The sequence below is a fragment of the Chlamydotis macqueenii genome, chromosome 1 (genome assembly GCF_036417535.1).
Source record: "Chlamydotis macqueenii isolate bChlMac1 chromosome 1, bChlMac1.mat, whole genome shotgun sequence".
NCBI classification, from domain to species: Eukaryota; Metazoa; Chordata; class Aves; order Otidiformes; family Otididae; genus Chlamydotis; species Chlamydotis macqueenii.
Window position 1 is genome coordinate 195,142,535 of NC_141556.1, and position 288,358 is coordinate 195,430,892.

Consider the following 288,358-nt stretch of genomic DNA (forward strand, 5'->3'; position numbering starts at 1 on the left):
ATTAATCTCACCTAACCTCAGCTATCCAGAGTTTGAGGCTAAAAAGTTGTTTTCAATTTCTTAGTAGCCTGAGGAGACAAATAAGGGCTTTCAGGGAAGGTTTCATCCTGCCTTCAACAAGGTGCCCAAGACAGGTAGGGTGACCCAGCCTCCAGTGGTACTGGTCTTTGTCCACTGCCTGCATGTGGGGTGCAGGGATGACCAGTGTAGAACACCTAAGACACCAAACTCCCAGATAGCTTTGATTAGGTGAAATTAACAAGTCCTGAGAGTCTGAAGCAGTCTAACAAGCTGTGTGCCTGCAACACCTGCAGCAGCATAGGTCTTAGTGCAGAACAGTGGGATCCTGCCTGCTGAAAATTATCTTTTTCACTTTTTAAAAAAATTTTATTTTTCCTTTTGTTTTCTGCAAATGTATGTTGTATGGTTCATATGTATTTTTTTTGTACATTTTAATGACAATGATACCTACCTCAGACTACCTTTGGAAGTACTAGTATTTGAAAAGAAGTCCAAAACCAATCCACTATAAATCAGAAACAGGAAGAAGGGAATCACACTTCTGAAGGGTATCATCAAGATACCCTTCAGAAGGGTAAATTTTCCAAATACTGCTACTCTGCTTACAGAGAACCTAGCCACAAGCACACAGTACATGTTTAACTATTTAGCCCCTTTTAATAACCTCTTATGACAAAGTCCATTGCTTCTATTCTACTTGTTCTGTTGTAAAGAGTTCAGTGAGATTATGGGCCACTATTTGTTTATTTACTTATTAATTTTCAGAGAAGTAGTTCTGATTTGGTTATCCCAATTTCTTAAGAGTTTTTAAGTTGTCATGAAAGAAATACTATTTTTTAAATTACAGCTGCTAAGTAAACTTTTTGCCCTATATTTGCCAAGCACACATATGCTGTTTTGGTTTTTTTTGTGTTTTTTTAAAATAACTTTTTTTTTTTATCATCACGCAAAACAGCTGGTTTGTACAACAGTGAATTGTTTTGTTCACTCATTTTAAATTCTTTAAAACCCTGTGAATGAAACGATCCAGTCCTAGTTTGAAGGGACTGACACTGAAGTCAGAGGTAGTCCTTTTCCTGATTTCAGTAGACTTTGAGGACCTAAGTGATTAGTTTGTCTTAACTTGTTCCTGTCTAAAGCGTTTAAAATTTATGGAAGTCGCAGAATGTTACTGCTGGGGATACTTATGTTCTTGTTTCTAAATTTAAAATTGCTTTGATGCACAAATATAATCTAAAATATTCCACAGAGTACTTTATGAACCAGTGATATTTTTCAGTTCAAAACTCCATAAGACAGTTTTGATATGTTTCCAATGTCAAAGTTTTTAGAAGTTCCACGGAGTTGTAGACAAATGTGATTTTTTTACACTCATTATTATCTTAATAGATTAAGATAAAAGGTGATTAAACACCTGTAATAGACAGAAATATGTAAAGCTCACTTCAACTTCTTTCGGGGAAAGGAAGAACATTTAAAATAAAAAGAAATCTTTAAGTACCGAAACAATACTATATTTTTCTATGTTGTTAGGTATATTTGAATATTTAGTATCAAGATGGTCTGTATGAAAGATAATGTAAAAATTATTCTCAGAGTTCTTATGTGAAACTTTGTTCTGATGTTGAGATGCCTGGGGAAGAAGTAAACAGGACAGATTGTGAATGCAGGATCATCTGAATAATTTGTGAAATTTACTATAAAGAAATGTTTGGGCACACTGAAGTGTCCATATGCTGAAAGAAGTATTCAGGCCATAGTTACAGGCAAGGGGCCTGGGAAGGAGAGACACTGGACAAGACTTGAGCATCACAGTGGGATGCCGTGAACACTCACTCCTGGGTAAGTTTGTGTGGGTGGGCTCTGTGGGCCCTCTGCATGTGGATGTAAAAATAGTGACCTGAAAACAACAGGCTGAAGAAAGAAAAATTACATGCTCAGAACTGGCATCCGAAAGCCTATCAGGAGCTGACAAGCTCTGGATACTCCTGATCCTGGTGAATCCTTAAGAACAGACAAACTCAGGCCACCAAGAGCCTGTGCAAGTCTATCAGCACATGCTGACATCTACAAAGGTTGTACAACCCGGATTGTTTTGAGGAAGGCAGTGGTTGTTCCATGCCGTCTGATGAAGCACGGACCACGAGGGACTTGCTGAGCACCCACCTGAAGCCCCCAGAGCTTCAGCACGACCCTCTGCTTCTGAGCAAACCACTGGGACTGGCCTTCCAACAACTGCACCAGCCGGGCAGCAAGGAGTGGTCACAAGCATGTATCTGAATACTTGAATGCACTATTTTCTGCTATTAGGAATAACAGCTTGATGCTACTAGTAGTAACAGTTAAATTCATAAGTGGTGTCCTGATAGACATTGGTTGTGACATGTGTCTCCCTGTGTTGGTCCCCTATGCAGGAAGTTTTCAAGAGGATTATCATCTGAAGATGGTGATTTGGTGAAAAAGACAATTTTCATCTTTGGATGTGTGAATAAGGAAATATCGACTGTGGCTCCAGATGGTTGTGAAACTCAGAGAAAAAAAAATGCCAGAGTCTACAAGTCAAGAAGGTGAAGGGCTGTTAGGAATGACCAGAGTCCTCAAAAACTTGCCTTAGGGTGAGAGAGTCCATAAACATGTAAGTACCTATATCAAAACCAGAAACTTGCTGTGAAAAGGCTTTTTGAACTCTAAAACAAACTAGTCTTTAATAACATCCAGTTGGTGCAAGATGGAGCAGATAAATGTAAACTACAAATAAAGCACACACTTTTAATAGAGATGTTAATTAAACTCTGGAACAGTTTATCCTGGGTTGTGGTAGAATAATAATTTAAATCAAGTTCATATGTGTTTCTAGAGGTCTCCGCCAGTTGAAAGTGGAGTTAATTCAAGGCAGTCCTGTGGCCATTATTATTCAGAGAGTTGGGTTAGATGATCTCAGTAGTTTCTGGCCTGGTTAAATATTAATCTAACAAAAAACACTTTGTGTATGTAGAATGAGAAGAATTAGCCATAATCAGAAACAAATAATACATCACAACCTATTTCAAACAAAAGGTAGCCTCAGAGAGGGAGCAGGGGCTGGGTGGGTGGCTTGGGATCTTGCAAGACAAACAGTTAAAGATGTAAAAGGAACCAGGGATGTAAAACGGCCAGTTAAATAACATGAAAATGGAAAGCAGTAAAAACATTTATCTGCTGTAAAAAAAGAATAATTTTTTTACATGCTATAAGGAATGATTGGAAGGAAGAGGAGAAATGTACATACGAGACACACAAAGATAGCATGGTTAGAGATTATTTGTGATATGTGGCAATGGAGAAAAAATCAGCATATTTATCTCCAAAATCACACTCCCTGTGTTTGAGTAAAGTGAAAATTAGTTGCACTACTGTTGAAACACATAGAGGACTGAACGATATATATTTGAGCGGCAATGATCTTTTGCTCAGTGCAAGTCACTGGTGTCTGTAAACTACTGCAAACAGTATTTACAGAGGACTAACAGACAACAGCAACATGTTTTAAAAAGCTGATAAAATTCCTGACTGGTTCCTCAGCTGATTAGCATACATAAGACTTTTATTTTTAATGATGCGTTTTCCTAGGAACACATTTTAATTCATTTTCTTGCATCCACCTATATTTATTAGGTGTAAATTGTAATGGCCTTATTGTAATTTGGCAGATTGCTTCCCAGTGATTGCCATTAACGTAACTGTTGTCAGTCACAAGGATATACAGAGCTGGCATAGCAATGAAATAAGGCAGCCTAACCTGTTTGGAAAGTGTCTGTAACCAAAGGGGCTGCAAAAATATCCCAAAACAATATTCCAAAGTAGCACAAAAGATCATGTTTTCTGTGCAATTGGTCAATGGCACTGTCCTGTAAAAGAGCTGCTTAGGACCCTGGGCTATATTTGACACTGACGGAAGGGTGGGATTAGCCCCTCTGGCTGGCACCAGGCTTGCGTGGTGTAGCCTGATCATGGCTCCATGTTGTCCATCTGACCCCACTTCTTCTGGGGGGCCAGATTCAGCCTGCATCCTGGGACATACCTGAGGTATCCCAAGGCACAATGAGAGTGAGGATATCCTGTATTTGGAGGTTGCAAAGGGATCCTCCTCCAACCCAAGCTTCTGAGAAAGGAGGTCACAGTAACACAGCTGTGGAGCTTGGAAATTCTCTTCCTAAGATAATTGTTGGGTGTTTAAATTAATTTATAGGAAAGTTTTAAATGTAGCACCACTTAGCAAATCTTCAAAGTTGGATTTTAATCCAGGCTCTGGATCAAAGGCACTTCTGCTTTGCAAAGGAGAGCAAACTATGTCTCTGCATGACGGGCAGACTTGTAGGTCGCACCCCGCTGCAGGAGGAAACGTAGCCCCAGGAGATGACCGGCCTGCCTGTTAACGGAGGATGGATAGCTTTTTTTAAATTATTATTATTTTTGCCATGAGACTCTCATGAAGAAGCAGGGACCCGCACTCTGAGAGCAGTCTGTTGCTCCTGCAGCTGCGTCACCTCCGCGGGGAGGTGGCAGACAGGGAGGGTGGTGGCTGGTTGCCACTGCCCCTTCCCTCTTCATGCCCCAGCTGTGCTCTGCCTCAAGGCACCTGCAGCTTCTTCCTCCTAAAGAAATCGGATGAGAGCATAAGTGATGTAAGCCCAAATCAGGATTAATTCCTTTGGTTTTTACTTGCGCCTTTGTGCATTAGCAGGCAGCACATGGTGCTCAAAAAAGAGCTACCTGGGGACATCCATAGCATGAAGAAGTGTGTGCCCCTTGGGGTGGGCGTCCCAAGGACGTGGGACAGCCTGAGTGGCACCTGTCCTTGTGGTTTTGCTCTGACTCTGTAGATAGAGTCAGACTTGCTCACATGTGATACTGAGGATTAATTTGGCCACCAAGAAGCCTGGGATAAAGGGACTGGAAAAGTGGCTGATACCCATTTTCTACACTCATGTCTCCTCTGTACCAAATGTGACCCAGTTTTATACACCTACACACACACGGATTCATCATCTCAACATTGTACTTCAGCAAATATTATGGACACAACCTGTTAAACCCTGTTCTTTTCATAGTGCCCAGATACTATCTGTGCCCACAGATAGTATCTCAATAATTTATTTTCTCCCAAAGACTGCATTTTTGGACAAAAGAGGGCCAGTGTCCCAGTGATCATAGCTTCTCTCAGTTATTCTCCTGGGATAGCAGCATAACACATGCAAAATGAGAGCACAGAGCTTTCACTTGGTGGCCAGCTGAGGGGAGGAGAATGTACTTATCCCAAAAGCATAACCTGGGAGGCAAGCAGGGCAGGTGCAGAAAAAAATGTTGATTCCTTTTAAAAATGTAGATTAATGTTGACATCCAAAGGGTTAAGTATCATACAGCTGATTAACTATTTCACTGTTGCAGCTGCTTGTATAAAAGCTTGTCAGAGAAAAAAAAATGCTCATTTAAAAACCTGTTTTCTTTATCTTTTGCCTTTGTGCTAGTTTTTAGGGCATAATGAAGATATCCTTTAAAGTCTGAGGTTTTAAAATTAAGTAATTTTAAAAATTACAAACACAAAAAGTCAGGCACTTTCAAACATGTGAAACCAGATGACATTTTTATTTGCATCTCACTCAGTTTGATGGTTTTTCATCAGATGGGGCTGGGGAAAAAAATCCTTAAAGACTTAAAGACAAGGAAAAAAGAGACTGTGGTGGTGGCTACAGGGGAAAGGAGGGCTGAAAGAAAAAAGAAAACTGCAAAGCTGAAAGAGGGAAACCTCATTTCAGTGGGAACTTTGATTCTGCAAATGTTGACACAGACGCCAAGTTTCTTCTAATTCAGGGCTTCACGATTGAGTCTTTCATAGATGCATTGCTAAGCTCTTAAGGAGGATTATTTTTTCCTACCTGGACTGCAGAGATGAAGTTAACATTCATTGTATTTTTCATTACACCATATATTTTTCCCATTACACTTCACAGATTCTTTATTAAATCCATCTTTCCTTTTGTTACAAGATTTTATACATGCTGACAGGACTCGCGTCTGCAGTAGTTCACTGAGACATGGCAAATCTACCTTCTTCAATCACTGACATTATGTAAATCTGATCACTGAATAGCATAATTTGGATCAGTTTCCCAAAAGGAACATGAAATAGTAGGAGAGCTTGATCTAAGAAGAGATAATATTAAGTTATGTACAAAAATAGAAACAAAAATTCTGAAGGAATCTGGGAAATCTGAAAGACTGGAAAGTCTTTGTCCCACCATGGTCCAGATGTGGGACTCCTCTGGTACATGGACAAGCCACCTCAGTGGTGTTGTCCATATGGCCAGAGCTGGTTTCTTCTGCTCCCTGCAGAAAGCTCCCTGTGTACCAAGAGGGAAGAGGAGAGCATGTGGAAATGGTCTGCAAAGGTTGGAGAACAGGCTTTGTCAAGAAAAGATGAAAACTGGTGCTTTCTGCACCACAGTCTGCTGCAGATGACGCACTTTCTGCAAAAAAGAAAGCTGTGAGGGTTATAAAAATCGTAATTGTATTTCCCTTCAGAAACCAGGCAATGCACGTTCCCTAGGAGAAGTCTGTGTCAAGACCACAGTAGTTTATTCTTCTCTGGCCTGTGTTTTCTCTAGGTCTCACTGACTTTTTCTGACAATATTCTCTCTATTATAATAAAAATAGCTATGAAATTATCAATAAATCTGTGGTATTTTCTTGGTGCTGTCAATTGCCAGCCTAATTTTGGTTAAAATAATTTATGCATGAATTTTACACCACCTTCTGGCAAATGAACTTTTCCCAGATGTCAAAGAAGGCTATTTTGTCCCACTATTTAATGTGTCCTTAAAGTGATCAAGATATTCATCTTTATTAAAACATGTAACTACCATTCTGGGAAAATATTCAGTTCCCTGTCACCACCTTGTTAACAAGTTATAAATGGTTTTGAGCGATAGCAGTACATGACAGGTTGGAGAGTGTCGTATAACACAGAGAAATAACCTTGTATCCGAGATGGAGATTGAATTCAGCTCTCAGGAATTTTTGCTGCAGTTTCTGTTCCAGTTCAAAAGAGTGAAATAAGAAGCTAAGGTCTAAAATTAGTCTTCATAGTGTTTGTGCTTGGTACTGTTTATTTTCTGTGTCCTAAAGCCTGCGAAATGCTTTGTAGTCAGAACTACAACATCTCATGTTAGAGTGGTACCTGAGTCCTCAAACGCATAAACTGCAGCTTTATTTTTGTATCCTTTCATCCCACTCTTGACCGGCACCTAGTGGTGCAACCATAAAATGAATAATATAGAAAAAATAAAATATGGAGAAAACAAACAAACAAAAAGATGTTTCAGCATATTTTCTAGGTTTGGCTCCCATTGCTTCTTACGAGGCACCCATTGTCTCCCTTTTTGATCAGTAATTTTAAGGCACAGTTTTAAATTTTGCAACATGGAAACCATGTGAAGAGCTAGCTTATTGTAGACATTACATTTAGTTTATAAATTGTGGTTTTTTCCTACTCTAAAAGCGGAAGAGATATCCTTTCCCCACTTCACCTCTGCTGACCCATGAGATAGAAATTACACCTACTTGTGCCAGCATGGGCCAAGTGAGCCCCAGAGGGATTCACCTCAGTGCTCTTACTGCCTTCCCACCTTCAAAATTTCTAGATGAGTGGAGCAGCAGTATTTGCTGAAAGCTCCTTACCATCCCTCCACCAAATAAAGAGTGAGGAAAGGGCTAAGCCTCTTGCAAGTCTAACCCAGTATGCCCATTCCAGTTTTTAATCCTTTTGCTCGAAACATGGGATAATCTAATCCAACATTTTCATGAAATTCAAACCACTATATTTTAATAAAAAGGCATCCATATACATTTTTGGTACTGATTGTGGGAACACCTCATTCACCAGATGTGTAGTCTGGAGGTGAGGCTTTTCCTGTGAGATGAGTGTGTTCAAATGCCCTCGGACCGGTGGTGACTTGGAAGATGGATCTCACACCTCCTAAGGAGTGCATCAGTTATTTTACTTCATAGAATCATAGGATCACAGAATGATTTGCATTGGAGGGGACCTTTAAAGGTCATCTAGTCCAACTCCCCTGCAAGGAGCAGGAACAATCAGGGACAATCTTTCCAATCAGATCAGGTTGCTCAGGCCCCATCCAGCCTGACCTACATGATACAAAACTGTATGAAATGGACATAATATCAGCATTTACATAAAGCATAAACACATAAATACATAACAGCTTTATTTTTCAAAAGATGTGTCATCGCCTATGGATTTTTTTTTTTTTTTTTTGCTGAAGTCATTACTCTGTGGGAGACTTGGGTATGGTCTTCAGCAGAGGGGTATGCTTTACTCCAGAATTGTGAGATAGGGCCATGGGGGGAGAGACATATTAAATAATATCAGATAGAAAAAAGGAATCGAAAGGCTCTTGTACTTCTTGGAGGAATGGTGCGGTGCCCTGTTATTGTGCAGAAGGCTTCGTTTGGGGGATTTTTTTGAGGTTTCACAGTGGTTTTGAGACGGCACATCAAAGAGAGATTCAAGGCTGTGCTGACTGGTCTGAGCTGGAGCAGATCCGGCAGCGGGGTGCTGCACCCTCAGGCCCCCAGGGAAGGGACTGGGACCTGCCCTTCTCTCAGCATTTCCTGCTGGTTCATGTATTTGGCTATGCAGTCTGGTGCTCTGCCATATACAGATCCCATTTGTAGATGCTTCATACTCCACCAGGTAGTGTGGACACTTCAGCATCTAATTTTGAGCTACAAATTTTTATTTGTGCCCCAGCACCTAAATGTTCATGTGGCATTGCTCCACAGCAGTGCTCCAAGCATTACACTCTTCTTCAGAGTTTGACATTGTGGGTATTAAAATGACATAGTCATGACAGAAGTGCTGAACTTCCTAATGAAGGGTTTATAAATAGTCCTGCATAGCTGAGTTAACATCCTTGCCAATGTGATTTTTCAGCTAAGTTAGTTATTCATATTGCTTTGTGTTATGTTGAACAAATATTTTTCTCACAATTCAGGGCTCCTTTTACCTCAAGCACAGGGGCTGTGTATTAATCACAGTAATAAAACCATAAACTGAGAAGCCTAATACTGTCATTAGAGTTATCGTATTTGATTTTATATTTTATTTTTCAAAGGAACTGTATTTACAATTTTTAAAGCCTGAGGGCTGAAACACAATATACAGGATCTGGTTTCATATACCAGATAAGTGCTTAGAAAAGATTGAAATCAACTATGCTATTGTAAAGTTTTCAAGTTCAAAGGGTTTGAGATCTGTAAAAAATGTTTAGATGTAATCTTGAGGCAAAGAATTAGGCACTTATGGCTTCATTTGGAAATGAGCTCCAGAATCACAGGTTATTTCATTCCACCAGTCTTAGCTTGGGACCCAGTACTGCAGTGTGTTAACAGGGGATTCGATAAACCTCCTTAGTGCTGAACTGCAGGAACCTCATAGTTGAAGTGGCATTGCAGCAAACACTCCTTTTACTTCCATTTAATCAGCATAATCCTTGAAGAGATTGAATTATTATATCATAAAAGCCCCAATGATTGCTTTTTTTGTCTTGCAAGCTTCTGCTCCTGTGAGCAGTGTTACTGAAGTCCAAGGAACAACGTACTGGGGAGCACGTCGATCACAAATATTCCTGCAGCAGTATTAGAGGTACAGCGTAGAGACTTTAGGAGAGACCAGCCTGCGGTTTAGCATTTGCAGACTTAGACCCTCATGTCTGCTGCTTCAGTCTGCTGTGTGAGCTGTGTAGCTGTGGGGATCCCTGGCTTCACAGAAACAGGCACCCCAAAAGTCGCTGCTTGAGGCTGTAGTGCCATGCAGTGAGCCGAGCAGTGGAGCTGAAAGCCCTCTACTAAGCCTGTGAGCTGTTTTGAACACAAGATCCTGTGGCCCCTCTTCCTGCAATCTTTTCATCTAGTACAGGATGATACATACAGCCATCTGTGCCAGGACTGAATTTTATCCACAAAGACTAGAGAAAGAAATAATAGTTTGCAGGTTTATATCCATATTCATCATAAGAGAATTTGTTTTAATGAAAAAGAAAAAGGCTAAGGCTTTATATTTGAGCTATCTATGTTAAATGCATTGTAAAAATAGTTCTAAGAGACTGAGAAGGAATGTATCTATGTATATATGGAGAATGGCAAAATATAGACCATTATGCTGCGTACGTATGGGTAAGTGTGGGCACTTGCATCTCTGAACTTGCAAGACAAGGGCCAGCTCGGGACTAACATCATGTAGTACGAGCTACTCAATACTGCTTCACAACAAAATTTATTACCTTAAACTGAGGGCTCTGTTAATAGAGGTTCAATGTGTAAGGCAGATGTGCAACTGTTGGTACCAAAGTACATAGATATGCCCACAAGCCTCTGTACAGCTGCAGGAAAAGTGGTGGACCCAGCTTCCTTTTAACTTTTTCATGGGTACTTTAAAAAAAAAAAAATCCCTGTTATTATTATATCTCTATTCCTAAACCAGTCTGTACCTCAGAGGATGCTCCTAGTCCTGTGGGTGCTGGGGAGCAGGGTGCTGAGAGGCAGAGTGAGCCTCACGCAGCCAGGTCACATGCAAGGTGTGAGAGAGCTCAGAGGAGAGGTGCCCATGGCTGGGCACTGCGTGTGCTGCAAAGCCCAGTAGCCTTTTATCTTTCCTTCCCCAGACCCAGCTGGAGTGAAGTCATAAGGAACAGAGTTTATGCTGGGAATGAAGGCAAAACTACAAAAAAGTACAGATGAAACAGTAAACTTTGCTTTTTCTTTTATAGCCATTCTTAAAACCCATTTGTTACAGCAGCCTTCCTCCCAATATTTTTAATCTCTACTCTTCTTTCCCACAGCAGTTGCCAGGTTTCTTGTCTTGCTGGTATTCTCTGATTTGGGGCGTAAGGAGAGCTCATGCTGTTCTCTTTCTGAGGCTCGCAGTATTAGATGGTAAACTTGTCAGGGCATACTCGTACTTTGCTCATTTCATGTGCGTACACTCTGCTTCTGTGTTTGCAAAGTAGCACTTAAGAGAGTTTATTATTAATAACAGTAAATTATTCTACATTTTCTTATCAGATAATATGAGATCAAGTAGCTGTCAAGACATGCTGGGCAGATATCTACAAAAACAATGATATCTGAAGATCCACAACAAAAAGGAAAAATCTGGAAGGTCTTCAGTCAGCTCCTAGCAGCTGCAGATTTTGCTTTGGATGAAATAATGAACCCATCTAAGGGTCTCTCTCTGAAAACAGTCTCACCGAGTTATACTTGTCAGAAGTTGTATTTGGCTTCTCACTTTGATATATTCCCAAAAAAGGTATTGGAACAGGCACCACGAACTGGGTAAGTCAGCAAGACATCTAGGTAAGATTAGTGTGTGTAAATAATAAAAAAATAGTGTCCCTATATGCAGCTGATTGACTGGTAAAAATAAGACACTTGGGATGCTGCTGAAGTTGCTTTGGTATTACTCACCTAATAATCTCTCTCTCATTATTTATATTCAAATTTTACAATATATAATATGATATGCAAGATAATCCTCCAGTCTAAAATCAGCCAATGCCCTTAAGGCCATGATACAAGTACTGCTATTTGTATAGTATTTGATTAACTATTATATTCCTCTTGTTTCATAGTTTAGATTTCCGTAATGAAAATGAGTGACGGTACTGGCAATTAACAACACAGAACCCAGTGAGGAAAAAAGGATTAGTGTGGTTGCAAACACAGTGAAACAGAGGCAACTTATTAGTACAGAATGTTTTATATTTGCCATATGGATTCCTGTTCCTTTTTGTTTATTTGAGGGTATTTTTGTGCATGAACAGAATTAATGTTTTCTGCACAAATGCAACTATTGAATGAAATACATATTTAATTGCATAAAGATGGACTTGCCTTAATTATTATTTTTATTTTTGGAGAAAATTGTGTCATCATGTATGACAATGATTTTTTACTTAAAAGTTGTAACTCTTTGTTGAAAAAATTGTGATGCAGCAATAAGCATATTCTACTCCTCCACTGTTGTTTTAAGGATTCAATTTATTGTACTTTTGGGCAAAATTGATATTAATTTTGCTAGTATTTTAATTATAGTTGTATTTACTTATTTTTGCCAGACTCACTGGTTGAAGGCACATTTTTCAGCCCTAAGTCAGGAACATCAGCATAATATAGATGCTGCATGTTAGCTGATGGAAATAACTATGGCCTGTTCATATAAAAATGAAAAATTGTCACACGCCTTTGTGCATGTACATGTGTGTGTGCGCGCACATACGTGTGTAGTAAGCTGGTACCCACTCTTTGCATCTTCTTTCATACGTGCCTTACTGCTTCGGTTGTAATAAAGTCTTTCTGAAAGCCAAATGGTCTTTATTAGGGTAGCCAAAAAGGTATTTCCCAGAGTTAAAGACTCTAATGCTATATTTTGTATATATTCCAAATCTTCATTTATCATCGTGAAAGGAGCTGATGCCCTGTGCATACATATGGTAAGTGATCAGTCAGGTCTTGCCTGGCCCTAGGTGGCACACAGTTCAGTTCTCGCTTGCTTGCTGAGAAAACAAATGACATATTGAGTATATGCTACAAGAGCCACCAAGTCAGAGAATTCACAGGTAGAAAATACTTTATAATTTAGATGGCCACAGAGTCCTCCTATTCACAGCATTAAAGCCCACAGTGTTTTGTCCTTTTTTTTTTCTGGCCCAGGAAGTACTGAGCTTTGAAAATCATATTCACATGTTAACTGGGAGGTTACAACCAGTTCAAACAGTCAAAGTTCCTGTATTCAAAAGGGTGCTGAGATGTGGTGTTGTATACATCAATAAACATCAGTTTGCATTGTGGAATGGGTGGCAGGCTGAGTTAATCAATAATTTAATTACCAGTGACCCATTTTTCTTACTTCTAGTTGAAAGGGAATTTCTGCATTCTTGCATGCGTTATTATTTATTAAACTTCTTACAGATGGATTCAGATGATCCTTTTCCTGCCTTGAGGATGGGATGAACTTAATCCAATATTAGAAATGAAAAACAGGTGTCTATATACTCATTCTTTTCCTCATAGCTCGCATTGCATTTATTTACCTAAAATAATTCCGAACTCAAAATATGCTGCCAAAAGTTTACCTTACCTTCACCTAAGGTGAGTGTGGCTGTGGATGCAATTGCTGGGGCAGTAGAAAGTGACTGTTAGCAATGTTTTTTTTGAAGTTGCAAGCCCTTGTGAGAAGGCCAGTGTTCACATGTTGTAGTTATTATTATTATTCATTTTTATTGGGAAAGCAGCTGGCTGGAGCTCCAGAAATAGAATAGGTTTAAAGTGAAGCAGAAGTTCTCATTTGTCTCTAAAAATAGATGATCTTCCAGAATGGAATTTGAAACTCACAGTTTTTATGCTTTTGAATTCCCAAAGTTATTCCTGTTGGATTTCTCTCCATACAATTTTAATATGAACCCTTTGAAACTGGGTGCTGGCTGAAGCGTTTCTTTGGCTTGAAAGTCAGCATTTCACTTGCAGTTAAAAAAAGAAAAAAAAAAAGGATGAGAACAGGTGGTACAATGTATGGGGTTTTTTTTGTAAGCATTCTGGATTTATGTGGTATGTGGCATCATAGTCATCACCACAGTCAGGTGTGTAGCAAAGAAGCATGCATTACCTGTCCTTGAGAGATTAAATTTCTATTTTATCTGTTTTTTTTTCATTTCTGATATTATGATATTCTCTGCATAGATTCCCTAACACTTCGCAACAAACTATTGTGCATGTATTACTTATAATACTGGCTAGAGATCTAAACTGAAATCAGGATGATCATGTCTTAACTCTCAACAAGGAAGCCAGGAGACTATTCTTACTCCAAACTGATAGCAAGCAACGTGGACAGCACAGTGGTAGCATTAATACCTCCACTATGCAGATGAGAAGAAACCTATGTGCAGGAAAACGTAAATTATTGTCCCAGAAGCACTAAGCCTATGTCTAGACACCGTAACCTGGGAAGCATCTGAGTTTCTGAGTCAGGATGTGCACAAATGCCATGTCTGGATCACATTTTGGGGTGAAACCCATGTGCATGCCAGCAATCCCTCTCCAGATCCCTGATTTCCATAGGAAGGACACCTGAGGATGTGAGCCAAGCTGGAGCTACAGTGAACCTCAAGAGATGCCCAGCCTGGCTGGTCAGGGAGCTGGATGCAGATGCCCAGCCTGGCTGGTCAGGGAGCTGGATGCAGATGATGGAGTGCGTTGGCAGTTAGATGTGCTTCAGACAGACCTGCAAAAAATAAAAATAAAAACCTCCAACTTTTACAACACTAACTCGAATGCTTAAGTACAAATCTGTCCTCTGTGGACCCAAATATTTAGCAGGACTAAAATACTCAAATGATTCTCAGTGCATGGGAACATTTTTTAAGTAAAGTAATGGGGAAATGGTTAGAATAGTTCCACTGTTGTCTGGGGCCACTTGCTGGATCCTGGGAACAGCGTTTCTGTGCAGCCCCCTTTTCAATATGTGGAGACATGGAGGAGATTCATTAGACACTTTGGAATGTGCAATGTTTATTTTAAAAAATAAAATGTCTACTACGTCATGGGTGGGTTACTGATGAACTGCTAGATGTTTTAAAACTTGAGTGTAAAGAAGAAAATGAAGGGACACTTCAAACTGAGAATGCCTGTGAGCAGTGTCTTCCTTTAGTGCAACGGTAGCAACAACCATTTAAGGACATAAGCGCGTTAAAGTTTATGAAAGAGGTAATATGGTCTGTATTATCCAAATATGGTCTTTATTACCTCTTCCTACAAATACTGTCTTTATGTATTTATTTCTGATCTGTACTACTTTTAGCATAATGGTCTGTAGCTTTTCCTAAAAGTTCTCATTATAAAGTTACTGCCAGATGTACAATATTTTATGAAAAGTCTTGTGAGTATTTGAAGCCAAAGCTTTACTGCTATTTGCACCTCAGACTTTAATATAGCTGTAGGATTTATGCCTACTCAACTAATCACATCTTCAGAGAGCATCTTACTTTAATTTGAAAACACACCTCAAAATGTGTAAATTCACAGATGTTAATGATTACGCACATGTTTCCCCTTATTGCTTCAAAGCCAGCAAAGGCCAAATTCTTCCGTAATTTGTACTGCAGTGATGAGATGTGGATTCATATCATTGAAATGAAAGACCAAATTCAGAGACCTGTGGATTTTGCAGATAGTGGGACATTTCTGGAGAAGGAAGTCCTATACTTTAAGTGGTAAGGCAGCAAGGGGTTCGCTCCGAACGTAAAGTCAGAGGTGTGCAAGAGTTTCAGGGTGAGGAGAGAGGACAGAAGGCATCTTCTCTACCCAGTGGCAGGACCTGGGTGTTGGAACAACTGTCGACATATTATGAAAGAGAAAGAAAAAGAGAGCAAATAAGGGCTGGTAAAAACCACATTGATATCCTAATGCAACAGAAATAGTGATGCTTGCATACTGCACACATTGTGCTACTGAGACTTCAGCTGTGCCCTCATACCATTCATATCATTTCATGTGTTTGCATGCATGAATTTTTTCTGATATATACATTTAAAACAATATAGTTTCCCCATTTCTATAGTAATTCTGGTACCAACCATCCTAAGGTAAGACACTGAAATAAGAAAAAAAAAATGAAAAAGCCCCTCTATACAAATATCTGTGATCATAAATAGTTTAATAACAACAAGAAATGTGTGCCCAATGAAGAAAATTTTCACATGCTTTTCTTTCTTTGAAGCTGATGTAAACATATGGGTTTGTTCAAGTTCTTTCTACATGATTGCAAAGATTTTTAGAAAAGGCTAGGCTTCAAAACCCCAATTTGTGGTTGTACATAAGCCCTCCATTGCACTTTCCATTCACATCAGAAAGACCCACTAGACACTAACATTTTCCAAAACTTTAAATTAAGTACAAAGCAGCCAGACTCAAGGCATCTGACTCTGAAATTTTTGCTCTAATTTCTGCAATAGCCCTTTTAAAGGGGCAGTTTCTATTTTCTATAAGTGTAATTTAAGGCATGTACAAATACACATGCACACAAATATTTTTCCTGTCTCTTTGATATCAAAACAAAAAGCCATGGTTAAAGGCACTGCTGTAAGCCATCAAGCTGACACTTCATACAGGTTATAACTTAACTGCGTGATTGAGCTCCAACACGAGCCCATGCAACCGGCGTGCTATCGTCCTTCGGGAAGGGCACTCCTCACCCACTCCTCCGTGGTGACAGTTACGCAATGAACATGACTCCTGGCTCGCCACACGGTAATTCTGCTGTGATGGCCACGGTCCAAATGCCTGATATACTTAGCATCAGAAAGTAATTCCAAATCTTTTAGTTCATGTCTTTAGTCTGGAAATTTATTCCCCTCTTCAGTCACTCTTTAATGACGGGATAACATTTTTGCCTTCTAATCAGCCACTTACAAGGTTACTTCATTTCCCCCCAGGTCATCGAGTGCTAAAGCATAAGTGTTTATGACTATCTGCATGCAAATACATGCATTCTGCTTTGTGTATTGCAGTGCATTGCTGAGGTATGTTACTGAGGCATCGTACATTCATATTCAAGCTAATTCAACAGTTTCATTTGGTAACACTGCTGTATACTTACAGAACATTTTCCATCTGGGACTTAAGCAAGATTTTTAGAAAGCTTAGGAAAACAAACATTTAACACTACTGGGCTGTATTCTTACAGTGTCCTTGTCAGAAGTCACTTACAGAATTTTGGAGACTGTAAGTAAAAAGGACATTTTGTCACGATAAAGCACTGCATAAGTTTTCTGCAAGCTAAAGCTGTTCTCCTGATGCACCAATGATCGTGAATTACCAGGCTGAAGTTGTTGTGCCATAGCTGAGACTCAATTTGGTGGGGACAGAAGCCTGGATTCATCACTGCGGTTGGTGCAAACAGACTTTAAGAGGCTTGGGCTATAGAGTCTCTCTATGGCTTTGACGTCTGCCTAAGTAGAGCTCACAGCAGGACCAGGCCCAAAATGACCTGCTTCTCATATTATGCAACATCACTGCAGGGAAAGGAAGCAGAGGAACCAGATTTTCAGATACTACAAAGGGCACTACTGTGTGAACACTGAGGGTATTACAGGGAGAGGTCCAATCCTGTATGGCATTTTTACAGGTGCTTAATTTCAAACATGAGAATAACCGTACTGATGTCAATGAATCGCTTATGAACCTGAAATTAAGCACATGCTTTGATGAATTAAGGCTAGGGCATAGTCTTGCCAAATTTAGCCCCTGGTTCTTTCTAACTGTACAACCAGGCCAACCAGTTCCTCGCCATTCCCTTGCGCAGTGGTGATTAATGTGCAACGAGTTGGTCTCTCATATGACCTTTAAATTAAAAAAACCCCAAAAAGATGTGTGACAACTGCTGAGATGCAGCATTGACCAAAACTAACAAGGTGGCTAATACGCTGCCACCTGCACCTTCCTTTCATGTTGATGAATATTGCACAGATATGTGTCGCTTTCACTACTGTGAATCATTACTCATATTAACAATTCGGCTGGAGCACACCCATGCCTGAAGTCATCTGGATGCCAACCAAACTGCAGCTCAGAGTATGCTTCAGTGAAAGCACATGGCAAGTGCTGCGTGAAAAGGAGATGTAACACATGTCCATTTGCTCAGGTCCCCCACTGGCACCCAGAAATTTGCACTTCCCTTATAATTTTAAAAGTAACTTTGGAGGGAACTGACAATAATTGAGTTTATTTGAAGTCTCATCAGAAAGAGAATAGTTTTCTGAATTATTCTGAATATTTGGTCAAAGCCAGTTTTTCTAGTTCTGGTTTTGTTAGTTTTATTAACTTACTATCTATTAACAGAACAACATATATAACATCAGTCAGGGACATATAATTGCAAGCATGAGACCACATGGCAGGAATTTGCAAGTATCATCATTTAAAATACCTTCTGAAGGACAACTGCACACTTTTGTGGACAAGCTGTGAGAAGACTCTGCTTTCCACTGGATGTTATCCTGCAGCCTGTTCTTATTCCCAATGGAATTTTTTTTTTTTTTTTTTTTGAGTATGAGGGGGAAATTCAGACTCGCAGTTAGGTACTTCTTTTCAGACACCCAGGTTTGACGAAGTGGCTTGCCCAAGCTCAGGCAGGCTGCTGTGGTGATGCCTTGCCAGGCTGCAGATGCAGCCCTGCCTCGCCGGGACGGGGCTGGGGGGACCTCTCGCGGTGGAAGCCTGGGGTGCAGCCCACGCACGGCAACGCTCTGCCCGCTGCCAAAGCCAGGTGGAAGTGAAAAAGTGAACGCAAGCGCGAATTGACAAGAAAGAAAAAAAAAAAAAAAGTTACTATTACTTGATGTCATTGCTGGTTTAAACTCGAGTACCCGGCTGTATTTAAAAAAATATTGCATGAAGATTCATACTTTTCTGAGTAATTGGTGCTTATATTCATTGTATATATATAATTTAAAATATAAATATTCAATGAATGTATGTATGTACATATAATATACATACTATACATAGTCAATGAATATATGTGTGTGTATATATACCTAATGAATATATATATGTATATATCATATACTACATATATATGTACACATTGTATATATATCAGCAGGGCCTGTTGTGAAAGGATGAAGGGTAATGGTTTTAAAATAAAGGGAGGTAGATTCAGATTAGACATAGGAAAAAAAATTAAGATGAGGATGGTGGAACACTGGAATAAGTTGCCCAGAGAGGTGGTGGATGCCCCTGGATACATTCAAGGCCAGGTCGGATGGGCTCTGAGCAACGTGATCTGGTTGGAGATGTCCCTGCTCCTTGGAGCAGACATCTAGTTGGACCAGATGACCTTTGAAGGTCCCTTCCAACCCTAATGATTCTATGATTTTCAGTCCTCTTGGTGACACACAGTTCCAACAGAAGAGATTTTCCATCCCAGTTTGAGGGATCTGCTCTCTCATCCTTCCTCAGGTAGTAATGCTGTGATTCTTTATCTCTTCCTGTGATACTAGTTTTGTGGAGTAAAAAAAATAATGTGCTTTTATGTTTATATAACTCAATATTTCTTGTTTTCTTCACTGCATTCTGGATTTCTTCTTCCCTCAAAAATACTTAAACTATGAGTTTGAAGAATACTTGAAGTACTTAGAATAGAATAGCTCAGTTGGAAGGGACCTACAATGATCATTTAGTCCAACTGCCAACTATTTGATCCTAGTATTTTAAAAAATAATGAACAATACATTTGGTCTGAGAATAAAACTCTTTAGCCATGACCAGAACTATCCTTGAGGCAATCTGAGAACCATATAATGTACAAATGTACACTCACATGCTACTCATAGAGTTCTTTTGTTATCTTCTCGAATGTCTCCTGGAAATGCACCTACATGTGGGTCTTTAAGGTAGATAGTCCAGATTCCCATTTAAGCTTCCTAGTGGAGAGATAAAGGGGGTCTCATATTTTTTTTTTACCCATTTGTTTATGTGAAAGTAAGAAAAAGCTGCAGTAGTTTGGGGTGGTGTGGTGTTTTTTTTTTTTTTTTTAAATCAAGAACTACTCCTAAGGAGGGATGAGGAAGCTTCTCCTAGTCAGCTTCCAAAGAACGCTGTTTCAGCCACCTTGCTGAAGCACAGCCACAGTGCTGAGGTTGGACTGCAGGCCAGTACAAGGTACATCAAGAGGTGGCTCTGCATGCATGGCAGGAGGGAAGTACAGCCATTGCTGTGATGTCTGCCCAGAATTTTAATGGACTGGAGTGACACATTTTCAAGAGGATGGACATGGAGGATCAAGGCAAGCTCTCCGCCTCAGGAAGGCGGACTTCGGCCTCTTCAGGGACCTGATGGGCAAAGTGCCATGGGAGGCGGCCCTGGAGGGAAGAGGGGCCCAGGAAAGTTGGTCCATATTCAAGGAGCACCTCCTCCAAGCTCAGCAGAGGTGCATCCCGATGAAAAACAAGTCGGGCAAAAAGGCCAGGAGGCTGGCGTGGATGAGCAAGGAGCTCCTGGACCAACTGAAAGTGAAAAAGGAAGCCTATAGAGGGTGGAAGTGGGGACAGGTAACCTGGGAGGACTACAAAGAGGCTGCGTGAGTGGCCAGGGATAAGGTAAGGAAGGCCAAAGCCCTGGCAGAACTGAATCTGGCCAGGGATATAAAATGCAACAAGAAGAGCTTTTATAGGTACGTAGGGGACAAAAGAAAGTCCAGGGTAAATGTAGGCCCCCTCCAGAAGGGAACTGGTGTCCTGGTTACCCAGGACATGGAGAAGGCTGAGGTTCTCAATGACTTTTTTGCCTCAGTCTTCACCGACAAGAGTTCCTGTCCCACCGCCCAAGCTGTAGAAGGTGCAAGCAGGGACTGTGAGAATGAAGAACTGCCCATTGTACTCGAAGAGCAGGTTCGGGATCATCTGAGGAACCTAACGGTGCACAAGTCCATGGGTCCTGATGAGATCCATCCGCGCGTCCTGAGGGAACTGGCGGATGAAGTTGCCAAGCCACTGGCTATCGTATTTGAGAAGTCGTGGCGGTCTGGTGAGGTCCCTGATGACTGGAAGAGAGGGAACATAACCCCAATTTTTAAAAAGGGGAATAAGGAAGACCCAGGTAACTACAGGCCAGTCAGCCTCACCTCTGTGCCTGGCAAGGTCATGGAGCAGATTCTCCTGGAAACCATGCTAAGGCACATGGAGAGCAAGGAGGTGGTTGGTGGTTGGTGACAGCCAACATGGCTTCACCAAGGGCAGATTGTGCCTGACCAATTTGGTGGCCTTCTATGACGGGGTGACGGCATCAGTGGACAAGGGACGAGCAACTGACATCATCTACCTGGACTTGTGCAAAGCTTTTGACACTGTCCCGCACGACATCCTTCTCTCTAAACTAGAGAGACATGGGTTTGATGGACGGACCACTCAGTGGATAAGGAGTTGGCTGGATGGCCGCACTCAGAGAGTGGTGGTCAACGGCTCAATGCCCATGTGGAGACCTGTCATGAGTGGCGTCCCTCAGGGGTCCCTGCTGGGCCCGGCCCTGTTCAACATCTTTGTCGGCGATATGGACAGTGGGATAGAGTGCACCCTCAGCAAGTTCGCTGATGACACCAAGCTGTGTGGTGCCGTCGACACGCTGGAAGGGAGGGATGCCATCCAGAGGGACCTTGACAGGCTGGAGAGGTGGGCCCGTGCCAACCTCATGAAGTTCAACCAGGCCAAGTGCAAGGTCCTGCACCTGGGTCATGGCAATCCCAGGCACAAATACAGGCTGGGCGGAGAATGGATTGAGAGCAGCCCTGAGGAGAAGGACTTGGGAGTGCTGGTGGATGAGAAGCTCAACATGAGCTGGCAATGCGCCCTTGCGGCCCAGAAGGCCAACCGCATCCTGGGCTGCATCAAGAGAAGCGTGGCCAGCAGGTCGAGGGAGGTGATTCTCCCCCTCTACTCTGCCCTGGTGAGACCCCACCTGGAGTACTGTGTCCAGTTCTGGAGCCCCCAACACAAGAAGGACATGGACCAGTTGGAGAAGGTCCAGAGGAGGGCCACGAAGATGATCAGAGGGCTGGAGCCCCTCTCCTATGAGGACAGGCTGAGAGAGTTGGGGCTGTTCAGCCTGGAGAAGAGGAGGCTCCGGGGAGACCTGATAGCGGTCTTCCAGTACCTGAAGGGGGCTTACAAGAAAGATGGGGAAAGGCTGTTTAGTAGGGCCTGTTGCGATAGGACAAGAGGTAATGGTTTTAAAATAGAGGGGGGTAGATTTAGATTGGAAATTAGGAAAAAATTTTTTTACCATGAGAGTTATAGAACACTGGAACAGGTTGCCCAGAAAGGTGGTGGAGGCCCCATCCCTGGAAACGTTCAAGGCCAGGCTGGATGAGGCTCTGAGCAACCTGATCTAGTCAGGGATGTCCCTGCTCCTTGCAGGGGGGTTGGACTAGATGACCTTTGAAGGTCCCTTCCAACCCTAACCATTCTATGATTCTATGATTCTATAGGATCACAGGAGTGCAGGATAATCTAAGCAGGGGGGACCGCAGGAGGCCTCTGGTCCAAACTTCTCTCACAGCAGGGTCAGCTCTGAGGTCAAACCAGGCTGATCAGGGGTTCATCCAGTCAGGGCTTCAAAACCTCCAAAGACAGAAAGCATATCACCTCTTTGGGCAACCTGTGCCTCTACTTGGGTGTCCTCATAGGGAAAAAACTTCTAGCCAGGTGTTGTGTTTTAATGCCAGCTGGCAACTAAGCATCACAAAGTCACTTGCTTACTCCCCACAGTGGGATCAGGAGAAGAATTAGAATGGAAAAGTGAGAAAGAAACTTGTGGGTTGAGATAAAAACAGTTTAATAATTAAACAGAAATTAAAAAAAAATGTAAGAAAAAAAGCCCCACCAAAGCGACACAGAGTGAGGAAAATAAAAACCAAGGAAAAAACCCCAAGCAATGCAGATTAAAACAATTTATCGCCACCAACCAACCAATGTCCAGCCAGTCCCCAAGTAGTGTCCTCCTTGTCAACCTCCATCCCCAGTTTTATTGCTGAGCATGATGTCATGTGGTGTGGAATATCCCTTTGGTTAGTTGGGGTCAGCTGTCCCAGCTGTGTCCCCTCCCAACTTCTTGTGCACCCCCAGTCCCCTCGCTGATGGGGTGATGTGAGAAGCAGAAAAGGCCTTGGCTCTGTGTAAGCACTGCCCAGCAATAACTAAAACATCCCTGTGTTATCAATACTGTTTTCAGCACAAATCCAAAACACAGCCCCATACAAGCTACTACGAAGAAATTTAACTCTATCCCAGCCAAACCCAGTACACCAGCTTTAACCTCTCTTGTTTCAACTTGTACCTGCTGTCTTTCATCCTCCCGCCCTGCACTGCTGTGAAGAGCCCGGCTCCTTCTCTCAGTGACTTCCCTGTTGCCACTGGGAGCTAATGTTAGGTCCCTTGAAGCTGTCTCTGCCCAGGCTGAAGAAGTCCACTTCTCCAGCCTCTCCTTCTAGGGCCAGTGCTCCAGCCCCCACCACCTCGCTGACCTCTGCTGAACTCAATCCAGTCAGTCAATGGCTCTCTCCATATCTGAGGCCCCAAATTTGGATGCAGTAATCTAGATGTGGTCTAATGAGTGCTCAGTAGAAGGAGATAATAACTTCCCTTGGTCTCTGGCTCTGCCCCTGTTCACACAGTCCAGGATGCTGTTGGCCTTTGTTGCTGCCAGGGTCACTGCTGGCTGATGCTCAGCTTGCTGCCATCAGCCCCCAGGGCCTTCTCCAACAGAGCTGCCCCCAGCCAGGCAATCCCAGCCTGTGCAGATGCCAGGGCTTTTCCTTTCCAGGAGCAGGATTTGCATTTGTCCTTGAATTTCATAAGGATGGACCATTCCTCCAGCCTGCCTAGGTCTCTCTGAATGGCCTGTTCTCAAGTCTATTCACTAATCCCCCTGTTTGGCATCATCTTAAAAATTTAATTAGAAATAGATCCATGCATGTAGGCAATAGATATGGGTACATGATTTTTTGCAGATGAACATGAGCTCACTCTTGCCCTGCTCCAAGTGTTTGTGTGGCATCCAGCCTAAGCTAATATCCTTTGTCTCTCAGCAGAGTTTAATAGCTTGGGATCAGGATTGTGCTAATCACAGCTAAATAGCTTTTGGTTCAGAGCACAGGAAAATTGAGCTGTGTCTGCTCCCATGTCCCGTGTGAGCGTCATATGTAAGCTCACCAAAATGCGTGTTTCGTTAGCTCTGGTGGAGCTCCTGAATGAGGAACTGGCAAGCCAGAATGCTGCAGTGTCGTGATAAAGCGGATCCGCACACAGCGATGGTGAGAAAACCAGAAGTGGGAATATTATTTCATCTGAAGTCACTTACAAAATGCTGAAAAGAAATCATTATCTATCACCAAAACGGAGGATGTGTTATCCTGGTTGTCTGATAGAACAGCATCACTGTTTGTGATTTCCAGCATGGTTTCTGGCATATTGAGTAACACGCCTCCCAGCCACCCAGCAACAACTCCCCTAGCTCTTGGCAGGCTTTGGGTTGTGTGAGCGCTAATGGGTATCGGCAGAGCTGCTCATGAAAGAGCTTCCAAGTCGTCTGGCATTGCAGCTGATGGCAGCCTTGCTTCGAAAAGGAATATGCCAAGGAAAAGCATGTCAGGGTCCTGGTACCAGCCTACGATAACTTAAACAGGCTCTGGAATGAAGAGCAATGTTGGGAGTCAGATGGTACTCAGGGCGGTGAGAAGGTGAGGCTGAGGTGGATTGATACTCCCTGAAGAGATGCCTGTTGGCTTCCACAGGACTCCAGTTAGACCCAGGGTGACTAACAAAATGCACAATCCATACATTTATAGGGATGACCAGATTAACCATATAGCTTCTGCTCACTGTTATCTTGCAATCACTGCAGTTTATTATAAAGAGTGGGCATTATCAAAAAGTCAGTAGTTGATGCTGTAAAGAGTTAAAAATCTAAACAAATAGAGCAAGCTATAGACTTAAAGTTTCATATTCTTATGGTGTAGCTAGAAATGCAATGCAGTGCTGCTAGAAGAGACCTAGAAACAACTCTGCTACACACCCATCAGGCCGTCACTGCCTGAGAGACACAGGAGTGGGAAGTACCCTTAATGGAAAGAAACTATGGGAGCAGTTATTGGAGCTAGCGCCCTGTGAAATCAGGTTTTTCTTGTATACTCATCTTAGATAACTAATAGAAAGAAAGCTTTTGGGTCTCCCATTTTTGATGGGATGGATCTGCTAAGCTCACTTGGGGTCAAATCACAGACTGCAACATCATGAAGCAGCTGTTGAGTGCACCTCAGTACAGCGCTAACATTGCGCCTGAGGGCTGTGACAGCATCAGAGGTAGGGATGCCACTACAGTCATTATTTTATTTATTGTTTTATGTATTCTTTTATTTATTATTGCATTTTTAAATTTTATTTGAGAACTCCATCTAATGTAATAACCCCTTAAGAGTGTCTACACTTCCTGGTAAATAAAAATATTCCTCGAAAATGAAAAGGAGACAGATAGCATCACTATAAAATTATCATGGAAAACCGTTCACTAATCAGAATCTTCCCATTATGTCTGTGCATATTTTGACATGTGTTGCAGCCAGTTCCTGCCTGGTTTTGGATACGTGCCCAGGTTGCAGATTGAATGTGGTGTAGATGGGGGCAGCTCTGTTTTGGGAGCAGCAAAACAGCAAAACCCAGGCTGTGCTGGGCTCTGCGCACTCCTGGCAGAGGTCAGCACAACTTCAGGGCTCTCTGTGGCCCATGGCTGTTGTGGCCACTGACTGTTCTTTTCTGGTTTGGTTCCTACATGTTTGTGTAGAAGAAGAGAAAAAGCAAAGGCCAGTTAGCAGCAAAATCCCAAGAGAAATCCTGCTTAGGGTTGAGACATTTCTCCAGATCATGGAGAAATCTGGTCTTTGCCCCTTGGGAAGGAACTCCTGAAATGATTGTGTTGGACCATCTGACTGATTCCAGGGGAAGGGAAAAAGGGAGATGGAGGAGCAAAGGTGAGAGGAGAGCTCCATTTATACTTAACTAGTACAAAATACTACGGAGGTCAGAAATAAAAGGCTACTGACTTGTCAGTAGAGCCTAAACATGAGGAAAACATGAGAGAAACTAAAAAATGACAAGGAGTAGCTCTTGAGGCAGGCAAAAAAACAGATAAGGGAAGATGGACAAGATTTTCCCCATGAGTGACTTGTCTGATAGCGAGATCTATACATTAGTGCATGACTGAGATGAAATGAGAGGTAAAAGGCAAAGCTGGTTATCAAGAAGGTTGTGAAAACTGATTTAGGAAGGTTGTTTGAGAAGGAAATACTTCTTAACTTTATGCTCAAGGATCAATTTCTGCTAAAAGTTGTGAAAATGAAATGTGGACTAGCCACAAAAAAAAAAAAAAAAAAAAAGGAAAAAATGCATGAAAAAAAAATGAGCAGAGCATTTCTGAATGGGAAATTAATACTGTCCAGTAGCTTAAAAATATCTTCTGCTTCCATGCTATCCATGGTTATTGCTGATGATCAGTCATACTTTTTCTTCACCTTCCTTTGATAAACAAACTAAGCAGGTTTAATCTCTTCTTTCAAGGTGAGTGTTGTTTTTCTAACTGTATTGCTCAAGCTTCTCTGAATCTGTTCTGTGCATCTTCTCAGCATCCTGCTTAACCAGTGTTCAATTGGAATCATGCAGAATCTCGCAAATAGCTCTCAGTCACTAATAACTTCCTATTTTTTGTCTCCTGTAGATCACATGTTCCTTCTTCATGGCTGACCACACCAGGAGATAATGGTTATCAACATCCTTTATGATAATGATTATGATTATCTAATGATTTTATAGATTTTTGAAAGAAACATATTTATAAATAAAATACATAAAATTACATCCAATATATTCATATATAGAACATATACATAATATATGCATGTTTTATAAATTATTTTATTATTATTTATTAGAGTAATGAATAGTCTTTTCTGTGACTGCAGGATGGAGGCGGGGTGCAGACTTCTTGTCACTGCAGTCTGACTCATGCTACCAGTCTGTCTTCAAAACCCAGTTTAACGCCCTCATTTCACACAGTCAGCTCTGCTGTTCTGTTGTGATCCCCAGCGAGCAGGTAGAAGAGAGAAAGATGAGAGATTCCTGAAATATTTTCCACAGCTTTAGTTACATCAGTTGAGCTGTGTGGACATCGTTGCATATGGGTCTTTTCATCTTTCCCTCCTGAGCATATTCGTTTGGCATTTAAATAATGGTAAATAATGTGTTAAACGTGACTCTGACTGTTGAATATAAGGATTAATGCTAACCCATGTCTATCTTACACTCTGAGTGATCCCTTATTTAAGAAGGCATTAGCTACCCTTGCTTAGGTGAAACATCTTATGTAGGAAAATATCCTTTCATAAATAAACCAAGACTGGAAGTGACACTACGCTGAGCTGATTACTGAGGAATGACTTGCAAAAGCACAAAACTAATTCTACAGAATTTTTCAAACTTCCCGTAAAGTCCTTCCATGGTAAACAAAGAAAATAAGCCCATAGCAGGAAAAGCCGAATCTGTTATTTGCATCTGTTCACCACAACAGAGCACAGGGAAATCTCCATGCTGGCATCCTTCCAGATGGAAAGGACCTGGCGTACCTGCCTTGAATTGAAGTATGTGTAGAAAAGCAGATAAAATGAAAAGTAACAAATTACCAGGGCCAGATGTTTCACTTAGACACTTTCAAAAAGAAGTTCATTTAAGAACTCAGGAATTAAATACCTGAATGAATGTCCATGCCTGTAATTTCTGTTTCAAATACCTTTGGTTCCCACAGGGCTCGGAAGTGACTGATGAGATTGTTTTTCAGAAAGGGTTCCAAGAGGGAGCTGAGGAACTACAGAATGGTATGTTCAATATCTGTACAGGACACTTTCACAAGATTTCTAATAAAGAATAAAATTAGAGGACACATGAATAACTATGGCATTGGGTAAAAGCCAACATGAATTTTTACGTGCAAATCATACCTCACATACCTCCTTGAAGTGAGAATCAGCATGTAGGGATATTGGAAATCCTGTCTACCTAGATTTCTAAAGGCATTTGAGTTCACTGCCAAAGGCTTTTGAGAAATTTTAAGTGGTCACAGGATAAGACAGTATGGATATCTGGATAGCTGGCTAAGAGACAGGAAATAAAATGTAGCAGTAAATGGTCAATGTGCATATATGAATATATAGAGAGTACATAGTGTGTATGTATGTATAGATATGAATTCTATGCTGTTCCTAAGAAGCCGTGTAGATGCAATTCTGAGTTTTACACTCACGCTCTGAGCACTACGGTCCACCTACCCACTGTGACATGGTTTCAGCCTCCTGTAAGTATCTGCTCCTGCATACCTGGTTCTTCATGGTGCCACCCTGGGGAGCCTGAGCTGAGGTCTCTGTCAGTGCATGTTTCATGGCCTTTGTGCCCTTAACGTAGATGTTACCAGTATCGATCACAGAAAAAGCCCATCTCCTGAATTTGAACACTCAGTGTCAAAGCCAGCTCTTCACATCGGCTGTTTCCCACCTGCCCCAAGGAAGCAGAGGGCTGCGGTGCACAGCAGCAGTAAATCATCTCCTGCCCTTGGCAAATGGGGTAAGTCAGGCTGCACAGCTCTGGCCGGGCTGCATCTCATGGACTGGCAGAGCTGGCATTTACATTTTAGTGACAGGCTGAACATATCGTCATTTTCATTTCCTTGCTTGGAATTCTTACTCGATAATCCAGTCTTTTCATGACTCCTCCTACCCAGACAATATCTTAAATTTTTATTATCATGGTGCACCAAAAGATGTTCTCTTATGATTCTATGAATATTTGAAATATGCATCTATATATTTCAATAATGAAAAGTATAGTTAATGAAAAAGCAGCATCTCCAGCTAATCTGAGCCTAAATTAAATTCTCAAAGGACTATACAATTCCACACCATTGGTGGTGCCTACACTAATAGCCTGGGCTGGCAACATACTAATTACTCTGGCTCTAGAAGAGCAGGCTGGTATTTTAATCACCCAAGCAGTAATAGCCTGGCATTGTAATTGTTATGGCACTAATAGCCTGGGCAAGATGGTATTTTAATCATCCTGGATCACAGCCTAGAAATGTTAATTTTTAACATTTCTATCTTTTTATCAAGGTTAACAATAGGTCTACCACAGATATGATAAATTACAAAATGCAGAAATCACTATTTTAACTTTAAAAATAATCAAACTTGTGAGTATTGGCTCTCATAGTACTGGACACTTTTCAGTTATATCACCTCCTTCCTATCTTTCTTTTTTTTTAAACTTCTTTTCCCTGTAGCCCCTTTACACCACATGTGAGTCACTTGGGACAGCTGGAGTGGGCTGTGCTGAAGTGTTTGCTGTTCTAAGTGATCTTACTACAAGATTCAGTTAATACCATCCCAGGTATTTAACCTCATGCAATAAAAATCCTCTATTGTTGATATTTTAAGAAATTAATTCAGATTGTCAACAATCCAGTTTATCTTTAAATGTCACTAATTAGTTACCTTTTGAACATTCATTGACTTCAAAGAGCCCACTTAATCTTTGCTGTTCCATAGTGCTAGTCACTAACAGATGGATTTTGCAGAAGGGTTTTATGGCCAAGCTTCATTTTTATCCCCTTTAATTTGAGGTTGGGAACTCCAGGGGCTGGGGAGACAGATTACACAGGAAATTGCTGGTTTTCCTCCAACAGCTGAGGAGTGTGATTTTGCAATGTCTGGAAAAAAATAATCAAATTATTGAGAAATTAGAGCTCTCTTCATGAAAATTAACTGTGGTTAAGATTTTGAATTTTGTTTCATATTTCTCATACCGGCTCAGTCACCTCTAGTCAGATTTTCCACAAAGCTAGAAGCAGTTCAAGCTCCCTCATAACTTCTGAACTGGGTCCATTACCTAAATGCAATACATCATTGCCATTTGAGGGAGATTTCAGCTCCCCTCATTATGACAACGACTGTGGGCTGCATGCGGTTGAAACCATTTGCTTGGCTTGGAGCATTGCAGTGGCATGGTGCGTGGCAGTGGTGACTGACGGTGCCTGTTTTTGGCTGCATCCAGCCCGGCGCTGCCCAGTGGGAGCCCATCTCTCCCCACTCCACCACGATCACTGCCCTGCACGGTGGCGAGTGCCCGAGGGGCAGCAGGGGAGGAAGTTTTGTGCCTCTCCCTCCATGGGCATTGTGCAGAGGCTGCCAATACCAAGAGTGTTGTGTGAGAGAGTGTGTCCCATTTGGGGAGGAGGGAGGTGAAATAAAAGAGACAAAGAGGTAAGAAGAAGGAGGAAGGGAGGAGGGGGGTGAACTTTATAAGGCATCAGCCTCGTGGGTGACCCATTTGAGTGGCTGGCTGCACTTGATCCATGTCAGTGCAAATAAAAGTCATACCAGACTCAGCAGCAGCAATGAGCCTTCTAATTTTACTTGATTTTCACAGCTGGGATGGTGAATTAATCAATCAAATACTTATTTTTGTCGTTGTTTTAAAATGTCCCTGCAAGGGAAATTTGCCCTTCACCTGTTTCCCACACGGGAAGCCCAGCTGCGCTTTCAGACTTAGTTTCCAGACACAGGGCTGCCCTCAGCTCATGTTCTTCCATACGAAGATTGCTAATAATGCTAGCAATTCCTAATCTATTTTTTTCACTCTAGGAAGGGAATATCAAAGGAGGACTCTTCATGCCTGCTGCTTAAAAAGGATTTGAGCATTTCATGAGAGAATATTTTTTAATCACTCCCCTTTCAATATCCTATTCCCCCATTGCCTCCCATCCTTGCAATGCTTCCTCATCCGTGGCTTCATTCCCACCCCCTTATATGGACTTTTTTTCTACTTTCAGGGTCTGAAATTGATAAACAGGGCTGGTGCCACCCTGCTGACCTATATGGCCAGCACAGCCTCAGGCAGTCACAGCCGATATGCGTGCCCTGCTCGGGAAGCGAGGTGTCGTTCTCAGCGTGCCACCGTGTTGGAGCCCATGCTTTTGGCAGCTAAACTTAGGAGCAACACGACAGCTGTGTGAGATCATTGTGCTGCAGGAGCTTATCCAGCGGGACAATGTTTTGGAGACTAGCATTGTATGTTTTCCAGGCTAAACAGTCTGCTCTGCCTAGTTACAAATGTCCTTTTGTTTACTTGAACTCAGAGAGCATTTCTTACTGTGACCGTAGTGAACTTGGGTAAAGCTGAGACATGATCACCAGAAAAATGTGTTTTCTCTGATCTCTGCACTATAAAAAGCAATATTGTAGGGCTAGATTTGTTGCTTAATTTTGTTCAGTACCTCCTGACCTTTCATGATCACGACACTAAATATGAGGATGCTGACCTCCCCTGGTAAATTGCTTGCAAGTAAACTCTAAGCCTTATGATAACACAAATAATTTCATTTACTATTGGACACGATTTATCATGGAACATTAAGGAATGGGCTTATTTTCATTGGAAGATTAATATGTCCTTTTATGTAATGCTGCAGATGCCTCAGTGTTTGCAGTGTTACTTTAACCTTCAACACGAGAGAAGTCAGCCTCAGCTCCTTGGCAGGAAAACAGTTTTTTATAACCAAAAGCAGCCGAGTCATAGTAAAGTCCAGGAGTTCTCTAAGGAGGAATTCTCTGACTGAATGAAGCTGCAATAGCACTGTGTTTTCTTCCTGTCAGTATTTGTTTTCTGTGCTTCTGCAGGTGTTGCCCTGTAGACAAGGTAATTCCAGTGCATCTTCTGCGCAGCCAAGGACTGCAGAGGGAAAAGAGAGCTCAAGACTCCCTAGAAATCCCTAAACTCCTGCTTTGGCTGGTCCTGAAGCTTTTGTGAAGTGCTATATTAGTACAGCATTTTAAATAAATTTAAATTAATTCCAACTGACAAGGGTTGGAAGGACGTGTTTGCGGTGGTGGGGATGAACAGCCATGGGGATGAACAGCACTCCTCTCTGACACGTGGAATACAAAGCAGCAGGACTGGCAAGATTAGAAGAGCTCTCAAATGAAAGCTTTCTCAGTCTTCCTCAAAGGACGACCTGACAGGTTAACATGAATGACTAAGGTGAGAGAAAGAAAAATCCTCGAAATACCTTAAATGATGCAATCTTTGTTTCAGTTCAAGGTTCTATCTGAGATACTTGATTCTTCTGAGGTCTGCTTTACGCACAGCTGATCACATGAATGTGAAGTACGTAAGGAGCTAAGTTTTAAAATGAGTAAGTGCTAACAGCTCCCTGTGCCAACCTGGAAAAGAGAAACCAAGCTCAGGATGCTACTGGTAGTATACGAACTTCTAAGTCTTAATGTAATCAGCACGGGAGTAATTAATCTAAGGCAGTCCTAAAGAGCACGAGCATAGCACACTCAGTAAATGAGGGAGGCAGAAGCAGAACAGTAAAAGTGTTTACTAAAGCTGCTATACAGACAGAGAGTTTTAGACTTCCTCAAATCATTAACATTGTAAATGTCAACATTCTTTGACACAGCAGGGTAGTTCAAGCATGAACTAAATAGATGGAAAATCTATTATTTCTATTGTATAAGCTGAAATAAATGCAAAAAATGAAGAAATAATGCAGCAAAGTGTCAGGAAGTAAATTTGAATGAAATAGAATAATTGCCAAAAATGGATCTGTTACAGGAGGTATTTACTTCACATACAAGTTATGCTTGGAATAGCACATAATATTTTATATTCTTCAGCATATTCTTCAAAATGTATTATTTTGGCTTTCTGTCTCGGTGCCCTTCTTGTGCCTGCAGTTTGTATTGTGCTTCTGAAACCTGAGGTGAGTCAGGACCGTATCTCTTTAAAAAAAAACCCCCCACACACAAAGAAAGAAAAACCCGAGCTGGGAAGGGGGAGCTCCAGCCTGTGCTGCATTGGGCTGTTCGGATACATCGCGGCTGCAGCACTGGTCACGCATCCCTCCGCAGCCTGCTGATCTGGCAATTTCGTGGGGGAAGAGGATCGTTTTGCTGGCCAGATGCTGTCAAACACGAGCAACCAATGGAAGACATGGCACAATGAGCAGACGAGCATGTGGAAGCAGTTTATGAAGAAATAGTTGAATACCAAGCTTTGTCCCGGCCGATGCTGTAAGTACGAGCTGAATAGCGGATCCCGTGGTGCCTGTTGTTGTTCGTGGGAGATGTTTTACGGGTATCCCGATTCTTTTAGCACTCGCAGGTGGAAAAAGCACTGGCTGCGACATGTTCGGTAGCGTCTTTAGGCAAATAACAGTGTGGTCCATGTCTCTGCAGGGATTTTGGGTGCCTGACGAGCTGCAGTGTGCTGGCAGGGTTTGGGCGATGCACAGGACTTCGCCCGTGAGCTCGCTCTCCTTTCCTGATGGCTCTGTAGATGTGCCAGCAGATTGCTGCAGTACCACCCTCCCTGTGCAAAGGCCTCTTCCTGAATTTCAGCGCTGCCTTCAAGCGCTGGGATACACAATGCATTTTTTTCACGCTGCAATGGCTGACTTAATTGAAAAAGAATCCTAGAATTACTTGTTACACAAGCTTACTTCATGCCAAATGCGCTAGTCTTAATTTTTTCCTATGTATCCAGTTGTAGAAAGCTTTTGAAATTCCAATAGCTTTTGTGTTGCCATTGGGAGACTGGTTCTTAACATAGCTCTCCCAGAAGAGTGCCAAGTATGATTTATTACTCAAAGGAACGAACATTTTCTGATCTTTGGTCTGTTTCTAGCTGAAGCAGATGTATGTATTTTTAAATGTAAACATTTGTTCTTCTGAAAATCCAATATCTTCTTCTTTGGCAAATGATTTGATGTTTTTATTCTGCATATTGCCCTAATGATCTAGTACAGCTTTAAAACCAAGTGAAAAAGCAGAGCTAGAGCAAGTTTACTGCACTGTAGTTCTCAGCAAATTTTTCTGGTAATCAAGCAACATTTTTTATTGTAGCTAAAACTATGCATGTCAGGAGAGTAAAAAAACCAAAGTAATGACTATTTTCCTTGTTATTTTATGATAATATTAATTTTGCTTTCATCTTTCTCAGTACTGCCTAACACCATGGTGATTTGCTCTAAAACAGAGTATCACCTATTTGATGGCCTCTGCAGTTGTACCTTGGTACTTACCCAGCTGCTGCAGAAACCGCTGGGAGATCTCACTCCAGTAGCAGGGGAGGTAACAGCAGGGTAGTTGTCATGAGCAGCCTGTCCTGGCCTGTTAAGGAGGATGAGTAGATGATTCAAGGAGGAGTCTTCTTTTGTGCATCTCTTTTGGGACCTGGCAGAACTGCAGCTCCTGATGCTGATGCCTGCAGGTAACGACACACTTACAGCCTTATCACGCTGATCACCTCCGTGGGGATGTAAGGCAGACTCTCCCTTACGCTGAGAAACCCACAGGGAAGTTTTCCCATCATTGCTTTTGGAGTTGCCTTCACCTCGTATTCTCAGAGGTATTACAGCTCTGTCAGTTGTTTATTTGCAAAATAACTTCTTATTGCTTGCTACCAGAAACTGAATTATAAGGGGCCAAATTTAGCCCTTAATGAGCTTATAACAAAATGCTGCTACCTAGGGAGTGCTCCAGCAGTGAATGATTGCTGAGGCTGTGGTATTGTCAGTGTTTTGTTCTTGTCCCTTCCTCTCCTGTGGCAGGATCGTCACCCTCCCAACACCAAACAGCATCTCTGGTTGGAAACAGTATTTCCAAGGATCAAGAGAGTAGTAATTTGCATTGTCATTTGAGGGTTGTAAGAATACAAAAAGAATACAAAATCCCAATCCTACACAGGGAATTTCTGTTCCCATGCTGAAAATGTGCAGGACCATGACATAATTTAATTAGATAAAATTGTTTTATAGGCTGCCTACTGTTGTGTGAAGACAGTGGGAAAAGTTCAGCTCCTGTGTACTTCCGTTGTTTTCAGCAGAATTACACCAGGGTGAATTTGGCATTTTTTTTGGGGGCCAACTGGAAAACCTTTTCTTTCTCTGTCCCTCTTTCTTAATTGTTTTCCTGTTTCTCAGACATGACTTTTTATGGCCTCCAGGGCAACAGGCCCAGTTTCATAAAAAAATAATATAGAGAATCTAAGATGCCCAAGTCAGGACTATACTTGCCTGAGGCTCCCTGTAAATTCAATGGAAAGACTGAGGCACTTCCAGGAAAACTGATATACCACATACGTAAAATTAGCCAGTGGTCATTTGCACTTGCTTGGACCCTACTCTCAAAAGCAGTTTCTAAAATAATGGATGAGGTTTTTTTATATTAAGATATACAAAAGTGTAGGTTTTTACAACCCAAACGAGCATTTTCTTGAGGAGTTTAAATAGTATCTAGTTTGTATGAACCCTTGGATTAATGCATGGAATTGAAAAAATGCATGTCAGATTTTGTAGTATTTGATCTTTTGGAAGATTTGATCTTTTTAGAAGTAAGTCTTAATTAGTACAGCAATATTTTTTTTTGTTATATACACAATTATTCATCAATTTTTTCTGCTTCAGCTAAGAAATATAACAAGTTGCACATTAATTTGATGCAATAGGTTTTCTCTGTAGACCATATTCAGATTTTTCTTATAACTATGCATTTAATGGATATATTTGCATTTCAGCAGTCTTTAAGTAAATCTTTAAATGGGATGGTCTAGTTTATTAGCATTTCTCTTCTTCTTTTTGACCAGCTCTATACAAGACGGTCGTCGCTTGGAATTTTTAGCAAGTGTGTTGTTGGCTGTGATGGAGGTACACCAGAACTGTGTGAGGAAGGAAGATTTCACACAGCTTGTGAAGACCTACCTATGTTTACACACAAAGAAATGTGCAGCCATGAAGGCCAGACTAGAAAGAAATGAGGCTTAGTTACCTTCCCTAAACTTACCTGTAGAAATTTTCTCTACCCAGGTGACACCAAAATAGGGCAGCATTTCTTGTAGGTGATGATTACACTTAGGACACGATGGGTCAGGTGTTTGGAGCTTGTCTGGTGACCTCTCAGGAGGGCAGGAATGTGCCCCAGGCTCCTCTCCGTGGTAAGGTTTAGCTTCTTTTCTCTTCCAGGAGAGCAATACAGCTGGTTGCATATCTCAGTTACCACCTATTTGAGATAAGACAGCTGGTGGAAAATAGTAAAGGTCAGAGCTTTAACCCTCTGGTCTCCCATGAAGAAGGAAATGATAATGTTAGTATTTAAATTACCAGTTTTAGGTAAAGCTTCAATGAAGCAAAAGGAGCAGCTTGTACCTTGTTTTAGGACAGGCTAATTTGCCTGGCTGTCTCTTCGTTAGTTATAGATGGTACATGGTAGAGCTTTGCAGCATTAACAGCAAAATTATTGTCAGATTTTGACTAATGTAAGCTGAGATCCTGGAGAACACGATAGTAGCTTCAGAGCGGTCTGATGTGCTTTACAAGCAGGCACCAGCTGTTGCAGAGTCCTGTTCCATAAAATCATTGGCACTATGAAATGGCTGATGTCAGGAGATGTCTGGAAACCTGCTGGGAGAGATGAGGAATTGCAGTACTGTGCTCTCTATCTTTGCTTATGCTGCCTGCGCTTTCCCCATGAACTGCCTCCTGTAAACCTCATTCCCCTTTCTCCTCAAATTTCTCCTTCCATATTGCTCTTTTTCTCTGTCCCAGGCCAATTCATACGGGAATTATCACTCCTGATCAACTCTGATGGGGTTTTTTGTAACAGCAGTGTCCTTGGCCTGCCCCAGTCCTCCATCAGCATCTCATGTTTCTCCTACTCCCCAACTTGGAGGCCCTGGCCATATCTGTGTTGCTTATTAAAAGAGCTAGGGATGAAAAGTCTGCTCGGGTCCTTAGCTCTCTCCATTATGCCAAGAGGTAAAGCCAAGCTTACGCCTGCATGGGACCAGGACAAGCATGTGATGAGCCAGGCTCTTTGTCTAGAGCTGTCCATGGACAAGAGATGGAGCAGGCTGTGTACAGGAGGGTGATTTTGCACTCTGGAGTGATGTGGAGTCTCTTTCCAGTTGCTAACAAGTTATTTTTACCTTGTTACCTTCATGTTCATATTCAACATTGGGATTGGAAACACTTCCTTGGCTCTTGGCACAAGCTCGTGTTACCCCAGCAGTCCTGTGCTATGCAGTATCCCAGCCTAACAGTGCTGACCCACCATAGCAAATTAGATTGAAGAGCAGAGAACTCAAAGTGCTTTCTGGTTTCCTTTGGTTACTTCTGTCAATGCAAAACACATCTCTTTAAATATTTTTTTTTTTTATGTTTATACAATGTATTTGTATGTACATGGTGATTTCCCCTAAACAGCAGTAGTGGTGTGGAAAGCTCATAACTTTCGGCCATATACAATTATATATACAATAAATTATTTGGCTACATATGTTAGAGAGCACTCTCTTACTGCAGAAAAATGGATCCTTAGATGTGAAAGACCTTTTTCATCTCTTCTGTGGTGTCACAAAACCTGATTTATTTCAGTTTCTCATTAGCTGTGACAAGGATGATGTCAGACAACTTGTGCATGCCCTGTCTTATAAATAATAAATGAGAAGGGGCATGTCTCCTTTTTCTCTAATGGATCAGTGTTATAGCTGGATGTAAAAGGCAGCAGCTTGCTTTATGGAACATAATGGAGTAATAAAATCGCATAGACTCAGTTGAGCACAAATACAGGCTGGGCAGAGAATGGACTGAGAGCAGCCCTGAGGAGAAGGACTCGGGTGTGCTGGTGGACGAGAAGCTCAACATGAGCCGGCAATGTGTGCTTGCAGCCCAGAAAGCCAACTGCATCCTGGGCTGCATCAAAAGAAGCGTGGCCAGGAGATTGACGGAGGTGATTCTGCCCGTTTATGATACCCTTTATGATACCCTTGTTGCCTAATACACTCCGCTCTTGTGAGACCCCACCTGCAGTACTGTGTCCAACGCTGGAGCCCCCAACATAAGAAGGATGTGGACCTGTTGGAGTGGGTCCAGAGGAGGCCACGAAGATGATCAGAGGGCTGGAGCACCTCTCCTATGAGGACAGGCTGAGAGAGTTGGGGCTGTTCAGCCTGGAGAAGAGGAGGCTCTGGGGAGATCTTATAGCGGTCTTCCAGTACTTAAAGGGGGCCAATAAGAAAGCTGGAGAGGGATTTTTGACAAAGGCATGTAGTGATAGGACAAGGGGTAGTGGCTTTAAACTGAAAGAGTGTAGATTTAAAACAGATATAAGGAAGAAATTCTTTACTGTGAGGGTGGTGAGGCACTGAAACAGGTTGTCCAGAGAAGTTGTGGATGCCCCCTCCCTGGAATTACTGAAGGTCAGGTTGGATGGGGCTTTGAGTGGAAGATGTCTCTGCCCGTGGCAAGGGGGTTGGAAGGTTTAAGGTCCCTTCCAATCCAAACTATTCCATGATTCTGTGAGATTATTGATCCCACGGGCTTCTGCTTGCCCCTTCATCTTGATTTCTGGCATCTCTCCCATTATGCTCTAAAATACTACTTTTTTTTTTTTTAAATGAATGAAAATAAGCACTTAAAGGTCTATAAAAAACCTAGAAATAATGGAACAAAGTATATGTTCTTTTTGGTCAACATAAACTCTATAATATAAAAATGTTCCAAATACCCTTTCAGTGGACCTTTATTTATTAATTCTTAATTTAACAACTCCGATCTGAAATGTGCTTCTAATTTCCTTCTTTCTATTGCAGTGCTTGCAGAGAGAGTGTTGTTGTATAAGCTTCTCATTAATCATAATTTTCACTAATAAGGTGCTGTTTAATCAAGTAGTTCAAAACACTCTGCAAACACTCATGAAGGCAGCTTTATGATACCCTTGTTGCCTAATACACCCGTTTGTGAAGAATGTTGCTTCTGTTTCATATGCTGAAATGTCCATATTTGATCCCTTGTTCATTTTCTTTCAGTGTTAGGCCACCTTTTTAATAATTTAATTAGGAAAAAAAAAAGAGCATCGAAATACGTGTTTAGAAAGTAATATCTAGAATTAGGTATGTTGTGAAGGAACAGAAAAAAGGGAAGAGATGTCAAATCATGGGCACACCAAATCTTGGCAGAGTTCTTCTAAGAATATTTTTCAAACACTTGCGGTCATGAACAAAAAGGTGACATTTAAGTGCTTTCACACTGGTTTGCAGCATCAGCAAAGGAGTCAAGTATTCTCAGCTTTAAAAATATTTTCTCCCCACTGTCTTGGCATGCTGTATCAAGCCACATCTCTGTGTTAATCTCCTTGCTTCTGCAACATTTGGCATTCCTAGATGAAAATTTTCAGCATAGTGTGTCCCAATTTAGAGACAAGCCTTCCTACTTATGAAGAAGAAATTCATATAGATAAATTCCCTGCTTAAAAGCATACTAGTCATAGACAGAAAATGCCATGCCATTTGTCATCAATTTTGGCTGACAAGTGGCATAGAGTTGAAGATACTTCTGGTCACGTCTATCAAACTCTGTCCATACTTGTGTAAGTATGTAGTGATCTTAAGAGCCTTTTTCTGTTGCTTTTATAAAAAGCTAGGCTTGGAGGAACAGAAGCGAAGAAAGATTATGTATTGATTTTTTATTAATATCAGTAACTGAAAATAAAATTTGGCCTTGCAACAAACGCTTAAGAAGCATTTATCTGTTGGTCTCAACAGCACGGGACCTATATTTTGGTTTCAGTTAACTTAGTCTTATTCTTGAGAATAAGTATTGTACTTTTTTTTTTTGGCTCCTGAGACAAATTTCCTCTACTCCATGGCTTGCGGTAGTGGTGATCTTAGCTGATGTACTTGTACAGTATTGGGCTGTGAGGAGATACTGGCTTCACTTTGAGAGACACAAGGCCGTCAGCTTTGCTTACTGTGGTGCTGGATGGTTGCTGATCCACTGCTTCTGGTTTTGGAGCTAGCAACTTCTCCATTTGCTCAGGTAACCCTGAACTGTTTTCCAGTATGTCCTATTGATGTATCCATACCAAATTTACTACTTACTGTTACAGCTAACTTTACTTTCTGCTGCTGGACATTGTCATCTCTCTGTTTTAACAATTAGTAAATTTCAGTGACTGTCAGGTGACCACCACGCTGCGAGGCAAAGAGCAAGAGAAGGAGTTCCCTCAGCTGTGAGGGAACTATAGAATCATAGAACATACAGAGAACTATGTAACCTTGCTGCAGATCACAGACCTTGACGTTGCTTTGAGGTTGCTGTGGACTCTGGTGTGTGTTTTGATGAGCAATGTGTCTGTGCTCTCACCCACACTCTTGCTCGTGCAGCTTTTTTTCCCTCTTCCAAGTCTTGTGGTTTGAGTAGGTGTTAAAACTGCCTAAATGTAAACTAGTTGCCATTAATTCCTAGAACACCTTCATAAATCAGACTTTTCTGTGCTTCTTCAGAAATGCGAGCACTGAGCAAAATTCTTTTGGTTTTGTTCTGTGGGAAAACTCTCAATCACTTAAAACTTTGCTGGAGATTTTTATCTTGGAGAGCGCGTCCTCTTTCTGCGGACAGATCTTGGCATACTCTGGACCTAGGCAGACATGAATAGAGAACTTTCTGTGCCATAATCAGACTGGCTTGCTATACCTGCCTGACTTAATGCATTAGAGATACCGTCCTTTGAAGAGGTAGGGAGCTGGGGTCTAACAACTTTCAGAAATAGTCTGAATCACTGCTTTCATGGACTTACACATACATTTGTCAAGTTTCATCAAAAAGGAACAATGCCTACTATGCCAAGTACATCAAAGTCATCACACTCTAGAAACACAATCACTTTTGTACAGCTACTATAAGTCTGTCCTCTATATAAAAATCAACAAGAGTGCAGCATTTTTATTCATGATAACATTAATAGCATTAATAATATAGTATTAATAGTATTAATACTATCAATCATATAAATAGTATTGAAGTCTTGGAATTTTTGAAAGCTTTTGGTTTACTTTTAATTTTTAAATTCCATATGATAAAGCAGGAAAGCTCATGTAGTGCGTAACAGTATGAATGCAGAGTCATATACTTTGCTGATGGCACTGATTTATGTCTGCTGGTGGCCTGGACTACTCATTCCAGTTGAATTTGCTGCACCAAAACTATCTAGACAATGAACATACTAAGGACATATCTACTTTACTTCCAGCATTTCTAGCGTGCTGGCACATTATTATATTACACTGTATCAAGTCCATCTCAAATTTCTACAGAACAGCTCTCTCCAAGAAGTGACTCGCTACATTTGTGTGGTACCTGCAGTTGTGTGATAGCCTTTAATTTAACTTAACCTTTGATAGAAATTCATTTTGAACCCAGCCAGTATACTTGTGCATTGATAGGAAGAATTTGTATTTAAGAGGTGTCTCTCTTCTCAAATTTTTGATGACTGGGTGGTCTTTTTTTCAAGGTTTATCTGCTTTCTCTGGAATGCAAGCCGTATACAGATCTGTTTCAGGCTGCCTTTAACCCTGTATGACTGAAACACCAGAGTTTAAATTTGCTGAACAATTATATACAGGTTCATTTCTGCACAAGTTTCTGTATCCTGTTCTGCATGTACACACAGAGCACTGTGTCCATAATGTGCAGTAGTGAGAATTACATTAATATAGCATTAAAAGTTGACAGTGTAGCAGCACAAAGCATCACCAGTCCGTTCTGTTCAGCCGTCCTTGTTTTGTAGTGAGTGTGGTCTAGGCTCATTCAAACCTACTGCTGCTATTGCATTGAGTGGGATTTTAACTGTGAGAATTAAACCTGTCATATGCTCCTGCCTCATAAATCCAGGAGAAGGCAGAATTTAGTGAAACAGTGGAGCCATTCTGTATTTATAATGGTATATAGGAGATTACAAATTAGCCCTGAGATGACCCCATACTACTTCAGATCAGAAATTAGACCTCAGGCATACTTGGTTTCCAGTTTGTTCTGCCTCTGTTGGCACTCATTTGTCAGCCTTCAGTTTTGGCAGGTATCTTTGCTTTTTCCCTTTGAAAGGGATGTTTCCCTTATGCTCACGGGTTCAATATAGAAGAATGCTAGTTTTTAGTGTGTGTCACAAGGCACATCTCCCTGTATGTGCTGGTCAAATCATTATTGGTCAAACCAAATGGATGTCATAGTCATTAGATATGAGTTGTACATTTTCATTCAGTTTACACTTTACTAAGGAAGCATTCTGGGGAGAGTGACATGTCCTAGACCAAAAAAGTGCTTTTCCCCCATCCCCTTTACACATGGACTGTTTTTAGCTGTGCTACTGCAAGGAGCTGTGCTTAGCATGACGTGATTGTGCCAGGATTGCATCCTTGAACCTTGAAGACAAATGCTAGTTACAGCCAAAGTTACCAATGAATGCAGCAGATGGACAGAGTCCCTTTGGCTGTGCACATCCCACTAGTGACCCAGGCACACTGCAGCTCTGGTGTGGTCAGCTTGCTCTTGTGCTATGCTGCTCGCTATAACTGTGCTGCTTGAGGATGCCTCCACTTGTTGTGGTCTTGTTTATTCCAATAGAAGTCAACATAACCAATAAAGGTTCTCTGATCAAATTGTGCTTTTAAGCTGTATAAAAAATAAATGGAGGATTTGCTACTGCTGTGTTTTGTTCACAAATTTTCTCCTCTAAACTTTGGATTGTATTGAGTAATTCTCATGGCTCTTACATACTTCCCATGCTGCTGAATGAAGTATTAACAGTTTTGATTTAGCTGTTATTCTTGAGGAAATAAACCTTTGTAGTATGTGTAGTCTAGACTGATTGCAATATTAAAAGGATGGATGAAGAGCAAATAGATAGATAGTCAGGTAACGACTAATGGTTTTCACATCAGAATTTTCTATTAATATATTAATATATATGTATCTGCCTGATTTGCAGGCAAAATTGGGTATTTGCACAGCTATGCACTAGCACCCATCCCTTTGGCTTCATACCTACAACTAATCAGAAGCATCCACAAAACTGGATTGTTTTCACAGATTGACTACTGAATGTCCTCCACCAAAATTCAATTAAAGACAGACAAAATCCTCCAGCAGAAGGTGTTTCCTTTGAAAAATTAATAAATCCCGCAGTAAAAAATTGGCATAGGCAATGATTGTAACTGTTTTTTCCTCAGGAGAGATTAATGGTTATGTCTATACTAATGAATTCAGTGACAGAATGGTCTCAGATACTGCAGCTTAATATCATATAAAGCTATAACCTAACCTGTATGATCACATCAGGTGCTGAAGAAGTATAAGGTCAGGAAGTTATTGTGCCAGGGTCAGTCTGTATCTGGTATCTGACAGCCAAGTTGGCTGTCTTTCTTAACATGGGAGACGACGTAGAGATGACTGTGTCAAAATCTTTCTAGGATTGTAATGTGATCTGGTAGCAAACTGACAACACCATTTGGTTGCATCCATACCAGCAGGACCAAGCTCCTTCGAGGACTAACAGAATGATCTGCCACTGTAGAGATGTCACTTCTTGCTGTCATATAACTTGCCCTTCTGCTAAGCAAACTATTTATTCAATTAATAATTTTTAAGCCACTTTTAGGTGCTTTGGACCTATCAATTTTCTGGACAAGATGTCATTGTCAAAAATCCTAGAAGGTATTTCTGTTTTCCTAGGGTGTATCAGTACCAAGAGCAAGTAACATGTTAATTCTTTTGAAACAAGGGGCTTTTCAGTGTCCTGGGAGAAATACAGCAATTACTGACTTACTAAGATAATGGATTTAGCTAGAGTCTTATCAGCATGCAAGTCATGTACAGCCCTATGTGCAAAATCATGCACAAAATAGCGATGAGTTAAAAAGCTTCCCCGCAGCAACATAATAAAGGGCAATCTTTGACAGGCCAAGCCTAGAAATAGAATGCAGTCTGAGAAATGTGTCACTCGCTAATTATGGAGAGGTTGTATCTTAAAGTCATAATTAGCTTTCTATTACAAATTTATTTTTTCTTTTTCCTTCCCCAAGATAATTGAAGCTGCTCAAACAACTTTAAACATTTTTCCTGTCTGATTTCACTAATGATGTTTTAGGGGCAATAGTATAAGCTGGCCTGGTTTTTCAGCCATGGCTGCACCACGGCGTGCCAGACCCCCCTGAGCCTGGCTTTCCACTGCAGGCAAAATGCTTTTCCTTGGTGCTCCCTTCCTAACTGCAACCATTACGCAGCAAGGCTGCACTGGTTCTGCTCTCTATGGAATCATTCTGACCTGGGCAAATGAGGCTGGATTGGAATGGCTATTTGCTTAAGTCTGTATTACTTAAGTATGGAACTTTGCTTTGGATTACATGCTAGATATACTTCTCTGCATCTGTAGAAAAATAAATGTATATTGAAGTCATTTAGTAACCCATTATGCTAAGTTAAATTATCCATGATGCTTTTCACAGTAAACATGCATTCGGAATTCATCTTCAGATTATATAATTTGATATTTCATTTACTGAGTAGGTAAATTCCTAAGTATTAAAAAAAGTTCAAGCCGCAAATTCTACCCTCCTTTCTTTCATACCATTTGTATTTCAATATCATGCTTACATAGCAAACTAATTCAGCTCTTGCAATTTAGCCACAGTTGTTTCCCTTTCTGGGTCAGGAAAGAATGTCTCTGCATTACTCATTGAAGAGGGACATACACAACTGCACATTATGAAAAGACTTGCCAACACTGTTGGAGGCTCAGAAAAGGATTTACATTTGCACAGATGCAGAACAATAGAGGAATATCACTGTCATCCTCCCAGCTCTCTCCAACGTATCTTCCTTGGGTAATGTGCATATTGAATGAAATGTTTTCTGCTGTTTGACAGCACATGCCTTGCCTCACTTGTGCGCTATTCTGGTGCTACAAAAATTCTGTGTGTTGGCCTGAAGGAAATGCTTTCCAAAGGCATGTGCAGCATAGGGTAGATGTTGACCTATACAGCTCATTTTTTCAGCATTTACAGCTACATGTGTTAGTTATTGTACTGATTGTATGATATTGTGCTGGAGGAGAAGCAGGAAACCTCAGTGCTCTTTCTCAGTTCCCCATACGGTTACAAGTCCTGTAACACACAAGGCAGTTTATAATTAGTATTATGACTCACTTAATACTAGTAACTGCAACTATGCCCTCAGAGGAAATGACTTTTCCATACCCTTCAGTTCAATTCTGCTTTGTATTAATGACCCACTCCTTTTCTCTTGTGTCTCTCCTTCCAGAACTCCTGAGCTGTTAAGAAGTGGCTTCTAGTAGGTGTGTGGGAGAAGACAAGTCAGACTTTGGCCTTCACAAGTACTCTTCCAACTGTACCTGCTTCCAGAAAAACCGAAGACAAAGCAGAAACAGCAGCTTCCAGAATTCCCTTCCTTCTCCTGAAGATTAATATAAGTAAATTGCACAAGCACATAGCCTGGATTCAGGCTTTCTGAGACCTGTCTTATTAAGTCTGTTCCTGATAATGAGAGAACTTTTGTGAACAATTAAGCAAGTGGCTTTGAAAGAAAACTGGAGAAGCGACAGATGGTGATGCACACAGACATCTTTGAGAATTCAGAGATGGAGTGAACACTGGGTTCAGTTTCACATGCTTGGGCTTTCTAGCGTCCACTGAGGAGATGATAAGCCGCCAAACAAAGAAGATTAAAAAATTATTTGCTAATTTATAAATTCAGTATCTGCTTCATGTTCCTATCAAGAAGATATCCAAGAAAAAGAGACAATGGAGATCGAGGATAAGAACAGGTAAAAAAAAAATATTCCTGAAATAATTTTCTGTTAGGCTGACATGTTCTTGCTCAAACCCCCATGGTCAATAAGTTAAAAACTGAGTCTGAGACTTGCATATTGCTTGTTAAAAATTGCTACTTTTAAAGGTGAAATTAATTTCTTAAGTTACAGAATCATATATAGGTGCCAGGATCTGCTTCATTTACTTATGAATTGTTTCTGTGAAATTTATGAGAACTGCTTGAAAAAATTCATCACTCCTGTGAGTGACAGATTCAAAGTCTAACATTCAATTTACATGTACAGACTACATTTGCTGTAGCATTTTTTTAAGCAAGTAAAAGAGAAAAGTTTTCTTCCTGCACTTGCCTAACTTTGAATCTGACATATTATTTTACTGGGAAGAATGTATAATCTTGCTAACAGCTAAAAAGCAAAGCAAATTCCTTGTGTGAACACTGTCTAAACAAATCTTAGGAGAGAAATGCTTATTTGGATGTTACGTTGTAATTAGAAGTGTTCTTATTTGCTATCAGTAGGCCTCCATGAAGACAATAGCCTCCACCCTCAGCCTTGCATTCTGCAGAATCTCCACTGCTGTACGCTATAATGTACAGCCTCTGTTTTTTTCCTGTGTGTTAGGAAGGTGGGCTTCACATTGTGTTAGCAACAGCTGACTATTGTGTCAGAGTCTGTTCCACTGGCTTCCTGGGTAATTTTGTGAAAATTCATGAAAGTTGTATATTTTTATTGCAGGGTGACTGCGGGGTAGAAAATTTGGGGGTTTGAGTCTCTCTGTTTTTCTTCTAGATCAGTTAACTAGGCCCTCCTAATGCAAAATTTGTACATCTGAAAATCTCTGAGGTTTAGACACTGCCCAAATTATCCATGCTGCAAGCTCTTCTATAATCCAGTAAGACATGAAGGTCTCTTTTAAAGACCTAGTCTGATGGTCAGCTTGGCTGGCATCAAGGACTAAAACTGGACCAGAGATGAAACTACAGAACTGTCAGGGACAAGAGCTGGAAAGTATGGATTGTCCTAGATTGAGCTGCAAGGCCAATATTCAAGCTGGAGATAGGGCACTGGACAGAGGTGGGACTGATTAAATCAGGCTTCACAGAGGCAAGCAGACTTGACTTGACACATACTTGACTTTTAAGTGTGAATGGCTCAATCTGTTCTGTTAAAAGCAGATTTCTTGCAGTGAGCATTAGTCATGCTGCCAATAATTTTAAATTCTATATTTCAATATTGACATTTTTGGATACTATTAAATGATAGGCTTTGTTCCACCAAGATGAAAAATGACAAATATCCTGTCGTGACAGCTATATAGTGATTTCCACTCATTTGGTTCCATACAGTTTATGTTTTTTATGGAAGTCTCAGTCAAATTGAGTTTCCATTAGACTATGTAATGATATTTCAGAATCTCCAGTGGACTTTTTTTTTTAATTCCAGTATCAGTCAATTATAAAAAATTACAGATCTCAAAGATTTTGGTAAAGTATTTTACCTGAGCTTCAACTTTAATATTGATATCATACCTAGCTATTTTTAATGGTAGTCAAGTTTCAGTTTTTAAATCTGTGTGCAAAATGAGGGCTTTAACTTGAAGCAAATATCTCTGTTTCAGCAGGCCCTTGTGCCCTTTTGATGTGTGCCCTTCCTGCAGCATGTCTTTAGTCCACTGCAAATAGATGCTTTTTGGGGTAGGGCCAAGCTTTTAAGCTTTTTATTTTTTTTTTTTTTTGGTACAGTGTCTATAATAAGACTGGTTCCAGTTGGAGCTTCATGGAGTTTATGCAATATATAAAAAAATAACAGCTGAAGTACCAACTTCCTGTCCAGGTTTTGAAGTTTTAGAATTCTTCCCGTCATTATATATATTTGGTACTATTAAGTTAATTAATGGTAATAGAACTGCAATTCCTTTAACTTTCCACCCTCATTCTTCTTTCTATCCATGTTCAGATGCAATACAAATATTTTAAAAAAAATCATTTTTAGCTAATTAAAATGAACTTCTCCAGAAGGCCTTCGTTGATTACCCTGCAGGTAGATTTTTGCTGCAATGTTCATTTGTGTTAAGCGCATGTGTTTATCTGGTTACTGTGCAGCTACAAAAATCTTTGGGTACTGAAGTGCTTTAAACTGGTCCATGACGGGACAGAGGGAGTACAGCCACACTACTCTGTGTGAGTCTTCTCTGACTGTGAAACCCTTTATTGCTGTATTTTTTTTTTTGTAGTGTGGCTGCTTCTGTTCAAGATAGGCTAACTGAAGAGAAGTTAACATAGGCTTACTTAACTTTGCACTTAAGTCACGCCCATGTTTCAATAGAGATTTTACATAAATTAAAATAATAGACATATTGTACCTAATCAGCTCTTTCCATAAATGTGTATGTGTAAATATGAATACACATGCATAACAAATAGGCATACAATCTGTTGTACATTTAAAAATCTGCTCTTCAAAATATAGCCTCTATAGGTGTCCTGTACCCCATCTCACTTTCCTTTACCTTTGAAGAAAACTCCCTTGACTTCTACACTTCTTGGTTCTCATCTGTCCAAATATACTGAGGTATGCCAAGCAGCATGCCATATCTGTTCTGTCACACTGACAGAGATGAAAACAACAATGACAGCATTTTCAAAAGCACCCTGCCCCAACTAGTGAAAGTTTTGCCATCCACTTCACTGGAAGCATTTAGGATGTCTTTATGTCTTATCCTTGCTGAAGCTAGAGGCTAGTACACCGTCCGTGCTGAAGATACCACCGCTGCCTTGTGCTTTGTGTGTCAGCTCTGTCAAAATGAGACAAATTAGCTCAAACAATTCAAATAGCAAGAATTTGTTAAATTGGGTAATACCATCTGAACCAGAGTAAGGTGCAATTATGTAAGACATTCCACCAGTAAATCAGAAAGAAGAGTGAAATGCAGTGGGAGTGGAGAAGGCTGGAGGTACTTGATGTCTTACCCCATGCTGTCTTACGTATGTAGGACACAACATAGAAACACAGCCTCTGATTCCCAGTGAACGATTCTGTAACTCTTCTGTATGAGCTAGTGTTTGCAGCAATATTTACCTCCAGCTACTACAGTTGTGTGACTGGACTTGTCATGTAACCCAGGAATCTCTTTCACTTCTTTTCTATGTTATTCCAGAAGAGGATACACTGTGTCATTTCTTCCCCTTTTCCTCTCTTCCTTTCACTAGGCCTTACATATGGCTCATTTTTCTTCCTCGGTGCCACCCGTTCTTCTGTTGTCTGCAATACAACATATTTCTATATGAAAACCTGTTATGAAGGAGCTAGAAATTATACAGAGCTGGTAAAGAGCTAGCACTATCTGAAATGATATTACTGGGTATCATCCACTATCTGATGTACAGATACTTGCAAAGGTGCTTGAAGTTTCCATACTATGCTGGGCCTTGTTGTCATCAGCAAGGAAGGGTTGGTGGGGAATGTGGAGCTCAAGGGCAGCCTCGGCTGCAGTGACCATGAGATGTGGTAGAGTTCAAGATCCTTAGGGCAGTAAGGAGGGTGCACAGCAAGCTCTCTACCCTGGACTTCAGGAGAGCAGACTTTGGCCTCTTCGAGGACCTGCTTGTCTAAGTACCATGGGATAAAGCCCTGGAGGGAAGAGGGGCCCAAGAAGGTTGGTTGATATTCAAGGATCACCTCCTCTGTGCTCAGGAGCGATGCACCCCAACAAAGAGGAAGTTGGGCAAAAATGCCAGGAGGCCTGCATGGATGAACAAGGAGCTTCTGGACCAACTGAAAAACAAAAAGGAAGCCTACAGAGGGTGGAAGCAAGGACAGGTAGCCTGGGACGAAGAGATTGCCTGAGCGGCTAGGAATCAGGTAGGAAAGGGTAAAGCCCAGACAGAATTAAAGCTGGCTAGGGACATCAAGGGCAACAAGAAAAGCTTCTCTAGGTATGCTGGAGATAAAAGGAAGACCAGGGAGAATGTGGGCCCTCTCCAGGAGGAAACGGAAGACCTGGTTACATGGGACGTGTACTCAATTAATTTTTGCCTCAGACTTCATCGGTTAGGCATCTAGCCACATCATTCAAGTTGCAGAAGGCAAAAGCAGGTACTGGGAAGAATAAAGAACTGCGCATTGTAGGAGAAGAGCAGGTTTGAGACCATCTAAGGAACCTGAAGGTGCACAAGTCCATGGGACCTGATGAGATGCATCTGCAGGTCCTGAGGGAACTGGCAGGTGAAGTTGCCAAGCCACTGTCCATCATACTGGAGAAGTCATGGCAGTCTGGTGAGGTTCCTGCTGACTGGAAAGGGGAAACATAACTCCCATTTTTAAAAAAGGAAACAAAGAAGACCCAGGGAACTACAGACCAGTCAGTCTCCCTGTGTGCTCGGCAAGGTCATGGAGCAGATTCTCCTGGAAACCATGCTAAGGCACATGGAGAGCAAGGAGGTGGCTGGTGGCAGCCAACACGGCTTCACAAAGGGCAGATCATGCCTGACCAATTTGGTGGCCTTCTATGATGGGGTGACAGCATGGGTGGCCAAGGGACGAGCAACTGATGTCATCTACCTGGACTTGTGCAAGGCATTTGACACTGTCCCGCAAAACATCCTTCTCTCTAACCTGGAGAGACATGGATTTGATGGACAGACCACTCAGTGGATAAGGAATTGGCTGGATGTCCAGACTTAAAGAGTGATGGTTAATGGCTTGATTTCCAAGTAGAGACCAGTGACGAGTGGCATTCCTCAGAGGTCAGTACTGGTGCCAGCCTTGTTTAACATCTTTGTTGGTAACATGGACAGTGGCATAGAATGCACCCTCAGCAAGTTCGCCGATGACACCAAGCTGTGTAGTGTGGTCAACACAATGGAAGGAAGAGAGGCCATCCAGAGGGACCTTGACAGGCTGGAGAGGTGGGCCCGTGCCAACCTCATGAAGTTCAACCAGGCCAAGTGCAAGGTCCTGCACATGGGTTGTGGCAATCCCAGGCACAAATACAGGCTGGGCGGAGAATGGATTGAGAGCAGCCCTGAGGAGAAGGACTTGAGAGTGTTGATGGATGAGAAGCTCAGCATGAGGTGGCAATGTGTGCTTGCAGCCCGGAAAGCAACCACATCCTGGGCTGCATCAAAAGAAGCATGGCCGGGAGATTGACAGAGGTGATTCTCCTTCTCTCCTTTACTCCGCTTTTGTGAGACTCCCACCTGGAGTACCGCATCCAGTTCTGGAGCCCCCAGCATCAGAAGGACATGGACCTGTTGGAGCGAGTCCAGAGGAGGGCCATTAAGATGATCAGAGGGCTGGATCACTTCTCCTATGAGGATAGCCTGAGAGAGTTGGGGCTGTTCAGCCTGGAGAAGAGAAGGCTCTGGGGAGACCTTATAGCCCTCTTCCAGTACCTAATGGGGGCTTGTAGGAAAGACAGGGAGAAACTATTCAGCAAGGCCTGTTACAATAGGACAAGGGGTAATGGTTTTAAAATAGAGGGAGGTAGATTCACACTGGATATAAGGAAATTTTTTTTTTACAATGAGGGTGGTGGAACACTGGAACAGGTTGTCCAGAGAGGTAGTAGATGCCTCATCTCTAGAAACATTCAAGGCCAGATTGGATGAGGCTCTTAACAACCTGATCTGGTTGGAAATGTCCCTGCTTCTTGCAGGGGAGTTGGACTAGATGACCTTTAAAGGTCCCTTCCAACTCAAGCTATTATATGATTCTATGATTCTCAGTTATGGCTTTTCATAATGTAAGAAAATTTACTATCTTGTATATCCTTCTGTTTGATATTCTCATTTTCTGCAAATACACAGGGCTCTGTTCACTGATGTCTAGAAAATGTCATGGAGCTTTCCAGCATGATTAGATGCAGTATTCAGAAGCAACAAGGATGGAGACATACTTCTTAAAAATGACTAATGCATGTCAATCTGGGGCCACTGATCTCATTTTAGTTATTGAGTGGATTTTTCTTACTTATGTAGAAAGATAATAGCTTCATTAAGTACTCTGAAATGAAAACAAGAAAAATGTCTTCAGGTAGTGTGGAAAAAAATACCTTTGATAAGCTCATTACCATGTGTCCTAAATGCAGGTGGAAAACCTAGGCCTGGATTCATTATGGTATTTAGGAAGCTACATTAGGCACTGAAATCAATTTGCAAATTTAAGCTCTGCTTTTTTGATATTTCAAGGTTAAAGTGGGTGTTCTAAATCTGGCCCTTTTATTGGCACCAAAAGCTGTAAGAAAACACCACCAGTAATTTAACATATTACTTGTTAAAAAATGTATGCCAACAGCAATTCTTGCAACACTGTAGTCCCTCCTAATGCAATTCCCTAAAGAGCAATTGAGTTTATTTTTATCACTATTTTGGTTTAATCTTTTGCATAATTTGAAATGCCAAGCATTTTGTGCTGGTATTTTGTTATTTGTACCATCTGGAATAGAAAACCCTGTGATTCTCAGCAATTCGAATTTGTGGAGTAATGGTTATTGTACCATAATTAAGAGTAAGGTTAGGTCCTCTCTTCAAGGACTTAATTTAAAGTAGTCTCTTCCTACAGGTAGATCTACGAGGAAATTTTACTTTGGCATTTGAGAAGATTTTGAAAATGTATCATTTATTTGTGCCTTATTGCTCTGCTCTTCATTTGCAAAGAAGAAACTGAAACAAGTCTAACAGATTTTAGGTCAAAACTAGATATTTTGTGTGAAGCAAAAGCTTCACAGGCCAGAGGGTTTGTTTTGTTTTTTTTTTTTGTGGTCATTTGTATGACGTAGAACTAGGGCCATTCCAGTGATTGCTTTTAAGAAAAAAATGACTTGTTTTCTGCTAATGGAGCTATTCAAATAAAATAGAAACTTTCCAATAAGGGATGGCTTTCCAATGAGTAGCACATGTGTCATGAGCCAATAGTAGATTTATTCTCAGGCTTCTTGAAAATGCATTAGTAAGCAAGGATAAAGCAAGCTTCTGGTAGTGACTACAGACCAATGCAATCTGTAATCTCCAGCTAATGTGAAATATATGCAACGTAATGTTTAGAACATCTGTTAGAAACAGTTAAGGAATTGATTTAAGAATGAAGGTAAGTGCTTAGTGTGTTGTAGAAGTTGTGATTTTGTTTGGCGTGCACTGTCTCAAATCTAGAGGTAGCTGTTGAGTCACTGCTACTTGCCTGCCAGCACTGCAGAATGTTATTTGCTGCCCTGGAAGCGACTGTACTGCAGTAGTTTCCTCTTGCATTGGTGACCTAACAATGCTTGTTTCTTATGACACCACATACTCTTTTTGCAGACTCCCTTCCATCTTTTTAAGCACAGTGATAAGGAAGGAGTGGCCTGTACCCACCTCTTTCTGCTAATGCACACTTATTTTAAATTATTGGTTGTATGAGCATATTCCACTACACAGAATTCTCTGTTTTCAAGGAAATGCCACTATGAAAATGGCTTTTGTTTTGCTTTATAAAAATATTTGAATGTTGCAGAGACTTATTCCATTTTTTTAATTGCATGCCCCTTCTTGTTGGGGTTCTATGACCTAATTCTGAAGCAAACAGAACACTTGTTTACAGCCACAGGAGGATTTTCTATATGTATTTTTAAATCTAAATGTGGTTCTGCTTGGAAAAGTGGTCATAAAAGTATGATAATAGCAATTTCTATATGTAGTATTTAAAAATTCTCAAATTAGTCCAAATCATTTTAGATTTAAAATATTTTTTTTTTCTAACTGCCTTGGCTACAAAATTCCCACCTGCTCAGGTCAAATGGATATTTTTACATTGTCATATACAATCATTAATAGTAGTTCTGTGTAACAAATATGTATGTGATACCTTTAACTTCACTAGGATTACACACCTTCCATAGTTCTGTTTTCCAAAGGGATAAGCAAGATTAAAAATAAAAAAAAGGTTCAGATTTTTTTTTGTTGTGAAAATCTGCAAACTGGAACATGTACTCTTTTTTGGTCAGACAGGGTAATTTCTAGTCCCTTTTCTAAGATATTTTTATTTAGATATCAGGAAAACAAAGGTTTACAAACATCACTGTCATAAGCTGTAAAAAAGATTTTTATAATGGAAAACAGGATATGTATAAATCACTTCGTAATAAAAAAGAGATCTATCTTCTACATTCCTTCCCAGATGAATGGCCAGGATGTTGCTGATAGAAATTAGCATTATAATTAAGGCTGTAGAAGTGGCTTTAAATTCCAGTTAAGTTTCTGCAAATAGATTTCTGCTGAAAATGTACTTGGAATACTTCTACTCTTTTTTTTTTCTTTTTTTTTTTCTCTTTTTTTTTTTTTTTTTTTAGAGTTTGAGAAGAGCTCAGTTTTCCCCATTCTTTGGATCTGGTATTGGTGTTGATTTTCCTTATCTTTGTTACTTTCATCAGTGCTTTGTTTTGTTAGGCGGCTGTGCCATCAAATTGGTAAATTGAAATTCTGGCATCACTTAAATCAGTGGCAGTCTTGCTTACTATTATCAATAGAAACACTAGTCAATAAATAAAATGAGATGGGGCCCCAGGGAAGGGGCCAGAACTCAAAGGGTAAGCGGCATAGCACTGGTCGTGTCTAAAAAACTTAACAGCCTTTGGCCCTAAAGCAAAATGTTCTTGTCTGTTCTGCCTGTGAGGAGGTGTCCCTGGTTTACGAACCATGCCTGATCATTGTCCTGAAGACTGGTAGTGGTTATGGGTCAAAACTGTGCCAAGAAACATGCCAACAATTAAACAGTGATGATCAAAGGGCTGCATTGGAACACATGCCTTAGCCATGCTTATTCCATTAATACAGAGATACTAAGAGGATGAACATCTTGCTTCTATCTGGATGGACAGAAAAAAAACCCAACCAAACCAAACAACCCAAAGGCAGAAATTATCAAAAGGGGAAAACAGAGTAGAAAATGCATGATAAAGGAGAGGCAAATGAAAAGTGTCCCATAGTAAACACAAATGGGACATTCATTCCTCCTAGTATGAAAAAACAGTCTCCCTTGTAACAAGAGGATCAGATTGATGAGGGGAACAGGTATGGCTAATTTCCAGGAGCTCAGGAGTCCAACTCCTTTGTCCAGAACCATGCATGGTTCCAGTTCTGCATCACCGGTTCTTCCCAACTCCTCCCCCTCTACTGCAAAGGTCACATACTAGACAGAATCTGTGGTACCCAAAGTTTTTTCCTCCAGTATTAATGTTAAATCATAACAGGACATAATTTGGGAGTATTGCCTTGTCATGTGATGTGACATAGGTTGGGGAACTTCAGCCAATCATTGACAGCAGGATTGTCTGTGCCCCTGAAAGCATCCCGCCATTTGAGATGTTCAGCATAGAAAGGTGGCTGTTAGGTGAGGTAGCTCTGTTTCTCTCCAGGGTCCCATTCAAACAATTGTGTGTGCTTCATGATATGCTAAATAACTTCTGTGATCTCAACTGGTGAAAAAGAATTAGATTTTGCCAGTGTGGCTTGGTGGTTCAACTGGTCTGGAGACTGTTTTAGTGGCTAATATGGATGGGATTGCAACTTGCAACTCCTTCCACCTTGTACAGTCATCCACACTTGTGCCCCTCCTGCCATGCTCTTCTGCAGGTAGTTTATTCCCTTGATATCAAGACCTAAAAAGATAAACATAAGAGACTGGAAGGCAGCCTTAGGCCATAGTATGAAAAATTCTGTGAAGAGGATGTAACAAAATGGAAAGTTAAAAAGATGAAACAATAGGAAAAATTAACAGTCTTAAATTAAAGCAAAGAGTTAGGTCCATCTTGTTTAAGTTAAAATAGGTTTTTTAATTATTTCTGGTGAAAGCAGGATCAGATCTACAAAATTTCTAACATTTTCTTATAGTCCTGTAGTATTCAATATAAAAATATTGCAGATGAATGAAGTAAGATGTTGTAGCACTGGCAAAGCTCTGTCTACCTAGATACTATGTTGCATTCTGATCCACCTGACCTTTGTGGTTTTTAAATTTCCTTCCGCTTTAGTGGGTTCATCTTTTCTTAGCTTGATACAGTTTCTGCAAACAAGTTCATTGTGTCTTTTCCCCTTCCACAGAAAGTCTGATATCTGTTGCTGCCAAGTAGCAGTTTTTATCCGTATCACTGAGTAAAGTAATAAATGTTTTACTTTAGTCAGGGACTGGAATTGAGGACCTGTTGGAATGAAATGGAATTGTTGCCTGGAGGTCTGTAGTCCATCTTCCTACTCAAAGCAGGAGGGTCTCCAACACTGGATCAGTCATGGCTAAGCCTTGAAAGTATCCCAACATGAAGAGTGCCTCTAGACAACCCATGCCAGTACTGCACTACTGTCCTAGTGACAGTTTTTCTCCTGCTGTCCAGTGTGAACCTGCCAAGCTGCAGTGTGATGCCACTGCCCCTTGTTACAGTCTTGCATATTAGGAAGAGTTCAGCTCCATCACCTTTGTAACTGCCCTTCAGGTAGTTGTGGGATGTTACCATATTGCAACTGAGTCTCCTCCTCATCTGACTCAAACAAGCCCACCTCTGCCATTTTCTCCTTGTAGGTCACATGCTTTGGGCTCCTGACCCTGTTGGCAGTCCTCTGCCTGGGTCTGTACCTGAGGAAACCCAAACCATCACATTCTGGTTACAATATCCTAGATTCAGCCCCATCAGCACTAAGCGGAGACACACTTCCCTTGATCTGTGGGTCATCCTTCTAGGAAGAACACGGCCTGGTATCCCCAACTCCTTTGAAGCAGGGCTGCTCCTCAGCCCATTGCCGACACACAGCCCACGCTCCCAGGTGTGGAACTTTGCACACAGTGACACTTAGAGGTTTCTGTTGGGCCCCTCCACAAGTTTCTCAAGGTCCCCTTAGCTCATTGGGATCATGGGTACGCTAAAGCTCTGCTTTCAGGAGAGAAGCGCTTTCTGTAAGTCTTGAATGGCATTAGGACTTACCACACACCTTATGAGATATTCATGGTCAATCGAGTGTCTGACAGAAGAGCAGAAAAATGAGGTTTCCTTCTGTGTTCTGCATCCTTGAGAAATATGTTTACTAGCACTCTGCGTGCTCCATGTCGTGGTGCCTGTATGCTGGGAATTACGTGAAATAGAAATTACGTGTGCTTCCCTGCCGGCCTGCCCTGATTAAGGAGGAATTTGGATGCGGTAACGTCCCTGGATCCCAGCGTCTGTCACGGCTCACCGCAGCATCATACCACGCCTGCACCGCCCGGCCAAGCGAAGCTGCGTCCCCTCCCCTCGCCCGAGGCGACCGGGCTCGTTCACCCGAGGGTCCCGGCAGGCAGCGACCAGCCCCGCGAACGGGGCATAGGGCCGCGGGAAGCCTCACCCAGCTCTGCGGGGCCTCCCTGCGCGGCGGCCGGGCCGGGCCGGGCCGGGCCGGCACCCGCAGCGGGAGCCTCACTGATGGGCTAGGCCAGGCCAGGCCGGGTGCCCTTCTCCCCCACCGCCGCCACTGCTGCTTTTAGAGCGGCTTCTCCACCCGCTGCCTCCTCTCCTCCCCTCCCCTCTCCTCCTTCCTCTTCCTCCGCGGCGCAGACCTCAGGGCCAGCCCCTCCCTTTCGCCGCCCTGCTCAGCCCCACCCCTTCCCCGTGTGGGGAGCGGCGGCGGCGGCCGGAGCAGCTAACGGTCCTTTGTGCGCCGCGGCGGGCATGTGAGTGGCAGCGGGACGGGACAGGACGGGAACCGCGGGCATGCGGGAGCGGGTCCGGTCGCAGGCCCGGCGGCTCCTCCCCATCCCCGGAGAGGGGGGCAGGCGCCCGCTCATCCCTGTACCCGCCGGCGCCCATCTCGGGCCTGCGGGGTTCCGGCGGGGGAGTGGGCGGCGGGGCGGGGCAGGGACGGGCAGGGTGCAGCGCGGCTCTCTTCAGCCGGTGTCTCTCTCGTGTTGCCGCAGGCTGGCCCGGGTGACCGTCCTCCATGACTGCCTGGGCTGCCGGACCTTCGAGCTGCCGCCTTCCGGGGCTGTGGGGGACGTGAAGGCGCGGATTGGCGCGGAATCCGGCTTCCCCCCCGCCGAGCAGCGGCTGTGGCACCGCGGGAGAGAGGTGAGGGGGCGCGGGGGGCGGCGGGGAGTGTGTGTGTGTGTGTGTGGGGGGCATCTCGCCTTCTCTGGCACCGCCGCGGTGCGGGGAGTCCCCGCCCGCCTGCCCTCTGCGTGGTGCCGGGTCCGCCGGTGCGCGGGCAGCACAAGTTTGTGCGCGGCCTGCGCTGTGAGCCCCTCGGGGGGGCGAGGAGGCCATTTGGACAAGCAGCTAACCTCGTGCTTCTCTTGGTGGGGCCAGCTTTTATCCTTCGAGCTTTTCTGTCTTTTTCTGCCATAATCCATGTGCTTTATCCTTATTTCTTCGGAGGGGAGCGGAAGATTCACCTGGGAGTGCTGATGTGCTTGTTCTGGCTTCCTTTCGATCTTTAATTGATTTTCTGCCTGCTCACCAGCTTCAACAGCAGAGTTGACATCACCAGGACAGGAAGCTCTTACAAGATAAACACTGATGTCTGCGTACAGGAGAGAGAGTCAAATGAATGAATGACCTTGTTCTGTTGAAGACATTGGCCTGGGGTCACCATTTCAGTACTGCTTGCCATGCTTCTAGCTACACTTTTGGGAATTGGGACCCTGGAGATATTGGTGGGATGGGATGAGTAAGGCAAGAAGGGGAGAGAGAGGAGGTTGGAAGTTAGGGTTAAATAGGGAAAGGGGACTTGCAAATGCGTAAAAGAGAAAAGAAGGCTCCAGGGAGACCTCACTGCTGCCTTCCAACAGGGGGAAAGATGGAGAAAGACTTCATAATAAGGCCTGTAGTGACAGGATAAGGGGGTAGGTTTTAATCGGGCATAAGGAAGAAATATCAGTGTGATGAGGCACTGGAATAGATTGCCTAGAGAAATTGTGGATGTCCCATCCCTGGAAGTCTTCAAGAACAGGTTGGGTGGGGCTTTGAGCGACCTGGTCTAGTGAAAGATGTCCCTGCCCATGGCAGGGAGATTGGACGAAATGATCTTTGAAGGTCCCTTCCACCCTAAACCATTCTGTGATGCTAGGAAAGAACTAAGTGTTAGTAGTTGTGTTAGAACTTAGCTAACACCTTAACTAGGTATTAGAAGCTTTTAAGAACCTATGTGGGGAACACAAGTAATCTTTGAGCACTCAGGTTTGAAACAAACTGCCTGTATAGCTTATCTTTTATTTTCTTGCCTGGTTTTGTGTGTCCTTGTTTTTTTCTCTCCAGGCCTTCCTGTTTTGGGAGGAAGGAGATCTGTATATCACTTTCTAAAGTTTGTCTGGAAGCAAAGATCTGAGCAGCACTGTCTGGCACAGAAAACTATCTTTTTGAGAGGGAACAGTCAGTAAGCAAACTGGAATAGCTATTCTGTTTTGGTTGTTTTTTTTTTTTTTAATATTGAACTAAAATACGTACAGGAATACTTGTACTGTAGCAATTTTGAAAGTCCTGTATAAACTTTTGAACTGCTGTTACTGGGATCAAATTATTTTTTAATTTACTGGGATGGTAAAATATTCATCAGTGAATCTTTTTTTTTCTATAAAGCTGCTATGTGCAATTTACAAATGTTAAGTGAAAACTGGTATCTCTTTCTCTCATAGTTCCTTTCAATGTTAAACTATTCGTTTGAATCTGTTCATTCTCCTAGTTTCTGCTGGTGTTTTGCTATAAAAAATCCTACTTGAGAAAATTTGGTTATGGTATCCCTTTAATACTTGGTGATGTGCTTCAGCATTCTGTGGATTCTTTTTTATTTTAGTGAGCCCTGCGTGGGTGGTATATCCAATTTAAGCTATTTTACATCTTGTGACAAGATCATCTCAAGTATAACACTTCTGTAGGAACTTACAACAAACACACTGTTGTTGTAAGTACTATCTAAAACTTTAAGTAAAAAGGAATATATTTTTTTTCTTATTAATGTTTTAAAATTATGACTACATACTGTGGACAAGGACTGTCTTTTGCTTATTAAACAAAGTTACATTGTAAGAATTTACATCTGTGTAAGCACCAGCTTCTTTCTAGTGGTTTGTTTTTACCTATCCAAGTGAGGAAGTAGTCCTGAACTTTGCTATAAACTGAGACTAATATAATAATATAATTTCAATATAGTTTGCTGTAAATGGAAACCAATTTGAATTGGCTAGGTTTCTAATTAGCATAGCACAGATTCTAATTCTACATTTGTTATCGTGGTATGCAGGATAGCATCACATCGTACATGACTGGGACACACTTATAATATGAAACTAGAATTGCAACAAAACCATCATGTGCTATGATTACTGAATACTTTTAGCAATGTCTGCTAAGGAATTGGTTGCTTAGTTTGCCCCAGTTTCTCTGTGATGTTCTACATGAGTCCATAGGTCTGCATGCAAAGGTAATGGGGAGATAAGACTTAAATTTTTCAAGGGTGTTTCTGTGAGATACTTTTGTCTCTTTGCATTCTGTATTACTAGCTGCTTTGAGCTGGACACTACTTACCTTAAGACTCCTATGAAATTGCTTAGACAACATACTTCCTGTATATGTTTCTTATGAGCATGCACCTTAGAACAATAACTGCTTTAGTTGTATGCTTCCAGAAGTTCCCAGAACATAGAACTTTTCAAATGTGAAAATGAGAGGCTGTGACTTGCTCATTGTGTGCTTCTATAGGCATTTTTTCCACCTGATTTATTTGTGGCTGGTTTTTTTTCGTCCTGTTACTGACAAACTGATACTTCATCTGAGGAGTATCATTAGGCAGAGGAGGCCATCCTAGACCTCAGGGTCTGAAAGTGCTGCTCAAACTGGATACTGGAGTATTTTTATACTTTTAGGTAAAACCAGACTTCATAGAATAAATATGTAGGAAGAGAAGCTACAGTAAACTATTTATGCTGCAGAGTGTTTTGACCAAGATCTGTCTTATTTTTTATTTCAGTTATCTGATGGTATCAAGATTGTGGATCTTCAGAAGTCTCAAAATCAAGTTTTTCTGAAGCTTCAGTCAAAAGGGTTGAAAGGAGGAGGTATGAAAAATACTTCTCTCTGTTTATAAACTGGAAGGTCAAAGCATTTTCTAACACAGTCTGTAGCTAATTGGAATTATTCCCCTATTTAAATGGGAAGAAATTATTTTTCTTTTAAGTCGTAGGTATCTCTTCACTTGTTCTTTTCATTATGCTCCAGGGGCATTAAACTTCTCTTTTTGAGTGCCCTGGTGTTTGATTTTTTTCTTTGTAATTTCATGGGTGAAAATTGGAATATTGCTGTCTCTTGGAGTCGGTAAAACTTGCCTTGCAGTAGTGTTAATAGCTGCCTTGTCTCATATAAAACAAGCTGAATACTTGTAAACAGTTCAGATACTGAAAGGATATATTTTCAGTAACCACTGTGTAGATATCTATACCATTAGTAAAAAGCTTTTTATTTCTTCTGATTTTTTTTTTGTTTATTTGTTTTTCTTTTGATTCTGTATATTTAGTTACGTTTTTGTTACAAAAATTGCAGATATATCTGTTTGTATGGTATCTTGAATTAGATTATGATACCTGAATATCTTCAGAAATGCTCTAAATAAAATCTGTAATGATTATGTTACTTGGTTGCTAGCATTAATATTCTTTTAACAATAATTTTATTAGAAGGGAATGAAATAAATGTTAATGGGATGATAGGAAGAAACCCTTCTCTTCATGCAGCTATTTTATTTGGTGTCACAAAACATTGTATTTCTTAGCTTATGTAAACCATAATTGTACTGGCTGATGATTTTCTAGTGACAGAGGGAAATGAAGTGTTTGTATATTAGCCAAAGTTCATATTCTCTAGAACCTGCAGTGGATAGAAAATGCCTATGGAAATGGACCCCATGGTTCTATGGCATAGAACATTTTTCTTTTTCTCATTCTTGACTGTTTGCTCTGGTAATTTTTTTGCTGTATGTGTGTCAATAAAAAGGTGTGTTTTTTTTTTTTTTTTTTTTTTCCTTCTTCTCTGAACTGTTTTTTTTTGCTATGCAAGTATATGGAGAAGTATATGTGTAGTAGCCCTAAGAACTCTTTCATGGGAAAGAAAAACTGTTGCTGTTTTTTGTGCCTAGGAATGGAATATTTGGCTGTGAGATTTTCTTTCTAAGCTGTCCATATCTAGATAAAGCACTTAACTTTTTCTGGCCTACTACTCTAGTGTAAGTCAGTTTAAAAGATCTGAAGTCTTTAGGACCTTTTTTGTTCATTCTGGAGTCTTCCAGTTCTGAGATTTTTCCTTACAGCAGATAAATCAAGGCTCTGAATTTTTAATTTCAGGAAGTGCATGATCAGTAGCGCCAAGCATACTGGTTTCTGAAGTACTCTGAAGATCACCCTTGTCACCTCTGTTCATTCATCGCTTGTGTCTAGCACCAGATTCTGGGATCACAGAGTAATTAATGTAGGAAGGGACATCAGGAGGTCTCTACTCCAACCTTTTGCTCAAAGCAGGGTCAGCTCTGAGATTGACTGGGTTGCTCAAGGGCTGATCCTGGTCCAATTTGGAAAGCCTCCGAGGAGGGAGACTGCACAGGCTCTCTGGGTTTCTGTTCTGATGCTTGACTGTCCATACTGTGGAAAAAGTTTCTCCTTCGGATTTGTGGAACCAGTCTTGTGTTAAATATGAACAGCTCTAATACTCAAGAAAAATTAGTTCAGCCTTTGACAGGATGCATGCAGTAAGTCATGATCTCAAGATAGAGTAATTTTTGTGACATACATAGGGTGGCTCTGCTCGTAGATGTAAAGAGTTACAATAAAGTCTGTCTTCAGTCCTATCACCTAAAAGTTGCATGTCTAGTTTTGTGGTTTCCATAGTGAAATGTGTCATGTAAACAATTCTGCCTGTCTGCCCACGTTAGACTTAGAAAAGATCGATTTCTTGATTTTAGAGAATTTTTCCTAAGAAATGAAACACCAAAACTTTCCTACTATTGATCAGTTCACCTTATTTTGGAAGTTTGCATATTGCCTATTGACTTTCATATACTCCTATGTACTGTAAAAATAATAACAAAAGTTACAAAATACTTTTCACACTTTCAGCTGAGAGTTGCAATTTCTTGGTGTTTTTTTAATTGATGCTGTTAAGTTACCTTAAATAAAGAACAATACAAAAACTTTGTAAAGACAAGATGTTTGATGTTTTTACTTGATGTTTTCTCAGCAAATAGATCTCTCTTACCTATTACCTTTTTTTTCCACATTGCTGAGGATTTTGCGGGGGTTTTTTGTCTAAAGTTTTATTCCATAATATATATAATGTGTGTGTGGGTTTGAATCTGTGTACTTCATAAACACATATATATGCAGAAGGCAGAGTGAGGAGAGAGAGAATAATTACTTTATTAATAAACTTTAAAGAGAAGTCATAGAAGAGGCATCAGCAGCATCTCTTTTCCTTGGGGGGATTGCATGATTAGTATTTGTTTAAAGCACATATTTTAGGTTTGGATTTAGGGAGCTGCTCTTCAGTCTAAGGCTGGAGTTTGAAATAAAGAGTGTTGATGCTTTCATTCTGTGATAGACTCTTCCTCACAGAGCAGAACTCCATAACACTTGGTAGTGTCTTTCTGAGACATTTTCCCTCCTGTGCTAAGCCCAGGTAACAACAAAGTTAGCACCAAGCCCAGCACTGTGATATGCCAGAACAGGAAGTGTACACTAGAGCAAAAGTGTACTGTGCATATGTGTAGCTGTCAGGAGGGATCATCACTGGCTATAAAAAAAGTTATGACCACTGCTGCCCTAGAATACCGTCCCACTACTTAAAAAGTAGTAGTCCTTTAGAAGTGACTGTATTTGAACATCTGGTATTTGGAGCTGGGGTATAACAGATGCATAGACTTAGCTCCCAAATTTGTTTAATCCAGATATGAAACAACACGTTCACAGTAACATCAGGACTGCTATTTTAACTTTTTTAATTAAAAGGTTTATAACATAGTACTTTTGCGGTTGATTTTGGAAATACAAGATTTTACAGTATCAAACCTTTCTAAATTCCTAGTAATTGTTCAGTGAGTATTTGTTTTAATCTGAAATTAACTGCATAGTAGCATAATAAACAGATTATTTTTTGTTTGGTTGGTTTTTAGGTCGTTTTGGACAAACAACTCCACCACTTGTTGATTTTCTTAAGGATATTTTAAGAAGATACCCAGAAGGAGGACAGATTCTTAAGGTATACAACAGATGGTATTTTTAGCAGTCATTTAATATGCATGACATAATACCATTAGTTTAACACTTTCCAGCAAATCCTGCAGTTGTCATACCTCATTAGATATTAATTCTAATACAGGAGGTACGTGTTTCCATTTCTGTGAATAAGGCAAAGTGAGTTGTGTGGTTCTTTTTTTTTTTTTGTGTGTGTGTGTGTGTAACATCTCGGAGTTTGCTTGTCACAGATGCCATTGTAATTTATAAAAAAAAAAAATAGATAAAATGTGGATGTTGTAATTAAGTCAGGGACTTAATTAAGTACTCTATGTGAGCGAGCACTCTAAAATGTTTCTTTTGCCTGTTTCTTTGTTGTTCATCTCTGCTATAAGCTATGGTAAAACCACTTAATAGTATATACAATTTTTTGGTGGGGGGATTATTTCAGTATAAGATTTAGATAAGCTGGAGACTTTAATACAAGATTTGCTGTAGAATTTCTGGGTAGCTAAATATATTTTCCTCAGTGAACTTTGACAGTGTCATAAAATTTCATCATTAGATTAAGAACAGATTTAAGATGGGAATGTTTGAGTGGCTTTTGAGAGGCTTGGTCTAGAGTAATAAGAATAACACATGCATCAGTTTTGTATGAGCTGAAAAATGTTTTTAGTCTAGATATTGGTTCTTATAACAAAATAATGTCACAGGATTTTCTGAACTGCAGTTAGTGTTCTTCATGGTGTTATATCATTCATCCAGGAACCTTCGAAGTGTGCAACATTAGGACGTGTTACATTGTGATGCTTCACATTTGAATGTTGGATGTTACGTGTGCAAGCCTAACACTGGAAACGACAACATAGATTTAAGCACTAAAAAATTTTTCAGTAAAAAGGATGGTGAACTGGTAGAGTGGAGTTCACCTGACCTTACTGTAGACATGGCTGGAACATGTCTCCTGTGAAGAAAGGCTGAGAGTTGGAGTTGTTTGGTCTGGAGCAGAGAAGGTTCTGGGGAGACCTTGTTGCAGCCTTTCAGCATAGAAGGAGGCTTATCAGAAAGATGGAAAGAGACTTTATACCAAGGCCTGTAGTGACAGGACAAGGGACGATAGTTTTAAACTGAAAGAGGGTAGGTTTAGATTGCACATAAAGAAGAAATTATACACAGTGAGGATGGTGAGGCACTGGAACGAGTTGCACAGAAAAGATGTGGATGCCCCATCGTTGGAAGTGTTCAGGGTCAGGTTGGACGGGTCTTTGAGTGATCTGCTGTAGTGAAAGATGGCCCTGCCTGTGGTGGTGGGGTGGGATGATATGATCTTTAAAGGTCCCTTCCAACCTAAACCATTCTGTGATCTGAAAAACTACAGATCATTCTAAATTTGTGAAGTCCCACAAGGGGAAAGACGAGTACCTCTAATAGAAGATTTGTTTGTTTATTTTAGCTTCCTATGCTAATGTCTGAAGGTGCCTGTCTGATTTTTTTTGACAAGCTTCTGGGGCGGTCAGTTCATAGTGGATGTTAAACTTCTCATCCAGAATCCTTCATCGCATGGATGTTAGGAGAATTCATTTCCTTAGTATGTGGGAATACTAGATTCTAACTAATGGGATTTGGTACAGATATATATCTATCTATAAAACACACCAACACAAATGTGACAGATGATGAGAGTTCCTGCTCTCTCTTAGAAGATTTTTCTTAGCAACTGTGGAACTAAAAGTTGTTTATTTTTGGTGTTGTTCTGTTTTTGTTTAGTGAGGGGGGCCTAAGGTGCTTCTGTAGGAAGCTGCTAGAAGTCGCTCCCCTTTGTTCAATGGACTTGGCCAGGCCTGGGGCAGACCCGCTGCTGGCCAAGGCCAAGCCAATTGGTAGCAGAATGTTCTGTGATAATGCCTCTGCGATAATGTATTTAAAAAGAGGAAAACGGGGGAAAAAAAAAAAAGAGAAGGTGTGAAGCAGCTGAGTGGGGGCAGAGAGGGGGAGGTGTGAGCCTTGTGGGCCTTGCAGGCCTCACCCTCTGGCCTCCTGCCGGGCGGCTGCCTCGGCCCAACTCGGCCCGGCCCGGCTGCAAGAAGTGGAGAGGAGGTGAGTTGAAAATGAGAATGAGATGTAAAAAGATCTTGAGAAGCGTCTGTTGTGAAGAATTTTTCTTCTGAGGAACGGCTGCAGATGCCAAAGTCAGTGAAGAAGAAGGGGAAGGAGTAATGCTACTCCTGGCCAAGATTCCCCTGCAGCCTATGATGATGACCATGGTGGAGGAGGTTGTCCCCCTGCAGCCCATGGAGGTCCATGGAGGAGCAGAGATCCACCTGCAGCCTGTCAGAGGACCCCACCTTGGGGCAGGTGGATGCCTGAAGGAGGCTGTGGCCCGTGGAGGGCCCGCTGGGGCAGCTGTTCTGGAGGGACTGCACCCCGTGGAAGAGATGACCCACGCCAGAGCAGTTTCACGAAGGACTGTGGTCCGTGGGAGGGACCCCACGCTGGAGCAGAGGAGGAATGTGAGGAGTTCTTCCCCCAAGATTAAGTAGTGGCGTAAAACAACGCGTGATGAACTGACCACGACACCCATTCCGTCTTCCCTGCTGTGCTGCTCGGGGTGGGGGAACGTAGTAGAGATAATGTTAAGCCCAGGAAGAGGAAGGGGTGGGGGGGAGGTTATCTTGTTCCCTGTCATTCTCTGGCTGGTTTTAGTAATAAATGAATATTGTTCCCCAAGTCCAGTCCGTTTTGCCCATAACGGTAACTTTAAGGACTTCTCCTCAAACCTTGAGCCTTTTTCTTATATCATCTCCTCCTATTCTCTTGGAGGGTGGGGGGAGTGAGAGAGAGACTGTGTAGTCTGGTGCCAATTGGGGCTGAACTATGACAGGTGTGAATGTTTAAGATAAGCATATCTTCAGTTGTTTTGGCAAACTGCTTCCTGGATATATTCTGAGCAGTATCTGTTCAAAGGTTGAGTGCTTACATTTTTACTATTTCCCAGTACAGTTGAATCTGTAAGATGCCTTTGAATCATGAAAGGTTCAGACCTTCTTAACAATTTAAACCAAATTTTTCATTCCAATGTGAAGTAATAAGATAATACTCTTAGAAATCAGATAGGTAAATCTAAAAGTAGGAATGTTGCTCTTGTTTCATGATTTACAATTTAGAGTTAACAGCCTTTTAGGGAGGGATTACTACCAGGAATTTTGCTGATCTGCTAAAATGGATTTCACTGTTTGGATTGTTCAAATACAACACTATTACAGCTGAGTGTAGCAGATGCTCTGCGTGCCACAGCATGAATGCAAGTCTCCGACTATATGGTGGTTTCCATACTTATTTAATATTTCTAGAGGCTTTGACTAGTTTTCTGTATGTTCTTGAATGATTGCTGAAATTATTCTTTTAGAAGAATTAACTGGGTTTTTTTTGTAGTTAAATACCTCATGGAGAATCTTTAAAATGTATTGTGTATGGTGAACTGTGGGTATGTTTCTTGCTATCTCATCTTGCTTCAGAAATATGTAGAAGTAATAGTATAAACAATGTATTTTGGTTACTTGTGTGATATACCTTATAGACTGAACATAATGTCACAAAGCAAAAAATCAAAAGGTTATAGTTTTGAAACTAGGTATTTGATCCATCAACAGTATATTAGAATGTAACCTAATCTGAAATGTCTACTACTAGTTGATGCATTTTTAAAGATTCATCTTGCTAGCAAGTCTTTTATGCATAATTGTATCAAATTTAGGTTTTATTCATACATGATGTGATGTACATATGTAACTTTTCAGTTCCTTGTGCCAAACTTACGTATACCCACACAAACATACACAGATGTGTTTGTTTGTATGTACATATGAGTGTGTCTGTTTGGAGCCCTGGTACACTTTGATGATTCAGTGTAAACAGAGCATTGTGTGAAGCTCTAATCCTGTAGGTATTTTATAATCGTGCTTACGTGTCTGCAGTGTGTAATACTATTGTTGTAAAAGGGACTGGATAGGCAGTAGTGTATACAGAACTAGTTTATTGACATTTTGGTTATTAGAGTTGCCCATAGCTCTCACCACTACTAATACTATTTAATAAAAACTCCATCTTAGCGGAATCCTCTTTCTAGTGTATGGGCTTCATTCAACAGATGAGGTCTGCTGGCTCATGATTTACAGAGTTAATGATCAGAACTGTTTTGCAGACCTCTGCTGAAGGGGTGTTAGAAGTGAGCAGTGTGGCTCTTGAATAATTTGTTCATACTGTGAAATGTTAAGTATAACAGAATTCAGTTGATGTAAAGAAGAGTGCTGTGTATTGCCTTTTTATGACTTGTTGTCTTACAGGTGTTGTGTGTGCTTTGCAGTAAGCTTTGATTTTTTTTTTTTGTTTTTCTTTTTTAATTTTTTTTTTTTCTTCTGCCATCTTGCATTGTTTTGAGATTTCTACAACTGATTTGGGATAATATAGTTATAGTAGTAATGGTTTAGTAGCTGATTTCTAAACTTTATGCTGCTTGTGTGTGGTATTTGAGCTCCAAATTGAAATAACTTCTATAATGTGTGTCTGAATATTCCTTTTATAATTATGTCTATTTTCATTGAGATAAACCGGATAAAATTATTTTGGTTGAAAAGTATGAAAACAATTACACTTGAGACAATTGCTTATTATTTTCTAGTGTTTAAGTTGGAAAGCCATTGCTAGAATCTGTACGACATTACTGCATTATACTTTGTTTTTGTTTGGTTTTTTTTCTGTCTCAGGAACTGATACAGAATGCAGAAGATGCTGGTGCCACAGAGGTTAGGTTTTTATATGATGAAACTCAGTATGGAACAGAAACACTATGGTCAAAGGACATGGCACAATATCAGGGTAAATATAATTTTTATTAATTTTGGCCATTATTCTTCAATGTGCATGTGTTTCTGTGGTTTTCTCCTTGCTGTATGGAGCTGGCCATACAGGAATGACTCCGTTGCTACTTTCACCTTACTAGGTGCATATTTGTTCTAGTGTTGATAATTCTTTTCCAAAGCCAGTGTTTGATATTGAAGGCCTTACACTATCTTCTCACATGTTGTCAGCAGCAGCTTTCCAATTGCTTCCAGTTAATGTTATTTGAGAAAGAATAAAGCAGAACATGAAGAATAAGTCACTTCTCCCAGGGTGACAGTGTGTCCTGTGGTTTATTTCCCTGGGTTCATTCTGTTTCCCAAAGTACAAGTAAAGATTTTTAGTAGAGCAAGTAAACAAGATTTAATAAATAAGACCTAGGATAAAAGAATGCTTGGGGTACTAGACAATAGTTATCAGTTCTTTTATACATTAACCTCTACCTTTTGAGAGCTGTCTCCATTTCTTAATGTAAAGATGACTCTCATCTTTTTACATTTCAGCACTCTCCAGACAGTTCTGTTTTCTTCCCCATCTCTTATTCTCTCACCCTTATATCAAACTTTGCTCCATGCAAAGATTTTTACATCATCTAATATGGCTTTGTGGTCAGTTATGTATTTATCAAACAAATTAATTTGCATGGTCATCCCAAAAGGGATTCAGTCATGATTTGAAGATTTCGATGATAAATGATCCACTGCTTGTTTCTAGGTTTTTTTTTCAGTTGTTCATCAGCTTCATTGTGTCTTCTAATTTGAATTTGTCTGTCTGACTTTCTAGACACAGCTTATTGTTATATCCTACCGTGTATTCCCTTCCACTAAAAGTATTAAAAGACTGTGATTAGCACATCTTTCAAACATCTTTTTGATAGACTGAACAGACTGGGATTAAGCCTTGTGCCACAGAACACTTTTCTTCTAGAAGTTTTGTTGTTTTCTGTTTTATGTTCAGTTTTTCAAAATCATGAAAACACCACCAGAACTAGATACCATGTCAGAATATAAATCTTTTAAGTACCACATACAGAGGTAAATCCAACCTTTTGCTTCTGTTTTTGCTGCTGCTCTACACCTCCCTTTCATCACCAAGCATAATTTGATGTCAGCTTGGGTCATAGCTCCCCCGTTAAACTTGCACATGAATACTTTAAAGAAATGCTTTCTCAGTTCTGTAGTTCATTCCCTAGAAATTTTGAACAGTAAATAATTTTCTTCTATCATCTTTTTAACACTTGCCTATTTACTTTAGGGCCAGCGTTTTACGCATACAACGATGCAGTTTTCACCCCTGAGGACTGGCATGGCATACAGGAAATAGCAAGAAGCAGGAAGAAAGATGATCCCCTGAAAGTTGGAAGATTTGGAATTGGCTTTAATTCAGTTTATCATATAACAGGTACTCTCAGTAGTTATTTTAAAATTAAAATGTTGATGTTTTAAGTTGTTTGATTATTTTAGATATTCATCAAACATTTAATATTTTCTTTATAGTGCATTTTTAAATTAGATCCTTGACTAAGTTTCCTTAAGAGGTGTTCATATTTTTCTAAAACTCTGTAAGGTATTCTTCAGATTGTGAAAGGTTTTGGAGGAGATTTGTTTCTTCTAGTAACATCATTATGTACTTAGTCCCTTTTATTGAAATGAACATTCCTTTACACAGTTAGTTCAGTTATGCACTCGTGTTCATATGGTAGAGGCCCATAATATAGGGTAGATATGCAAGTAGAGGTGTGAAACTTTAGACTAGACTTAAACTTTTATGCAGGTTCTTTGTTTAATAAGCATGATTTTGTTTCGTGCTAGAAAGGGTATTCCATAATAGACATAGAGGCACATTTGCATTTGAGAGGGATAGTACATCTCTTTCACAAGCTGGTAATATTTGATCTTAAAACCTTTTATTCTGGCAGAATGTTTTACTGCTATACAGAAGAAGTGTATAGCATAAATAGTGCTTACAGTCTATGTAGTAATTGTAATAGTACAGAGTAAGAGGCAAACTTTTGCTGAAATAACATTTTTGACAAGTGAAGCGAGTTTGTAAGACACAAGATGTTTTTTCACAGCATTTTACCTAGTACAGCTTGAATAAAAGCTTAGTCAATACATTCAGTGGTATGATAATTCTGTGAATTTATGCTTTTAAATGTGCTAGATTACTGTTTGCAAACCTTCAAGATCTGCAAAGTATGAATGTAGTAGTATACATCTTTAGTAAATGAAGTTTTTTTGTTTTTTTTTTTTTTTCCTGAAAACATTGGAAAGGTAAAAGTGTAGAGTTGAAAAAAAACATACTTTTTGTTGCTCACTCTTAAATTCAAATAGTTGAATGACTATGTTTATATTTAATTGCAGAACAGGAGCGTGCTTGTTTCCTCCTGACAATAAGCACCGAATTATATGTTATCAGAATTATACTAGGTTCATCACAGTTTTATAACATTTGTTTTTCTTGGCCTTTTATAATTTCTTCCTTAAGACTACATTTGAAAAGTATGTTGTTTTAGGTTTATTAATAGTTGTTTTTTATATTTACAGATGTTCCTAGTATTTTCAGTGGTGACCAGATTGGTATGCTTGATCCCCACCAAACCCTTTTTGGCCCTCATGAATCAGGCCAGTGTTGGAATCTAAAAGAAGATAGCAAGGAAATCAGTGAACTTACAGACCAGTTTGCGCCATTCATTGGTGTGTTTGGCAGCACTAAGGAAACATTTAAGAATGGAAACTTTCCTGGTACCTTTTTTCGTTTCCCACTTCGTCTGCAGCCTTCCCAACTGAGCAGCAATGTTTATGACAAACAGAAGGTTTTGGAGCTGTTTGAATCCTTCAGAGCAGATGCAGACACAGTATTGCTCTTCTTGAAGAGTGTTCAGGATGTTTCACTGCATGTTAGGGAAGCTGATGGAACAGAGAGGCTAATTTTTAGAGTAACCGCTAGTGAGAACAAGGCCTTGAAACATGAAAGACCCAATTCTATCAAAATCTTAGGAACTGCAATAAATCAGTATTGTAGGGGAGTTCCAAGCAATAGCATAACATGTGTGACATACCATGTAAACATAGTTGTAGAAGATGAGAGTGTTAAGGACGCACAGAAAACGTCTTGGTTAGTATGTAATTGTGTAGGTGGTCGAGGAATGTGTACTGAACTGGATTGTTTAGCTGATGACTTGAAATTTGTTCCTACTATTGGAATAGCCATGTCTTTATCATCTAATGGGGAGGAAAAAGGAGCTGTAGCAGATTTTTCAGGAAGAGCATTTTGTTTTTTGCCTTTGCCTCCAGGTGAAGAAAGCAAAACTGGACTCCCAGTTCACGTTAGTGGTTTCTTTGGTCTCACAGACAATAGGAGGAGTATCAAATGGCGAGAGCTGGATCAGTGGAGAGATCCAGCAGCTTTGTGGAATGATCTTCTTGTGGTGAATATAGTGCCAAAGGCATATACCACCCTTATTCTGGAAGCTATCAAACGGATGGAGACTGAGAAGAATTCAGATTTTCCATTGTCAGCTGAAAGAATTTATAGTTTATGGCCTGATGAGAACAAAATCAGAGTACCTTGGAAACCAATTGTAGTACCTCTCTTTAAAGAGCTGCTCCAGCATACAGTTATTTACTCAGTGAGTAATCAGTGGATAAAGGTGGAACAGGTGCACTTTTCTGAAATGGATGAGAGTTTGGAGTACACACAGTCTGTTCTCAACTACCTCCAGAATTCAGGGAAGCAGATTGCCAAGGTACCAGCAAATATTGCTAGTGCAGTGCATCTTACTCTTTCTACTGCTAAAGCTGTGAAAAAAGTGACTCCTGCTGTAGTACGGCAAGTACTAAGGAAATCTGGACACAGTGGACCTGCTGAAGAAAAGCTTCATCTTTTAGAATTTGTGCTTTCTGATGGAGTCTACAGTGAACTGATTGGATTGGAGCTTCTGCCTTTACAGAATGGAGTTTTTATTCCTTTTTCCTCATCTGTATCAGAACAGGATGTAGTTTACATAACCTCAGAAGAATATCCCAGGTATGCTTACTATTTTAAATCCTGAGGTTTTTTAGTTTAAATGCTAAAACAGAGCTTCAGACTGTTATTTGCTTATCAGCAAACAAGATGATATGCAGCAGTCTCTAATGTCATGAAGTAATGCATAGATAGAACTAAGTTTTCTGTGTGTAAGTACATGTTTATATGCATATGTCTCATTTGAAAAGTTTGACAGCTACTTGCCAACTTTATAAAGAATCTTGTGATCTAGGCTTTAGGGGAATACCTCAGGATATATTTCAGATTGGCTTTCTTCTGAGAATTCTAAATAGGAGGTTAGAAACATGCATACTAGGATGTACATTAATTTAGGTAATGATAAGAGCTTTTATTAAACTTAAAGCTTGAGATTACTTCAGGCTTCATGTATTTATTTATTTAACACAACACTCTTACTTTCAGTGAAGAGCTTAGTACTAAACACTTACTGATTTTAGGAAGTAAGCAGATACTACCATGGAAAGACGTGGGCTTATCTTCTACATGTTCTCTCCCTTTACTCTTTCTAGTCCCTCTCCATTTTTTTTTTTTTTTTTTTTTTCCCTTCTTGTTTCCCAGCTACTTCAGTGTTCCAATTAGGTTCACGTTTCATCTGCCAAAAAAGCTTGCACTGACACTGGGGAGGGGATAGGAAAGAGCAGGCTACTTGGAGTAAGTGACCTTGTGGTCACAGGGGAGAAATTGTGACTACTGCATTATATGTCTGTACTGGATTGTGCATGTGTGAAAGACTTGTTAAATCTGGACCCTTCTCCAAGTAATCTCTTAAGATGTGCTGCTCGAAGTCACTCGGACACACCACATGTCTTACCTGTAGCTGTTCCTCCTTTACGCAGTCTTACTTGTACATATGGTCACAACCACCCCTCCTTCTTTCCCTCAGAGTTCTGCTAATTTTCAGATCCTCAACTTGAGAGAATGTGACACGTGGCATGTGCTTTGCTACTTTTACTGCCCTATGGACTGTTTATAAGGGACATAGAGGTGGGTTGGAGTGTGCCAATATAGATATTATTAAGGTTAAAAGTGCTTCAAGTAAGGTCCTCATGTAGATTGTGGTTTGAATATCTGCATAGACAACGCGTCTTCCAGAAAAGCAGTTGGATGCAGGTGACCGGTCTTCCCATGTTTCTTGAAAAGAGTTTGCTTTTTTCAAGTCTTGTGCTGTTCTTTTTCTATTACATTCTAAACCCATAGTCTTTCTTGTTCTAGACAATTCAGATTATTTATCAGGGAATTAACACTTCTCAGAGCCTGTGATTCCAGTGTTATCTTAAGAAACAAAAAAAAAAAAAAAACAAAAAAACCCCACCAAACACAAAACAATTCTCTGGCTTCTGCTGTGAGATGATTTATCTTTTGCTATTCTTTCAGTTTTTCTCCTTCCAGAAGTTAAGCCAGTATACTAATACAAAAAGCATTCCCATGACAAGCCTAACAAGTGACAGCCCTGCTTCAGACTAGTCACAAGATAATTTTTTGGGGAATTTAATGATACCACTATATCTTATTCAGTTTCTGTTCTGTTGCTAATGGACTTAGTTTGGTTTGTCTTTTAAAACTGATACAGAAGCATGTTATGCCAGGCATAAATCTACTTGCTAGCTATGATAATATAGAAATTTGAAATAGTAATGCTTTATGTGCCTCTGTTCTTATCTGCAGTAATGATTTTTAATTCTAATGTGATAAATGACTAACTAATGCTAGATGTTTTAAAACACTTTCAACTTAAGAGTTTGGCTCTTTGCATATTCCAATTTGGAGCCTGCTTAGAAAGCTCTTACGAATTTCTTTCTATTAACATATGTGGAAGAACAAGAAAGATTCTGTCTTGGTTTATGTATAACTGATGTGCCTGCTGTCAGAATGAAACTGGATAGTTATTTTTTATTTCAGGGAGAGCAAAGCCCTAAAAAACTGTTCAGTTTTAAGTGCTAATGTAAAGGAAGAGGAGGGAAAGACAGGACGAGACCACTGTCTGCAGATCTTGTGGAATCCACAGATCTGTGAAGTCCTAGAATTACATGCTGTATTTTTTATATGCTTTCAAAAAGAATCTTTAAGAGACATAGAATAGTAGGTGCTATTTTACCTTTTTTTTTTTTTTTTTTGTTAGAATACAAATTGATGAAAATAGTTTTTTAATCCCAGTTTTTCTATCAAAACTTGCTTAGACCTACTTTGAAAAGAAGAGTAGTTGGAAAACTTAGTTTCTTACTGCTCCCTACTTCTAAATGTATGATTTTCTTATTTATACTAAAATGTCCACCGAGAGCCCAATTCTACATATATAAGCAATTGCTTTGCATGCACTGTCTTACTATGATTATTACTGTGCTGGTAGTTTCTGTGCAGCAATGTAAATAAATGAGATGCTTTGCTAAAGTGTGTTTTGGGGTTTGTTTGTTTTTTCATGGTGTGCTTAGATCACTCTTTCCTGGCCTGGAAGGAAGGTTACTTTCCGAAGACCTGAAGCCTGAGGTTCTAGCTGCTTTGAAAGAAGCTGCCAAAAGCCGAGGTAATGTGTCTTTTGTATTCTTATATAGTGAAACAGATTGCTAATGGTTGAACAGCCTAGTTCTAAACTCAAGTTTAAAGCAATGCCTTTTTTTGAAATTGAATTCACATAAATAAGTTGCTCATCTAAAAAAATTTAAGAGAGATTTATTATTTAATATTTAAGATAGATTATGTGTTTGAGTTGGAAATGACACAAAATTATAAAAGAACAAAAAGGGAAAGGCAAGGGAAGAAGGATGAAAATTTAAAATAAAATATATATATATTCACTTAGTAAAGTATATATTCAAGGTTCAGTAATTTTGTGCAAATAATATTCCTTCACTTAGGGCGGCCTGCATTCTATTTTGCATTTATAGTATCTGCATGTGCAATAGCTATGTCATGGTTTTGATACTGTGGATCATCTCTTATCTCACAATTACAAGTGATCACATCAGTGCCTTTCTTTAAAATCAGATGAAACTAGCTTAAGCATCTAGCCTCAAGCATACTGTGGACCATATAATTTCATCAAGTGTTCCCTGAGTCTTAATGCATAGTTTATGGTTGTGTCAGTGTGGACCTACTGAAATACTTCCAATGTTGATCAAAAGACTGGGTGAAGAAGTCTGCTGCATCTGTAGATAAGATGCTTCTATATTTAACTATGTTTAAATACCTTCACAATTTTTTTTGCCACTTTTCTAGTCAGTTTGTCTGTGTTTACCTTTCCACCCTTGCATTTCATTATGCATTTGGTCGGTAAATTTGAAGTCTCTGTCTCAGAAGTCTTTTAATGTAAACACAATTTGCAAACAAGTCACTCTTCAGCTTATTTTTAAATAGTATGAGTATATGATAAGCTACTTTACTTTTCAACGTCTGGTAAATGTGCTTTTCAGAAAAAGATCCTTGTCTTTGTCTTTTTTAAAAATTGCTCAATTTATCAGAATTCTTTTCCTTGGACTTAAGACATTAGAACCAGACACAGAATACTATAAATCATTGTCTTGATTTGCTTTTCTTGATACCCTTTATCATAGCCTTCAGTCATTCAGTCACAGTCTCTATTTCTTCAGTCTGTGTTCTGACCTTTTTCCCCCTTCAGTCCTTTATATGTTCTCTGTTTATTGTTCTTCCTGCTCAGTGGGAAACCTCCTTTCTCCATGGTTTGGTCATCACTTCATTATCAAAATTAATAGAAAAAATAAGATAATTCTGAGGTTAAGATGATAAATTTTTAAAGTATGGCAAAGCACCTATGAAAAGAATTAAAGAATTGAGAGTGACTTATTGCCCAGAGTAAATAGTGTAAATATTTAAAATAATGTAAATTATACAGAAGATACAAAATCAGTGCCGAGACTTTCATTGAGTATCAAAAACAGCAAGTCTGAAACTACTGTAAAGAAAAGCTTTGTTCTAAAAAGCAGAGTTGTCAAAGCCTTATGGGCATATTATGTAGAATCATAGAATGGTTAGGCTTGGAAGGGACCTTTAAAGGTCATCCAGTCCACACCCCCTTGCAAGGCGCAGGGACATGAGATCAGGTTACTCAGAGCCCTGTCCAACCTGGCCTTGAATGTTTCCGGGGCGGGGGGGGCATCCACCACCTCTCTGGGCAAAAATGATGTGTATTGTGTCTATTGTTACAATAGAATATGCTTTTATTTGTTTTTTTACTGTTAGTTTCTCCAGTACTGTTTTTAATTTATTTTGGTTTGTTTTAATACACACTATAAACTGTTGAAAGTAGTGACTATAAATTGTGTACAATGAATATTCTTAATCTGAGATAGAACCATAAAGAACTACTATTTACTCTAGTAGTAATTGCTGGGACTTTAAAAGAACAGAAATACATAAGGATCAAGACAGCCACAGTGAGATTAGATGGATGAAAAATTGTATGGAAGACAGGAATATTAGCTTTGAAAAATGCCAATTCCTTGTGATGATGACTTTTAAGATGTATTGTCCTAGACAGTTTCCTCCAAGTGAATGTCAAAAAGCAGTCCAAACCCATACTTAAATTGAAAAACAGAGCAAAACAACCAAAACAAATTACAGGTTTGACAGGCTATCTGCTTGAATACATTTTAAACAGCAAAAGCAGAGGTGACTAAAATGAAAAAAAACCCAAACCCTTATATATTCAAAGAGCAATCCCTTGCTGAGTTCTCCTAGGACATTCCTTAATTTCAAGGTTTGGTCTCTGAGTTGCAATGAAGTCTGTCTAGTCTTTTTAGTTCCTGGGAGGACTTTTTGGTCACATTTAAGGTCTTGCTTCTGTCTCTCTTCTTCCTCTGGCAGTTTCTTTGAATGACATTTTTCTAGGGACTTATTCTTGGTGGGTAATATGCCTCTCATTGATTAGAAGAACATATTTTTGTAAATGAATATGACAAGTGTACTTCTTCTAAATCTTCTAGAAATGCCTAAGGACTTTTAGATAATTCTTTGCAAGCTTGTGGTGGCCTACTTCTCATTCTACCTCTTTCTAAATTATTTCTCATCCTAAGGTTTTGCATAATTGTAAAGTACAACTGCACTACCATCAAAGTTGTACGTTACTAGAAATAATGAGTATTAGAGAGTTTGGGGCAGGTTTTGGAACCATACCTATAAGAATATAGCTGCAGCAATTGTATCAGCGAGATTCCTGATACAGTTGCAGAAATAGGAACTTTCTTGTATTATAATAATACTTTCTTGTATTATTTCTTTGAGAAGATAGGATGCAGGTTTTTTTATTGTGTTGTACAAAGAAACCAGATCTTATTCTTTCTCTCCTGAAATGTGTACTGTATTTTTCTAGTTAATAACTGTTTCTATATTTAGTGTGTTAATGTGTAACTTACGAGCTGTGTTCTAAAAATGGATGTGGTTATATTCTAGCCCAGCAGCTTCTCTGGGGATTTTCAGGTATGGTTATTAACTGAAGATGTACTGGTTTTGATTGAAGCTTGATATTTGTGTGAATTTGGTGATTACCTATTTTCATTACTCCAGCTTTCTTGTAAACAAAATTTGCCAAATAGAGCTGACAAAAGATAGCTACCAAAGATAATTCTGAAGAGAGTTCTAAGTACAGTTGAAGGGAAATGCATATTGATGAAGAAAACCTTGTAGTTATGTTGCACAGAAATGATCAATATTTTCACTGGTATATTTATATATCTTTTAAAATAAATTCCCATGCAGGAAGATTTCCAGTATTTTAAGATCACATGTAGATTTTAAGAGTGTTTCTAAAGATACCTGCTCAAATAATGGGATTTAAGCTTAGCTTTTTAGGTAGATTCTCATCTTGCTGACCCACTGTTGCAAGTATTTCTCACTTTAACAAGTTTACCTATGTTTTCTGTTGAATAGAACCAACAATGGATAGTTCTGGAGGCATGAAGTGAAAGGAAAAAAAATATTTTTCTGAAGGATGTCTCTACTGCTGATTTCCAGCAGAGCAGGGGCAGTAGATCATATCTTTAATTGGACTGTTGCTTTTAAGGAGATGACAGTGCTATCTAGATGGAAGAAAGATTTGATATTCAAATAGATGCCTTGCTTCCATTTCTGTAATTGTTTTTCATGTTGTTGGGAAGTGGTGGTGTTTTTATATTCTGTACTATTTTCTTGCCCTCAGACATTCCAAATTTTTTAAGTGTAAGTTGTCTTAATGATAAGACATGAGTGTTAACATATATTTATTTTAGTGAGGGCGTTGATATTAAGAATAGAAGCATATACATCTAAACGTAGTTTCAGTACTCCTTGCACAACCGAGTTTTGTTGCTTGTCAGTTTTAGTGTTAGATCATCTGCATCTGAGCTGCTCTTTGCTGTATCTACTAAATAATCTTTCAAATCTGAGTCCTTGCATTTATAGCCAAACAAATAATGGATTAAATTCTTATTTACTGCTAGCCAAATAAGTAGTGTAAAGAATCAGCCAAACAAAAGAATATGTTTTAAGCTTCTACTTTGATTGTAAATATGTAGTTGCTATGTATGCCTGGGAACTCTTGTGTCAAACTAACAAATGCGATAACACGTTGTTAATTTTCAATTTGGGTTTCTTTTAATACTAATATGGAATGTATTTGCTTTTAATTAACTCCTAAAAGCAAGGGGAACTGCTGTCTGTAGTTCTATTTAACAAACAAGTTTTTCCACAAAATGAAAAGGCAAGGCTCAAGTTAGCTTTTGGTTTTTTTGTTTTGTTTGTTTGTTTGTTCCCCCCAATAACAACCAAAACCACTTTGTTATGTAACTCTGCTCTGTGATTTTCATGGCTTTGCCCTTTTGCTGTAATTTCAGGAAGGCCATGCACTCAGCTGCAGCTTCTGAACCCAGAAAGATTTGCCCGGCTCATTAAAGAAGTTATGAATAGCATGTGGCCTGGCAGAGACATGGTGGTACAGTGGTATCCAGGTTTGGAAGAGAAAAATCACCCATCCATTTCCTGGCTTAAGATGGTCTGGAAGAACCTATATATACATTTTTCTGATGACTTGAGTGTGTTTGATGACATGCCGCTTATCCCCAAGACTCTGCTGGAGGAAAACCAAACATCAGTGGAACTGGTTAGATTTAGGAATCCGTCACCTATCATTCTTGAAGATGAATCTGAGACTCAGCTCCCAGAATACTTAGCTGATATTATTCAGAGAGTTGGTGGAGTTGTACTTAAGAAGCTGGATATTTCTATCCAACATCCGCTTATAAAAAAATATGTGCATCCACCATTACCAAGTGCTGTTTTACAAATAATGGAAAAAATGTCCTTACAAAAACTATGCAGTCAGGTTGCATCATTCCCGTCAACACATAAAGATGCTCTTAGGGCATTCTTAGCTAGTTTAACTGATGCAAGTGAAAAAGAGAGAAGAATTATTCAGGAATTGCTAATATTTAAAAAAATCGAAAAATCATTGGATGAAAGTGTCCCTGTTTTTACTGGGCTAAAAGGTAGTAAGGTATTACACCACACTGCCAAAATTCCTCCCGGTCTAAGATTTTCTATTCCAATAATTGACAGCAGTGATGAAGCTACTATTCGCTTAGCTAACCTGTTGAAAATAGAACAGCTAAAGAGCACAGATTGCTTGAAGTTTGTTATACAAGACATAAGAAGTGATTTTTATTCATATGAAGAAACAACACAGATAATGCAATGGGTTCTTGAAAATCTGACTTTTCTGAAAAATGAGAATACAGATGTGATAGATTGGCTAACATCACTAAAGTTTATTAAGATTTCACAGGAAAAAATAATGTCAGCAAATGAACTCTTTGATCCTGAGACAGAACTTCTGCAAAATTTGTTTTATGCTGAGGAGGAAATTTGCTTCCCCCCTGTTATTTTTACATCTTCAGATATTCTTCATTCTCTGAGACAAATAGGCTTAAAAAATGAGGCCCATCTTGAGGAAAGTGATATTATGAGAGTGGCAAATAAAATTGAAAGTTTGCATGCTGACTCTAACACCAATCATGATTTACTGTTAAGAAAAGCTAGAACTCTCTTGATGATTTTGAACAAAAACCATACACTGCTTCACTCATCTGAAACAAAAGCTGCGCTGAAAAAAATAAAATGGATTCCTGCATGTAAGGAAAGGCCTCCAAATTATCCAGGATCCTTAGTCTGGAAAGGAGATCGTTGTAACCTGTGTTCACCACTGGACATGTGTGATGTATCTCATGCAATTTTAGTTGGTTCCTCAGTTCCTCTTGTGGAAAATGTGCTGTTGGATATAGAAAAAGCACTTGACATCGCCACCAAGCCCAGCATAAAAGCAGTCTTAAAACATTTCAAGGTGGTCGTTGATTGGCACAGTTCTAAAACCTTCAGTGATGAGGACTATTATCAATTTCAGCATATCTTGCTTGAGATTTATGGATTTATGCATGATCATTTAGAAGAAGGCAAAGAAGCTTTTAAAGCCCTGAAATTTCCCTGGGTTTGGACAGGCAAAACATTTTGTTCCCTCACGCAAGCAGTAATAAAGTCAGTACCTGATCTTGATCTCCAGCCTTATCTACATTATGTGCCAAAAACTATGGCAAAGTTTCACCAGTTGTTTAAATGTTGTGGTTCAATTGAGCAGTTAACACCAGACCATGTTTCTATGGTCATTCAGAAAATATATCTAAAAAGTGAGCAGTCTCTTACAGAACAAGAAAGTAAACAAAATCTTCACATTATGTTGAGCATCATAAGATGGCTGTACAGCAATCAGATTCCTGCAAGTCTGCACACACCCATGCCACTCTACAGTGGCAAACTTCCTTATAAACTTGCAATGAGGCCAATTCATGAGTGCTGTTATTGTGACATCAAAGTCGATGACTTAAACGACTTGCTTGAAGATTCTGTTGAACCAATAATTTTGGTGCATGAAGACATACCAATGAAAACTGCCGAGTGGTTAAATGTCCCATGCCTTAGCACAAGATTGATTAATCCAGAAAATATGGGATTTGAGCAATCTGGGCAAAGAGAGCCTCTGACTGTAAGAATTAAAAACATTTTGGAAGAGTACCCTTCAATTTCAGATATCTTTAAAGAGCTTCTTCAAAATGCTGATGATGCTAATGCAACGGAATGTAATTTCCTGATTGACATGAGAAGAAATATGGATATAAGAGAGAATCTTCTGGATCCAGGAATGGCAGCATGTCATGGTCCAGCTTTGTGGTCATTCAATAATTCTGAATTTTCTGACTCTGATTTCCTAAATATAACTCGATTAGGAGAGTCTTTAAAAAGGAGTGAAGTTGACAAAGTAGGAAAATTTGGACTGGGATTCAATTCTGTCTATCATATCACTGATGTTCCTATTATTTTGAGCCGAGAGTTCATGATTATGTTTGATCCAAATGTTAACCATATCAGTAAGCATATTAGAGATAAATCTAACCCTGGGATCAAAATCAACTGGAGTAAACAACAGAAGAGACTGCGAAAATTTCCCAATCAGTTTAAGCCATTTATAGGAGTTTTTGGTTGCCAGCTGCCCCTGACTGTAGAATCTCCTTACAGCTACAAAGGAACGCTTTTCAGGTTGTCCTTTAGAACTCAGCAGGAAGCTAAAGTGAGTGAAGTCAGCAGTACGTGTTACAATACAGCAGACATTTACTCTCTTGTGGATGAATTTAGCATTTGTGGTCATAGACTGATAATATTTGCTCAGAGTGTAAATTCAATGGTTTTGAAATATTTGAAAATTGAGGCAGATGATCCCGGGGTAGCACAAGATGTTGTCACTATCAAAAAAAATCTGTGCTCTTCCAAAGCTTTGACTGCACCAAATGTAAGTGTTTTAAAGGAAGCGGCTAAACTCATGAAGGTCTGCAGCAGCAGTATTAAAAAGCTTCCCACTGAAACGCCAAAGTCCTCGTGTATCTTACAGATAGTAGTAGAAGAATTTCACCATGTATTTAGGCGGATTGCTGATTTACAGTCTCCACTTTTCAGAGGTACGGAAGATGATCCAGCTTCTTTCTTTGAAATGGCTAAATCAGGACAGGTAAAAAGATCAGCTGATGAATTGCCACAGAAAACAGTAGATTCAACAACATGGCTTATATGTTCTTGCATGGACACTGGAGATGCTTTAAAATTTTCATTACATGAAAGTGGACGAAGACTAGGTCTTGTTCCTTGTGGTGGAGTAGGAGTGTTGCTGTCTGAAACCCAAGATCAGAAGTGGATTGTGAAACCTAATTGCAACAACATAGGTGAAGTATTCTGCTATTTACCTCTACGAATAAAAACAGGCTTACCTCTTCATATAAATGGCTGCTTTGCAGTTACTTCAAATCGGAAAGAGATTTGGAAAACAGACACAAAAGGAAGGTGGAATACGGTATTCATGAGGCATGTTATTGTAAAAGCCTACATAGAAGCACTTTGCGTTCTACGTGACATGGCAATAAATGGTGAGCTAGTTGACTACAGTTACTGTGCAGTGTGGCCAGATCCTGATTCAGTTCATGATGATTTTTCTGTTATTTGTCAAGGGTTTTATGAAGACATTGCTCATATGAAAAACAAAGAAGGGATCAAAGTGTTTTCTGATGGTTTCTCTTGGGTTTCCATGAAGAATGTAAGGTTTTTAGATGACTCTATACTGAAACGACCAGATGTTGGACCGTCAGCCTTTAAGATCTTTCTGAAGTACCTTAAAAAAACTGGTTCTAAAAATCTGTGTGCTGTAGATCTCCCATCCTGGGTTAAAACAGGATTTGAAGAAGCAGGGTGCAAATACATATTATTGGAAAACACTTTCTCGGAGAAACAGTTCTTTTCTGAGGTATTTTTCCCTAATGTTCAGGAGATTGATGCAGACCTGCGTGATCCTTTGATGCGTTATGTTCTCAATGAAAAAGTTGAGGAGTTCTCAGGAATTCTTCGTGTTACTCCATGTATTCCCTGTTCATTGGATGGACATCCATTAGTTACGCCATCAAGACTGATCCATCCTGAAGGAAGAGTTGCAAAGTTATATGATGCTGAAGATGGAAGATTTCCTTATGGCACCACTCAGGATTATCTTAACCCAGTTATTTTGGTTAAACTTGTTCAGCTGGGAATGGCCAAAGATGATATTTTGTGGGAAGATCTGATAGAACGTGCAGAATCGGTAGCTGAAATTAACAAGATTGATCATGCTGCAGCTTGTCTCAGAAGCAGTATTATATTGAGTCTTATTGATGAAAAACTAAAATCTAGGGACTCTAGAGCTAAAGAATTTGCTGCAAAATGTCAAACCATCCCTTTCCTTCCTTTCCTTAGCAAACCAGCAGGCTTCTCACTGCACTGGAAAGGCAGTGACTTTCAGCCTGAAGCAATGTTTTCAGCAACTGATCTTTTCACTGCTGATCATCAAGATATAGTTTGCCTAATACAACCAATTCTTAATGAAAATTCCCACTCCTTTAAAGGATGTGGTGCTTTGTCATTAGCTGTCAAAGAATTTTTGGGTTTACTGAAGAAACCAGCTCTTAATTTGGTCATAAACCAGTTAGAAGAGGTTGCAAAGTCATTTGATGGAATCACGTTATATCAAGAAAATATCACCAATGCTTGTTACAAATATCTACATGAAGCAATGTTAGAGAATGAATCAACAAAAGCTATGATAATTGAACAACTGACAAACTGTAGTTTTATTCTGGTTGAGAATGTGTATGTTGATCCAACAAAAGTGTCTTTTCACTTGAATTTTGAAGCAGCACCCTATCTCTATCAGTTACCTAATAAATATAAAAACAGTTTCCGTGAGCTATTTGAAAGCGTGGGTGTAAGACAGGCTTTTACAGTTGAAGATTTTGCTGTAGTTCTGGAATTAATAAATCAAGAAAGAGGGACCAAACAGCTAACAGAAGACAACTTTCAGCTTTGCAGGAGAATAATTAGTGAAGGAATATGGGGTCTCATTAGAGAGAAGAAGCAGGAATTTTGTGAGAAGAAGTATGGTGAGATTTTATTACCTGATACTCGTCTTGCACTTCTGCCTGCAAAATCTTTGTGTTACAATGACTGTCCATGGATTAAAGTTAAAGACACAACTGTTAAATATTGTCATGCTGATATTCCAAGAGAAGTTGCAGTAAAGCTTGGAGCAATACCAAAACGCCATAAAGCTTTAGAAAGATATGCATCCAATATCTGTTTTACTACACTTGGAACAGAATTTGGACAGAAAGAAAAATTGACAAGTAGAATTAAAAGCATTCTTAATGCCTACCCTTCAGAAAAAGAAATGCTGAAGGAGCTCCTTCAGAATGCAGATGATGCAAAAGCTACAGAGATCTGTTTTGTGTTTGATCCTAGACAGCATCCAGCTGACAGAATATTTGATGAGAAATGGGCACCACTTCAAGGACCAGCACTATGTGTTTACAACAATCAGCCTTTTACAGAAGACGATATTCGAGGAATTCAGAACCTTGGTAAAGGTACGAAAGTAGGAAATCCCTGTAAAACTGGACAATATGGTATAGGTTTCAATTCTGTTTATCACATTACTGATTGCCCTTCTTTCATATCTGGCAACGATATACTTTGTATTTTTGATCCTCATGCTAGATATGCACCAGGTTCAACATCAACGAGTCCTGGCCGCATGTTTAGAGATTTAGACGCAGATTTCAGAACACAGTTCTCAGATGTGCTGGACCTTTACTTAGGAAATCACTTTAAACTGGATAATTGCACAATGTTTAGGTTTCCTCTTCGAAACGGAGAAATGGCGAAAGTATCAGAAATTTCCTCAGTTCCATGCTCAGATAGAATGGTCCAAAATCTTTTAGATAAGCTGCGTACAGACGGAGCAGAACTCTTAATGTTTTTGAACCATATGGAAAAAATTTCTATTTGTGAGATAGAAAAAACAACAGGAGCACTGAATGTGTTATATTCTGTACAAGGCAAAATCACCGATGGAGACAGACTGAAACGAAAGCAATTTCATGCATCTGTAATTGACAGTGTAACTAAAAAAAGGCAGTTAAGTGAAATACCGGTGCAACAGATTACTTACACAATGGATACTGAAGACTCTGAAGGAAATCTTACAACTTGGTTAATTTGTAACAGGTCAGGCTTTTCTGCCATGGAAAAAGTATCAAAAAGCGTGGTTTCAGCCCACAAGAACGAGGACATTACTCTTTTTCCACGTGGCGGGGTAGCAGCTTGCATTACTCATAATTACAAAAAACCCCACAGAGCGTTCTGTTTCTTACCTTTATCCTTAGAAACTGGATTACCTTTTCATGTAAATGGACACTTTGCTCTGGATTCTGCAAGAAGAAATCTGTGGCGTGATGATAATGGTGTTGGAGTGAGAAGTGACTGGAATAGTAGCTTAATGACAGCGCTTATAGCACCGGCCTATGTTGAACTGCTGATTCAGCTGAAGAAACGGTATTTTCCAGGCACTGATCCTACAGTATCAGTGCTGCAAAATACACCTATTCATGTTGTGAAAGACACTTTAAAAAAATTTTTATCCTTTTTTCCAGTTAATAGACTTGATATTCAGCCGGATTGGTATTGTTTAGTGAAAGCAGTTTACAGTTGCATTTATGAAGATTTGAAGCGTCTTTTACCTGTTATGAGAGCTCCAAATATTGATGGTTCTGATTTGCATTCTGCTGTTATCATCACATGGGTTAATATGTCTACTGTGAACAAAGGCAGGCCATTCTTTGACAATTTACTACAAGATGAATTGCAACATCTCAAAAACACAGAATACAACATCACAACACGGAAGACAGTGGCTGAAAATGTTTACAGACTCAAGCATTTGCTCTTAGAAATTGGATTTAATTTGGTATATAACTGTGATGAAACTGCAAATCTTTACCACTGTTTGGTAGATGCAGATATTCCTGTCACCTATGTGACACCTGCTGATGTCCGATTATTTTTGATGACGTTTTCTTTTCCAGACTCTAATTGCCACATTGGAAAGTTACCCTGTCGTCTTCAGCAGACAAATCTGAAACTTTTCCATAGTCTCAAACTTCTGGTTGACTACTGTTTTAAAGATGCAGAAGAAAATGAAATCCAAATTGAGGGTTTGCCACTTCTTATTACTCTTGACAATGTTTTGCAAATTTTTGATTCAAAGCGACCAAAGTTCTTAACAACATACCATGAACTGATTCCATCTCGCAAGGATCTCTTTATGAACACATTGTATTTGAGATACAACAATATTTTACTTAGCAGTGAAGTAGCAAAAGTCTTTGATATCAGAAGTTTTGCTGAATTGTTATCATCTGTGTTGCCTAGAGAATATAAAACTAGGAATTGTGTGAAATGGAAGGAAAACTTTGCAAGTGAATCTTGGCTTAAAAATGCCTGGCATTTTATTAGTGAGTCTATAAATATTAAGGAAGAGCAAGAAGAAACACAAGCAAAATTTGATGATGTTGTTGAAACGTTGAAGGACTGGACTTTGCTCCCAGGTGTAAGGTTTACTGTCTCAGCTAATCATCTTGTTGTGCCCGAGTGTGATGTTTTGCTGCCCCTCAGCATTATGCATATAGCTGTTTTTCCAAATGCTCAGAGCGATAAAGTCTTTCATGCATTAATGAAAACAGGCTGTATTCAGCTGGCATTGAACAAAATTTGCTCCAAAGACAGTGCTTTAGTGCCGTTGTTGTCGGGACGTACAGCAAATATAGATAATCCTTCAAGCATTCTGAAAGCTATACAATATATGGTACAGACGTCAACTTTTAGGACTGAAAAGTTAGCAGAAAGTGACTTTGAGGCTCTCTTAATGTACTTCAATTGCAATTTATGTCATTTGGCATCTCAGGATGACATTAAAATTTTAAAGTCTCTTCCATGTTATAAATCTATTAGTGGCCGATACATCAGCATTTCAAAATATGGGACATGTTACGTCCTCACAAAAAGTATCCCGTCGGTAGAAGTAGACAGATGGACACAGTCGACTTCATCAGCTTTTCTTGAAGAGAAGGTTCATTTGAAAGATTTGTATACTGTGCTTGGCTGTGTCTCTGTGGATGATCTTGAAGTGTACTTGAAACATCTTTTGCCAAAAATTGAAAATCTGTCTTACGATGCAAAATTAGAACACTTAATTTACTTAAAGAATAGGCTAACTAGCATTGAAGAAACTTCAGAAATGAGAGAACAGCTGTTTGAAAAGCTTGAAAGCATTTTGATCATTCATGATGCAAGCAATAGATTAAAAGCTGCAAAATATTTTTATGACAGGACTGTAAAAGTCTTTGAAGTTATGCTTCCTGAAAAATTCTTTATACCCCAAGATTTTTTTAAGAAACTAGAGCAACTTACAAAACCAAAAAATCAAGCTGCGTTCCTTCCATCATGGGTAGCTTTTCTACGACATATTGGATTGAAATTCATCATTTCACAGCAACAGTTATTACAATTTGCTAAGGAGATCAGCATGCGAGCAAATACAGAAAACTGGTCTAAAGAAACACTACAGAATACTGTTGATGTCCTCCTTCATCACATATTTCAAGAAAGAACCGACCTTTTGTCAGGAAATTTTCTGAAAGAATTGTCATTAATTCCTTTTCTGTGCCCTGAACGAGCTCCAGCAGAATTTGTTAGATTTCATCCTCAATATCAAGAGGTTAATGGGACGCTTCCTCTTATACGGTTCAATGGGGCACAGGTGAATCCTAAATTCAAACAGACTGATGTGTTGCAGTTGCTGTGGACCTCGTGTCCCATTCTTCCTGAAAAAGCAACACCTTTAAGCATCAAAGAACAAGAGGGAAGTAGTCTTGGTGCACAGGAACAACTTGAGCAAGTTTTAACTATGCTGAATGTTAATTTGGACCCTCCTTTGGACAAAGTTATTAATAACTGCAGGAACATATGCAATATAACAACTTTGGATGAGGACATGGTGAAAACTAGGGCCAAAGTCCTAAGAAGCATTTATGAATTTCTTAGTACAGAGAAAAGAGAATTCCGCTTTCAGCTTCGAGGAGTTTCTTTTGTAATGGTGGAAGAAGGTTGGAAGCTCCTTAAGCCCGAAGAGGTGGTAATAAACCTTGAGTATGAATCTGATTTTAAACCTTATCTTTACAAACTTCCTTTAGAACTTGGTACTTTCCATCAGTTATTTAAACATTTGGGTACTGAAGATATTATTTCCACAAAGCAGTATGTTGAAGTTCTAGGTCGCATATTCAAGAACTCAGAAGGAAAGCAATTGGATCCTAATGAAATGCGCACAGTTAAAAGAGTAGTTTCTGGCCTGTTCAAAAGCCTTCAGAATGATTCTGTCAAGGTTAGGAATGACCTTGAGAATATGAGGGATTTTGCCCTTTACCTTCCTAGTCAAGACGGTAGGTTGGTGAAGTCTAGTATCTTAGTATTTGATGATGCACCTCACTACAAAAGCAGAATCCAAGGTAACATTGGTGTGCAAATGCTTGTTGATCTTAGCCAGTGTTACTTGGGCAAAGACCATGGTTTTCACACTAAATTGATAATGTTATTCCCTCAGAAACTGAGGCCTCGCTTACTTAGTAGTATTCTTGAAGAACAGTTGGATGAAGAATCTCCCAAAATTTGTCAGTTTGGAGCATTATGTTCTTTGCAGGGAAGGTTACAGTTACTGTTGTCTTCAGAACAGTTCATCACAGGACTCATTAGGATTATGAAGCATGAAAATGACAATGCTTTTTTAGCTAATGAAGAAAAAGCAATAAGACTGTGCAAAGCTTTGCGGGAAGGTTTGAAAGTTTCCTGTTTTGAGAAGTTGCAAACAACACTAAGAGTTAAAGGTTTTGCTCCTATTCCTCACAGCAAAAGTGAAACATTTGCTTTCCTGAAAAGATACGGAAATGCAGTAATATTGCTTTACATACAGCATTCTGACAGCAAAGACATAAATTTCCTGTTAGCGTTAGCAATGACCTTAAAATCTGCAACTGACAACCTGATTTCTGATACCTCGTATTTGATTGCCATGCTGGGTTGTAATGATATTTACCGGATCAGTGAGAAGCTTGACAGTTTAGGAGTGAAGTATGACTCTTCTGAGCCATCCAAACTTGAACTACCAACACCTGGCACTCCTATACCAGCTGAAATTCACTATACACTTCTTATGGATCCAATGAATGTATTTTATCCTGGTGAATATGTTGGTTACCTTGTTGATGCTGAAGGTGGTGATATATATGGATCATATCAACCAACTTATACCTATGCAATTATTGTACAAGAAGTAGAAAGAGAAGATGATGAAAGTCCCAGTTTTCTAGGAAAAATTTACCAGATCGATATTGGATATAGTGAATATAAAATAGTGAGCTCTCTTGACTTGTACAAATTTTCAAGACCAGAGGAAAGTTCTCAAAGCAAGGATAGCACACCTTCTACCCCAACCAGTCCTACAGAATTTCCAGCACATGGACCAAGGACAATTCCACCTCTCTTCACTGGTAGAGAGAGTCACAAAACGATGTCCTCAAAACATCACTCTCCAAAAAAGATAAAGTCAAACTCGTTGCCAGAAATATTAAGAGAAGTGACATCTGTGATTGAACAGGCTTGGAAGCTTCCAGAATCTGAAAGAAAAAAGATTATTAGGAGGCTGTATCTTAAATGGCATCCAGATAAAAATGCAGAGAATCTTGATATAGCCAATGAAGTTTTCAAACATTTACAGAATGAGATTAACAGGCTAGAAAAACAGGCCTTTATGGATCAAAATATGGACAGAGCATCAAGAAGACCATTTTCATCCTCTGCTTCTCGATTTCAGTCAGATAAATTTTCATTTCAGAGATTTTATACTTCATGGAATCAAGAAGCAACAAGCCACAAATCTGAAAGGCAACAGTATAAAGAAAAGTGTCCATCTTCCACGGGGCCATCTTACTCCCAACGCTTTTTTGTCCCACCTACGTTCAGGTCTGTTGGCAATCCTGTGGAGGCGCGTCGATGGCTTAGGCAGGCCCGAGCTAACTTTTCAGCTGCAAGAAATGACCTTCATAAAAATGCCAATGAATGGGTATGCTTTAAATGCTACCTTTCTACTAAACTGGCCTTGATTGCAGCTGACTATGCCGTGAAGGGAAAATCAGACAAAGATGTAAAACCAGCAGCCCTTGCACAAAAAATAGAGGAATATAGTCAGCAGCTTGAAGGGCTTACAAATGACGTTCAGACATTGGAAGCTTACGGAGTAGATAGCTTAAAAACTAGGTATCCTGACTTACTTCCTTTTCCACAGATTCCCAATGACCGGTTTACTTCAGAGGTTGCTATGAGAGTGATGGAATGTACTGCTTGTATCATAATAAAACTTGAAAACTTTATACAACAAAAAGTATGAGAGATCTGAAGAGATTAGGGAGCTGTTTTGTCAAGAGCCTAGGTGTTTTATGTGATGGGATACGAATGTGATTGTGCAGAATACTGAACATCCAAGAGGTTACACATTGCCAAGCAGTTTAGAAGCATAGTGCACAAAGGTGGATGGTACTGAAGTACTTAGAATTGAAATTTATTTAAACAGGATTTTTTTTTTTTTAACTGAGCCTGCTGTATAAGCAAACTGTAAAACATGATTATTTTTTAAAATTTGCAAGGAAACTGAGCTGCAAAAATTAGCTGTATGTACAATATTGTGATGAATTGGCATATTATTGAACTGCACTTTATATAACCAAAGCTTAGCTCTCTGTTAGATGAAGCCTGTAATTATAACTCCTTATTAGATTTTATTTCATGTAATATGTTTCCAAAACAGTAATGTCAGTTTTCAATGTACTAAACTTAAGACTGGACATACTATGACATGGTAGGTGGGATGGAAATTAAAATAACTTTGGAGGTCTTGCTCCAAAGCATTTCTGTATTCTTTTGTGTTCTGTGGACATTTGTGTCATTCGTAGTAATACTTTTATCAGCTGGATCTGATTATAAAGTTGCTGCAGCATCACATTGTGAACATTTAAAAGGATAGTTTCGTACCTGTAAACTGGTACAATTATTTTAATGCTGAGTAATGATACTTGACTTAACATGTAACTTCATGTCATGCATTGATTGCATTTACTTTATTATAAAATAATTATTTAATTTACTATTTTTTTTTTCTAGAGCCTGTCATCTTTTGTTTAATAAAAAGTGCATGTGGATGAGATAAAATTGGTGAACATTATTATATGGCGTTTTATGATTTTTTTTTTTGAACACCGAAACTCAGTTTTCAGATGTCTGAATGCTTGAGTTGTTTATTTTTTTCCTGCGCGTGTGCCTTTGTGTGTGTACATATATATATATATATATTTTTCCACAAAACAAACATTGATAATAGTACAATTCAGTAACCCATTTTTGGTGTACACTGAGCACTGGTTTTTTTTACATGTTTAAAGGTGCTGCAATGTAATGCTCTTTTTATTTTCTTGTTCACTACAGCCCTAGAGAAGTCTGGTTTTTAGTTCACACTCTTTCTTTTATAGTTTGTAATACTTTTGGTAATGTCATGCAGTATGTTCAAAGTTAGCAATTTGTAAAAAAAAAAATTAAAAAATAAAAAATGGAAGGATAATGGCTAAATGGAAGGATTTTTCTTTACTGGATAAGCCAAACTTCATGTAAATGTTAAAACACTTTCCAGTGATATGCTATTAAAATTGTTTACTTCACAGCACAGTGAAACTGTAATTTAACTTGCAGAATACAAAGGAAAATAAACAACAGTGAGCTTGCAATAGTGATGTAATCTGAAACAAAAAAATCATGATGAAGGCTTCTTCAGTTTTGTGCAAATTATAAAGGGCTTGTTCTCTTCTGAAGAATCTTGCAAACTCTAGTGGGAATCTGGTGTTTCCAAAATGATACTGCTTCTGATTGTGAAGCCCTATTATTATTTCTGCTATTAAATATTAAGTACCATAATTTTAATAAAGAAAAATACAAAGATGTATTTCAGTCTGATGTGTTTTGGTTTTATAAAGCAAATTTACCTATTATTTGAAGCTTTATTTTATATATGTAAATTCACAATCTCTTTTCAACTACTTAAAAATAATTGTACAAATATTAGAATACTGTTAAAAAGGAAAATGTTTTTTCTTGAAATGAGAACTGTTTGCAGTTTTCTCAAAGAAATTGTACATTTTCGGTTTGTTTTGTTTTGGTTTTTTTTTTTTTTTTTGCAATAAGTAGCATGTAAATAAAACACAAATCCTGGTGTGCCATGAAATAAATCAGTTTAGTTAATTCACCATGTTTTTTAAACAGATTCCTTTGTGGCTCTTACTTTGTGCATGAAGTCAGATGAATACTATTTAGAGTAAGCAAAATACTAACAAAAGGAAACACTTCTCATTGTGTTTTTCAGTTTAAATGGAGCTAAAACATAAGGTAGCACACAGAGGAGCAACGTGAACACTTTCTTGGTTTTAGGTGAGATCTTGAGGAAAGAAATCTTTAAAGCACATAACTCTGTTTTGTAAGCAACTTATCTTACCTTCCCAGTATTATTTTGAACCATTAAAATGGCTGTGCAGAACTACTGAACTACTTTGTTATATTTTCATTTTGTTTAATTTGTATGTTTTGTTGAGTGCTGACACTGTGAGAAAGAAAATGGTCCCAGTTCTTAGGAAGCTAATGGTCTCACTGAAACAAGGTCAGCAAGAAAACCTGAATGACACAGAAAAGTTCATTTATTCTATTATTCCTGGATTGATACCATTAATCAATTGCAATAAAATTTACATAAGGAGAGAGATGGGCAAAAGTAGTCTATCAGTGGGAAGTATCTTCTTTTTTTTTATTTACCTAACTCATTGTAACAGGTAGCCTAAATAAAGAGGCTTTATGAGACCAGGTAACCATATTATGATAGAAGCTGATTTCATAAGTGCCATTTAATCCCTGTTTTAAAATAAATAAATAATAAAAAGCTTAATTGATGCTTCCTTTTGGCTCAGCTGGGAGCCTTGGGAAATGCAGAATAACATACTTGTTCCTAAGTTGGGCATGGAAGCTCTGAACAGTTAGTATGTGATGATTCCTTAGTAAGGGTCTGTAGAAGAAAATGTTAGCATGTAGGTTCCACAGAAACAAATTTTACAAGTAATTCTGCACATTACACAAGTTCATGTAAGAGAAAAGGTCTTTTCAGCTAGGTATATGTCCTCGTTACCTTTCACAGGTACAAGTAACGTGTCTAGGAAAAGCAGCTTCAGTAGATTATAGCTATGAGGTTTGGCAAAGATCAGTGGTACAGGAAGCTGATTTAACTGTACATTTAGTAGCTTAAATCTAACAAACAGTGGTAGTAACAAGCCTTGGCAGGTTTGTTGCTATTTACCTTCTTGTGGAAGCTTTAAAAGTTTGCCTGTAAAACAATGGCATTAGCACCTGTTCTAAAAAGCACTGGCCACTTGTCTCAGCAATTACTGATAAAGAAATGCAGTCTTGCAGTACTTGTATTCAATTTATCATCAAAATAAAGTTACTATGCTGATTTGAAAACTAAGAACTGTAAGTGCCTAAGTTGCATTGACTTAATACGTGGGTTTCTTTAAACGAGGCTTAAATAATAATACCTATTGTAATTGCTACAATTAAAGTAAAGGAGGGTAGTACCAACTTTAAGATTTCCTATTGCGGGATCTGAACACTTTGAGGATGGCTGGATTGGTATTGCAGAACACATGCAGAAGTAATAGTTCAAAAATAATTAACCTTGATAGCTAAAGTAGATGTTTTCATTTGAAGACATTAATTTTTGTCACATGGATGTGTTTGTCAGTGAGTTTTTCATTAAAACTGTTATCTTTTCTTTGGTTGAAGACAGAAGAATTCTAGATGTCCAATGAAACCTAATTGTAAAGCATTTTCTCAATTGTGGAAATTACATTTGTAGTGGGGGCCAAGATTTTAGTTCATATTTTCAAATAATGTACATTTCACATTAAGAGTGTTAGGAAATAATTTTGTTTTAAAAATGAAAACATTCCGTTAAGCTGTGCTTCATTTGAACACACAAGGAGACGCAGACTTTTCAGAATGTATAAAGTTTATTCAAGAACCGTTTTCAGTTAATTCTTGCAATTTCCTTTTGCATAAAGCTATATAAACAAATGTCAATATTAAAGGACTGTAAAATGGAAACAAAGGGTTGTGTTTGGGCAATCACCAATAAAGTTTTACTACCATTTTGATATTTTTACTTTTCCACTGTGTAACAATCCCAACCAGTTACAAGAACTGCTATAAATAATTCTTTATGAGGGAAAAAAATATGCAAACAGTACAGTTCACTATGCTGAGCAGTGGGGTTTTTTTTTCTCCATTTGGATAACACTTATGAAAATAAACTAGAAAAGTGTGTACTCTCCTGTGCCATAATTTTCTGTTAATCTGTAGCTATTTACTGAAGTTTGATTCAAGTAGAAACAGTAATTTTGAAGTATTAAAGAGAGATGGAAAGACAGCCATATGGAGATATCAGCAATGATAATTCAGTGGTGTATGAATTATATTGAGATTTACAACAATTCATATTGTAGCATCAGCTGATTACACTATGGCAACTTTAGCATAAACTTTTTTTCTCCACTAACCACAACTAAAAGAAAAAAAAAAAATGTTCTTCAGCAACAAGAAGTTGCCATCCATGCTTTAAAAAACCTGCACAACTTACATAATGCAGCTATATTTTCAATGTCAGTTTTGTAGCATAATGAAAAGAAGAATGAAGTTTAAACAATGAAGAGGCGCAAGTTGGTGATTTGGATCATGGCAGAGCTGAGGATACAGCAGACCTGTTTAGTTTTCTGTACTACTCAGAATCCACCTGTGAACTGAGGCAAGTCCAAAGGGATTATCTCCACCAGAAAGGCAGTCGTTATTGCAATGTTGAACTGAGGTGCCGTAACGCTCAGTAGTGTTACTAGCCAGGGAACTGCACCCTGATTTTCCTAGCTGTATAGCACAGCTTTGTAAAAATCTTAACTAAAACAGAGCGACTTCAATCCAAGTTGCAACAGAAGCGCCTTCCAAAGACCCAGTGGGTTAGGGGTTAGGTTACTCTTGTGATACATGGAAGCCTCGATTCAATCCCTTGCTCTGTATTAACTGGCACATCACATTTCAAAATGTGTCTCCAAAACAAAAGCTTAAAATGTGTAACTTAAAATGCTGTGTTTCCATTGCCATCATAATAGGCAGATTGTAACTAATGCACTTATTTACAATATCTGGCTAACATCTAGCAATTAGATTAGGGGAATGAGTAGTTTGGTACCATGTGGAGGTGGGCATGTTTCTTGATGTCAGAAACATAGGTATGATGACAATTCAAATGTCTTTGAAACGAGCTAGTATCTGAGTTCTCTAAGGACTGAAGTCCCAGTTTTGCTATTGTACTATTACTACTAGACTGTAGACATTACAGCTCTCCAGTTTACTTGTAGCAGTGGTTTTTAGGTATCTGGCACATGCAGTGGAATTTGTTGTCCTTTACTTTAATACAGACTTTCTATCCAACGAATAAGCCGTGACTGCTCATAATTTGGAGTGTAAAAACTTGCACATGCAGCTGGAACGACCTAAACTGACTTTAAAGGAATGCTGAAGACAAGTTTTTGTTTAAGCCTCTCTTGTCTGAGGGCTTAGTTGTGGAGAGAGAGAGACAGTTGAGAGATACAGTTGTAGAGCAGAAAGAGATATTCCTCTCTTTAGGGCCAAAAGACCTGGACTCACTCCTGAAAGTAGATGTCTAAGCCCAGGAAAAGGGAATTTCAGAAATGGAAGCTGTATGGGTTCCTACTTCTCCCTTAGGCAGTATTTTAGCAATTGGGCACTCTCCAAATAACATGGGAGCCCTTGATTCACTTGCGTCCTTTGCCTGAAGCTCAGCTTAAGTACCTCTTCTACTTTTCCTGTTGACGCTCTTCTAGTTTGCATTAATTGCTGAGGGCTCCACCCTGCTAATGAAGGGCAATTTCAGTACTGTACATTAGACTCCTTGGATAAATTACAAAGGCAGCCCTTGAGGCAGGGATTACCCAGGGCTTTACCACAATAAGACCAGATGCTGTTAACTGGGAGCTCTTTCTCAACTCAGTCTTTTCTGTGTATCTGGGATCATAACAGAGTGTGGGGATTCTTTGCTTGTCCAGCAGACCTGAAGTAGCCAGTTTAAAAAAAACAAAACAGCACAGTCTTAGTCATTCTTTTGTTTTGATTCTCTTGCTTTAAGGATGGTGATTCCTTTCTCTAAAGGACGGACATTCTGTGGTCTAGTAAGAATTATGAGTTAAAATCTTTCTGTAAATAGACACCAAGGCACTGTGTGATAGCAGTTCCTCCCTGGGTAATAATATAATCAAGTACATACAAAACAGCATCAAAGGAGTTAAAAAACCCATGAGGTTTAAACAACAGACTATTAAATACAAATCCTGCTACCCAGAGGTGTGCAAACAATTTATTTGTGTTCAGTGCAACACTGTACAGGGGAACAGATCTGCAGTTGTGTTTCTCTCCAAGGTCAATAAATGGTTTGTGAACTCTGGTGAGCATTTACTTTGTATCCAAAGTCCTAATGTAAAAAATAACAAAGAGTAGTTTTACTCTCTCCTTTTGTGATGGAGTCCCACTCTGACAGGATCAGAAATATCTGTCAACAGCTGCAGATGGAAATTAAGTAGTCCTCTTAATTGAACTGTGTGGGCTGCAAAAAAGGATTTTTTTTTTTCCCACCGCCCAAACACTTCCTTGTGTCAGACAATCTGGAGCCACATTAAGGATTTTTTTCTTTTTACTAGTCCAGCTGGCAGAGCAAATTGCCTTGTTGAATTAGCAAGTCCTAAAATATAAAAGGGTTTAAATGAGTACAATGGTACAGGCAGTACAACAAACTATTGCTATTATAAAATACACTAACATATTTTTCTGTTGTATAGTGAACAGATTTGAGAGCCAGGGAGGTGTAAATGACTCCAGGAGCTTTTTATATTAGTTATTTTTATAGGAATCTCAGTAATAAGCAAATCAGCATAGATGTTGCCAAATTAAAATAGAAAGCTATTAGCAAACACCTTTTACACAGAACTTCTACAAATACCACATTTTTCATATCTTGTGTTATTGCAAGAACAAAATTGCATAGACCATTTGCTGGCACTTTCTGAATTCCCCAAATAATGCTTTGTCTTAACAAACAGTTCAAGTAGTTCCCTCATTTTAATTTCCCCCACTATTGCAATAAGTGTTTACATGTAGTGAGAGAAAAACCCACAGAGCTCAAAAATATTAGCAATGACATAATCATCAGACTGCATAATAATTCAGCAAGGAAATATATTCCTTTTTTTATGCTCTCTGTAAGGATGTTTTCAAAGTGTTACTGACAGAACAAATAATTTGATTCAAGTCATTCTTCTGAAGTTGAAATGTCATTTGTGCTCTTCTCCCTTCACCCTGTAGTCCAGAATTGTAGATACATATTTGTTTCCTAAACAGAAATATTTTGTTTTTAAAATTCTGAAAATTCTGATTTTGGTAATACTCTTTAGCAATAATATAAAACTCAGACTAGCAAGGGGGTGTGCAGCCTTTTCTGGAGCCTCACTGGCAGACACGGCTGTATTCTTGGCAAGTGGAGCCCACGCCAGCCACTGACAAGTAGAGCTTTCCATCTGGACACACGCAGATTTCGTAAAGGCCCTGAGAACTACCGGATCCACCTCTTGTACCCTCAGGCAATTTAGGCAGTCGCACAGTTTCAGCATCGAGCAAAAGCTGCATGGGAGAAAGCAGGACAAATGGGCTCGTTAGAGATATTAATGCAATAGCGTGCCATAAACCAACCTGACTTTGTTTCAGCAGTGGTTTAAGAATAGCTGTCTACCCAGACTTGTTACATACAAAGCTGCTCTGAGGCCTAGGCTTTTGGCAGACACTGGAACATGAGAGAGGGATAAGCTGGTGCCCATCTTCTTCCCTAGCAGAGACCTCATGAAGTTCAACAAGGCTAAGTACAAGGTCCTGCACATGGGTTGCAGGAATCCCATGTGGAGAAGGACCTGAGAGTATTGGTGGATGAATATGAGCCAGCAATGTGAGCTTGCAGTCTAGAAAGCCCATCGCATCTTGGGCTGCATAAAGAGTAGTGTGGCCAGCAGGTTGAGGGAGGTGGTTCTCCCCCTCTTCTCTGCTCTTGTGAGACCCCACCTGCAGTATTGTGTCCAGCTCTGGAACCCCCAACATAAGAAGGACATGGACCTTTTGGAGTGAGTCCAGAGGAGTGCCACGAAGATGATCAGAGGGCTGGAGCACCTCTCCTATGAGGACAGGCTGAGAGAGCTGGGGCTGTTCAGCCTGGAGAAGAGAGGGCTCTGGGGAGATGGCAAGTAGCCTTCCAGTACCTAAAGGGGGCCTACAGGAAAGCTGGGCAGGGACTTTTTGACAAAGGCATGTAGTGATAGGACAAGGGATAATGGCTTTAAACTAAAAGAGGGTAGATTTAGATTAGATACAAGGAAGAAATTCTTTACTGTGAGGGATGGTGGGAACAGGTTACCCATAGAAGTTGTGGATGCTCTATCCCTGGAAGTGTTCAAGGCCAGGCTGGATGGAGCTTTGAGTGACCTGGTCTAGTGGAAGGCATCCCTGCCCGTGGCAGGGGAGTTGGAACTAGATGATCTTTAAGGTTCCTTCCAACCCAAACCATTCTATGATTCTACGGTTCTCTAGAGAGGAGGTCCCTGTCTGTACACTGAATAGTGGGACACGGGTGCTGCTGCTGCCACTGGACCCAGCTCTGTCCTGGCCTGGGTGCTGAAGCCTCACAACCATGCCAGCTGGTTAAGCATGGACATACAGGTTGGTCTGGAGTTCCTCTGTGGAAGAACTGGCACTGTACGGCATCACAGAAGAGAGAAACAAGCTGCTGCATGGTGTGTGCTGTTGCTGACAGGGCAGCTCTTAATGATGTCTTCAGAGCTTCACTCCTTAATTTAGAAACTCTGGGGCTGAATTTCTGCCTCTTGGCCAAGGACCCCACTGGAGTGCCTGGAGATCACTGTGCTAGTGCAGAAGTGAGTGCTGTCAGAGTTTTATTAGAAAGCATTTCTCTAAGCTAATACAACATTATGTCAATTGATAGTATTATTTAATCTGACCCATAAATAGAAGTCTTATTATTGACACCATTAAATTTAATATCCTGTATCCTAAAATCTGAGGAATTATATTAGCAGAACTTGAGAAAAGACCTGGAGGTATTAGTTATATTCAGACAACAATCAACTACAGTTATAGAAACAGAAGGGCTTGTACTCACCACACCATCACTGCTGTGTAGTTTGATATCCATCTGGGAAAGAGCTTCAATATTCCCAGCTTGCGCTTTCATATTAATTCCTCGTGGTGCATCCATGCTCAAAGATCGAGTTGGTGATTCCAGTCTGAAAGTAGGAAATCTGACAGTAGCACATTCTCATATGTTCCTTTATTTTTGAAAAATAGGTAAGTTTTGAACAAGCACTTGAAGGATCTCGCCTGAAGTCATATAAAAGATGCAGCTTCTTTTTTCTTCAGGCAGATGTGAAAAAGGAGGTAGCTATTTAAAAACACCAAAGTATCCCAAATGAAAAATATAGAGGAATTAATAATAGAAATGCAAGGTATTATTTCAGAGATAACTTCAGGATTATTTCAGGATAACAGTAATTTATTCTTTAAAACTGAAACCCGTTTTTCCATTCTTTTGTTTGAATTTATTTTCAGTTTTGACATAGTAAGATACTGAAATTAATACAATTAGTGCAGTCTGGAAGTTTTTTAATCAACAGGAGTTTTGACACTGCTATCAGTCAGACCATGATTTCACTCTGTGTGTGTGTGCTGTTTAACTAGATTGCACCTGAAACATAAAAACTAGTAACTTACAACTAAAGTTATGCTGCTAACTAAATACAAATTACGGAATATAAGATAAAGTTGCAAACCCTACAGTGCCACAAGATGGCAGGAAGGCACTGTATTAGCCGAGTAATCAGTAACCATTGGGTCAGCTGTGCAGGATTAACGATTTTTATTTTCTTTTTATTCTTCAGAATATTGGTATCATTTCCACTATAAGTAGCAGGGACAGGAGTACTGATTACAAATCATGAGAAGGAAAGAAAAAGCCAAAGCTCAGCAACAAGTTAGTGATTATATTGCTTGTTTTGACCACTACCTAGAACTTTTTCGTCTGGAGGCACTGGGAACACTGCAGGATCAGAGTTCATACCTGCTGGGTTTTGTTCCCAAGTATTAGCTCATCCTTCCTGATGACACCAGCCTGGATATTACACTATCAGTCAACATTACACAGGTGAATATTAAAGAAAATGAATCAACTGGTGGTTCCAGTTTACTTTATGTCCATGTCACCTTCTCTATTCTATACGTTCCCTGGAAACATACGAAATAATGTGGGCTTCATCCAAAATGCAGAACTCAGTCCCTGTTCCCAGGTCTGCATGTGCTCACCCACCGTGTCTTCTGGGAATGTAGGGGGAAAGGGGAGAGCGTGGGTGTTTGGATGCCTATGCGCATGCACTCCCAGTAGATGCTGTGTTGGCTCCGTGTGCGCTCAACCGCCGCCAATCTGGATGAGCAGAGGACTGTGCCCCAGGAGGTCCTTTACTAAGTATGCGTCAGATACCGAGTGTAGATGCTGACTGCCAATCACACGCTAAAAGAATGAAATGATTTCACACACGATCTTGATGTAGTTGTCTGATGGATTTAATTTACTCAGACTGCTTCAGTTCTTTTTTTTTTTTTTGTAGCTACTTCATTAAAACTATAATTTAAAAGCAATTTGTGCTTATGAGAAACTTCAGTGGTATCTTAGAGTTCTGAAGAAGCCAAATCCAGCTGGTATCTGATACACGAGCACAGTCAAGCACAGTGACTGAAACTTCATTTTTTTATCCCCAAATCTGAAAATAACTCAGGCAATATTGGCTTATCACTGCTGGTCAGAGGTAACAGGAGATCCTATCTTCTTTGACCTTCAAGGTCCCTTTCAACACAAACCATGCTATGACTCTATGTTTCTACGATCTGCCTCTCCCTGACATCTCCTGGGTCAGTCACCTTCAATTAGTTTAAACTCCAGATTGATAATTTGCATTCCTATCAATGGATAACTGCATCCTGCTTGCGTATTAGAATCATGTCCATAAAATATCCCATGACTCTAAGATGGCACGAACTTCTGTCACGATAATGCTCAGTACAAGGGCACAAATACAAGTCTGTTCTGCATCAGCCATCTAACACAGCATTAGTAAACTTTATTAAGCAGTGCTTGTGATTTAAAAACTTTTCTGGTTTAGATCCTTAGATTTACACTTTTATGAAACTGGAAATCAGTTTTTCCCTGAGTGATTTACGTGGGAGGTCTGCTTCATGGGACTATTTTCCAATGCGTATTTGTATGCATTATATAACGAAAAAATAACCAATGTTGGTATTTTTAATATTTAAAGTTTAATATATTTTCATAAGTCAATGTCAAGGTAGTTGAATATAACTGTTGCCTTTGTTTTAGCAAAAAGCTATAAACATTGAAATAGCTCATGTTTTTCTTTAAAGTATTTCATCTATGTAAGTAATCTACATGTAGGCATAAATTTTTATTTTTAACCTCTATTGAATATTACAAGAAGGCAGACTGGGACAGATTCTTGAAGAGCGTATCAGACCTGGGGTTTGAAAAGCAATCCAACACCGGAGAAATATTTCTTAGTTTCTACCAAAATTAATGCCGGCAAGACGCCTACAGACTTTCGAAGCATTTACAGATTTATGATATGACTTACATAGAATCGAAATTACATGGCAGAATTACATTTGCTATATTAATCACAATCCTAAATTGCTCTTTATACAGGTCCCATTTCTAGATTAACTAAGGGTAGATTTACCTAATTAAGTCCTTGGAGCTTTCTGGCAATGGAAACTGCAGTAGAAGCTTAAGCAGTGATTTTTAAAGCCTTCTGGAACAATTAGGTGTGAGATTTTAGCAAAGGCAACATTCAGTAATGCTAATGATATATTTCTTTATACAGCATTCAAAGGTGGAGTGCCTCAAGTCCAGATGTAATGAAAGGGAAACAGGCACCTAGCATAGAAATAATATGAGTGAGTTGAACCTTGACTTTAAATGTCCCTTCTCAGTCCCCACTTGGTCCTCAAGACACGGGACTTCCTCAGCCCCTTAGACATTGACCTTAAAGTCACCTAAAATTCTTCAGTGGTCCTGGCCCTGAGGCACTTCCAGTTTGTCACCAGTGGGCAGGTTTGAACTGCCTCTGTATGCTTAAGGGTCTGGGGACCACAGAACTGCCCCAGCAGAAGAGCTGACTGATGGAGATACTTGCATGAACTTAGGGTGTCTCAGAAAGATACGAATAGAGCATTGCATTGGCACTGGCGGTGTTTTAAATAGATAGACATTAACAAAGCAAAATGTGCTCTTTTTTTTTAAATATTAGTGAACAGATGACAGGAGGAAGTTGCTCTGCACTGTGAATGATTTGATCAGTCAGGAAGAAGATCCACGACTGTGTGCAGATAATGGGTGATAAGAAAGTTTCAAGATCTGTTCCCTAGGCAATGAAAGGAGGAAGAGTAGGCTGGGCTGAGCAAAATGTTGATGTGCATCCCTCAGAAGTCTTGGCAATACAAAAATTCAATTTGCTTGCAAATGCTAGAGGGTGCATGAACACTCAGAGGACAGAAGCTGATTGTCTTAGAGTTTTTGGTCCTTTTTAGTGTTTGTTTGAATTCAGGCAGTAGAATGATGAGGGAATATATTGCTACCAATCACTTTATCTTTTTTTAAAAAAAAAATTACAGGCATATAAATTACATTTAACAGAACGGAGTGAGGATCTTTATCATTTAGAGGAATTAATCTATGTAATGTGCTGTCCTAAATGAGACATCTGTCACAGCCTGTATCTCATTTGGGAAGATGGATTCTGTACTTATGAGTAGCTCCTAGGTACTGTGGTAGCTATGCCAGGAGTCTATCAGCAAGTGGTGTGGTGCAAGAGGAATTGATCAGGACGGCACAGCATTTGATGCCAAGGACCTGACACTCCCATTATATGTGTTCTGAGGAGTACTCTGGACTAGCTGTTGCCTGACTCCAAAGACTGCATGCTCAGAAAGGCTGAAGCATGTTAGATACTCTCCAGGAGACCATAGGTTTCAGGTTAATTTAATTCAAACGTAATCCTATTCATGTGCCCCAAACAGTCCCACAATGAGACCCAAGATTTGTGGAGCTCAGGCAGTTGGGAGATTTCCCTCAAAAGCACATTCCTAATTTTAAATTAAACCACTCATGTAGACATATCCACGGAACATGAAGCAATGGAAACCATACCTACGTCAACTTGCAGAGTAAGTATTTTGCCTTGCTCTCCTTCACCCTGATCCCTGCAGCTACCTGAAAGTTTGCTCGTAACGTGCAGGGAAACTGCACTGTCTTGGCTAATGAAGGGCAGGGAACAGCGGGGAGTAAGTGTCCCTGCTAATATTTCAGAGCTTTGTCATCTGCTGGATATTCATCCTTCAGCAGTCTGTTAGAACTAAAGCAACCAATTACACGGAATATAATATTTTTATTACTATCTTCTTGCTTGTTGGTAAGCTAGTTCCAGAAGTCAACTATACTGTCTTGGTTAGATGCCAAGGAAATTTGGTGCCGAGGTGTGCAGAATAATTTATGAAGGACTGTGTGAAAGTCTGAGGGAATCTGAACAGCATCCAGGCTCTGGATCTGAAACTGTCTCAACAACCTACAGGCTTGGAGACTCCCACCCTTTCCTATAAGCATGTTGCAAACTCGTGGAGATGCAGGATGACCAGAAATTGCTCAGTTGGCAGTGTTTAGGGAGGATGTGAGGAGACACAACCTGTTGCGATTGTGGTAAAGAAGCAGCTGAGTTGAACCCTGACTTTGAATGTTCCTTCTCAGCTGGTGCATGCTGCAGGAATATCGATCTCTTCTTTCATCCTGCTCTGGCAGGAGATGGAAGGATACCTTGCTGATCTTAAAAGCACCATAATGCATTAGAAAGCTGGTTTTAGTACTGCAGAAAGAGTACCACAGTCTTCTGGAGCCCAAGTTTCTTACCGCAATGTGGGATAGCTTGACTCTTAGAGCAGAACAGAGGAACCAGTTTGCTACTGTGAATTTGGGGAACACTTTATTCCTTCCTTGTGGTCACTTTTTGTCCTTTTCATCTTATGAGTCAGCATCTCTCCTGAATTCAATGTGGACAAAATTCCTGGGTATGACTTTAGATAAAAGTTCCCCAAATGTATGCACTTCTTCCAGCACCTACCTGAGGAAGATCAGGGTTACTGTAAGTGGACTGGACAGACAGATGGACACTGCCTCTGAAACTGTGGTGCACCCAACAACTGGTGTGCCCATACATACATACAGCTAACTTCTTTTTCTTTTTTTTTTTTTTGCTTGCTTCCAGGTTAAAATAGCCTGATCAATTTTACCATACAGAGAGATTTCATGAAATGTAAACCTGGCACAAAAGTGTTAAAGGTCTGGTAAAGAATTTAGCAGTGTATAGTGTATTAAGTATTTGAGTTAAATCTGTTCTTATATCAGTAAAGGCGAAACACCTAGGGCCCTTGTTGTCAGATATACTAGACTCAATTTATTTTACTTTTTATCAGATGATTTCACAGCAGTATGTTTGTTTGGATCATTAATAAGGTATTGTTCACCTATCTGCCAGGTTTTTTGTGTGAAGCTCTTTTAAACAATGAAAGAACATGAGGTGGGTCCAGGCAGAATCTAGATGCTGGCTGGTTCATAATGTCTTTTCATTAAAACTCTTTCACAAAGCTTGCTGTTATTGATTTTTATGAGACTTCATAAAATACTTCATACTAATGAATACTAATACTTCATACTAATCCATCACTTCCACTGCTCAGTCTTCCTCCCATAGTGCTTTAGTATAATTAAAATAAAAGGATCCAAGCAAAAGGGACCAATAAACATCTATATTAAGGTTTGACTTAAGAACAAAGTCATATGAGGGGTTAGAAGACAGTGAAAGATCCCATGCACCTTTCTTTCTGTCATTTAGTTTTTGTAGGACTGACAATACTGCTTCACACTTGTTCCTAAGCATTGATATGAGATCACGCATGGGAAATACACTATTATAGACAAAGATTGAAGAGTGTGAAGAAAAAAGAGGAGATTTAGAAAATGTAATTCAGGAGAGCTGGAGATGGAATAAGTTACATGCTCCACTGGTGTGTATTTGCTTATTGTTCTTGTTTCCCTTGAACTCCCACGAAGATGCTAAAATAAAAGCTGATGACTTCATATCTCCCACTCTTCTGAGTACATGGCTGTTGACCCACTTCCCAGTAAACAATCTCCATGACTTCTCAAAGTCAGAAAATTAAAAAAAAAAGGAAGTGCTTTGACTAAACTGTTCCATGGCCAAATAAAGCCATTACAGTGAGTTCAATAAGGTTGCCCATTATGGCTCTGAAGATCTGATCCTGCAAGCATGCATTCCTGTGCATTGTGCAAGTCTCCCTGGGCATCTGTACTTCCAAGACCAGGATCATCTTTTTCTGAGATTATTAATATATGTAACTTTTCTGTCCTACTTTATTTCCTTGAGAGAAACAGGGAGACTTATGAGACCAACGGCTACAGGTCTCATTCCAGTCTATGAAGATGCAGAAGTACAGAGGCTGCATAAGTGACAGGCTGTGAAAATGGGACACAGAGCATCAGACGCTGTTGGCACAAAACCAAACCAGCTTTTTCACATTGTTAAGTAAGAAGAAACCCTCATATGTCTTTGGCGCGCAGAAAAGAGTCCTGCCATGAATGCCTGCCCTTAAGTTCAAGTCTGACTTGAAAGGTGAAAGGGGAACAGAAACGAAATTAGGCAGTGCTTGGAAGTCATGGAGCAGAGGAAGAATAGAAAAGGTAAGAAACGAAGGGAAAAAAAAACCAAGGAAAAAGGGGGGGCAAAGGAGAATCTTTAACTTGTTAAGAAATTAGTGTCTTGAAAGTCAAAAAGTAGCCTAGAGGATTCTGTGGGCTTAATTGGCCTTGGTTCGCTGTAGGTGTCTGCTTTCAGCTCTGCTCTTTGAATGCATGTTAACCTTTAAAAGGCAATAGGAGTATATTGGCTTTTTGATTAGTCTGAAAGCAGTCTAATTCAGTGGCAATGCAGCTAGACATTTTAAGAGAGTAAACCATAGCCAGAGCATGCACTAGTTATACAGGAAAAAGAGACTGTCAGCATTTATTTCCGGTCCAGTATATGGAATTTCAAACAATATTCTCTATGAGGGAGATGGATTCCTGTTGATATGAGCTGAGCAAAACTAAACTGGAGATGTAGAGGTGGCTAGTGAGCAGCAGGCACACACTAATGCTGGCTGCCAGTTCCCACCCATATTCACTTATCTCCCAGCAACTTGCTGTTTTGAGGTCAGGCAAGTGGGGAGGGTGATCAGGAGGCAGGAAGAAGAATATGATTACCCAAAGCCGTGGATCTTGGTGTTCTGCCTTGTGGCTTTTGGTTGTTTGCCAGCAGGTCCAAAGGCAAAGAAGGACAAAACATCAAGACTGAGATCTGAGTCTCGGTGTATACCTCATTTCTGTTTTGTTTTGTAAAGTTATTTTCTTTGGAATGGCTCCTAAAATTACATTTTCTTGCAAAGGAAAGATGAGTTTCACAGCATGTTCCAACAACTGTGTATATCTTAAGGACATGGAAGTATTAGTATTCAACAGTATACTCTGATAGCTATTACTGAATGTCAAAAATTACACAATACTAATGACTCATTAAAGCTTCTTCCCTGATCAGTTTCTGCACAGTAATGGAAACATAGCAGTTACTTAGTCAAGCCTTGGCGCAAAGTTCTGATTTGACATAACTAATGTAAATCTTTCAAATGCTGACTGGTTTTTCTTTCTAAAATGTACCATTTTGCATCACACATATTGAATTTCTTCATTTAAAGGGGGAAAAATTGCTTCCTACTTGGATGATGCTGTCTTCCATATTTCTTCCTTTCACTTTGATACTCTTAAGTCTGAGCTTCACTGCTTTAAACTAAATGAAGTATAATGAAAAAAAATTGACTGAAAAACAGCATCTATTTTCCCCTGTCAAGTCCATTAGCTGGTCAATGGTTATATTACATCATCCCAATTTTTGTAGCTTAGTTCAAAGAAATCATTTTCCAAAGGTTATTGCTCCTGGGACTTCCCTGCACTAGGACACATATTCTGTTTCAGTAAGACTAATGTCAATATCTACAGCTCCCTTACACTGAATCCCAAGTTAGTCTATTATTTACACCACAACTAAATGTAGTATGCAAAACAGTACATTTTTAAAGAATGTAATTTGAATAACAATTATTTAAAACTAAAAAATAACTTTTTTTCCTGTTTCTTCTAAGTGCCTCTGGGTATGTTATTGCAGACAAATTCACAGGAAAATATATAATAGCAGAAAATACAGCTTAATATTGGAATTGCACTTTCAACTTAAGTATGGCAAGGCTAATACCTCTCCAAAATAAAGTCACTCTGCCAGTAATAAAAAGACGATGACCATCTTGTGAAAATACAGAAAAGTTGTCTGATAATATAGGAAGAAAATGAAAAGGTCCAATTGATTTCAGAGAAACATATTATGAGGGTGTCTGTCTAGAGGCAAGTGTACATACATAGGAATTGTGTTAAAAAGAAAGATTATTTGTCTGGAATGAAGAAGCTGTCCATAAAGCATCTCATTTTTCTAGTATTCCTGAAGCTTTTTAAAAAAAATCTTCAGTGGCACTGTGTTGCAATTTAGAGACTAAAAAATAATGGAGAAATTTGTTGTAATTTGATTTTAAAAGTCACTTTTTTTTCTTGACTCTCTTCTGCTTACTGCTTAAATGCATTAATGAAAATGTCATTTTAGAAGATCTATTGTTTTGTCTACAATCCCTTGGGAAGGTCTCAAAATGTGCTGGGCTTTGCTGGCAGTTTGTAACATCTCTGACCTCTACAAAATAGACACAAATGCATATTGTAATCCACTGAAGCATCCCAAATACTTCAGTAACAGCAGAGCTACTCTGAAATAATTACGCAAGTGTGTAGTAGGCTCTGCTTTTTCTGGTAGCCTTCTTTCTTGGGACAAGAATATTCTTAACATTTGTATACATATATATACTGAAAGTCCTTACATATGAAGCACTAGCAGTTGTTACAAGAGGGCTACTAATAGTACAGGACTTTTGTATGGCATGTAAAATATTGCTGTAGGATTCTTTCTTTAAAAAAAAATAATTCATTTTGGAAAATAAAAATAAGATTAAATAAATTATCTTTGTCTGATATCAACAAGATGTAAAGTGTTAAAAGCGTATGGTTACTGAGCTTAAAAAACAAACTCTCAAAGCTGTAATGGATTCTATACGACCAAGGAAAATAATATATTTTTAAAAGCTGCTGTTACTTTTATAGCTAGATTTTCTGGAGGGTACAAAGTTTATTAGTTTCCCCTCCCAGATGTCTGTGCTGGTAAGAGCTAGGAGCACTTCATTACTCAGCCACTTCAGGCTTGAGTTCTCAGCTCTGGAGGGGAAAAAAAGACCATTGAACCACTTTCATATTTCCCTTTCTGACAACTCTTAGGAAGGTGCTGTCATCATCCATGACACAGCTGGTCTTATTGTGCTGGACTGGAATGAAGGGGAGCCACAGTGAAATGACAAAAACCCATTGATACCAATGGAGTCGGTATTTCATGAAGAGCCATGTGGTGGTGGGATAAACCAAGAAGTCAGATCACAAATGGTCACTAGGCTCAACTAAGCATAGCTCACTTGTAGCAAAGGCATTTTCTAAAGCTAAAACAATCTTATAATGACCTCATAGAGTCTTGAGCCACTGCAGTAATGGATTTTTAGGCTCTTTGTGTGTTTTATATTAGGCAGTCACTGGATAGAAATAAAATCACAAACAGATTCTATGGATAAATTATTTTGTCCATAAATAAATGTATCCATGTATCTATATTTCAATGATTTTATCCATGGACTTATTAAAAACTTATAACTCAAACAGCTTGGATATGGAGTCAAGTCTGTTACTTGCTCTACTGCTGAATCCCGATGCCTAAATTTTAAGTATTGCAGCATCACAGAATCATGAAATCATAGGACAGTTTGAGTTGGAAGGGACCTTTAAAGGTCATCCAGTCCAACCCCCCTGCAAGGAGCAGGGACATCTCCAACCAGATCAGATCGCTCAGAGCCCCGTCAAACCTGAACGGGGCTGAAGGACCCAAGAAATTAAAATGAATTGTGTTCCTCCATTGACTTATTTGTTAGGAATTCCATGAAAAAAAAGCATGAACAATATAAGGTTGTTTCATCCTCTCTTGTGCTTCAGCTTGTGGGCAACCTGAGGATCTGAGATTAGAAGAAAAGAGAGATTGTGCTGTTTTCCTCACACAAATTTGCAGATTTATAAGCTTTAAAAAAGAAGTAAATTATAGGAAGACATTGGAGATGAGTGCTGCAGAGCAGTACAGAAAATCAGAAAAACCCTTGTAACAATAATTGCTGGAGTCAATGGAACAGCTATAGAAGACAATAAATACACATGTAAATACAAGCATGAGAGGCTGATACACAATTATTAATATCAGTATAAAAAAGAAATCTGAATTTGATGCAGAAGATAATCAGAAGGTTTTGAAGAAAGAAGAGATTAAAAAAATTGATAGCAATGAAAACATTAAGACTTTTAAAACATTAAGACATTTGAAACATTTTGAAATTATCAAAGTCTTTAGTGAGTATAAGACAACTATGGATTTTTACCAACCTAGAAAGAAAAGACACATTTTTTTTTGGTAAACAGGACGGTGTCATGACTTTCCTGAAAAGATAAAGTTCTAGCATGGCCAGGGCCTCCAAGCTAATTATTAGCTTAGAAGGACTCATTACCTCATGCCTGATATCAAACAAGAGCCAGTAATTGGCAGCATTTGCTAATCCTCTACAAGGTTATATAAACTATGATTAACAATTTAGATGTATTTAAGGAATATAGGGTTACAAGTAGAAAAGTTTTACTCTAGGATTTGAACATTTCCCAGCACAGTGCATGGCCTTATTTTTTATGATGAATTTTCATTTATTTAGAGCTTAACCAAACATGGCATAGTCGATAAGTGCGTGATTCCTCTGAACAAATGTAGTTGCCTACAGTAGGGAGTATAGGTGGCCTACTGTGCGCCCTTCAAAATGAATAGAGAGAAATAAGCACTGCTAGGGCATAATTAATCTGATCTATTTTAGACATCTTTGTTAGGATAAAACATAATGTGCCCTAATAGTACCTGTTACCTTCCACCAAGAGGTCATGAGATCTGATGTAGGTAGCTACACTCCAGATGTCTAAATAAGTTGAATCAGTTCCACCTGAACTATCTGCCTGAGCAGTTGTAAACCCCCGAGGCCACGCTCCAGGTATATTAGTCTCTCTGAAAAATGCATCTGTGTGGGTGGTTTGTGGGAGGATCCCTTCCCACTTCAGTGAATGAATGAATGAATTCTGAATTAGTGTCTCTGCTTGCAGAGAGAGGGTAATTCTAAATCTGGATGAGCATCTGAGATGCATCTGCTTATTCTGGGCACACTGAGGTCCTCTAGGTTTGGACTCTGTTGTATCAATGCAGCCTGAATATGTAAGAGCTGAATGGTAACCAGCAGTGTGTGCAGAATTACCAGCTGAATCACAGGCACAAACAATGAAGAAATTATTTAGGATCAGTCAAAGTGTTAGATACAGATGAGGGGTTTTTTTTGTTGGTTTTTTTTTGTTTGTTTTTGTTTTTTTAACCCTACTCTATATGCATAGGAAGTGTGTCTGATTTTTAAATAAATAAGTCTTTTTTTTTTTTTTCCTAACTTATCTTGTCTTATGCTAAAAATGAACAAGGATAAAGGGCAGATTCCTGAGTCACTCCGTTTGTTTTGGTGGCATTCTTAAATGCTGGAAGTACTTGCTGCTCTTGAAGATGTCAGCTGGTATGTTCTTCTGTATATTTTCCTCTCCTTTAATTTAAACAAAAAAAATTCTCATCACAGTTTTATTTCTTGAAATAGTCTGTGTTCCAAATTTGTTCTGTATTTATGTTTTAAATCTGAAATGAGTGGCAACAGATGATTCCAGTAAAGCTCAGTTATGAGATTCCGGATTCAAGGGAATTGTTTAGCATAAGCACAGCAGGCACTAACACTGCTGATGGCTTAGGGGTGAGCTCTGTGCACAAGCACAATTACAAAGTCAGATTTGAATAACAGATGTTTCCATTTCCCAAGGTTTTGGTTAACAGAACTTATTTTATGTAAGCAATATAAAAGAAATGTTCAGAGTTCTAGGACAAATGCACTTACATGTCCTCTTAAAAAGAGAATAAAACAGTGCCCAGTTTTAATGGTATTTTGAAAAGACTATAAAAGCAATTTAAAACATTTATAACCTATTCAAAAACATAGTAGATGTGATTATTACAGCATAGTTATTTGTTTACTAGTTCTACATCCATCTTAAATATTGAGGTGTTTTTGCCTGTTGTCCACTGTCACGCAATGTAGAGTTTTTGAAGGAATGAAGACTAAAGATCAGAACTGAGATATGATGAAAATAGAAGCTTCTCTCAAGACTGAGAGTTGTGATAAAGAGTGGTAAGCAGAGCTAATTCAAAAGAGGTCTCTGTCATGACCTCAATTTTATGATGTGCTGGCTTCCAGGTAATTAAAAATGGCCAAGGCCCCAGTGAATGTGATTGAATCTGGCACATCACAGATGTTTCCAGCATAGCTATCTTTTTTCAAATGTCCTTACTGATATTATAAAAAAACTTATTGTATTATAAAATTTTGCTCTCATATAATAACACTTTTTGCATCACTGTAGTAAAAATACGGTTAGTATTTTCATTATGAGTCTTTATTTTTATAAAATTATCTTCCAGGTTGAAATTTTCCATGCCTTTCTTTTATATACCTCAAGCAAATTTTTCTTAAATATGCAGAAGCATAGAAAGTTTTCAAGTAACTGGAATTCTTCAGTATATACTGTTCACAGTGTCCACTTGCTCCGCATGAAAAAACACCCACTCAGGCAAAGAGATCTTTGCTGACAAGCAGGTCATACCCTTCTCTTGTGATTCATTGGTACAGTGGCTGAATGTGCCACACTTCCTTCAGATTCCTCAAAACTGAAGTATCACAACTACACACACAGGCTGAGAGAAAGATGGAAGAGTGTGAGTAGTGACGGTGCACATACACAACATCTCTTGGAAGAATTACTGTTACTAGGAAATGCTTCCCTTTCTTCTTCCAGTGTTTGCCACATGCACACTCTTCTGTTTCATGCCTCCCCTCCAGCTCCCTTGATTTCTGTGCAGACAGGTGTGTAGGTGGAAGATAATGCAAAGGATGCTGTACTCGGCTCAGCATTACATCTTCGACCAGTGACAGCACAATCATAGACTTACAAATAGAGCTCCAGGTGGTCATCTGCAAGGTGTCTCTAACTGCCACAATCATTAATGAAGTTTTCACGGTAGCTTGCACTCTGGTGGAGTATGCTGTAATCACTCATGACAAGTTAACTTCAGCAATCGCACCAAGCAGTCTGACACTGTCAAGTTCAGCAGTGTAGGAGTAGAAATCATTATACCTTTGGTCTTTGCACTACTGACATAAGCAGCCATGGAAAACAGGCAAATGGCTTTGTCCCATACCATTGGCAGAAACAACTCCTATTGATTTTAATGTGTTAAGTGACAGCTCTGGGCTTTAGGAAGAACATCGGCCACCTGACGGGGTTAAAGGAAAGTCAGTGATGACAGTGGGCAGAAACCTGACGTGTTCTCATGGAGATCTTACCTAGCAAAAAGGCCACTAACATCAATGCACGGATTTTCTCTCCTGCTGTTACTGAGGGGGCTATCACTCACTGGTTTCAGAGGCCAGCAGTCGTTCAAAGCAGGAAATGTGCTGTAGGTGCTCAGGAGAGCAGCTCTGACTGCCAACACTGGCTCACTAGGAGACCTGAGGCTTTGTCCCCACCAGTCACCAAATGTCACTCCTACTACAGCAGGGAAAAAGCTTCAGTGAGAGCAGGAGAGAGTCCCTCTGCAGACTCAGAATTACAGAAGGCAGGATGATCTAATCAGCAGAAGTAAGTCTGTCTCCTAGGGTCATATGGTCCATACATACAATGCTATATAAGCCCTGCAGGTGAAGCACTGTAGTTTGTAAACTCAATTGCAATGAATAAGATTGTGCAAGAACATAGGTGCACACAAATAGCTCATAACACAAGACAGAGAAAATAGATTGTACTTGGAAAATTTTTTTCACTTTAAGATTAATATTTTCAAGAAAAATCCCTGCTTAAAAGAAGACTAGATGTGAAGCAATACCCAAGCCTTTACTAATAAAGTATTTTTAAATATCTGAGTCAGAAATGTTTCTGAAAAGTTAATAAATGTGATATCCTATACCATCTGATCATTTTAAACTATGCCTTTTCATATATCTGAGTCCATCAGATGAATGGAAAGAAATTCTTTAAGCTTCTAAAATAGATATTTGATGGTGTTCTTACTTAACCTGAATGCAGTAAAGTGTATTAACGCAAATGGATGGAGCCCCTCTCCTATAAGGACAGGCTGAGAAAGTTGGGATTTTTCAGCGTGGAGAAGAGAAGGCTCTGGGGAGACTTTATAGCAGCCTTCCAGTACCTAAAGAGGGCCTACAAGAAAGTTGGGGAGGGACTTTTGACAAGGGCATGTAGTGACAGGACAAGGGGTAATGGCTTTAAACTGAAAAATGGCAGATTTAGATTAGATATGAGGAAGAAATTTTTCATTGTGAGGGTGGTGGGGCACTGGAACAGGTTGACCAGAGAAGTTGTAGATGCCCCATCCCTGGAAGTGTTCAAGGCCACATTGGATGGGGCTTTCAGCAATCTGGTCTAGTGGAACGTGTCCCTGCCTAGGGCAGAGGGGTTGGACTAGATGATCTTTAAGGTTCCTTCCAACCCAAACCATTCCATGATTTTTTGAGTCTATGAAATTTATATGCAGCAAATTAATGCCAGAGCTCATAAAACTACATTGCAGTAGAAATATCTCACTTATGTTTCTGTTACGTGATCCATTCTCTTCTGACTGACTGGGCTTTTGATTTGCATAATGACCGCAAACAAAAATCACTGTACTTCATTTAGTCAGATGGTATTTTTAGGCAATTAGCATGTAAACATTAGTATTACAAACATGATTAAGCAATAATTTAGCAAATGTTTTTACCCTAGTTGGCTTCTATATATCTCTTTCTGGATTTTGTTCATAATACTTATTCATATGCCCATAACCCCCCAAAACTTCAGTTTCCAGCCTTTCTCTCTGTCTTATTATGTAGTTTACCCTAGTAAATCTATACTTTGAGTGCAAAGGGAATCATATTATGAATGCGGAACGGAAAGGATAAAAGTAAGCCTTCACAAAGAGTCAGAGAGAAGCCATAAGAGAAGTGGAGCTATTGGATGCCACAGAACTGAAGTCAAAATTAAAGGGGACATATTTATTCTGAATATCTAGATAGGGAGGTCTACCAGCAAGCCATCAGTACAGTAATTTACCTTAACCAAATACCTAGAAGGCGTATAATTTAGCAATGTTTCTTAAATGATATATTTTAAGTTTTGGTCAATGCCAATATTATACATTTGTTTAAAATGCGTCTACTTTCCTGAGAAATACTGAAATATTTTTAAAATATTCCCATAAGCTGTTAAATAATATGTTAAATTGTAACATTATATATATATTTATAATCACAGTCTGACAAATGTTGACTCTCTGGAATAGTGACATCATTCCTGCTATAGTGCTTTTCAAATGCAGGAAAGGTGGAATGATGTGGGTCACTTTTGAACTTGGGTGTAAACCCTCAGTTGAAGAACTGGCAAAATACTACAAATGGACTGTAACAAAAGTGATTTCCCATGAGATTTGTGCTCAGAAGACACAGTTGCTGGCTGTTGGACATACATTTATGGCAAAAATGAGAACAAAGCAAGTACTCACCTATGAGCATTATATTCATTACACATAGTATACAGTTAGTTAATAAATTGAAAGATGGCACTTTTGTAAGCACACTTTCATTGGTTTGGGAAATACAAGCACTTAGTTCAGAAACATTGTTTTGAGATTTACACAGCTTTGCTGATCCGTTGTTTTCCCTTAGAAAACGGCAAGGCATGTAGATCATAAGAAGTGAACAGTATCAAAATGCCAAAACCTTGTATGAGTCATGTGTTACTCAAGGATATGAAATATAGGAGGAATAATAAACTGAATAATATTATAAAGTGCTATAAATTATCAGAAAAACCTCTTAGAACCAGAGTGGAAAAATGTCTAAACTGAGACACTAGTTTTTCACAAATAAATTGTTATTTGGAGATAAAAGCGTATGTGTGCTGGCATGAAACTCTGGATAATATCAGAAGAGGCTACTTACAGTACCTAACATGGAACCTAGGGAGAAGCTGGCTTTTAGAGAATTGCTAAAAATGTCTCGTCTACAGCAGCTAGTTTCGTTAGTTGCTGTTAACATTTCCCACCTACATTTTGGGTCATAAGTAACATGTCTGAACATAGGCTTCTATAATTCTGTTCAGATTCTTTCTTTTGGAAAGCAAGGTACGTGGTTTTCACTAGAATGTCACTGTAATCCATTTAGAGGTGGCAGCCAAATTCCATGGAAGCTCCAGGAGACCTGATTGAGGCAAATAAACACCAAAGCACAAGGGTTGTGGCCACTTTTAGGGAAAACTATGGAAGAGGTAACACTTTCCATCTTTTTATAATAGTCTAAGTAATAATATCAAATATATAATAACATATATAATGTTATATTACATATAATACAATCAGTTGATTTTGCTATTCAGCAAGGAATTATGAACCATCAGTTCAATTCCCCCTTTATCTTGAGGGGAATGAAACCTGCACCTGTTACCTCTATTTGCCAGACTATAGAACAGCTTGGTGGGAGTAAAGGGCTGGATTATGGCCATCCTTGGGTTTAATGTCAGTCTTTGCACAACCAAGTCATCCCACAAGAAACAGAGCAAATAAAAAGGAGATTACCTAGTGATCAAGTCTTTCATCCGGTTCCTCTTCCAGGATTACTTTTTGAATCATAACTGAAAGCCCCTCCTCCTACTCTTGGCTGAATGCTCTAAACACAAGAATAACTTGTGCTTCCTCTTGCTTGTTCTCCTGCAGTCCCATGACCATACAGAAGAACAAGGTTCAGCCAAAGGAAAGGAGGTGTGTCCCAACAGATAGGCGCTTACTCTCAAAAAAGCTTACTGTCACCTGGAAGCTTTGGAGACACTTGACTATACCAGGCAACCGAATTACAGCACGTTCAGATATATTTCTATTCTCACAATTCGCTAATTTTAACCGGGTACCTCCTCAGTGGTGTTTGTCTGGGGAGGATATTTCCTGGATATATCCAAATCTTCCCATTGACTGTAACCATGCCATGGAGATGTTTGTTGGACACTTATTACATGTGAGACCCTGTTTTTATCTCTCCACTATGTCTTACAGTCTTAACAAATTTAGTAAATGGAAACTATGTACCTTATGGTACATACGGTAAATGGAAAATATGTACCTTACCTGATGGGCCAAGTGCCATGGGAGGCGGCCCTGGAGGGAAGAGGAGCCCAGGAAAGTTGGTCCACATTCAAGGAGCACCTCCTCCAAGCTCAGCAGAGGTGCATCCCAATGAAGAACAAGTCAGGCAAAAAGGCCAGGAGGCCTGTGTGGATGAGCAAGGAGCTCCTGGACCAACTGAAAGTGAAGAAGAAAGCCTATAGAGGGTGGAAACGGAGACAGGTAGCCTGGGAGGACTACAAAGAGGCTGTGCGAGTGGCCAGGGATCGGGTGAGGAACGCTAAAGCCCTGACGGAATTAAATCTGGCCAGGGATACAAAAAGCAACAAGAAAAGCTTCTATAAGTATGTAGGGGACAAAAGAAAGTCCAAGGAGAATGTAGGCCCCCTCTGGAAGGAAACCGGTGTCCTGGTTACGCGGGACATGGAGAAGGCTGAGGTTCGCAATGACTTTTTTGCCTCAGTCTTCACCGATAAGGGCTCTTGTCTCACCACCCAAGCTGTGGAAGGCACAAGTGGGGATGCCATCCAGAGGGACCTTGACAGGCTGGAGAGGTGGGCCCGTGCCAACCTCATGAAGTTCAACCAGGCCAAGTGCAAGGTCCTGCACCTGGGTCATGGCAATCCCAGGCACAAATACAGGCTGGGTGGAGAATGGATTGAGAGCAGCCCTGAGGAGAAGGACTTGGGAGTGCTGGTGGATGAGAAGCTTAACATGAGCAGGCAATGCGCCCTTGCGGCCCAGAAGGCCAACCACATCCTGGGCTGCATCAAGAGAAGCGCGGCCAGCAGGTCGAGGGAGGTGATTCTCCCCCTCTACTCTGCCCTGGTGAGACCCCACCTGGAGTACTGTGTCCAGTTCTGGAGCCCCCAGCACAAGAAGGACATGGACCAGTTGGAGAAGGTCCAGAGGAGGGCCACGAAGATGATAAAAGGGCTGGAGCACCTCTCTTATGAGGACAGGCTGAGAGAGTTGGGGCTGTTCAGCCTGCAGAAGAGGAGGCTCCAGGGAGACCTGACAGCGGTCTTCCAGTACCTCAAGGGGGCCTACAAGAAAGATGGGGAGAGGCTGTTTAGTAGGGCCTGTTGCGATAGGACGAGAGGTAATGGTTTTAAAATAGAGGGGGGTAGATTTAGATTGGAAATTAGGAAAAAATTTTTTACCATGTGGGTTATAGAACACTGGAACAGGTTGCCCAGAAAGGTGGTGGAGGCCCCATCTCTGGAAGCGTTGAAGGCCAGGCTGGATGAGGCTCTGAGCAACCTGACCTAGTCAGGGATGTCCCTGCTCCTTGCAGGGGGGTTGGACTAGATGACCTTTGAAGGTCCCTTCCAACCCTAACCATTCTATGATTCTATGATTCTATGACTGCGAAGATGAAGAACCGCCCATTGTACTCGAAGAGCAGGTTTGGGAACATCTGAGTAACTTGAAGGTGCACAAGTCCATGGCACCTGATGAGATCCATCCACGGGTCCTGAGGGAACTGGCGGATGAAGTTGCCAAGCCACTGGCCATTGTATTTGAGAAGTCGTGGTGGTCTGGTGACGTCCCCGATGACTAGAAGAGAGGGAACATAACCCCAATTTTTAAAAAGGGGAACAAGGAGGACCTGGGCAACTACAGGCCGATCAGACTCACCTCTGTGCCTGGCAAGGTCATGGAGCAGATTCTCCTGGAAACCATGCTAAGGCACATGGAGAGCAAGGAGGTGGTTGGTGACAGCCAACATGGCTTCACCAAGGGCAGATTGTGCCTGACCAATTTGGTGGCCTTCTATGATGGGGTGACAGCATCAGTGGACAAGGGACACGCGATGGATATCATCTACCTGGACTTGTGCAAAGCTTTTGACACTGTCCCGCACGACATCCTTCTCTCTAAACTAGAGAGACATGGGTTTGATGGACGGACCACTCGGTGGATAAGCAGTTGGCTGGATGGCCACACTCAGAGAGTGGTGGTCAACGGCTCGACGTCCAAGTGGAGACCGGTCATGAGTGGTGTCCCTCAGGGGTTCGTATTGGCCCTGGCCCTTTTCAACATCTTTGTCGGCGACATGGACAGTGGGATAGAGTGCACCCTCAGCAAGTTTGCTGATGACACCAAGCTGCGTGGTGCCGTCAACACGCTAGAAGGGAGGGATGCCATCCAGAGGGACCTTGACAGGCTGGAGAGGTGGGCTTGTGCCAACCTCATGAAGTTCAACCAGGCCAAGTGCAAGATCCTGCACCTGGGTCATGGCAATCCCAGGCACAAATACAGGCTGGGTGGAGAATGGATTGAGAGCAGCCCTGAGGAGAAGGACTTGGGAGTGCTGGTGGACGAGAAGCTCAACATGAGCAGGCAATGCGCCCTTGCAGTCCAGAAGGCCAACTGCATCCTGGGCTGCATCAAGAGGAGCGTGGCCAGCAGGTCGAGGGAGGTGATTCTCCCCCTTTACTCTGCCCTGGTGAGACCCCACCTGGAGTACCGTGTCCAGCTCTGGAGCCCTCAACTTAAGAAGCAGAGAAGGTCCAGAGGAGGGCCACAAAGATGATCAGAGGGCTGGAGCACCTTTCCTATGAGGACAGGCTGAGAGATTTGGGGCTGTTCAGCCTGGAGAAGAGGAAGCCCCGGGGAGACCTGATAGCGGTCTTCCAGTACCTCAAGGGGGCCTACAAGAAAGATGGGGAGAGGCTGTTCAGTAGGGCCTGTTGTGATAGGATAAGGGGTAATGGTTTTAAAATAGAGGGAGGTAGATTTAGATTGGATATTAGGAAAAAATTTTTTACAATGCAAGTTGTAGAACACTGGAACAGGTTGCCCAGAGAGGTGGTGGAAGCCCCATCCCTTGAAACATTCAAGGCCAGGCTGGATGAGGCTCTGAGCAACCTGATCTAGTCGGGGATGTCCCTGCTTCTTGCAGGGGGGTTGGACTAGATGACCTTTGAAGGTCCCTTCCAACTCTAACCATTCTATGATTCTATGATTATGTAGAGATAAGAACTCCAGGAAATGAATTCAAAAGTATGCAATGTTGTTTTAAACCTAGGAATGCTTCAGTTTCGAAATGTAGATTTTTTTATTATCATTCTTCCTACCAGCTGGAAGTAAGTGCAAGCACACCTCTTCTTTACGAGTGAGTCATGAACTCAATCTATTAGACCGAAAAGGACTCTATATGTTTTCTTCAAATTACAGGATGAAAAGACAGTTACTGACCACCATATAATTGCATTGCTCTGTCTCCATTACTTAGCTATAAAAAGCTATGTTCTAACAGACTTATCTCTTTCTTTCCAGAAAAGTGGTCTACCTTGAAATTCAGCATTTGGACAGGAAAGCCAGCAGAGTGTGTAATTCAGAAGGCCATTTGTGTCAGCTCTGTTTGCGATGCAGCCCTAAATCTGAATGACAGGGAACGAATGTGGTCTCTATGCTCATGACACGAGCTGAAAAGTTATGAGCATTAACAGCTTTCCAGTCAGCTCCTTGAAACATGCACCTAAATTTGAAATGGATGGGTTTTCTTGAAGCAGTATTCCCTATATTTAACATTGCACACCTTGGCACTTCATATCGTATTCACCCAGCATACCACATTCAGAACCACTGAAAGAAAAATAGAGGAAAAATAGCATAAGATTAATAGATGGTGAAAGTGTGAGGATAAGGCTTGAGATGAGCAAATAGTTTATATTATCTATAACTTGCTACTCAGTACCTTAATCTCAAAAGGAAGTATATTCAAATCTAAAATAGAGAAATAATACTTAAAATCGCATTTTAAATTTTCATATTGAAGGTGTTTTCAGTAGGTAGCTTTCTGTATTCAACAGTGTGGAATGGAACAGGATATTTATAAAGCATTACAAAATTGCTATTCATTGGTAAACTTGTCTAAGTCCCTTCACAACAGAATGCATGAATTTTGTTTACACTGACATTTAAGGTTACCCTTGAAAATAACCTTTTTCCAGCATGAGCCTTGTAAATTGCTCTTCTCTGTCTACATCTTAACTTAGCATCTTCACTGCAAACAACCACGTTTGCTTCTCAGTCCTCCCCAGAAGACTTCCATGGAATCATTGCAATCTCTGCTTTCAGACTTGACACTGATTATGGATAGTAAAGACAGAAAAAAAAGAAAATCAAAGGAATGAGGCATATTGAATTGCTCTGGGTAAGCACCAGGTCTTCAGGGCCAGCAACATTCTAGATCAAAGCATGTGCTTATAGTTGACATGGTAAAAATCACAGATAAGCCATGAGGTTAACTCATCCATGCAAGAGAACTTTACAAACACTTTGAATTAATCTCAGCGTTTTCCTTCAAATGATACCCTATTTCAAAAACAGATGAAAAATTTATAATAACAATAGTTGTATGTATTCCGAAACAGTGTAATTGTGTTTAAATGAAGTGCAGATAAAGAACTTAAAATGTGACATAGCATAATGGCTGTAGGATAAAACTATTAGCTTTAAGCCTATTAAAATATTACTAATTGATGATGCATTTTAAGCAAAGTAACAATCACAGAAAATAATTTATATGTATTCAATTAAAATTTGCAGAGAGCTTCTTGGCTTTGTAATTACAAAATTCAGTGTCCTACTTTATCAAAATCTAGATAATCACAGGAAATGACAAATTAACAACATAATGAATCCACTCCCTCCAAAAGCAGACAATGTTCACTACAATGCATAATCCTACATATTGGTCAAAGTCTGTCACATTCAAATTCTGCTATAGTAGAAGAAACACATTTTTGAAAGTGGAGATCAACATATAAAAACTCATGCCTTGAGCTCATTCTGTCTTCAAATGAAAGCACAAGGTATCTTACTGAAAGTAAATCTTAAATATGAAGGAGAAAATTAAAAGAAGTATCTTAATAGTCTTCCTCTCATTTGCCATTCTTAATTTGAAAATTCAGTCACCAAGATACAGATGGTGTTCTTGAAAGCTTTAATCATCTTCCTCTACTCCTTAATAGTTATCCCTATTGTAAAAGAAACACTAAGAAGAGAAATTATAACAGAGAGTAGCAGATTGCCAAGGTATGAAAGGATAGAAATATAATTGTAAAGAGACTCTCTTTAATTTCAGCTCTTTCTTTGAACTGGGTATAAAATGAAACATAACATGTCCATGAACAGAACATAAATTGAGTTTATTACCTCATCATAGCCAACGTATTATGATCTAATTTGGGATACTCAAAATTAGACAGAATAATGCACAAAGAAGTGCTATCCAAGAGTTAAGGAGCTCTGAAACATACAAGATACTTTATAATAATTTTCTCACTCCAAATTGCTTTTTAGTTAGATAGTTTTGCACATTTCCAAATTTTTTGTATTAGTCTGTTTCCTCAGATTGACACTAGTTTCTAAAAATCTTGACTAATTATAGGTCAACGACCTACTGCAGACAAGCATCTTCTACTACAGAAAAAGTGATACTTAAGTGTTTCAAAATTGAAAAATAGAAGTTTGGAGAAAAACTTCCCATAGTATTTTATGTGACTTTAAATATTCACTATCAGCAATAAATCATTCATAATATATTTCAAAACTGCAGAGTAACGTATAATTTTCCTTTAAAATAATAATTTATCACATAAAATAGACAAAAAAGTTATTAGTAGTTCTGTAAATGCTGTTCAAAATAATGTGAATATGTATAGCAAACAACAGTTACTTATTAGATTTATGGTTTTATGTATACATTCTTACCTAAGCTGTTTAAAAGCTTCTGCCTTCACAAGTGGTGTTTCTACAGAGTGTTCAAAAAGTGCTCCTTCAGGCCCTGAAAAAAACCCAAAAACTATATTGTAAAAGTTTAAATGTAAAAAAAATAGCAAAAGTTATTTATATGTCCACTTTGATATCAGAAATTAAGATACAGAACCATATATTAAAAATTAATGAGACAATTAAAATTCAGATATAGTCCTACTACTACAGTATTGATTGGAACAACACAATACACAGGTAATGTAAAAGTACAGGCTGAAATCTAAAAAGTCTCAAGACAGAGAAATTTTAAACTACCTGCGACAACAAAATAAGTAAATAATATTTTTACAACGTAATTTCCATTAGCGTTAATAGAGATAATTAAAATCCTACAAAACTCTTGCAAATATTACAGACTTGAATAATCATGTTTATTTTAAACTATTCTATACATAGCACAAGTCTGGCATGTAGCTTCATCAAAGATTTTCCCCTATTTTTAGGCAGACTTGCTGAATATAAAATGGTATTTATGCGCATAAAATGGAAATGACTATGGGATCAGACAGTTTACCTCCTGAAATAAGAGTAGTTTCATTCCAACGGGGAAGAAACAGTGATTACCTCTGTGTGGTGGTACACGTGTAGGTGGTGGTGATACACGTGCAGGTGCGGCAAAGCAAGTCACCAGTATGAAAGGATTATTTGCATTGCAGTGCTGCACGCAAATACAACTTAAAACACAGACATCCAGAACGCAGATGAAGCTCATGGCTGCAGATTCTTAACTGTTCATAAGATCCTTCCTGTAAAGGGGCTAATATGTAGCCTCTTCTCCTTAATTTCAGCACCCTCCCGAAAATCAGAGTTTGCTTTGTTGTCACAAGTCATTATTTTACTTTTTCTTTGTAGACCACCTCCTTTTAACATTACTCTTTCATCTGTGCATCTAGTGTTTTCACTCTTGCAATGTACTCTTTCTTTGTGGTTCTAAGTTAATTTGTGCAAGAAATGCTATGATAATATATATAGTAATTTCAAGACTGGAATTCATAGCACAGAGTGCAGCATGCAATGGACATTGGTCCTCCTCTGAGAATTTCTAGTGTGAAAGCAAGACTGAATGCTTAGAGGATAAGTCCAAAAAAGGATTACATGAATTTTAGGTCCTGGACATTTAACTTATTTAGGAATTCAGGTTGCTTGTAACAGTACAACAGTCAATTTTCAACCTAGATCCAAGGTGCTGAGGTTCAAGAGAGCAATTCAGAGTGTAAAAAAAAAACCAAAACAGTCGGGTAGTTAGTGAAGTACCTAATTACTGCAAGTTTATTACATTGCCAGTTTCCACACAGTAACATCCTCCTGTTCCACTCCAAACACAGCCGCTGGCAGAAGAGAAGGAGGCAGCAGTATTTAAGTCTCACAGAATAATGTGATGGTGATCAGAGGATCTGGCTGGAAGGCAGGAAACCCAGTGTGCAAGCCCTCTTCATCAGTATGAATGTTGACCTGATAAATGCATCTACCGCATTGAAACAGGCAGTAGACCAGGTAAATCGTTGGTGTAACTTTTCTCCCTCCTTCAGAGCCTCCTTGTTCAGTGTGTGCAGAGCTCACACCAGCAGGCCTCATGTAAGTGCCCCACTCTGCATCTCTCTATTTTCAGCACTAAAGATATGCCCCACCAAAAGAACTTTTCCAAAACTGCTGTTCCCACAACAGGCAGCAATCCGTTCTCACCAGGAGCTTCCCTGTTGGACCTAAAAGTTCTCCTGAGGACTAGCATCATGGCAGTATCACCAGCCCAGTGACCATCTCCTGCCTAAGCTTCACTGGGATCAGGGAACTAGCTGAAGTAGTACAAAAGTCCCTCAGCAATGGATATGGCTCAAAAAAAGCAGCTAAAACTACCAGATGGTAAGGGTAGAACGTCTCATCATCTGCTTTGTCAAAGCACCCATCCAAAAACAGGGAGGCCTTCTCCAGTTTAGGGGATATCACATATCTAAGCACTCTTCAGGTAAATATGTAGGAAGGCAGTATATTTTAATTGTTAGGATATTACTCAATGTGGCTTTTCTGGCTGCACTTTGAATTAAAACAGAATACAGTTACCCTCAGAAAGAATTCTGGGCTGTAGAAAGCCCTAAGTCAGAGCTTTGGACTCCATCTAGAAAAACAAACTCTTAAGATTCCTCTTGAGCTGCAGCCTAGTGAATATGCCCGCATGCATATATATGCTTATTTAAATATTAATGTGTGCTCATAATTTATAATAGTTAACATATTAAATGCAAATACACATGAAAACAAAAGAAAACTGGTTTTTTTTGTGTTTTCTCTCTGGAAGAGCTGATGCAATTGGGATGAAAAAGTGAAAGTACATGTAGAATCAGGCAGAGGGAAAGAAAGACAAGGGGAAATGGATGACTAGAAAGTATGGTGTAGATGGTATAAATGTAGTATTAAGGGAAAAAAATAATAAAAATTAACGAAGGCAGCCACAGAGAACATAGTAAAAGGAAAAAAAAGTGAGATCAAGAGATACATTAAAAATGAATACATTGCAGAACCAATTCATAGGATGACGGTCACTTCATGCGGACTGGGGGTAAGTTTTCAGGATGTCCTAAGAAAGCATGAAATGTGCTGCTTTTTGAGATGAGCTCTAGCTGAAATCATGATTCCTTAGAATGAAATCTCCTTAGCTTGGATGGAAGAGAAGTCCATAAAATACAAGAATTACCATACTGAATCACTTCACCACTTCAAGGAAGCATGGATTTCTAAGTTTCTATTTAAATTTTATTTAGCTGTTGATATCCTCATAATCAATTTAAATAGATGAGTCTTAATAGATGAGTCTTTCTGGAATCTGCTAACTGGCATGAATATAGCACTGGAAAACATAAAATTAATTAATTCAGACAGGTCTTAAACACTTCTTTATTAGCATTAAGATTATTTTGCAAGATAAAACCTAATGGCTGGCCAGACATAGTTAATTATCCTGTTCTTATATTTGTGCTAGTGGGCATTACAAGGTGGCAATATTACACATTGGAGATGATGGAAAAAAACCTCTAAGGAATTAACTAAGTTTGTCAGAAAATGCTGATTTGGTGCAACTAAGATATTTTGCAGGGATACGCTGATCTGTCAAAACTTCTGACTTAGTTTACTTGCCAGGTAGAAGTGGCAATGCATTCAAATTTTCCTTTGAGCAGAGACTGCCTCAAATGTGATTCTTCTGACACTATGGTCGTTTGAGAATATATCATGATCCCTCAGTGCCCTTCATTCCACTATGTCCTTCCTGACAGTTCTTAGCAAGGCAAGCATTTACCTGTTTTTCTTGCTTAGATTTTCATCTTGGATTACAGTGAATGAGTGGTAATTTCTGTGAAATATATACTGTCACAACACTACCTGTGCTAACAAAGGACTTGTCAGCAATTTTGAATGATCTCCAAACACATGATTTGTCAGTGGAGATAGCTTGATCTTAATGTCTTCCAACTGTAGTTCTGGAAAGTCCTTAAGTATGTCTACCTTGGGAGGTAATGTGACCTGAAAAAGGTGGATTTATATAGTGATACACTTGGTGCTAAAGATCTGCTGTTCACACTATACAGATTTAAGGGATTTTACTTTGGGCAAACTCTAGTCTCATCCTGTGGCTTAAAACATATTTGCAATTTTGATGCAGTAAATGCATTACTGGAGCCCATTTCTTAGTTTGGTTTCATCCAAAAGGAATCCACTGTATTCAGCCTGACTTCTCCGTGGTATGAACCAGTGGGACATGAAAACTGTCAGAACCATCAGAACTGCAGCAAAAGTGCAGTCCTGACTGAACAAAATGCTGTTGTGGAGGCATATTTTGGCTTGATGTTCCCCTTCCTTTTTCTTACCCATGTATGCATCTACTCTGCGAACATACTTTTTATTGTTTGCTCTTCCACTTGGGTATGGTTTGGAATTCTTTTCCAAAATTTAACGGCTAAAATTTGTCAGCAATTTTTCAGGACAGCATGTTATAGTGTGTCATTACTGTACATACAGTCATCAGATTGAAAACACTGGAACTGCCAGTGCATGCTGGAGCAGCTGCATGGAACCTAATGGTATGACACTGTTTTACTGCTATTAAAAATCTAGTCTTATTATTGTATTTTGATAGATTTTTCCCGCTATATCCATGTGTAAAAAAAAGGTTTTTTTTATTTAAACCACTTGCTATAAACCATATATTTTCAATTATTAGAAAGATTAGGGAAGAAAATCATCACTATCAATATTTTGCAAAAGTAACATTAATGGCTATTCATAGAATCATTAAATGGTAGATCTAGCTATCAGAGTAATAAGCAGAGTAATAAAAGGTAAGTGGAATCTAGTAGTTTAAGTACATGAACACAATCTGTAATCTGCTACCACTGACAAAATAATAAATAATGAATTCAAGAGGAAGAGATGTGTCTCTAAAACGCAGCTGGTGACTTTTGTCTCCACATTAGGCATCACCAGCATGGGTAGACTCTGAAAAGCTCTACTCTATGCTCTGCCTGATTTTACTATAATTCCTCTGTCATCTTTAGAAATCCATACAATCACTACAGCTCATCATTATTGATTTGTAGTTCCAAAACTGATTGAAAGTGGAATTACAGGTTGTAAGTATTTGTATCAGTGGCTTCAGGGAAAACCATGAGAAGTTCAGTTGCACTCTTTCTCACATACACCCAGGTGAAAGTCAAGAAACAGACGTACCAGAATATGAAAGGCAAGCACAAGATACTAAATTCCTCTAGCAGATTAATTAAACACCATCTTCTGTACTTGCACTTTTTTTTTTTTTATGTAGTATAGCACAGGGTATGACATTATTACATTTACATCTTTGAATTGAAAAATGAGATGACAAGCTTGGCTGATAAAGGTAATAGTATGGGTATAATAAAATTCCATAGGCATTTTACTTTGATATTCCACCACATTTTGACTAAGATATTAGAGCAACACAAATCAGCCTGGAATGCATTATATGGATTAAAATTGACTGATAGGTCTTAAAACATAATTGCAAACAGAGAACTATGAGCGAGGCAGATGTGTTTCTTGTGGGACCAAATGTGATGTAACATTTTATCATGGACTTGGAAGAAAAAAAAGTAATTACTGATGATTTCAGATGACACAGACAGTGGGAAAGAGGGGATAGGAAGAAAAGGACAAATCACTAATAAAGACATAGCTCAATTATTTTGTAAATATGACTTTATCAGGTCAACCAGGTTTAGGCTTACCTCTCTATGCATGAGCTCCCTTCTCAATTATTCAAGCTCAACCTAACATGTCCAGTAATATTTTCTGATCCTGATTGCTTTGCTTTGACAACATTCCAAAACATTATTCCTCAGAAATCTTCTTCTCTTCTAACTAAAATTCAGAATGCCCTACTGAGTCTTGAGTCACTTTTAAAGACATCCTCAAAACTAGATCTGCAGCCCAAGGCACAAGGAAGGAAGAACTCATGGCAGTGGAGGGAACTCTTCTGTCTCATAGGTTTTCCTAATGTCACTCTGGGACCTGCTTATATACAGCCTTTTGTATTTCTCCTACAGCACCTTTCAGACATAAGAGCATATTTGGTGATATAAAAATGAATAGTATTTGTTTGCATTTGAGATGTAGCTTGATAAGATTATAAAAGAAATTCTATGACCTACTTATCTGTCTACGAAAGGGATGTCAGCTGATAAATCAGATGCCTCTTCTGGTCCAACTTTTACATTCCTATCAAAGTTTGGACTTTCTGCACTAAAGATGATCAAATACGCACAGAAAGATGTCAGCAAGAGAAGTTGGGTAATATTGATTGTAGAAGGGAAGCAAACATCTATACAAAGAGAGATTTGTGAGGCCTGAGTGCAATCACTGCTGCTGAAGCCTTGTTTGAAAGAAATCCTTGTTTTAGGGATCTGCTCCTGCCTCTTGTTCCAGGATGGCAGGTCTCTTGGTCTAAGCACCACTGTGGCTCAGAAACAAGGCAGAGAGAGACCAGAGAGATTAAACTCCCCAGAGAAGCCCAATTATATTGCTAGTTCTCAGCCTATGCAAACCAAGAGCATTGGAGTCAGCACTAAAACCCAGCAATTGCACCATTTTAATTAAAAATAATCTTTCCAAATGCCTTTATAAAACAGCACTGTCATTGGAGCACTCCTTCCTCAGCGGAGGAGATTGAAGCCCATGCTTAGCAGCGAACAACTCTGGCAATCTCACCCTCCGCTTCTCTTGTTGAAGATGAACGATGAAAGAGGAAGAAATGAGGGAGCATGTAGCCAGAGGCAGACCTTCATTTTGCTGGCAGACATCAAGACAGCTTCCTCCCAGCTCTCCCCTCACGCCGGTCACCTAACATTTTGTATGGCATTACAGAGCACTGTCCTGGGAGGTGGGACTGCAGGGTTGAAGTCTCCTGGGACGAGGAGGGAATTCAGGCTAGGTCTGCTGCTTCCTAAGACAGACACCCTGCTCTGAAGGACAGGTAAGTGGTGACAGAGATAGTACCACTTGCATGGAAATAGGGTGTAATGGAAGAAGACCAACTGGAAGCATCACTGTTAATGACAGTGTGAGGGGAGGCAGGGGGCACGTAGTGTAAGAGGGAATGAAAAGGCTTATTTACATCTTCTAGAGCTGTCACCTCTCACCAAGTAACGTTGCCTTCCTGTGAGAAAAAAATTCTTCATCAAACAGCATTAAGTTTGAATAGTATCACAAACACAAAAAAACTCAGGGCAATTTTTTTTTTTAAAGGCCCTACATTGATTTCTTGTCTTCATTACCTACTTTATCTTTTAAACTATAAAGAAATAACATTAATTATTATATGAATATTACTATATTTACTATTTTATATGCTATTGTTTATTAATATAATGTAATTTAATCCTAAGTTACACAAGATCGAAGTATTTATTTTCTTAATGAGAGGATCAAAGTCAGCAAGTTTCAGTAACACCCCTCTACACACTATCAAGCTAGGACTATCTGCCTCCTAAAAGTCTAACAGAACGTTTATTCATACCCTCAAATTGTCTCCTACTTAACTTACTTTCTGAGCAGAAGTGTTTAAATTAAACACACATCTTCACATTGCACTTCAGCATTAGCTACTCAAACTGAAAAACCTTTCCATGAAACAGAGCACTAGAAAATCGCTGACAATATTCAGCAAATACTTTAAGAGATTACAGAAGACAAGCAAGCAGAAGGACAAGTAGTAAACTGGAGTATGCTTCTTCATAAAGATACCGATCCCGTCTGCCTTGCCAGCTTTTCTTCCAGAAGAGTGAAGGGTAAGCAACTGCCTTCTATTATCTACTCTTCACCAAAATATTACCTGATACAACTGTCATGATGTATAAATTATTATTTGTACTTGTTAAAAAGTTTTTCTGTGCAGTAGTTGAGACCTGCTGGATGCTTATGTGTAAGCATTTGAACTCAGACACTATATTCAAAGGAGCTGAGCAAGCCATTGAGCTCATCGCAAAGTAGACAAGTGCATTTGGTCGGAAGAAGAGCTCTCCACATGCCAGGACTAGGTGTCTCCTTCAAAGTGAGATGAATCATGCTCTGGGTTGCACTGACTGTATTGACTGGGGGTTCAATTAATTTGTCTGAACACGGGCATCTAGACCCATCTGTGACCTTGTGGGGTATCTGAGACACTTTGCTGATCATGGCTTTCCCTAGGTATTTGCTTTTCTTGGGAGAACAGAGAGAGGCTCTGCCACAATTTTATTCTACCACATGGGCCAGAAAACATCTGAACTGCAATGGTATGAGGTTAAACATAAGAAATTGTTGAAAAACGATAATTCCTGAGGTGTTGGGTTGGATTAGCTTATTCTTAGACTTTTTCACTTTTCCTGAAATACCATAAATCACAGATGTTTGCACTCTGCTGTATTATATTTTAGTTGAAAACTGCCAGATTTTCTTACAAATTGTTACTGAGCTTTTCATAATTCATGTGAATAAGGACAAGTGAAATCAAATAGTTCGCTATATTGTACATAAAAAAGTGTAAGAAATTCTTTGTGTATTTTAAGCCGAAGGTAGTCTGTTTCTTCTGATACGAACTTTTCAAAATTTATTTCACATTGATCTTGTTCTTTATCTAAAATGTTTAAAAAAAAATCTTAGTATGCAAAGTATTACTAATTTATCCTTCATGCTAATAGTATAATTTAAACCATAATTTTAATAAATTAATTTGAAGCAAAGTAGGCATGAATCTCCTCTCACTTACATTAATTTTACACTGAAATAACTTCACTGACTTTAATGGATTTGCTTTTGAATTGTACTACAGTGTAAAAAAGAAAGAGGCAATATGTCTTTCTACAGTATCTGGTAAACAATTATCCTTGCAGTGTAAAGAGTAATATTGAACGAGTTAGAATACATGTTTTAGCATAACAATTTGAATTCGTGTATGAATGATTTTTACTTACTTTGAGCAGAGACAGACCTTTTCCAAATCAGTTAACAACTACGCAGTTTTTCATATCTTTGTTAAACATGCTTTTCTATTAAAGTTTTGCATCCCTTGGGCAAACAATAATTATTTGATACGGTTTCTCGGTTAAACAAAGTTATAATTTCAATTAGGTTAAAAAGTAAAAAAAACTTCAGATAAGACCCTCAGGCGTAAACAAAATTTATTAACAGATTTATTATAACTTACCTTTGTCTTTGAGACACTAATTGTACAGTTACTACCACATCTGTAGTTTTGCACAGTGAAAAAATATGAATATATCCATTCAAATTAAGACCTCAATATTTCAGAGGACAAATAATTAGCAAAAGTAAAACATGATAGATGCAATCAGGTTAAAAATATTAAAAATGTAATGGAAAACAAGTTACAGGACAATTTCAGCATTTCCTTTGATGGACTGTTCTGCTTAAAGAGAAACCTTGATGTATGTGTTTAAACGCAACCTTACACCTGGAAAATGAAGGTTGACTTTATCAAGTCATATAAAAGGAAATATCTTTCAATGTGATAACCATGACATCTTACTTTGTAAATGAGTACCTTGGTGAGTTGCAGAAATAGCCTAAGACAAACTTTTCTTTTGACAGATGACATTTTAAATACAATACAAATGTACTGTGTGATTGTGACTTACGTGCTCCACACAAAGCAGAAATACAGTGTCTTTCACTTTGAAAGATAAAACCATATAAAAATACTAGAGGGAGTCTAAAAACTTTTCAGAAATAAATCTCAGTACAACGCAAATTGGAATATCTAGAATTTTTTCAGCCTCAGTTAATAGTGTGCACGGAAAACATTAAGTAATTCAGAAAAAAATGCACCAGTACAGTTCCAATCACTAATGGCTTTAAAATAAAATACACGCATACCGACATATATATATATTTATATACACATTATTATTTTGCTGTTAAAAGTTCTTACTGATTATTTATTGAAAAAGATCAGAACATCTTCAGATTTCTACTTCTTAATGAGATAAAACCAGATCTTGCCTTAACACACAATTATGTATTTTAAAACGCCATTTTTATTGTGCTCCCCTTCTGGCTATCATTTGGGCATTTCTTAAACTGTTACAAACCTGTGACTCGAAGTTTATCTGTGCCAATTACAACCTCATTTTCATCCACTGTAAAAAGTGGCTTGCCGTCCTTTGAGTTGATCTGAAATTGCTGACCGTGGAATTCTACCATTTTAGGACCTGCAAAGCACAGTAGAAGAATTGAATAATTACATCAGCTTTCTTCAACTTTCTATATAAATTGCTAACAATATGAATTGTGGTCTTAATAATTTAGTGACTCATTTAATTACACTGAGGACCATGAAACACTCAGCTGTCCTAAGGATGGGGGCCCTGTAAGTACTGAAATTGGGTTAAGTCTATTTACATGATCTTATTTGTTGTTCAAAACTGCCTGGAGTCATGCTTTCAAACTGAGTTTCGAGGGAATTCAGGAAATCCCTCATGAACTGATCAAGGCAAACATTCATGTTCTTGGTGTTAAAACTGCTAAAATTCTTTGATCAGTACGAGTCTACCATTTTTTTTTAAACATAGAAACTGATTATCAAAGTTTTTGCAGCATCATCCCTTTTGATTAGGGAGGCTCGAATGCTTTAAAATTACAAACATCCCATGTAAGGGAAGGACTCTCAGCTCCTCCTAACAAATGCCAATTAAGCTCCACATATCCACAAATATTACTGATCATGCTTTTAAGAGTTTCAAAAAGCTGCGAGAGTATTTGCAATTGGATCTAGTACCCAAAAAATTAAAGTAATTGTGTGCAATAAAGTCTTTACATATTACCAGATCCTAAATTCAGTAAAACATTCTGTTCTACAGTACTGGCTTGGTAAGTGGATATAAATCAAACCCTTAATATTCCCCTCTCTAACCACTTGATCAATTAAAAATTTGCATCACATAAGTCTGAAGATCTATTTGATAGAATCATAATCTAAATCTATGTTCAGAATTAAAATTACAGTGAATGGTCAGAGCCATTAAGACTCCTTTTCAGCACTTTCTAATAAAGGCAATTCACAGACCATCCATGGGACCAAGAAGCACTGAGCTGCTTCCTCCCTAGCGAGAGCTTGTCTTACCATGCCTGCTCCCATAAACATTAAATATCTTTAAGCTTTACTGCTCAAAGGAAATAGGATTTTTTGTTAGTTCTTACATTAAAATCACATTAGGTGATGGATAACTGGCCTTGCTAAGAAATACATTCAGATATTTCCTAAAATTTGCATGGTAGCTGATAGGAGAGATGCATACCATAAGGTCCTATACAAATTGCTTACTGCTTCACTTAGCAAGTGCAAACTATTGCTAATAATTGCTCACCAAGCATGGAAAGGGTTATAGAGGCCATAAGGTCCTAAACCAGGGCATAAAACCCAAAACTGATTCTACTTGAAAATGATCAGGATACAGGGCTGAAATCTGCAGTACATTATACACTGTTGGCCATGTGCACTCAGGCACTGCCCCACCGGTCTCAGTCTGGCTCTTCTCTAAAGCGCCTCTAAAACACATGGCAAAAAATGAGCTCAGAAAATACCTTCATTTAGTGAAAAGATGTTAAATAGTTTAAATAGGGTTTTTTTGTGGTTTTTTTTTTGTTTTTTTACATCAAAAGAAGCAGTTCTGGGTAAATGAAGCAAGGATGGATCCCTGTCAATGCTTTCCTAGAAAATCTTGGTTAAGGTGTTTTATTATTCCTGTTTCTGCCGAGCAGCAGTAATGAAACTGCTCATTTATGTAGTGTAGGAAGATCCTTGTTGACTGAAACAAATCAAAGGCCTAAGTAAACTGGCTGTTAACAACTTTCCTGGTGCTGCAGGGGCTGGATCCTCTTCATCCAACACCATGATTACAGAGCTCAACACAAGCGTGGCAAACACAAATTAAAGCCTCTGCTGTCTGACATGGTACAGATGGAGTGCTTCAGGTACACTGAGGGTACCATGTTTTTGCTGGAAGAGATTAGGAGTGATTCTCTGTCTCTTCTGTTGAAGATGTTCTGCATCGCAGAGAAAAGGAAGGCACTATTTGGAGCCTTTATTTTGTCCACAGTAAGGGAACTGAAGTGTTCAACTTCCAGGGTCAATATGCTGGCTGTAGGACCGCTGGAGGAAAGTTGCACTACCACCTTTTCTTCTCCTGATGCTGCTTATTGTCAGAACTCATTCTAACTAAAATATCTGCTGGATTAGACCCAGCAGATGAGACAGAAATGAGAATGCTTACTCTGTAGGCTCTGACAAGGTTAAGTGTTTTTCTTTTCACTGGTGTCAATATTTTAGTACGTCTGGCATGCCAGAAGCAAATATTTTTATATAGCCAGAGAATATTTATTGATTAAAAGAATTAACAACTGAGGATCCTGAAGACTTACATTTTAAGTATATGTACTTCAAAGTAAAGCAGGTGCCCCAGAACTTCCACAGACCTAGTTCTAAGCTGTGAGGTTTTATAGTGTGGGTAATCTTTAAAATACTAATTAGAAACTGCTGCAAGCATATTTATGCAAGCCTGCAAACAACATGCAGCAATATTTCTAAGAGATAACTAAGAAATATATACTGCTAATTTAGATACAATTGCCACTAAGTTACACACGATCACAGAAAAATACTTTAGTATGACGAAATATTGTATGTTTACAAGGAATGCCGTCTACTGATTTCCTTGGTACAAAGGCAGTGAGCTTTAAAACTAAATTGCTGTGCCTAAATTAGTGGCACTTCTCTTCTTTCCTTCTCTGCATCTTGGTAGACACGGGTTTTCACTGATTCTAAGGCATTGGAAAAAAACAATGGATTTGAACGAACTGGAGAAGTGTGACATGATTTGCACCATGCCTAACTTGATCTCATCTAGGAGTACATTTATCTTCTCAATTTGCTAATTTGTTGAATCTATTTTATAAGCAATCTTGTCAAAGAAAGATTTTTCATGTTTCTCAGTAAAAACAGGAAAGAACTACCTCAAACAGCATAAATAAATTAATTTAATTTATACATCTGCATATTGTCAGAAAATTGACAAGCTTTTGTTAATTGGATTGTTATGGAATATCGATTAATTCACAGAGAGATGTGACATGACAAAAGAAAATAGTTATAAAATATAGGAGCTGCTTTAACTGTTTGAATTTAGGATGAAAATATACACACTAAATAGCGTTTATATACGCTGGACCACATTATTTTTCTTTTACCTAACCAAAGTAAACAAATGTATGTTGTGCAGACTGACTTTCTCAACTGTCCTCTCTAATGCAAATGTCAGGCATGGTGTCCATACAGTCACTGATACAACTGGAGATGTAACATATCCCAGTTTAATTGAACTGCTCCAGGTATGCACTGACCCCATTCCAACAGTGACTGGAACAAGACTGAGATTCAGCCTTTCCACTCCCAGATAATTGTTTTTAACATTAGACCACATAAGCCCATTCTTGGGCTCTCCTCTTTTCTTCCACTCATTATTCCAGGTAAGGTAGAACACCTGTAACAGGAGAAATTGAAGGAGTTCTACTCTAAAATAATGAGATAGGGGAACAATAGAGAAAAATCTCCTTAGATGGAAGAAAAACAAGAAGTATAACAGGAGCAGTAAGTTTTAGCAGCTAATTAATACATTTATACCAATAAATTAGAGAAAGTCAAGGCAGAGGAGACACAAGCACTGCCAATTTCTGCTAATCTAGTAGCATGTTTCTTGGCACTGCCTCGACCTGTGCCACACAGGGACCTCCCATACCACGCCTATGACCAGGGACTGTTCCTTGTAGACAGGATGGATGAAGCTCTCCCACTCTGGAGGGAAGCGGGCTTAGCTGTGTAATGACAGTTGTGCCATGCCATCTGCCCCTGGGGCAGACTGTGGGTCCTGGCCTGGTCTGGTTGCTAATGTAGACATAGTCTATTCCTGGCTGCTAAACACTTTCCTACTTTAGATGTTTCTGATCATGCACTGAGTGACTCATTAAGGTATTTGGGGATTTCCGTTGCTTAAGAAGTTTGGTGCCCATTGCTTTTAACATTTTTTTCTGCACAAGAGTTAGGAGAATCTAAACACTGAATTTAAGCATGTAGAGGGGCAGTTAGGCAGGATCTGAGATGAGTGCATTGTAAACTATGCCCATTTTATTTTAAATCTAGACTTAGATAAGAAAAAACACTGAAAACACTGACAGCACTCACTGCATGTCATATACTTCCCAAAGGAGTCTTAACTGGTGGCTCTTCGAAACTCCATTTCATGGCCTTGCCCATGCTGGGCTTATATCCAGATTTCTCTCCCGTTGAAATCTGGCCCTTGCAGATTTTAACAAGAATCTTTAGGTCTATACATTTCTCAACATGAATCCCCCAGTAAAGTGGGATAAGGATTGTCATATAGGTCATCCTCATTCTCAAATAATAGTATGGATAATAAATTATGTATTTTAAATCTTTAGAGGGAATGCTAGAGTAAACCAAATTCAAGCGTATGTTTTATGCTAGAGATGAGATATACCAGTATATGTAGAATAACTTTCAAAAAGTAAAAACAAGCATTTGAAGAAATGTAGTTAAATTTATGTAACCAAAAGTAGCCATTTACTTCTCTTAGTTATATTTCACAATACACACGCACTAGCTATATTGCAATAACATTAATTGTATTGTGATCTCAGTAAGATTAATTTTCAGCTCATAAACAGCAGCCAAATTCAATATCTGAAACTTTAATCTCCTAATTCTTTAATGTACCTTTTTACAATCCTAGTATATTAACGACATGTAAGTGAACTAACACGATATAACCATACTTGTTTATAAAATCCTACTATTAGAAACGTAACATGACTGTGCAGGTTATAGAGAGCATTTGAACTATTTTCCCATTGCTGCCAGAGGTCAATTGGTTACCCCTGCTCGTCAGGCTGACCAATAATTGCCCATTCATTCTTTACACTTCCTCCTTTAACAGGTGCTGTTCTGATCCAGACCTCATAGGTAATCATTGCATCACATACCTCTTGACATTAAGGATGCCACCTTAGATGACGAAAAATTGATCCAAAAACAATTGACCTATTGCCTGCAAAGGAGCAGATTGTTAAACAGTATATCCTTTTTGTTTCTCCTCCTCGCTCTTGACTCCTCTAGGTGGTTTTCCAGGGAAGGAAAGTCTTTTGTTTAGTGAGACCATTTCAGTGGAAAAGCATTTAAATATATTCTCTTCTACTGCTACCCAACCTTTGAATTCCAGGCCAATACAAATGCAGAAAAAACAGATGGCACAGAGTCTTCTATCAAAAATAGGACCTGCTATAAAATACATATCCACAAAGACTTAATGTAAATGAAATTGATAACATGTAGGCAGACTCTTCAAATCTAGTTAGTTCTGTCAAGTACTAAGCACTTTTAGTGTGTCTTTAGATCTTTCAGAAGAGAAGGCTTTCTAACATTGAAGTTATTTATTTAATTTAAGCTCTTTTATTTTCTTACTCTTTTCTGCTGTCCATTATTTTTTATATGCCTGTGACTGAAGTACATGCTTCAGTCTTCTCCTACCACCTAGAATCAGTGAAGTGTTGAATGTAAGCCAAAATCCTGAGTGCTTTGGGGTATTGCTATGCAATGTAATGGAATAAAAATTAACTAAAAAATGAAAGCACCTTACTTAAAATAAGATCTCATTAAAAGTGTATTAAAAATGTAATACTCCTACAGATTAAGTTCTAGTTCTATGAGTAATACAATACCAATAAATGTAAAGTCATTACTTTCAGAAGCATAAAATTAGTCAGATTTTCATATGGAATAGTATGGAAGTACCTGCTGGTCTTTTATTAGCACAAGCGCATTATTACAGAGAATATGCAGCACATGGCATATATACACTTTATCTCCATATCATACATCTCACATCACCTTTAAAAACATCTCTAATATAGTAATAGAACACTTGCTGCTCCTGTTTCCTCTTTTTCTCTCAGTTCTCCTTTTATGTAATGGATGGAACAACTATGGCCTCTCAGATCAAAGTAAGGATTCCTTATTGCCAGCACTTCTTGTACTTTGTTGTTCTCTACAATTGAACACAAGTCTAGAGATCTTTAAAAAACCGGTTCTGAATGATGGTTGTAGACACTGGTTGTGCAGATACTGGCAACCCAACATAGTATTAGGTATTTAGGTGATAGTACTTTCCCTGCTTAGAGTCATTTAGGTAACTAAATGTCTTTATCCATCTAGGCATTTTCCTCATAAAATATTGTTTAAATATAAAAAATAAAAATATGAAATACTTAATAGTAAAATGGATTATTGCGTGTAGAAACTACTGCAGGAATAGGGGATCATGTTTCTCACACAGTGACTTGAACAAAAGGCTATGGTGTCACCTTTTCTCTCAGGCCTAATGAATCCAGAATTTGTTGCGTGATGAATAATTTCAACAGGAAACGGTGAAACACATAGTCCTCAGACAGGTACGGTGAAAAGAAAGTACTAAAGGAGATGAGGATGATAATTTGAAACCCTGTATGCACAGAGGACAGCTGATCTGAGTCTCTCGTCCCTGAGGAAATACTTTAACCACTCCATCTTCTGTATAATGGATAATTCTTCTTCCTCCATTTTTTTTTTTAAGAAAGTAATGAGTGTATTTTCATAAGGCTAACTCCAGCACTGTGTTTCCGCAGTATTCTATGTATGCCTACTGCATCTGGGCAGAGGACAATGTGACAGGACTAATTAAACAGATGGGGCATGACTCAGTTGCCTAAGCATAGCTGTCTATTACTGTTATATGTACTTTGGTGTCCCCTGCCTGGCCTTCAGCTTATTTCAGATGCCCTAGAGTATTTAAGACTTCAACATTGGGCTAGAAAGTCTGACATGGGGTCTGTAAACAACCTGAGCCTTTCCAGAGTGTCAGCTGAAGACCGAGCAAGACGGAACCACAGAATGATGCAAGTCAGAGGTCAGCTCTGGAGATTACCTAGTCCTACTTCCTACTCACAGCAGGGTCAGCTTGGTTGGAAGTTAGATGAAGGTGCTCAGGGTCTTGTCCATCTGGAATTTTAATACATCTGAGGAAGGGGAGTCAACCCATTCCCATGGCTAACTGGTCTAACAGTGACATTTTTCCTCTCCTTCTGTCCAGTTGCATTTTGCCTCACTGCAACCTATGACTGTTGCCTCTTGCTTTTTTTTCTGTGTACTCTGAGAAAAGTCTGGCTTCTCCTTCTCTCTAGTCCTCCCAGCAGCAGGCAGAAATTAGAAACCCACTTTAAGCCTTCTTTTCTGCAGGTTAAACAAACACAACTTCTTCAGCCTCTTATACTTCATATGCTCCCAAACTCTGACCATCTTGATGACTCCCTTTGGGAGTCTCCGTAGCTTCCTCATTGCCTTGTCCTACTGCAGGGGGTAAAACTTAACACAGTATTCCAGATGCAGTCTCCCAGGAGTGAAATAATGCCACCCAGTATGCTATTAGCTCTCATTGCCACAAGGGTACACTGCAGATACACGTTCAAGTAGTCCACCAGGCTGGGGAGAGTGTCTTCTTCTGCAGACCTGCTGCAAAAAGATAGGGATCTATGTCCTTTTTTTGGCCACTAACTGCCAAACTGCCACCAGGAGTCTTGGTAGCTTTAAGAAGAAAGCACTGTTACACTTGAAATGACTAGGAATTTAGATGTACTTAATTATCCAAATTCTATAATAGCTTATAGTCACCATAAATTTCAGCTATTTTAAGCTTACCTTTACAAATTCATCTAGCATTAACTGATGCCAGTAATTCAATCTTCTTATTACTTTAAAGGAAGGAAGTACAGGAACTGTCCTTTAGCAGTAAGTATTATCTTCAAATTATCATCCAATGACTTACGTTAATGCTTACTATACTATATGAACCAAAATACGTTGTTTGGCATTGCAAATTTACTGAAGAATGTGAAAGTTGAGAAGGTTATAAAGTATGTAATAATTCCCTTTCTTTTTCATTCATGTTGAATTCCTTACTCCCACTGAAATAAAGAGAGAATGGGGCTATTCAGATAAGTAATTGCTCTCTGACGAGACAGGTATCCACTATCTGGTTCTTTTTCCAAATAAAAAATTATTTTCCAAACATTAGCCTTTTTTTCAGAGCTAAGCTCTGTAGACTTATATGCATACTGCTTTTCTCTTCTACTAGACACAGTTAGAAGAGAAGTGACAGCATAGAATTCAAATCCCCTTGGCCAGGTTAAATTTCCCCTTAACTGTGATGCTGGCATATTTAGGCAAGTTGGCAATACACATAACTACCTGATTAACTTCTAGAGCATGTTTAAAGTCTGTCTTAAGTCAGCATTGCTGATCCTGAACATTATCACATATTTCTTCATAAAGATTATCATATTTGGGGACAAGGTGTGTAAATCTTGCTATGGTAAGCAAGAGTTACTATACATGGTACATAGACATCAACGGTATTTTTTTGCAGAAGAGGATGCTTTTCATTTGAGTCTAAATGTTAAACTGTAGCTGTAATGACTAAATTACTTTTTTTTTCATAAATAAGTTTTCATAGCTAGTTTTAATTTAAATGTATATTGATTACTACATACCTTTTTCTACAATTTGTTCTAATTCAACATTATATCCACTTACATACACAAAGGTCTCACAAAAGACTAATAGCATACACATTTAATATAGAACAGAAACACATCTTCCATGAATTAAAACAGGAAATCAGAAAAGAGTACTGATTAAAAAGTCTGTAGGATGTTTAGCAGCCACCTGTCTTTCTCTAAATTTTGCCTGGTCTGAGCCAACTAAATTTTACTTTTAAATAAAACTAGGATATATGTCTTGATATGATAAAATTCATTGGTAGCAAAAATTTTTATACATCTGGAAGTAAAAATCCCTACTTTAATCCTCTTGGAACAAATATTGTAAGTTCTTGATCACAGGAAGACTTAATCACCCCAAAAATACTTCAATGAAGTTTCCAATTTATCTTTCTATTAATCAGTCCTATGTTGTATCTTTCCTTCTTATAACCCAGCTGGACAGCAATTAAAGTTGTGCAAATAATCATCTTCCTGCAGTACAAAGATCTTCAAGAAATATGTTCTAGCTTTTATCTTAAAGATAAGAAATAACTTATTTGGACAAAAACGGAGGTTTTAATGAAAGCCTTCTGGGAAAAATACAGAAGGGAAAGCGAAATGATTTTACAATGTCATTAATTAAGTCAAGTTTATGAAACTGGCTTCAGGGTTTTCTCTGTACAAATACCATCAAACTCTTCTTACATACATCATGCTTCATTAACACTGTTTTCTTGCTATTATGTCTCTGATGAAAAAATGCCATCAGTTGAAAATGAAATATCAAAATGCTTATAAGAAAACCAGAAATGATTTGACATTGGAAAGCAGCAGTTTATAGATGGCAATTAATGCTAATGAAGCAATAAATTAGGTACTGACACTTATCTGTTTCCTTAGAACGTTGTTCCTGTTTGAAAAAAAGAGGGGTGGGATAGCACAAATGCTCTCATTGTAACAACTGTTCAGATTACTGTGCCGGATGTGAAAATAGTGTCAAGGCAGAATTTTAACTGTAATTCTCTTTTCAGACCACATAAAGCAGTTTGACTTTTACCATATTTCCATACTTCCTGAGTGGTGCTGATTTCATGTTTCAAAGTGCAGAACACCTTCATAATACATCTATCTAAATAAATTCACTCTAGCTTTAAACACTTTAAACTAAACCCCTGACCTGAAGCTACTGATGTTACTGTTCCTTGGTGTACATGATGGAACTAAGAGGACGAGCAGTCCACTGTACTGGAATCTGTTCTCACAGACCTTGCATGACTTTGGAAGCCCCGCCCCTTTCCATTTTTTTTTCCTCCTGAAAAAGACATATTAGAACAAGAACTTAGCGTCTTCTGTAGGTTGAAGTCTCCTTACATGATCCTTGAAAAACAGATCTCTTCAAAAACTGGTCCTCCTTTTTGGGAAAGATAGTTCAAAACATGCTACTCTTCATCCACTTTCTTAATATTTGGCACTGGAACACCACTGGAAAATCTTACTATATTATATTCATCTGCTGATAGGCTGTATATGTAAGCATTTGTTTGCTCAGGTGAAGCACCATTTACTGCTTGATGTCAATATTGCTCTTAAGTACTTGGTAAGTGACTATATAGTTTATATGTTTCTTTTACACATATTATAATTTGTTATCATTCATGGGGAGAAACTCTTTAGAAGGCCCTGTTGTGATAGGATGAGGGGTAATGGTTTCAAAATAGAGGGAAGCAGATTAAGACTTGATATAAGGAAGAAACTTTTTACAATGAGGGTGGTGGAACATTGACACAGGTTGCCTAGAGAGGTGGTTGATGCCCCATCCCTGGAAACATTCAAGGAGAGGCTGGACGGGGCTCTGAGCAACCTGATCTGGTTGTAGATGTCCCTGCTCCTTGCAGGGGGTTGGACTAGATGACCTTTAAAGGTCCCTTCCAACCCTAACTGTTCTATGATTCAAAAATGTTCAAGGAATTGGTATTGTAATTCTTCAAACAGGAATTGCACAGAAGTTACACAGTCTCATCAGCTTGGAAGAGTTGTTCATCAATGCTCATGTGAGTCCCAATCTGGTAAAATACTTAAGCATATCAGGTTATTCTTACAGTTAAATAAGTGGGAATTTATGCTTTGTTGCATGAGAATCTTAGAAGAAACAAATTAGCAGACTGTTACATTTTCAAAATGTATTTTGTCAAATAAAGGTTAAAAAATACTGACAAAACTAAGAAAAATTCTGATATATCCGACACATATTGTTGCCACTCTTGCCTTAAAAATATGATTTAAAGAGTAAGGTCTGCTTATTCTTGCTGCCAAGATCTATCACCTACCTCTGTCTAGATCTATTGATTTTACTCAGTAAACCAATGTATCTTACTGCTACCAACTACAGTAAAACATGTACATTTCTGAGTTGTGAACTGGCTTTTTTTTTTTTTTAGGACATCTGCTTAAATGTATTAGTTTCTGGAATACTAGGAAAGGAAGAGAGATGTGCAGACCTCTCTAGCCATGTTCTCCTGCTGCATTTTCTTAGAAAATTATTTCCAACTATAAACAGATATTTACACAAGAAAAAGAGCAACTTCTGCAGTGACCGTTCCCATCTAACTCTGCAATAAATAAGTGCTTCACATATTTATATAATTAATGCTTAACTGAGAAATTGAAAATATTCTGTTGGTACTTATTGAGTAGCAGCTGGACTATTCAAATATAGCCATAACAGTAAAAAATAATCACAAGTTTAGTGCTTTACATGCTCTAAGCTCCTTGCAAATTACAATGTTTCCACAACAGTGAACAAGGAAAAATCATTTAGACTCACCCACATTCAATCTGCCTGTGACTTCCCCATTTGAATTGCGAGCATTCACAGTCACATTGTGAGTAGACTGGAGAAGCAGTGATGAGTCCTGAAGTACCAATAAAACAAAGTAGGTTCAACAGAATAATTAGAATTGCTGACAATTTTCAAAATTTAGTCTAGTCTTTATATTAACTCAGTCAATGAAAGAGTTGTGCAGCTAGAAAACCATCCACAGATGCCATAAAATAATTTTGGCAGATATTTTTGATTAAGTATATCAGATTTAAGATAAGATAAAAATTATAGATAATACTTCAGGCGAACAAAATCTGTGCTATTGGCCCAATGAACATGGTTGCTAATATTTTATCTTTTGGAAAAAAAATGCTTAAGACCAGATTTACCACATTTCAATACATAATTGAGACTCCTAGAAGATAAGTAATTTGATTGAAGTGGAAGTGCCCCACTTTGTGAATTTATACTGTCATATTAACTCAGTGAGAAACAAGCATTTGCATTCTGCTTCCTCAATGGTCCATGCAGCCTGTATGCTTTGGCTTGATTTTGGCACCTGGCACTGACTTTCCTGGCAAGAAAACTCATACAGTGCATGACGGAGAAAGTGGCACGTTGACTAGCTCAAAGTTGACTTTCATAGATGACAGTACAGATAGGAGTGTCAGTCTAAACCAAATTGTCTCCCTGTCCGCCACTCAGAAGGATGACAGAAGTACACCAGCAGACTGAAGAGCATCACCTGCTGCATCATTTCTGCAGCATGATTTGAGCCTAAGACACCCTGTGCTGTTCCACATCTGGTGCCCTAGTGATAAAAAATCACATCTGAAGGTCACAAAGCAACGGTACTGATATGTGACTTCCTCATGCCTACCCATCATTCTGTGCTACCTAGGGAAGCCAGAGCATGCTTCGTATCTTCCTTCATCCCTACCGTGCTTCACCACAATTCGGACTAGCTATGGCAGGCAATTTCATGTCATTCTTAGATCGCAGCCAGTGTGGAATTACTTCACCAAAACATCCCCTTATGTTAACTCACAGCTTGGTGTTGTGCTTTTTGAACTCCTCCTAGGTGATGTAATTTCCATTTCTTATTCCCAGACATTCCACTCAAACTCTCTGTACTTCAGGCCTGTTGGAGCCTCCCCAAGCTTCTCCTTGTCTTGAAGAGCAGATGAGTAACTGTTTTGAAAGACCTAGCTGCCCACTGTGTTCCATCAGACTAGATATAAGGACAGTAATGAAACAGGTTCATGGCAAGAGACCTGGCAGGAGTCATTTGGAAGTGTCCTAAAACTTTGTGAAGAGGACATTGAGTGGGTTGTTCTTATGTTTTTCTTCAACTTACTACCTGAACTGTCTTTAAATGCAGCTGATTTTCAGGGAGGTCATACTGGCCACTGTCTTTACTTGATTTTAAGTATCAGAAAATTATCTGGGGACAAAAAGTCTGATCATGCTTATCTGGATGAGCAAATTGCAGACACATCGGTAGACTTAAAAAAAGGGGAGGAAGTTTTTGCAGTACAGGTGCTTTCATACTAAGGCATACTTTATATCTAAAGGACAGGAACCTAGTAGTAACTGTAAAAGAGTGCCTACACAGACTCAGTTGCCAAAGTATTCCACAGGGAATATGTGATAAGAAGCTGCCTGCTTGTGACTTCAGAGGGGATACTCATTCCTAGATAAATCAGTGAGTTTCTAAATATTGGAATATTGTTAAAGATCAGTCTCTTTCACATATATTGCTTCTGGTACTTTTTCTGGAAAAAGTCTCTATAAAGTCTCTAGAGAGACTAAGCAGCACCTTGAAGGGCTAACCCCTGAAAATCACTCCCAAGTCATGTTCCCATCGTAATGTAACACTTAGAGTATGAGATAACCCGAGAATTTTGAAGACATTTTATGTTAAGAATTTTACTTAAACACTTATCTAAAGAGAGTCGTAGAAGCAATACACAGTTTGGAGTCCAACTTATATTTTTTTTTTTTAAAGGATATCTTACAAGTAGGAAGATGGACTATCTCAAAAGAGGTCACTAACTGAGCAAAATAAGTTAATATCATTTTGTAAATTGTATCAGGAAAAAGCAAAAACTAACAATTAACACAAATAATGAAAAGTCTTAGGAAAAAAGTAAGCAATGCTTTAGAAAGGACACTAACGGTAACGAGTTAGTAGGAAGTGGAAAAGGAAGGTCAACAAAGATCAGATAAATATATTACCTTTCAGTACATGTGCTAAACGATGCACAAATCTAGGTATCTTTACTACACTTATTTGACTGCTCCCGGTTGATTTGAAAAATAAGTTAGTAATTTGTAGTAGTAAGTGCGAATAAACTGTATTCTAGACATGAAGCTTCCAAATGTGTGTTCTTGACTAATTAAAATCTAGTAATGTATTTATAAATGCTCATCTTTTATCTTTCCATGAATATGTATTAGCTAAGATGCAACAGTATTGCTGACAACTCTGTATTGGATTCATAATGAAGGCATAAACTTCTAATAGGCTCCAGAGATGATGCACAGCAAGTAGATTTTCTGCCACATATTTTCTTAGCACTTTGGAGACCTCGTTAGGTGAGAAAAGCTGTTAGGAGACTGCAAGGACAACACTATCAAGGCAAGGGACAAAGCTGCTATGATAGCTGTGAGTGGCCCAATTCTCTAACAGACAAACTTAGAAAAAGAAATCACAACAACTAAGAAACTTTATGAAAATAAATTTATAGATGGCACTCAGGAGATCAAGCTACAGGCAATTAAGCCTCTAGAGAGTTCAAATATTTTAAAAAGCAAGCAAGCAAACAAACACAAAAACCCCCTCTAATGAATTATCCGTTCATAGGGGGCAAAGACATGCAGTAGCCTGAAGGCTCTAATTAATGCATGCTACTAATCACGATGGGTCATTAGGCAGCTGAGTTTATAGTAGATGCTGACACACCTCTTTCTTCCTATATTGTACAAAATATACTAAGAGCTGGAAGGAATGTCAAAACAGCGCGCGTGGTAGCTTAACATTACATAACGATTCTTTGGGGCAGGGGGAGTTCTTAAGTATTAGCTATGCTGGTCTTAAAAAGTTAAATGCCTTATTGTATAAACAACCTCAAAGGAAATGCATTTAAAGACATAAATAGTTTTTCCACTGCCTATGAGGCAAAAAAAGAATACAGCATAAGAAACAAAATGGAAATACAGATTTATCAATGGAATTTCACCATCTAAGTAAGAGCTGCTAGTTTCAGAAAAGTCTCATAGCTGGCTGTTTCTTCTAACGACTTGGTGAGGATGACTACACGTTTGAAGTAATGAAAGAGCCATATTCAGCTTTTACTCTCATTGAATAGTACTTTGTTCAACGAAATGTCCCACTGGTTGATGACGCTGTTCATAAAAAATGGCTTTATTTTGTGAGAGTTTAGATTACAGACAATAGTTCTGAAAAATATTCATTTTGTTGTCCAGAAAAAGATACTGCTCTACAAAAAATTCACCTGAATAAGTTCCAGAGTTCACCTGGACAACTAAAAACCAATTCAGATTCTTTCTTCCTCTAAATCCACTGTTTCATACCATACCCATTCTCAGTGCCATTTTAAAGTTAATCTGCTTGAGAAATATTTTCTTTGACCAAGTACGTTATTCCTTTTTTGCCCCAGTAATAATTTTTTTTTCTGTCTATGCACGTGAGTTTCAACCCTAAATCTTCCCATTTAGTCTTGTAGATTTTATATACATAAATATAAAGATGCCATACATCTAATATTGTTGTCCTAGAAGTGACAAAACCTCAACTTATTAGAGAAATTGTAACTTTTCCAATAAGATCCATTAATTATAGAGATATTTAAACTACTCCATAATGGATGAATAAACAAGCCAAGCAGTTTGACAGGGAAGCCTGCATTAAAAATAATCTCAGTAAAAATAATGAACAACTACAACTTTCTACACACTCTTAAAATTTTAGCATACAATGATCTTTATAATTCCTTTTTGAACTATTTCGTATTACATGCCTAAAAGAAAAATGTTAACTCTGCCATAGTACCAGAACATTGACGTAATGATCATGCTTGTAAAGTATGCCATGATATGTGTGTATACATGTATACACACACATATACATGCACACACACACACATATCTATCTATTTCCATGACAGATGCCTGGACTTTGTCTAAATTCAAACTGTTCACAAGTACATTAATTTTATTTTAGCATTACTGAAAGATTATCTGCTTACCACTCGAGAATGGATTTCTTTGGCATAAAGAGGGAATAAGAATTCAGATTCCCCTTCCAGACGAAGGCCTTCTTTTGTAACACGCAGATGTCCCATTCCAGTCTGAGGAGAAGATACAAGAATTATGCACATTTTATTATTTAAGCATTTATTTTTCATTCTTTTCATAAAATAGAATTTGCCAGAGCTGTCTGCCTCCAATTTATTGGTAAAGACACTCACACTAATGCATCTAAAATTTTGAGAATTCCTTATTCCTTCCAGGAGTATTTTTCTTTAACAAATTGTAGCTTTCAAGAAAAAGTTACTGAAGTTGGCTTTTTTTTTTTTTGAGGAAAACCCACAATATTACAGTCATTAACTTAAAAATAAGTGCATTTATATTGGCTGTGCTGAAATACTCTTTGTACTTGCAATCTAAAAATGTCAGGAACAATAAACTTTTACACATGAGTACTCACACAAAACAAACCTTATGTTAACATCTCTAGGTTTATTCTATCAATAATGTATTTTACAAAGAATGTAATACTTCTAAGCCTACTGAAGAGACAAAGAGAGATTTTTATTTGTTTCCATTTTCAGTAATTATTTTTTTCTTTTTAATTAATTTTTAATTCCTTGGTTTATTTTTTCTCTGCTGTAATTGTAGGTCAAGGCTCTCTCTCTCACACTATCATCTTCCTTTCTCTCTGTCACCTGCCTGTCAGCATTTTGTACCTTCTTTATTATCTTAGTTGCTCCCTTCCAATTTTAGCCCAGTTGTGCTTTCCAGCCCATGTTATTTCATTCTTTTTACTTTCTTTCATCAATATCATAGAATTGATAACTTGAAAAATGAGTGAGGAATCACTTCAGTAAGTACATCTGAGGATTTGCAGCCTTCAGCTGCAAGGCATTTCACAGCTATTTAGCTAACTTGTAAAGGATTCAACCCTCCCCCTGCCATAACAAGTGAGAGAAAACTTGCAGCCTTACAGCTCTGTCACACATGAAAATACTTCAAGTCAACTGCCTCAAACTACAAGGAGTAAGTGGGAGGGTTAAATAATAAGCAATAAATCCAAAAAGTATTTCAACTTCAAATATTTTTCAGGTTGTTCTCCATGTAAGCAGAGAAGAGAGATACAGGACAGGCCACTGATGTTACATCAATAACCTGTTCATCTAATAATTATGCCTACCAATGAAAAAAGCTATACCTTTAAAAGACTGTAAGTATTTTCAAAGACAGTATGTTCTCATCAATGAGATTATAAATGTATTTATATATACACACACATATAATGCCAACTAACATGTCTAACCAGCCTTCAATGAAAAACTGTAGCTGTTTTCTTTTAACCGGCTTGAAGACAGACAAAGAGAGAAACAAGCGTTGCTTAAACTCTACAAAGTAAGAAATATTCCTGTCAGCAGTTCACTCCCCTGGAGAGTACAACTCTGATTCCTCCCCAGCAAGGACTTATTTCAGGAAAGAGGCTTTTAGAATAGCTATTTATGGAATCTGTTATTCAGTGTCAAATATTTTACTGCTTTGAAATACAGGATGTACTGACTTTTCTCAGTGGAAGTAGATACAATTTCTAAATTCTAGACCACTTCAAAGCTTCTAAAAAGTATCTAGTATATACTGATACGTCTCAGGAGGCAAAACTAAAGTAACACCTATGATGACCTCCCTATAGCTTTCATAATCACAATTCCTAGGCAGCACTCAGTGATTCAGAAATAAGTTTTTCTAGTGAAGACTATGGACAGTTTTTTCTAACCTGTAACACAAAACACAGATCACTTTGTCCTGGTTTCAGCTGGGATGGAGCTATAAAAATACTATAAAAACATACAGGTTTTAAGAAAAACACTTGAAAAATATTACATAAAATATCAGGATATTCTAAAAAAACCACTACTAACAAATGGCTCTCATTTCATTAACTAAATCTAGGATCTCAAAGCTCTGATCTCATGCCTATTCTCATCAAGTGAAATTAGATTATATTAACCATCAGGTTTAAACACAGTTTGCATATTTTGCATTGAATATAAGGAACTAAATAAATAGTATGATATAGAGTAAGAATAAAAGTGGCATTGAGATTTAAGAAGGCAAAGGAAGAAGTAGAAATTAATTATTGCTCTGAAGCAGATCAGGGAAAATTAACAAACTCCTGAGTGGCAATCTCTATCCTGCCTTTGGCTTTGCTAAGAAGAAATTTTTCGTAGAGTCAAAAACCCTGTAACTGATGTTGAAAAAGAAGATTATGCAATTTACTTGGCACACTTTTTCTAATGGATTGAAATTTTTCAGCAATGATTATTCTAAAAATGCTATATAGACAAAGGAATGTCTTTGACATCAAGAATAATATGCCATGTGACAAAACTTAGCACTTTAACTTATCTGTAAGTTCTTATTTTTCTGTAAACTCAGTCATACCACTCAGGATTACTTTGTGTAAGTATGTTCTCAAGTATGTCCTATTTTCTTATTCAGGTATTTCATTTAAAAGCTCACATTCTCCCATATTTGAATAAAAGCCTCATTATCCATTCTCACTGACCACTCAGGAAGCACAAAAACATATGGAAATTTAGACTTGGTTTACCTGCATAAATCTGTAATGACAAACAGATAAATCCTGTAACACGCATGAAAATAGCAAAGATGTGGATTTCATATTCTGATCCTCACTTCTGTTACCACTGTGACTATAAACTATTATTATTTCCTTAGTACCATGATATTTGAGCATCTCAAGGTTGTAAAAGTAGTGAGTTATGCAGCACTCTAAGACGGGGAAATTCTATTATCCCCCTTTTATAATCGGCAAATTGAAGTTACATGGAATGCAAAAGAGAGGAATTTAGGATAAACAACCACCATAATGCACTGAAATCCAATGATAAGTTCCATAAAAAGGTGGAGTATAATAGTTTCACAGAATGTTCTCTCAACAACCACTCTGCTTCTTACATTACCATTTAGGAGAAGCCAACTGTTATTTACTGAGTGTTGTGACCTCCTCAGTGATGAACAACCTTGCCTCAGTTTCAAGGATTTGATACTGTTCCTATTCAAATCATTGAATAAAAATATTTCTATTGACTTGAGGAAAGGATCCAAATATCAGTTAGACATGGACTTTGATGCAGTTATACAATAAGCTTTTGATTAGGGAAAAAAAAAAAAAGCCTTGTTAAACTTCATAGCGGATGTATGGCAAGTCTGTATTCTTGTTTTCCTGTGTTGATGCTTGGACCTGAGCAGTAATACATCGGTGTGCACATAACCCTGAGACTCATGTTTCCTAACTAGTCAAAGCCCTCAGTGAGGTTGGGACTGAGCTGTACAGAAGAGAAGGATGAGTCCTGTGTCTCTGTGGACACTAAGGAGATTTTGCTGTTGCTGCAAGGAGCTGACTGGTGTGGGAACTGCTGGCAGATGCCAAACCCTTATGCACCAAAGATGCATTAGTGTTCACAAAGGTGTAACCAGTTTTCATTTCAAAACTGCTAGGCATATTCCAATTGTAGTAACAGGATGTCTTCAACCACAGTAGAAACATTTTTCATCATTTGAAAGTGCTCTTGAGGAGCTAAGTGCTTGCAGAAACAGAGAAGGCCTTCTACAAGAAATTCAAGGTCTGAGTGGGCTCAAGTCTCATAAAAGCTCAATAAAGGGCTCTTTGATTCAGAATTCATGGTCTAAAGGATATTTGACAGTTATTCAGTGAATTGTCTACATAGGGATAGTCCAGACCACCTGAAATAAGTAGCTACCACTACTAGAATCCTAGGTAAGACTCCTTGTGCTGTGGAGCAACTGGGCAGGAGGACCATCTTGGATGGGTTATCATTCTCTTAGACTCTGGACACAACAAATGTAAAATATTTTTCCTCTGAAAAAAGAAGAAGCAGTTGCATTCTCCACAAAGTCAGTAGAGGATGTCCGTAAGTTGTCGAAAGGTCTTTAAGTTTATTTCAGAGGACTATGGAAGGACTGAGTCCTTCATCTGGACCAAAAAGTTCCAAAAGTCATACTGATGGTTCTAGTGGTATAGCCGCCTTCTTCTGGCTATGAATATCTATTTTGAGGAAAATATAGACATGACTGGACAAAGCAAGTTGGACAGGATTGGTACGGCTAGCATCAAAGCCCTGTCTTAAAACAGGATGCAAGAACTTTCCCTCTTTCATCTGTTGTCAGTTTGACCTGCTCCTTCTCCGTCTCAGGACCAAGAAAGTCACTTGGAAAGAGACAGACATTGCTGTGGGACTACTAGGAGTGGAAGAAAGCAGCTGGAGCGCTAGGGCTCTTGTACTCACAGTGACTTGCTCTCACGCTCAGCTGCTTATGGAGTCAAAAGCGCATCAGATGATACATTTGGGATTTAACTCCCAAGCCAATGTAATAATGTAGAAGTCTGCTCCTGTAGGGACGCGGCCCTTAGAAACAAGGATGAGGCATGAGGAATATTCATTGTTTATGAAGAGTATTTCTAGTCACCTAAATTCAACCAATAACTGTAACTTGCATTTTCCTACCAACATAGAAAGTGATAGACGTGGGGGCTTACTACACTGGATCAACCACTCTTCTTACCATATCATCACTCTTTCTGCACCTTCCCAGAACTAGACTAAACTCCTGTCCTCAGACTCCTCTAAACAATGGAAATTAAACATCTGGTCTATGTATCAGCTAACAGCTGCACAAGAAGATGTGTATTTTCCTTTTTCGGGGAGAGATCAAATACTGGAAAGACAGGAATATTCATATGTTAGCATGGTTACAACAACAAAATCTCTAAGTTGATTCAAACAATAGCTTTAACATACATTCAATTAACATTAAAGCAGCTCCTGTTTCAGGAGTTAATAGCATGTTTGATTTTTAATACCTGCTGCCTGAATATTCACATTTTCCAAATATTAAAAGTCTATACATACTGTAGTTGCAGACTGGAACTGATAACAATACTGTCTTCAGAGTAGACAAGATGCAGTGTTTCCATTCAGATAACATCTTTTCCTACTTACAGGATACTTATATACTACTCTTAGGCCAGCCCAGGGAAAGACCTTGGCAAGTTCAGACCAAGAAATCATTTGTTGTGCCCCAAAGCTAGTTCAATTAATGGCTTTATAGATCCAGCTTTCACTGCAGTACTTCTTGCAGCAATTACTATTTCTAGAACTTGCTTTGCAAACAAGAGCATACTGTTTCATTAAGATAATAGGGCTGTGGGTAGAGATTGTTAAAGAGCAATCAGCAAAACAGGATTGGTAATGAATCTGATGAAACTCTCTGTTTGACTTACAATATCTATTTTGGAGCTAAGTACGTGCTTGGTATAATAACATTACTGATGTCTCATCTTATTTTCTGTTGCAAGGACTCTATTTCCTGGGTTCAGACAGAGAAGGTTATCCAACTCCTCTTCTTAGACAAGAGTGGAGTCTTTTCTGTCAAAGACATTGGTCAAATCAGAGCTCTTAGCAACAGCAAGCACCCCCAGTACAGAAGTTAGTCTCACCTGGCTTAGAGCTGGATACAGACTAAAACACTCTTTGCAGTTATGCCTAGAAAGTGGGTAGGTAACATTCCATGATCTAGAAAAGTAAACAGCCACTTTGAACTCAACAGGTTTGTTAAGAAATAGCTATGAAAAATGCAAATTTATCATACCATTGACATTTGCTTATTTTTTATTAGATTTCTTTCATAAAACAGGATCCATATTTAAGATGCATACTTTCAAGATATTTTCAGGTCCTCTTTGTCCTACTATATAGAATAACAGACTTTCTTAAATAAATAAATATATCAATTACAACAGGTATTACTCAAGAGGGAAGAAACAGCTTTTGAAACCAGCTTCAGTTTCAGCTTTGTTTCCAAGTCCAGCAAGGACCAAATTCTGTCTCTGGTTCTGCACTACAAACAGACATCTCAAAGCTGGGTAATACTCTGCTAACAAAAATACCATTACATTTGGCATTACCAAGTTACTCAAGATCAGAAAAATACACTGCTGCTCCCACTGTTAAAGATATTTATTCAGGAATTGAGTTTTTATAAGTTGGCTAATTAATTTTATTATAGTAACATTTACAATCATGCAGCTTAGCTAAAGAAATTGAATTAAATCTTCTCCTTTGATTTGTAAAGGTTGTCAAAAGGATTTTCTGCTGGACAACAGTGCATAATGTTTTTTCTTGAATTCCTCTGAGGAATGAGGGATATTTTCATGGTATATATGATTACACAGACTAGGTACTGATTCAATATTGTAAATCCTATCACTTGTACTAGGGAATGTTTCATCTTATGATCTCAGTGCTCTACGTCTCGTGTAAGCACACAGTGACAAACACCTCCACCCTGACAGAACTTGCTGTCTGAATAGTCACGATGACAAAAATGTGAGATGAAAAAAGGACAAAGAGTTGTCATATCCCTCGCAAAGCATTGTTGAGGAAATATACAGCTCTGTGTGAAAGAATGACTTAAATATTTTACCTTCTGTTTTGTCTTGCAGCTATTATGCACATTTATTTTAAAATGACATTATCATACTAAATAGCAAGCACTGCAGTATATTGCAATGGAAAACAGATCATCTTTCAACCTCATTTTGAATTACTCACCCTTCCTCTTCTCTTAGTATTACTGATTAAATAAAGTCTAAGAGCAAAGTTTTGGTTACCTTTGCTAAATGCCATCATGACCATTTTTTCATTCATGGTACAAAAATTCATAGTAGCTATAAAGATTTTACACATAAAAATATAATTACCTACAATGATGCTTCTCTAATGACGTTATTGATAAGTGCATTTTTGTAACTCTTATTGAGCAAGTGGGAAAAAATCTTTTCAATTTTCCCTCTAATGCATCACAGCAAGCTACTCTAGCATTGACAGTAATATAGTCTTTAAAATAATGGCATCAATACACGCTGTGTGTCAATAAAATGATAGCTTAACATGTAATTGTATAAATTAATTATACAATATACCTAAAAAATAATACCAATGACAAAGAAATGAAATATAACGTTGGAAAGGGTGAGAGCTTTTTGCAATTTTGTTGGGTTACATTTAGAATTTTTGACAATTTCCAATCCATGCCCTTTCTTTGTATGATCCTTCTGGATTTCATGCATTAACATAGATGTAATTATTTGTAAACAGAGCACAGAAACAGGAATTAAATCCAAGTTGTTAAATTTCTCCATCTCTTGGCTATTTCAGTAGCCTGGGCTTGACTCTGGGTACTAACTTGCAGAGTACGTGCACACCACAGAGTGCTCCCTGTCACCCGTGCCAGGATCCCTTTGGGATAGTGGATTTTGAGTAGGAGAGGGCCTGCAGGTACCATTCCTGTAAGCACCCGGGCACCTGAGATCAGGAGTGGAGTTCATATGCAGGCAAGATGCAATCAGGGTGTGCACTTGGATCCAGGCACTGGTAAGTTCTTAGGTCCCACATTTTGGAATTGCTATTTGCTTTCATCAGTGTCCCAAACCTCAACAGTTCTGTGTCAACTTATGCTATTCTAAGAAATGCTACAGTAAATTTTCACTAAGTAAGTGAACCACAGTAACAGTGTTGTTGAGTATATGATGGTCTAAAGATATATAAAAAGTATTTAGGGAGATTTAGCCTCTTTTATGAAGTCAAGTGACACTATTAGAAAAAAATAGACTAAATTTCAGTGACCTTTTTTCAGGTCACATTCAGCTACACAAATTCTAAATTTCAGTAGGTCTATAACTTATCATTCCTATTTCCTACGTTACAACAGCTTTCCTTGCTCCAGACCAAAAATACATGCCAAAACCTCAGGAAAACATGCAGCTGAGTGTTAAAAAGTAACTGATTATGTCAGGGCTCAGAAAAGAAGGTGGCAGTCAGATCACAAGACTAGAACATCTATCTGGTTTTCCTTAGGCAGAAGGTTTGCCAAGAGCAGCTTCATTTAAGTTTCCCCATACAACTTAAAAACAGCAAAGCAGAATCAGTAGCTGCAGTCAGGCCCTTATGAGCTCACCTGTCCACAGTTCTTAAACTTCCATGTACACTACAACCTCACTATACTCAGATTTTTAAAAACCCTTTATCAATATAAATTATTCTAACAACAACAAACTTAAGATTTTTTTTCATGTAAACAAGTGTTCTTTCACACTCTTTTACATATCCATAATTTGATTAATAATATAATTGAGATTAATCAAATGCTTAAGAAAATAAATTATAAATATATGTAAGTACACATCACACTGCTGAGAAGTCTGACTGTTGCAGTTTAGCCCCACTCGGGACCAAGCTACGCAGCCTCTCATTCACCCTCCCCACCCTCCGAGGGAATGGGGGAGAGTGAGGTAAGGTTCTCGAGGTTTGAGATAAGGACAGGGAGAGAACATTCAATTTACAGTTACGGGCAAAACAGACCAAATTTGGGAAAAACTATTTCAATTTATTATTAATAAAACCAAAGCAGGATAATGAGAGAGAAGAAAAACAACTTCCTCACACCCCTCCCCTCTTACTGGGCTTAACTTCATTTCAAATTATCTCTACCTCCTTCTCCCACCCTGAGCGGCACAGAGGGGAACAGGGAATGGGGGCTACGGTCAGTTCATCACACATTGTTTTCCACCACTCCTTCCTCCTCGGGGGGAAGAACTCACATTCCTCCCCTGCTCCAGCGTGGGGTCCCTCCCATGGGCTACAGTCCTTCATTAACTGCTCCTGTGTGGGTCGTATTTCCACGGGGTGCAATTCCTCAGGAATAGCCCCAGCATGGGCCCTCCACAGGCCACAGCCTCCTTCAGGCCTCCACCTGCCCTGGCGTGGGGTCATCCACGGGCTGCAGGTGGATCTCTGCTCCTCCATGGACCTCCATGGGCTGCAGGGGGACAGCCTGCTCCATCATGGGCTGCACCACAGGCTGCAGGGGAATCTTGGCCAGGAGCCACATTACTGCTCCCCCTCCTTCTTCACTGACCTTGGTGTCTGCAGCCGTTCCTCTCACAAGAAAAGTTCTTCACAAGAGGCTGGCAGACGCCTCTCAGGTTCTCTTCACATCTCATCTCCTCTCCACTTCTTGCAGCCGGGCCGGACAGAGTCAGGCCCAGTCGGCCGCCTGGCGGGAGGCCAGAGGGTGAGGGCTACAAAAGGCTCGCGCCTCCCCCTCTCTATGCATGCGTCTGCTGCTAGGCTTTTTTTTTTTATTATTTTATTTTTCCCCTTCTTAAATATGTTATCACATATCACTGTAACTAATTGGCTCGGTGCTGGCCAGTAGCTGGTCCACCTTAGACCCGGCCGGGTCCAGTGGACAAAGGGGAAACTTCCAGCAGCTTCTCGCAGAAGCTGCCACTGTAGCCCCACCCCCCACAACAAAAAACCAGCACACTTTGGTAACAGATTTTCTGTGGCAAGTATCTCAATGATTTTCTTTTCAGCTATTACTTTTTGCATAATATATTTAAATATTCACTGTCTGATAGAGACAATCGGAATAACTGTGGCCTAATTGGAGGAAAGTTATATTTAACTTAATGGAAAAATAGCAAAATACAGCTGTTCAGGATTATTCAGAGTAGAAACTATAGAATATTGGTGTTCTGACATGAAAATATTTTAGTAAATTTAGGATTAGAATATGTGAATAATTAAATAAATACTTTATTTTATATGAGTATTTAAAAGTGTAACATTCTCCAAATGGCAACTAATTCTACAGAGCATACGCTGTCAATGATAAAACGCACGGAAAGGCTGTACAAGTTCATTAGTGTATGTCTGATGTGAATGAGTGTTCTTTACCATACAATTTTATTGCTGTCTAGTCTGATTTTAAATGTTCCAAATGACTGGGCATCTCCAATTTAATAAGGCATGCTATTACACAGTCTAGTAAGTAAGTAAGAAAAGTCAGAAAGTATCGCTTAATTTTCAGTTAAAATTTTGCTTTCTTAATTCATCACATTCCTAGTTTCATATTTTTCATATTTCCTTAAGTAAGCCCCTCTGTCTTAGATGCCTGATTTCTTTCAAGTGCTTACATAGTTGTTTATGTAAGTATTTGATTATATAAAACTATTTCATTATATAAAATGCATATACTGATCTAGACCACTATAATTATCAGCCAACTAATGTATACATATAGCCATTGGCTGCAAAACTATATATAGTTAGCTTTCCATCATTTTCTTACACAATTAAATATAAATAAATTGGCATGTGATATCCATGAAAACCCATGGAAACACGGGTTTTTCTATCAGAGGCTAAAAAAAGTTAGGAATAATCTTTGGCACATGACTGTTCCTGGCGTTATGGTAATGCAGCATAACTGAATTCACGTGGGGTTTCTGAACACGATTTCCTATTGCACCAGAAAGGGTAATCATCTGATCAGGTGCATTTTTCACACATGAGTACTCCATGACAATCTATGAAATTCAACAGTGACCTAAAAGTTTTGGTCCAAGTCTTCACTGATTACAGTGTAGACATAATGGATCAGTATTATGGGTGAAGTTCTGAGGATGTGAGTACTAATTCTCTGTGAGACAGCAGGATAGGATAGCTAAAGCCTGTTATACTCAGGAGAAAATGTGAAACCAGTCTCATGAACTTAGTTTCCTCTGAGGAATATAAAGATAATGGAAAAGTAAAAATGCAAAAAAACCTCCAAGATACCTCAGAAATCACTAGTCTGCAGCAATGCAAACAAAATATTATAGTTGTGAAATTATATCAGTCACATAACAAACTGAGAAGCCAAATACCTCTTTTTAATGCCTCCTACTGAGCAGCTAATCTCTGTAAAGCTTTCAGATACCAGTGTGGTATGAAACATTTTTATACAGAACAGCTGAACACTGTCCAACTTTTATGAATTGTCTGCCAGTCATGCAGCCTTCCACGGTCATGTCAATACCAATTTGTATGTTGGGCAACTAGTAGGGGAGATACTTAAATAATTTAAGAATCTAATTCCAAAATATAGATCTGCAAAATTCCTCCTCACTTGTCCAACAGATCTATGCATACTAATACTCTTGCAGTTAAATTATCTGATCACCACTGGACATGAACATAATCAAAATTTCCTAAGTGACCATCTTACGAATAAAGTCTCCAAGTATCAAGAGTGGCCATGTGAAGAGGTACTGATGTCCTTTTACTTAAGAACAAGTGACTGCAGGACTTAACTGGGCTATTGCACTCCCACATTAAAATTCCTTCTTTCCTTGGGAAAATCTGATCTCATATCTTCTCCCAGAGATCCATGCTCTAACCAACAGATTATAGTACCTCTGATGTTGGGCATCTTTCACTCTCTCTTTTTCTAGTTTGTTCTACTTCATATAAATTCATTAAATATTAATTGGAGTAGAAGTGACAACAGAAGCTTCTGTCACCAAGGTGAGTGCTGTAATCATCTGGCAGCTAAAGCATGTGTTATCCCCAGCCCAACAAAAAATCAGTTATTCCATATAAATTGAAACAGTCTCAATTAGAAAGATGTCAGCCCAAGCTTTGAAAGTATTGAATGGTACACCCAATTGGTATAATCTGCAAACTTAGTGAGCAAGCATTCTGTCACCTTTCTAAGTCATTGATAAAGTTGTTAAAAAGGACCAGTCCCAGGATAGACCACTGCAACACTTACTACTGGCCTCCACATAGAGTACAATACAGCCCATCTTGTTGTCCTTGTTGTCTCTTGTAAGTCTTAACTAAAGCTAAACTTTGGCTTTCCTGACACAGGACACCTGGTGCATTTCCTGGCCCAGACAATGTTTCTAAATTTCTTCTCTGTAGCCTGTCCTTGCTTCCAACTCTTCTACGCTGCTTTTTGCATTGCAGCTCTGTCACAGGTAACCTGTCTAGCTAAGCCAGGCTACTTATCTTCCCATGTATCAGGACAGATCATTCCTGCATTTGGAGGATACTGTCTTTAAAGACCGGCAAGCTTTCCTGAGTAACTGTACCCTTCAGATCTGCCTCACATGGGATCCCATGAGTAGCAGATCCAGCTGTGTGCCACCCTTAGTTGTCCCATCCAGTATACATCCCCAGAAGTTATCCCTCACACCCTCTAGAAACTCCACTACTTCCATCCTGCCATGTTTGTCCTCTCAGCAGATGACAGAGATGTTAAAGTTCCCCCCTTTCACACCTATTGGCTCCTTCAGAATTGGTCACAGGACTTCTGACATCCTTGCTCTCCTGCAGCCCTAAGTCTCTTAAGATTCTTAGTTTCTAAATTCTTAGAAGTAGCAGTCCCCTTTAGTTATCAGAAAGCCTCAATACATTAAAAACAAAATCAGAAATTTCCATTTCATGCAAAATTTTGATATTTTATGTCCAGGGAAAAAAACCCAAACTCCAGTTTTTCCTAACTTTCTAATGTTCATGCAAAACTAATTCTAGTTTTTAATTACTCTATTTCCCCTTACTCACCAAGCTCAAGGCATAATTATTTGACCCTGTCTTCTCTAAAACAGCTGAACATAATGAATCCACAGCTTTCTTCTCCCACTCCCCTAAAAAACTTGAGACTCTGTCCCCTCAAACTCCAGGAAAGAAAAAGAGACAAAGAATATCAGAGACATATCTGACACTTGCAAATCAATCTGCACAACTTGGGGATGCTCATACGTTATGTAACTGGGGCAGTATAAGAAAAGGAATATATTCTCTGTTCAGCTTGTTCCCTTTTGGTCTAGATTTTAGGAAATGAAATGAAACGAAATTCTGTTCAATTTAGTCATATTCATTTAATGCTGAAGGCCTCTCAAACAATGGAGTTTAAAAAAGCCTATGTCTTTCATAATCCTTCCAAATTTCTACAAGGAGACTAAAATCTATTAATCTTGCAGCATGTCTATGTCAGCTTCACATTCTCCTTTATCAGCTTAGCTTGTTTGCTGGTATTTATCACACTATCTGGTTATTTTTGTTTGAGACAGAAGACGTATGCATGGATTAATCCTTTGCCAGAGCTTGTTGAAGCTCTGCTCTTAGTTTCATTATTATTTTAATCTGGACCTATGAATAGACATAGCATGTAATTTTTGTATACTGCAAGTTATGATTTAATGAAAGATTTAAGGATGCTTTACAGAAAAAGAAAAAAATAATCCTATTAAAGAAACTTTGAGGTTTAAATAACAATTTTGTCAACTTTGAGCAGGCTCATGAAAGGGCTGCACTGTAGAACTATGCCAATCAATCACTAAAGCACCAACAGCACTATGCACTACACTGCAAAACTCTTTTCCTAATGAAACTACACACTATAATGATGTTATGTTTAAAGTTTTCTTCGAGCAGAAACTCTCTTCAGAACTGTACTATAAAAATACCTTTTAAAATGTTTAGCTTGTTTTTTCTAAATATATTTATCAACCTTAGAAAGAATACTTGTTTCTTGTATTATTTTACAAAAAAACAGTTGTTAATATTTTATTAGCTATTAATGTTCTAATATTGTTAACAAGGATAACATTTTAATGTATTTTTTAAAAAACTAGGACCAAATACTTTTAAAGATTTAGCTAAAAATGCAATGTCTATTATTAATATTAAACATAATAACTAGTATAATCTCTACACAATAGACCTAGAACACATAATTAATAAATATAAAATGCATCATCACAGCTGACAGACTAATATTTGCCAAGTAACTGATGGCTGCATAGGATAATATTTCACATTTACTTTTAAACTCTTCCCAATAATGGGTATGTTTACTTATTGGATAAGTAGGATATATATGAATCAACTGATTTACTAAAAGCAAATACTTGTCAAGCTTGGAACTCAAGAACCCTAAAAATTTGCTCCTGAGAACATATTGTTATTTCTCTTTTTCAAACACTAACCAAAACCTTGGAGGCATAAATTCCATCAGAAAAAGGGTTTGATGATAGCGTTGCTAATTTCTATGACTGTTACCCTCATTCTTTACAGACAGTATTTCCTTAGACACAGGAAAGGACTGTGATGCTTCAATTATATTTCCAGACTTTGAACATGCAGCTAACCCCTATATTTTTTCTTAGGATTTTCTTAGAAGTTAGCAGTGCTTCTCTGGATGATATTTCTGGTATGTTCAGAATTACTTCTTATCTTGACAGATATACTCTATTAAATCAATACTCAGCAAAAAAAGTTCTCCGTTCCTAATGACCTCATGCATACTTTTGCTGAGGATTGTGACATACACCTGTACTTCGCACAGAAGATCTTAAAGCTGATATTTAGCTGAAATACAGATATTCCCCTAAAATTATCCCAAATGAATGAAGGCATTACAGTTAAGTCATGATTTAACCAAGTATGTCAGGAATACAGATTATTTAACAGAGAATTAGGAAAACCCTTATAATCACAGCATTCATAGTCCACTCTGTGAACGAATGTAAGCCTGCACTACTTGAGCTGTTATTCTACTGCTCTTGCTGACAAGACAGGACACTGTGCCTCAGGACATCAAGGCATTTGATGCCTTCCTCAGAGATAACTAGTAGGAGATGGGAGTTTCTAGAAGTCGAGTTTCTGATGCTATTTTTTTAGTCCTCAGTGATACTGGAGAAGAAATACTCAGTTTCATACAGTGAAACTGAAGCAACAGAAAATTATTTTTAAAACTCCTTAAAAATATAAACCTGAGCCATATAGAAAACAATTTTAACAGTTATTCATGTTCCTGTAACTCATGATGTGCAGTCACTAAGTGCATATCTTCCATGTGAACTGCATAACAGAAAAATTATATGTGATCTAAGATGTTCAGCATTGTAGTCTGTATGACAGTAACAGTGCTGAAAATAATTTATATGGAGGAAGAAACTTGATGGGAATTCAAGCAGTAGTAATTATATTAGTAAGCAGCACTTACTTAAAATTAACCTACTTTCTTTATAGTAAGAGAAAGTAGAGCATAGAAACACTGCTATGAAGATAAAATACCCTTCATTTAGTGACAGAGGCATAATGATAATAGATAATGGGAACTTTAATATAACACTTTCTTCAGTAGCAGGGGCAGACCTGTATGAATTTACTATTATTGTTTTTCTTGCAATACGTCTATTCAAATAATCTGTGTATCATGACTGCATGTTAGGAACAAATTAGCTTAGTTTAAATATTCACTGATGCATTTTATTGCGTTCTGACTAAAGCCAAATCTTGCAGACTTCTGAAAGTTATCCTTTAATCTACTACATGGCAAATTACATTATAAATATTAAAGTATATATGACAGTGGAAAGTTATTAAATTTATTCCTGAGTAATATAGCTGCTTAGCCTCAAGGACGAAGTAGTAATAATTACTTCTGAGCTGTAATTAATTAGGCAAATAAATTGTTAAATTTTAGATGCTGATAAACACGAGAAGGAAGCTAAGAAAAAACAGAAACTGTCAGCAATATTTTAAAACTAAGGAATTCTGTATGAGATAAAATTACAGCAAACACATTTATAAAATGTAAACTAAACAGAGACTATGAGACAACAGTAAAACATATTATCTTAGAATGGTTAGGATTCACTTCAATATAAGGTATCAACAACTCCAGTATGTTAAAGATTATTACCAATACAGGAATTACAGATCAGTAAGTATGTTTGAAGGTAGGTGGTTCTTAGTCTTCTTTCAACCAAAATACAAATTACAATTGACAAGGAAGAAAAAAGAACTATCTATTACATGCAGAGAAGATGATGTACATACGAAATAAGTAAAGTGGTGAGGCAGAGAAGATAATATGTAAAGAATGGAAAACTAAAGAGGACACTTACTGGAGAAAACCACATCACTTTAAGAATCCAAATTGTCAAAGAAAAATTCACAACTAGGATGATAAGCAGGAGGAGAACAAACAGGTAGAGGCAACGCTTTCTCCAGCCATAAATTCCAATTTTGTAGACATATTCGTTCTTCGGCCTCTCTAGGCTAGTGCCTGGTGTTGTTGTAGTGTATTGTTCACGTACCATCTGCTATGTAAAAAAAAAAAGAAAAGAAGACTGCTTAGTTGTTTGAGTTAAATTAAAAATATGTCCCATTCAGATTACACTTACATCTTACTTTTTTTGGTACAAAAGGTGATGTTTTAATGTATGAACAGCACCAACTGCCATTTTCAGGAGGCTTAAATGGTAACACTTTCCTCCCAGTTTTCATAATATTCTAATTTTCCCATCACAAATATTTCATAGGATCATATAATAATCTGTGGCTCAAAGAACAATATTATTTTACTGTAAAAATAGTTACAGGTGGTAATGGTACCTTGTAAGTACAGGTTTAAAAATAATTCTACAGTCTTTCCTCAGTTCAGTAATAAATGCATTCTTTGTGTTGCAAAACTTAACTGTGTACCACTAGAATGTCAAAATATGTTAAGCTTCAGAATCTGTATATAAAAAAATGAAATGGTTCTTAATAATGTAAAGGAAATAATGATTTCTCAATTTATGAGTTGTTCATATTTAAAGATGTATTAGTAATAAAAACATTACTTACTGGGTTTAAATTACTTCCTTTACTTCTTAAAGAAGCATTCTTTGAATTTAAAGAAATCTTACCATATTGCACTTCCTTAAAACATGAGAATATTCACTAACTCTCTCACCTTTACAGCACAGAGAGCACCAACAATTCAAACCACTCATTAAAGGTTACAATTTCAGCCAAGATAACAAAATCTCAGCAGCTGAAGCTGCTTATCTAGAACAGTGGCCAACATCTGTCTCATTTCTACTGACATAAAACAACAACAAAAAAATCCAACCATGGATGTCAAAAAGAAAATAGGTATTGGAAGTTCAAATATGTCCCATGAGCCAAGTATGCCACAGGCATCTTACAACCAAAACCTACAATATAATGTTTGTTCCCAAATGAGAGTGCCTTCAGACAGGTTTCTAACAGGGTCTCCTCTCAATTCTGAATTTACTCCTGGGAATGAGATCCCTGTGCTCTGCATACACAACTTTCCAAATGTGATTAAATTACATCCTTGCCCAGCTGCTGAATTACTGCAAGTTGTTAAAGAAGTTCTTTTCAAGTCTCCTGCAGAACCATCCTGTCTCTGTAACAAGCCTGTGGCTCTCAGTTCTAACCCTCACCTTTAGAAACACGTCATTTTTTGTTCCTGTAGCTTCCTATCGAACTACAAGACAGAGAACGCAATACAAATTTTTCAGTTCCATGTATTACTCAAGCACCTAGTACTGATTACAAGATACTGTTTACGTATGAGTTGTTACTTTTTTTTTCTGTTTTCCCACCAATCATTGGAAACATTGTATAACAAACCATATCACTCACATAGAAGTTGCCCTTTATCTTAAACCTACTTTACCATGCTCTGCCAAGCAAGACAAATTGGGACATGTATACATACAATGGGCTTCACAAAATGTTTAGAGAAACCTTTACCCTTACTTCAACACAGATTGCTCCTGAACACTATAACTTATGGGATAGAGTGCAGTAACTGTTACCTGGTGACACCAACAGATAAACTTTGAGAAATAACCCGTGCAGTTCTTGCTCAGGTACAGTACAACTATCTAATACCCTAACACAGGGTATCCTCTGAGTTTCCTAACAAAAAACAAGATAGATGACTGCTACAGAAATTTGTGTAGTAACAGAAGCCCCCTTCACGAGATAGACTGCATTTTTTTTTTTAGAGAAGACAAATAACATCCACTTCTTCTAAGAACACGTAAAAGGCTATTTCAATAGGGCTGTGGGAAAATAGACCATTCTTCAGAAACTGCACAGTCTCATGAAGTTAGCTGAGACTTCAACAACAAATCTTTAGCTGTGGCATCTAAGCTTTGCCTGTTCCTTGTGTTGCTGTCTGCTACATCTTCAAGGAAAATTTTGCAGTAAAACCACCATTTGTTAAAGAGAAAATGAATTCTCAGATCTTCACGTTTTTATGTCAGCCTCATTGCAGTGGTCTTTGAGGCTGGGATTCATCCTGCAATGTTAGATACCAACAATTTAGCCTTCAATATCTGAGCCAGTCAACCTGGACTCACTTTATGGTCAATGGCAATAAACCTACCCTGATGGGAATTATTTATCTGACTTATTTTAGATGTATACTTTAGACATCCAATGAAGTGCACCTTAAATGTGTTTAAGTTATCTCCATAAAGAGAAATAAAGAGAGCCAGGGATGACTTTTTCAGATGTACATACCCACATGTTTTAGACAAAAGCATTGGGTCAAATTAATTCCAACCAGAATTTTTTCCAGAAGGATGTCATTTAACAAGAAGACAGGATTCTTTTGATTCTTGTTCTCCTCTGTTCCAGTTTCACCCTCTTGTAAAATGTTTATTATGTGAGTTGAGGGTTTTATACATAATGTATTATGTACTGCTGTTTAATGAGGTGAGGTGAAGATACATTATGCATTTCACCAAAAAGCCTATGAGTTTTGTGATTATTTTCAGCCCTTCAGAAATTCCACAGGGAACATTTCCCACTGCAGTGTTGCTCTCTCCACAAATTATTTTTCTTGACAGAAAACAGTTCTGTTGTTCCTGAGCATTATTAATACTACCGAAAATTGCTTTGGTCCTAGCAAATGGGTAACTAACTAAATGGCCTAGACATCTGACTGCTTTGAAAAGGATTATACTTTTCTACTTAATATAATATTTCATTATTTTAAAGTGAATTAGTGGCCCAGTACCAAATAATTACAAGGGAAATCCTTTAAGAAGTGATACTGTCGGACTGTTTCTTCTGGAAGAATCAACTTTCTGCATTACTGACTTACACGTTCATGAGCTGAAATCACAAAGGAGAATAGTCCCATCCAACCCCAACCACTCTATGATTCTATGATTTAGAGATAAATTCCTTTATAGGTTTGGGCTGGCTTAGGTAGCTGGGCTGAAAGGAAAGCCTGGAGAGGCAAATGTCATAGTTGGCTGGTGAAGTCTGCCAGGATTCAAGAAAGACTCTTAAAAGAAAAATAACAGATCTTGATCAAAAATGTGATTTCTAAATGGAATAACAATGAAACTCTAAGTTGGTTGTGTAGGAGTACACTAAATGGACTCCAATGGAAGTGGTTACTTAGACACCTTGGTGTACACAAGTTAGCTGGAGAAGCAAGAACTCTGCACAATGAACAGTGACTTTGGTAACTCTTATCTTTATATTCTTTTACAAGGAAGCAGCACACAGTGACAAACTACAGAGAGTAAGAAGAGTCTTGGCAAACTATATTGTAGATAAAATGGCAATTTAGTTTCAGAACAAAAATTCTGACATCATTCAAATGGCCATGAAAACATGTATTATTTGAATCATGTAACCTGTACCATAATAATAAAAAAATCTTCTACTTACTTGGAAGTGAAATTTGTTTGTGTTCCTACCCAAGGGCCCACACAATCATAAGTCAAATAGGATTAAGTTTGACTACTCACATACTCCTTACAGATTTTTGTATACGTGGCCATAATTTATGGGATCAAGCTCTATCATGGTTGTTTGCTGTTTGAAAGTATTTTCCAATTGTCATGATCTGTTTTACTTGGATCCATTTTTATCCAATTACTTCTTGCTCATTTGCTGATTTAAAACAGATACTGAATGCTAATTAGCTGCCAAAAGATTTGTCAAAGATTTTAAATGCTAGATATAACTTGTGAATTAACTTGTAGACTGCAGATATTTTGAACCATGTGAGATTTTCTCAGGCGTTCAGGCGTTACTTTCAAGTGTTGCACCTAATGCATGTAGAATACACATGTGAGCTGACAATGAAAGTGCTGTATGTTCTTTACATTGTGTTTCTAAAGCTGCCCTCTAAAAATATGTAGCCATGACAGAACATTTCCTGGGATCTGTTCCAGCTTTTACATGCAACACTTGGAGACTGGCCTCTGTGATTTCCATGATTAGAGGTCCAGGAGATTTTTATATTAATACCTCGATATTGAAAAACTGTCCATCAATAATGTTACTGTTGGATTTAGGTTAGTTTGAGCATAAAGTTCAAAAACCTATTCTGATAGCTCTTGAATATTCAATTAAGACAGCTCTGTTTTGGAGAAAGAATTTGCAAACTTAGCAGTAAGCCTGCTTGGGAAAGCAAACCTGAGCAGAAGGTTGTTAATCACATTATTTTCAGGAATTATTTACCTGTAGGAATTACTGAAGACAGAATATTATTTCAATTAAAATAAGCAATTTCAGTTTATTTCAATTGGAAAAATATGTTTTCACTGTTCTTGTTTATGAATGGCTATGTTATTTTCTTGAATGTAAATAAAATTGTTCTTTATGCACAATTCAGAACTGCATTACTCAAGTACTTTGTCATGTTGTCATAAAACAACTAATAATAATAAACTCTCAGAAGGCATGATACAAATATGAAACTACTTAGTTGGTTAATACTAATAACCAACCGTAATTCCATTATTAATAATATAATTATTAGCATTTTATATTTTTGGACTGTTTCCAAATATGTTGGGATTTTCATCAAAAAGAGAAAAAGTTTAGCACTCAAGAGAACCTTTTAAAGTCATGAGTTAAGAACTGGTGAGGTTTCCTGAAGAAACTTGCACCACTGATGCTCGTACCATACCCGTTCTTTTGAAAGGGAGCTTCAGTCAGCAGTGCTTCTACTGTTTTCTCTTTACATGAAGTATATTCATCCACATGGAAGAAAATTCAGAGTATGTGTGGGAATGAATGAGGTGATAGTGCTAAACTAAAACAATTTAGTAGAAAGACCATTTTAATCATTTAAAGTAAATTATCGTGCTATGATAAACAAACTGTAAACTGAAATAAAACAACCTGTCAGCTCAGGCAAGTGAGAACTACTTTTGTGATCTTCACGGAACATTACATTAATGAATGTTGTTTTTATATAATGCATCGAGCTAGGTGGGTATTATTATATGGTATGAACACGAGAAGTACATTAAGACTTCACACTTTGGTGGCATTCAGGCATGCACAATTTTATTTTCGTGGATGACAGAAGCAGTCCACAGATTAACCAACAGGAAATCGGTACAGCTGGAGTATTTTCCTGACAGAGAAAAAACAGTTGAGGAAAACTTGTTCAAAGAAAAATTACAAAAGAAGGGAAACTTTTGGAATCCATATGGAAAAGCTTTTAAGACAAAATCAGGAAGTCAGGGAAAATGCAAACTCTTATGACTAAATGTAAATTTTCTAATTCCTTTCAAAATCTCTCTTGTTCCAACATATTGTATTTAATCTTGCCCAACCTTGCTTTGCTGAGATTAGTGTATTATATAGGATATTACAATTTGAATTGTAAACGAATGTCATCAGCTAAAAAGAGTTGGATCCCTGCAGCGTAATTTGTGGAAACCAGTAAAGAAATTGATATGGTCTAGTCAACTGTTTGCATACCCTGCAATGCAAATTTACATAATAACGATTACAAGGTCACAATTAACAGCTTTGCACATTTTAAGTACCACTGCTATAGCTGAAAGGTAGTCACTGACAGCAAAGGATGACGTGCTATATTAAAAATGATTATTTATCTAATATCTGTGTACTTCTGAATCTCGTTTACAGTAAAAAATGTTTTTAGAACTTTGTTTTCAGTCTTTCAGTTTAATTTATCTTTCCCCGTTTCACAAACTTCCAAAATACTAATCGGATCAGAAAAAAGTAATTGTCATACTTCATTCAGAACCAAAAGGTCAAGCAAAAATACTAGATAGATTTTTTTTTAAAAAATTATTTCTAATTTTTGCATACCTTTCTAATATTTTAGGAAGTAGCTGGTTTCTGGTACGAGAAATCCCATGTCCTTCATGTAAATTGCCTTAAAAAGCTTTTATTTTTTTTTTAAAAAGTGAACCTCATCTCTCTGAAATTCAGTCACCATTACAGCTAGGTTTCCTTGAGCAACCCTGAGTACTGTCATGTGGAAAAAGAATTAAAATCTCACAATTACTTACTTTTCTGAGATTTGCAACATATATGTTCCTCTGTCTTGGTAGACAACAAAAATCTTTTCAAGAACACAAAGAGCTTAGAATAACTGGTGTAGAAGTGACCTGATGATGATGATGTGGGTGAGACACCCACATCTAGAGGAGAGCCTCATGCCCAAGGCTACTGGCTAGACCTCATGGAGCTCTCATTACTACTACAGATTTTAGAAATAAGTCTTTCAGAAGAGAGAAAAGAGCAGTCTGTATGGACATTGTTTTCACCTAACAATGAAAGTCTGAGATAATTTAAACATTTACACAAATGACTGCAAGTTCACTGGGAGAACAGAAGATACATAATGTATTGCAGTCAATATCAGAACAGAAAATACTGCAGGCTCTTCTGGCTATGAGGTTTTTCTCTCTCTCTTCCCTCTGGACTTAAAAATCTTTTCCATATGAAGCAGAAGCCAAAATAGATTAATTCTGCTAGAACCCTTTTTCTTTAATCGTGCATATAACAAAATATTTATAATTAAGCTGGGTATAAACTAAATTACTCAAATTACAAGTCATTAAAAATCTTAGTTAAAGCTTTCAACTAATACAAATAGATAAAGCAGAAGGAGACTGTTTCATCTACTTTTTTTGTCCTCCAGAGTACGACTGAAGACAGGAGTTTGTTATGGCATGATGGTATATACCTGCGTTACGGTGTTCAATTGTTCATGAGGTGATGAGAGGCAGTCTTTGATTTATCATGTAACACTTTTCCCAGAACAAAATCACAGAATCACAAAACAGGAAAGTTGGAAGGGACCTCTGGAGATCATCTAGTCCTATTCCCTGTTCAAAACAGGGTTAACTTTGACATCAGAACTGGTTATTTGTTGGGAAAAAAGGCGCAACCATACATTATAAGGAATTTATTTTCTTCAATGTTAAACTTGCATTGTCTAAAGTGTCTGTGGCAGTCTTGCATGCAATTTGAAAAAATATTCATATTTTTTTTTCAAGTTCTTAAATACTGCTTGGACTCTTCTACTGTGTTGTTACATACAGCCTTATAGGAGTTCTGATCCTTTTAATCCCATTTCACACAACTATCATGTTTTCATGAATACCTTCCCGCTTCTAACAACTTATCTTGTTCTGCTTTTTAGCCATACTGGTTTAGCCATGTCTTTTAAATATTTATTTAGCCTCAGCATCTGATATGGTATTTTGAAACAGTCACATACAAAAATTTGTTTCCTTTTCACAAGCTGCTTCCTTTTTATGTAGTGCCCTTTTTCTAAGTTAAGAACAATAACTAAGACTCTTCAGCTCTTGTTACTCCATCAAAGATATTTGCTTTAACATCAACATGGCTGATGTTACAATACACTCCTTGACAGCAACATGAAAGAGACCTTGTGTATAGCTCAGAATTAAGTCAGGAAATTACTTTGCTTCCTGAGAAGCTGGTCCCCAAAGCAGTCTTTTATGGGATCTAAAAATGTGGTCTGAATGTTGGACCTAATTATGACATTTATACTAGAAAGGTGAAAGGAAAAATTATCTCAGAGTATTTCTGATCCACTACAGCAAGTCACAGTCACTGTAATCACTCTGTTCAGATCATTGGCAATACAGTCCTTAATATAATAAATTATATTTATAATGTCAATATTATTATTCTGTTTAGAACGCACATTTCAGTCCCTGAACACACTGATATAACTGCTGAGTTGTTGACATAACTGCTTTATCAATCTGTCTTTATGGTAAAGTTCTGTTAACACATAGCACCACTTGCATGTCCTATTATGTCTTTCCCATATGTTTTTAAATTGGTGTTACCCACTGACTGTTTTCCTTCTGTTGTATTTTCAAAATGACCATTCAGGTTCATTTAGTTTCTCAGCTTCCTTAAAGCTAAGCTTTTAGTTTTTCTATCCTATTTTGACACTATGGAAACATGTATAACTTTCCTTTATTTCCTAGTCTTCTACTTCCAGCTTAAGTGAGACTTTGTCCATCACTTCCTACTGCCAGGTTCTTTTCCCTCCTGTAGCTGGGGATGTATGCTTTTTATTACTTCCCTCTTTATACTGTTCCAAATGTGATTCTCTGCAACATTCAGCTTTCCGTCAACCGTAAAAAAGCTCTAATATAGAATAATATTTTTAAAGTGTCAGGTGCCTGGTTCCATTTCTGTTAAAATGAAGATGTCATTCCTATTATTGGTTCCCTCTAGCTCAAAAATATTCCCAGCTCCTAATGAATTTGAGCTCCTTTCCTTATTTATGTCCTTTCCACATGGTCTTGCATGTGGTAGTAAAAATATTTCAAAGATTGCTATCAGGGAGGTCTTGGTCTTCAGTTACCCATATCTCAGTCTAACCTTTGCCTTCAGAACTTCTTCACTAGTTTTCTAGACTCTCAGTAGCTTTAGCGGTTCCCTCAATATCAAGGTTGCAGACTTGCACCCTCTCCTGGTCTAGCTGACTGAATCAGCAATTTTCCACAAAATGCTGCTGCCTTCCTTTACCTATCAGCCAAGCAGATAGAGTAAGGTTTCCTAAATGCTGATACTAGGTATAAACTAGCACTAATGTTACTCAACTTAAATACAAGTTACTTGCCCAACAGCGGGTACAACTACTTCTGATACAGTTTCCCCTGTATTGCATACAATGCTGGAATTACTGGTGCTATAACTCCATTCAGAGTCAAGAAATGTGCTGCTTTCTTCCGTCTTTGTTAAAATCCTAGACATACGGCTCCTGCAGATCTGAAATCCAGCTGCAGTAGCCGGATTTGGTAAAATAGGAAAGAAAAAGATAAATTAATCAGCTATGTATAGAGCAGAGTTTAAAATGTGGTTCTGTTGCATCATAGAGGGATATTTTATTCCCGTCATTTGACTGAGATTCTATACTTAACGAGAAGTTCTCCTTCTAGAATAAAAATATACCACATTGCCCGGATCTGCAGAAAGTTTCATTCTATTTAAATGTTACTAACATATACACAGATGATAAAATGGTGATTTCCAATTTAGTATACCAGCTTAAAGTTTCTTCAACATGACCTTCACTCTCCTAAAATTTTCTTTCCTCCCTCCTCCCCCTACAATTTCAGGACTATACTAATGAAGTTAGTCCCAAGATGCTGCTTAGTTTAACTACTGTGTTTGATTATATTCTTGCCAAAGTTGCCTTTTTGTGGGGATGCAACTCGTTTATTTGAACACTGACTATAGCAGCTGCCTGTCTAGGCAATTAGGAGGTTAGAAAAATGAATGAATCTGCCAAGAGAGCACATGCAGAAACTCCCAGCCATCGTCCTCTTTCTTCCTCCCCTCTTAATAAGAGACTATTTTAATTTAAAATGATTCTACTGTCTTGCAAATTGAGCTGGGATGAGATTAAATCATTACAGCTGTCAGTAATAGTTAAGCATGCAAAAACATTACAGTGGAGATTCCAGTATCAGTAATATGTGTTAAGCCTTGCAGGACTCCTTAATATAACTTTCACTTCCTCTTAAATAGAGGAGGAGGAAACCAGGGATCTACACTTGTTCACTTCCCAGCTACAGAACATGCCATACACAGACACTGTCTGCCAGTCAGGAATTCTCTACCTGTGAAGCTTCCAGAGATTTAGGCTCCTTTGCAACTTGTCTGCTACCCCATGACTCCTTTTAATAATATTTTAGGAAAATACTGCTTATAGTTCACCCATCTGAAAGAAGGTAAAGCTAGATGTCATCAATGGAGAAAATTTTAGAAAACTGAAATAAAGAATTTTGTTTTAAGTATTTGCCCAGGATGTGATAAACCGAAGAGAGTGTCATGTAGTCCACTGATACAATGGGAGTCAAATTCAGGATAGTAGCCAAGCCCAGATCCTAAAAATCTCCTTAACTGAGGACCTAGCAATAGCTCAACTGAAAGTGAATTGCAGTGAACTCGCAAGCTTGAAACTGCGTGCAGATTTTCTAGTCTAGAGTAGTTACATACGATGGGTTCAGAAGTCATGCAAATGCTGACAATGGCAAGCACATAAAGATTGTAATTCCACTGCCATAACTTGCATCCTTCACTCACTGACTCGGTGCCTCTTCTCCCCTCCGCTACTTATAAAGTTGAACAAGTTAAGAAGGAAAGAATTTCTGCTAAAAAGAAGGAGGGAGGGTGCAAGGATGGTGCAACACAGCTTGCAGGGTAAGAGGGGGAGGCAACTCCCATTGCTCACACTGGAAAGGGATGCCTGAAGCACAGTGAAGATATTCCTTTAGTCACTACCTCAGGAATACCTGCTCCACAAATTGAGACCTGAAAGTTAAACACAGCAATTCACACACATTTATTATTTCCGCTGACAAGGGTTGTACAGTTCTGCATCTTAGCAGTGCCTTCCGAATACTAGAATGAATCATAAGGAGATGATTATCCATTAATTTTTCATTCATTTTTCTCATGTATGAGGAGAAATACATATTATATACGAATGCAAAAAATTCTACTGTTTAAAAAATCTTTCTTGGTAATGGTAATAAGCCTATTTTCTTTAATTAAAACCTCAAATGTATTCCTGAAGGATAAATAATACATCACAGACTCTTAAAAAACTCACAATAATAAATACCCTTCTTAATCAATAAACAATGTATTTTGATATGGAAGTTACAAACCAAAAACAATGAAAGAAAACTAAATGGACCAGAAGAATAAGTGAGCAACAGCATAGTTAAATCCAACCCTAATGTTAAGAGGAACTGCTTAACTGCTGCGTTTATACGGATAAGTCTTTAAATTATTAGCTTGAGCCCTGCAGAAATTATCCTGAGACAGGTGGAAGAAAGGAACAATTTTAGGCAAGGAATGCTGAGAGCTGTCTTGTCCTTACGGAAAGGCTAGCAGAATCTCCCTCTTCTTCTCCTTAAAAGTTAATAAAAATACTGTCTTTATGGAATATAGGAACAGTGTGCATTTAGTCTGCTGTGTAATGGGTTTTCTCACTAAAAAGGACAAAAAATAGTAAACACAAAGGGATGACTTGAGGATCTAATAAGTTTTCCATCTATCAATTATAAAATGAGAGTCTTTACAGGATTATAAATTACACTGACAGCTGAATACCGTATGCTCTCTTACTGTGATCATTTGATCCTTCCAGGTATCAAAAGGCTTTTCTTCAGGGGAAGGTGGAAGGTTTCCCGTCGGGTTGTCATTCTTTGCAAGTAATATAGCTTTGCAATGCAATCTAAGTATTATCTGACACTCTGTGAAGAGAAACGCAGAGAAGATGGCTGGGAAATTTACAGAACTTTTACTACAATCTACTGGGGTAGTTTTCGTTCACTGGGATTTTAGTTCTTTTATTCAGTGGCAGCTAAATGCTTCCCTCATTCAGAACAGACATGCACATCACATTGGATGCTGATGAGGCCTTTCTATTCAGTCCTTATTATATTAATTTACCGAAAATATCTGGCATTGAATTCTTAAGGTAGCTTGCAAGTAACTTGATGAACAAAATTCTGAGTAAAATATAAAAATATAGAATTTTGCATAATTTCAGATATGTAAAATCCAACAATTGTTTTAGTTACCAGACAGGGGTGTCATAGTTACCATCTACAGTATATAAATTATGTTCTTATGGTATATGATCTCAGACATCCAATTTAAAATGATTATTAAAAAATTAATTAAGTCAGGCAACACAAGATTCAGTTGAAATCAGAAGTTAAACATGACAATTAAAAACATATATTTAGTCAGACTAAGATTTAGCAACAACTTGCTGCATATCTATCTACCCAAGTCAGTCAATAATGGAAATTAATAACAGTACGAGTAGCTGTCAACACAACTTGATATAAAAAGTTGATTAATTTCAGTACTTACAAACGTCTTTGAAAGTATTCAGAATTTTTAATAATTATAAAGATTAAAATTCAAGGAAAATATTTTTTAAACTGGTTAACAATCATGGCAATAAAGAAAAAAAAGGAGAAATAATGCAGCATGAACTAAGAACTAGAAGATGCTTCTAATGAAAAGATAGTTCTTAGGTTGTATCATTGTATCATATCAATGAGTTGTATCATTGCAAAGTCTTGTAAATTGTTGAAGTATATAAAAATTAGTGACCCTTTTAATTTATTTACTTATTATCTTCATATGTTAATAATATTTCTAATACTGGTATTCAGACTACTGTCTTCTGATCTCTGAGGTCTATTACTTTTGTAGTTCCACAGTACTTGATAGTGAATTGTTTACTAAATGAGTGAATACAATTTCTTACAGGGGAGCTCTTCAAACGTGTAAGTGTAGAAGAAACTATTTCAGTATTTTTTTCTGTAACACAGCACACCAAACCTCAGAAAAACTAGCACTGCAGCAAAAGGGAATGTTGTAGTCTAACAGCTACCAGTTTCTGAACTGCACACAATGAGATATTCTATGCAAAGAACACAAATTAGCTCTCAAGTAAGTCCTCCTCTCTCCTAAGAAAACTGAAAATCAGAAATAGATTATGTAATTACAGATTTATGGGGAAAAGGAGACAGGAACAGTTCTTTTCTTTGCCAGTCTGCTGATCCCTGCTTGACGCCAACGAACAGGAAGTGCATGGGCTGGAAGGCTGGGTTTTTGTAAATATTCAAATCAGACATTTAACACTGCCATTGCTTTATTATAATTAATAAGTGATAGTACGGTTGTAGCTTCTCTGTTTTAGAGAATAAGGGAGTTTAATAGTATGGATGCCAGCCACTCTGTTCCTGTCGGACTCCTCCATAGGCATGTTTAAATTACTAGGACAGGTCAAGCTCTTTGGATTTTTTTAAGTACTTGACTTTGCTACCTTTAGAATGCTCTAAAGTCTTTCTGTTTTGTTTAACTTCCTAGATAAAAGAAAAAACAAACACACACACAAAAATATGTCATACTATTGACATTGAATTGATTCATCTGCAGAGTCCTCATCTTTAGGTCTAGCACACAGATCTTGGTAAAACTGGTTGCAGCAGTAGATGTTAGTCCTGTCTATGGACCAGCACTAGGAGAGAATGGGATACTGTGCCAGTGCATTTCCTACTTATTTTTTTTTTACAGCAGACAGCGATACCACCAAGGAACTACAGATTCTCTTCTAGAGCATTGGGTGGAAGAGTCTTATTTCTGTCCATCTGTCCCAGAAACTGGATGGGCTCTTCCCTTGTAAAACTATCCTTATCTCTGTTCTTTGTTTTCCCCTTTTCCATGCAGTAAAGACATTTTGTTAAATCTATTTCCTTCCCTACTTTCTTACAGTCTTAACATCTTTCTTTCACCCTTTGTACAGTCTCAGACTTCTCATCTCTTCTTTGCCACTTTCCCTGTGCTCAAATTGTCTGACTCCTCTCTACACAGCTATCCAGCTATTTCATGTTTTCACTTATATCTTAAAATGCCTCCTCTCCTTTAACCTTCACATTTATTGGTAGCTCCACTCTCGTTGTTACAACCATCCCTAGCATTTCTTCCAAATCCAATGCTCTTGGCTGACTAGGCTCAGTTATAGGTTCTCTGGAAGACCCACTCCTTGTATTTATCTTCTTCTTTCCTTTCTTTGTTTGGCTTTTGTTCCCTCTACTTTAAAATAAATCCTTTCTCCATCTTCCTTGCAGACACCAGCAGAGGTATAGGCAAACACCTCACAGAGAGTAGAGATTCTTATGGCAGACAAGATCTCAGCTGTCATTTCCCATTTCCAGACCCAAACCTATTGCAGGGAAAATTGTGCTTTATCTCTGTATTCCTGACAGAATAATAATAACTAATCATTCTGTGGTGATGGCACATTTATCTGGTCTGGAGAAAGGCTGCAAGAAACTAAAGTATAAGCAGAAACTTAAAAGACTAGCTGAAATATTTCTCTCAGGAATGCAAAACTAAATGATTTTTAGGGTTAAAAAATCAGTTTTGTTTGGAGAGATTTTTACAGGGTCATAAAATGCATAGTTTGTCCGGTACATACCATCCTTGATCTGCTGACCTAGGCCCTTCCTACTTTACATCCAGATTAGCAAACTAAGCAGGGTAAGGCGTGTGCTGTGAACATCCATGGTGTTTCACTGACACCATGGATCCTGGAATAGCTTGGCCTGTACCGCTTGGCACTCTGCCGGACACACCACGGCCACTTTACGGTCTCGGGATAGCATAGCGGAGGGCTCCCAAAAAGGCACTTGGTTTTGCTGGGGATAAGAACTAGTTATATAGATGCAAGCTGTGTCATGCCATTTGCTGAGGATTAGCCTTTGCTAGCACGTATGTGGCTTACTCAAAAAAAAAAAAAGAAAAAGATAAAAAAAGATTCAGATCTGTTCCAGTGAACATTATCCTTGTTTTCCACTTAAGCAAACTATTTCTCCTTCATTGCTTTGTATTAATAAGAGCTTGTGATACCATTTAAGTTGTCTTAATTAAAGAGTTTTAAAATAGTAAGCAACAATAATTTTCCTATATAGGTTAAATTTAATGTACATTTCACTACCTTTCTTTGGAGGAGATTACCAAGTTTATAAAATCCCTGTGTGGTGAACGAGAATGCCATCTGCTACACCGTTTCAAACCTAGTACACAGAAAAATGTTCTTGCCTTTATAAAAGGCAATAATTCCTCATTTGAAATAGAAAGTTTTACCAACTTGTGACAGTCCAGAAGAAGTCTTTTGCATCACGTGGTAGCTCTACTGGGCTATATAATGCAACTACAACTTATATTTTTACTTAAATTTGCATGTAGGCACAGAAGGTGCCATTCTAACTGGCAAAGATTCTGGAGTATGCTCTGATATTTATAGGTTCATTTTTTCTTTCTTCCATGCTACAGCCTTTTAAATAACTACTCTAAATTGTAAATTATTTCAGAATTCTACCAAAGGTAAAAGATATTTGTGCTCTTTAAAGATATATTTCTGTTTTGTATTAGAAATTAGAAGCCTGGCAAACAATTTGACACTTCAGACATTTCATGAAATTCAAATTCTTACTCTTGATACCGTATTTTTACACCACAAGCTGTTGTACCTGCAAAAGCAATATATTCAGACCTGGAAGAAAGTACCAGACAAAAAATAAGGACACCTGGGTCTGCCACTCATTTCCAGACTGCTCTACACAACTATTCCTGTTTTCTCAAGTATACATTAAATTCTCTACTGCCCTCCAGAGAAAATCTTTCACTTGGATTTACAGTATCATTGACAAGTCCAAGAAACTACAGCACCTGTAAGACAACACAGAAGATATGTATTTTTAAGATATTGCCTTTGTTCTTCAAGTGAAATTGTTTCATATTGCATTACGATGGACTAGAAAGGTGTCCACAACATCTATGTCTAAGCTTATGGGACACTATCATCCTATTCAAGGGTTGTAACTTAAAACATTCTTTCCCAATTGCTTGCAGACATCTGATGGTCTCCATTTTCCTACTTTACATTTTACTTATTCATTAGAGAGTCTTCCTTTAAAATCCCTTTATAACAATTTATAAACAGAATGAAGGTCACACTTTGGCTTAAACTGATAGTATTGCTCTTTTATTTGTTCAAAATATCAAGACAGGGATAATCTGCCTCAGGGTATTCTACACACTCTGACAATGCTGAAATTATCTCTGCATACAAAAATTAACAGGAATTGCATAATATTTGAACATTTTTTTTTGTATTTCTCATCACTATTATACTCCATACTCCAATTCTTGGAAGAACGGACAGTGGGAATATATTGTTGAAGCAAAGCTAGAATCATGCAGCTAATAACATCTAAATATATTGCAAGCTCTGAGGGAGAAAGATGAAACCACGTTTGATGCTATCCTGCTTCTTCTACCAGAAAGGTACACAAAGAACTTTTTTCCTTCTGAACACGAGTGAATACCATCTGGTCCTGGTGACAGAATAATTACTGATTTTATTAATTTGTCCCAAAATATATTCTACTGATACTTTCATTTGGGACATTTCTTCAGAGTCATCCTCCAGAAAGAAAGGGCACATACGGAAATTTCCCAGACCTCCTCAATGAGGAACATTGATGTTAACTCCTTTAGAATTTTCTTTTTGATATCTCTATTCAGGCACATACAATATAAATCTTCAGTGTATATCAAGTACCTAAATGTGTATTATTAATATACACAAATAAATCCAAGTCAATAGGAAAAAAAAAACACAAAGCAACTGAATGCATATGGTGGACTGCATGAGCGCACCTCAAAGTATCAGGTTAGCTATTTGCAGCATCAATCACTCCAATATTTGATAACTTTTAACATCAGTGATAACTGACTGTTGGAAGGTATCTAACCCTGCACATCTTCTGCTGAAGAAGCTCTTCAGGCCTATCTTCATTGGACATTTTGCTAAAATGTGTGGGGAAAGAAAAAAAAAAATCACTGTCAGGACAGTGATTCAGGTACAGATAAAGTAATTTATGAAGTATTGTTCTCCTGATCAACCAATACTGATTTAACACCTACCACAGCTGACTCACGATACCCCGAGTGATTCAACACAAGGATTCTTAGATGTTACAAACAGCCACAGGACATGAAGGACTGGCCTCTGATCTACTTCTGATTGTGAAGCAGTTCAGACATGGTATTTGAACAGACATGAGATCTTCTATGATTGCAGAAATAATATTCTGAAACAAATTCAGAATTTGTGTTGGCAGGTAAGGGTTTCATCTAGGAGGAGCGCTGGGAAACGGCAAACTAGGAAGGCCAGTTTATGTTTACTACTTATATCAGCAGCGAAGACAAAACTGAAATTAGTGACAGTGTACCAAGGGAACAAAAAGAGAATAGGGTAGAGGGCCTGGGTATGTTCACTTTGAAAATAAAAAGTAATGAGGCTTAGCTGTATACAGATTTGTACCTTTTCTTCTTCAAGTATCCATATCAATGCAGTAACCTTGTTACTTTTCTCTCTCCAAGTCCTTTATAAGAATTTCCTGAGCAAAAGACAATCTATCCCAGTACTAGCTAGCTTGAATTGTGTGTTCTGACCTAGTAGGTACTATTCAGATGCCAACACAGAATGTACCAGGACAGAGTTTTCCTTTAATGAGGGCATTACCTCACAAGAAACTTTCACTAAACTTGAAAAAACTTCATTTCCCTGAAAACCTCTATGTCTTCATTTTATCATTTTCAAATTCAGCTGCAAAGTCAAAAAAGGTGGGAGGGTAGCAACTTTGATGTGAACAAACAGTAATTAGAATTCCATCAGTTTAATTAAAAAAAAAAAAGGAAAATTAAACCAGAATGAAATACTGATAGAAACAATTAACAGGGTAGTATTTTACATAGCTTTTACAAACAGGTTTTACTGGAAAACATGTACTTTTCCTACAAGAACAGAAGATGTGATAAATAATAAATCAAAAATTAAAAAATATTAGTAAAACTAATGACTAATTTCATTAAAATAAATTTTTAGAAATATGTTTTCAATTTTGTTTCAGTTGCTTTGTGTTATATATCCTATTCAATCAGTAGATCCTATTTGATAACAACAAATTGACCTACACAAATAATCAAAGAACATTTTTATGTTTATTATCTTATATGTGAAGTTAAAACCATAAAAGTGACTATACTGGAGCAGACTAAAGTCCATTTAGCTCAATAGCCTCTCTCTGATGGTGGCTAAAAGATGATACTGATGAAAGAACGGAAGCCTTACAGATCACCATCTTATTGTTCTCTTTGACACCAGTAACTTCTTTTCTAGGTTGTCCTCCTTGTATGAAAGTAGCACTATTCCTTTGGCTGTACTTATTACCTTCCTCTTAACTTAGTTAGAGATGGAGGAGGAACAAAAACAGCAAACAGGATCCAAAAGGCAGGCAGATTATGGACTTGTACAACGTATTCTATTTTGATCTCTACTGCTTCCCCATAAATTCCAAATGTTTCATTTTCTGACAAGTGGGCACAGAACTGGTGTTTTCAATGAATCATCGTCAGAACCCCAGGATCTCACTATGAGGTTGTAATAGTTCAGATACCATCACTTTGCATTTGAAGGTCTTTTTTCTCCCCATGGGCAAAACTTAACATCTACCTAGCTGAACTTTATCTGTCATTTTAGTTTCTGGTCATTCAGTCTTGAAAAGTCCTTCAGCGAAGAAAAAAAGAGAGAGTGGCAATGTCCATAGGCAACTGGCAGGTGGCAGTCACTGGAGACTTTCTTTAGCGGGAGACAGAAGCACCCATCTGCTGACCTGACTTTGATGTTTTGGGAGTTCTGCTGCTTGCTGAGTGATCAGAGAGAGGATATTGCAGGGACTTCTGAGGTTTATCCAGCCCTTGCTGCTCATCACATGGGCAGCAATGATGCTCCTAAGGGTGGACACATGCAGAGTGACTATGGAGCTCTCGGGGAGGGGTAAAGGGTATAAAGGCCAGGTGGATTTCTCCTCAATCCTTCGAGTGAAAGAGAAAGGTTCGTATATGTAGGAGTGGATATATCCTGCATGTTAACATCTTACCGTGTAGCTGGTGTCAGAGGCAGATCTTCGGGTTCTATGACTACAGGAGCCTCTTTAAAGAGTGAGAACTATTGAGAAGAGATGGGATCCATCCAACTAGACTGGGTAAGAGCATCTTTTCTAACTTAGTGAGGAGGGCTTTAAACTAGGTACAGCAGGAGAGGATTGCTACAGCCTTTAGAGAAGTGAAGGCATGGAGGGCAGCAAAGAAGCATCTGGGGATAGCATCATGGAGAAGGTTCTTTCGCCTTTGTTATAAAAGCAGCATGACTGGAGCCCATCTCCAGTGTCGGTACAGGAATGAACACAGCATGGTAAACAAACAAGAGCAATTATAAGTTCCTGCACAGCTGCAGAGCAATGATCTCACTGGAATTACAGAAATACATTGGATAGCCCACATGACTGGAGAGCTGTGATGGATGGATACAAGCACTCAGGAAAGGAAGGCAAGGAGGGAGGAAGAGAGTTGCACTGTGTGCAAAGGGCTGAGTCAAATGCTCATAGTTTTGTTTTGAAACAGAAAAGGAGACACTCAGGAGGTTATGGGAAAGATGAAAGGACAGATCAAAGGACAATTGATGTTCTGCTAAGGGTCTGCTACTGACTCCCTGATCAAGTACAGTAGGAGGATGGATTAGATGATCTCCAGTGGCTTCTTTCAATCTAAATTCGTCTAGAATTCTGCAGTCCTCAGAGCTGGCCTTTTATCACCATTAGTAGTTAACTTATTTTATTCTTGAGTTCTTTCAGAAGTCTTTGGTGAATATCTTACGATTTTGAAATATTACTATTTATTTTATCTACATGTCCCCTATAGATATGCTTTTTCCACAGTCCTTTTAATCTGAAATAGATCCTTTGGTAAGTACCCCATAAAGTGGGGCTCTAGCACAGAAAGTGTTCCAGTTTCTTCCACAATTAACAGAAATACAAACAATTCATTTTGCATACTTCTTCTATCCTTTACTTCTCTGGCTACTTTTTTTTACAGTTTGATTAACCATTTACCATACAAACTACCTGGCAGGTTTTGTTAGTTCTCATGTTTGAAGGGGAAGTTCATTGTTCCAGAAATATTTTTGCCCAGTTGTATTGTTTTTATATTTAACCTGCCACAGTTCATGATCTTTTCTATTTTGTTAATTTTCACACAACTTCAGATTTGGGAAATATGCCTTCGTGCTTCTAATTATTTCCCTTAATCTACTGATTTGCCATAGAATCATCGAATCATTGAATAGTTTGGGTTGAAAGGGACCTTTAAAGGTCATCTAGTCCAACACCCCTGCAAGGAGTAGGGACATCTCCAACCAGAGCCCTTCCAACCCTAACAATTCTATAATTCTAAAGGAAAGCAATTCCTCTGATGGAGACAAATTAACGAAAGAATCTCTGCTGTCATCATCTTGTGTGGATGTCTACCAGACAAAAAATAATTGTAGGTACTTCAAAAAAATACTTTCAAAAAATGCAATTACATATTTTCCTATTTACAAATACTTTTCTTAAAAAAGACATCTCTTTATTTTCTGGGTATGTGATAGCTGATCCTTTCTATCATACAACAATGATTACCAGCAAGGCCAAAATGTACCTTGCAGAAACTCTGTTCCTAATGCAAGTCCTGCTTGGACAGAGCTTTTAGCAAAAGTCCTTTAACATCATCCTCAGTGCTGTTCTCAGGAAAAGTATTTCATGTCACCAGTGCTGGGAAGAGGTACTCTCTGTGAGAGCAAAAAGAAAAGACTCTGTTTAAGTATGTAATGATGCATGCATTGACATAACCTTTTCTTTTTTTCCTGTTCTTGCTGCTGCTTTTATGAAAGAGCAACTTCCAGGTAGCATGTTGTTGTCTCTTTAGAGGCACACTTCCAGTTCATAGAGTACACTTCAGCACAATTACAAAACAGATAACTTAGCTCCTTTCTGTGGTGCTTTCCCGTGTTGGTTGTGGACCTTGAAAAGCTGTTTATTTAGTCTTATGATTTCACATAGTAAATGGAGTTACCCTGCTATTCTGTGAAGGCCTTTTTGAATAGTAAAGTGAAAATACACCAAAGAAACAAGGAATGGCACTAGATACAGAAGCTAGAGATGAAAATTAACCCCCCTGTTTTCCTTCCCTAATTCAAGTGATTGATCACAGGTATGTTTTAAAAGATATGTAAGAAGAATTATTTGAACTTGCATCTAGAAAGTCACAATTGTACCTTTTTTGAAAAGTCACACGAAACTAAACAAAAAATTCAAAAGTCACATCCCTTTTCAGCAGCAAGGGGAGCAAAATGTTTTCCTATGTATACTGTCTCATATTATATACTTTAAATTTCTGCCCTTTTCTGATTAATTTTAAATGTCAGTGAACACCAACTGACGTGCTTCTGTTGCACTGCAGTCCTGGTCATAACAGCTTTGTTACTCACTTTTACCTACACGGGGGAAAACCAGATTAATTTAAAAGCGTACTAGACACATAAGGAAAACATCAGAAGACTTGTGCTGCAGAAGCCTTTTTTGGTGATGTTGACTTCAGCTGCTTAGGCAGCAATCCACTCTTAAGTTTCTTCAGCAACTGTGACAAAGCAATAATGCAATGCAAGTAACACAGAAGATGAAAAATACAGCAAAACATGTAAATACTGATTTGGATCAGTATGACGCTTTTTGGATTGCAACCAATAGGAACGACATAGCTGATCTTTCAATTAGCTGTAAAAACAAATGAAGCATAAACAAACCCCAGAAGTACACATTAAGCATATATGCATTCCAAAATAATCTAAAAGCAGCATCTTTAATGTAACATATACACTTCTTGTATCTCAAAGTAGAATTTTTCATAGAAAGTATTTCACCTGAAATGGAAATAAGCAGTTATTATTAAAATTCTTAACTTTCTACTAAAGTTGATTTACTGATGTAAATCAAGTCCTGTAATCTGAAAAGTAAGACTTATTTTTGGCATATTTCTTCATTTTAAAGATCCTAATTTGGGAAACTGGAAAATAATTCCTATTTGGATCAAATAACAAGCAGGAAGTATGGAAGTAAGGACTCCAGGAAGTATGTCTGGTGTTTCTAAAGTTATTCTTTGGGCATACACAGGAAAAGATATTCACAGAGCACAAGTATAACTTGTCTTTTAAAATTCAAATTAGACAGTTTGTTTGATTATCAAATACAGATAGCTTTCCTAAACTCAAATTCTAGAAAAGTCTATGAAAGTATCTAACGGAAATATAAAGATAAATTATGTTAGATCTTAGTTTCTGCAGGTTCACCTAGTCCAGGTTTGCAGGTGGATGGTAGAGACTATTCTCTACCATCTGAGCAACTAAACTCTGCCTAGGAGAGGTTTTTATTCCTAAACTGGCAATTAAAGAACAACCTTACACACATTTCTGGAACGTAATCATGCATCAGAAAGGTAGGACAGCTGAAAGATTTTTGTCAGCCTCTAGTACAAAGGTAAAGAGTCTCCTCACGGCTTTAAAATCTGTTACTCCAATCTAAAACAAAAAGCTGGACAAAAACCAGCTGAAATTTAAAATCATCTACGACAATGCTGAAATCCATTTCAGGATGGGAAAATTGTCTTGTTCTCATTTATTTTTAGCTGTGAATTAACAAAATATGAAATCAGACACACAAAAAAGAAAAAGTCTCCACAGCGTAATTTAAGTATAGTAATTAAATACTGTGAGTAGACTCTTAGGAGTAAGAGAAAAAGATTAAGTAGTGGGTACACTCAGGAAACGAACATGATGTTAAGTGGAGACTGTAAAATACGGGGAGAAAGTACCCAGGGGATGCTGAAGAAAGTCACAAAGAGAAGGTAAAGGTAGCAAAAGAAGGAATCGTCTGATAAAGCAAAAGAAGAGAGAATAATTTTGCTTTCTGTTGCCTTTGTTGTCATTATTTTACGTTCTAGACATTTATATGCTTCACTTACTAAACAACCCTAAATCAAAGCTTATAATTTTTTGAGTGCTAGTTTTGAATTTTCTCCTGAGTTAAAGTCATACATTACTACATACCTGAGAATTTCTGATACAGGCAGTTATTTAATTTAAATAGCAGTTATTAATTTAAATAGCATTTTAGATGTTTTCAATATGGCTTAGGGGATAGGGCTTTGTCTTCCATACACATGACTAAAATCACCAAGTGTGAATCACAACACTATCAGTTCAATAGATGTTTAAAAGCAAAATTAATAAAATGCATTAATCCAAACGTAAAAAAGTAAGTACTTTTCACAGATTTTGAAAGTTTTTACTAACAATTTCAATGAAACACTAGAATTCAAAAAAGAATGTGAGGTATATGGCTTATAAACAGTTTCTTCTCTGTTACGACAATACATTAATAGTCTTCTACAACTTCACAAATATAAGAACTGCATTTCTGTTTGAAAGCAGTATCTTCACATATTGTTCTGGTTTTATTTAGTGAGGGGGGGCTACGGGACTACTGTGCAGTGTGGTCCTGGTCGGGGCTAAACTATGACACACATGCATTGAACATAATGGTTAAATAACTCACGAAATCACACAGAGTGAAATATACTATTTCATAATGCAGTTCTGTGTTTAAGCATGATAACAGTTTTCAGAACCCTTCATTAAATGGAAAATACCTACCATAATACAATAAAACTAAAAGTAAGATGTTACAGAGAATAAAAGTTTGGTGGGTAAAAGACATTTTATTATACTAAACAGTAAGACTGAAAAATTACACAAGTTTTTTGTATATAGGCCCTTCATCAGGTCTATCTGAGTGTCTGAGACTAGAAAAATAGTCTGAAAAGTGGCATGGGCAGCAGAGGTCTACTATCTCCTATCCTAGTTTTGCTGCCCATCCTACAGAAAGTTTGGCTCCATCTACACAAAACTCTATACTACTTCCATCCATACTACCTAAAACTTGATTCTTGGTGCCCTCTGGGTGAACTGGACCCCTCTAGCCCTCAAACGTGAAAGTCTTTTTGTAGAATCAGAACACATGCTAGAAGCCCTAGGGCGTAACATGAAGGTACAAAGCTTATCAGGATACTATTACAGGAACGCGGAAGGAACAAAACCTGACACAGCCTCGTCTGCCTCCTCCATGTTGACTTTTGGGAGTATTCACCATGCTCTCTCTCTCTTGTTTGGCACTCAGGTCAAACCCCAATCAATCTCTTCCTTCTCCACATACTAAAATCCATCTTACCACTTTCTTATCCCTACTATGAAAAGTTTCACTTAGGCAAACAATAACTACAACATTTTCTGCCAGTTTCACAAGTATCCTGCTGTGACTTTTCAGCTCATAGGAAATGCTGATACTAAAATAATCCTCACTGTTACTTTTTTGGCTTTAAACTCTGAATCTGTCCATTTTATTCCTTGTATTTCCAAGTAAAATTCAAGTTCAATATTACAGCCAATTCTTACTGATTTATAGGAACTTTATGCAGGCCCAATGGGGACTTGAGAACCCTGCTAGCTACGTCTCCCTCTTGGGAGCTCTTGGTGAACTGTGATGCCCTCCTCATACTGAAAGTAGACATGAAATCTGAAACATTGCAGATTGGATCAGCTAGTAAGACAACCAGAGGAGGAATCAAGACCACAGGTAAATAACAGTAACAACAATAACAATAACAATAATAATAATAAAGGGAATATTCAGGAAAATCCTTCTGAACAAATTCTGAGAATCACAGAAAAAATTAGGTTGCAGTAGACCTCCCCAGATCATCTGTTTCTGTCCAAAGCTGGAATGGAAGAGACCTTTGGATGCATCTTGCCATCTACAGCCTCGCTAATGCAGCCCAGTCTGTGGTTAGGGTTCATTGCCATAGCTGTCCTCTGCTGACTCAGCTTCATTCCAGAACATTTATTTTTAAGAACCACATTCATTTTATTTTGCTTTCAGCAGTCCAGAGTCGCTATTACTTATCACTGCCTTAAAACTGAAGAAACTGGGTGCCGTGGAACTTTGCAGAGATGCCTGCTTCCATTAGCAGCCATCACTGACAGAGGCTGCATACTCTGAAATTCAAAGTAGGACCTCCGTGAAACTTTAACTTAAAAAAGAGGCTGATGTACACTACATCGCCAGCCTTTGCTGAAAGCCAATAGTATCCAGAGGTAATAAGCCAATGATACAAAAAGTCTGTATAAAATTTAGTATCTGCCACTCACATGACTGGAAAAAGCTACGGCAAAGAAAAAGTACTAAAACTTCTTTTGTTCCTCAGAGCACTGACCACACAGGAAATAAACAAGGAGGAACTGAAGAGTTTTAACAGGCATCATTACAATATGATTCCATCTCTACATTCCATTATTGAAAATACATATATACGTGATTCTTACAGACAACCTTCAGGATATACATATGTACACACACAAACACACAAGCAAGCATGATATGCTTCAGAGAAACACCTGTGTTTCACAGGTAATATCCAACCCTTACCATGCACCATACTCCATTTTTAAAAATACTGAAGTATTTCAGTTTATATTCCTCTTCTCATTCTTATACAGAAGCAGTACTTCATCCACCACTGAGACATAACCAGTCACAGCACGAAAAGCAGCAGCTGTTTAACAGCTTTACAGTTATACAGAAAGGTTTAAGGAGAAGACTGGCCCAGGTAGCCAACGTTACAGATGAATTAAATAGCGAGAATCTTGTTACCCAAGCTGAAAATTCAACTAGGATATTGAACTAACCTGTTATCCAAACTGCCGTGATGCTTTTAGCCTGCTTTAATAAACAAAAAAAGCAACCACACTCTATGTCACTGTCTAAATCGTCTGACTCCCATTAGCTTCCCTCCCCCTTACAACAGCTTCTCAGCTTCTTGGACAATTTCAACCAAACTCAATAAACAAGTAGAGGCCTCAGAAATACTGTATTCATACAACCTTTTGAAAATGAGACAGAAGAGAGAAGAAGAAATGCCATTTATGTCTCCACTGAGAGACTGCAATGGGCAAGAAGACCTTATTAAATATCAGAAATCCTCTATGAGAGAAAGACCTTGTAAATGTGTCTGTTATGGAAAATCTTCAGTCACTGCTCATTAAATATCTATGACAATCAACTTTGAGAAGTAAGTCCATGGGAAATCCAGCTTACTTAATTCCAAGTCATGAAAATAATTAAAAACTGTAAGAGGTCACGATTGGGATTTGTATCTCATGTAAAAGGTATTACTTTTCACAGGAAGGAATAAATCTCACAAGGCTATTCAAGCAACAGGATCTTGCCCAGACACCTTTTCTGCACATTACTAGCAAAAGTGTAAAGGTTTAAAAAATATTTTAAATGGCTCCCTTCCTAAATTAATGCTGGGCTTAATTTACATACTTTCATTTTTAATTTAAATCCATGCAGTAGTTCTCACCCTTTGGTGGTAATCTAGGACCATTTGTTCTTTATTAAGTAATGGAAAGGAGGCCTCTATCTAATATGTGAATATCACATTTGTTTGGAAGATAAACAGACATTCATATCAGCCAAAGTGGCATGGGTTGTGACTACGCATCACAACCAGAACTTCCGAAATCTTAACTGACTGCAAACTTGCGTAACTCTATGGCACAAAGTTACTATAGTTCACTCATGTGGATTACTCATTTGGGTGTGGCTATGCAGGCCAGAATTCATCTCACCAAATGCGGGTAACATCAGCCACGCTTACCTCCACAGACAATGGAGAGAGGCAGACACGTCTAGGGCACGTTTCACCTCCTCCTCAAGTAGGAGGAGATTTAAGATAGGTATGGTGAAACCACCCGAATCTCTATGAAAGGAGCCTAGCTGACTGGTGTTGGTGCAGTCAAATCACGTTCCTACACTTTGGCAATATCCTGTTTTAGTAAGTTATGTGCTCATTCTTATGCATGATTAAATATGCAGGGTGAGCACCTGTTGGTGGAGAGACACTAAGTATCACCCAATAAATCATTTGATAATGAGTCAGTAACCCACTGATACCTAGTTAGCCATTTTCTTTCAGTCAGTGAAATTATCTGAGAGAAAATGTATTTGAACTCAAGGCAACTACAAACTTGTAAGAGGAATTCTGCATACACATAATGCTCCATATTAATTCAAGTATGCTTCAAAGAAGCTAGAATTTATTTTGGTAACAGTTCCAGTTCCAGTTTTGGTAACAGATGGAAGGTTATTATCAAACTGTGAAGCCAAAAAGAAGTGTTCAGCAGAAGCATGGCTCCATTCTTGACTAAATTTAACTTTCAGTATGTGATATATAAACTGAGAAAAATTCAGAGCTACAAACATCAGAGGCTTACTACTGCAAATCAGATATTTATATAAACACAGTAATATCTCTGTATAGTCATATACATACTGTACAAGATTTAAAAAGTACTAAAAGTTAGCTTCTCACTATTACACAAGTGCAAGTTTAAACTTTGCAACTTAATACTACCTTTAATTGTAAAAAAAACCCATATCTATACTATCAGAATCTAAAATAATAATTGTATATAAAAATGAACACTTAAATTTAGGTCCTAACATAAATCACATAAGCAGCAACGTGATCCTTAAATGAGGACAGAATCAGCCTGAAATGCTGCACAGAAAATCAGGTGAGGGAGAAGCTCAATACATCCATCTAATAAGTAAAGAACAAATGAAAAACAATATTAACATGCTAATATTTTAACACACATATAAAAAGAATTTTTAAAAACTGTTACCTACCTTAGAGATCTGAAACAATGTAGACTTCTGAATAAACTACAATAACTTTCTTCCCAAGAGAGAACTGTCTAACTTTTCCACTACTTTCAAATCTGGAGTGGAAGATATTTCAGGCCTGGCCAAATATCACTGGAAGAAAACTCCTTCACATGTTTGGCTGTGTTTTGCATTCCAGCCTGTTGCTCTGGCATACAGACGCAGCTAATTATAATCTGTGACATAAGCGGCTAATTCTACTGCTAAAATGGTTGTGTACGGACTCCAGAAACCAGCTGCCCCACTGTCAGACACAACCAACCACAACGCACACTAAAATGGCCCGACCAGTCCAGTCACGTAACGCCACTGCTTTACTAAAATCCAAGAAAATGCAGCACCTCATAGAATCTGCCTGTAAAAACTGTTAACATAGTTCGCTACTAACAACACACAATGCAAAAATAGAAACAAAAATGACTTCTGCCTTCTTTTCTGAATCCATGTGTAACATCCAACTGAACTTTAATAGTAGGTTTTAAAAAAACTTTTAATTTTAATGCTAACATTATTTTAACTATATTCTATACTGGTATATAAAGTCTCTTTCAAAAAAGGAAATACATACATTATAATATATATATATACACACACACACATATATACACATTATATATATACACATTATATATATACATATATATACACATTATATATATATATACATTATATATATACACATTATAATATAATTATAATATATATTACACCCCCTGTGGTACAGGTGGAGACAGTTAGAGAGCTCCTTCTCCATCTGGACTGCCACAAGTCCATGGGACCGGACGGGCTCCATCCTAGGGTGCTAAGGGAGTTGGCGGGGGTGATTGCCGAGCCGCTCTCGGCCATCTACCAGCGGTCCTGGTTATCTGGGGAGGTCCTGGAGGACTGGAGGCTTGCCGATGTGACTCCCATCTACAAGAAGGGCCGTAAGGAGGATCCGGGGAACTACAGGCCTGTCAGCCTGACCTCAGTACCTGGGAAAGTTATGGAGCAAATCATCATGGGTGAGATCACTCGGCATGAGTGGCATCCAGGGGATCAGGCCCAGCCAGCACGGGTTCACGAAAGGCAGGTCGTGCTTGACCAACCTCATTTCCTTTTACGACTGGGTGACCAGACTGGTGGATGAAGGAAAGGCTGTTGATGTGGTCTACCTGGACTTCAGCAAGGCCTTTGACATGGTCTCTCACAGTATTCTCCTAGGGAAACTGGCTGCCTGTGGACTGGGTAGGTATACCCTTCTTTGGATAAAGAATTGGCTAGGGGGCCGTGCCCAGCAGGTGGTGGTTAATGGAGTCAAGTCCAGCTGGCAGCCTGTTACAAGTGGTGTCCCCCAGGGGTCGGTACTTGGGCCCATCTTGTTCAATATCTTTATTGATGACCTAGACGAGGGGATTGAGTGTACCCTCAGTAAGTTTGCAGATGACACCAAGTTGGGTGGCGGTGTTGATCTGCCTGAGGGTAGGGAGGCCCTTCAGAGGGATCTGGATAGGCTGGATCACTGGGCTGAGCTGAATGGCATGAGGTTCAACAAAGCCAAGTGTCGGGTCCTGCACTTTGGCCACAATAACCCCATGCAGCGCTATAGGCTCGGAGCTGAGTGGCTGGAGGACTGTGAAGAGGAAAGGGACCTGGGGGTGTTGGTTGATGCTCAGCTGAACATGAGCCGACAGTGTGCCCAGGTGGCCAAGAGGGCCAACGGCATCCTGGCCTGCATTAGAAATACTGTGGCCAGCAGGAGCAGGGAGGTAATCATCCCCCTGTATTCGGCACTGGTGAGGCCGCACCTTGAGTATTGTGTTCAGTTTTGGGCCCCTCACTACAAGAAAGACATTGAAGCCCTGGAACGTGTCCAGAGAAGGGCAACAAAGCTGGTGAGGGGTCTGGAGCACAAGTCTTATGAGGAGCAACAAGCAGGACCCGAGGAAATGGCCACAAGTTGTACCAGAGGAGGTTTAGATTGGACTTGAGGAAAAACTTTTTCTCTCAAAGAGTGGTAAGGCACTGGAACGGCCTGCCCAGGGAGGTGGTGGAGTCTCCGTCCCTGGCAGTGTTCAAGAGGCGGCTTGATGAGAAGCTACAGGATATGGTTTAGTAGCTGTGGCAGCAATGGTAGTGGGAAGACGGTTGGACTAGATGATCTTATAGGTCCCATCCGACCATGTGATTCTATGATTCTATGATTCTATGATCTATAATAGCACACAGGAATTTTATACAATAACTACACTAACAATTACCAACTTTTCAAAAAAGTTAAGCCATTCTTGATTTTTAAGAAGGATATATATAAATACTAAAGGCTATAAATAAAAAGTTGCATACATTCCATAGTTTAGGATGATGTTACAGAAATTATGAAATATCTTTTTTCAGTGCCATTTGAGCTTCGAGTTCTCAAATGCAGAAACAAGAATTGCAGCCTGGCACCGCTTATGTTAGACTGACTATACAAACAATGATCAACAGACTTTCTGTTCAACCTACAATATTTTAGAATCTGTGTTGGTAGCTGTCTGCAATTTAAAAAGAATTACAACATATATTTATAAGATTTACAGAATAAAAGTTTTGTGCTATGTGAAGCATTGCAATAATCATCCATATGTTTGGACAATTTCATTTCTCAAAGCACAATATTCCCTTTTTTCTAGCCATGCACTCACACTGTTATCATGCTTTAGAAGATGAAGCTCCTATCAGACATTTAACAGCTGCAGATCATAAATTTAGTACTGATACAAATCCAACTGATCACAGGCTTACAAGATATTTTTTTCCCTTTATGAATTCTGTTGCCATTAATCTTTTATCAGACTCTGTTTACATATACAAATGGAGATGTTCTTTTCCATACAAAGGAATTAATTCACTGGTATCTGACAAAAATGACAAATATTTTTCATAATAAAATATTTATAAATATCTTTAAAACAACTTTGATATTTAATCTCATGGATTTATGAAAGATAAACTGGAATGAAAGCATTTGTATATTGTGTTAACACTAAAGTTTTTCTTTAACTGTAATTCCCTGTAAGTATTAGAGGAAGAAACCTATAAATGCCAGATAGTTTTGAAGGGTTCATTATTTAGTCATTCTTTAGGTGATTGGGCATTCATGTCCAGGGATGTCCTGCAAAATATTCTGTCCATCCTTGGAGAAAAGGAGAAGATCAGATAAAACTAGATAGGAGATCTCAAAAAAAGCAGCATTTAAACTTCATTTTAATATGTTTCCTTTTGGCATGTTTGCGATTATTTGATTTCTCAATTTATAAAAAAAGACTGACTAACATAGTGCCCAGCTACAGAAAGACATTATATTGGATTATATTAGATTACATTAGATTAGAGAATTGGGCAATGATTAATGTGATTAAATTTAACAAGTCTAAATACTGGATGGTGCACCTAGGACAGAGTAACACCCAGACACAAGTATAAATTGGGAGAGGAGTGGCTGGAGAGCAGCCCTGAAGAAAGGGATCTGGGGGTGCTGGTGGGCAGCAGGCTCAACACAAGTCAGCAGTGCGCCCTGGCAGCCAAGAGGGCAAACCGCATCCTGGGGGGCATCAAACACAGCATAACCAGCCCGTCAAAAGAGGTGATCATCCCGCTGTACTCAGCATTGATGCGGTCTTACCTTGAGTACTGTGTGGAGTTCTGGGCCCCACCATTTAAGAAGGATATGAAGGCCCTTGAATGCATGCAGAGGAGGGCAACAAAGCTGGTGGAAGGGTTGGAAGGAATGTCCTGTGAGGAGCAGCTCAGCACTCTGGGCTTCTCTAGTTCGGATAAATTGTGTGGGAATGGTTCAGAGGTGCACCAGGGGAGATTCAGACCAGACATAAGAAAGCATTTCTTCACCAAGATGGTGGTCAAACACTGCAACAGGCTTCCTAGAGAAGTGGTTGATGCCCCATGCCTGGCACTTGGGCAATGCCCTTAACAACATGCTTTAACTTTTCGTCAGTCCTGAATTGGTCAGACAATTGGGCTAGATGATCACTATAGGCCCCTTCCAACTGAAATAGTGTAGTCCATTCCATTCCGTTCCATTCCATATCATCTAGTAGCTCTCTTTATGGACAGAACTTTCGTGTTATTTTCCATATATGATTACTCTTCTTGGTCTAAATTTCTGTATTTTGTCTGCTCTTCTACATATCCAATATCTGCAAAGCAGAAATTCTAAAAATGAAAAGAACAAATAAATACCTCAGTTAGTATCTTCTGAAGTTCTCATGAAGCAGGACTGAAGCAAGACCAACTGTCAGTGAGTTCTGTTTCATCTGAAGGCAGTTGTCTTCCTATTTAAATGTGAAGAATGGAAAGAGAAACAAAAATTTTCATGAGTATGGGGAAAGAACAAGAAATATTCCCAAATTGCCCTCTGACTACTTTAACTGACAACATCATACAAGTGATGGACCAAAATCCACTGAGAGATTAAAATTGTGGAACACAAATGAAACATTGGACACTCAGTTCCTGTTTGTACTGCAAATGTTCATGACAACACAGTTTACAGTAAACAAGAAACAAATATTAGTCCAAAAATCTATCTGAAAAATAATAAAAATTATTTCTGTTGCAATGTTAAAATTCCATCTAGCATTAGAAACCATTAGTATGGAGGACAATGACTTCAATAATGGAGTTTCTTGCATCTGAAGAAAAACAGAATCTTTCTCTCAGCCAAGTAATTATCTTCACAGTTTAAGAATGCTGATGTCCCGTTTCTCACCAAAACTGCCAATGTCCTTTTCATTTGGATTTTGAAAGTCAATGACTGACGACTTAGTCCTTGCAAAGTAACTCAGCGAACACATTTATCTTCCACATTGTCAGAGTCCATTCATACCAGTGCTTGACTAAATAGAAATACTTGCAAACTTATGCCATGAAAAAACAATAGAAAAAGATATGCAAATTGTGGTTTGAATATTCTGCCATTAAAAGATGTCACCTTTTTTTAGAGAAAAAATAGAATTTTAACAAAAATTCTGTGCATCTCTACCAGATTTCAAGAACATCTGCTTATCTCTCAAAGTACAAAACAACACAATGGGGGAGAAGACAATAACTATCATGTATCAGTTTAACTAATTAATCTAACTAAAACAGAGATAGAAGCCATTTGGTCCTATCTTTATCAACTTCTCTAACTTACTCAGATAATTTTCAAGTCTGTGACACGCTTAAAGAGTGTGATAAGGATTTGTTAAGCAAAGGGCATTTAGGGCAAAAGAAGCATATTTGAACCTCTATGGAATACAGCATTTATCTTAAAGTAGTACACAAGAATTTTACAGTTAATGATAATAAGAAATTTTAGCTTTATTTTAATTTTCCGTATTAGATCTTCTGTGACTCTTGGGCAAAAGACAGTATGTGTCCAGAGGCTTATATACTGCAGTCAGGAAATAGATCACCTACGCAGTCAAAAGAGTACCTGGCTAGTACTGGGATCATGCTCTTACTTCATTTCCAGTCTCTTTCTTTTTGTGGCCTAAAATCAGTGTCAGTCACATCCCCTCCAGAGAAAAAACCCAACAGCCTCTTGTATCCACAAAACTGCATTGCAAGAGATAATTAATAATGAAGTTAACTAAGAACAGAAGCCCTCCACTGCTGAACAACTGTAATTATGTGGCAAACAGTAAATATAGCTAGAATTATGATGTGTAACTCCAGATGCAACAGAAGCTTCGCCATATGAAATATTAACATACCTTGATAAAAGTTCAGAAAGGTCAAATATTACAGGAAAAGTAGTTATGTTAATGATAAAATGGCACACACTTTGGAAAAAAAAATAAATTTCATATGAAAATATAAACCTACTAGAATTACCAAATGCAAAAAAAAAATCACATACAAATATTTACCTATTAGAATCACTGACTGCAAAAACCAAAACCAACCAAATTCTCAAGCAATTAAAGCGGGGGGTAACTTTATTAATGGTCAGAAAATATAAAAAGTAATTAGTTACTAGACATACTTGACTTCCAAGAACTGAGGGAAAATATCTACATCCTCTCGATCCTTTTTGTTGTGCACGTCAGTCACTAGGGAGATTGAATAACGAAGCAACAGAAAAATCACCTTTTCAAAAAATATATTTTTCCAGTTCTCCTGACTTCCCACTGCTGTTAGAGGCTCTAATAGGAAATGAAACAAAAACTGTTGGAAATAATTTTTTATAGTGTTTCCCTCCAAAGCATTTTGAGTTGGCCACATTTGATGTGCTTTTTAAATTTGTAAGGGAAAGGACAGCAGGTCATTTATTGATAGACTGAGACCTTGCCCCTTCCTAAGAATAGTGCTATGGTGAATATCTAGAAAGGGATGTCACCTTCTAAACCTGAGCAAAACAGTGAACCAAAGGAGGACTCAATCTTTCACATATTAATAGAAAGAAACATTTGAAAGTTACTGTTGTGCCTATTAAAGCTATAAAAATGCAATTTTTAAAAATAGTGACTTAAACAAGGTGGAAAATACTCCAATACGAACCTTTTAGAATATAAACACAGGACTCCCAAATATACAAGGCTTTAAGGGAGATCTGTCTAGACCGTTTCATTAGAATGATACCTATAAGGAGGTTCAAAACAGCTTTGAAACTCAAAATATTTGTGTTTTCTTAGATTATGAAGAAGAATAAACTAAACCAGAAAAATCTGAAAATTACTATGCAAGACAAGATAAAAATAAAAGGACTTATAAATAAGTATGTAACTGCCCAGCATGCCAGTGCACAGCAGGTCCTTGTGTCTGGTTTCTAGGATTTTTTTTTTTCATCTGTGAGGACGAACAGCTGGCTGTGGGCCTATTGCCCGATCGAAAACGATTTAATTTCTGCGGGATTATTCCCTATAACCCTTTGCAGTTTAAGTAGTCAGGCAACAAGTGAAAAGCTGCATGTGTGCTTCATGCTTAGTGCTGCACTCTGTGCGAAGATGAGCCTCAGAGGTGAACTGGAACAGAGGTAAGATGGGACAAATTGCTTTTTGGAGCTGCTTTGGAGTCTGTGGCTTGTGTACAGACTGGAAGACACAATGGAGAGATCTTGCTGTAGTAGTATCTTAAAAGCAGGAGATATTGCCTAACTTAATAGCGGAGAGAAAAAAACCCCACCAAATGTTAAAAGTCCAAGCAGATTTGGAACAATTTTGTCCTACTGCATGGTTGGTACAATTCAAGCATTCTCCTAAGTATGGAATTAAACTACTGTTGGATTGAGGAGGTGAATTGTTAGGTTTTTCTCAGGAAGAAAACCAGAAGTGTGTACTTTTGTTTATATGAAACTCTACAATATTCTGGACAGGACAGTGGAGTAAAGAACTTTTTCACAGGTTCATTATTTTGTGCATTGGGATTTTTATTTTAGGGTACAATTTATGGTGCACATACTCACAGCTCCATCTGCAAGCACTCTGACAAGCAAAATAGTGTTTTTACAGTTGTGTTCTGTAAAGTACGTCAAATCACTTCTACAACAGATGTCACCGGCACTGTCAATCAACAGAGAACCATATTTCATGTTCTTTGGTCACATTTCCTTTTACATCACTTGTCCTTTACTAAAAACAAAAGCAAAAAGCGCAAACCCCCTAAACGTCCAGAGCAGCACAGCCTAGTCTCTGCCTTGGAGTATCTGACCTCTGAGGAATTCAAGTGAAATACATGGCTGTCACCCAGCATAGGTGGCTGTATAAAGCAGAAAATTGAATGACTGCCCCTCCATGGCAGAATAGGTTTAACAGGTCTTGGAAGCTCTGCATCTGTACCCATATTCTCATATTGCATAAAGGTTTTTACAGATACAAACGGTAAAGAATATGAGTTTACCACTCTCTTTTGGTTTCTTCCCATTTCTTTTATCTCCTTTCATTGTTCATTTCCTTCCCTACTCACAGATACATCAGAAGTATAGCTGATTGAGAGATATAAAAGCCTCTCAATTTTCTTTTGTCATTAAATGTTATTTTTCACTAACATAATACATATTTAATTCTGATGTAATAAAGCAGGTGTATCTAATCTGCATTTGAAATAAAAGCATATTAAAACAAAAAGCACCTAAAACTCTGTTTAAATCCTGTGATTCAGTGCCTACTTCATTAGTTAGAACAGTTTTTTCATTCAGTCCCAGCATACATGTTCACAGAAAGAAATAATGCATGAGAGGAACATAAAAAAAAACAAACAAACAAAAGAGTTAAGGGACACAAGAAAATGTTTCCTGTTACAAAAGATTTAGAAGAGAAGTGAAAATATGAAAATTTCATGGCTCTGGCCAGGATGCTCTAGCAGGAACCATGGTCCCAGAGCTCATTCCCCAACAGACTCAATGCCCAGCAAGTTTTAGTGGATTGCAATTTTATATTTGGAGCAACTGACTATTAAATTATTTCCACAGGAGGACCCTGCATTAGTTTAATTTTCATAAAACTGCAGTAATCAATAACAGCGACAAAAAGATGGAACACTAATTAAATATTTAAAAGAAAAGATATAGTGTTAATATAATGCTTCTTGCCTGTTAAACGACTGGAAAAACTTATTGTGGGATGGTCATACCACAGAGCAGCCTGTATGCTCAAAGAGAGAGAATGAGTAAGATTGCTTGTTTAGCTAGTCTAAAATAAACAAATACATTCTGAATAATTTGTTATGAGTCTTAAATAGAACTTCCTTGATTTATTTTGTTGTACAGGTTCAGCTTTCAAAATCTCAGAAGTACTTTCAAAAAATGAACTAAAATTTAAAAGCTCACAGAAGAAAACAGATGAAAATCAGCAAAATTGAAGGAGGAGTTAGCCCAAAGGTATGTTTTAGCTAAAATGTAAAATGTGGTCATTTACCTAACCAAATCTTGCCCCAAGAGAAATGAGGATGTTACTATAAATCAATGAGTGAGCAAGACAAGCATACACAGAATCTATATCCTAAATTTTATTTAGCAATAATCTAGACAAAAATAAGTTTTAAATATTTTCATTTTACGTGACTGTTTGTGTTCACAAGTTCTGATGAATATTCAGGGTAAAATACAAACAGGAATAACAAAGGCTCCAGCTGTATAAGAAAGTTACATGAGTTTACATGACCTATTTCTAAACAATTTGTCTTTATATTTACACATACAAACCAGAACTTTGAACTGGATCTGCCTAAAACTTTCCCTCACAGTGAGCTCCTCAAAGTAAACAAGAAGTTTTTTAATCTCAATAACGCTATAAAACATAACTTCTTTTTTTTTTTTAATAGAGAACCTGGAAGCAGCCAGGTAAGGCAGAATATAAACAGAAGACACCTTATAAACAAATAATTTCCTGCCTATTTCTCATTGTTCAAAGAGAATCCTTTCCTCAAAGAGAATCCTTGCTTTTAGATCTGATGTTTGTCCCCAGTAATTTTATGAGTTGCAAAAAACTCTGCACTTTCCTCCAGAATGAAGGAGGTTTCTGTTTTATTAGCTGTGAAATCTGACTTGCAGCTCTGTGGCCTTTACAGCAATTTCTCCTCTTGACCGTTCCTCTGGAACTGCAGGCTCCTAGACCCTCGCTGTGTCTCTGTCTGCCTTTTTACTCCTTGGTAAACTTGTGTTTTCTGAAATTGTCTTTTCTGGATTATTTTTCAACGTCCTTAAACAATGAACAACCTTATCTGCTTCCATGAGGTCTTACCTGATTCAGTCACTCTAATTAATGGAACACAGCAAGTAATAAGAACAAAAGCCCCCAAGTTAGGCAACCGGCCATATCCACCTACGTTTACCTTAGTATCGTATGCAGTAGGATGAATTAGGTAATGGACAAAAGGACACACTTTTCTTCAACAGTTTGCACAGTATATGCCACATTATAATCAAACTATGTGTTCTCTGAAATCAGACATATTTCCACTGTTACTGAATGAAATAATTTCTTGCAGACGGTGTAGGAAAAGCTTTTATCTAATACTGATTATCTCCTGTCATTTTTTCGGTAGTCAAGAAAAAGCCATATTCCCAAAGCATGTTACTTCTCCTTTAAAACTGTGCTATAAAACATTGAATGATTAATGATTTTCCATTTTACAAGTTGCCATTGTAAAACTGTTCTTGTTCTGAAGAAGATTACTCTTAATTTTGCACTCAAAATCATACTACACCCTATGACTCACTAAAATAATGTTAGGGAAAAAAGCCTTAGCATTTTAAAATACCAAGAATAGGGGGAAGGGTGAGAAAAGGCACAATAAAAAGTATTTGTAATGCTATAAAGTAAAGCAGCCTAAAACACATACACATTAGCTATTATTTTGGAAACTAGAAGTATACAGTATTTTGTAGTGTTTCCATTTTTTTCACTCTGGAACTGAGTACAAATTCCTCACTTCTGAAGTCCCATGGTCAGTTTAGACCTCTACCATACAGGTACACAGTCAACCCAGCAAAACAGTTCACAGAAAGAATTCCTCACCTTGAAGGCCTGGGCAACCTTTGGTTAACAAAATGCAGCTACATTTAAAAATATAATTTAATCAATGGTTTCCTAAGATCACTCCATGGAGATTCTGTGCTGAAAGCCAGACTGATATTCTTAATCCAGAGTCACTTTTCTGGAACAAGATGATTGTCCTCATCAGGCAGATGATGGAAGCTCAGCATTTAGCTGAGATTCTCAGGAGTTTTTACCCCTTCTGATGTTCTAGGAAAACAAAAAGAACACCAATGGAAAGGAAACAGAAAAACTTCTCTCACCAACCACCATAATAAAATAGCAGTTTGTGCCCCAACCTTCTGGGGAAGAAACTTAAACAGCCTTTAAAGAGCAAGAGTAGAAGTGCAGAGCAAATAATTTTTAAGAATTTGGTTTGAAGATCTGAACTTTTATAGAAGTAGAGCCATAGTACCAAAGGTTAAGTCATAGCCCTTGAGCCATCAAATCTTTTTTGAGCTATCATTCACTAGAAAGACTGTGAAAATAACAATTATTAATGTTAATAATAGGCCCCAACAATCTGTTGGCTCTACTCAGATTTTAGCTTTGCCAAAATGCAAGCAGAAACATTAGGCACATGAGAAGTGTATTTAATTAGGAACCAGCCATCTGGCATAGGCAAGCAAATTATAAGTGTAGCCCTTTTAATATACAAGAAGCTAAAATAAACCAGGGAATAGACCATAAGCTATTTCTTGTTTGAGTGAAATGCGTAAATTAGGTATGGGAATAGAGTAATTATCTAGTATTTTGAAGGGCTATCCACAAGGCTGAGCTGTGGGCAACCAAAGCAAGTAGAGTAACCATAGTAAAATTGTTGACTTAAAACTGACAGATACAAATTGATAATTTTGGCAGCCTGTAGGAATCTGACACTCTACCTTATTAAGCAAAGTTAGAATATACTTTAAAAATAAATAGCTGAATTAGTTTAAACAAGAAATAAAAGCATGCCTAACGTTCCTTCTGGAGTGCTACCTGGAGCAATGTTCATTATAATTGCGCATCCCATTCTGACATATTATTTTGAAAAAAAAAATAAACAAAAGCCAAGTACAGAAATGGTCAACAAAATGAAGTAGGCTCTACCCAGCTGCTCTCATTGTGCAAAACAGGAGAACATTGGTTTGATTTTAGTAATAAACATCATCAAGAAATGCCTAAGTTTCTCCTTTAGTGAACTTCTGATGCATAATAGTTTCAGAATTACTAGTGAAAGTAACAGAAGTTACGGGTAAAAGTCCTTTTCCCTGTTACTTAGTCAAAACACTTTACATCTTTACTCCTCATGTTGAGTTGGCTTTGCATGAACTAAAATGAGAACAGCTGCATCCTACTTGGTACGATCGTACATCTCATTTACTGCCTGGATAACTACACTACTGAGGCAGGCTGCTTCTTGTTTAGCTGTGCAGTCAAACACCCAGTCCATCAGCTGCTAGAAAACGGCTGCAGTACCAAACTTAAAGCCAAGTTACAGACCAGTCCCTCCAGCAGGAAACAACTTCCAGAAATTCACTATTTCCTAAGATGAAGGTATCTGACAGCCTCTGACCTACTCTTCTGTTTTTTTTAATCCATCAGAGCAGATAAACACCAAAATCAGCATAACTGTGTGTTGTCCTGGTCAGCTACTGTAGAAAAAAGAATGGACTCTTTCATTCCTGGCATAATTACCTGCATACCCATAATTTACAGCTGTCTGTACCTTGATGTTTCCTGGAATATCGATAGGAAGAGGCCTCAAACTATTCTATGATTCTATGATTAAAGGACAACCAGTAACATACAAGTAGCCAATGCCAAGCCTTTCAGATTTTCAGAATGCGCACATACCTTTGAGGCTCTTTTTCTTTAATTGTTAGACTTTATAATTAACCAATTTCACCTGCCTCATATGATCCTTAAAATCTGATTCTGGGCTTGGCAAAAACATCAATACCAGACCACTTAATTTTTATATTCTCAAACAAGCTCTAGTCGATACTTAACATACTTCTATTTCCTGATTAACTGTGCTTGATGTGCTTGGATTTTAAGCTTTTTCTAAAGTCAAGGACATATCGGTTTACTATCAATAGCTAGTAGTTCTTATTCTTTATAAAATTTAATACTCCTTGGCTGCTTTCTATATAATAGTCCTAAAAGAAGAAAAAATGAATGATGCTGCATTTTAAAAACAGACACACAGCCCGATACATACCTGGGTGCATGTGACAATATATATAGATATCTCCCAAAATTCCCCCACAAGTCTCTACCGGTTGCCACAAGACAGAGCCAACAAAAAGGATGGTGGTTTTTTTTATGCTACTGAAATAGTTCAGGAAGAAAAGTTTTGGCCAATACTATATTCATATTTTCTTCAGAGAATGGTACAGAAAGAGAAGCAATATTTTTGGATCCTTGTCTTCTTAAATTTTTAAGACTGAATCAAGGAGGGATTGGCACTTTGACACTCAGGGCTAGAAGAGAAGTTGCCTCCAGCCATACTAATTTTCATGACAAGGTCCCCGAATATGGCATTAGCTGAAGATTGGGAAGTCAGGGAAGACAGAAACTGAGTGTTGCATTTACGATATTCATCATCCAGCAGCACATAGGAATACTCTTCCTGCGGGGGCACGGATGGCCAAGTGACTGCAAAAACGCAAAGACAATGACTCACCTTCAGGTTACATATTCAGAAACTGTCTGGAAGGAGTAGAATAAAAATGTGTTTGGACTGTTGCTGGGGAAGTTGTTCAATCCTTGGGGCAGATTGTAACGATGCTTCATGTAAAGGCCACACAAGGAGGGACAAGGACAAAAGCAGGTGGTAAAGTACTGTAGGAATGTTTGACCTTATTCTGAGATCAACTAATGGAGGTAATCTCACTGCCACAAGAGACAGACCCCGAAAAAAGAAGAAATATTCTGAGGCTGCTGTTTTGGTAGCCAATCTGCTCTAGGCAGATACCACTTCTGCTCTTGATGTTTAACACAGGAATTACAGGTTAAGGAGGCTAAGGAGAACGGCCTTTAAGATTTGGAAGACTACCTCTGTGAGCAACACATCTGTACACACTGAACATTTTCCAATAACATTCCCCAAGATGATACCGAAAATCAGTACACCCGTTTAATCATACAATGGAACCTCTATAGGAGAGGCTAATAGATAAAAGAGATTATTCTGCATTTAATCGTATGTCTTTGCTCAAATAGCATTTTATATCCTCATATATCACAACGATCTTGTATCCTTTCCCTTGTCTTTCACTGCAAGAGAACAGATTTAACACACCTCTTATTGACAGTCAGTGGCTCTCTGGTGAGCACCAGCTGTCTTCTCTTAGCGAAACTGGTGGTGGTGATGGTGTTTCTTCTCACATGTCCAAATAATCTGAGATAACTATGTGGGCAGTCTTGGGTAGATACTTGGTTAATCCTCAAACCATGGCTTAGAATGGACAAATCATATAAGGATCTAAACATTACATCTACGCATTTTAATCAAACAGGCATGGATCAGGACACAGAGAGATATACGAAATGGTCTGCACTAGGCATTACATGTAGGCAGTGTGATACACACACTACGGAAATACGCAATCAATTTCTGATTAGCTAGGCTATATTCCCTTTGCTTCAACAAAAAGCAAGAAATACAGAAAACATCTAATTTACGTGAATGCCCTCTAAAATTCGAAGTATTCTGTTAGATTTTTCTAAATAGCACGAACAAGTCTGTCTATCCATACTGCACTTTGGTGCCTCACACTCCGGGCCAGCCAAAGCACCATAGATCACACGCCCTAAATTTTAAACAGTTTTAACATTCCCAGATGCATTAAATAATTTTAAAACTAATTAGAAAGCTTCAGTTGTTACACTGTGTTACTCCAAACTACTCACAGTGACAACATTTGTTTCTCAAGCCACAGTCTTGCAGAGATAGGCAGGTGAATTAGACTACATTTTTTTTGTATTGCCTAGACTGCAGTGGGATCACTGGCAAATGTAAGTATAAACATAAATTTGAATTTTCACATAACTATAATCCATTTAATTATCTGTTTTGTCCATATCTGGCAAGACAGATTTCAAAAAGCTACACCATTAGCACAGTTTCATGGATTACATCAGTGGGTTTTGTTTGTTTTGTACCATTATTTCTACTTGTGGCATATTCTTAAAGTAAGCCTATACTTTAGGAAGGTTGCTTTCTTTTCAAGCAATCATCAGCACTTGGAACAATGATTTGCATATTGCCTATACATTCTCAAATAGCTCCACTTTAAATCTTTTTCTTATATGAGTAAAGATAAGCATGTAATCTTGTTGTAGTTTTGTTTAGTGAGGGGGGGGCCTAAGGTGGTAGGACTCGGCTGGGCCTAGGGCAGACCTGCTGCTGGCCAAGGCCGAGCCAATTGGTAGCGGAATGTTCCGTGTTAACGCCTCCGCAATAACGTATTTAAGAAGGGGGAAACAGAAAAAAAAAGAGAAAAGAGAAGATGTGAAGAAGCTGAGCGGTGGCAGAGGCGCAGAGGGGGAGGCGCAGGCCTCATGGGCCTTGCAGGCCTCACCCTCTGGCCTCCTGCCAGGCGGCCGACTGGGCCTGACTCGGTCCGGCCTGGCTGCAAGAAGTGGAGAGGAGATGAGAAGTGAATAAGATGTAAAAAAGATCATGAGAGACATCTACCAGCCTGTTGTGAGGAACGGCTGCAGACGCCAAGGTCAGTTCAGAAGGAGGGGGAGGAGTAATACGGCTCCTGGCCAGGATTCCCCTGCAGCCTGTGGTGACGACCATGGTGGAGCAGGCTGGCTCCCTGCAGCCCATGGAGGTCCATGGAGGAGCAGAGATCCACTTGGAGCCCGTGAAGGACCCCGTACCGGGGGAGGTGGATGCCTGAAGGCGGCTGTGGCCCGTGGAGGGCCCGCTGGGACAGCCATTCTGGAGAGACTGCACTCCGTGGAAGAGATGACCCACGCCGGAGCAGTTTCAGGAAGGACTGTGGCGTAAGGGTGGGACCCCACAATGGAGCAGGGGAGGAATGTGAGGAGTTCTTCCCCCGACCATGAAGCAGCGGCGTGAAACAACGTGTGATGAACTGACCGCAACCCCCATTCCCTCTTCCCCCCTGTGCTGCTCAGGGAGGGGAAGGTAGTAGAGATAATGTTAAGCTTGGGAAGAGGGAGGGGTGGATGGAGGTTATCTTGTTCTCTGTCTCATTATCCTGCTGTTTGTAGTAATAAATGAATAGTTTTCCGAAGTCGAGTCTGTTTTGCCTATAATGGTAACTTTAAGGATTTCTCCCTGTCCTTATCTCAAACCTCGAGCCGTTTTTCCTTATATTATCTCTCCCTGTTCTCTCGGAGGGTGGGGGGAGTGAGAGAGAGACTGCGTAGTCTGGTCCTGATCAGGCCTGAACTATGACAAATCTGCATTTGTTAATTATTTTACGGTTTACCAAAAAGATATGGAGGAAATACATCAATGTAATGCATATTTACTTACACCACGAGTGTTATACACCCACGTATAATTAAAAGATCAGCATAACTAACAGAAAATATTTTGGGCTATATAAATTTTTAAACAGCATATTAAGAAAATAAATATGCCAAGCAAAGACAGATTCATAATGCAACTTCCATGCTTAGTAAACAATAAAATTAACATGCTTACTTATATTCCTCTATGAAAAATATAACTACCTTAAAATTATTTTTTAAAATGCTCTTACTGTAAATGCCACATAAAATCAACTGCTTGTTCTGTGTAGGCCCAAGGAATAGCTCCAGAGGAGGGCAAAAGACCAATTAGCAAGATGAGCTAAAAAACAGCAAGACAAACAGATGGACACACACAGCAGCTAATAGTGTGTCAATTTGTTATAAACTAAAGTTAAAAAGCCCCTGTCTTATATTTATTTTGCATTCTGAAAAGATAACTAAACAGAAATGAGCTGTGGGTATTTTTCTTTGTTTTATGGAAACAGTAACTTTCAACTATCAATGCAGTGAAAGTTCTGTGTCACTGCCTCAGAGACAATAACATTTCAAGCTTTGGGATATCTATTTAATGTGTTTCATGTAGGATGCTCCCCTGTAATCAGTAGATTGCAATGCAGCATCTGTAACAATGCCAAGTAACAACAAATCTCACACCTCATTCCTAAGCCAGTGCCATGCAATTCATTACAGTTCTTGGTTTCATCTGCTTTGGTAAAGATCTATTAATAATCATCCTTGTGAGAAAACATTCAATTCCCCAAATTAGCACTTTCCTGAATGTGAATAGTGTAAGTTTTTCAGGGAGCTGACTCCATCTCAGTTATCACAGACCTGGTGACATGCCTTTGGAGATATCTGTAACTTTTCTTTTACTATACATGGATGCCGTAGTAACGTTGCTTCTTTTTAGCCACTGTGAAACTAACATCCAATCTTAAGAGATAAGACAGAGATTAAATTTTAGGCAGAATGTCTGCAGTCATTAGAAAATTCTGACTTCTACAGAATTGTTAAGATAATTCTTACCACAAATAACTCCAATAATAAAAATGTAAAGTATAATTTTGTGCGTGGAGCTACCAAAATCTGCCTAGTGCATGTGTGTTAGTCTGGGTTAATAATCAGAAACAACAGCTTTTGTATAAGCTACGTAAAATTCTCAATGTTTCACTTAATAAATAAAATAATAATTAAAAGAAGGAGGATATTGGTTTTATAAGGAAAGAAGCTGATGAAGTCATTGAAAATTTACACTGAAAAATCTCCAAAATAAAGTTTTACAATTTAGCATGCTTTGAAAAATCTACAGAGTTCAAAGCAGTTAAAGCTAAAAATTTTCATAAATTACTCAAACTATTCTCAATGCAGAGAATCTGGCTGCTATAGACCATTTGCCACATGTTTTTCATTTTCTTTACACCACTTAAAAATCCAAGATGAAAGCAGAAAAGGATTTTTTGACTGAGGCAGTCGCAGAATCTCACACCAACAGCCTTAACGACAAAGGAAGGGCCCAAACAGAGCAAACTGTGGATGTGCCAGGTGTTCTACCTGGAAAGACCAACTGCAATCAACCTAGAAAGCAGGTTGATTACACACGCCTACACATGCAAAGGTAAAGTAAGGACACCTTTTTGATGTTATTTAACAATACAGAGCTAGCTCAAGAGGTGTAAGATCAACAAAGAACACCAGGAGGTCAATCTCCTAGATTAATTTAATGGCATTTTCATGCAATGAAGAAAGCATCAAGAAAACATACATTTGCCTTTCAAAAGGACAAAATGGCAGTTGGACTAGATAATCATTGCAGGTTACTTCCAACTGAATTATTCTGTTCTGTCCTACTCTAATATACCTTACATTTCTGTAACCTGGGTTTCATTTGCCGTTCTACTGTCTCATCACTCAGCAACAGAAGGTTCTTCTGAAATTATTCAGTTGATCCTAATTCTTAATTCTTTTGAAATACCAGACCTTCAAACGCCTGCACAGCCCTTTTTTTGAGGTCTTTTCTATGATAGTACAAGTCATATGCATTGTGTAAGACCTGTGTTATGTAAACAGGTCTCAGCACAGACTGTTGCAGATCTCCAAGGACAATGTTCCCCCACTGCAAAAATTTAGCATATATTCCTACTCTCCATTTTTTTTTCGTGTTAGCCATCTACTTATCCTTTCAGTACATTTCTACTTATGCCATGGCTGCTTAGTTTCTTAATCTTCTGGTTAAGGAATCTCTTGAAAACTTTGTGGAAATGTAAGGAACATATGACCAATGAATCACTTTTCCTGATGTAATTTTCCATGTGCAGGGACACATGATGTCATACATCTAGAATGAAACTTAAACTGGAATTTCTCACAAGGCTGATCTAAAGTTTGAAAGCAAAAATACCTAGCCAATCGCAGAGCAAAAGTATACCATCATTTGAATTTTCTGGCTCTTTTCATGGCTGCTTTGCTTTCATGATATATACTTTAGAAACTTAAGAATTTATCTCATTTTTTACTTTTCAGGGTACAACAACAAAATCAATGTCAAAAAGCTGCATCTAAAACTTTCAGAGGCATCAAAGAACAGAGCTTTCACATGACAATGCTAAAGACTGTCAGAATGAAAAGAAGCTTTTATTTTAGCATCCAGTTTTCTGAGAACTAAAGAACAAGTAGCAAAGCGGTAATAGTATTAAAATGAATGTTGAAAACTGTCAACTTTTGATAGGAAGATTATTTTTAAAGTGTTAGAAACCAGTCAGACATTCCTAAGTCAAATAAGAGCAAATTAACAGCTTAAATGTTCAGGTTTACATGGGATAGGCACACACTAAAAAAAAAAGATAAAATTATTTTAAAAAGAGGTAGTTTAGAGTTTACAGAAAGGCAAAAGAGGCTATTAGACCAAAGAAAATCCCACAGAACTCAAATAGCTTCTATTGTAATTAGAATTATTAATGTAAAGGAAATTGCTATTTTATTTGGATAGAATTAATTTACCTATTTCATGAGCAAGCACAAGGAATTCTGAAATCTACTTTGGCAACCTATGCATGGTGATTTAGTTACTCACCATTCTTCTAGCAAACAACCTTACGGATGATCTGCATGGCTTTAGACTCTGGACATAAAATACTACAGCTACCCAAACCTCTAGATTGTGTAACACAACTTGGTTTCAAGGGAAAACAAATGACAGAGAAAGAAAAACACAGTTTCGGGAGAGTTCTGGGTAGTTCTACTGCAAATGAAAGTACTCTCAGAATTATTTAGAAATACTGACATAGCAAAATGGAAGGAAAGTATGAAGATGTATTTAAAGATGTAAAACAGTCTCTAAATATTCCTGAAAAGAGAGGCTGAATGTTTTCATCAAGGAAATATATCAGGTAGTTAAAACTGCAGGCTCTTAATTTGTTGGCTATATCTTTTAACAAATCTTTCCTGTGTTTCAGTGTACACTTTTTTTTCTTATTAAGCTTTTTTACCTACTGTTCAGAATTTTCTTGTACATATGGTGAAACAAATATTACTCATATGTATATTTCTTTGAAATGGGATGCTTTACTCACATTCATACCGTGCGTACACTTTCTGTGTGTTGGTGCCTGCATACAGATGCAGGTGAAGTAGCATTTCATCTGGATGCCTTTTGCATCAGCAGAAATAGCCATCACCTTACCTTAAGCTGTAAAAAGCAAAAACAAAGGAAAAAAAAAAAAAGGCAGTGATTGTCATCGTATTCTCAGTTCCTTCTAACCCCACATCTCCTAGCAGAAGGAATTCTGAAGGAGAGGTAAAGGAAGGCTAGTGAATGTGCATTTATGATACATACAGATAGAGGAACTTTCTCCATTTCTTTCTTTAAGGTACTTTCTAGAGGTACATTCACAATGTGAGCAAGCTCACAAAGCCCTGCCATACTCAGTATGTGGAATTTGATTTTCAAATCCTCTGAGGAAATCTGCTCTGTCAAACAAATGCAGCATCAGTCCTGCATGCCTTTGCAGCAACAAACTAGTTACCAAAAATGTGAATGGAATTAACAATAGCCATTCTACAAATATTTAGTTTAGTATCTTTTTTTTTACAGTTCTGCTGAGGTGGTTTGAACACAGCATAGACTCAAACTGACAGAACCACTTGGGAACCTTTTAACCATTTGGAAAGCTTCTGAACAGACATGGTGATGTCCTTTTGATTTCCTGGTAACAGAAACAGCTGTGGGAAATCATCAGAAGGGTCAAGTAATCCTATCCTCATTTTTTTTTTTTTGTAAAACCTAGACAAACACTCTATGAGGAACTGTTTTCCCACTCCACCCTCCAACATACCCCAACCAACCAACCCCACAAAAAACCCAAACCCATGAGGTCTGGGTGAGAAAACAGATATATTAACATCTTGATTCCAATTCCATTCTGGAATTCCAATGCATCTTTGAACTTTGAAATGATCCTGAGAAAATTCTGGCCAGGAAAAACTACTTAATACAAAGCATGAGCTATAAGAGAGTTTACATACCACTAACTCATCCTGACAGAGATGATAACTGTAGCTAAAATAGAAGCCTGTGACACCTAGAAATTTTAAGTGTTCTAATCAGGGTCTAATTATTACTAGTTTGTCTTGAACTCAAATGTGTACTAAAACTATTGTAAGCAAAAGTGTAAAGTAAGTGTACTGCAAAAAGCGTATCAAGATGCTGTAATCAAAACCAGTATGCAGGTATTTTGTAACACTGTGATGACACAGCCAGATACAATGCATAAATATTTTATGTAAATACGAGAGCCAGACGATGGCCAAAGGGATAAATGAAGATACGTGTAGATGCAGTAGGCCTCCAAGTTCCACTAAATTGCCAAAGAACAAAATAAGCACAAGATATTAACAAGATAGAGGATTGCAAATAGGCAGAATGTCCTGTCAAACACACAAGAAGAACAATTGGAAAGACAAAAGAAAGTTAAGCAATATCAGCAGATGGTAAGACATCCTTTCCCCCTCTTCTGGGGAGAGAGGCAAAGAGGATAACAACATGAAGAGTAAATAAAGAAGACAAGACAAGCCGACTTCAGTTCTGCCTTCTCTCATCAAAGGGGTCTCAAATCTGATCACTTTGAACTCAGCGACTGAAAGACCACAGTAATCAGTGCTAATTGGATGGCACCATCCCTGTGGTTTTACGTATTCACAACTGACCTGTAATATGACTGTTAAAGACTCATATTTTTTTATGTGTCGTGATAATGATATTAAGTACTAATGATTAGCACAAACTGTTGTCAATTAATTAATTTGTCAATGTTCAGTTTTAAAATTTAAAACTGGCCTGATCTGTCACTCTTCTAAACACTTGCCTCCATTACTGCAATCTGCAAGTCCCTGATTTTATATATACGCACGTACATGCATACATCTACATATACAAACATGTTGGATACCTGGAGTACCAGGGGCACTTAGTGAACAATCCAGACCGAATGGAATTGTTATGTTTGTGAGCAGCAGGCCTCAAGGACATCACTGAAGCCGCTTGTGAGAAAGTACTGAAGCTGCCTGTAAGGAAGTACTGAAGCCACCTGTGAGAAAATAATGAGGCCGCCTGTGAGAAAGTAATGAAGCTTCCTGTGAGAAAGTAAACGAAGCAACCTTGAGAAGAAGGAAAACAGCTGGCATACGTGACTGGGGGCTGAACGTGAAGCAGGGTGCAGGTGGAGAGAGCCGTGCGCGTGAACATAGAGACTTAACGAATCATATTTTAGCTAGGAGCGCGTGCATGATATAGTTAACCAATTAGTAGAGAGCTTGCTCATGATACGGAATTAGAAGGGCTATATTAACCGGGATGTATCAACAATAAATTGGCACTTGCTTGATCATATTGGTCGTCAGCAGTATCCGTTACTTCCGCGTCAACACAAACACACACACATATACATATATCCACGATTACACATACACATCCATTCAGCTAAAATAATAAGGATGACATATTCTCAGAGTGGTGGAATTAGTGAGTGTGAACTTGAAGCATTCTTAACCTAGTTTCAGCTGGTCACAGGATTCCCGATAGATTGGAAAATTTAAGCAATTGTTTACAGAACTGTAGCCATAGTATCACTCTCTTCACTTCTTTTCTGCTTTACAAGGCTGCCATTGCTCCTGTGAGAGGTCCTGAATATTTGAGGTTGTAGATGTAGGGGTTACAGAAGAAAATCAAACTAGATTTGCCATTCACCACAACTCCAGAAGCCATGTAATTCACAGCAAATAAAGCTCAGGTTTTGCAAAAACTGAGTAACTTTTGAAATACATATTGCTAGAGTGCAAGAAAATATTCTGGGGAATATTCTTGATGTTTCCTGTCCTTATATTCTTGCCTAGGCACTTGTTGTGAGCCACTGTCAAAAACAGACTACTGTGCAAGATGAATTTGCAAAAATATTTCCAAAATTTATCAAAAATACAGCACTGGAGATACTGGCATCCCACACATCTTTCTGAGTCTTCTGTTTTATGTTAAGGTGAGAAAAGGAATAATTCATTTCACCAATAGTGACACTTACAGCAACATCACATCTAGACAATGACCACAAACCAACGGCTTGTGTAAACATGCCGATGTCATCACAAGGCATCCAAGAGGTAAGCAGCTCAAGAATAAAGAAGTCTATGTTGTATGAAAGTCTGAAGTCTTCTGGAGCAGCTGCCACACCATAGTACACTCCCGCTTATACACAGAAGGGATGCAACTTATCTCTCCAAAGAGTCTCAGGCTTGAGAAGAATGGACATGAGCCAGTCCCCACTAATCGTCTCAAGGAACAGGTGCAGTCAGTGAACATATTTCTCTCTGAAGTCTTCTTTTGGATTATGCTACACTGTTAGGTGCCCTGTTACTTATTCTCTGTCTTATCTGAATCTTTCATTCTTTGCTGCCGCAAAGATCCCACATGAACAGGCTGGCCTGAGAGTGAACCTATGGAATATTAATCCACAGTCTGGCTGTTAGGGCACTCTCTTGGAAGCTGTAGTACGCTCCAACAGCTAGTAACTTTCCACATTTGGTTTCCCACTTCCCTGTCCCTTTCTCTAGCCTGTGATCAAAAAGGTAAATAGCTCATCAACTATACCTTTTTCCATGTTATATTAAATAAAATTCAGTACTCTCCAGTGTAAAGTAACTTCTTTGCTTCTGTTCTGGAGAAAGAATTTCGGACTTGTAAAATTTATAGCCACTGCACTATATACGTCTATTTTACATTAACCATATGCGCATTATACATCGAGCCATAAATTATTTTTAAAGTTCTGTTGAATTATGCACAATAGGTCCTATTTAGCACAGGCAAATGCCTCCCAAAATATTCCCAATAAGAAGTACCCTTGAGGAAAGGGATACCTTTTCACAATGACTGGCAAGGTAAGTCCTCATGATGAGACTGTATTTGGTTTTGTATATTTTGTAAGTTTGCATAAAAAAAAAGTTCAGTGTTACACACAATATTTCCTTTCTTATAATCTAATAAGAACTAGATTATATTTAGCTTGTTTTTACCTAGCTCGTAGCAGCTAAATTGCAATTCTTTGTGGTACTTGTATTTAAATCTTTCAAGAAGTTTAAGAAACATAGCCCATAAATACAACTTAAATTCTTAACATAAAATCCTGACAACAGTCTGCCAAAACACATCACTATGAAGAAATTTACATCAACTTGTTTGCGACCTAGAATTTTTCAGGATGACAGCTTGGGCATGTGATGTATTTGCAAAGATCATGTATTCCCCTCTCAGAACCATAGCACTGTACCCGTCCTTGACATCTGCTAATGTTTATTATGCCCACTATTACCTGTGTATGTATCCCACACAAAAAATTTCTCATAATAATTTAAGCAGATGTCATGTATTTTAAGAACATCAATATTCCAAACACATAATATTCACAAATATGTAAGATATGTTGTAAGACTGTGACTTCCAGTGAACTCAACCACATAATTTGTTCTTTTACCTATGCAACATGTGAGATATCTGCTTTTACAATTGCTGATTAGCAGTGCAAGAGCATCATTCACTTGATACTTAGCCTTCTCGCAGCTCCCCTCTTTTCCAGAGAACTTTCAGTGTCAGGCTATAAGATGAACTAACTGTACCAGCAACAGTAGGCCAATCCACTTCTGGTGCTTTCTTTCCTCAGGATCCTTGGGACAGAAACCAAGGAACGAGCACTGTACTGGACAAGCCCTTCTGGTGGTGGCTCATTTTCAGTAGGCTGATTTTCAAAGGACCAAAGAACCCACTTCCTGTCACAGTGGTAAATGCCATCTCACACCAAAGAAAAGGCCATAAGTTGTCAGAAAAAGCAGCTGGAACTAGACAGCCATCACGGAATGATCCACAGCCTTTTCCCTGTATTGTCCCACAAAGATTTTTATGAAGAGTTCAGGAGTAGAGCTAATCAATTTTTTTTTAAATGGCAGCAGCTCACTCCAAAGTACTTGGAGTAGGACACATGGAAGTCTACAGTAAGCCTAATACTACTGGAGTGGGGAAAAAATATTTTTAAAAAATGACTCCAACATTTTATTTTCAGCTTTGCAGCAATATAAGGGAAATATTTAGGCCTGAGAAGTTTGGTAAATGCCCTCCCCTTGGCCAGTCACTGTGACCTTGTTTGTCATCTATAAAGGAAAACAAAGATACGGTACCTTTGTTCAGTTGAAATATTTGAACCACTTGCTAGGATTCCTTTTGATTAGTAATTACAAGCAAGGTCAAGTTGTTTTGACACCAGGCAGTTTTCATATGGTTCTTCCATGGTTAAGCTACAAAAACACTGCAACCTTAACGTTACTATCAACTCAAGTTTGACGTAAATGTGAAAAAGTGATTTGTGTAGCCAGGAAATATTACATATCTAAATGATTCAGCAAATCTAACTCAGAAGTAAATATGCAGATAAACTATTAAAAAATATGTGTCTGTGTTTAGATATACATAAAAATATTTTTTTATATATACACATAACAAGAAGGAGGCTGTTCCTTGAAGGTTATTCTGAGGTAATGTTTACTATATTACAAGATTCCATTCTGCCACACCTTGCTAAAGGTAAACAAGATAATAGGAAGGACCTGTGATAAAAGACAGCAGTTATGAACAGTTATGAAGTATTCCAGTTATAAAAATGCTCATTCTGCCATCTGTCTGCTGAAGTAAGCCTGTGAATTCTCATTACAATTTCAGCATGGCTGGTCATAAAAAAAAAGGGTAGGAAAAGTTAAAAAAATATAATTGGATTCTTACGTGATTGCAATATAGTCTGACACTTCTAAGTAACAGTGTACTTTCTGCCAGTGGACAAAAGGTTACATGGCATGGGAAGTGTCTCCTGTCACTAAATAAGCTATGAGATTTATCCACTTGGAAAGCTGGGCCCTACTTAGTCTGTTATTTACAGAAGTTAGAACATTGTGATTTCATTATAAAATTAGACACATAATCAGTGTCTAATCAACTTCTCAGTAACATATTACTAGGTATTCTCTTTATTTACATCAAATCTGTGTTAGATTTGCTATTAAAATTTAAATTCTGAGAGATACGAAGCACTCCTAATGGCATGAAATGGTGTTGTGTGTATAGACAAACGTAAACTATTCAAGAACAGTAAGTCACCAGAACCACAGCTTTAATTATATTTGTTTAATTATGGCAAGAAGCACTAGTCAGTAGAATGGTTTTTTTGCTTGTAAATAGACATGTCTGTAATGAAAAAAGTCCAAAGATCTCTTAGTGAGACAGACTATCATTCAGTAATGATAATGGAGAAAAATATACAAAATTTAGAACTATCAAATTCATTGAAACAAACCCCATGGTTCTTATGACAGCTATGATGAGGAAGACTATGTATTAATTTCCTACAGTATACTAACTATACTATAGACTCTTCAGTAAGTCAAAGCTCAAGAAAACTCATATAACAAAATGTTTTACCTGTATCTTACCTAAAACTAATCTGCAATGAGTAGTTGCAGATCCTGAAACTTAATGAGAAATCTTCCTCTAGGCTAAGGAAAACTTCCTCTGCTGTTTCTCCTTCCAGTTACTGAAGCTCACTATGGAATTCTGCTACGCAATGAGGCCAGGCAGCTTTTCACTGAGCTTTCAAAATTCAATTGGCTTATGCTCAGGCAATGAAAAGAAACAAAAAGTTATCTATACTAAAGAGAAGTGATAAGATTGTTTTATAAGAGGTAAGAGGCATGAAGTCAGGGAACAACATGCAGAGGATAAACAAAGAAATAGGATGAGAGAAGCAAACAAAAGGAAGGGTCGGAGAAAGGGTGGAGAAGATGGAAACAATCTGCAGCAGTAAAGCACACTGGCAAGGACAACTGCAAATAATTAAATAGGACAGTATACAGCGAAATAGGCAGAAATGCCAAAAAAGAAAAAAAAAAGATGAAACAGCTAAGTGGAAAGGTACATTCCCACACACAATTTGAAATTCAACTCAAAGTTCTCAAATCTTTAAGTGTTTTGTAGAATATCTGACTGCCAGCAAATCCATTGAAAATTATGTTCCAATGGCCTCGAAATAACATACAAACATACACAGTTGAGAGGACAACCTGCTAATGCCATCAACATCTCCATTTACTCAAGTAATATAGGGCAGTGTTGTATAGGTACGAATGATGACTGATGATAACTCATGTGAGGAGGCAATATAATAACATTTGCAGTTTTTATTAATCAAGTTTTAAAATTACCAAGTCATAAAGGCAATGACAGTCATTTTAGCATTATGTAAACAAAAGGTATTAAAATCTTTTCTCTCTGAACAGAGAGTAACAGGAGTATCCCACCAGAAAGGAGTCAGACTACCAGTATTTTATAGGAGTAGGTGGAAAGTACTTGCTACTACCAAATACTGATAGAGAAGTTTCCACTTTCCTTAAGAACTGAAGGGGTTTGGAACAGAAGCTTGTTCCTTTACCCGATCTTACGAGCAGAGACAATTACTGAAATTTCAACACTATCTAGGAAAATTTAATAGAACTACTTAAAAATTAGAAAGCTATAAAAATTGTCTTGCTTAGATAACAAGTCAACACAGACCACCAGAACTACTGCCTCAGTACTAACCTGCAGTATCACCAAAATAACTTCATTTCAATTCTTGACTGAATAGTGAATATCGTAGGACTTAACCACTGTGAAAAACAAAGTTACTAATTTGCTCAGTTTGTAGAGGTGGGTGTCTACCTACAGGAAACGGAACTCGGCTTTTCTCTGGACACAAAAGCATTTCAACTACTTCCACTTTAATATTTTGTGTTGGATGAGCATCAAAGCACTTTGTAACATTTACGAGTGTCATAAATGTCATTTTCATAGGGAGTCACCATCATTCAATTAAACATTTGATCCTCATAGATCTTTTAAAACATTACTTATAATGAAATCCTAAATATAATGCAGGAAAAAAATTTAAACTTTTCCATTTTCAGCTGCTCTACTACCAACTCAAACTCTAGTTTTAGAATCTCTTACTAGATTTTTCGTAATAACCCAAACATTTCTCAGTAGAAGGTAGTTCTTGAATTTAAAGTAGTTATCAGCACAGAGAATATGTAACACAGAAGTTTAAGGTATATTGGCAAATACATATGTTCAGAAATACAGAATTTTATTTGTTATCTAATTAGTCTTGTGATTTTATAAACTGTTCCAAGAGTCCTCTTTGAATAATGTCATGTTTAATAGTGTCCTGGTGTAGCATGTTAAAACTATGCCAGTAACAATAAGTAAAGGTAGTGCACGCATCTTCCCACAGCACTGTGCTTGCTGTGTCTAACGGAGTTATACTGGCAGCATAGTCCCAGCAATTTCCAGAATAATTGCTGAAACACCTGCAGATGTCTGTGCACACCTCTATGCACATACCTATCCCTAACCGCCAATATGATTATCTCCAGTGATAAACAGGCTACTGTGTGATCCCTAACTTTGAAGAGCTATAAAGACATTCTTTCAATGTTAGAAGAGACTTATTTCACCTCCTGTAACAGTATACCATTTCCACAGAACCTTTATCAGAAAATTATTATGTTTTCAAAACCCATTATGAGTAGATAAATGAAACTGCTTTGGGTATCTTTCAGACATTTTTACATACCAGCGTTGTGTTCTTCCTATTATCAACACAGAGTTTCAGTTTACGATTCTCATTTGTTCCTGTCAAGTGATTCTAGAGAATAATGATATAGTGTAAGACTGTTTTACAAGAAAAAGGTGTCTTTTCTTTCTATTCGAATCACGCTGTTTCCTTAATCTTCTGTGACTACTGAAGATATCACCAGTTGTTCCTATTTCTCATGCAGTACCAATTGCTTTCTTGTGACAAAAGCCTGGAGCATCTCAATTTTATCTCATGATTTTTCTTCCTCATTAAAGACCTAGATTGTGAAAAATGTAATTCATGTACTTAATGCTAAATGAGTTTACATCTAAAACTAAGAGGAGGAAAAGACATGCCAGCATCTCCTTTAGAATAATGTCTGCATTAATAAGCTGTTCAAAAGGATGAACAGAAAGAATTAATTCATTTTCCAGAGTTACTCAGAGAAAGTCATGGCAGTCTCTCCAAATATTAACTGGATCAGGCAACTTCGGTGTGATGTCTGTTGCAGCCGACTGCAGAGACAGCTTGTTACTGCAATCAATTTCAGTCAATCAACTTATTGTCAGGTATGCATTTTCTCCTTTTTTTTTCACATGACTGCAGATAAAATAATAAAAATATTCTCACACTGATGGATTTTGTTAACTTATTGCTTTCATATAGTCATTGTCTTTGGAGAATACTGTAGAATGGAAGAGAATTAAGAAAGAAATGGCTACCTATTGCTTTTGTACATTTTTTTTAATTGCCATACATACATTTTTTCCAGACCTCAGATTCCAAACTTACAAGATTAGAGGTAGCATACAGGGGAAGAGAGGCCAAGATGTGGAATATATCTGTGTTTATACACATAAATACCTTTTTACAATGCATTCCCCAAAATCATGGCTCTTATTCATAGTAACAAGAATTTCTTCTTAATCAAATTAATGTCCACATGCATATTTTGCTGTTGAAAATTTTCAAGAAGTATCATTTTGGCTTTGGGAAATCAGAGTGCAATTCACATCAAGACTGGGGAAAAAAATTAATAATCTACATAGACATGTGTACCTGTCAGCAAAGCTGTACTCTGTCAATGGAGGACTTTTTCAGTTGCCTAAGAAATGTACTTTCGGTGCCTCAGAACATCTGAGGCACCTACATGGAGCTACCAAATATGGGAGACTCCTGTCTTTCTACAGCAACAACTGCTGGACAGATGGGACACCATAGGGCCTAGACGCCCATCCTGAGTCAACTGAATTGTGCCCTAATTGTCTACTTTAAAAGCAGTCTTTGAACTCTTTTCCTTTTTTTTTTTTTATCAGCTACAAACATAAGCACAATATTTAACAAATATGCATACTGACAATTACGCTGTTCCTCTGGTAAATAGGACAAAAATTGACAGGAAGATTATTTCTCAGAAATAACACTTCTGCAGATCAAGACCGAAGACAGTGTGTGTGATAATCTTTGAATGTTTCCAAAGTTTTAGCAGGTCTCAGTAGGCTTAAATTGGGTTTGAAACTCCTTCAGAGTAAGTTAACAATCCACAGGAAGGATCTTGTTTGCGCAGACAGTTGTACTGGTTGAGAGATATCTTGATATTTGAGATGAAGTTTCAGTAGGATCTTTATCCCTATGAAAAATCTGCATATGAGACGTCAAAAATATTTGTAACTTCCTTAGCCCCTGTAAATAGTTATTAGTTATATTGGCACAATTTGTAAGTAAGAGACAGAAAAAAACCACATCATAGCTCAACCTGCCAAGACCAGCTCAGGTTCTGAGGAGCAGTCTTCTGCTAACTACTAAATCTATATTATCTTTTTAGAACTTTTTGCCACACAAAGAAAAACATAATTGCCGGGGAAAAACAAATTTATCGTAGACATAGCTGTGAGGTACGTTCGTAGTGAACTCATCCAAAGCTGTATTCCTATAGCTCCATTAGGTATTCCAAAACCTCATGGAGCTGCAATTTAAATGAAAACAGGATTTTGTATGCAGCCATAAAAATTATTTTAGTCTACTCACTTCTGCTGTTAATTAGGATTTTCTGCACACTGTGCAAAAAGACTCTTTGAGTTCAGGCTCATCATTTACATAGCGAGCTGGAAGCTGCAGTGCTCATGGTAAAGAGACTGACCCTGAGTCAGAGATTATACCTGAAAATGACAGTACAATCAATAATCCTAATGATGGATAGATGAGAAGCAGATTTCACAGATGGCTGCAACTCTTGGATATTTGCACGAGGAGCAGATTTCTGGATAGGCATGGACCTTGAAGTAAGCCTGCCCGCCAAGAGTGAATGCAGCAAATCTCTGCTGGAAACACAGACTGGAAAAATGAGAAAAATTTTCTGCACTTGTTCACCAGCTTAACGATGGGACTACAGGAAACACATGAATCAGCATGCATGTCCAAAAATTATTATCTGGCAATATAAGGTCTTCAATCAGTTTTGTATTCATTACAGATAAAAGTCTGGCATGCTCAAAGACATACGTGCAGGTGCCAAGTACATAAGCAACCTGAGACACAAATTTACTGGCATGTTTAGGCACATTTGTATTTTTTGTTGGAATGGGGGACTGAATGGATTTGTTATTAGCATATTTTTGGACTCAGCTGAGCAAACAATAGCAATAGATGCTGGTTTTGGGTTAATGACTGAACTGGCTGCAAGTTAACCTATCATTTAGACATAAAAAAAAATAAATAAATCTGAATACAGATCTAGACAAGAGTTGCCACAATTTACACGTACCTTCAAAATATTCCAAAGAATTCAGTAACCAATGTGTAAGAGACACTGTATAATCACAGCAACAATTCCAAGAAAAAGTGTTAAATATCCCCTGTATCGTAGATGCATTACCACAAGAAACGATAATCCCAAAACTGAGAACAGTTTAGCAATCATTAGGTTTAAGTAGAAGGCAACAGAGATACAGAGCACCATACGTAAGGGGAGGGAGGAAGGCATGTTTTCTTTTCATACAGATATTTAATTTGTCTCAGATTTCAGATTAACCTTCACTTATAGGAATAAGAAAGCAATGACAGTGAGAATTCCCTTATCAACTATACATCCTTCCTTTATTACTCAAAGGCTAGTGTTTAAAAAAATACAATCTATTGCTATTCTCATGAAAAGAGTCTCTAAGTTGGGATTAGAAAGGCAGATGCAAACTGGACAAAGAGCAGAATCACACATATATCATAATTACACAACGTTAAGAACCCAGTCACCCACCTTGATGGGTTACTGCAGACGCTTCAGAAGTATAATGACTTCCCCTAAAATGGCAGGTCTGATGAGGCTGCTATTTTGCTCTCAGCCATCAGTCAAATTTGCTGTTAAGAAGACAGCATATGCTAACAAAAGGGTATTATTAAAGAACAGAAAAAAGACCTTTTCCCATAAACCTATATGTTTTCCCTGAAGCCCTGTTATTTTACTTGTGGGGCGGGGAGTGAGGAAGTTTCACTGCTGGTCTGAGTGAAGTTGACTTTGCCTTTCTTTTGAGAAGGTAGAATTCAATATTTCAGTAGCCTCAAGTTTGCTTGTTTAATCCTAAACATGCAATGCTCAATATTAACATGAAACCAACTATACTTCTTAAAATGTAGTATCTTTAATTGCATTTTCAATTTCTTAATGTCCTTGCATTAGAATCCATAAAGACCTGTACAATATTATAGCATTTTCCTAGATTTCAAAGCAATGGTCAGTTGCATCAAGAACCGAAGCACGTCTACAATGCTTAACCTGAAATAATCTTTTGGAACAGGGAAAGTCCTTATTGATATCTTGGGTAAATTCTTTGCAAAACTTGACTACGAAGTCCTGGTAATTCCACCTTTGAAAAAGCAATGATGAAGGAGTCTACCTTTCCCCCAAACTACAGCTTTTTTTTCACCTTTTTTTAGTGGTATTTAGACCAACTAGTACCACATCATGACTATTAATGATGTTTTAGTTCAAAGGAGTAATAAGTGATCCAGACCATCTAAATTTTGTGCTGTAACTTTCTCTACACAGACTGAACAAGAAGAAAGCTTTGAATGTTCTTGAATTAAAACACTACATTTGACAAGGTAATTTAACTAGGCTCCGGTAAAAGGCTATCTGAATACAGATGTCCATTTGCAGTTGAACACAGCATCCATAGCATACAGCTGAACATAATGGTAGCCAAATTTTGTACATCAAGCCACTATCTTGTTTCTGATAAAAAGAATGCTTATGAAAATACTGTAAGAAACAGGTCAAGGACTGACCCTTCCAGCATTGGCAAGTTCTCCGACCTCTCTGTGCTTGAGACTAAGAGTCCTCCTAGCCTAGAAACTGCCTCTGAACCACCTCCACCTGATGGCTACCAGCAAACTCACAGTCCGTCAATCTGAATGCTCAGCTTTGAGGTCCTTTATACCCATGCCTGCTATAACATCCTGTGGCAATGAGTTTGACAGCTTAATTACTTAATAATTTGTTTTATTTTATTGCTGACTGATAATTTCACTGACTGCTATCACACAATGAGAATTGGTGAATAATGAGCCCATCTTCACCTTTTTTCATGCCACTCAATGTCATTGACTTCTGTCAGGTTACCTTTTAGCACCTCTTTTATAAGATGAAGAGCTGTAATCTGTTTCATCATCTGTTGAAGAAGGTATAGCATCTTCTTGACATATTTTCTGCCTTTCCCTGAATTGTTTAGCAACTCGTAGCTTTTTTTAGATGGAATAACTGTAACTGCCTATGGTAATTCAAATTAACAGAATATCCACTTTTTCCATTACATAATTTTTATATTGCTTTTGGTTCCTATTCTAATTCACAATACTCCATTCACTTTTCTGATCATCACTGATCTGTGAATCCACATTTTCAGAAAGCACATTTTCAAGTAATTCCAGTACTCCTCTTTGAGGATCCAACAGTATTCAAAAACAGCAGATGACCAAGGGCAAGGGGTAAAGCAAGGAGAAGTCACATAAAATCTATTGAGAATTAAAGTTACATGCCCAGGAAATAATGCTGCTGTTTCAGTAGCAACTACCTTGATTAATTTACTATTATTCAACTAAAGCTCTCACCTTCCTACTAGCTTTTGTCTTCAAATAATTTACAAGTTCATTGAATAGTGTATGTTCCAGTATCTCTTACCCTAACACCTCACTGGCAATCTGTCTCATCTGGGCTAAAAACCAGCCATTTATTCCCATTCTCTCCTCCCAAGTTTTTAAGTAACTATTTGCCTTTGAGAGAATCTTCTCTCCTAAAACTCAGGCTCTTTGAGAGTTTTTGGAAATAAATATTTTCATAGTTTTGAGGAAATTCACTGATAGTTCTCTTGCTTGTGTCCTTCATTTACGTCAGGAGATAACCCAAACAATTATCTCCCAGGGCACGATTCCAGAATGGTCTATGTCATATTTTACGTCAAGGAATAGGTGGGTACAGTGCAGCTTTTGACAAATAGACTAGGAATATACGTAAGTGCCCTCTCATGGATAGCAAAGGAGATATCAATCTGATTTGGTAAAAGCAACTTGGAAAGCTCACTCCTTTAAATTTTAAAGCAGCTCTTTAAAAGCATACACTCACTGCAGATATGTGATGGAGGAGGCAGAAAACAGCAGCAAGAAACAAAAACACCATTTGCAGAATAGAACTTTAAACAGAGAAAGTGGAAACAATAGACAACAAGATGACAAAGGACTTCTGTAGGGAATTCGTATTTACAAATAGTGCCTTGTCCTCCAAAGTGATCAAACCCCAGCACAGAAAAAAAGTGCACAAAGTCCAGAACACCAAAAGATCTGGATTTTCACAATCAGTAGAGGAACTGGTAGGAAGTGCTAAGATTAATCTTTCACTGTGATCAAGAGGTTTTCAGAGTGTCTTCTGTTTTTTTAAACAGAATCCTTTCTATTATAGAATAACTGGAATAAAGATGCTCATAATCCTTCCTGCTGATGCTGGTGACAATGTAAAGCAGAAAGTGAGTTTCATAAAACCAGCAAACGATTTATAAATAAGTATGAGGTAGTTCTGCTCTGTCAGTTAAAAGTGGAAACTCCCTTAGAGCATTTATTTTTCACTTAAAAATCTATCATTTATTAAAAACATGAAATAGTTTTGAAAGAAAAGAAAAGAATCCTCCTTCCCCTACAGAATCTCAAAATTGTTCTTCATAATTCTTCAGTTGTTTAAGAATCTGGGTGCTGAAGCCAAAGCATCAAGTACTGTGCTAAAACTAGATGTATATATTTTTATGATTGCAATGACAAAGTTAGTGGCTACACACATCACATGAAGTGAGCCATATAGCTTGCACCATTGTTTGGACAATAACAGAAATGACGCTATTTCTCACCTTTCTTTCTGCAAACTAATGCTTTACAGTAGACTATCCTTTTCCTAAGGCAAAACTGTAAAAACACTCAAAGGAAATAATTTTTGACTGGGACAAACTGCTAAAGAAATTAACATTTCTTTTCTTTTAGAAAAATCTTCAACTGTATTTTGAATATTGTCCTGCTTTCAGCAGGGATGGAGTTAATTTTCCTCTCAGTAGCTGGTGTGTTTTGGATTTTGTGTGTCAAGAATGTTGATAAAACACCCTGATGATATGAGTTGTTATTAATGAGACCAAGGACACTGTCTGGCTTTCCAAGTCTCGCTAATGTGCAGATGCAGGAAGCTGGGAGAAAGACAGACAGAATAATTGACCCAAACTGGCCAAAGAGAGTATTCCATGCCATAAATGTCATGCTCGGTATATAAGTAGGGGCTGACCAGGGCGGGTATCTGCCTTCCTGGCATCCATCTTTCTCTTTCGTTCACTGGCATCGTTCCCCCTACCTTGCTGGTCCCCTTTTTAGCTGGCTGCTCGGTTTTGTTTCCGTGATTGCTGCACGGGACGGGTTGTATTGGTCCTAGGGACATCGGGTGGTGAGAAAACATACATTGTTCATTTTGTATATTTTAATATCCTCATATTCTGTTATTATTGTAGTTTTCTTTTGCTATTTTAGTAAACTGTCTTCATCTCAACCCAGTTTTCCTGCCTTCCCAATTCTCTTCCCCGTTCCCGCTAGGGAGGGGGAGGGTGAGCGAGAAGCTGTGTGGTAACTCAGGCTAAACCATCACAAATATATGAATACTTTTTTAAAAACAACAAATTCAAATGATCTATGGTCTTTTTTTATAACATTTATTGGTATGGAGGAAAACTTCTACAATTTCCATTAGCTCATTCCACTTGCAAACATAAAAATATCTGCTCTTTTGAAAAGCTGGTGTATGCTCAACAACAAAATTGGCTTCATATTTTTCTAGGCTTTTAAATTAAATTTTTTCTTTCAATCTCTAGAATCTCCTTTTTAAAGAAATAGACTGACTGCAGATATCTAGCTATAAATATTTCCAGACTGGCTGATCTCCAATTTCTTCTATGGATGGAGTGCCCAATATACAGAATCATAGAATCATTCAGGTTCCAAAAACTTTAAGATCATATGTGACAAAATATAATTTTTCCAGTTTGGCAAAAATAGTAGGAGGAAGTAAAATCCTGCAAGGAAAAAACCCTTACCAAAATCAGGTAGTTTCAAAAGAGGTACGATTATTTAAAAAACCCAAACCAAACCAAAAACACAAACTTGAAATCCTGTTGAATTCATCTGGAAGAGTTTGAGGAACTGGGTAAGCTAACTGGTAAAAAGTTAATTTCACTGGTGCTATAACCAAAACAGCATGTTTTCTTGACAAAATCCTGTCCCCTTGCTTTTTGGTTTACTTAGTACACAATACTATCAAGAGTTGTCAGTTCTCATCAGCAATTCCTAAAGTTGATGTAAGAATAATTTGCATGCGTTTTGGACTTCCTGAAACTCAAAATGCTGAAATGAAGCAACTGCTTCTCTGAACACCACTGATCTTGACTGAGACAAATCCCAGTCTATACAGTAAGCATCCATAATTTGACTGACGTGGAAAAGCGAAGAAGCATACTGTTATGCGTTTGGTTAACCTGCCAGAAAAGGGAAGCCCCAGTGTCTGAAGGAATAATCACTCAATGCTTAAGCAGCTGCCATCTGAATGAATTGACTATAAAATGTTAGTTGGAGAATATGAAGTACCAGAAATATGTATGCTACCATACTTATAAGACACTATAATATATATCATACACATATGCAGAAGTAATTCTCCAACCATAATGTTTTTTCCCCACCAATGCCCACTAGTTTCAGGTTGCTACAATAAATCTGATGGAATCACAATATGGGTGTCTATAACTGCCTCAAATAATTTTATAGAGTGATAGGAACAGGAGTGCATTCTTCACAGCGACAAGACCATAATGGTTGTTAATTGCTTTGGTCAGTGCAAGACAACTGAAAGAACCTCCTGGGATGACCCTGCACTAGTCAGTCAATGAACTAAGGGAAGGAGGAGATCCCACTGTCTGTAAGGCTTAGTGAACTCGTCAGATGCCTGAAAAGATCCTGACAAGACCTCTTAACTTCCTTCTAGGTCCATGAAGAACATGGGTCATCCAACGATAAATGTCCAAAGAGAAGTAATAATATGACCTTGCACTTCATATCAAAAGACAGCTCTGGCCGGTGCCAAGAAACAGTAAATGGTTTTCTAAAAACTGAACCTTCTTTGTAAAGAACAGCAGACTTCAGAATCCAGCATCAGCTCAAATAAAAAGGAGGAGGTGGCAGGCCACCTCTGGACTTCCGCTATGGCAGCTACCGTACTCCTTTCAAAACTGGTTACAACCATCTTTCTCAGTGATTTAGCGGAGTTTGTTTTCAAGAGTGGAGAGGGAGATGCAATAAAAATGTATTTAATCAGTCAGATTGTTCCACTTTGATTCTCTTTTCATGGTGTTTGATTCAAATACTTGCAGGTTTTGAAACTGTCACCAGGAAAAGACTGAGTATTTTTATTGATGTGCATGGCACCTCTGTGAAAAATAAATATTAAAAATACGAGCGTCTTCTAATCTCCTAGCAAAAATCTTAATGCAAAACTTCATAGCCTGAAGAAGTGTTGTGTCTAAAGAAATCAAGTTAAGGAAATGGTATTATCCTATGATTTTTCACATATTACATTTTTCAAAAATAATGTTGCAAATTAGGTTACAATTCCTCATTAACAAAGAAAATTTTGGGAAAATTGTCAGATACTTATGTAAAGAATTTCCTTGTTTCTGAAATAAAATAAATTGCTGGGTTTACCATAAACTTACGCATATGCTAATTTGGCATTTTTTTAATTAATGGCTGTGTTTGTTTTGTACGCATTCTACAATTTCTTGAAACTTTTTCCTCAAAATTCCTGTTCTAAAAGCTATCTACTTTTCTACAACACAGAGAAACATGTTTTTACCAGTTATTTTTTATTATAACAAAGACTAATGGTGTTCACTATACAAAATCAAAATTCTATACATCAACTCTTAGAAAACAAATAGAAGCTATCTCTCCAAGTTTATACACACATGTTATGATGAAGTTTTCAGAATTGTTTATAATGTTAATCTTCAGAAGCAGTGAATGCTTAATGCATAACCACAAGTAAGTAATTTATTTGGCTATTTTTTTTTTTTACAATTTACATATATTGCCATTTCCAAAAGTAATTTTTCAGTTTCAGAGGCTGATATGTGCTATATGACTTAAATCAACAGTAATACTGACTAATATATTAATTTGGAACATCATTGTGAATCTCTCCACTGAAGTGGCAAAAAAGATAATTAGATGTTCAGTATCACTTGGTTAAATCTAAATCTCCACATATTAGTAGAAAGCAGGTAAATTTAACATCAAATTTAACATCAAATTTAACATAATGACAATTTGTGATGAGACTTTAGATTGCTAAGATTTTCAGGGACACACACTCCTAACAGAGAGCCATATTTTTAACACTATTTGTAGTTTTCCTCCGATGTTTTCATAAGTGTTAACCTTGCATGACCTTTAGAAATTACCTCAAACATAGTAGTTCATCAAACAGCTCAGTAATTTGACATATTATTTGCCATTATTAGATTAATAAAGTAATTTACTATCTAAAATTGTCAGAAACTAGAAAGCAAAACTAGCACTTACATTACCTTGGTAACATTCTTGAGGCTTGTGAACAGCATTTCAGTTACAAATAGTATCCATTACACGGTGGCAAGGTGCATTTCCTAGGAGTATTTTGACCTGACATTCAGAAAAAAAGTATAGTGTAAACTATTGTATTGAAAAGAATTTCTAACTAGAGGCCTCAAGAGCACCTTCTTCCCTTGAAAGCTGTGATGTCTTGTAACAAAACCTTTATAACAGAAATACATACTACTTCTACATCAGGCTTTATAATAGTTAACAAAATACAGTAAGACCCATATTTATATACTTAGATAGTACTTATGGACTGAAATCTGTTGCATTGATTTTCTTTTAAAAATAGGTTACAAAACCATATTCAGAGAATCATTATTACCAATTCATCAACAAACTGGAAGACTTTCTTAAAAGGGGCTCCTCCAGTCTGTCCTGATAGATATATTTATCACTCTATTAATAACTTAAATGATAGCAAATACTTGTTAAATCCGAGCATGAGTTTAGCCCAAGTTCTGGTACACAGGACTAAAATTCAGAATAATCATGCTAAACTGAAGACTAGGAGAAATCTTCTCCTCACACTAGGAGAAAATTAAGATGCAATTCAGGAAGGTAAATAGTTTGGCTAAGAATAATCCACAGACAAAATACAGGATAAGGACAAATAATATGTAGCTATTCTTCAAAATGGTATTTTGGTGGTTAGAGTTACCAAGAGGTGGAAGCAATCATCAATATAATATTCTTGCACAAAAGACAACACACTGCCTTGAAGTGTAAACTGATCTTTACAGTTTATTCCCCATTATTTTATGAATATTTCTTGTTGGCAAGGCTACAGCTTTATTTTTTATAGAGGGTACTCTACCTAAGGAACACAGAAGAAGTGAAAGGAATTCAGCAAAAATATTAAATACCAGAGGTCTAGAAAAGGTAACATAAAAGGAAAAATTAAAGAATTAGGAGTCTTTCAGTTGAGAGGAGATTGAGTGGATATGTAAAAGAAGACAGGGAAAACCACCCAGAATAGGCACACAAAGTGAAAGCTCACTCCGCTCATTCTGCGTGAATACTACTTGTTTGTGGCAATCAGAAGGAATCCCTTCCCAAAAGCTAGCCCTCACTTTCTACAAATGTGTAATACGTACTCCTCAGTGCCTGGGTGTTGAACTTGTAACTAAGATGGAATTTTCTCTAGTCAGTATTCTACTTCGTATCAGTCTCTTGCTTCTACTGAAACACTCACTTCACCATTATTTTTACCTAGTCTAACCAGACAAGACAAGTTTAACAATGAAGCAACAAATTTTCTACCATGGTTCAAGAGAAGCCTTCAAGAGAAGGCTTTAAAGTATAGCAATACAAGGTTTGCAAACAGAACTACAAGAAAAATGCTGTATATGCAAGCATGGTTTCCAGGTAAAAGCAAATACCTCAACTGTTTGTTCAGGTATACCTTTACCTCAAATCCTCAAGGTATGCATTATCTTCAAAATCCGGTAATTTAGTTTTTATGGCAAAAGTTCATGTCCAAAAAAATCCTCAACTCCTTATCTTTTTTTTCCCCCTTTTACTAAAATTGCCACACTTCCATACCTTAATGGCATTTTATATGCCTTCCTCGCTTCACCTGGTCATTTTCATTGCTTAAGATTTCAAATGCTGTAGAAGAACATTTGTTTGACACACAGTTGCATTTAAGCTGCTGACTTCTAACACGAGCTCAGCTTTTAACTGCAATAACATGTCCAATTTGTATGTAGCTATCAGAACAGAAAATTATCAGCAAACAAAGCATTTTGTTTCAGGATATTATAAAAAAAGCAAAACTCCACACTCCACCTTTGCATAGCTTAAGCACTGCTGCATCAACAGTACTTTTGTGAGTTTAACTGAGATGCCAATATGAAGAAAATTAACTCAAATAGCTGTTTACAGAACTGAGCACTAAATCTACAGGCATCCAAATACTAAAACTGTACTCAAAATCTTAAATCATCGCTACATTAATTCCTTCTTACCTCTTAGTTACATTCTAGCAGTCATTTTACAAGCAATATATTCACTTTCACAAAAAAAAAAAGAGTTGAAAAGTTAGTCAATGACAGTTTAGAATGACATCTCCTTTTCATGCACTACACATGCTCACTCCTATGCAAACCAAGTTTTAACTGTCATGCTGTCAAGAAAAATGATAGTTCCCTCGTCATATCTATCTTTTTAAGGAAGTGAGATCCACAGAACATTTTACAACAGAAAATTGTTTCACATGTTTAATAAAATCTGCCACTTGCATGAAAGTACAGAGAGGTGTTACATTTGAAGCTGACAGTAAAAAAAAAAAATCATCTGAAGAACAAAACACACAGAAAAATGGGAAGCATTTCAAGTTTTATACATGCCTATACTTCTCAGCCCTCAGCCCTCTCCCAGCTTAATGCAATATAAAAGTGCATTAATAAAAAAAAAGTAGCATAAAGTAGTGTCCAAGCTGCACTGTGTCATTAACTGTGATAGACCTTATTTGGGAAAACAACTGTTTGTTTATTAAGAAAAGTCCAAATAGGAAAATCACCATAATTATGGTGCCTTATCAATGTCCAATGAACAAGCATCTGCAGTAACAGATGTATGTTGCTCAATCTAGCCTGTTTTTGAATACTCCCCTAAATTTGGTTCCAAATTTGTTATATTAGTAATAAAACCCCCAAACTCAAAGAGCTATACATGCTCTTCTGACCTAATGAAATTAAGCTCACTGCATTTAAGTTTTTCCTCTGGCTTTTGGAACAAACATTGTGGGATTGCCTTGGTACTCAAAAATTTGCAAGTAAAACAGAACCGCATCTGGTAATTCTTAAGGTAGATTCCCTCCAATTTAAACAAGGCAGAACATTCTCCATGAGGGGGTCCTCGCCTTATTTGAAATGGCGTAAATCTTTTCACCCTCAAGGCAGTTTTCAATGTACACTTCTTTGTTCGGGCTGGTAAGGAAGGAGACTTCTGAAGGCATAGATTTCTTGTTTGTCTTTAAGGTGGTTCAATGTTGTTTTTTCACTTTGTAGCAAAGGTACCTAGAACCTCTGTGGGGCATCCTGTTCACTTTTTAATCCTTAAATGATTTTAGGACAGCTAATAAAAAATATACGAATCTTACTGTCTTTTATGTAAACGATGAGCAAAGGGGGAAGAAAATAATTATGAAACATTTAAAGTGGGATTTAATCTCCAACAGTGTTAATGATAATCCACATATTTTATTAAAAGGTTATACTTAATCCATAAACGTTCAGTTAAAAAGCCCCAGCACAGTGTGATTCGACAAGAACAGCAGTGCATTTACAGTTACGCCATACAACACAAGATACTGAAGTCTCAGGTGCGCTGCTATGCATTTCTTTCTGGTAAGATTTTGTTTGTTTTCTTTTCCTAAACATATCCACGTCGACACAAGAAGGTAAGAAAATTTCACAGAAGACTAAAATGTGATATTAAAGATGCCAATGTTACACCTCTACGGATAACTCAACCCCACCTCTCTGTAACGAATGGCAAGTAAGGACGCGAGAGAAGTTTGGTGAACTGCTGGCAGCCCCGCTCCCGCCACGCCAAGGGCGGCCGCCGCACCCGCTGCCCACCCGCAGCAGCCCTGCAGCCCCTCCCCACGCACAGCTCGCCCCACGCTCACCTCCCGCGCCGATCCTCTCCCGCGTCTCCTCTGCCCCTCAACCCCCCCGGAAACTTTTCTGCCGGCCGCAGCCCGGGCACCCGCACCACCGCCGAGCCGCGGGGATGCCAGCGGCACGAACGAACGGCTCAGCCCTTCCCGCCTCACCCCGCGGGGAAAAGCACCGCCTCGGCGACCCGCCAGAGTTTCTAGAGCTCGAAGCGGGTCTCGCCGAGGTCTGTAACACACCGAGGTGCAACCCTACACCGCGGACTGCCTCACCGCCTTCCTCCTCCGCCCCAGGAGGGTAACTTTTCAGAGGGCGCCTGCCTTCTCCCGGCGCCTGAGGCGGGCCGGGCGGGGGGCAAGGGGCGCAGTGCTGAATTGGCAGGCGTTGCGGGGCGGTTACCTGGTGTCCCCGCTCGGCTGCGGGGCAGGGCAGAGTCCCCGCGGTCCCCTTCATGCCCGAGGGGCCGGCCAACCCGCCCCCAGGCACGAGCCTTCATCCAGCTTCCTCCCCACAGGCAGCGCCTCCTTCCCTCCTCCGGGCGCGGCGGCGGCAGCAGCCCCGGCCGCTGGGTGCGCGCCGCTTCTCGCAGCCTCGCCAGCGCGGCAAGGAGGGAAGGAGGAACCGGCGGAGGGAGGCGAAGAGGCGGAGCAGGGGGCGGGAAGCGATCTGTGCCGTCCCCCCTCCTCCGCACGCCGCCGCGGGGACACAGAGGGGCCGGGGAGGAAGCCTTTTTTTCCCGCGCTTCGGCTCCCTCCTCGCCCGACTGCTGGCGGCCACGCAGCTCCCGCCCTCCCACTGGCGACAGGCGCCCGGGGCGCCTCCACGGGCAGCAGCTCGGTGGCTCTGACAGGGCCCGGCCATGGAAGGTGCAGGGGACTCCCTCCGAGCACTTCTGCGCTCCCGAGCCGCAGCCCTGTCTCCCCGCCTTTCGGGACGGAGGGTCCCCGGGCCGGTCGCCGGCGGCAGGGAGGGCACGGCGGGCAGCAACCGGCGCCTGGGGAGGGGACCCGCGCCCCGCTTGGCGCTCCGCACAGTGCGCCTGCGCGGAGGCGAACAGGAGGGTAGGACCGGCCTCAGCCTGTGCTGGGGAGCGATTTTGGGTCTGTAGCAGAGGAGGGAGCGCTGGGCTGCGAGTTTGGGAGCAGCTTTCCTGGAAGGTTCTGAGATGTGTGGTGGAAGCCGGGGCAGGACAGAGGTTGTGGAGGGTGCAAGAGGAGCAGAGGTTGGAGGAATATGGAAGTTTGGGAGGAAAAAAAGGGGATTTAGGAAATAAAGAGGGAAGTTTGCCGTGGCAGAGAAGATGAGTGACTTGCAGGTTGAGAAGATAAGTCATAAATACATTTTTTTTTCTGTCAGACTTTACAAGGGTGTTCAGAAAGGCAGAGGGGAGTAAATGCCAATGAGGTAACTGAAAAGGAGAAAGAAGTAGGAAAAGGTTGTCGGGCAACAAAGGAAAATACATACTCTGTAAGTGCACAAACGCAGGGTTTTACAAGGTGAAGAGAACGACGAGATGAAGGGTTTGGGGAAGAAAAATTTTAGAGACTTGGGAGAAAATGCATGTGAAAGTGAGATGATGGGTATGGAGGAGAAGTTTGTCTGCCTTATGGAGATTGGAAAATGAGCTGTTGAGGAAGGGATTTTAATTTAAAAGGGATTTTAATTAGGGGAAATACACATTGGAAAAGTAGGAAATAACGGAAGCACTGCAGTGATTGTTGGACAAGAGGGGACTTGGAGATCAAAAGACAAGGCACAGCTTGAAAGAGCTAGCAAATCCAAGCGAAACACACAGAAGTATGTGGTTGAAAGGAGTGGAAATATCAGTTGTATTACACTATCCATACACTTTTCTGTAGGAATTGTGCCATGTATCTTGCCATTGGCTGGCAAATAATCCCATTCTACATGGGTAGTGGAGAGCTGGATTCCAGCTCTTCAAACTGAACTCACCTTTACAACAAGCGTAGCAAAGTGGATCTTAAACATGCAGGAGTAGCAGTAAAAGCAGTATTGCTGGCAGATGTGGCATCATCCTAGCCCTTGGAGAACTGACTTGATTTTTAACTCTTAGTCAACCTAATTTGAAGCACATATGGATGTGTAGGTTTGTTGCTTCTAATGTTTGTGGATGGCAAGGGAAGGTCATGGTGCCTGACTGAGCTGCTGATGGCGGTTCATGAATAGCTCCTGTCCCTCAAATGGAAAAAGATTGAGAGATGGGGTGGAATACACACAGTGATTAATGAAACTGGAGTAGGGATTGCTGGTTTTATACTGAAGTGTGTCGTTGGAATATTTACTGCAGAAATAAGAGGAGGAAAAGCAGAACATCAAATTAATCTCTTAATCCAGATTATCATTAATGTGTAGAGTAACCTCTTCATTGATTTCCTGCAACGTTTTTTGGCATGACCTGCAACACTTTAAAACGTTTCTCTTTTTCAGTCAGAGTCTCATTCTGATCTCTTCCAGCCCCTTGTATCTCAGCTATTCTGGGACAGTTGTAGTGAACTGTAGTGAACTTGTGTCTGGCACACGACTTGTGTTCTGTAAGTGGTGTGTAATAATCAAGGTACTGTAAGCACAGACTGGCCAGGGTAGAGGTTGGATTAAAAAAACCTGAAAAGCTAGCCTACTTTAGTGTAGGACTGTGTAATCCATATCTTTCCCTTTGGTTTTCTCTCTTCATTATTCTTCCTGCCCTCTGTTGTGCAGAATCTTCCTTCTTCTTCTGGCTCATCAATCCTTTCGCTTTACCAATGTCTAAAAATAATTTTAAATATTTTGTATGTATAGATATTTTCACAGAAGTTGTTACCAAAGATGTAGAGGATGATACTTAAGTAGCCATCTCTTGCATTAAAGTGGTGTGCCAGTCTGGACTTCCAGGTGCTGTTGTAGTGTTGGTGAAAATAATAATGGTCAATAGTAAATGTTCAGCTGGTTTTTCATGGAGCTGGAAGGTCCCTGGGAGTTACCTGTGGAGCTGCTGCTCAGGACTGGTGAAATTTTTTTTTCCATAACAAGGAGAGATCAGCATTTTCAAGTTATTTCTGAAATTTGTTGTCCCTGTTTTTTGGTGGTTGTTACGAAGCAGCTAAGATCTGTAGCTGACTGTGAAGTCTTTTGTGAAAGGCCCCACTCAGAGGTGCTGTTTGCTGCCAGTTTGTATCCTGTGTAAGAAATCTCTTCTGCTCCCTTGAACTGTGTGTCTGAATTTGAGATAGTGCAAATTACTAGATAACACTAGCCAGTTAAAATCAGTGGAAAATTCAGTTGTTTTCTTAAAGAAAATAAAAAAATAAGAAAATACTCACTTTATATAATAAAAAAGTTGCTAGTGCTCAAATTAAATCTTTCTTGCAGAAAAGATGATACAGACCAAAAATGACATGCTGGCAAGTGAAACTAATTTAAGAACATTCAACTTACTAGAATATTGCAAGCTTCACACATATATATTTACTGTATATTTTCAGGTATAGCTTCACACCCTGCAGTTTCTCATAGTTATATACAAACATATTTTTCTGTGAGAACCAAGTAATACTTTGTTTGCTCTAGCTTGTTTCAAAAACTGTGTACTTGCTAATGTACCATACTATATATGAATTTATACATCAAAAATATTATTTTAAAAATCATTGGTGCAAGTAAAATGTTCACAATATGTTTTAATCACTGGGACAGCAGTAGCATTTGATATGTTCATCACAGAGACTTAAAGGTAGTAATAACTTGCACGTAATAATCTGTTCCATAGAAAATAAAATATCCTATTATTGATAGCAACTGTAAAATCCCTGAGGAAAACTCATTTATTTTGAGTGACTGTGTATTCACTTGTTTTTGAAGACAGGTTGCTTTTACAACGGAATAAGCGATGAGTGAGATATGGATGTAAAGACATTTGGTTTTGTAACGAACTGGCTAACGTTAGAATAATAGAATGGTTTGGGTTGGAAGGGACCTTTAAAGGTCTTCTAGTCCAACCCCCCTGCAAGAAGCAGGGACATCTCCAACCAGATCAGGCTGCTCAGAGCCCCGTCCAACCTGGCCTTGAATGTTCCCACCTCTCTGGGCAACCTGTTCCAGTGTTCCACCACTCCCACTGTAAAGAAAACTGTTCCTTATATATTGAGTGTTCCCGTATTTATCTGTAGGGTCTTTAGTTTCTGTCCCTCCCTTCTGCTGTTGTGTTTAGATTATAAGTTCTTAAAGACAAAGACTCCCGTTCTGCTCTTTGTACAGCACCTAGTACAAAGTGGTTCAGGTTTATGTCTAGGACTCGCAGTAACTATGGTAATAAAATTATAATACTGATATTGGTGACAATGATAGCAGTATTTAGACTACTAGAAAATTATATGGAAAGCTAGAAGATACACAACTTCTATCGTTCAAAGTTCTGTGACAAAAAAAAATACAGTTTTTGCTCACACGTTTGTGTATTTTGATCTCTTCTAATAATTAAAAGGATGAGCATCTGAATTTATAATGAAAACATCCCTTCTTTTCCAAGCATCAATTTGGTTTTGCAGCTCAGTAGTTATTGACAAAACCAAAGAAACAACAGACAGTTAGAAAATCTAACTTGAACTGTCTTTCAGCTTTCATTCTTTATTGTACTTGATGTCACAAATACATAAGTTATCATGGAGTCTTTCAAATATGATTTTAAGCTGTAATACTAAAACATTAGACCTATTCGTCTTGAGCACAGTTTTTGCCTAAAGAAATAAGTTTTTCATCTTAGAAAAGCAGAAGGGAGCAAAATTTTCTTATTTTTTCTATGGTTTACATTCAAACTGTAGCCACATAAGCTACAAAAAACCTGGTATCACCTCTGAAGAAGTCTCATCATTCTGAGTCCTCAGTGGATGCAGATGGCTAAGGCTTAGCCCTGAAGCAGGCACCTAAGCACCTGAGGCAGGTAGAAATTTAGACATAATCCTCTTCAGTTTTTCCGTTACCCATTGTATTCCTCACACAGCATCTAGAATCCATGATTGTCTCTCAAAGTTGTTTAAGCTCTTTCTGTAGCGTACGAAAAGGTAAGTGTATCACTTGAGCATTCTGGAGAATGTTTTTTGGAGATTCCTGTCTACACCTGTTGAATCTACAGGTGCTTAGGCAGTAATTTGAGGATTCGTTTGTAAGTAACTGAGATTTGCAGTTTTTTTCTGGCACCTTCTCCGCTGAGGGGCCCCGATGTGTAGGTACTGGTTAAGTCCAAGGCTCCTTTCAGTGCAAACCTACTAGGTCCAACCGAGAGGAAGCCCAGACGGGATAGTTCCCTTGGTGTTCATTCCTGGCAGGCAGTATGGACGAGGACCATTCTTAATTGCATTCTCTCTGTCTAGGACAGTTTTTCCAAATTATTCCTTCAGACTTTTCATGCCTTCCTTGCTCCTTTTTTCCCTTCATTCATCTTGCTTTTTTCCCCCTCTTATTTTTGAATGTACACTTTCAAAGATTCTCTGCTTCAATGGAATTTTACTGTAATTAATTCAGACTGCGTATTTTACTTGTCTTTTTATAACTTTTAGGTCTGACCAATATGAATGCACTGTTGGCGGAGTGTACAACGGTTCTTACTTCCACCACCTCTGTCCCAGTTTATGTTGTATTATTTTATTCTCAGTTGCTATTTTATCTTTTTTTTTTTTTTCTCAGTCTGTGGAGAAAGGTACAAACTAAGTAGATTTTAAATGTTATATTGCAGTTCTAAATAAGGAATTGTTAATTAAAAATAACCTTTTATTATGACACATCTTGTTTACAGTAGGGCACTCATTGACTGTAAGCTAATTTTTTTATTTTTTAAGTTTTTGAATTTTTTTTTAATTCTATCTGCTTAAAACAAAATCAGTGATACAGTATAGTTGGATAAGAGGTTTGGTAGTATCATGGTAAAGGTGATTCAGAAGCATGAAAGTGTTCTTGTAAAGCAATTGTAGTAGGATGGCAATTGCTTGAAAAAAATAATTGTTTCACAATGGTGTATGTTAAATAGTTTATGATATTTAAACTAGTTAAACAGAACAACTAAGACTTACTTGTCTTTTTTTAAAAAAAATTGATTTATCTCCTCAACTTACTAGAATCTTTATTTCTGTAGTTGTACAAAGAATATAAATTTCTGTTTAGAGATGTTACAGCTATTGCAGCAGTGGTTGTAAACAAGCCATTTAACATCCTTCTGAAAACTGGATTTACAACATTGTTAACAAGGTTTTTTTTGTTTGTTGGGATTTTTTCTATCTAAATTGTAGTCTCATCTCTTGCCAAATTGTGACAGACATGCAGGTAGCATAACAATTTTATTTTAAAGCCTTTACTGTCAGCCTAAGAATGTCCTACCAGGACACTATATAGGGAAATGTGAATCCTTTGAGGTCTTTGTAATGGTAATCAGTACTTTTGAAAATTCTTTTGTGTCATTATTCATATTTTAGCAAGAACGTCATACAGTCTTGAAGAGGAATCGTTTTGTTTTGTTAACTCACTAATTCTTGTGTCGTCCAGAGGAATACACGCCCACTGTGTGTCTTTTAAACATACCAAGTAATGGGTAAAAGTAATGGTGATAGTAGATTTAGTGCATCAGCTATGTTACTACATTGAAATGTTATTTTACATTGTTCTTTTACTGTGCAGTAGTAGTGCTGGAATTACTTTTACTATTATGTGTTATATCCATCTAAAATTTTAAGTTTAATTTACATTGTTACGTGCAGCTATGTTTCACTTTTTACTTTTAAGAATATAGATAACACATGTCCCTGTGAGGAGCACAAGGAAAGTAAAAAAAAATAAAGAAACCAAATATTGTTCATTATGACAATCAATACAGAGATAAATTAATACATAGTAGTACTAGCATGAACATGCCGTGAATTCTGCCCTATTTGTAGGGATTTCTGCCCTATTGTTAGGAATGTATACTGCTCACTTCAGCTGTTGTACTGAATATATTCAGACATGTACATGGTGAAATTTTTACAGAGTAGACCATTAGTTTATGTACAATAATGCATAGAGAAGTTCCTCAATGGTACCTAAAGATAAAACCGTTTCAAATACTTCCTGAGAATCAGGATAGGATTCATTACAAGTGCATCAGGTCTTATGCCACAGTCTCGTATGTGGAATAGTGATGTGCCATCTGTCCTGTGCCATTGTTTCTGTCCTCACTAAAACAAGAAAAATCTGGACTGTTATGAAATCCTCATACAATTTAGAATTGCCTATACCTAACTAAATCAAATTTAATCTTTTTAATCTAGAGGATACACTGATATTTAGAGATGTATTCTTCCGTGAGAGGTGAATGATGCAGTACACTCCAAATTTTCCCTTATGTGCCCATAGAATAATTTATACTGTATGTTCTTAAAGAAGTTCAGATGGATTCCAGTATGACAGATCACTTACGACTTGTAAGAAAATACAGTAGCTTGAGAGCCCTCAGTCTTGTGTTACCGCTGTTCTGAAACACAATAAGAAGACAGACATATTTTCCCACTGAAAAAGAAGGAATTGTAGCAAATGGCAGCCAGAATAAAATATCTACTTTAGAATTGCCGCTACCTCTGCAAAATTAAAGCCTAGTTCCAGGAAAATACAAGAATTTTCAGTAACAGTAATTGAGATGAAATAATCATGAAGAAAGCCACTATTAAATCATAGAATTCCTTAACATATTTTCTGGTGTTTTTTTTTTTAAACTATCTCAGCCTTTATTTTAATATTAAACATATGTATTTTTTTCTTAAACAAAAACCACTTATGAATTGAAAAGGACAACCAAATAAGTTTTGCTGCTGTGTGACTAGTGCAGGATATAAAGTTTCTTTGCAAAATATAAATTCATTTAGAAGGAACATAATAAAAAAAGTAAGAATTACTTACATAGGCATAAAGTGGGAAAAATGTTTCAAACTCTACTATAAACTCCCGCTACTCCCAATTCTGCTTCAGCTTTTCAACCCTCAGTGTTACGAAAGGTATAAATGTAGTTCCTCGTTAAGTTTTTATTTGTAGGATCTGCATTTCCACTACTGAGTTTGTGAGCACATTAGTTTCATTGTTTAGAGCTGGTGAAGAGTGAAGGAAAGAAAGTTCAGATATCCTTCTGTGGGCAGTGTTTCTTAGCTCTCTGCTTAACCTGTTTCTTATTTTGTATTTCATTATGGGAATCCTATCTGCGATGGTACGTTGTGTATCCCTTAGATACCTAATGCAGGTTCCTGTATTTAATACTGGAAACTAGAGGCTCCATCAGCTGTGAGGATTAACTGAAATCCTATGCATTCTAGTGGGAATTAAGTATATCTATATCTGAAGCTGCATGCTTAAAATTACCTTCATAGAACCATAGAGTGGTTCAGATAGAAAAGGGGCTTTAGAGGTCATTTTAGTCTGTTCTCTGCTTAAACCAGGTCTAATTAGGTCAAGTTGCTCCAGGCCGTGTCAGGCTGAGTCTTGAACACCTCCAAGCCTGTATACAACCTCTCTGGGCAACCTGTTCCTAGACTGAATAATCTGCAAGGTAATTTTTTTTTCCTGATATCAAATCAGAATTTCCTGTGTTCCAGTCTGTCTGTTTCGTTTCGTCTTACTCCTGTGCACCTCCAAGAAGCGTCTTGACTCCATCTTTTCTGTATCTGCTGATCAATTCAACTTTATTTGCATAAACACATTATTGGATATATCCCTAAAGGATGAGAGAGCCAACTGTCCTTTTTTTTTTTCCTATAAGATGTTGGGAAAAGCAGAGCAACCACTTTTCCTTTTTATCTTTAGTAGAAGTACTCAGAGTGCTCTGTGCAGACCTTCCATGTTGGGTCCTTTGTGCTCCTTGATCTATTTCGCTTCAGCTCAGGTAGGATCTTGGCACTGAACTGTTGAAGCCGAGTTGTTCTGAGTACATGTAGGTGCAGAACTGTTGGTGACTAGAGAGCTTTGCATCAAATCAGGAACCCTGTAAGATCAGGTGTGCCAGAGAAAAATTTTTTTTAGTCACAGTTTCGTTTTAGGCGCCTAATACCCATGCATATGCTGTTTTAAGAGTCGTGTCAATTGGCTATCTGTAGGGTCCAGCATTCTTTGATACCCTAAGGGTATCTTAACCTGGCGCCCAGCTTCCCCTCCAGCAGTGTGCATCTTCCTTCTATGTCCTTTGTCATTTTGCCAGCCCCACGTGGATTTCTTGGACAACTTAAGGCATCTCAAATGGCATTAGACACTTGTATGCAGGCATATGCTTATCCCCATTATTTGTTTTTTGCTCCTGTTCTGAGGGTGGGATTCAGTTTGAGATTAAGAAACCTTTGTGCAAGTGCCCATATGTATCTAACTGAACTAATGGTTCAAGCTGCCGTTATCATCACTGGGGATCTGGGACCTGATTAATTTGCTTGCACAACTGAGTGAGCATGATGTGCTCTAACATATCCAAGACAGCCGTGGGGCCTAACAGATGAGAGATAGGGTTTGTGGGAAACAACTGCCCTTTTGGTGCAGCAGCTGGAGGCCAGTTAAAACACCCTATAGGATCTGAAATTGCAGTAACCATTTCCTAGCTAGCTGAAAATTTGTTACATGCTTATTTATAGAATCATAGAATAGTTTGGGTTGGAAGGGACCTTTAAAGGTCATCTAGTCCAACCCCCCTGCAAGGAGCGGGGACATCTCAACCAGATCAGGTTGCTCAGGGCCCCATCCAACCTAGCCTTGAATGTTTCCAGGGATGGGCCATCTTTCTTTCCTTCAGGACATGTCATGGAAAGTTTTTGCCCTTTCTGCTGCTTCTGCTTCACTGTACAGCAGATCCTGCTATCACCATTCAGTTATCACTTAATTGAAAATTGGCTTGATTATGAGTTGCATGCTTTATTAAAATAAATTTAAACATAAATTGCAGTTCAATAACAATGATGTCATTCAATGTTATTAGCAAAGATGCTATGTTTTTACATAATTCACTGATGCTTATTTCAAACCAATGAATAAATATTTCATTAAATATTTTATAAAAATGTAATGAAAAGTACAACTCCTTCCTTACATCCAGCTTTTTAGCACATTAAATGTGCTTTGCAGACTTTTTCTCCAGTTTTGTTAGGTGCAGTTGCTTCTTGGTTTCCCAGCTTCCTTTTAGTCATCTTTCTTTGAAGTTACAAATACATATATATAATGCATCTACTTATATATATAGCCGTACATTTTTCTTTCACAGTGTATACAACAATAAATCTTCTCGTTAAGTAATTTTAGGGGTACATAATGAGCATCTTTGGGATATAAACTTTATTGTATAAGCTGAAATCTTCATAACTATCCTTGAAAGTATTTTTTTACTAGTGGGATTAATTATATATCTCACAGATGCCTGTCATGCACTCTGTTTACACTATAGGGAAATGAAATAGGATAGTTAATTTTCTTTTATTCTGTTAAAATGCCAAGGTTTAATTAAACTGCTTCAGCTTAAGTATTGCACGGCTACTTTCAGCTGTCATGAAGCATACTAGAAATTGATTTGCCATTCCCTACATGCCCAAGAAGGCATTCAGCAGGCATTGTAATTTCACTCAAAATTGTTTTTATTAATTATAGCTTCTTTCCGATTTCTAAAATTTGTATGAGAAATAGACGGTGTTAAACTAAGTTGCATCCATATGTTCAGGGAGTAAAAACAATGCAGATGCCAAATATCTGAAATTTACATTCAGTTTTGAATTAACAGCTGGGTTTTGCCTTTATATAAGATTTTTATAATATAGAAATTTCATGCATTTTTAAAGATTTTACATAGTTATTTCCATTCTACAATAACAATGGGCAATGTCATGAATTAGCAAGACAATTGCAAAGCAATAAAGCCATCATTTTTACAATTATGAGAAATAAAAACATAGCAACAGACAATGAAAACTAACCACTTGCTTGAAACAATACATATTTATATGTAATATATTGTAGCCCTGATACAGAAGATTTTTTTAAATGTTGGCAAAAGTGACATTGAGGTTGCTCACTTCAAGCACTCCACACCCAGACTTCGGTGATCTGAGAAAAACAGCAACCATTCTGAACAAGAGAATGCAGCAACTACTGAATCTGCATTTTCATTTAAAAAAAAGCACAAAGCCAAAACGTAGATACATAAGGAGGCCCTTAGTGCTCTTTTTAAATACTCAGGGAGAACCAGTGTTAACAAAATCCTTTTTCTTCTACCACCATATTGTGTGGGCTCTCCGAGTTTCTAGTGAAAGCTGTAGCTAAGTCTGTACACAGCCTGCTTTCAGCATGCACAGAACTGCCTAAAGTTTGGCAATATTGAGTTAAGTATCAGCTTCTGCAGTAATGAAAATGTAATGATTTCACATGAAACGTAGCAATTTGCATAGGAATAATTGCATAACAGGAATAATAATAATAATAACTAGTACTGTCTGCATGGGGCTTGCTCCCTAGATTGGGATCCTGTATTACCCCCATTATTGGGATTTCATTTTTGATCCAACCTTCCTGTTTTCCATTCCCTGAGGGTAGCTGAAGACTTTGTTTTCTGTGGCTGTGATTAACATGGGGTCATAAAAATTCTGAAATTTTTAGTCAAGGTACTGATGGCTCTTGATCCTAACATATAAATTAACTATGGATAAAATGTTTTCCTGAGTGGGAATCTGAGGTTCAGATACCTGATTCAAATTAGATAGAAGCTGATCTGGAACTGTTTCCCAGCCAATTCCCTTCAGCCCAGTTAGAGACATCTAATTCTTTTTGAGCTTAGATTTCCTTCCCTGTTTGTAGTTTGTGCTGCCTAACTTAGTTTGTCTCTTGCTTGTCGTGCGAGCAGATCTTTCCTCTTGACTGCCCCTTCTTTGCCAAAGTATTAAGCAACTAATCTGAGGATGTGGTTTACAACTAGCAACAACAGGGTACGTGCATGAGGTGAGACTGCATACCTCTGAGAGTGATGTGAATGACTGCAAATGAAATAAAAAAAAATAACATGGTGACAATCTTATAAAAACATGGGAACTGAACAAATTAATTTCAACAAACTGAATGTAGAGTTCTAGGATATAATTCATGATATTCACTATCAAAAAAAAAAAGTAAACCAAATCTTTAGAGACTACAGTAATAGACAATTTTATAGTATTTTAATAAAATGAAGGGCATGAATCCAACACATTCTATGTGTGGCCTCCACCAATTTTTTTTTTTTTTTTTGTATAGACATTGAGCTATTAAAACTGTCACAATTGCACAGACATTGTTGTATAATATTTTTATTTGGAGAACCAAGTGGCATAAGTGGTTCTAAATATCCAGTGTAATTTTGGGAGGAGGATTGGGAGGTAGATTGTCATGTGGTGTAAACTGGCATGGATCCTTTCCTCTTATTTGATGTGAAGCTGATGAGCATCTGGGCTGTAGACTTTAGTGTTAAATCAGAAAGAAAAACTTTACTTTCATGCACATCCATCAAGCACTTCATTGATATTTCATTAAAAATAAGAAACTTCAGCTGACATAATACACCTTAAGTTCTCCAAGTTAAATTCTCATCATAGTTGTGTTGTTTCTGGAACAGTAGAGATTCTTGCATTTTAATTTGCCAAGGTTTATCTACCACACTTGGTTTATTTTAAAAGCACACACTGTGAAGCTGAAAATGCTTTTCTGGGAGATTACCTTCACTTTTTGCCCTTGTGTCAACTGTCATCTGCCTCAGATACAGTAAGTGACATTATTTCATACTCATTCATGCAAGGATGCACTTAATAGGCTCACAGGAAAAGTGATCATTAGTTGATTGCCTGTGGATAACTCTCTCGGGTTTATTTCTTCATTTCAGCAAGGAATGGAAGCTGCCACACCTCAGTCTGCAGATTTATGAGTACAACTTTTATTGGTGGGGGAAACACCCATGCAATGATAAAATAGCCAGTGCAAAATGTTCAGCTGATGATACCTTCAATAACATATGAGTATTCATAGATCAACCCATACTTAAAATAAGAAGAGAGGCACTGGAGAAGAAAGCATTGGACAGAGTCACTTAGTAGCCAACTTAAGCAATAAAGCTAGAGGTAGTTCCAAAGTTGTAAGCAACTAGTTGTAAGCAACTAGTGTTTAATATCTCTTAAGGAGCTAAATGCTGTTGAAGAGAAAAAAGTCTTTTAATTGAGTTATGAATAAGGAGGCAGGGAAAGATTATAATGATGAGGAAAAGAAGAGTGCAAGTGCCCTGAGGTAAATAAATAGAAAGTATTAATCCAAATATAAGATTCTTTTGTGGGCAAGTAACAAATTTCAAAAAACAGCTTTAGAATGAAATTTTCATTTTTAGAATGAAAATATCATCCCCTAATAGAATGCAAGTGATTTAATTAATATTTCCTTTCTGTATTTTAATAAGTAGTTCATGAAATAATATAATACAGTGGCCAGTGGATTATATCTACATTGTTTTAACTATTAGAAACATTAGTAATGTTTTTTTTTGTATGCCTATTTTTTTTTATAAATTGAAGGAATTGCACAAAAGCACGTGGTTTATTTATTGGTGCTTTTTATTATTTGCAGAAATCCTTCTGATATTAAAAAAAAATCATTTTTCCTACAGTTAAGGTAGGAAAGTTTCCTAATAATAGTCTGTAAGATCCATATTCTCAGTATCATTCACATAACAAATGTCTCAAGAATGTCTGTAGTTTTGGACGACTGTCCAGATGGTCTAAAAGAGTGAAAAAACTTCCTTTTATTTTGCTTGATGATCAGTATTTTAGGAACATAATCAAATAGAACATGTAAACTTTCTTGTAAGAAGGGTCTGTCCAGATTACCTAGTTTGGCAAAGAAGTAAAACATACAAGTGATAACATAAGGTACTCGCAAGATAAAAACATCTATAAATTATGAAAAATAAAACAGCCAGATCTAACAACAATTTTAGGAAGGATGGTTTTTTAAGATATATTAGAAAACTGGCTGGCAGGATTCAGTAATTTTTTTAGAAATTTGTTGTCAAAATTCCGTGGGAAATTTCTAATATTTGGGAGAGGAAGGCCTGCCTCAGAAATTGTTCTTTTCAATAAATGTTCAGCAAAAAAGGTTAAAACCTTTAACCAAGTGTAAATTATTTTAGAACAAGTGGGTAGAGGGACACTATTGTTGGTGCTGTGACGAGCAAAGATGCCTTGCTTTTTCAGTCTCCTTTCACTGCTAGCAGCCCTGTGTCACACACCCAGCTCTTCTTAATCAGCCCTGCTGCCTGTCAGTGGAGAGGGATATCAGTGCCTGTCACCTACATATTCCTGATGCTTCTCTGCCTTAACAGGATTTGTGAGTGTATTTGTAGAGAAAAGCAAATAGATTTAGTCTCACATAATAGATATTAGAAGCTATGTATTGCCTCCAGACTCTTACAAATCCGTCCTAGAAGTTTCCTTGTTTATCTTTGATTTCAATATACATTTACTATTTCTTACTGCTTTGCATATATATTTTTACTAGTTAAAAGAGTGGTTTTATCAGGTTGCGATACAGTCACGGGAATTGAAATTAATCTGAGTTGAGCAGAAAGATAACATTTGTGTTTCCTTGATGACTGAGATGGAATGAAGTAGCAATAAAAGGGGTGAAAGCAGCACATAAGCTAGTCTGTAGATGTGTGTAATGTAGTCAGTAATTTCAGAGTGAGTAGCAAACACCTATCATTCAGAAATGTAATTTTAAAGTTTTTTACTGTGTTTTTAGTTTGAAATTTTGCTATGACTCGGCACAACAATTGCTTGTGGAATTAAACTAAATAGTGCATTTTTCTTGAAGTGGCAGAATTAGTTGCTTCTTTGTGTAATTAATATCCCTCTCCATTGACTATAGAGAGGGCCTGGACTACATAGAGGTCTTGAATAAGGCTAGATGAGTAAACGGGGATAAGATGAAGAAACATGAATCCTAAGCAGTGTATTAAAAAAAAAAAAGAATTGTTTCTACTGACAATATTTGAAGAAACAAGATCTTTTTATGCTGTGTAAAGTTTGCACACGTTACCATATGACTCCGTAACATGTCCATGACATAACTCTAGTATGTTTACTTGCAGAGGTGGTCCCACCGATTCACTGATGTTATAAGGACTACTTAGGTATCACAAAAAAAAATAAACCGAGTTACAATATTTTCTGCTCTTCTATCATGCATATTCCCACCAACAAAAAATCTGAGGGGAGCAGGGCGAACAGGATTACTACTGTTACTACTGTGTTAGTGGTACAAACAGTATTGTAGCGTTACTAGCTCTAGGGACACATTGCAACCCCACTAGTTTCATCTTCTCATGATTGAACAGGGGAGCTCTTGCACAGTAAAATTGTTCCACATATGTCTTGTCTGGTAATTTGGACATTCAGATTAATGGTTGAAGAGAACAGGGAGAGTACTCTGTTTCAGCTCGATACGGTTATCCCGAAGAAGGTATATCATGAGGATTATCCTGACAGATGCTCCATCTCATTAATTGTAACAATCTAATTAAATGCATGCAGTAAGAGCAGACTCACAGTTAAATGGTCACACAGTAACTCTCTTGCCCATAAATCTCTCTTCAGAGTTGGCTCCAAGTTAATGATGAGAGTTGTGGAGTGTTGATGCACAGTGCAGTGCAGTTGTGTCCTGTTTTCCCAGACCTCATCTTTCTCGTAGTGTTAGTTTCAGTTGGATATCATTGATGTGTCTCACCAGACGTCATCACAGAAGCATGCTGCCACCTGGCTGTTGTTGTGAGACTAGATTAATTTTAAGATGAACTTTAATTTATTATGAAAAGGAGTATCTGACTGATTACTGAACTTCATGGCCTCAGAGATCCCGTTTCATGCACAGCTCTTCTATCGCAAGGTTCCTAGTGGGACACAGAACACTCCTCTGCATCACAGTGCCTTCAGAGATGTAATGACGCCAATCAGTGCCAACATCCTAATTTCATTTCAGCTTTCCTCTGATTAATGCTTGTGTAATAATTATCTTATGGCAAAGGTCTCCATGTAGCAGACTTTATTTGCTTCCCTATATTTAATGAAAGTCATGTAGCTTTTGCTGATATCTTGTCCTTTATCATTTGGAATTTATACAAGTAATAGCGCGTAATATGGCAGAACAGACTGACATATGGATCACAGAATAACAGAATAAAAGAATAACGGCCTATTCCTGGAGAATACAGAGGTCACCTGGTCTTCGCATTTATACTTCAAGTAACGGAGAAAATAGATTAGCCTATATTGAGGATTTGACATGTAGTGAATGAAAAATATAAAATGAGTTTAGTAGGTCACACAAATTGAATACAACATATTTGCTTGATGAAGAGTAATATGTTTTCATGCTTTTCTCACACTTAAAATTCCTGGTTTTAATCTTGGTTTGCACTGTGGAGGGGAACAAATTCAGAATTGATACGATGTTTTTTTTCAATTTTCATTAAGTGGAACTGGGAGTAATAGACGTCATATTACTTGGAAAAGGGGATAGTAAGTCATTCTGATGCACAGATCTGTCCTAGTTTTTAAAATTGTTCTGGATTTACACAGGGTAACTGATAAAAGAGTGCACAGATCACAGGTTGCAGCTATAAGATGGGGAGCTTGCTATTTGGTAGAGGTGCATGTAGTCTCCCAAATGACAGATACAATGATTAGGTAAAAGGAACAGGATGAATCTTGTAGGAAAGGAGGCAATGTAAGTTATGCAAAGAGCAACTGATTAATGTAAACACATTGTAAGTAAATGATTGATTAATAGGCATGACTAATACATGAATTAAGTAATTTTTCAGCAGCAAACACTATGGTCTCACATTTTAAAACTGTGTATAATTACAGTGATTATGCATGCAAATCAGATAATGACACATACAAGTAGCCACTTAGATGCACAACTGGCCATTTGCATTTAAATTTGCATGCAATCACATTATAGGCTCATTAAGTACAGAACTTTGATTAATTTTGTGGGCACTGTCATTCTTTGAATGAGGTAGATCCTCAGAGAAAAGTAATAGATGACTGTACGGTTAAATAAGGCTCCTAAGCACCTGAAAACAAATTTAAAGTTACACAGTCAAACCTTAATTCTAACATTTTCTAATCTCTGCATGGTTAGTTTTGCAGCCTTAATGTTTTTTGGGGTTTTTAACATTGCTTTTAAACTGTGTAATTAGCTTTGAGGCTGATCCATACATATAAGCATTAATTTTTATATTGAAATAGATTTTTAAGGTGACATCACTGTCCTTGTGATTTTGAAGTCTAATGTTCTTCAGGCAACTGTGACCAGATTGGGTAAATGTTAACTCGTTTTCAAAAAGGGTGGCCTTTTCAGAAGCACATAAGTAACTGAAGCCTGTCCCATTTTCACAAGGTGGCTTAGTCATTTCGAATCTAAGTCCGAGAGACTGCTGTTGGAGTTAAGACTCTTGAATCACCTGCATGTCTATGGATATCCCATCAAAATCCCTTTGTTCCTAAATGTCCAAGGAGCATATTTTAATAGTTGTATAATTACCTAAAATATTTATGGGTGATCAATGATAATTTAGTGGGTTTTGTTATTTGACATGTTAATTGCTTATGGCTACCTCTGTCTCTATCTAAATGTCTTTGCAAATCTGGCCTTAAATCACTTTTGGAAAAATTATGGCTTAAAATTCCAATTAACTTAGGTACTTTACAATGTTGACTCAATATACTTGCTCTCCAGATTTTAGCACTTTTCATCAACCATCCATCACAGAAATAAATATCAAATTAGTTTGAAATCTTGATCTTTAATCCTCACTGTAACTGTTGTTATGAAGCATGAAGACTTATGGGGGGAAACCTGTAGAACTGAGATCTGAGTTTCTAATTGATTTTTCTTTAATCCATAAATATTCCCCATTGCCTGTGATTTTAAAATGTTATTGTAAAATGTAAAGTGTCATTGAAGAAGAACACTCCCTAGGTTCTCAAAGATAGCTGCAAGTCCCACAAACAATAATCTGTTGTTTAATTAAGTACCACTTTCACTTTTAAAGTACTTTTATGAGAGATTTTATTTTCTCCTATGCTTGTGATAAAATTTGTGAGTCTACGGTTAAAGTGGAAATCTATGATACTTCTATGGGTGCCTGGAACTATTAGGTTTAGTGTCATGTCAGTTTGGATATTCCTGCCTCAATTAACAATTAGAAGGGGCTATTGGATCAATAATCTATCAGGGTTCACAGCAGTGATATATGATTTCTGAAACTCAGCGAACATTAATCCCTCTTTGCCAGCTGTTGCTCTTGAATAACCTTCAAAAAGAACATCACATTTTGAATCTGAAAAGACAGCTTTGTTACCTTTTAACGATGGAATAAGACTGAGAAGCATAGAACTAATTGTTTGCGTGAACTTCTGTCTGTAAGTTTATTTCTGATGAACTTCACTCCTGTTCACAAAGGAGAACCCCCCCCTTTGTTTTAGGGCATGAAATACTCAGTTAGACCATATAGTCTGGCTTTATCTTAAACTTGTGAGTGCTTTTGAAAGGAGGGCAGTGTTTGTAAATAACACTGAGTCACAGAACAGGTGCTTTTGAAAGGGACCTCTGGAGATCATCTAGTCCAGGAGGAGTCAGCTAGAGCAAGTTGCTCAGGGCCATCTCCAGTCAAGTTTTGATTATCTCCAAGGATGGAGCCTCCACAAGCATGCTGGGCAACCTATGCCAGTACCTGACCATATTCATAATAAAAAAAGCTTCTTCATTTAATTTGTGCCCATCACCTCTTGTTCTGTCCCTATGCACCACTAAGAAGAGTCTGCCTCTCTCTCATTTACTACCCCTTATCGAGTCCTTATAAACATGGACAAGATTCCCCATGAACATTCAGTTCTTGAGGCTAAATGGCTTCTCTCAGTCACTTGTATGTCAGATGCTTCAATCTCTTAAATCCCTTCAATCGCCTTTGTGGCCCTTACTGGACTCATTCCAGTACAGCCATGTCTTGTACTGAAGAGCCCAGCAGTGGACACAGCACTGCAGAGGTGATCTCACCAGTGCTAAACAGAGGGGAAGGATCACCTCCCTCTACTTGCTGGCAGCATTCTCCCTGATGGCAGCAAGGATGTTCCTGGTCTTTTTTGATGCAAGGATGTATTACTGGCCCAGTTCTCCTGCCTGTTGAGGTCCCTTTGAATAGCAGGACAACAGCCTCGCCTCCCAGCTTTATATCTGAGGGTGCAATCAGTCCCGTTGTCCAGCTCATTAATTAAGTTGTTAAATGCTATTGATCAGTACCAGCCCCTGGGGTACTCCACTAGTGGCTGGCCTCCAGCTGGATTTCTTTCTGGCTGGCAGTTTAGCCAGTTTTCAGGCCACTTCGTTGTCTGCTTACCTATCCTTCATCAATTTGTCCATGAGGGTGTTACGGGATACAGCATCGAAATGCTTGCTAAAGTCAAGGTAAACAATATCCAATGCTCTCCCCTTGTTCCCCAAGAATAATTTTATGATAGAATGCTGTCAGATTGGTTAGGCTTGGTTTTCCCTTTGTAAATCCATACTGACTACTCCCAGTCACCATCTTACCCCTCACATGTCTGGAAATGCCTTCCAGAAGTACTTGATCCATCACTTCTCCAGGGATTTGAGGTAGGGCTGACTGGCCTGTAGTTCCTGCCCTTCTCGCCTCCTCCTTTCTTCCAGTCGTCAGGAGCCTTCTCCAAGCACCATAACCTTTCAAAGGTGGTCTTGCAATCATAGAATCATCACATCTTGTTTTCCACCGCTCCTTCCTCTTCAGGGGAAGAAGTCTTCACATTCCTTTCCTGCTCCAGTGTGGAGTCCCTCCCAGGGGCTACAAACCTTCACAAACTGCTTGGAATTATTTGTAAGTATTGGAGGAATGTTAACTGTAACAGAAAGTGTCTGTTCTTGAGGACAGAAAATACAGTATGTGTAGTACTTAGATTGTAGTTTGGCTGATTCCTGGAAGACTTGTAGCAGGAATACTGAAAAAAATAGTAATAAACTAGGGGAATAGGTGCTCTGTTGGAATTAAATATTATTGTTGGAAATTACTTTTAAGCTTATAATAATTCATATTATCCCCGTGTGCAGTATAAGAAGGAAATATCTGAGGCTTTTAAAGGAGACCTAAAAGGTTATTTTACTTCTCATGGTTATCAGTCCTCAATAGAAAACAAATGGGAATCACTTGGTGCAAAAATATTTAAAATAAGTTTCATTTTGTAGTAAATAGAGCAAAGCATGTATGATAAAGAAGACCTCTTCTTTTTTAAGCTCTTCAGAACAAGATTATATATATATATTTAAGGTGATATGAGACCTTGAATATTTTAATGGAAAAATAGAAACAAAAAATAATAGTAGTAATTAATATTAAACATCCATGTTAAAGCATGAACCTAAGAAAATCTTGAAAACTCTACAGTTATCTCCTCCAACCCATTTCCCTGTGCTACACATAGATACCTGCATTCAATATGTAAACTACATTTATTTATATCTTTTTTGCTTTTTTGTTCCAATAACATATGAAGCTCATTTTTCCTTTCCTATGTGTACAGGACTCATACATTCCTGAAGCATTATGATAGTTCCTGAATTTATTTAAATTAGAAGGTTTTATTTTAAAGTATCCATTGTATAACAACAACTAATTTGCATTAATATAATGAGGTATTTAGTCTAAATTATTCTTGTGAGAGTAGCTATGAACATTGTTTTGAGGATTTATTTTCCACTTACGAGTTTTTGTCTTAATGAGGATTACATCCTCAAAGGAGAACAAGTAATTGATAAAAATAGTTTTTCTCCTTTCAATAATATTTTTACTCCCATTATCTTGTTCTAGAATAACATATTAAATCTTTACAATTTGAGAAAATGAAATAATAATCATCCCTAAATCCTTACTGTAGGTCAAAGAGTTTTAGATTGTTGACTACCCGCATTACAAAGCTCACCTAACAGTTATTCAAGGTCTTAGAATTTTCTTTTCTGCTTTGTTCAATTGTATGGAAGCAGTTCTCATTTGATTATATTATACGACAAAAACAAACGTCTGGATTTGCCGCATGCTTGTAGCTTTATTAACATTGTAATAAAGGAATTTACAACCCAGTGATGGGGCTTGACTACTGCTGAAGAGTCGTAAATCTGAGGCAAATACAAAAAGCAGCCGTTTTGTGAATGTATGTAATACTTCTTGGTACATCCATGGTCAGTTTTGCCCACATCAGAGGTGGAGTGAATACTCTAACTTGTCTGCCATCCACCTCGTACCGTGATGATGATACTAACTGTAATGAGCCCAGTGCCCTGCTAGCCTGCGCTTGGTTGGAATCAGTGATATCATTCTTATAACCATGGAGCATCATTCACTCCAGTCCTCCCCTTACACAAACCCGGAAGGCTGAAAATCTGCACTGGTGAAAATTACACTGGTGTAGAACAGCACTTAGTTCCAAGATGAGTTTTTGTGTCCATGCTGTCCTATTTGCTCTGTGTTTTAATCGTGTCCCACAGTGGTGTGTACACGGGCTCTGTATACCTGATAGAAGGATCCTGTGCCTGCTCTCCTGATCCACCTCCTTGGTTCTTCAGTCTCTGCAGTCGAGCTGTTTAGCTTACTAGTAAAACAGTTCAGATACAGCAGTGTAAGCTGGATGCTTAACCTGGCTTCTACGGCTTTTCTACACAAATGTTTTCTGCTCTTGTAATAAAAGATGTAACAAGAAGCAAGTTGCAGGTACCTCCCAGGAAGGCAGAGAAACACAATTCTGGATGAGATCAGTGGTGCAGGCTGAGGAAGAGAAAGGAAATTATTTTCCTATTTTGCTTTATTTTTTCTTCCTTAACCATAAAATATAACATTGTTTCTTTTGTCTTAGTTAAAGAAAAGGTGAAAGATAATTTGTTCAAATCTGAAATTCAGAATAAAGGCCTCCAAGGAATTTGGCTTCGTGCTACATTGTATCTGGTATTGTGAACTAATTAATGTTAGTATTTAGAGAAATAATTTATTTTGGGTCAAGCTTTCTAAAATAATGTTGTTAATTTAAAAATACAAATAGGAAAGCTTCTTTGCCTAGATTCTGCTTTACTTTAGACTTTGAGACATCAAAGCAACATTTCTTTTAATTAATTGCCATCTAGTTAAAGAAAACAACAATTAAATATAATCACCATTAAAAGATATTAACTTGGCAAAGTATTTTTTACAAATTATAACAATGTTTTCTGTGTAGTTTATGAGGTCCTTATGGCTGTTTGGCCTTGGCCTAGGATTTTCACAAGTGGAATTCCACTTGATGGGTACATGACCTAATCATAGAATCTTAAGGTTGGAAGAGACCTGCAAGATCATCAAGTCCAACCGTCAACCCAACACCACCGTGCCTACTAAACCATGTCCTGGAGTGCCACATCTACACGTTCTTTGAACACCTCCAGGGATGGTGACTCCACCACTTCCTTGGGCAGCCTGTTCCAGTGCCTGACCACTCTTTCAGTAAAGAAGTGCTTCCTAATGTGCAACCTAAACCTCCTCTGCCGCAACTTGAGGCCATTTCCTCTTGTCCTATCACAAAGGTATTTGGGAGAAGAGACCAACACCCGCCTCCCTACAACCACCTTTCAGGTAGTTGTAGAGAGCAATGAGGCCTCTCCTCAGCCTCCTAAGAACCGTCCTAAGATGTATCTGTCCTGGAAAACTTAGGTTCCCAAATGGGATTATATTAATGGCCCAGTAGGCAGCACTCTTGTCTGAACTCATAGTGCTAGAAAGCATTATGATGTCTAGGTTTTTAGCCTTCTGATTAGTTTGGAAGTGGAAGACCACCTTTAGGTAAAAAATAAATTAATCTCATTTTTGAACTAATGTTTCAAATCTGAATGCTTTTTAACAGGAAGTGAAGAGAGTGCCTCACACTTTGAAACACAGTCTTACAAGGTGTACAACTTTCCATTTAAAACTCAGGAAAGATCAGAAAAAAAACTTTCAAATACTCATGGCCTTTTAAATAACATATATATGCATATGCATACACATATATGAAATACTTACTGTATATTTTTCAGGAAAACTGTTTTCCAGTAAGTATTCTATTAGCATGCATCTAAGTAGGGCTAAATGGGTTATTTAGTTATCATAATGCAGAAGTTCCTTGGATAATTCAGGTTTAACTATTGCTAAAAATTCTTTTCTTTGTATCCTTGGAAAAAAATTGCAAGACTTTCTATGGAATCTAGGTTATACTTATCTCAGTGTTGAGAAGGGACAGTAGATACAGTTCTGGGAAGGGGCAAACAGAGTGATGAATTAAATGAACATTTTAAAGACATCTAGAATGTCTCTTTTGGAGAAAGAGATTTCTGAACTTTGGAAGAAGTCCAACACAAGCAATATATTAAATGTTCTGGAGATATCTAGCAGCAAATGACAACATGCTTAGTTTATCATCAGTTGTAAGAAAGGCTTAAATGTGACTCTTACAGATAAAAAGATTAAGATAGAGGATCTTGTTAAAAAATAGTTTCACCACAATTAAATGGCCAGCATTCCACAAAAACCAGTCACAGCTTTTCCATTTATACAAAGATTTTTACATGGATAGAGTCCAGAACAGAAAAGTTGGTGACCAAAAATAAATGCTTTTCTTCAGTATAATCTTAATATTACAATAGTATTTGAGTAAAAAGTGCTAATTTGACTATGGAAAAGGAACACATGAAAAACAGAGGCTGTTGTAGTTTCTGAGTCTCATGTGAGCAGAGCTGTACAGGGAGCCTGGGGAAGATTTCTGACTTTGTTGATGATGCAGACCAGAGCCATGGTTCTGCTGCCAGAAAGTCAAATAGGGCCATCGTCTAGATCTCTTCAGCAGTATGGGTAAGCAGTTCTCTTTTCCTCGATGGAACAGTTCCCAAGTCTGTACAAGGAATAGAATGAAGAAAAAGTCCTGCTTCTTTCTTTCTGATGTTGTCTACATGTACTGGTTGGGTTCTTTGGGCCTCAAATATTTCCAAATAATAAGGAAATCCTGTAAAATTGTTTATCCAAAATTGACTTTAAAATATTCCAATAAATCTTTATGCCTTACCAATATTTTACTTAATAATTTCCTGATTATCTGACCATCAGCTTTATTCAAAGACTTTGTCTGCAATATTCAAGATCATCAGAACTGTATCATGGCTCTTCCTTTTTCCTGAAGACTGTTATTTCTCTTGGTGAAGGGTACTGTAATCATACATAATGACTTCACTATAGTCTGTATAATTTCAAATGGAAAAAAAGGACTTTGAAAATACTCTCTGAAGAGAAAATGAACTTCATTGTGGAGCTTTGGGTCCATTTTGAGCACAACTTCAAGAACAACCTTTACATTAGAAGATATACAGCTATATATGTGACAGCATCGGTGGACAAGGGACAAGCAACGGATATCATCTGCCTGGACTTGTGCAAAGCTTTTGACACTGTCCCGCACAACATCCTTCTCTCTAAACTAGAGAGACATGGGTTTGATGTACGGACCACTCGGTGGATAAGGAGTTGGCTGGATGGCCAAACTCAGAGAGTGGTGGTCAACGGCTCAATGTCCATGTGGAGACTGGTCATGAGTGGCTTCCCTCAGGGGTCCGTGTTGGGCCCAGCCCTGTTCAACATCTTTGTCGGCGACATGGACAGTGGGATAGAGTGCACCCTCAGCAAGTTCGCCGATGACACCAAGCTGTGTGGTGTCGTCAACATGCTGGAGGGGAGGGATGCCATCCAGAGCGACCTTGACAGGCTGGAGAGGTGGGCCCGTGCCAACCTCATGAAGTTCAACCAGGCCAAGTGCAAGATCCTGCACCTGGGTCATGGCAATCCCAGGCACAAATACAGGCTGGGCGGGGAATGGATTGAGAGCAGCCCTGAGGAGAAGGACTTGGGAGTGCTGGTGGATGAGAAGCTCAACATGAGGTGGCAATGCGCCCTTGTGGCCCAGAAGGCCAACTGCATCCTGGGCTGCATCAAGAGTAGCGTGGCCAGCAGGTCAAAGGAGGTGATTCTCCCCCTCTACTCTGCCCTGTTGAGACCCCACCTGGAGTACTGTGTCCAGTTCTGGAGCCCCCAACATAAGAAGGAGATGGACCAGTTGGAGAAGGTCCAGAGGAGGGCCACGAAGATGATCAGAGGGCTGGAGCCCCTCTCTTATGAGGACAGGCTGAGAGAATTGGGGCTTTTCAGCCTGGAAAAGAGGAGGCTCTGGGGAGACCTGATAGTGGTCTTCCAGTACCTCAAGGGGGCTTACAAGAAAGATGGGGAGAGGCTGTTTAGTAGGGCCTGTTGTGATAGGACAAGGGGTAATGGTTTTAAAATAGAGGGAGGTAGATTTAGATTGGATATTAGGAAAAAATTTTTTACAATGTGAGTTGTAGAACACTGGAACAGGTTGCCCAGAGAGGTGGTGGATGCCCTATCCCTGGAAACGTTCAAGGCCAGGCTGGATGAGGCTCTGAGCAACCTGATCTAGTCGGGGATGTCCCTGCTGCTTGCAGGGGGGTTGGACTAGATGACCTTTGAAGGTCCCTTCCAATCCTAACTATTCTATGATTCTATATATATGTGTGTGTGTGTGCAATCTACAGATCAAAAATAATCCTGTTCATCGTAACTGATCTGTTCCTAGGAGGCTTTAGGTACAATGGTCTAGGTGACTAAAACTGGAGAAAATATAATTGTGATATTATTATGTAAACAAACAGTTACAAATATGGTCTTTTATCTCCGAGCATATCAGAAAAGATTATGTGGGTTCCTGAGCAGCAACCTAGTAGTGTTTTACAGTATCATTATAAAATGACAGTGGCAGAGCGGGTTGCCAAGAGAGATACTTTGAGAACCTGACTAACAGAACTGGGGAAGTCCTTGTTCGTTAGTACATTGCTGAGTTAGGAGCTGGGAGAGACCAGCTGAACTGAGGCAGGCCACGGTTATTTCAGTCTGACTGGTCTATTTAGAAATTTAGCGGTGTTGATTTTAGCTAATGAGAAGTTCATCCCACACCAAAGCTATCTCTAGTATAGTTCCAATGCAATTACTTTTACTCCCATTTATGGGACTATTACTGAATTACCGACATATTTCTGACAGAGCTGGCTTTTTGCATCCATGCTGCATGTCTGTAGATCACCTAATGTATGTGACTGTGGACAAGTAATAGGTTATCTTTGGGATATCCTTAAAGGCTGAATTTGATTGAAGTTACGCTCCTCTAGGCAATAGAGCCAGCCTAAGTACTCTTGATGATAGGTTTATTTTCAATGTGATTAAGTTTTGCCTGTGGTTGTACTAACATTTGTTCCAGAACAACAGTAAGACAGGGGGTTAAGTGTAGCTGTGGGCAGAGTAATACTGTTCAATAAGTGTAAGCTGGTAGTAGCAGCCCTGCAGACACATGTCTATCCAGAGCCTAAATTGGGAGTTGGGATATTAAAAAAATTAGGCAAAGCAAGTGGGAGGTGCTAAGTTACTTTCTTTACCCAGATATGGCTTCTGGGGCTGTTTTTTTCTGTGAATAAAGCAATTACACTGGATGCTCCTTTTCAGAACTGAAGTACTAGCTTCTTTTCTATATTCACATTACAGTGCATGGGATATCAGTACTCTGGCTGTAAACTGTTGCTCAGCATTTCCAGACAACCCAAGCTCAGGAACTGGACACATGCTTTCAGCAATCTAAAGAACTTTCAGGTAGAAGCAGCTATTTTTAAAGCAAATTTTAGTTTGCTAACCCAGAGTAGGGTTAGGCTGTCCACAGAAATATTGGTTCTTTGAATCTTTCTTGCTTCTGATTGGTGGAAGGAATTTTCTTGATAACTTTTTTTTGAATATGTACAAAAGAAAAAATATAGTAGGAGGAGGTGATGATGCTGTTTAAAACATGACTGCCCATTTGAAAAACTAATTTGTCTCTTAAGCACAATACGCTACTTTGTGCATTGTTCTGTGACTAAGCCTACCTATGTGGTAGCAGAAGTTAGGTACTGGTGAACCATTCAAGAAGAAAGGGAGTGAATACACACACACACACAAAAGAGAAAGCATGATTGTACTGCAGGGATGAACTCTCCCAGTATTATCTTGGCATTTACAGAATTTCTTAACGTATACAGTGGCTAGTCTTTTAGAGGACGTCATGCTCCCAAATTTCACAGAGTCACAGAATTACAGAATGGTTGCAATTGGAAGGGACCACTGGAGGTTAACTTGTCAAACCCTCCCTGCTCAAGCAGGGCCACCTAAGCCAGTTACACAAGACCATGCTGTCCAGATGTCTTTTGAATGGAGCCATCCACCACTTCTCTGAGCAACTAGTGCCAGTACTTAGTCACCCTCATGGTAAAAAAGTGTTTCCTCATGTTCAGAGGGAACCTCCTGTGTTTCAGTTTGTGCCCATTGCCTCCTGACCTGAATTTGGATTTGTATTGCTCTTTCTTAAGGTGTTCCCTTTTTAAAAGTATTTGAACTAGTGGTAGAATTTTCAAGTCCAACTTGCATGTTGTAAAAACTGAAGAGAACATTTCAATTTGTAAATAAAATTTGTTCCTTTCTTTAATCTCAGCACTACATTGTTATTCAGCCAAAAAAAAAAATAAAAAAAACCAAAAAACCACCCTCCTTTTGATTAGACCTAGTGCATTTTTCTACGCTCCTCATGTTAATTCTAAATCCTAACTAAATTAATGTTAAAATACTTCTGGGTGAAAAATCACACTTTTACCAAAACAATCCTATTTTGAGGATTATAACATGGTTCATGGGTCTAAGCTGGCCTTCAACAGAAAAGACTTTTGTGTTCAGAATGTGTATTTTAAACATTGATAAATTACCAGAATATCCTATCACTGAATGTATCAACAGGTGTGAAATCTGTGGTCACCTAAAATCGGTTGTTTTTTGCAGTTTCAGTTGAGATAAACATGAGGAATTCAAACTCAGTGTCTGCTATTTAGTAGCAGAAGAGCTATTAACTTTCTGTGGGATTTAGACTTCGAAGTTACAAATGTACTTTGAACCTCTATGAAATATACTGTGGCTAGATATAATAAAGTAACTAATTATCAAGTGTAATTTTTTTTTCTAGAATATGAATTATTCTATCTTAAACTACTAATCTAATTGAAAACTTTAATTGCTAAAAACTGCTTGCTTCTTCCATCAAATTTCAAATGTCATCAAAGCCCTTCTTTGACCTTATACTTTGCTGTCTGATACTTTATTTTTGTCACAGAATGATGGTATAGGCTTATGAAAAGATGACTCATTTAACAAAAGGAAAATTAAATTAAAATGTAGGACTTCATACAGTCTTGCTTCCTTAGACTTGAAAGATGAAGTGAAACTGTTTCAAAGCTTTCAAATAGCTAAATTATTCTCACTGCACTTTTTACTGATTCTTTATCATATCATCTGTGAGGTTTACGTTAATCATAGCTGGAGACTTAGGTTCCAAGATGTGGTGGTTGGAGACCATCTTGGGCTTAGCCACCATGAAATGTTCTCTGCTTTTTTAACATCTCCAGGGATGGTGACTCAACCACTTCCCTGGGCAGCCTGTTCCAATGCTTGACAACTCCTTCAGTGAATAAATTGTTCCTAATATCCAAACTAAACATCCCCTGGTGCAACTTGAGGCCATTTCCTCTTGTCCTATTAGTTGGGAGAAGAGACTGACATCCACCTCACTACAACCTCTTTTCTGGTAGTTGTAGAGAGTGATAAGGTCTCAGCTTCCTTTTCTCCAAGCAACCACAGTTCCCTCAGTCGCTTCTCGTAAGACTTGTGCTGTAGGCTCCTTACCAGCTTCATTGCCCTTCTTTGGACACGCTCCAGCACCTCAATGTCTTTCAAAACGTAGTGAGAGACCCAAAACTGAACACAGCATTCAAGGTGCAGTCTCACCAGTGCCAAGTACAGGGGGATGATTGCTTTCCTATTCCTGCCGCCCACGCTATTTCTGATACTAGCCAGGATGCTGTTGGCCGCCTTGGCCACCTGACACACTGCTGGCTCGTATTCAGCCAGCTATCGACCAGCACCCCCAGGTCCGTTTCCACCCAGCAGCTTTCCAGCCACTCTTCCCCAAGCCTGTAGCGTTGCATGGTGTTGTTGTGACCAAAGTGCAGGACCTGGCACTTGGCCTTGTTGAACCTCATACAATTGAGCTTGGCCCATTGATCCAGCCTGTCCAGATCCCTCTGTAGAGCCTTCCTACCGTCAGGCAGATCAACTAGCACTCCCAAGTCCTTCTCCTCAGGGCTGCTCTCAATCCATTCTCTGCCCAGCCTGTATTTGTGCCTGGGATTGCCCCGACCCATGTGCAGGACCTTGTACTTGGCCTGGTTGAACTTCATGAGGTTCACACAGGTCCACCTCTCCAGCCTGTCAAGGTCCCTCTGGATGGCATCCCTTCCCTCCAGCGTGTCGACCGCACCACACAGCTTGGTGTTGTCAGCAAACTTGCTGAGGGCACACTCTATCCCCACATGTCCATGTTGCCAACAAAGACGTTAAACAAAGCTGGGCCCAATACTGACCCCTGAGGAATGCCACTTGTCACTGTTGACCACCACTATCTGAGCGCAGCCATCCAGCCAATTCCAATGCTGTGTGATGGCACTCAAGATGATCTGCTCCATAACCTTCCCTGGCACTGAGGTGAGACTGACAGGTGTATAGTTCCCTGGATCCTCCTCCCGGTGATCAGAAGAAAAGAAAGGATCAGAAGAATCCAAGTACAAGAGAACAGCATATTTTCCTGAACTTACCCTATCGCCTTTGTTCCTCCCTGGTTTTGTTGAGTCAAAGCCATGCTTTAGTAATCATGTTGCTTACATAGGGGCTCCTTAAGAAACAGAGCATGTATAAAGACAGGATAAATAAAATTGTGTATGTCCTTGTTCTCAAGGAGAAAGTGATCTTTTTTTTTTTTTACAGAAAGCAGTGTTTTAGATTGCTTAATATTGTGTGAAATGTGTAACACGATTCAGTACTGACTTCCATACAGCCAGTTGTGAAAATAATGCTAATTCAGTACAATTGCAAACCAAAGCTGCATGTGGCTAAGCTTGTCATTCAAATGAAACATTCTGCTATTGATAGTATCACATACTGAAAGCAGAGCAGCTTGTGTAATATAAAGGGATGTCTAAATAATAAAATAATTAATAGCATTTTTATATAGAATTTTCAAATATATATAATTTCTGATTTAGTGCGCTAAGCACATAGTATACATCTCTGAATATTGTGATTATTATTAATGTCTGCATTTTTTCCCACAGATTTCAATGGCAGATGAGACAATTTTGATCATTGATCAGACTGACTGCCCAACTCAGGTCATGCAGTTCTACAGCTGAACCTCGAGTCCTCCTTTAAACTGATAACTTCTCGTTGGAAATACGTCCTTCCAGAATGATCACCAGCCTTGGCCTCCAAAATTCAAGTTACAGAGAACCACCAAAACATTTTAGCAGACCTTTCCAAACTTGTTAATTATCTTCAGCTTTGATAAAATATGAATATGGAACTGAACTCAGTACCCAGTACTTGAGCTTTGGTCAGATATGAAAAACAAAACCCAAAGCAAGTAAAAATTATAGTTTCCTCCGCTTTGGCATATTTCTACCTTCTGTAAAACTGCAGATACTGGAAATGTGTTCTAGAGTTCAAAATATGGAAAAACAGTCTCCATGGAATACTGCCAGTTCATAATATTGTAATACATAACCAGATATAATGTGGATTTATAATTACAGTTCCCAAATTTAGTTTAATGTAATAAGAGAAAGTCTGATTTTTAGAAGCTGGTGGGTTGCTCACAAATAAACAGAAGACTGCCAGCTGAACAAAGAAAACATTGTCAAAAATATCAAAGTATTTATAAACAAAATAGGACTAATTAATTATAAAAAGACACAGTAATGCAAAGTGTGTCTCATTTCCCTTTTCTCCCTGTACCTTTAATCATAGAATTTAATTCTTCTTCCTTTGCTAAAAAAAAAAAAAAAAAAAAAAAAAATCCTCTCTCATTTTCTGTCCTCACTTTTGCAGCAGACATGGTCCAAACTTACTGCTTTAATTAAACGAAAGAAAAGCCAGAGTTCTAAAAATTGCTTACATGAATCAATAAAGTTCTTCATATGTGTAGCATACACACAAGTCAAAGTAAGCTAAATCTATTTTGCTAACAAAAATTAATTTGCTATCAACTTCAAACCCTAATGACTAATAACTGCAGTAAAACCATAGAATCTGTTCCTTTTTTTCATATACTGTAAAAACTGTACATACACTGCAAAAACCAGGGAGATCTGATAGCTTTCAAAGATCTGTTAATCTTACCTCTTGGAAAACTGTGATACTCTAGTAGTAGCTTCTCCGTATTTGGAAGATTCTTGTGAATATATAAACATTCAGCATTCAATATTCCTAGTTTAGCCTTTTTATGTGCAACTTGTTATTCATATTATCTTTTTTTCCTCTGAAGTTTAAAGTGAAAAAAAAAATCAAAACTGATACACATTGCCCTTCAAAAGGGCAAATGAAACAGCAACTGACCCAACCTCAGCATTTTTCAGTTTTCGATAAACTTTTTGAAATACTGACTTTTAAAGATTTTAGAAATCTTGAAATGTAATGAATTGAGAAGTACATTTCCCATGCAACTTTGTTATAATGTTCAGAATTAAAAGCCAAGACCATATAATCAAAATAACATGGGCTGGGCTCCAGTTTAACCTTTCTGGGTCTTGCTCTAACAGCATGCTGTTAGAATGATAAAGCGTCAAGAAGTCCTGCAGATGTCTATGGAGCTCTGTAAGGATGCAACAATCTGTTCACATGTTATTAATTACAGGATGGGTCTCTCAGTTAGTTTATCAGGCAGGTTAACTGCCAACAGCAACCACCACAAAAACTCAGTTCTCAAATCCCTTCTTTCATGTAGAGATTAAGAATAGCTGAAAATCTGAAAATTATTTTGTATTACAAGTAGGTAAATTGAACTAGAGAAAACTTACAGGTATCAGAAATGAAATGAAAAACTGTATATATTTTTAAATGGCAAAAATTAGTGTTAGCTATGTTATCTATCCTACAGTCACCATCATTCTGCTGTGAGTGAAATTCCTTATAATGAACGCATTTCAAGGTAGCAATGCTTCTATATAAATCTTGTTCCTCTGGAAAGAAGAAAGAAGACTCAGAATTGTCATCAGTTGTTCATAGTTAAAATGCCACACTGTACCTTTTTGAAATCAGTGCTATTTCCCACGACCCTGACGTTGAAGTGAATTAACAACATCTTATTTTATTCCCATGTCACAAAGTGTCCCACATCTCCTGGGTTCTCACAATGAGGCCCAAAAATGATGCAGAAAGTTTTTTTTTTTTAATAGAAAATGAAATTATCAAAGATAACTAAAGAGGGGCTAAAATGAAGCAGAGAACTTAACTGAACCAGAAGAACAAGCTGGGAGGTTGGGCTGATTATATTTAACCTGGATTGATCATCACTTTCTGTCAAAGAAAAAAAACCAATATTATCATGCTGATGAGGAAAAGATTAAAAAAAACAACCAAACAAAACCAAACCAAAGACAAACAAGCACAGCATTATTCCTACCTCTGCAAAGGGAGGGTTTTGTTTTTTTTTTTTCTACTGGTTCTGTGCTTTATTTCTTTTTGGGCTTACTGAGAAGAAGCACCTGTGCCAGTGGCATTTTTTTTGAGTGGAGGAAAGTGACCTGCATGTCAGAGTCCTCTGCCCTGTGATTCAGTGCCCTTTCTGTTACACTGATTGGAATTTGAAACAGGTAATTGGGATTTTTCTACAGTTTAAAACTTTTATAAACACAGATACACCATGGAAGTGTGCCTACATGATGACTTCCTGCAGCATGTATTTGCCATCCTGTATTTATAGGAAAGGAATAGTGCAGTCAGGTGTTAAAAATGAGTAGCCCTAGGCAGTATGCTAATTTTTCTATATATTCTGTGGAAATGCCGGTGCAGCTGTGAACACCAGTTACATCACATCAGGAGCAGAGGAACTCTGCTGGACTTGCTATTTCCTCTGTGGCAGAGGATAATCTTTTATGTATTGTGGTCTATTGATAAACAAGATGCTTCTTCTAAAAGATGTTTCTTTGTGTTTTGTTTCTGCTATTTAGATTTTCATGGACAGTATAGACAAATTTAGGAGGTGGGGGAAAGGTCTGTGGAGTTATGTCTGCATGCATTTGCTTCAATAATTAGTTTGGCTTTCAAGAACTGTGAGCAGGATGCTGCCTGCTCCTAGAGACTGGATCAGTGACAAATCAGCTGTTTAATTTCACTAGACTAGTATAAAGTGTTTCTTGTGCTACTTAAGTACTTCTGTAAGAAAATGCAAACTGAAATCTAGAAACATTTTTTTTTTAAGGAAAAGATGTGTTCTGCTAGTCATCTGTTCTGGTTTTGTTAGTGAGGCGGGGCCTAAGGTGGTAGCTTCTGTAGGAAACTGCTAGAAGTCGCTCCCCTTTGTTCAGTGGACTCGGCCGGGCCTAGGGCTGACCCACTGCTGGCCAAGGCCGAGCCAATTGGTAGCAGAATGTCCCGTGATAACGCCTCTGCGATAACGTATTTAAGTAGGGGAAAACAGGAAAAAGAGGAGGAGAAGATGTGAAGCAGCTGAGCGGGGGGCAGAGAGGGGGAGGCGCGAGCCTCATGGGCCTTGCAGGCCTCACCCTCTGGCCTCCCGCCGGGCAGCCGACTGGGCCCAACTCGGCCCGGCCCGGCTGCAAGAAGTGGAGAGGAGATGAGAAGTGAATAAGATGTAAAAAGGATCCTGAGAGGCGTCTGCCAGCCTGTTGTGAGGAACGGCTGCAGATGCCAAGGTCAGTGAAGAAGGAGGGGGAGGAGTAATACGGCTTCTGGCCAAGATTCCTCTGCAACTCGTGGTGATGACCATGGTGGAGCGGGTTGTCCCCCTGCAGCCCATGGAGGTCCACGGAGGGGCAGAGATCCACCTGCAGCCCGTGGAGGACCCCACGCCGGAGCAGGTGGAGGCCTGAAGGAGGCTGTGGCCCGTGGAGGGCCCGCTGGGACAGCTGTTCTAGAGGGACTGCACCCCGTGGAAGAGATGACCCACGCCGGAGCAGTTTCACGAAGGACTGTGGCCCGTGGGAGGGACCCCACGCTGGAGCAGAGGAGGAATGCGAGGAGTTCTTCCCCCGACGATGATACAGCGGCGTAAAACAATGCGTGATTAACTGACCGCAACCCCCATTCCCTTTTCCCCCCCCGTGCCGCTCGGGGAGGGGAAGGTAGTAGAGATAATGTTAAGCCCGGAAAGAGGGAGGGGTGGGGGGAGGTTATCTTGTTCCCTGTCTCATTCTCCTGCTAATTTTAGAAATAAATGAATAGTTTTCCCCAAGTCGAGTCTGTTTTGCCCATGACGGTAACTTTAAGGATTTCTCCCCGTCCTTATCTCAAACCTTGAGCCGTTTTTCTTATATCATCTCCCCCTATTCTCTCGGAGGGTGGGAGGAGCGAGAGAGAGACTGCGTAGTCTGGTCCCGATCGGGGCTGAACTACGACACTGATGTACCTAATAAAAAAGAAAATACAAATATATATAATAATTAAATATTAAAATAGAATCTAGAGGCAAATGGCTTTTTTTAACCTGTACACACCACATATTCCTCATTGCATGGGGAGCAGAATTGAAGTCGATTCTAAGTACATATTTTCCTAGGAAATAAATTCTGACTCCATGTCAGAATTTGTTCCTTGTTTTCACATCTCTGCTTAAAAGTTATGCAGTCACTTGTCTCTACCAGCAGCTGAGCTGTTAATTCATCCCAATGGCTCTGCTCTACGAACTGAAGATCTGGGAGCAAGGCAGAAATTTTGCTAGCAAGGAAACTCATACACAAGAAGACATCTGTGCCTCCTTTTCCTGCTGCAGAGAGGAACAGAGCTTTGCTCCTAGAGGGAGGTGGCCTTCTCCAGATCCTTTAGAGCCCCTAGGTGGACCCCTTTCAGATAACACAGAAGTCAAGAAATTCATCTGTTCCCTACAGAGACTTCGGGTTTATTTTCTTGGTTGCAGACCTAACAATCTTAACATCAGCATTTGCACAGGTTTCCTACCAGGAGCTATGGAATACTATGCTGACTCCTCAAAAAAATATTTGCTTGTCGAAGTGTTGTAGTTTAGCGCCACTTGGGACCAAGCTACACAGCCTCTCACTCACTCTCCTATCTGAGGGAATAGGGAGAGATAATATAACAAAAAGCTCGAGGTTTGAGATAAGGACAGGGAGAGATCATTCAAGTTGCCATTACAGGCAAAACAGACTTGACTTGGGGAACACTGTTTCAATTTATTATTAATAAAACCAAAGTAGGATAATGAGAGAGAAGAAAAACAACTTATCCCACCCCTCCCCTCTTGGTGGGCTTAACTTCATTTCAAATTATTTCCACCTCCTTCCCCCTCCCCAGCAGCACAGTGGGGAAGAGGGAATGAGGGTTACTGTCAGTTCATCACTTGTCACTTTACGCCACTCCTTCCTCCTCAGGGGAAGAACTCCTCACATTCCTCCCCTGCTCCATCATGGGGTCCCTCCCACAGGCCACAGTCCTTTGTGAACTGCTCCAGCATGGAGCAGTCATTTTTCTACAGGGTGCAGTCCCTCAGGAATTGGCTGCTCCAGCGGGCCCTCCATGGGCCACAGCCTCCTTCAGGCATCCACCTGCCCTGGCATGGGGTCCTCCATGGGCTGCAGGTGGATCTCTGCTCCTCTGTGGGCCTCCATGGGCTGCACGGGGACAGCCTGCTCCACCACAGGTTGCAGGGGCATCTCTTCCAGGAGCAGCATTATTCCTCCCCCTTCTTCTTCACTGACCTTGGCATCTGCAGTCGTTCCTCTCACAAGAAATTCTTCACAACAGGCAGGCATACACCTCTCAGGTTCTCTTCACATCTCATCTCCTCTCCACTTTTTGCAGCCGGGCTGGGCTGAGTCGGGCCCAGTTGGCCGCCTGGTGGGAGGCCAGAGGGTGATGGCCACAAGGCTTGTGACTCTCCCTCTCTGCCTGTCCTTCTGCTTCTTGACTCCTTTTTTTTTTTTTTTCTCCCCTTTCTTAAATACATTCTCACAGAGGCGTTATCACTGTAACCAGTTGTCTCAGCCCTGGCCAGCAGTGGGTCCACCCTAGACCCAGCCCAGTCCACCAGACAAAGGGAAAACTTCCAGCAGCTTCTTGCAGAAGCTGCCACTGCAGTCCCCACCACTACATGAACCAACACATAAAGGATGTGACCTGGAGTTTTAAATGGATTTAAAACAAAGTGAAAGTGACACAAAGCAGGAGGGATTCATGTGATAAAATGCAAGTGGCTACAGCTGAGCTAGTCACAATGGTCCTTCATTGTCAGAGGAGAGAAATGGACCTGTCTGAGCTGGAGTGATCTAAAAGCCTTTAGTTCTTCCTCAAGATTTTAAGTGATCTGAAAGCGAACAACTCAGAAGTAGTGTGTATGTTGTAGTAATCTAAAGTTAGACAACGTGAATGTCACCCATTCTGTCCCACTTACATCAGCTTCTAGTCTGCTCTCCACAAACTTGGGCGTCTCAGCCTTTCTGAGCTGATGGCTGTTGCTGTGACAGAGAAGCCACTCAAAATCCTTCCCTTTTATAGTTGTCATTGGGAGTTAACAGCTCTTCTTCTTTGAAGCAACTCAGTCATAAAAAAAACCCAACTATGTCTCCATCTGGACAGATGAGGCATTTTCCAATTAACAGATTCTCAATTTTTTTTATCCAAGAACTTTTATCTGCATCATAGTTTTATCTCCTCCTTGGTCTCTTCTACAAATCCTCTAGATGCAGCTCCATTGTAAATTTGCTAGTTTTCTACTATAAAAAACACATAGATGGGTAATACAACATTAATGAAAGACAATACTGAGATTTCCCACTCATGGTTATCCATGAGCCAGAAAAGTTCCATACTTGTTAGCAAATATATTTTATATTTTTGATTGAGTAGTCTATGGCATAATTAATTCTGAGCAATTTAAACTCCAAATATACCGTTGTACCTAACATATTTTGCTTTGTTATCACCTTTCCAATTATCTTTTTATACTTTATACTAAAGAAATTTTTTTAGTGTACCTGCCTTACTAGTTCACCTCATGCATTTTCAACCACTGGGAGCAATTACTGATATTAAAGTTATTAGAGAGTGTGTGCAATATGTGTGATAATGATCTCAACATTTTTACCACTTTTAAAATAAAAAAGCCAACATCATAAACCTGTTAAATTTGCTTCTCTTTTATGTTTGTTTACAAACTATTACAAGCAGCTGTTTTAAAATCTCTTTAGTCCTATAGTTTTTGGCCTACTTGTTATCCACCATTTTTAATATTACGTTAGTTTATCTCACATTATTTCTCTCCATTATTGAAAATAATCCTGGCAGCACTAAATAATAATTGGTAACTAGGAAAATCTTTCTCATGACTTAGGACACAAAGTTTTCTTTTTAGTATCTTTGCTTAGATAATAAAAGGAGAAGAATCTTAATTTGTTTTCTCTGATGTCCATTTGTTTGGCAGTTTTTATAAACATTCCCATAAGCAGCAGTGCACATGGTCTTGTCACCATCTTCCCTCTTTACAGGTTTTATTTGGAGAGGCTTCTTGGAGGTGATGTTACACAAACTTGATGTAATGTCACTTCTCAGAGTTTTTATATGTATATATTTGAGCTCCATTGCCTTTGACAGCTTGTGACTCAAGTCCTGCTTCATTCTAGCAAATATCTCTGTGTTTTCTCCCAACCAGGGCAATGCAGAAAACATCAGAGAACATGTGCCTCTGAAGATAATGCTTTCAGAGAATGGAGTGGTGGGAGAACAGAGGATCTGTCTTCCTTCCAGTGGAGCTCTCCTTTTAGCTTATGAAACTGTTAATTTGGCATAGAATTTGCTCATTAACAGTGAAAAATAACTTGATATCAAGTATTTTTAAAATCTTATATATTATTTTTATTTCCATAGTACTTAGGAACTGTATCCATAAACAGACACCTGCATACAACAAGCCCTGTACAAACACAGATTTAAAAAAAAAATCTCTGCCTCCACCCCCAGATTTCTATGTCAGCATGAAAGGAAGGGTAACAGGTGGGTACCAACAAAGGGATAGTACCAAAACATTGAGACTCTGTTGCTCAGCAGCGTAGACTTCAGCAGAAGTCTAAGTGCATTGGCAGTCTAAATCATATAAAGCACTTTTAGTGTATAAACATCACAGTAAAGGGAGGATTTGATGGAGAATAAGGAGGTGGTTTTGTGGCTTTTTATGTGGATCTCCTTCCAAGTATGGTGGGTGGAGGAGGAGAAAGCAAGACACTTGACTTGCAAAAGGCTGTCAGTTTAAAAGATGTTGGTCAGCCCAAGGCCCTCTGCCTTCAACACTGGGTCAATAGGGGTAGGATTTTTTTCCACCTACCTCCATCTGACTAACACATAGACATGCCGTCTATCCTAGTCACTCAGGCTCCATCAATAATCAGGGTAGAGAAGCAGATGTATCCCCTCCCAAATCAGCCATCTGCAATGGATGAGTGGTATCACTTGTTCTGCAGGGGTGCCTACCTCCTGTCCTTGATGCCCTTGACAGAGCTGAGCTAACAACCTTACACGTCTAACTGCTAGACAGGTAGAGATAGGGAGTTTGGCCTATGGATGGGATTTCTTTTGTTTTGGTTTAGCAATTTACCAATTAGGCTGTTCAACTTGCTTTTAAATACTTTAACTTTAAAATTATTTAAACAGCACGATGGTTGCTCCTTATACTAAGGCTTTTAGTCTGCATATCTGTGAAGGTGTACAAAAAGAAATCAAGGGTTTCAGAGGCTTGCCTGAAAGGTCTGCTAGTTTCCATAACAGATATTTGGACCTCAAACTCAAAGCGTATTATATGGATATATTATACAGGTTAGGGAATATTGTTCCTATTGGAATTATAACAGCAATGAACTATTCAGTGAATTTATGCTCTAGATTTGAGATGTTTAATGCCAGGTAATAAGGGTAATCTAGAATGAAATATTTTTCAAAACAAACCAGACAGGCTTTCACATTTGACAATATTGTATGTCTAGAGCTTTTTTCATACAGGAGTGATATAAATATATCAGCCTGTACAATGAAATATTTTAAGTATGGTCTAAGACACATAAATAGCGGCAGAGTTTGCCAAAGCATGCGTGAATCAGATAGTTCAGGGTAAAAGCATGTTGAGGGTTTAACAGGAATTTTTCTGTTCTTGATCAGAAAGGACAAATCTTTTTGAAGGGAGGTGTTTTACTGATCTGTCATTTCTTAAGTACCGATACGGAGAAAGATCCCACTTGCTCTCATCCATCTGATGACATAAACAATATAAACCAAATTTTGTATTGTTATTTGAGAAAAGACATATATATTTAACTGGACATTTTGAATGAAGAGATTAAATACTTTTATCATGTTATGTTGAGCTGACTTAGATTTTCCTCTGGGCTTGGTCCACTCTAGTGTGACAGTACTAGTGTCTGCCATTTGCACCTAATTCTTAGCAACCCAGTCCCAGAACAGCATATAGCTGCTGGGAAAACACAACTCTCTTCTCCAGGAGCACTGAGACTGGGTGAAGCAGAAGCTTTCTCCGTGATGTCTCTGTCCTTGATGATGTGTTGTGTTTCTTTCAGCACAGACAAAATGCACTTGCTAATCTAGACAAAACTTGTGAGGGACATGTGCTATTTGAATTGTGTTCTTGTGCTGCACTCATGCCTCATTTCATTTGTACTGGTTAATTTAAGATAGTATACTTGGAAAAGGGAGAAAGCAACTGAATTTCCAAGTCAAGCAAGACAAAGACACTCTTACGCAGAGGGTAATTCTTCTTGCTGCATTTTGCAACTAAAGAGTGCTTCCTATGCTGCAAAGTTATATTTATGGTCTCTTCTATAATCTTTCTTAAATAACACAGGATTTGGATAAATTTACTGATGTTCCTAAACTACCTGAAGCTACTGATAAGGAAAGATAAAATGAATGTATTTGTGTGTTTCAAAATATCTTAATCAAATCAACTCTGCAAAGATTTTGCTTCTCAGGACAACACCACTTGGACAGAAAAACTGTTCCAGGGAGAAGAAAATAATTTTTCACACTTTATCCTTGTTGATACTTCAGTTCTATTACCGTGGCAGTTACTAATTGCTAAATAATACAAGTCACTTGTCAGAAGTTTCTATTAGCATGTTATTGTCTCTGCTGAAAAAGGGAGACTAGCTTAGCACTTCAGTTACAGGACTAGGGAGAATTTCATACACAAAAACATCAACATGCACAGCACAGTTTTCTTCTAATGCCAGATAGGTATGGGAATTTTCTTTTTTACTTAATGTGAAGTAGCATCAGAATCAAGATACAAAGTCTGAAGTGCTGAAACATTAGCTATAAAGTTATCAAATTTATGAATTACAGATATTTCTTTCCTTTTATTTAAAATTAATTTCAAGAGAGTTTTTGTTTGCTTTTTAGAAAATATTCACTCATGCAACAAAAGCTCTCCACTCTCTTGTATTAACTGGTTACTAGATGAAATTAGTGTTTGAAATAATATTTGTTGTCAGACTCATAGTACACAATATTATGTTAGAAGCAGCATGTCATTAAGGTTTTTCCCTTAACAGTAATGAAAGATTTTAGCAATCGTGAAGTCATAATAAAAACACTTATCTGTGCTATTTTTTTGACAAGTGTGAGGTTTTCTACTTTTTTTTTCCCCCATTTTGTAAACATTCAGTTACTCTGATCAAAAAAATCTGTCTGCGGCACTAGAAAGACACAGTCCTGCTCTGAAGAGTTTATAGTCTAAAAGGCAGAAGACTGCAAAAAGGATTAAAGCACTCAGGTATCTGTGTGATTAAGGCTATGGTTCATATCTTTAATGATGTTATCCTCTGTAGATTCCTAACTAGCCATTAGTTTTTCTTGGTTTTTTATCTCTCTTGAATCTTTTTGACTGCATCTCTAATTTACCTGTTTGTTCTCTACTTCTAACATAGACTTATTCTCCACAGTGTATCCCCAGCTTTCCATCTCCCTCAACATCCATCTTCCCTACCTTGTCTTGGCTTTTGAACAAAAGAAAGTAACAAAACAAAAATGCAGCCAGAAAGAGACTACAACACCAACCTTGGCTCTGAACGTGGAAAATATTTTATCTAATAATTCAAAGTAATCTCCTTTCTTTACATGGTAGTCATATGCCATGAAGAACATATGACTTTGCTTTGGGGCAAAAGATACAGGAAATAGAAAGGGACTTTCCATAACGATGGAGATTGTTCATAGTCCCAAGGTTAGGTTATACGATTCATTTCCCAGAGACCGAAAGATCTGAAGTTTCCTCCTGGTATGTACTTCTGCAGGAGCAGATGACAGGCTGGCCATCTGATAGTGAGATTACTGCAATGTCGTGATAAACTGCTTCTGTTCCCAAGTCTGAATGAGAGACAGCCCTCAGAAATGCAAATCCCCCCAGAAATCATGAGCTTCATACACAGGAGGTTTTATACTTTTTACTGTCATTTTTTTTTTGTCTTATCTTTATTCAATATAAAAATGTATACAAGCTTTTATTTTTACATTACAGACAAGTTTTTTTTTCATCAGCTCAGCAACCCAGCTGGAATAGATTTTCTAGATATTTCAGCAACCAGCAGCTCTCATTCCTCTGTTCACTGACTGATAGAAGAGCTTAGTACTGAAGATAAGATCTCCTTAGTCATTGCAGACAGTTCTCTGCCCTTGCAAGCAAACAGGACGCAGAAATCCCCTTCATAAACTTATTTAATTCAGTTCTAAACATGTGAAAATGTTTTGTCCCCTTTATTCTTTCTGGAAAGTTGTTCCAGACAGGTCTGAGGATAGCTTTGTTTCAGTAGCTTCAATGTTGAAAGATACTTGTGTCCAGTTTATTACCCCTAGTTGTTCTTGTGCAAGCATTGTTCTTTAGCATAAACAGTTTTACTCACTCTTAGCACTTAACCCAGCATATATTTATAAGCAGCCATATGCGTTTTTAGCCTGCATTTTGCCAGGCCAAACAAGCAGAGCCTTTCACACTCCTGTCTAATCCCAGCGGTGCTATTAGGCACCTTTTCCAAATCAGAAGTCACTCTTCTTGAGCACTGGTGACAAGCGTTACATGCCATACTGAGGATGAGGTGTCACGAGCACCTTCTACAACAGCACTGATGCTGCACTGCCTGTACATCTGATACTGCCTAGTGTTGTATTTTGGTTTTTCATACTGATAGCTCATTGTTACCTCCCCTCATGATAATTTCCATTCATTATCTTCTAACTTGCAGTACAGGTTCCTCTTACTTGTCTCCAAATCCTGAATTCATCCCAGCCAATTAGTTTTCTTAGGGCTGTGTTCTCTTGTGTAGATCATGAAGAGATGTAAGCACTTCAAGCGAGAGTTCAGAACAGAATTGCCCCCTGAAGAAGCCTCTTTCTGTCTCTTTTTATTGGCTGCTGGGCAACAGACTTCTTACGTAGCTGAAGTGAAGTGCCTGAGTTAAAGGTGATCAATACAGATCTGAGTACATGGCACCTGGTCTGTTCCCTGTGATCCTTATCCTTAGGGTCTTCAAGTTGCTGCTCTAAGTGGTGAAGATCCCTCTTGGTATCAACTGGGTCTCTTTTATGTCACTAGCAAATTTGTTAGTGCAAGATGTGTCAATTTTATTCATGGAAACATTAAAAATTATAAGGCTGAGATCTAATCCACAGCAAAGTCTGCAAGAAATTTGTTTGCATACTCCCTTTCAACACATACCTACTGCAGCCTGCTTTTAACCTATCTTATTAATGTCCTCCAGTTTTTTTGTCGTGCAGTGACCCAGATACCATTTATCTGTCTTCTTACGTATAGGTATTACTTTTAGTATTCTCCACACATCTGGGACATCGCCCTCCAGACAATGGACGTGCAACACCGGGCTACCTGGAGAGCACTTTCCAGTGCTGTGGGCAGCAGTCTATCAGGTGTTTATTTCAGAAGAACTTGCCGAACAGCTGCTCTGTGCACCACCGTGTCAGCTGTGCCAATCATCCACAGAACAATTCCTTATAACAAAGTTAAGACCTGCAGTAAAGGCAAAAAGTCGTCATTCTGTAAGTGCACAAAACAAATCAGTAGAAACAAACTACCTATGCCCTGGGTTTCCTTTTTGTTAAACATGGTAAACATTTGTTAAACAAAGTAAACAATACAGTGTTAGAAAAACCTTGCTGCAGAATCTGCAAGTTGATATGGCAGTTCTTCCAAAGCTTTGGAAGATAGCTATCTTCGGTCAAAATTCACTAAGGTCTTGGGGTTTTGCTTCCACTGTAGTTGAGATAATTTCCATTCCCATTATCTGTCCCGCTTTTGCCCCCAAATTCAACATCATTATCTGTATTGACAAGCGAAGCAAGTGCTTATTTAGTTTTGAGGACCTTCCAAGATTGTCTTTAATCTTGACCTTCTCAACAAATCTCTTTTTTCCTTGCTTTTTTTTTAAATAAAGTGGTTGAGAAATGTTTGCTACTCTTTCAAATAACCTTTGAAAGCTCTGTCAGAGCTTGACTTGCTGTCCTCTTGAACTCTTGAAATATGACTGTTTATTCTAGCATTTCAGTGGGAGGTGAATGCTAACCTCTTGTGAATATCTAGGTCCAGGAGTGAGTTCCAAGCTCATAAAAATTCTAATCTGAATCCTTAAGTATTTTCAAAAGCATGCAAGAAATGAAGAAGGTTAATTACCAGTGACTTTCATTTGGATATTTTTGAAATTTTTATTCAGGGTGTAAAAAGTGTCACTCATGTAATCTGAATCTTGTGTAGTTAACTCATTTTGTATACAATGAAGAACTACTCTTTTATACTGTCTGTATTTTCAAGTATAAGAAGTCTAAAATTTTTCAGGAACAGCTTTCCATGTGTTCTTAAGATCAGTATCATTTCGCTGCACATGTTCCTTATTTACCATTTCACTCTTTTGTTTTGAGTTAATACAAAAATTACAGCATATCAGCTTGTAACATTTTCTCTTGCTGGTTTATCTAAAAATTATCAGCTTTTGTTTTATTACAAATTAGTAGAAATTATCATATTTTAGAATCAAGAACTGAAAAGATCAAAGCTGCCTACTGAATCTTTTTGGAATTTGCACTAACAATTATAAGGCTGTTCCTTGAAACTAGTTTGAGGCATTTTTTAAAATGAGATAGTATTTCACGATTCTACATCCTGGATTATTACTGGGGAACCAGCTGCAAATGTACTGTCACTTTTAATATAGACAATATTTTTTACTTCTTTCGTATATAACCACTGGCAGTAAATTGGAGATTTAAAATGCTTTTTAAAATGAGGTTTCATGGTATTTCTTATTGAGTATATACACTATGATGATTCTGACAGTTGGATAAACACTAAATAGACTTTTTCCTAAAATACAATAACTTTATAGAAATTAGAAATTGAAAATCTGACATAGTCTCAAGGTTATATAAAGACAAAGCAATTAAATACCAAAACTGTGTACATACAGGAAAGACTGCCTGTCTCTATTCTTTAGATACAACCTGCATATACTGGGATGGAGAGCACAGAGGACTGTTCTGCCGGTACCAACACACATGCAGGTACTACGGATGCTGAAGCATTTCCCTCATGGCAGGAGCAAGTCACTGCAGTTTGCGTCACTGATCCTCCATTCATTGGTGTAGAATAAGAGTGACACAGAACAGAAAAATATTAGTTTGACAGCTTCCATCTTGTCTGGGAGCCAAACTTGGGACTGGAATGGTTATTTTATTAAAAAGTAGTGATTTCTGCTCAAGTAGAGAAAAGAAGTTTCCTGTGCAGATCTTTTATTTGGCGTTATGTGAATATGACATATGAGAAAGCTGGCCTGTGCTGCCTTTGAGAGGTGCCTTGTCATTCCCAAGCCATGGGACATGTGTGTGATCATGCTCCTGACACTTCAGTCTACTTGGTGTGTTTGTCTGGCACATGACAGGAGAGGTTGTCCTTGCTTTGGCTATCCTGTAGTTCTTCTGCTGTGACAACATCGACTCTTTTTAAACGCACCCTACCCTGAGCGGTCTGCATCACACTCTGTGTGGTGGCACTGGTGTGCTCCACACACTGGGGAGCGAGTCTGTCAGACCAGTCCCTCACCCCTCACTGAGGTCCTTCTGCCTCCTGCTGCAGCTGTGGGCCAGTGCCTGGGTTTGCTTGGACTGGGGTTGTTTGAACCTTCTGCATCTCAGCACGTGGCAGAGATGGGCAACAACCTCCTGCTGCATTGAGCCTGGAGTCAGGGATCTCACTCCACCCCTGGTAGGAAAGTGAGAAGCCCCTACTTGTGTGCTCCTCTTTACCCTCCCTGAACTCCCAGATGTCAATCAAGGCCATGACCATGGCCCAACTCCACTTTACGCAAACAGATGCAGTTTTGACAGAGGGTCACAAGTGACTGTTCTTTCTATCGGTGTAGGCCAGCCAGGCATATCCTCTAATCTAAATCTTGCCTTCTTACTGCAAAGAGGCCACATTCCTAGATCCATGTAAATATCTGGCAATTGCCCAGCAGCACCAGAACAACTCCTTCTGAGGCCTCATTTCGTTGGTCGAGAAGGTCACCGTGGTCCTGCACTGTCCAGTCGCTCTCACTTATTCACCTACTCAGATTAAGATGAGAAAAACTCTTATTGGCTCGGATGTAACCAACATATACGAGGCCAAATCTCTCTTTTAACTGTAATTGTAGTGTTTTGCCAGGCGCAGTAGCCTGGAGCAACAGGGAAATAGGGATGGCAAGCAAAATACACCATGACTCCAGGTTATCTTCCATATTAGGGAGGTCAGCTCTGGAAGGCTTGTCCTACCTACCCCAAACATGCCACAGCATCAATAGCTGACAGACAGTGTAAGTTTTGTAACTCACCATCTGCACTTAAGCACAAGTATCGACTAAGCAGTTCCAAATGACACAACATATCTTGATGGGGAAACCTGGTAGCAAAACAGCTTTAAACAGAAAATGATTACTGGAGGCTCGATCCTTTGTCTTATGTGTGTAGGGTACGATGTCGTGTGCCTCAGTGGCTTTGTAGCCAGGATGCTCAAGGAATCTCAGCAGGTATTATTATCCAGTCACTGAGTCACATTTGGCTACCAATAGGCCAGGAAGATGGTCCAAGTCCAGGGGAAACTTCTGTATTGAAGACAAAATCACCTCAGACACAACTGATCTTCCTTTGCCAACCACAGTTATTAATGGTAATTAGTACATCTATTTTTAAAAGCAAGGGAAAGGTCTGCAAAGAATATGAGATTTAAAAAGTCAGAGTGACAAACTACATTATTTCTAATGCCTATGAAATCAGTCAGATCTGGTGATATATCCTGGTTGAAAACCTAAATTCTGGTACCTACAAGTAGCCCCATGAACACCACTGAATTCAGTAGTCTCCCTCTCTTTCCCATGCCTGCACAGGAACTTGAAGTTTGGTACCAGTATAACTATTGGTCTTATTCTTTATTTCATGATCTAAAATTCTAGACACTTACATGTAATTGAAATCATAGAATCATAGAATGATTAGGGTTGGAAGGGACCTTCAAAGGTCATCTAGTCCAACCCCCCTGCAAGGAGCAGGGACATCCCCAACCAGATCAGGTTTCTCAGAGCCCCATCCAACCTGGCCTTGAACGTTTCCAGGGATGGGGCTTCCACCACCTCTCTGGGCAACCTGTTCCAGTGCTCTACAACCCTCACTGTAAAAAATTCTTTAGAATCATAGAATCATAAATGTTGTTGCCTTTATTGTCCAGTATCATGGAAGTGTCCTCCAGTATTCTCATGTTATTATTTAAAAAAATTTTAGGGAAGCAAAAAGCTTCTGATTTAACTCAATTTTTACTCTTTAAGAGATTTGGCTAATAATTTTTGCACTCTGAAAGAACCATGAAAAGAAACAAAACCAGCAATAGAATAAGTATTTCTTTCTTTCTGATATTTTGCTCTGAAAAACTAATAGGAACCACTGGAAACTGTTATAGTGTCTGACCTCACTGAATAGTGATTTACAATGCAAATATATGTAATTTTCCTTAGGCATAGTAGACTCAGAGGAAAAGAAAAAGAGCAGTTCTGCTCTGTAAACACAGCGAAAACTGCCCCTGAAACTGCTATTCCAATCTCCTTTTTCTTTAGCAATGCTATTTTCATTAAGATTATACTATATTGTTGTTTTTTAATGACTGTGCTGGCAGTCTTATGGGGAAACATTACAAAATTATAAATGTTAATATATAACTCTTAAAATGAAGATCTCAAAAAGCAGAAAATAATTGATTCCTTTTAACAAACTTTTAAGTCTCAGTTCGAAAGGAATAGGCTTCTATTATTTCTCATGTTTTAAGCCATGGTAAAGAATAGATATGTTGGTAATTGAAGGTCTCATTGTGTGTCCCACAGAATGACAGGTCTACAGTCTGTCATGTGTTTGTTGTGAAGTGCTAGAAGGAAGGAAGGAGTACCAGAGGAGAGGTGGTAGAGTCCATGGATGGGCTTCCCTGGGATCACACAAAAGAAAAGTTGCTGTAGGAGTTACCTGTGAAATACATTTTCTTACCAGACTCCTCTCCCTGCCTGTGGAGCCTGGCATTCCTCATCTCTACCTGGCTGTATGCAAGAAACTGGAAAGCATTTTAGCAAAAATATTACAGTCTGTGGAATTTTTCTTGGTGATTAGATTAATTTTTTTTCCTTTCACCTCTACTCATTGTTAGTGCTAGAATGTGTCTAGCGTCTCTCGGACTTTCAAGATTTACAGAGTTATGTGAAATCTAGTGTGGTCATATGAAGTAATAACTCAATAAAGTGTATCTCTGTTCTTTTCGAACCTAAGACCTGATACTTCCAGTGGACTCCCTTGTATTCAGATCCTATGGCTTAATCTCCATTAGGGTTTTGCATTGAAATAACAGTGTGGTCTTGAAGGAAAGCTCTGAGTGTCCTCATTTCCCTCATCTCAGAACTTGTAAAGCAGTTCTGGGCAGTGGGGATTGGATTTCTTTTAGAGGAAACTGAAGGGGAAGTCCCTCTCCCAGATGCATTACATGCACTGCGACCACAAATGAGTGTAGACATAGGAACCAAAGACTGGCCCTTCTAACAGCTTCAGGCTGTATGCTTCATGATGATATTTGATCCAGGGGACCAGACTACATCTAGCTAGATAACATCGCTGAGCCACAGGTTTTGTGGGATTAGGGAGCTCAGCACCACCTCTTTTGGTCTACTAATCCACTCCTCTAATGTAAAATCAGGTGCTTGCATAGGCATACTCTGAGTCTCACAGCTAGATTCCCCTCATCTTAGAGGAGCCATTAAAAAAATATATATTTATATACTGAGTCTAAGCACAGTGACCATCAGCAAAATTGAAATTATAATCTTTTTTTTACTTCCTAAAAATGCTGTAATGTTGTTATCCATGGGAATTCAGTGCTTACAGAATGCGATTTCCACTGAGACTCTGTTATTCATTCAATTTTCCAGCAGGACCTATTGATACTGAGTGGGTGGCAATCAAGTAACCTGCCAAGGTCACACTGAGTCATTGCTTTCCCTAAAACTGCAGCCCAGCATCCTGCTGGCTAGCAGTCCTGCTTTATACAGGCAGGCTCCACCTGTTAGGAATTAATAGCAATGGCCATCTAACTACCAACTGCTGAGAAAAATGGAACAACATTTAATGGTCCCCACGTTAATAGATCTAGCTTTCAGATGAATACTAAAGAAAGGCAGAACTGATTTTGTTGGCTGGATTATTGAACAGGGTTTTCTTCTGTGATGATTGCAGTCATGTTATTTTGTTGGCCAATTTAACATGTCTAATGCACTTTTAGAGTGCATTCTGAAAGATTTTTTTTTAAAGATTAATAAGCATTTAGGATTAAAAACACAGCCCTGTGCTGCTCTTATTTGTGACCTGCTTTGATAAAGATGAATGTTTAAGTTGCCCTGTGTGAATTATAATGTGTAGAGGAGTGACGTTCTTTTATCTGTGCTTCTTGTGATGAAATTATTTCTTGTATTCTTACCGATGTCTCATCTCCTGCTGCCCAGGTATGCTATTTTACTCCATGTGAAGTCTAAATGTTGAGAAAATTATACTTTTTCCATCCAGATCAGAGTAACTGAAGTGTTGTTCTTTTTAGTCAGAATTACTGGAAATATTTAGCGCCCCTTGATTCTTCCTTGTGCTCAGAATCATCAGTTAAATGGTAGTGAAAAGGGTAGTGAAGCCTGTCAGCATGTTAAGAGAAAATAATTATGAAATGCTTGATTATGTCACTCAGTGGCAGTGTAAGCATACTTTGAAGGTACGTATCAGCCTAAGGTTCCAAAATCAGGGATGATGTAGAGAAAATGAAATGATCTCTTGCAAAAGTAGAAGAATAACATGAAATGAAAATAACTTGATACAGGTTATAATCGCTAAATGATTTAGATTAAAATAATGTGTTGTCAGATGGCTTTACAGCATGACAAACCAGACAGATACAAGCTCAGAAAACTCACCCACCAACTTAGAAAACATTGTTTACAGTGCACAGCAGCAGCTACAGATGCAAGACCCATCTCCCCCTTATTCATGTACAAGGCAAAGATGTAAAAGAAGCCCCAAAAATACTGTGATCAGAAACAGTTGCAAGAAGCTCGCTACTCCTTTTACTTGGTCTTTATATGCTGTCATGCTGTGGTGGGTTGACCTTGGCTGGATACCAGCTGCCCACCAAGCTGCTTTATCACTCCTCCTCCTCCTCAGCTGGACAGGGGAGAGAAAATATAACAAAAAGCTCATGGGTTGAGATAAGGACAGGAAGAGATCACTCAGCAATTAAGGTCACTGACAAAAAAGACTTGACCCAGAGAAATTAATTTAATTTATTGCCAATCAAATCAGAGTTAGGTAATGAGAAATAAAAACTAAATCTTAGAACACCTTCCTCCCATCCCTCTTTTCTTCCTGAGGTAAACTTCATTCACAATTCTCTCTACCTCCTCCCCATGAGCGGTGCAGTGGGATGGGTAATGGGAGTTGCAATCATTTTATCACATGTTGTCTCTGCTGATCCTTCCTCCTTGCTCTCTTCCTCTGCTCCATCATAGAGTTCCTCCCACAGGAGACAGTCCTCCTTGAGCTTTTCCAACGTGGGTCCTTCCAACGGGCTGCTTTTCTTCATGAACTTCTCCGACATGGGTCCTACTGATGGGCTGTAGTTCTTCATTAACTACTCCAGTGTGGGTCCCTTCCACGAGGTGCAGTCATTCAGGAGCAGACTGCTCCAGTGTGGGTCAAGGTCACAAGTCTTGCCAGCAAACCTGCTCCAGAGTGGGCTCCTCTCTCCATGGCTCCACAGGTTCTACTAGAAGCCCGCTCCAGCGTGGGCACATCCTTTGGGCACATCCACCTGCCCCAGTATGGAGTCCTCCATGGGCTGCAGGTGGATTTCTGCTTCTCTGTGGGCCTCCATGGGCAGCCTGCTCCACCATGGGCTGCACGGGGATCTCTGCCAGGACCAACTTTATTCCTCCCCCTCCTTCTTCACTGACCTTGGCATCTGCAGGGCTCTTTCTCTTATATATTCTCACTCCTTTCTTCTGGCTGCTGTTGCACAGCAGTTTTTACCCCTTCTTAAATATGTTATCACAGAGGTGCTACCACCATCACTGATTTGCTCAGCGGTGGGTCTGTCTTGGAGCCGGCTGGCATTGTCTCCATCGGACATGGGGGAAGCTTCTACCAGCTTCTCATAGAAGCCACCCCTGTAGGCCCCCCCACTACCAAAATCTTGCTGGGCAAACCCACATGCTCACACTTCGCATTGCAAAGGGGCCAGTCCATCTTGGGGTAGTGTCCAAGAGACTTCCAAATCCTCCAGCCTTACCCAGAGACATGCCCCTCAGCCAGATTGCCACCGGTGAGTTGGTCACTGACCTGTGTTCCTACCAGAGGATCTCTGCTTTAAGGTTACTCTGCTTTTTCTGATAATCCTGTGGACCTGCAAACCAGATGGTGGAAATACCAGTTGTTTCTATGAAACCAACCTGTCATTCAGTGAAAAACAACTGCAAAAGAAAATGTTCAAAGAGAAAATATATTTTTGTATTCTCCTTTAGTTTATATGCTTGTCCATTTAACTGGCATTGACGAGACCATAAGAATTGCTTTGTGGAAAGGAAAAGCTTTCTCCTTGTTGAAAAAAACAGCTTGGTTCAAGCACAGGATAATGAAAGTAGCCACTTTAAGTCTTTAAATATTCATATTATTTTTACATATGTGGTCTAAAAAGTTTATTTTCAGTTAGTTTTTTCCCCCTTGACTAATTAAAGACAATGCGTTCAAATAAAAGTGTCCAACTAAACAATGTCTCTTCTAGTGAAATTACCAAAATATGAGATTCAGGCAATGAACTTTGGAAATGCTGACTATAAATTGTCTGTCTGCCTGATATTCAAATCACTGCACTGTGCAATCACATGAAAAGCATTCACAAGGTGACAGGTTGTGCCCTGCTGGTCTTGAACATCTGCCTGATAAGCAAATCCTTATTAATCTTAAGCTCTTTTCTCAGTGTTTTGCTGTTTTAAATCCAAATCACCGAGAGACATTTCCTCAGAACAAGCATTTAAAGTAAATATGTCACATAGTATATGATGACTAACATCTCTCTTGCTCCCGAACAAGAACTATGTATTTTCTTGTTACTCCAAATGATCTCCAGCAATGGCTGTAATTTAAAAATATACTACGTTGTATCTCTGAAATGGGTTATTTTATCTTAGATCTTATGTTGACACTTTGTTTTCAATCACTCTTGAAGTTTTTATGCATATACTTGAGAATTCTTATGAGTAGAACAGGGTTTTCACAATTCAAGACACTCTGTAGGTGACATTGTCACTTTAGAAACTCTATTATAGACCGACCAAAAATAAGACAAATATAGTAATCCAAGCTGTGAAGGAAAATCTACATAAGTTTCAGACTAGACTCATCTGAGGGATCTTTCAGACATCACAGTGGAGTGTTCCTAAACAGCTATGAAGAATGCAGTTTTATCCATTTCAGCTAAAACTGATCTGAGAGACGATCCTCTCAGGAAGATGAAAAAATAGAAACAGACGTTTTGTCCCACAAGCCTCTCCCTGTTGCCTAGCAGTACAGGAACCGCAGAGGTCCCTCTAGCTCCAGAATTAGAGACAGGGATCGATAAAGCTGCTTTACTAGGAAATATTTGTACATGGTGTGAAGGGCCATGCATTCCCCTTGCCATTCACAGTGGTGCTCCAGCTGCTGAAGGTTTGGGGTGGTTTCAACTCATTTACCACATTGCTGCATTCAGAACTGTCTTGTGTGGACGAAGAGCAGACTCGGATGCCTCAGAGAAACACAAAAGTGAGGAAGTCAAGAATTTTAGATGCTGTCTGGGAATATCTTGCTAGTCATCTGCAGTATAAACAGCTCAAAAGAACCAGCCTGTCTAGTGCACTGTGTGCTTTACTGCAGTGGGATATCTAAATCTGTAACAGGATGTTTTACAGTGTTTACTGGAGCCTTTGTTTCTTCCCATATAAACAGATAAACTGAAAACTGATCCTATCATGGAAGTACAGATAATTTATTCCTTAATATAGCCAATACATAGGAATAAGTCCCTGTAGAGAGCTATTAATGAGAATCTAATCCCCTTAAAATATTTCAGGAGAGAAAAACAAAAGTAGCCTGTCATGTGTGTGGACATAATAATTCCCCCAAAACAAGCAGACGAATACTGCCAATGAGAAGCAGGAAGTCTGTTTGTAATTACTTTTTTCACCAGAAAACTCTGATATAGGTCTTGCATCATGGTTAAAAGACTAGTAGCCTTATAAATCTGGCGTCAGTCAGACCATTTACCAAACACCTAGTTATTACGTACAGCCTAATGAGATGCTCATAAGTACACCTGAAAGTGCATTATTGTTAATGCAGTAGATAATGTAGAAAAAGAGTTTAAATGAAACAACTTGCTTGAAAAAAACATTTTCAGATTCTGAAATCTTTCCAGAGCTTTGTTCATTCAAAGACAAGAGCTGGCAGGCTGCCTAAGAAAGTGAATGTGATAAAGAGAAAACTATTATATCTGGCACTTCTTTTGCAGGAAACTGTAACTGCTATGTCTCATTTTTCTGCTCTGCTTGATAATATAATAATTCTCATGAAAGGAATACACAGAAATATAATGAAAAATTATATGATTTTGCAGTGAAAGATAAAGCTATTTGAAACTCCATGGTTTCAAAGTACTGCACAGTGCTTTAGCTGTGTGGCTGTCCGTTGAAGTCAACACGACTCATTTGCCTGCAAATATTCATAATACCTTGACAATTGAGTTGAGTTCAGTTGAGTCTTAGTCTCTGTCTACCTGGACATATCTCTACATGAGTAATTTCAGGCACTGTGCATGCATGGAGCAAGTGCCACTGAACTGCATCTGAATTTTACTTCTAATCACAGGCAAAGCCCATGCAAAGAGGGGGTGATACTCCAGTGTTAACCATTCAACTCCTCTTCCCTGTTCTACAATAAATTTCTGCCACACTTGATTATCTTTTAAAAATCTGAAATACAAATACATACAAATTTTTCTAAATAATAAAAAAGTACAATCTGCAACAGTTATTGGGATATTATTATTAACGCTGTTGTTATTCGTCAATCAACTATGGGCAAGCTGCAGGTTTACTTGTAGGCATTCCTGGGAAATAATTTGTTCAAGACTTAATCCTAATTGTATCAAGTTTATCAGCAGGTTTTTTTTTTATTGACTACAGTAGTCAGCTTTTGAACAAACCCTTAACATCTGCTATTAGATGAGTACATTCAGAACTTAATCTACCTGATCTATTAAAAGAAGCACTAGGCAATTTTTTTTCTTATGCAGTAACAGCAAGTAGCATTCAAATCTGGAAAATAACATCAAGTGTCACAATATCTCTGTTTCTTGAAACTCGAAAGCATTTGGAAACACTTGAAAGCCTCCATACTAATGAGGACAGAGTGCTCTTTGCAGGCAAAGCGTCATTGCTGGGGAACTCAGCCTCCTGTGTGCTCCACAGTGGGATGTGCTGCCCAGTCTCCTGCTGTGGGTACATAAAATTTTCCCACTGGGTTGCAGGGC

General features: G+C 38.5%; 2 protein-coding genes across 7 annotated transcripts; one reads left to right on the top strand and one right to left on the bottom strand.

The window, feature by feature from the left end:
- The first annotated feature begins 45,300 nt into the window (after positions 1 to 45,300).
- SACS (sacsin molecular chaperone) lies at positions 45,301 to 93,133 on the top strand. 2 transcript variants are annotated; one of them, XM_086739509.1, is made up of 9 exons: positions 45,301 to 45,400; positions 57,317 to 57,467; positions 60,361 to 60,448; positions 63,547 to 63,632; positions 68,371 to 68,482; positions 69,758 to 69,904; positions 71,050 to 72,532; positions 74,983 to 75,074; positions 79,375 to 93,133. In XM_086739509.1, the coding sequence occupies exons 1-9, from the start codon at positions 45,378 to 45,380 to the stop codon at positions 90,933 to 90,935; spliced, it is 13,743 nt and encodes a 4,580-aa protein (XP_086595635.1). In that variant the 5' UTR covers positions 45,301 to 45,377; the 3' UTR covers positions 90,936 to 93,133. The 2 variants fall into 2 exon arrangements, with proteins under 2 accessions (XP_086595635.1, XP_086595636.1); XM_086739510.1 differs by lacking the exon at positions 45,301 to 45,400 and adding an exon at positions 56,998 to 57,073.
- A 3,911-nt stretch (positions 93,134 to 97,044) lies between these two features.
- Positions 97,045 to 234,437, bottom strand: SGCG (sarcoglycan gamma). 5 transcript variants are annotated; one of them, XM_086739520.1, is made up of 9 exons: positions 234,264 to 234,437; positions 196,062 to 196,153; positions 164,340 to 164,534; positions 148,492 to 148,593; positions 144,224 to 144,311; positions 132,849 to 132,968; positions 123,175 to 123,247; positions 99,918 to 100,041; positions 97,045 to 97,439 (listed from the first exon to the last, which is right to left on the bottom strand). In XM_086739520.1, the coding sequence occupies exons 3-9, from the start codon at positions 164,532 to 164,534 to the stop codon at positions 97,395 to 97,397; spliced, it is 747 nt and encodes a 248-aa protein (XP_086595646.1). In that variant the 5' UTR covers positions 196,062 to 196,153; positions 234,264 to 234,437; the 3' UTR covers positions 97,045 to 97,394. The 5 variants fall into 5 exon arrangements, with proteins under 5 accessions (XP_086595646.1, XP_086595642.1, XP_086595643.1 ...); XM_086739516.1 differs by having other exon boundaries at positions 97,045 to 98,374; XM_086739517.1 differs by having other exon boundaries at positions 97,045 to 98,374; positions 164,340 to 164,537.
- Positions 234,438 to 288,358: the final 53,921 nt, after the last annotated feature.

Excerpts from the sequence above, each read along its gene's own strand:
- SACS (XM_086739509.1), top strand. The coding sequence starts at position 45,378 with ATGGAGATCGAGGATAAGAACAG. Across the intron at positions 45,401-57,316 it reads GAGATCGAGGATAAGAACAG|GCTGGCCCGGGTGACCGTCC; the intron begins GTAAAAAAAAAA and ends GTGTTGCCGCAG. Across the intron at positions 72,533-74,982 it reads ACCTCAGAAGAATATCCCAG|ATCACTCTTTCCTGGCCTGG; the intron begins GTATGCTTACTA and ends TGGTGTGCTTAG.
- SGCG (XM_086739516.1), bottom strand. The coding sequence starts at position 164,534 with ATGGTACGTGAACAATACACTACAACAACACCAGGCACTAGCCTAGAG. Across the intron at positions 123,248-132,848 it reads AGATAAACTTCGAGTCACAG|GGCCTGAAGGAGCACTTTTT; the intron begins GTTTGTAACAGT and ends GGTTTTTTTCAG. Across the intron at positions 98,375-99,917 it reads TACACAGCAGTGATGGTGTG|CTTTTGCTCGATGCTGAAAC; the intron begins GTGAGTACAAGC and ends TCTCCCATGCAG.